We start from the raw sequence: 242,968 nt of genomic DNA on the forward strand, positions 1-242,968 counted from the left end.
AGCCTGAGTTGATGCATCTTCACCACTTTTCTTAGCCAGTAATTTAAACTAGCAAACATATATGTGCAAACAGTATGGATGCATTTACACTAGTGGATTAGGCAACACAGCCCTTTTTATGGTTAAATAGGTGAACTCTGGGTTTGTTCTGGTCCAAACCAGTCAGTGTGACACAAATAATTCCCAGGATGGTTCAGGAGTCAGCACATGGGAGGGACCATTCCCCACACACATACAGTTTGCAGGCAGGCAAAACTGCTTGGGGAGATGTCATGGTTTAACCCCAGCTAGCACCAGGCAAAAAGAGTAAAACCTCATGAGCTGAGAACAGTTTAATAATTGAAAAAAATACAATAATTATATACTACTACTACTAATAATAATAATAATAATTATAATTGCACTGAAAAGGAGAGAAAGAGAGGAATGAAGCCCAAGAAAGGCAAGCGATGCACAATGCAGTTGCTAACACCTGTTGACAGATACCCAGAGTGTCCCCCAGCAGCAATAAGCCCCTTCCACACATTTATATACTGAGCATGATGTTCTAGCACATGGAAGAGTCCCTTGGCCAATTTGGGTCAGCTGTCCTGGTGATGAAACCCAGGCAGGAGAGTAATACAGTTTCTTTGCAGAGATGGATACCACCCAGGAGCAAACAATGCCCATGACTGTTCCTATGCATATTTTGGTTACTGCTATAAAAGTAGTCTTTGAATAAAGCGTTTTCACTTTGCTGTGTGGTCATGCTAGACATTTCAGGCATCTTTTAAAGCATTTACTCCTTAATGTTTTCACAGCTTTCCCACTTCGATTCTTACTGCAACTCTGTTCTACCCTGAAGAGACAGCTGTAACCAGCTTTGTCCAAATAACTGTTTACTGTTACAAACCCCCAGCTGTAAAGACAATTCAGTAACTCACCTCATATACACACATAGTGCTTTCACAGAATGACTACTTATACACTATTAAATTTGTGAATGCTTTCTAAGGGTTAAAATTCCTCAACATCCCCAGCAGTACATTAAAGCAAGATCTATGCACATGGCCCGCGCAAGACAGAGTACACTTGCAACGTGCCAGTTCAGACCAGCTGCAGAGTGGGATCTCAGGTCTTGAAGCAACTTTCAATAAAACTAAAGAAGAGATCTAAGAGGATATATGCTATTCCTCTTTTTTTGTTGTTATTTGGGGGCCAGAAGAACTGTTTCCTGGTGTGACCAGTGAGAGAGAAAAATTAGGACTGCAACATATTAATCATCTTTAAGCTCCTAGAGACTCATGAAAAGCAAATCACACTGCCTGAAAATGTTAAAATCATCTCCTTCTATTTTATGTGAGAACATGGGCATAAAAATGGAAATAATCCCCTCAGGATGCAATCCAGGGAGAAACAACATGACCCTGAGTTATAAACAGGAAGAGATTTTCAGTGTACTGCAGGGGATTTAGTGAAGGGATCCCCATTAGTTTTAATAGGAGGCAGAAGGATGAATCTCATGAATCTCATGCACTGAAGTGGAAATTTAGACCTTCATGTCAAATGTTCTGACAACCAAGCAGCTTGCTCCTGCCTATGCATCCAGCCAGAAGCAGGGATGAAAACAATTAATTGCTTTCTAATTTGGAGTTGAACTGAGGATACAGTATAAGCATTAGGCATCTGGAAATAATGCTCCTTTTAAGAAATCTAGGAGGCAAGTGCCTGCTTTGCTTCACAGGCATGGGATCCCTCACTCTGCAGCTCTCTGGCAAAGGCTAATGTGAGCGTCATTTAGATTAGATGAGATTAACCTTAAACTTCATTGCCCATGCAAACAGGACAATCTAATGCACTGACATATTTGCTAACCATTTTTATTAAAACATAAATGCTTCTCTCTGCAAAGCTTTTAAGCAAATTACGAGCCAAAATGAACATTAAGGCAAAATGAACTATTCTGTTGTAAGGATCTTGTGTTTTTTATACAATTTCTGAAGTTTTTTATGTTTCATAATGTTTAACAATGTAAACTATGAAACATGCTGGTGTAGTCTTCATTCACTGCATTTTCTCAGCTGAAATTTGTCTTTTTATAACAGAAGAGCTGAAATATTGACAGGAATCTACTGGGCTAAATTACAGATTTCTCTCAATTTTCAAAGAAGTTCAGATTTCATTTGTATCCTTCTTGTGCATCTAAAAGTGAGGGGAGAAAAGCAATGGAAAACAGAAATTAAAGCCAGTGAAGGAAATAATGGCAGTGCATAACAGCTGGAGATTTATACCTAGTAGTCTATCTAAATTGTGTGGAGCCAGGAAGAATGTAAGGAGATTTTCCCTGAAGCGGAAGGAAGACACAAAGTGCAATGAACTGACCACAACTCTCACTCCCCGTCCCCCATGCCACCAAGAGAGGAGGAGGTAGAGAAATTGTGAGTTAAGATGAGCCAGAGAAGAAGGAAGGGTGGGAGAAAGGTGTTCTAAAATTTGGGTTTTTTTCTCATCATCCTACTCTGACTTGATTAGTAAGAAATTAAATTAATTTCCCCAAGTCGAATCTGTGTTGCCCATGGTTGTAATTGGTGCGTATTCTCTCCTTGGGAGGACAGACTCTGCTACACTACAGATAACAAAAGACAACAAGCACAAGTTGCCACAAAAACTCTGACTGAAAACAAAGAAACAAGTGTTCATGGTGAGGATTGTTAAATACTGGAATATCTTGCCAAGAGTTTTTGTGTGATCACCATCCTTGCAGATTTTCATTATTGGGTCAGAGCAATTTGATCTAGCTTTGAAGTCCACTCTTTTGAGCAGGGTGTGGACTAGAGATCTCCATGGTTCTCTTCTAACCTAAATTAGATTAACCTGATCTTATGTGAGGTTGAAAATATTGCTCAATTCCAGAAACAATTCTGCAAAAGAAGAGACATTACTATAATCTTTCTGGAAAGATGGCTGGAGGTAAAATTGGAGGAAACTGAGGAGTTATATTCACATCCTAACAGAAGTACAGGAATTATAGGGTGAAATGGAGCTGCTAGTCCCTAGATGGAATGTGGTTGGCATGCTGGAAGCCTATTCCACAATGATTCCCCACACCCACAGTCTGCAACTGTAAGCACCTGCTAAGGGAGATGGAATGCAGAGGGCGGAGCAGAGTGGAGACACCAGCCTCTGTTGAAACTCTTGCAGGTGAGGGGAACTTGATAGTAACTTATGGCATGTTGCAGTTGAAAAATCACAAAGCACCAAGGGAGATAGAAGAAGATGTCCTGCTGCTGAGCCAACAATGCCCTCCCCAGATGAGCTTGGTTTATAACTATGCAATTATAATCTCATAGTAATATTAACTGACACCTCCAAACCAAAGTTTCCTGCCTCCAAGGTACAACCACCCCTCACTGTGCATGTGCTTATATTTTTTGACTGTATCTTTCAGCATGAAGTGAGAGAATTTTACACCAATCAGTAACAGAGATATGTTTGACTAAAGTCACTCAAGCACTAAACACAAAGAAATAGCATAAAAGTAAGTAGAGAATGGGGAGAAGTCAGGGAAAACTCCATGAAAAATTCTGGGATCAGTTGATGGACTGAACCTGTCTACCACCCCATAGGGATGCCTGGTGGGTAAGACCCATACTCTATTCACACTGAATTGGGGATTAGAGCTTGTCTGTGTATTGCTTTGAATACATTTTTGGAGTCAGATACTATCACTGGCAATCCTTGAACCTTAACCTGTCATAATTTTCTATCCAAATTAAATTTAAAATGTTTAAAATTAAGAGAGTTATCCCATAAACTGCTAGTGTGAGTCCTTCACAGGCACTACTGTCACCTGTCAAAGGTAGAATACTCGAATCATGTAGGAGACCCACGGAGGGCTGCCCCTTATGCTGTTGGTGTGTGCTCCTGCACAAGTGAGTTGAACCACCCTCTGACCCAGCAGGACTGCTCAGTGAAGGGTGCTCCTAATGGGACACTGACAGACTGGCTGAGCATAAGGGTCTCGGCTTTCCTGGGGCACTGAAAGACAAATCCAACACTAAGGGTCAAATAAATATCCCCTTTTCATATGCTAATCTTTATACAGACCTAGCCTGAGCCAGGAGGGCACGAGAGGCCTGTGGGGCTCAAACTTACATGTGGAGATCATTCCTTATTTTCTTAATCACTCTGCACCTCTACTTCAGGATCATATTTCTAGTGCAAAGTAATATATGTAACACCATTCAATTTTGAAAGCGATCAGGATTTACCTCAGAAGCTCTTTCAAATATCATTAGAAGCTGTGTTAAAGTAAAATTTTACCATAGAGGAAAATCTCTGCTGTAGTTTCTGTTCCTTGCTTCACTGCCCTTCTCCTGGTGGAGAATATGGAAGGCAAGGTGGTGTAGTTCTCCCTCTCTACACCCCCCTCTGTAACTTGTCCCAGGCATTCCAGTATGTGATGGCCCATAATGATGTGGCTTAGCTGCACAACCTTGGCTCAGACTTTTAATTACTCGGTTTGAGAAAGAGCTGTGAAAAAGTCTGTAGAGCAAAGATAAGGAAGATAAAGTTGCTGACAGGTAAGAGTGCTGAAACAGGATCGTTAGCAGCTCTAGGGTTCGAGAAGCACTGTCATGGAAGGTTATAAAACCAAAAAAAAAAAAAAAAAACCCAAACAAACAAAAAAGCAAAACCAAAAAAACAAAACTAGAAACAAAATCAAAAACAAACAAACAAAAAAATCACCAAAACCCAAATGCAATGCTGAAGGGTAGCAGCTCAGGCATGCAGCAAAGCAGTTCAACCCTCTTCCTGACTAATGCCTACCTGGCCTGCAAACACTTTCATTGTCTTATTGATGGGGGGTGGGGGATGAAACATAATAAACCATGTGGCTTCATAAACACAGCTAACTTTTGTGTCCGTTGGCTAAGACATAATTGTTTTGTCCCTTAAAAGTGTGTAAACCTGGATTGAAGGGTCTCATTAAAGGGCTAAACATGCAAGAGGAACAAGTGTCCCAAAGAGACACTGTCACAGGAGGGCAATGCTGAGCTGCGCAGCAATGTTTGGATTGCATTTTGGGGCAGAAGAAGGAACTTGTTAATCTGTCATTTCATTAATCAACTTGATTAGATGTAAAAACATGCAGGTGTGTGACAAAACCCTTAGGAACAGTCATGCCATTGTCAGTGACAGCTTTCTATGTGGTTTCTCTGCCTGGCTATTTTGTAATTAATGTCATTCCCAAACAGGCAATTCAAGACCAGCATTTCTCAAGGGTTTTCAATGCAGTGTCACTCTTCTTTTTACAAACTTTGAGCAATGAGCCATGAAACCAAGAGTATCAGCATGGGTTTAGGCAATTTATACATAGTTGATTGCAGTTTTAAAATTATTACTCTTAAGTAAAACTGCCTGCCTTCAGTTCATAGTAGAGTAGGGGAACTCCTAGAATTCTAAAGAAGAAGTAGCAGCAATGTTGTTTCAATTATCAGATACTGAAAAACCCGCCAGTATCTACTGCACACTACCAGGGACCACTACAGTCTGTGCCAAGGGCATCACACCATCCTCCAGAGAAACCACTCTCTCTATCTTCTACCAAATTCCTCAGACAGAAATCTTTGCCAGGTGCTTGTTCTTCATCAAGAAACAGCATTACAAACACAGCCCTGGCTGTTAGCTCTTTATTTTATTTAACTTTCCAGATTTTTGGCTTCCATACCCATTAGACCTGTTGAGGTTAAGCAACTAGACATGGATTTCTCTTCAGAGATATTTTTTGCAAAACTTGAACAGGTTAAGCAAGGATGCTCTGACTTCAGAAATACTCCAGTAGTCTCCTTCTTTGGTGTGTCCTCAGAGGTCAAGAGGATGGAGGTTTTGCAAGAGATGGCCTGAGGTTATTTACAGGTAAAGCGTTCGCTGACCAAACAGCTGGGACCCTCAGTAGAAGGAGACAACTTTGCATGTCAGCAGATAATAGACATGAAAGCATCACCAGGTCAGCAAGCCCTAAAAAGCACAGCATTATTCTGGTGCCAAATCTCCTCAAAGAAGCTCCATTTCCATATCCATCAACCATAGCTGTTGGCATATTTGCCATACACCTAACAATTCCCACCTTTTCTGCAGCAGTATCTTGTCTGTGGAGGGGCTCTAAGCGGAAATCTAAACTCCTCAGTTTAAGCTGTCAAGCTGGCTTCTTAGCAGTGACTTACAGAGCCAGGTGTCATTATTTCTCTGAAAGATACAAAGGGAGGAAACTAAGCAATTAGAGGATCTTGTAGAATCCTGTCAAGTTGCAGAGTGGTCTATTTATTTTCCTATTGATCTTGCCTTTCTTTCTTGGAGGAATAATGACTGTCTCATCAAATGCCTCAAGTTCCCCTGTGTCACACTCTGCCTTAACCTTTGTAATGCTAAAAATCTCAGATTTGCAATTCTGTAGCCTTTCACTCTGCAATCGCTCCCCTAAACTGCTGTGGTGATATTTTTTCCTCGTTGTCCTCCTGCTGTTATTCTCAAGCCCTTGCACCTCTAAACTCAGATATCAGATTTCTCAGAGGAGATGACTGCTCTGGCATGGCAATTGCTCTTTTTTCCTGTTTCTCCCTATATTGTGTTGTTTGAATTGTAGTTTAGCTATATATCAGATATGTATTATTCATTATTATACATGGACAATGAGTAGCCAATGACTTTCCCTTCTGTGAAGATGTCCCAGGAACGAGTCTGAAGTCAATGTTCACTTTGCAGGCTACTACATAAAAGCCTGCTTTAAATTTATTTGGCAGTTTTAATTTTCAAGGAAGCTACAGGATATTGTAAAGCACTCAGGATAGGAATGGTGTTTTCCCATGAGCTAGTTGAACACTAAATGTTATGGACACAGAATGTTACCATAATTTTCTAACTGCCACCACTCTATTTGTCTGTTCACCTTCAGTTAAAAGTATTATTTTACTTTTATGTGCTTGGGTTACAAGAGCTTAAAAAATTTGGAGCATTTTAAATCTGAAAACCTTTCTTCCGGACATCATTTTCAGCATAAATAGCACCTTACTCTTGGCTGTAAGGACTCAGGCAGTTGAAATATTGCAGCTGTCTGTGCTGTGGGAAAACATTGTGCAGGCAAACCCCAGCCCTCCCAGTACAGCCCTACTCAGTCAGTCACGTGGGGTGCTTACTTCTGCTATAAACTTTGTGAATCCTGCTGAGCACATTTTGTGACAGCAGATAAATCACAAGCAGGTTTAAATGAGACACCTAACCTGGTTACTTACAGTCCTTAAAAATGCTCCAGGCCAGGTATTGACATGAACAACGTCAGTGACTGGCACAGCCACACAATGTGCAACACCCTGCCTCTGGGATACCGGGGCTTGAGCCAAAGGCATTTTCAGGAAGGCTGTGTCCTGCAGAACCTAAAGGTGCAGAGAACAGCGTGGCACAAATAGAAACGAGCCTCACTGGGAGTCAGAGAGTCACAGAAGGGAGATCAGGAAGCCTGTCTAAGCCTTTCTGTAGGTCAGATAAGCTGGGATAATGTCATTCTCGACAAATGTGTCTAACATCATGCATTGAGCTTTGATACACTAGTACTTTTTAATTTTTTTTTTCATCACTCAGAAAGGAATTGCTTTATTCAACCTCAGCAGATCCAACAGAACAATATGAAAAGGAAAATCTGAGTATCTGTAGATTATTTGGGTTTGCTTTTGAAAAATGAGATCTCATAGATGGGTTGAATATGTTTAGCTGGCAGCATTTTAGATGACCTCAAGCCATAGCCTAATGCCAGACAGGAGGAGGTATTAAAAAAAATAAATATTTAAATCTAAATATAAGGGCAGTAAATAATCTCTCCCTGCAATTAATAAAAAGTAACGATAAATACCAAACCCATGACTTTGATTCACAATGAAGTAAAAGGTTCTGAATGGCTTGAAATAACTTACATAACTTGAGGGGAGGGGGGAAAGCATAATTTAAATGGAGGGGGAGAAAACTTGTCTAAGCATAATTTAAAACACTAAATAAATAAATAAATAAATAAATCTTTTTGGAGTCTTGGACATCTCTTAAATTGTTTCTCAGTCACCAGAATGAAATGTCTATGACTTGTCCAGTTAAATTTCTGAATGAAAGATTTATATTCTAGGAAAAGAAATCTAGCATTGAGTGGTCAAATCTTCCTGTAAAATTGTGTCTATGATGAACAGAGTTTTTACTTGGAATCTTGTTTGTTTACCCAAATTTTTTTCATGAATTGAAGCCTTATTTTTCTTACTGCCATCCCTGGATCAAGAAAGTACTGTGCTACAGCCAAGCTTTTTTTGCAATTCTACATAATGAGCAAGGATAAAACCAAAAAACCTTTTCTTTGTCTGTATACATATATTAAATGACAGATGCCCTCTGGCAACATGCAGAATTGTCATGGACCACAGAAAATGGGCCAGATTCCCCAATCTGGTATCGTCACTTTGTATTGCATTGCACTGCAAACATAATCCAGACCTAAAGCCTTGTTCAAGATTACATGGTGAGGATTATCCCGTTGCTAAGATAATCCTTTTGAACAGAGACCAAATCTGTTCTCCTGGGACTTCTTCCTTTGCCATTAGGTATAGCAAGGCATAAGGTTCTCGTTTAATGATAAGAAAAATTAATTAGCCCCTTACCACATCATACTGAATAAAGCCTTATGATGATTTTTAGCCTGTGTGTGATAGGATTGACAGAAGGGCTTCCCCCAGATGTAGCCACATGTGTGCAAGGAGGTGGAGAGTACTGAGCTAAGCAGTGTAATCCTAATTAGCTGCCTAATTAGTTTCATTGTCTGGAGCTTTCATGTTTAACCGATTCTTCATCTTGCCTGAATACCCAGCGCCAGTCTGCAAAGTAACAGCATGGCAAAGTTTACGCTATGCAGGAAGGAATTTAGATTCCAGATGCTCTGAATGTTTTTCAGTATTTGTAAACTATAAGCAGTATGTGTCATGGGATACTCAAGAGATAAAATAAGTAGAGATCCGTGTGTACTGAACAGACTCCAAAACATTTTGGCAACACCTGTTCAGGACATTGCAAGAGATCAAGAAATCTCAGCCAAAAAATTATAGGTACAATATATTGAATTAAGGAGGAAAAGAAAGGGTAATAATACCCAAAACCCAAGGTAATGTTCTCATACCCAGTCAGGAGACAGCCAAGCTTGGAAAGAAAGAAGGGACAGTCCAGGCTGGTTTGGCACTGCCTCAGCCCCTGCTCCGTCAGCAGCGTTGGGCTGGGCTTACCGCAGAAGCCCCTGGAAAACATCCTCCTCTCTTCTTGAAATGCACTAGTGATGCTACCCCTGAGCTGCTAGAGGACTTTAATAGCAGGAGGACTAGAAGTCACTCCTATCTTTAGCTCTTTTACTATGCAAGATGATGCTGGGCACTTGGAGAGCAGAGGATCATTAGCAGAGAAATGACTGAGTCAGAGTTGGAAATTGGATTCCTGGGTTGCAAGTTCCTCTGAAGTTTCTCTTTGGAAAGGGATGAACTTGTGGATAGGTGACCAGAATATTGTTGAAGAGTTCAGCTCTCCCTGCTGATCCTATGTGAACTCCAGCAAGTCACCCAGTCTGCCTGGCTGCCAGTTCTTTTATCTGTGACACAGAAAGAATAATGCTTTGTTTACCACATCCTGAGATCATGTGTCCTTCCCTTTTCTGAAACAAAGAGCATCCCAACTGTGAGCTGCCTGAAAACAAGGACATTTTGTTTTCATTTACTGACATTCGAATAACAGCAGTAACAACTGACCAGATACCCCGGATGACTTTAAAGCAGAGCCTTCAAAAAAAACCAAACCTGTAAACAACCTGCCTGCTGTACAGAAACAAGAATGCTCCCTATTGTAAGGGTCATTTTGTTTATTAACTGAATTTTGAAGCATTTAATCTACAGTCTGACCCCCATTTTCTCATGTAAGTACAGTTCCAAGTAGTTAAAATAAAACATAGTTTCAACTAAAGCTGAGAGTATCTCAACCAATATTTTCAGGGGGGCTGTGGAAATATGTTTCAGCTTCTGTATGCCTGACAGCAAAAGAGAGGGGAGTTCTTTTGTACAGTATGGCTGAACCAAAAAAGAACCAGTGAGGAATTGTTATATGAAACCCATATTACCTGATCTGTGCTGACAGGCAAAATCTGGCCACCTCCCCAGATACGGTTTCGCACTAATATTAAGTGCTTGTTTAGGAAAGCCCAGTGCAGCACACACTGCAAATCCTTTGCTGCTGCTGAATCACTCTGGTTGTCACAGACCTGTTTTTTTTCCATTTATATGAGAAACTCACTGCTCTGTGCTACCACCTCATTTTCTTTAGACACAGAGCTTCATAAGGTCAGCATGCATGTGACATTTGAAGACTTTCTGCTCATCAGTTATTTCCTAAAGGTGTATCTGTGGGTGAAATAGTGGATGGAAATATGTCTTGCAGTGGTGTAGCACCGATCTTGGAAATTTTTTTGTGTTTTCACATGAGTAAATACCAGATGAAACCAGGAGATTAGAGGGGAATGTGTTTTGTTTGATAAATATTTGGCTTCGGCCAAACATCTGCATCCCATTCTTGGTGGTTTGCTTTTAAGGGCCAGGACTGTGATGCCATCCACAAAAATAAGGCAAATGAGGTGTAATTGCCTCTCTTCCCTTCCCAACAGCCCCCAAATCCAGCTCAGTGAGTCAAGGCACTGGTCAGACATGTGAGAGATCCAGATTCAAACCCCGATTCTGCCCGATTCTGAGCAGTGATTGAAACCCTCCCCAAAACTCTTAATCTATCAGGTAAGTGCAGAGTATATCTTGTTATACTTTATGTAAAATGAATATTCATACAAGCAGAGAATCAAACTGACATTTTGCAGTAAGGACCTTAATTAAATTACCTCAGAGATTTTCTTTCTCTTCTGAGACTAAAGAATATCTAGCAATGTGACCTGTAACAGCTACAAGTGAAGAGCCTTACTCTGAGTTTGTAAATGTTTGTAAATATTTCATTTTAGTGACCAAATCAGAAATTCAAACACTAGTGCAGCTCAGATGTTACTGTTCTCTCAGCTTCATTGTGGTCTGATAAGAAAAAGGCAGTAGCAATGGCTGATTCTGGAAAAGCTCGGCACATTTTATGTGCAAAACATTCAGTGTGAAGCTCTTCTGTAAGGAAGTGCACTCAGTCCTTCATAAAATGATGAGGTGTACATTAGGAAGGAAAACAGTTTTCTGTATCTAAATATTTATTTAGTTTTCAGTATTCTATTGCAAACGAGAATTCAGCAAACCCTTCTGTTCTTTTTTCTGTCCTTTCCTGACTGATTTCAATTATTTTGGCACGCTTAGTCTTACTACCCACTGCCGATGGAAGATGTCACCCTCAGGAAATATCCTACTATATTCAATGGGTTTATCATAGTCTGCATTCATCTTTCAAAAAACTAAAGAGAGGGCCTAGGGTATCTAGAGACAGGATGTTTAAGGGCTTGTGGAAGACATATAACATGCAAATCACACATATCAACTTTCCAGTCTAAGGTCTTCCAGGTTTCTCTGAGTGACTCAATCTTGGTGTTTCACCAGAGGTACACTTTTGAAGCAGATTTCCCTGTTGTGCTTTGGTTCACACTGATGAAGTGTTACCAAAGTGCATGAGCTACATTACTCGTGGATTGAAGTAAACTAGAAGAAGTTTTCCAGGAGCAGCAGGAGCACTCATAAAGCACTCCAACTCCTAAACAGCATGTAATCCACCAATAAAGCGAGAACTAGTCCAAAATAAACTCCCCTGAAAGGCATTTCTCAGGTCTTCACAAACATCTGCTTTGATCTGCAGACATGCTGTGGTATTTAATTGTTCGTACAGAGCAAATGTGGCCTTTGCATCTTACCTGTGAAACAGCACACTCTTACTCTGGAGGGGGCAGACAGTATTGAGGACAGGGCATGCTTGGGTAAAGGACTCTTGGTGTCGAAGTGTAGGAAGAGGCGAAAACTCCTCAGTGCCACTAGGAGGAACAGTGGAACCAGCTGCACACAGGATGGGTTCTTCCTCACCTGCCAAAAGTCACAGAGCATTCAAGAGGCCTCCAGACACAGCTAGATCAGAAGTTCGTTGCTCCTCACAGGACACAAGAAAACCCAAGAAAGCAAGAAGGCACTGCCTGCCTCACTGGGAAGGACAGAGATGGTTTTGAGATCAGTAGGAAATGCTGCTAGACATGGGGCCTGGGTCAGGGTGCAGACCCCTGGGACAGCTCTGCAAGAGAGTCCTTCAGCTGACATGTCCTGAGAGGTTGCATGGGTGGGTGGATGGGGTGAATGATTGCAGTATTTGGTCAAAGGCTCTGCAAAGTCCCTCAACGCAGCGACATCCCTGAGGCTTCTGGAAAACAGACCTGGATGGCTTGCAAGAGCCCTCCTGATGTTCTGCCTGGATGGCATGTGTCTCCTTCACAGCTTTACCGCTGGCTTCCACATTACCCATCCGAACAGCTCTGTGGCAGTCCTGTGCCTGTCCTGAGACCTTGTCCAGCCCCTCACCACCATGCCAAACACAGCACAACTCAAAGTCTGCAGCTCAAGACTAAGGCCTAAGGTGCAGTTATCCTATTTTGGGGCAAGTTTCAAACACTTTTCTCTTACAGACCACATTTCTGCTTTGCAGATTATCATTTTCTCTCTCGGTTTTCACCTTGGCCATCACCAACGGCAAGCCAAACACCTTCCTGCTCTTACAAACCCAGTCTATCATCTTCTGTGCTTCTACATTCTAAGTAACTGCAAATTCCTTAATTTGGACCTAGACTGAAAGATTGGGTTTGCTTTCTTTGTCATACAAAAGCATACAGTAGAGAGTAGGGCTGGACTGCCAGCCACACCATCCATAAGAGCCCCCTCCATCCATCCCGCTCCATCCGTTCCATCACCACTGCCCATCATGGTGCTGTGACCTCTGCAGGTTGCAGCTCGGAGTGTACTCAGGTACACTTGCATCCAGCTGACACTGAATTCAACTCTGGCTTTTGGAGACATACATGTACATGACAGTAAAACTAGTTTTCTAAAAGCAATCTGCTCTACATGCAGTCTCTTACATGGGTTTCATGCTGAAGTAGGAGACAAACTCCCTTTGAAACACTTCCCCTACTTGTTGGCTTCTTTAGAGGGCAAAGGAATGAAGCAGGAGAGCACTAACTTGTGGCAGAATTGCTTTTCTGGTTCTCCTCTTTGTTCATCCATGAGAGGGAGTGATGCCTGCAGCTTCTCAGATAAGGAAAATCATGTATTTAATTTATTGTATAGTACACATTTACTTTGAACAAACACCCTCATCATCAGTGGTAATGGAGAAAGTCAGATATCTTTATTGCATCTATTTAAAAAGGTTCTTTTTATCTACAGAAAGAGACATACCCATCTACTATGCTTTTTTTTACTCCTTAAGTTAGTTGTCTGCCAAATAGCAACTGATCATTGATGGGCAGATTTAGGTGTAGGAGAAATCTTTGCTTAGACATAGGAAGCCTCAAAGTAGGAGGACAGTAGGTAACTTCCAAATGCTTTCGCTAAATAGAAGACTTCTGAAATAGCAAACATCCAATATTTTTAGCTGTCAAAGGGAATTCAGTAGGTTGAAAAATGTGTCCAGTAATAAATTTTATCTATAAACTGAAGAAGGATCTTGCAGGAAGCTATTGCAGAATCGAAATAAGTTATGTATAATCACATTTAGCTACTCGTCTGGGAAATTATAGCAGACACCTACACAAAAACCTGCAAAAAGTTATGAATCCCAATTAAAGGTTATTTCAATCCAAACCAGGAAACTTCCATGCTTTTTTTTTTTTTTTTTTCAATTTAATGTATACATTAATTAATTAGCAAATAAAAGGAAAAGACTAAGCAGCAAAATCACTTGGCTCTTTCTAATCAGTCTCTGGCTGCATGGTGCCAATTGCATGGTGTTAGCTGCAATCTGCCACTGACAGATGTACTCAGGTTTGGATGCTGTTACTTAACCTAGAGGCTGTGACAGTGTTTGGATAATTCTGATGTTATCCTGAGAGGATTAGGATTCAAAGACAAATTTAAACTCTCTTCTCCAACGCGTATTTGAAGGTGATGTACATTTGCAGGAGACCGGCTGTCACAAACCTAATTTGGCCTATGTTTTTATTTGAACATATGTGGTTTCTCAAAGAAAGTGAATTGTAGGCAGAGATGAAAGCCATTCAGTGCCTCTGATCTCTGCGATGCTACTTCCAAACGAGATCACTTTCTCTGCACATTTTCTTTTCCTGGCAACAATCTGGGGGAATTTACAGAATTACGAACACAGTCTTTTATTTTCAGAGTTTTAAGAAATTAGACTACATATTGATTTATTGCCTTTTCTTCAACATATAGTTAATGTTATAGAAAAAATTTAAGACCTTGTTGTTTTCAAGGTATTATAATTTCCTGAGAACTGAAGGAATATAGACACAATACCACCAAAAAGCTTGCTTTTTCCTCAGATCTGCAACACCAAAAAATGCATCTAGAAGCCTTTTGAACTCCTCCTATTGTGCCTAAAGAAAAATGGCAATGCAAGAAAACCATACTATAAGTAGTAAGAACATCACTACTTTTCAGAGGTCAAATGTAGAAGCTAGACTTGTAATTTTATACACAATACATAAGGAAATTCTTATACATTAGTATATCATTAGTGAATCTGATAGCAAGTTTTACCACATCAGAAAAGTCAGAAGACATACTGCTGCTCTTGCTAGATATGTGACAAAATTGTCAGTTACTACTTCTTTTTGTTGGTACATTTTAATCAGAAACACCACAAAAAGAGCCACCTTTCAAATGGCAAACTGAGATAGAAAATATCACCTCTGTTGCCACATTGGCATTTCAGGAGATATCCTAATTGTTAAATGCTTGATTTCTCACATCTAGCAAATGTATTTTGATAGCTTCATGCATATAATCTTCCTAGATCATTGAAGAAAGAGATAAAATACATATCTAGAAAGAAAACAAGAAAAAAGGTATGATGTTTCTTACCCCTTAATGTTTTTGGCTTTTAAAATTTGTAATCTATATCTATGGCTATCTATATATCTGTATCTATAAAATTCGCTATGTATATATCTATTACTTATAGACATATAGCACACTTGAAGTGTAAGACACCAACAAGCACTTCCACATTTCCAGGTTGTGGACAAAAGTTTTAGTACACAGGGAGCTTACTGGATTGATAGATTTTCCTGGTGCGTTTCTTACAGACCCATATGGTTTTAAACTTTATTTTAGCGTGTTATTCCTTTTCCAAATAAAACAAAGAGACAGTATTTGTCACAAGTATTTGCTGTGAAACACAGATTTACTAAAAAGAAAGATTAAAAAACAGCATCTACATTCTATGCCTTCAAGTCATCACAATTACGCATCATTTGCCACAAGAAAAAAATAAAAGTGTTCTTAAGTGTTTGTAGAAACACGAACAATAGCTTGAGTGTAAAGAGTTGTTTAGTATTTACTGAGCTTTGAAAATGCTCTGTTTTTACAATTCTGTGTTCTGCCTTGAAATGCTACTTCTGTATGTTAAGCATAAATACTGATTATATAGCTCCACTGAGGACCGTAACTACAGAATACCAAAGTGGAAGGGTGAGAGAATTTGGGTGTAGGATTAGGTGTTCTATAATTTATGAAAACAGCTACATTTTTTGTTCCTCAGCACTCTTTATTTCCAGCTGAAATAAACTGTTATTTTTTAGATTTCATTGCAAGGATGCTTTCATAGTTTTTGAATTGCTTGTCCTTGGAGTCTGCTGTAATTTTTAAATAATAATTTGCATTCAAAACTTGTTATATTATCTCTCTACAACACTCTTGCTGCTTTACCAAGGAAAAACTATCTATTCTCATGTGAGTGTTCTGTATGTATGCCTGTGATTTGTGTGGCCAGCATGTATATCATGCATACCATGATGCATATATGTGCTGTGTGCTAATTGGGACTGCATCTTCAGCTTCACTGCTGGTTGGACCTGGGGCATGAAGCTGCTGTAGCCTCACTCTCTCAGACGGTCAGATCCAGTGCATTAAGTATTTTTCCTAACATTTAGGTATCACCTCATACAGGCACAAAAGTTGTGTTCATTCTCCCTTTATTATTAAACAGACAAAAACAGACATTCTAAAATAGGCACTACAGCTTAATTTTATGCTAGCCAAGGAACCTGTTGCACTACTAGGTCTAGATGAAATGTTTAAGGTTCTTATGTGAAAATTAAATACAATACCATTAAAAGAAAATAAATTGTAACATTGCAGAAGGACAATCAGTCTTCATACAAAACATACACAGAACCTTAGGGGCACTTGCTAGGTCTGTCTGCAGACTTGGTGTCATTCTTGCTGCTCTAGTATTCACACCTTGAATCCTGTATACAGTTCTGGGCCCCTCACTCCAAGAAGGACATTGAGCTGCTGGAGCAAGCTCAGAGAAGGACAATAGAGCTGGTAAAGGGTCTGGAGCACAAGTCCTGTGAGGAGTAGTTGCAGGAGCTGGGGATGTTCAGCCTGGAGAAAAGGAAGCTTAGGGGTGACTTTATCCCCCTCTACAACTGTTGGAACCCTGGGTTTAGAAAATTTAGGTTTCTGGAATATATGTAACAATATGGAGGATTTTGGGTGTGGATTTGTTCTTCTTTTCTCCTCCTTCTTCACAAATCTGGGTGTTCTGGTATTGGGTCAAAAACCCTCAGTGTGGATCATGAATAGTTAGTTATTGGATTATAAGCAAAAACAAATTAGTTGGCATTCCATAATTGGGTGATTTGGACCTTAAAAGACCTTGGAAGTTAGAATTCAGGGCCATTTTTCCACCTTGTTAACTAAGATGCACACTCTGTGCAGCTGTATTATAGATAAGATATAATAAACATCTAAGTCCAAAGACCAACCTAGCATCTTCTGCCTTTTAATCCAAACTCTGAGTAAAAGAGCTCATGAAACAAAAGTAAGGAAGAAAAGAAACAAAACAAGAGAAAATCAACATACAACCACCTGAAAGGAGGCTGTAGTGAGGGGCAGGAGCAGGGGGAAGAAAGTATTGGTCTTTTCTCCCAAGTAACAAGTGACAGGACAAGAGGAAACAGCCTCAGATTGTGTCAGGAGAGGTTTAGATTGGATATTTGGAAAAGTTTCTTCACTGCAAGGGTGGTCAGGCATTGGAACAAGCTCCCCAGGGAAGTGCTTGCGTCACCATCCCTGAAGATATTTAAAAGACATGTAGCTGTGGCACCTGGGGAGATGGTTTAGTAGTGGACTGGGCAGTGCTGGATTTATAATTGGACTCGATGATCTTAAAGGTCTTTTCCAACCTAAATGACTCTATGATTCCCTCCTCATGTATCTTGGCTGCTGGGTGACCAGATGGCATTGCAAGGGTCCCCTGCTCACCGACTGGGGCTCAGGAGTGTAAGATTCCCTGCATAGCCAGCAAAATTTCTTGTCTTCTTCAGCTCAAGCACTGCATGTCTGCTCTGCCTTTTTTTTCTCAGATCACTGAAGCAATGAAATAAAAAGAATGTTCCTCCCGCACTCACACAGTGTCTGCTAACAAGTAGCCAAAAGAAACATCTTCCCAGGCTTTCCCCAGCAGCATCTGCTGTTTGTGTTCTAGGTGCTCAACAAGCCTATGTCTGCCAAAAAGGAAAGGGAAGAGAAGAAAGACAGCAACTTGTTCCACCAGTGCTTAGGTGAGGGAGGCCTGTGTTACAGCAGAAGTTTCTCCCAGCACTAAACTTCCTCTTGAAAAGCTCAAGAAAAAAACCAATATTCTCTATTCAAGAGCTGGAAAAAGAAAAGGTAACTTGTACAGGACTCATCATTCTTTATAAAAACAGATTAAGCATGGTAATATACCCCCTATTTTACAGAAGCAGAAGTTGAGGCCATGATAGGTAGCTCACCTGCAACTGCAAATTGCTGTGAGGCAGACAAAACAAAGAGGAATAACGGGAAAATCTATACATAGTATTAATCACAGATAGTTGCCCAAAGGCCTAAGACTCATTATGATGCAAAATATTTCTTTATTATTATTTTGATTCAGGCCAAATTCAGACCTTACCTAACTACATTTATTGCTTCATAGTTTCATACTCTTAATCACTAGTTTTTTGTTGTTTTCAATAGAAATGAAGGCAATTATTAATAATGGGGTTTCAAAACAATCCTTTAAAAATATTTTAATTAACATGGAGTAATTTTGTTATGAAATACCAAACTATATGATGTCATACAGTAGGTAACAGGCCAAGGAATGGAAAAGACTAGTCGGAAGAAAGAGTCCCAATATGTAGCTTCATAAATCTTCTTAATAAAGGCGAGGAAATGACATTTCTTACAGCTGAGAAAGACTGCAAATGTCTGTGTGCGACTCAAGCTTGAATCAGAAGAGGCATGAAAAAGATAAGTTCATCCATATTTCTTTGTGTTGTAAACATTCACTCCAAACTTTATATATATAAACTTTATATATAAAGTGAAGTTGTGTGCTAGTTTCGGCTGGGGTAGTTTTCTTAACAGGCACTAGTATAGGGCTTTGCTTTGGGTCTGTGTTGAACACAGGGTTGATAATGTAGAGACAATTTTGTTATTGCTAAGTGGGGCTTCCACAGAGCCAAGGCCTTTTCTGGTTTTTTGTACTGCCACACTGGTGAGGAAGCTGGGGGTGCCTTCGAGGTTGGGAGGAGGCACAGCCAGGACAGCTGACCCCAACTGACCAAAGGGATATTCCAGACCATATGACATCATGCTCAGTATACAGTGAGGGGTGGAGAAAGAGGAAGAGGGGGATGTTTGGAGTGGTGCTGTTTGTCTTCCCAAGTAACCCTTTTGTGTGATGGGGCCCTGCTATCCTGGAGATGGCCAAACACCTGCCTGCCTATGGGAAGCAGTGAATCAATTCCTTGTTTTGCGTTGCTTAAATACGCAGATTTCCCTATTAAACTGTCTTTATCTAAACCCACAAGTTTTCTTTTACCTTTTCCATTCTTTCCCCCATCCCGCTGATGGGGGAGAGTGAGTGGCTGAGTGGGGCTTGGTTGCCAGCTGGGGTTAAACCATGGCAAGTTCTCACTTAGATTCTGCCTCCTCTTCCTTTTCATTGAGTCACTGAGACAGTAAGCCAAAAAACCTCACTGCATTTCCTTGAAATGTGTGATAAGAGAAGTCCTGTTGTCCTGTTTGTCCATGGAGCTGAACAACAGCTGGAAAAATACCAGATTCGGAATTCTAGCTTCACAGAGATAACAGGCTGGTGGCTTAGGGGAATGATAGCCCAACAGGGTATCAGAATATATGTACTTCAAATCTTAATGTACACCTTATCATTGGAAAAATTCTTTGACTGATTGAGAGGTTTTATAACACTTTCAAATTTTTCACTGGGTTTGGCTTTTACCCACCTGCTAGGGTGAAATAATCTGTTGTTTTATCTGCAACTGTGCATGCCATCTCCCAGATATCTGAGAAATATCCCTTATTCATTTCCAGCACAAATGAATTTCCAGAGTTTGTCCCTACTTTTTTTTCAGCAACTTTGAAATATCACAATCATAATCTGCTCAGAAATAAAAGCAGCTGAATAAATTTGCAACTAATCTTTTGAATAATTTTGGGTTTATTTCTTGTAATTTTCTTGTGTTTAAACCCTGTTCAGCGAGATATCATCAGTTACTTAGCATTTACATCAGGATCAGGCTTCTTTCTTCAGGATGTTATAGGAAATTTAAGATGCTATTTGTATTCTTTGGATAAAGATCAGCCTCTTCAGACAGAGTTTTAGTTCCTGTCTCAAGCATTTTTCAGTTAGGGAAACCAGCCTGTATGAAAAGTTCCATACATCCCCAGTAAGATGCAATTTGTACCTAAATGCTCTCAAACACTAAAACCGCTGGTATCTGCAGATGTCACCGCTACCAGAATGATGGAGACACTGAAATTGCTGAACCTGAGTGAGCACATCCACCTTCCAAAGTGATTTACACAGAAAGATATGATGTGCTTGGGAAAACAGAAAAGTTAGCTTACTTGGTGAAAAACAAGTTTAAAAAAAAAATCCCTTCTTTGTCTTCAGTTAGGCAAGATTTAAACTATTTTGCTTTACACCTTGAAATTCTTCATCTTCTCTGCAATCCACTAAATCACTACTCTGTCAGCAGAACTTGTGCAGGCTTGAAAGACAGAAACACAGCCAACACTCTCCGAAAAATGGAAATTTTTATGTGGCCTCTGAGTTTTGCAGCATTCTGTTTTTTCTTTTATTTGAAGAACATAAAATTAAGAATCGTCTAGATGCATTAGTGGGAGAAGATGGAGCTGAATAAAAATAATGCAGTGATAATTTGGATAACTGATTCTGCTAAGTAAAAATCCTCTGTCACAAGATGCTCTAACAAAGAAATTACTGAAGTCTGACTAACAGGAATGACAGTCAAGTCAGAGACATCCCAGGCTTTGGGTCTCACAGAGTGTCTGGCTTTTCTTTTCTAAGTGAAAGAACAGCCTGGAGTCAGACACGAATGGAAGGAAGAAAGAGGGGATAAAAGTCAGTGAAGAGACTTCGCAAGTCTCAGACAAATGGCAAGGCAGTCTAAAATATTCTCTGATATGAAAACACTGCCACACAGAATGATGAAAACACATAGCAAAATTTACAAGTGAAGGAAAGAAAGTTTGCTGTGCTTCAGAGAACTGGGGGATGAGGGCAGAGTGGGCAGAACTAGATGAAGAAAATCCAAAACAGCAACAAATGGGCCTCCTGGAAAGTGTTTTTGCAGCCAGGGAGGGAGGACTGGTTCCCCAGCAGACCAGTCTTCAGCCCTGTCAGCAGCAAGTGGATGGACATCTGTTCCTACAGATGCACCATAGGACATCATTCTCTCCTCCAGAGTCAGGAAGTTCAAAAAGTTTTTCCCTTTCCACATCTGTTTTCCTAAATTAGTAAAAAAAAGATAGGGAGGCTATGTTTCTCCTGCTACAGACACCTTCCTTTACAGCTGTTTCTCTTTGTAACAGAGATGATTGTACCATATTACCTACAAAACACTGCTTATGTCAATGCTAAAGGTAACTGTGATTGCTCACGTGACTTCTGGTTTTAACTGCCTTTTGTTTCTTGCTTTGCTAAATTGTTTCAGTTTCTTCTAAGCTTGTTGATAAGGCTTCTGAAAGGCCCAAATACTGATGACCCCCACATGAATAAGAGTTTTTGCTAGTAAATGTGGTAAGTGGAGTAAGGGGACTTGGTTGCTAACTAAGTCTTTGGATAGCAGTATTGTTTCAGGCACCTGATCTAAATTGTGGAACGTTAAAAGGAAAAGAAAAGAGCAAAAAAAGGAGAAAGGAGAAATCCACTGGTCTTTGAAAGATCTTACACACCATGGAAAGGAAAATGCAAAAAAAGCCATTTTTCTGCTTTCCAGCCTACCTTTCAAGTATTTCAGCTACAGATTGTGCTTGATCTCCAGCTGCTCTCTTGACACAACATGGAAGAGTTATTTCTAATTCAACTGTCCTTAGAGGCAATAACGATTTTTTCCTGAAAATCTCAGGTCTCCCTTCTTCACTGAATTTCTCTGCAGCATTCCCCACTGCATGACAGGTCCGCAATTATCATTCTTGAAAACTATTACTTAAAAAGTTCCAGTTTGCTCCTGAAGCTGTTAAAAGGTCTGAATTATAGGACCTGCAGCAAGAGAGCACCAGAGAACATTTCTGACAGTGTGCGGCCAATCGTGAATCACATTTCAGCTTGATGGAAATGCTCATACATTGCACCCCATTCAAATGATGTGCTGGTCCCTTAATCTAAAATTTTCTATTTAATTTTTTTTTTTTAGTTTCCCAATCGTTTTTTTTTCTTTTAGAATTATGACCTGGCAGTACAAGAATTCAGGGTGACAGACTAGGAGGAAATACTTTCTTCTTCTCTTTTAAGGGATGCAGGAAAATTCAAAAAAGTTTAGTTCAAAGAAGATGTTGCCAAAGAAGAGATTGTTTTTTGAGATTAAAAAATGATAGGCAATTTCAGATATGAAATAAATCTTTAATAGCCACTTTAGGACATAACTTTGCTGGTAACATAAAGAATTCTCTCAGGATAACTTGCATTCTACAGAAAAGATAGACAAAGGATACAAAGGTTCAAGAGCAATTACTCAGCATGAGGAAATATAGAAAACAATACTGAAGAACGGTAATGTCAGCAATGGCTTGACACAATAAACAGTGAGAGTGAAATCTTGTAGATTTGAAGATGGATAGAAGTCATCAGGAAGTTAGCAGCACTTGAAGATATCATACAGATGTGAAAGTCTGGGTTTCCCATCACCTCTGTTCCTTTTGTTCCCTCTACTAAGCTTATGAACCACATACGCTCTTTATGTTGACTCTGAAGGCTGAAGAATCTCCCCTTAGGAAATACACACATTCCCTGTTGCCAACAAGTAGCTGCACCCATAAGAAGCTCAAGGACTTAGATGCTCAAAACCCTTGCTTGATCCTTTGGGACACATCTAGGATTACTTCAGAAATGCAGTGGGAAGCTTTGTAAGTGGGTTTGCAGATGACCCCACAAACTTTCCTGCTCTTATCCCAAAAGAGTTCTCTAAAACTTAACTGAAGATAAGGTTGGAACAGGGTATGACTAAAACATGCAGAAGGAAAATGACTTTTCCTCATGTAATGCCCAGTTACCCAAAGCATATAAATAACTAAAGAGCACTCAGGCAGATACATGGCTGTAAAGTAGGAGCTGAAAAGATCTATTGACCCCATCTGACATGCTTTGCAAAGCACAGCTACAGCTGAGCCGAGTGGTGCCATTCAAAGGTGGCTGATAAGAGGTAGCACAGCAGTCCTGAGGGGAACACACTTTGTGAACACAGACAGTGATTATGCTGAAAAAATTAACACCTCTAATCAAGCAGAGGATGCAAGGTCCAAAACACTGATTTTGTTCTCTTTATTGAAGAGAAATAAGCTGTTCTTTTATCCTAAACACTGTATCAGCCCGATGTTCACAGTGCTACAAGTCACAAAGCTCTCATTTTTTCACAATCCACTCTGAACACACCAAACTGTGCACAGTATGAGCTGATAAAGCTTGACTTGAGCATTTTTTCTGAATGTAAATTGCCATAGGCTTTAAAGGATTCCAGATCTCCCTCGGGTAGATACAAACTATTTTTAAAATGGATTTGATAACACATCTGTTTTAAAAGTCAGTTTGAAACAGAGTATGTCTTTGTGCTAATGGCAGTAAATGGGATTGTGAAACATATGCTTCAGGCCTTTTAAAAAAAAATGCAAGAATGTAAGGACACAAATAATAAAATAACAGTAATTCTAATTCACTCCATATTCCAGTCATTGTCCATACATATCTAAGTGTATGGACATCACAGCAGAGTCATACTTGGCAGCTGTCTGTAAGTTAGCTTTGATGCAAACTGCAACTGAATTCCATGCTAACAGCAGCCAGGGCATAACATGGGGGCAGGGAGGGCTTCCATCTGGAAAAGGTTATAAAAGCTATTTTGTATGTGGGTATAAACATAAATACATACATCTGTACATACTTTTTACATATTTACATACATGTATGTATACATACACACTTTTTGGACAAGATGTCTGCAGAAGATTTTTTACTTACCAGCAGAGTGTCATAGTACCAGCTCAGCCACTTGTATATTCCCACCTTGGAATGTCTCTTCTCTGATCTGAGCTCTCAGAGGGCACAAAGCATCCCCTGGGGGACAGAGATGCCTCTAAGAATAAGGTAAGGCAGGGTATTAGGGAGCTTTCCCATCTCCAAGGCAGACAGCAACTATGTGAGGAAACCCACTACCTACAGAGGGCAGGAGTGCGAGCCCCCCAGACTGCCAGTCCTGTGAGATTAGAACTATCTAATTAAAAGAGAAGCCTTGGTGGGGGAGGAGGCAGGATGGCACCACCACGGAAATGAAGAGTAAACAGATCTGTGCACTTTAAAATGCGGTGGCAAAACTGCCATTATTTTTAACAGGGCCAAGGATTTACCACCTTTATAAAACCAACATGTCTAAAGTATTTGCCCACAGGCTGTCAGCACTGGATGAAGGAGCAAGCAGCAGTCTCCCACAGGTATTACTTCTCTGCCCTTGAACAGCAACTGGGACATGTGGAAATGGCAATTTTTGTTGGTGATTGATTCTGGCTCCAGAACCATTCATGACTCCTTTCTCTGTCAGCATCTGCAATCACAGTTTGCCAAGAACAAGTCTCACACAAAAAAAAAAAAAAATTACCTTTTCTCAAATTAAAAAAACAAATCTAAAGAACAAAGGAAAAAGAGAAAAGGGCACTTTGGAGTATCTTAGAGAATTAAATTGTCACATTTAGTCAGAATCATTTATCTCATTGAAAATATCTACCTCTACTCATCACTTTGTTCTTGTTTTAAGCCATTTCTACAAAACTATGCTACAAATCAGTGGGCTTAAAATGACTGTTTCAGTCAATGTTATATGGAACTGTATGACGCAGTCAGAAAAAAAGGACTCTATACCATTTTACCATTTTCTTGGAAAAGAAAGCAAAACAAAGCTGTGATTTAATTTTTTTTCACATCAAATGCTGTAAGTGTTTGAGATAGGGGTAAAACTAACTTGTTGAAAATGTTATCTCTGCCTTCACATGCTGGATTCTTGCTAGGTCTGTAGGTCTGGCAACTCCTTAGGCACTTTCCAACTTGGCTAGAAAATTCCTAGAGAGATTATTTTGACTTGTTTAGAATTCCTTAGAACTGACCATTGTGCAGAGACACAGACGCAGAGACATCTATTCTCTAGTCTAAACATTCCTTACAGTGTAGACTAAGAATATTAGGAACCTGAGTGCTGTCTATGTTTGTCACTAAGGCATTAGAAATGGTCAGAACTATAGCTCTTGCTATAGTTGCAATGGCAGCCTTTAAGTGGTAATAGGAACATTTCCATAAAGAACCAAATCCTTCCTTTCTTTCCTGACACAGAATTTAAATAAAAACTGTGTTGCTAAAACTTCAATGTCAAGCTGCCTAACAGAGTTTGTGCTCCACCACAGGGCATCAGGGGCAGGAGAGTAAAAATGCCTCCACTTGCGAAGCGTGAGGGGCTCAAGACTGGCAGCACCCCAAAGTGTGGGCTGTGGAAGTGTGGTACCACAAGTTACCTCTTACTGTGAATACAGGAGAATTATTAAAAGAACCTGATCTCAACTGATCAGACGGGTGATTATGAAACCATGTGGTAAAACAGGAAAATATCCCTGTAGGCAAAGCTGTCAAGGCTACAAACATCTAAAAGTAAAATTGGTAAAAATAATTATCTGGAACCAATGAGGCAAGAAAGACAAACACTGTCAAGAGAGAATAAGATACAAATTTAAAGCCCAGGCTGCAGGGAGATACATGAAAGCCAACCATTGTTATAAAGTACAAGATAAGAGGAACAATGCTGTGGTGATTCTTTTCAGTAGAAAAACAGTAGTCTTAAAAACAGTTAATCAAGCCCGAATATTCATACATTGTTAGTTAATCTAACTTTGCTTCTCAAGTGTTCTTGCTTTCCGTTTTGAACACAACTGAAGAAGATGAATATGTAGATTAATCTCATCATGGAATTAATTTTCATCATAGCTGCTGAATATTTGTACACAAATACCATATTGCTGCAACACATCCTACACTATCAATTTGATACTGTGAATCCATGAATGCCTCTTTGGAATGGATTAGTGAAAACTTTTAAAAGGTTTGTACTCTGATGTCAAATGGTGCACACAAATATTTCCAAAGGGAATGCAAGAAACCACAAAAGTGGGGTTATCTGAGCTTCTCATTCTAATTTTTTCTGGCTTATAAAACCTTTGCCACTGCACAAGCCTTTGGGACTGCGGTTACCTAAATGGGGCCAAACCTTTCCTACCTTTGTCTCTCCTGCCCTGACAAGCTGAAGAGACATCCTGTCCCTTCCTGACAGACACAGGAGTCACTCAGAACAAACTGCCACTCCTTTTTTCTCCCCTCTCCTGCCTTTCTTTTCCTCCACGTGAGATGAAGCATTTTTGCCTAATTCTTCTTAATCCTAGCACAGGTCCCAGTTTGTTATTTCTGATAAGCTTCCTTGGCATTATGGGGCTTCTTCCCACCTTGCTTCCAAACTGCTTCTCCTGTGATCCGAACCACAGGCAGAGTGCAGTGACCATCACCTCCCCACAACCCCAGGGGACATGTCTTCCTTGTGCCCTCCTAACATTTGCTGTTGCTGTGCTGAAATGATTATAATCCCTGCAATTACCTGGATATCAGATAGCAATAAACTCCTGGATTTATTGCTATAATCAAAATTGCTCCTACCAGTATATATTGAAAGAAGATACTCATGAGGTGGGGGCCCAGGCCTTTAGCACCCATTCACATGAAATTCAGGAGTTACAGCAAATGGAACAAAGGCAAAAAAATCTCTTCTTCCTTGCTGAGATTTCATGAGTAGGGAAGGCAAATAATTTTCTCTTCTCCATATCTTAGCAAGATGTTGTTGTAGGCACTTGGCTTCCAAGAATAACCAAACTTAGAAGACCAAGAAGATGCTGGAGGTCAAAGGTTTTTCACTGAGGAAAGCAACTCTGCCAAGGAAGAGCGAGTGTCAGACTTCTCAGCTGCCAGTGCCACTTTGACCCTGTACCAGGATTCTCCTTTTAGTCTCAGCTTCAGATCCACCCCACAATATGCTGCATTGCAACTAAATATGCATGTATACATAGTCCAGAGTTATACTTTAAAAAAACCAAACAAGTTTATTCATTACCAACTCACTCCTGCTAATGCTGTTTTGGTTGAAATTTGGTTACATGAATTTCTTCTTACCTGTTCTCCCATGCCTTCTCTCTTACTGCATAAGCCTTTATTTTTCCCTTTAGTGCTCAACTTGTTTGCACACCATTGTAAAATGCTTAAACGTTGTGTCTTGCCATCACAGTCAAAATACACTTTCATGCTGCTGTGGACCACACTGGTTTAGAGAACTTACGTATTAAACAACACAGTATTAATTATATCTTAATTAGTGAGTTTATAATTAATAGGCATCCCAGACCGCTGCTAGGACTGTGGTTATGTTGTTTGCCTGTCCTTAAGATTGTTTTCTGATGAAACTTCTTTGATTTTGTATTATCATGAGACACAAAGACTTTCTTATTTTAAGTACCATTGGATAATTTCTATTTTACAAGGTAGCACTGCTGTATTTATTGTTTAAACCTTATGTGTACTAACACAAATAGATTTTCTAATTTTTAAACCTGTCTTTGGAGGAAGGTGACAAGCATATGAAAATAACAGTGTGACAAATTTTTAGTGTAAAAGTGTACACTTCTATAGACAATGGCAGGAACGTGAATAATGGTGTCATACCTGCCGCCACTCAGTAGTCAAAGTGTGACACCCTGGTTTGTAAAGTATAGCATCCTCATTTTTCTGTCTGGGATTTCTTGGACAGAAATATGTGCTATGTGGGTGCCATGGATTTTTTGCAAGGGTATGTAGTGACAGGACAAGGGCAAATGGCTTTAAACTGAAAGAGAGTAGGTTTAGTTTGGCTATTAGCAAAAAAATCTTTGCCGGGAAGGTGGTGAGACAGTGGAACAAACTGCCCAGAGAAGTTCTGGATGCCCCATTCCTGGAAGTGTTCAAGGCCAGGTTGGATGGGGCTTTGAGTGGAAGGTGTCCCTGCCCATTGCAGGGAGGTTGGAACTAGATGGTCTTTAAGGTTCCTTTAAACCCAAACCATTCTGTGATTCTGTGATATAATGAAGAGTTGAAGAGACAATACCAGACAACTGTCCAAAATTTTCTTTTTTCTCAAACTTAGGAGAGAAATAGAAAAAAAAAATGGCAGAGTTATAGATTACTTGTAAAAGCAGCATCATCTTTTCTCTTTCCTCCCCAAAAGGAAACGGGTATTAAACATGCATGCTTTTTACACAATTTACCTTGAGTAGATACCTTAGACATAAAAAAAAAAAGACAAAAAATATGAAAATAACAAAATGGTCCAATTTTCACCCTCAAGAAGCCTGTAAACATATGGGAGAAAAAGCAGAATAAATACCAGAAAAGATAATAAAAAGACAGATGGAAAAGAAAAAGAAACTAGGTGAAGTTAAGCAAAAATAGAAGTCTAGGAGATAAAGGATAAAAACAGAACGCAGAAATGGGAAACATACATAGAGAAAACAAAAAGAAAAATAATTAAAAAGTAGTAAAAGTAGGAGGACTCTAGTGAGACCAAATGATCATGGATCTGAGGCAAAAGAGTCTCAAGGAAAGAATAATGACAGAAAGTCATATTGCTTTAATCATGCTATACGGTTGCACTAGCAAAACTTCCCAAGCATTGACTCAGCAGTGTAGATCTTAATGTATTCGTAGCAGTAGAGCATAATCATAAAAGAAATGGAAAATCTGCAGGGCAGGAATACAGCTAATAGCCACAAAAGCAAAGCAACTGTCAGGTTGGAAAAGAAAGAGAGAAGGAATTGCAACAGTAGCCACAGAGCAGCTTTTAATGGAGCCTCAAATTGTATTGCAGAAAGGTTTCAATTCTACAATCGAGCAATAGATTCAGCTTTCAAACAAAAGTTTCCAGTCCCTGCACGGATCCTCTCATGCTGAGACACCTCAGATACAGACTTTGACTGCACGCTTTCCAGTAAAAGGATATTTTGTCCTTTGCAGAGAATATTATTGTCAGTTTACACAATTTAATTTCCTCTTCACACACAGTCACGGTTCTGGGCTTCTAACTTCAGTCCTCTTCACTACACGTAAGCTCAGGTCCAAGGCACATGGCAGAAATATCCACCTGCACACTGTGCAGGGGTCCACCACAGTCAGTGCTGGACTCTGGGGACATAACCTGATATTTGCATATTTTGAACACCTTTCAAATGCAGTTATAAATCACATCAAAGAGAACAAGACTGCTGTAGTGAGGGGGTTTGCACCCAGCATGCCAACATAAAGGAGCCCAGAGGTCTAGGCTGCAACCCCTCTGGAAGGCAGCACACACAAAAAGGAGGGGAAGAGCTCCTCACCTGAGGGAGCAGTCTTCTCTGAGGAGGTGTAAGAACACATAGGTGGAGAAGAAAGGAGAGGACTCTCCATATGGATTCCATGCTGAGGTTTACTCCCTGAAAAGGACCAGAATAAAACCCCAATTTTTGCCACCATTCAGGGATTTTATAGTGGGGATGAGGAAGGCAGGGAAAGAGATTACAGCCAATGAGATGAGGGCAAGTAGGTGGGGTTATCAGTGAGGGAACCAATGGGAGTAACACATAGGAGGGACTTGGGGAAGGAACCAATGGGATGTCGAGTACAACAGAACTTTCTAGAACTAATACATATTAACAAAAGGAAATTAATATACATAGACTTATACATAAAACTGGGAGGGGAAAACAATCATAAGGAAACATGTAAAGCATAGAACTGGGGAACTGTGGGTTCTCATCCAAGTGAGCTGCTTTAGACCTCGGTGCCTGTAGCAGGTTCAGTTCATTTAGGAAGAGGAGTCTTTCTTGCTCATACTATGGAGATATTATCACAATGAGATAGCTGCCCGGGTTGGTTCTCTGCTCGCATCATGTGGGAGCCCCTTCCCACGATTTGCAGCTTTTCCCACAACTGCTTTCGAGGGTCCACTCTTGAGCTACTGGGGTACAATTTTAAGGTTGAGCCGTTCAGAAACAAAAGTTCTCTTCACCCATCTCTGGGAGCATTTTCATCTCTGAGAACAGAGGCCCTCCTCCTTCCCTGGGAGAAAAAGGAACCTCATCATCTTCACCTCTAGGACTATCTCTGGGAGCATCTCTAGGAACAGAGGTCTTTCTCCTTCCAATTTGGAGCAAGAGTCCTCATCACTTCCATCTCTCCCTGTTCAAACTTCTCATCAAATTACAGCTGCTTCAGCATTTGCTTATTCCAGCACAGGGTGCTGTTGCTCACAAGTACAGTTTGAACGCTCCACCCCCCCATGCTTTCATGAAATTACAACGGGTACTCTGATGTATCATAGTCTATCACCTCCATAGCTTTACAACAGATTTTCAGCTTTAAGTATCTCCTCTTTCTCCTCCCTCAGGTTTTCAGCTCTTCACAGCACTAGAAGGGTTAATCTCACCAGGGTCTTTCAGCTGGAATTTCACCTATCACTGTTGGTCACATGATCTTTGCCAGGCAGTGGAGCAGCTTCAGCTGAATCTTCAGCCACACTGGAGAGGGGGAGCAGCCTGTCTGCACGTAGCAGGGCTGGGGGGCGGGAGGGCCGCAGGTGGAACAGGGCTGCATGGCTCCAGGATGGCTGTGGCCGGCCCGGCCCAAGCAGGGCCTGGCCCGGGCCCTGCAGGCCCCGTACGGGCCCTGCAGCTACATGTCCCAGCACCAGAAATGAGACAGAGCTTTCCCTGGGCTTTGTCCGTTCTTAAATGTGGACCACAGAGGCAGTCAAAATTTTAAGTGGCTTAAAAATTTGTCAGTATTCAAACTGTCCAGCTGATAGGTTCTGTCAGGTCACAGAGGAAGCTGTAAGCACCTCTTTGCAGGAAAATCCGGAGCTATGCTTGCTAACCCATGACAGTGCCTGACCACAAAGCTTGGTGTTGGTGGGATCTTCAGTAGTCAGTGGCTGGAGCTACTTGCACTGCCACACTTTACAAACTAACCCTCCTTTCTCTTGAGTTTCATAGCAATTACACTGCATTTGAGGCACCATGGATATCAGCTGACTGAACCAGTGCTTGCATGCCAAGGGCATCTCAGTAGATCTGATAAGCCTGATAATTCATGCACAGATGGACAGCAGTAACTGTTATGCTCATCCCTTCCTACTACTACTATTTTTGCAGCTGGTTTGCTTTCTTAGATAGAGGATAATAAAGATCCACATGATAGAGACCAGAGTCTCTATTATTAGTATGTAAAAGCAAACTTCATTAATGTTTACTGACAGCACAACTACTTAAGTGATTCAGTCTGGTGTCCTTTAGTCACAGACTCTTGAGGGCTGAAGCTTTCTACATAGCAGCAGGGACCACTTCCACAATAAACACTGATGCTCAGTTAATCCAAGTTCTAATTAATTGGTTTTCTTCTACTGTGTATTCACATTTAAAAGAGATTTTTATATCAGTTTATCACATTTAACAAACCAGCACAAAGCAGAGTTAGAACTGTTGTAATTATTGTATCCTTTTTCATACCAAGAGGATAGAGAGCATCAGTTTTATTTCTAGTGTGAGCAGGTGCATCATCACAGAAACCAGTCTTGAGCCAGGAATCTGGACCAAGATCCTCAGTAGGTCAGTCTTAAAGGTGACAGGGCTACACTTCACTATGTTATGTATTAATGAACCCAGGCCAGCAGAGCCAGAGAGGTCTCTATATTACAGAAATTTCCACAACAAAGCATAATCAGTGAAGTTAAGCTCATTAATAACAGAGCCAAGTGTATGTCAATGCAGTAGCAAGCAAACTTAATTATTAGAGAAGAGATACTTGATGGAGAGACATTTTTGCCTCCATCAGCTTACTAAGCAGCTGTTTTCTCAGAGATGTGTATAGAAGGAGAGCTACATCTCCTTTGTTTTTTCTTGAAAACATGTGCTTTATAACACAGGCATAATAAATTTGCCAGCCAGGTTTCTCTGGGCAGAAAATACAGGATGATCTTTCTGCGTTTTGGGTCACAGAAGTGTTACCATTAAGTGTGACAAACGTAACCTCTAAGTAGACCTTTATGTGTCAGCTTTCTCTGACCCCTCTTGTGAGTTGTCTATAGATGTATATGCCATCAGTCCCTTTATGTTACTATACTGGCTTGCATATTCCATCAAAAGAGCTTCTCGGTTTCTAGAAAAGGAACTAAATTTCAATTTCAGTTCACGTCTGAGGTCTCCAAGTATAGTGTAATTTAACATTAGCACAAAGCTACAACATTTCCAAAGCTACTGACTTACAGGATCCTTTCTTTAGGAGACATTAAAGAGGAACCTGTTTATTCTGTATGCTGTATATGTGAGAAAGCTGCTGGAAGACTTGGGAGGGTTTCTCCTCCTCTGAAATAGACAAGAGGAATCAAAAAACCTTCCTACATGGGGAGAAAAAGAGCAGTTAGCAAAAATTTTCAACAGGACCACTTCAGAGTTTCATCTAAAAACACTGAACAACAAAACATTCTAGTCTGATCAGAAGAGTTAGAATTAATAGGAACCATAATATCTCTTCAAAGGAGAATGTCACTGAGGTAGGGATTGCACTAAATTCTGTGCAAGGAAAGTACTACCTCAAGACTCATAGTCATTTGTGCATATTACACTTGCTAGACTTACTTCCAGACCTGACATGGGCATAGGCTATGGGCCATCCTTATACCACAGGATTCTCTCTTTCCTTCACACCTCCTCAGTTTTATCTGTCATTTACACTGGCCCGTTCCTAAATGCATGCACAGAAACAGAGACAACTATGCACAAAATTTAATGGGTGGCAAGAAAATGCTTTGCACAACCACCTATGCTGTGGTTAAAACATTATTAAACCCCACCTAACAGTGTTTGCAGTGACATAAACAACTGCTAGGTACCCTGCAGTCTTTTTGGTTGTGGCTCACTCTTTCCCTTCCATATCAGTTGCAGCAGGAGAGAAATTGCCTTACAAGACACTTGCTGACAGTTGCTTACAGCCATGAAGCCTCATCCCACTCCCACCGGCCTCTATGACTACACCAACAACAGAGAGCAGGTCCTTCCAGCAGGCAAAATGATGCAAATAATTTCTTTCCAGGAAGCAGAGATAGTTGTGCAGCCAGGAGTTTGTTGGTGCTTCCCTTGCATCTGTCTTCTCCAGAGAGCTTTCTTCGTGTTTTTTTGCTTTTGGTCCTGTGATGGCCCCCTTGGCTGCCCTGAGCAAATGTTTTCAGTTGTCATTGAAGGCAATGACTAACTATAAAGTTCCCACAAAACAGAACAACTCACTGTGAAATGAAGCTGCTCTAGGAAGCCACTGGGATCTGTGACCCACAGGATGGTTAAAGGGAGGTATTATTTTCATGCTACCAGTCAGAATTGGTTCTTGAACAGTCCACCAATAACAAAGTCCTAATTCTTGCTCTATTTCACTCCTGGAGAATTCATTGCACAGTCCTAAATCAAGTCTTCTGTGAGGAGAAACCATCAAAATACAGGTGCAGACATGTCTCATGTCAGAATCAATCCCTCCATCCTCAGGGGTAAGTTTGGCTCATGAGCAAGGCTGAAGAAATCCCCTCTCCTTTCATTTCCTTCCTTGAGCTTTGTCATCCTTCAGTTACCAAAGTATCACTGCTGTGCTGTTTGAAGCAGCTCTGAGTAATTCATCTCCCCAAGACATAATGATGATAACACAACAGAAGTGAAAAGCTCACACCCAGGTGCCAGGCACCAAATAACCAGAAATGTAGAAAAGAGAGCAGGTCTGATTCTAACTGCCCTGTTTAATGGCATGGAGATTGCAAACTCTCATTTCTCATCTGCTGCATAAAATCTCTTGCCATCCCTTGCCTGTATCATCCTCTGAATTGTAATACAGGACACAGCATCTTCAGAGCTGCTTACCTCCTGCCATTATGAGACTTTTTTCTTTTTAAGCATATTGAAGAGCTAAATGTGATTTATGGTACACAAAATTCTTTGCTTAGCCTTATAGAGATGAAAACTGTATGAATCTCTTTATGTTCTATCACTAAGATGTGTTTAGCATTCCACAATCAAATGTAATGCAAGTTGGCATCAGTTTTACTAAGAATAAGCCAAAACATAATGTGAATACATAAAAAACTGTTGTTGACAGCCTGTTTACAAAATCAAGGACTTTAATATAGATTTTATTTTAGCACAAAACCTATTAACTTAATAAGAATACCATCTTCATCAGACAACCTGTTATCCTCATTTGCACTTTTTTTGAGAAGTCTAACTTTCTCAGACACCCTGAAACTTGGCTCACTCACCGTCCTCACTGCCACTAATCCCATGGATTTCTGAAGATTTTATGAAAGCTTTTCTACGAATAAATATGGATGTTCTTCCCAATTCTCAGTACAGATAGGTTTATATTATTAAATGCTTGCCCTTTGGGAACACATCATTTTATAAACCTCCAAGTTCAAATTTGCATATACAAACAGGGCAATTAGATAAACATTTCTGTAGTTCAGCACCTTTTCAGGGACAAACCCATTCCCTTTCTCCAAGTTATGAAGGTCAGAGTAATAGAACCAAGATAAACTTAAATATTCAATCTAACCCCCAGTTCAGGAAAGCAGTTAAGCAAGGGTTTCACCATACAAGAAAACAGACGCCTTTTTAGAAACAAAATATCATTTAAATATTTATATATAAAAATGTTTTCCCGAATCAAGGACTTTCTCTGAAGAACATATGCTTAATACATCAGGTAGGGAGGAGATGTTTCACATGAACCTACCTGAGCTTTGTATGAGGTCCAGTTTTCTGTGATATCTTTATTAATCATTATAAAAGAAAAAAAAAAAACAGACATTTGAAATCCAAGGAGGACTTCTGCAGGGAACAGTGCACATAGAAAATAAAAGCAGCCATTTCTCACAAAGGAACAAACCTAAGGTTGGTTGTGTAACTTTTATTTGGGTGTTCTCCCTCTCCTGAGTGTTCGCCTTGCAAACTCTTTCAATGTTTGTGTATGCAGTAAGTATAGACATTGTCTACATATACCTATCTCATCAATAAAAAAAATTGTTGATGGGTTAATTCTTAATTTTTTTCCTGTGCAGAGATGCCAAGTTTGACAGATACTTTACAAGGGCAGCAAAATAGAAGACAAATCGTGCCTAATTTGGACCACAGAAAATTCATCCAAAATTTAATTATATTAGGGGAAATTTACTGTAAAGGTTTTAAAAACTCTTATAACAAATGCCAAATCTAAAATATAAATATTTACAAATTTAAATATTTAAAAATCTCCTGTCTGTTTATATGTGTATATATAACAGATGTTCTCTGGATTTTGTTGCTATCTAAAGTTGTTTATAGCAATTAAAATGCAAAATATATTTCAATTTTCTGTAAATATAGAATATTTATATTAATTTGGAGAACTTATCTAGAAATAAATTTCAAGTTCTAACCTGCTTTGGAGAAAACCTAACCACCTACTTATTTTTCCAGTCTGACAGTGGAAATAAGAACACTGGAAGTATTTTATTGCAAAAGAAAGGATTGTGTGATTATGTGTTTAATATTCATCTTCCCTTAATCTTGTTCTTGACAAACATCTTGAACTGTCAAGTGGCCTTATTTACAGGCAACACTGAAAACTGTGCCTATAATGACAATATTTATTATCTGGAATATATCTTGACAAGATTTCTCTTGCAGTCACCATGTATGTTGTGCTTGTGCATACCTGATATCATATATAGCAGTTAACAGGTCTTTGAGCTCAAGTACATTATATTTGGACTTTTCACTGACTTCAGCTGGTATGGTACAAAACCTCAGTATACATTATTCATATCTTTCTTCAGCCTGACATTAATATTTCTTCCCATTTTCACAAAGTCAAGACAGAAAAATTTCCTCACATAAATTTTTGCCAGTCAAGTCACACTGCTTAGGGCCAGAGCTGGTGGATCTACAAGCAAACATTTTGCTCAGAGGTCAGAGTATTTGCCCACATTAATCTCCCAAGTTGTTTTTCCAACCTGATCTTAAAAATAAACAGTTGTGTGTTTCCTGACATCATGAACTGATCTCTGCCTATGGAAATGCACATATCTTTAAGGCAGGGAATGTATGAATTAGATTTCATTACTCATAGCTTTAACCACCACTAAAAATCTGGATCAAAATTGAATAATTTATGTACTATAATCAAACTAGCAGCACAAAGTTTGATATATTTCTATCTAGCTGGTAAGTTGATCCTTATTTATAAAACCTTAAAAAATATAAATGTACTCCACAGGTTTCCTTTTCTTAGGCACTCTGGTAGCTTAAGAAATGAATACACCGGCTCTAATTGCAGCCATTTGAGTTCAAAAGTGAATTCAGGAAAGACAAAGGGAAACAAAACATCCCAAACCATTAACACTTCTGAGTCAATTAGAGGAGAATCTTAAGTTTTCAATTTATGTTCATGAGCCCCAGCACTGTCAGACTTGATGTGATTTTTTTACTTCAGTGTCTGTAATGGTCTTCATGACCAATGCTTGAAACACACACAAGAGGTTATAGGTGGAAAGTACAATAGGTGTATATATTAAATAGAAGAAGACTATGCATATCACTCCTCAGGAAATAACCCTTTTTCCTACTTTCCTTAACTTGGTTTGTAAGTAACAGGGTTTTTTTCTCCCTCATAAACTTTATTAAGGATAAGTAGACAGAGGCCATCTGGAGAAAAGTGGGGCAGGAAAAACAAGTAAGTTAAGGTTTTGTTTGACAAATAGAGTGTGAATGACGAACAAGGTTTAAAATAGCAGATATTTATGAAAGGAAAAAATCTGGTGAACAATAAATGCAAGAGGAAAGAAGTTGGCATGAAAGGAAGCAGGAAAAAAAGAAAAATCTGTAGCTCCCTGCTGGATTATGCCTCCTGTTGTAGCACTCTGCAGCAATCTTTCTCCTATTATCTTGTACAGTTAAGCAGCTCATACACCATGGACAAAGCAGTATGTGTTGATTTCTTAAGAATAGCAGCAAGTCTTTTACTCCAGCCAGGATAATAGTAATGATGGCCAAGACCACATCTTGAGAGGGCTTTTTTTCCATTACTGATTCATTAGGCAAAGCTCTAAAAAACCACTGCTAATAAGTCACTGCTGCCTATCAAAGTTGCAACAGCAACCTGAAAAGACAAAATAACAGTATGTGGTCAAATTTAAACATAGTGAAAACCCCTTTTGCTTTTTATTATTTTGAGTAGCTCTAGGATATTCCTAATCTTATAATATTCTCCCTAATAAGAAATGTGTGAAGAAAGGTTTATTCTCTCATCCTCTCCCTTTAGCGCATCTATGGAGGAAGATTTTAATCCTCCTCTCAATATATCACCAACACTCGTTGATTTCCAGTTGTCCTTAATAAATCACTCAGATCTTCACATGCTGACTTCATGTGAGCTGGTTAGCACTTATCTGAATTGCTATGATTTCCTATCATAAATTCACTTCAGAAATACTAATTTAATGCTTCAGCTATTTCATTTTTTTTTATTTGGTTCCCAATCATTTTCCTAGCATCCCATTTCAACAAACACAGAGGCTTATGCTTAGCATATTTATTTTCTATTTCAGGTGCCACTGATTTTCTGCTGTTTGGAACCTATGAATTCTTTAATGGGAGTTAATGTAGGGAGTAGCAATGTGATAGCTGTTACACTGATGTTTCCGTATTTTTATGAGTATCTAAAACAATAGATGGTGTTTGCATATAACTGCATATTTTGCTATGTGTTCAGTGATGTTTATTTATTTTGCAAAACCCAAGGCATCCATATAGAAAAAGGGTCTTTAGTAAGGACTTCAGAAAGTTGGATATATTCAGGAAACAAATATGTGAACAAATCCATTGACAATAAAAGGTTACACAGAATGCCAGCAACACAGAGGAAAGAGAAGTCTTTTATTCCTGGACCTGTTCCCATATAGTAAATCTAAAATCATGCTAAGTCACTGGAGGAAGTCTGCAGTGCCAGTTGTCTGAAGGCAAGTTTTGCACATACTTTGTAAATAATTGACCTTTTAGATGAGACCTTTCTCTTTTTGGGTGCTCAAGCAATTTTCATTTCTAACCATATCTTTTCATTTTGGTTTCTTAGAAATAATACACTTTATTTCAGCTTCTATTAAGAAAAACAGAATTGCTTTCTAGGAATAGACTTAGTGTTAATGAAGACATGGTACCAGAAGCTTTAGCATGGCCTAAAATAAGTTTTCATGAGTAGCTGTGAAACAATCCATTCAGTTTCCTTTTATAGCTATGATCTGCACTTGGCTTATGCCTCAAAGAAGAAATCATAAGAACTTTTTCAAGACTGGCTGTTTCTAAATTCTACAGTTTAGTTCTATTATTCTAATAGAATTGAGAAACATTTTTTGACTCATACCTCAGTAACATCTTGCTAGCAAGGTGTTCACAAACTCCTTGTGCCATAGAGGAAAACATTTCCAGTTTTTAAACTCATTTTGATTTGACCTGTAGTTACTATAGAAATTAAATATTCAGGAGGTCTTAAAAATATTAAACTACCACAGAATAAGGGGTGTGACCCTTCCATGAAGCTCTAGAGGGAATCAGGTTGGCTCTGCAATGGTCAACATATTTTTAAATGGTCTAGAGTTTGAAGTAAAAGGTTAAATGTGGAAGTATAAGGGTTATTCAGAACACCACTAATAGTAAAGAATTACAAAAAACCCTTGCAAGAGCAAACAACTGGGAAGAATTGTTCTATGATATTCACTGTGGAGAGCTGTAAAGTGATGTAGATAGAGGAGCAAAATGGAGCTTAAATTTACATGCTAAACAAGGTGAACTAATAATTATCACTCAGGAAATGCTGCTTGTTACTGTAAGATCTTCTTCCATAAAAATGCCTAGGTTTATTTGTCAATAACAGTCCAAGAGGTGATCTCAACAATTATTAGGAATAAAACGGAAAATCAGAAGAAATAAGCAGTCTGCTGTGTAAGTCCATGGTGTCTTGGCTAGTGTTTATAGTTCTCACCTTTTCAGCTCAAAAAGTTCATAGTGAAACATCAAAGGTGGAAAAAGGGATGAGCAAAGATATGAGAGCATTCCCTTATACCAAGGGAACAAATAGACTGTGATGTCCAAACTAAAAATAGATCTTTAGAATCATGATTTAGAAAAATGATGGCTATGCATTATCCCTTCCCAATCAAAAGATTTGGGAATGGTGTTGGGAGAGACGTGTCATAAAAATGAATTAGCAAAGGAGAGGTTCAAAGCAAACATCTGGAATAATTTTCCCACAGTGTATATCTGTGAAAGTCCTTGAGACAAATGTTGAATTCACATAGGTTCAGCAAGGAGCTGGATAAGTTTGTGGAAGGACAATCCATCAGCTGCAATGTGTAAACAGCACAGAGCTGCTGTCTCTCATTCAGGAATCTCTGGGTCACAGAGAACTCAATTTTGTGTTTGCTCCACTGTTTGAAAGAGGCGGCTGCTACGCCCCATTGCCAGGGACAGATGCTGGGCTGAGCAGACCCTTGGCCACTCTCAGTGCTATTCTTTGCTAGATATCTCACTATTTGGTGAATCTCTAGTATCTCCAGGATTCTTTCCTTGCTTTCAGTGGTTACCTTGCTTATCTACTGGAAATGGTTTCTTTCACTGGGTATGGCTGACTGGTAGTTGCCTGGTAGTGCTATAATTCATATGTTGTTGTCTTACTGGATTTTACACAGCTCAGAAAGGGCAAACAGATCTCAGAAAATCATATATATATATATTTACTATATGTCTTAAAACAAACATCACCAAATAGCCTAATGAGGTGTCAATGACAATGAAAAAACTATCCTCTGAGATCAGCCAAAAGCATACTAAAGATAATACACTTCTACATTACTTATTACTTAACTAATATTTTATTTAGTCATTTAGAGAGAATTTCACTGGAAAAATAAACTCTGCCTACTCTTCAGATTCAATCCATTTTTATGGAATCCTGCACACTAGTTTTGTCAAGGATGTAGCCACTGTAATTGTGCCCTTTTGATGTGCAGATTACATTGATAACTATAATGGAAGGCAATGAAAAGTGTACTTCATTACCTTGAAATTCTCTGAAGCACCTGGGTAATTTTCATTACACTCACATAAAGCTCTGTGTAAACAAACAATTTTATTTTATTTTTATAATTTGTTTTTTCATTTAAGGTCTTATTGAGCTCTTGGCTGTGCAAAAGAAGAAAAAAGATTGTTGAAGGAAGGAAAGTCAGTTTATATCAGAAAATCCTTAGCAAAACAATATGTCATTACAAAAAATTCATTGTAGCAAAATAAACTCAAGTTTGGTTACCTAAAAGTGTTACCAACATGATTTTGTACTCCCTATGCATTACTTGTCTTCTTTTGACAGGACAAGTAACGTGGCAGAAAGAAAATCCCATTTGAGTCCTGTTGATGTAGCACTTTTGAAGCCAGTGAGATCTCTCCTGCACCAAAGTGTTCAGAAGTATTTGGGGGCATGAATGAGTGGAGATCATTTGCTGCATTTCTGTTTTCCTTCTTCCCTCAAACTGTAAATGCAGACATGTATTTTTGTGCCAGTTAGTGTGACTGCATTATTAGCACAAGTTTGCTCAGAATTTGCAGGAAGGTTTCAGGGGTTCAGAAGCAGGATATAGTTTTGGTTCATTTTTTGTTCCTTAAAAAGCACAATTAAAAATAATTAGCACATTGTTTTGTATGATCATATTCTCATTTTTATACTCCTACATGCCAAGGGTGTTTTAGTGGAACAGAGAAGAAAAAATAACTTTAAATGTTGTGTTTTAGCAGAAGCTGATTTTGCATTTTCTAGGGCTTAATACAACGGTTCTTGTGCAGTCAATGACTGCACCAAGATTGCCCCACTGTGAGAAATGTTGAGGGCTTTAAAATACCATGTGACTATTTTTCACCAGAGATCAGTGTTAAGCTGATTAAAATAAATGTTCCTTTAATTGAAACAGAATTCCGGTTATTACATAGTAAACTGCTCTTGACATTGAGAGTGAGACAGGCCCAAATTCAATTTCAGAAAAATTGCCCGAAGGAGTGTCTTTCAGGTCATCGTTTATTCTTTGTTTTGTTTTATTTTGTTGTGTTTTGATCCAGACTTATTGCAGGGATTAGGTGGGGGTTTGGGGTTGGTTTTGGGTTTTTTATATAGATAAAAGGAAGTAGAAGTTATGCTAGTTCTGGGAGAAGATCTTCTATTCTACAGATGTCAGCACAACCTGGAGGTTTCTCAACAGTGTTGCAAAACTCAGCCCCATCACAGGAGACTTCACTGATCCAAGGGGCTGAGCGTGGGTGGGGATGGAAGTCTTGGTGGGAGGTCTTGGGCCAATGGAGACAGCTCTTCCCCTCTGGCTCCACACACTTTCTCTGCCATCATTGAATCTACTTGGAGGGGTGGCAGCCACCCTTGCTTTGAGTGGTTGCTGTGCCTCATTTCCATTGGCCTCTTAATATCACTTTTCAAACTTCAAGAAAATCCTGGTGAGGGACACAACCTATATATGAGTAAAATGGTATGCATGATTAATCTCACATCTCGTCACTTTTGTGGGAAAGATACTGCTGCTTTCTCACTTACCTGGTTATCTCAAGGACTAAGCAGAAGCAAAAGCCACATTTGATCATCTCTACTGGCTTCCTTTAGTTCAGTCTTGGGTTGCACTAACCAGGCTGCCAATTTTTCTGGCTCAAGATAAAACACACCCACCATTAATTCAGGCCAAACCCACCAAGGTTTTGGAAGATGGGCATTGAGCTCTTGAATACTTCACAGGACTTCATACTCATAATGAGAATTTTGACCTGTTATGCAGCCAATTATAAGAACAATATATGTGGTTTAAAGCATTATTACCAGAGATAAGGAAATCAAAGCCAAAGTATGAGGTCATTCTTCCATATAGTGTATTAACCTATTAAAATATTTAGAGTACTCCTTCACAAAAGTGAATTAATATTAAATGGAAAATGTCTGGTGCTTTATCACTATTTATATTCATCCTTTTGTACGAAGAGTGGAATTAGTTTATTTTAAGAAAAAAAAAGAGAGGTAGCCTACCAATGTTTAGGAGCTTTAAAATTAAAAACAAAGCCTCCGTGGAATGCAATCCTGCTTCCAAAATAATAATTTCTTCCACAGCACATTTTCAGGACATGTGTTTATTTTAAATGTAGATAATGATACATCCTTCATAGAGTACAGAATTTCTGCTTAACTGTCAATTATTACAACCTGAATATTAGTTACTTTCATACAAATAGCTAAATATATTGACAAAGAAAAATTAAGCCCTAAAAAGAAATTACTGAACATCTGCTATTGTGAATGAGTTTTTCATCTGTGACTATACTCAGATTGTGTCAATACAAACTTTCAGGCACAGCATATTCCCTTGAGACAGTTCCTTTTTATCTGCACAGTACCTGCATTCATAATGAAATATATGGATTATTTTAATTTCTATTGTCTCATTCTGCATATTGTTCATAAAACAAAAGGTTAAGAATGACCACATAGGATGTTTATGCCAACAATCATTTTGATTGATACCATATGTTGGGGTTTTATACATCTTTTTCCTTTCATATATGTTCTTAACATTCTGATATAAGCTAAACAAAAGAGAAAACTTATCTGAGTCTTGAAAGTATAAATTACTATGAGTTCCAACCTACTACAACATGAGCAACAAGAAGATAGCACATTCCGATGGTGCAGGACACGATCATCATGGGAAAACCTAACCTGGAACAACAATAAAATAAAGATTAATAAGGATACTATAGTTTGTTCTCCAACCAATTTACAAAAAGGAAATTTGAGTTATCCTACACATTCTGAGTGAAAAATATGTTTGTAGCATTACCAAAAGCATAGATGTACTGAGCATGTAACAGTCTAATATTCAAGCTCACATTTCTACATCCAACCTTAGAGATACAAGGTCAAAATTTACATTGTTTCATTGGTTTCAGGACATCTCTTCCAATTTACATTGTCTCAGAATCTTGCATGCCTTGTTGCTTTGGTGTTTTTCAGGTTTTTTTCTGCACACACAACGTGCAATTATACAGGTAAAATAACAATTCTTACAAATTATGGAACATTAGAAATTATTTTCAATTGTGCATCCCTTCAGATTAGGTGTGTAATCCTGATACGGCACTTTGTAACACAATATATGGATCAAACTCATTACATTGTTTCCCTGTTGATCTGAGTCACATACAGGTAGCATTCCTCTTCCATACCTCTCACCAGGTCTAACAGACTTGAGTATGAACAGACTGTTGGAAATAAACCCCAGGCACTTGTAAAAGTGATAAAACTTTGCTGTTCTACCCAAACAGCTATTTCTTTTTCACAACAGAAGAAGATTTTCAGGCAACACCCAGATTTAATAGCTTTCTTTAGACTGACAAAAGCAGAGAGCACAGACAAGTGAAAAGGATGTTGTGGAGTTTGTCAAGTCCTGATGGCTAAAACTGTAGGTCTTTCAGATGTGTGAAAAGAAAGAGTTTTCTGAAACTCAAAAGCATTATTGTATGATACCAGGGGTCTGTGAAAAACCACTGCTGTGATCACACTCATTTGATTTATGTTACTAAAAGCACAAGGAGAACTGAGATGAGAAATGATCATGCCACAAATGATACCCTTATACACTTTCTTTAGCCAAATTCAGACGAGTTTCCATAAAACCAAGAAAAGCATGGCAATGTTCTCTGAAGTTCAGCATTTCATTCATTCTTTTTCTGGAACTAAGACCAACTTATTACGTGTAGGTATATTAATTGTGCCTTTTTGCCTTACTTTGCCCCTAGGAAGTTACTTGAGCCTTTTCCCCTCTGCCATTACTGACAGAGAGTACTAAGAGATGACCATTTTGTAGGGGACAAGAGGACACTATTCTCTGAGCTTGGTTGAATGAATAGGTCCTTTCTTTAGGAAGCTACAGCTAGAAGAGATCTCTTGGGGCATTAAGTCTGGCCCCCACTTCCTCAGGCTATGAAACCACTTGCATAAAATGAAAACTAAACTTCTCAATTGCTCATTACCATCCGCTTTCTACCTGCAGCTGTGACATTACCCTAAACTCATGAGATCCTCATGAGATGTTTCTTCCTTTGCTGTTTTTCTGGAAAGCTGACTGGCAGAGGCATAGATGTGACCAGCAGATCAGAAGTGCTACAGCTTTTAACAGTCATTGGTTTGAATTACTGAGAAGGGAATTCTACCAGCAGTGAAGGTCACTGCAAACACAAAAACAACCAGGCCTTGCCTATAAAGTTTGCAGAATAACTAGGCAATTAATGAACACAAGCACTCTAAAAAATATGTTGGAATTATTTAGGAAAGAGCAAGTTTGTCCATAATGCCATCTTCATGGTCACTCTTGACCCAGTATCAAAGTGTGCTCATCTCACACACCTATAGAAATAGATGCAATCCAAGAGAAAAAAAAAGGAAACCCCTGCAAGACAGGAAATGTACAAAGGGAAGACTGTCAGACTGACAGATGATTTCATTTCTGTGTCCTTGATATCCCTCTGAAGAAGCTGGCCTGTCTCCTTGTGTACAAGAAGTGTCCCTGTGTCCATCACCCAATATCCCCTGCAAGATCTGCCCCAGAAGGACAGTTCCCACCATACCTGGCTCCAGAGGCTTTCTCCTCCATCTCTCTGGGGTTTTGGACTTGCTGTGCTGGCCTTTTCTGCCATTTTGGCATCAGGCATCATTATTGCTGTTCTGACTCTGAAAGTATTAACGTTAAGCTGCCATTTGGACTTGGAAAAAAGAAAATGAGAGTAGAGAGAAGGGCCAGATGTGTCCAAGAGGTGAATGGTGAAAGGTGTGAAAAATTGCTAGAAAGGGTTGGAGAATTGTCACAGATTTCAAATATTTCCTGAAAAGTCTGAAATGTATTTGGAGGATTTTTTTGGAGGTGGGAGGAGGGGTTTGTTCTTATGAACATGCATAAATATACTGCAGAGAAATGTTACTTGTTTTCTAGTCCAACTGGTCAGATCCTTGCTTTTGAATGACTCATTTCTTGAAAGAGCTGAATCACTCTTCAGTCAGTAAACTATGGTCAAGCTGATAATATTGAAAAACAGCAGAGCTAAAGCATCTCCTGGAGTTATTTTAGAAAAAAAAAAAAAAAACAATTAAATTAATTTCCTAGCTAGCCAACTGTTTTGCAGACACTTTCCAGCCTTCTGTCAGCCAAACTGATATGTGGCATTCCCTAATCTCACTTAGATAAAAGTGTCCTGATAGGGCAAAAAAAGAAAGCAAAACCAGGAATGGCTATAGGAATAAAATAGGGTGGCTAAAACCCCCTACCACATCCTTTATTATATCTAATGAATGCTCCCTGCAGCTCTATCTACATGACAGGCTGGTGAGTTGGAGGTTGCTACAGTGTTCATAAGAACAGCGGCTGCTGTTTGACAGAAAACATAGATCTCTTGACCTCACAGTTGGCAAGCAATCAGCTGGCACTGGAAGGAGTGGGGAAAAAGCAGATCTTAATCTGTATTAATGCAACCTAACAAACCTCCCTGGAGAACGCACAGTAGCTCAGCAATGAATGGCAATATGATGCCTTTGTGAAGACTGGCAAGGGGAAGAAAGGATCCAGAATGACTCAAGGGCTACCTGACCACTGAAAAGAGAAAAAAAAGGCTTGCTCAAACTTGAAGGAGTCACATGCAGGAAAATGGATTAATTATACAGGGCCACATGCAGGAATTGGGATCATACCACGACTATCACTGTGCCAGTCAAATGTGCAGCTGGAGCCAGAAGCAGCCGGCCTGGGGAGGAACCCCATTGCACATAGTGTGGATGCTTGCAGAGGGCACAATTGCAAAGCTGTTATTCTCATTGCATGGGCAATTACCCCGCAACTTGAGGTCTGAATTTCAGGCTCGCTGGCCTGAGCACTAATGTAATTGGCTCAAATTCAATGTGGAATTTGTGTACCAGAGCAAGAAGAGATAAACACCATCAGTAAGTGTTAGTTACTGCAGAGTTAATCGATTTCTTGAGTATCATGGTATCGTGCTATTTACATTACCCATTGCTCTTCCACAAGGAACATGAAGTTCCTGTCCCAGGCCACATATGAAACAATGTACAGCTACAAATATTGTCTTCAGTTAAGTCCAAGAATGCATATTAAACATTGTAAAAATTACTTCCAGCAACTCTTATTTCCAGCATATCCCTTGGAGTCAAAAAGGACCATGTCATTCAGTTTTTCCTGTCACGGGAAAAGGATCAGTAGAGTTTAGAAGTTATCAAAACCTTTCATGTTCTAAAACTTTAGATTCCTAAGAAACCCTAATGACCATATTTGGCATAAAAATACATTTTTGCGTCCTGCACTGCACTTTGCTTGTCTCTCCCTTTCTGCAGACAGGGATACACACAGAGCCTGCATGGTTCAAAAGTTGCACCTCAGCTCTCTACAGCCAGCTGAAGGAGGTTTTACTGCTGCAGAGAGGAAGCAAGGTCAGATACAAGGAAGGGAAGGATGACAGGATTTAGCATTCACCCCATTTTTCCCCTCCTCTTTTTCGTATTAGAAGCTTAAACATAAAACTGCTATCTAAATGAAATTGCCCAGCCTAAATATACACGAAAAGCAGATGTTAGCTCAGTGTGAGATAGTGAGAATATTTCAGGTGAGAGCCCCACCAGGGATTTGTCTTGGACAAAGTTTTACTTATTAATAACTTCAGCGATCCAGTAATGAAAAGCTTGCAAATTGTCCCAGCGTGGGACAGATGTCAGACTCTGTGGAGAACAGAATTCAGCATGTTCTTAGCAAATCAGAATGAGAACTTGAAATGAACAAAATGAAACTCTGTGAAGGTAAGTGTGAAATATGTATTAGAAGTCAACCATGGGCATAAAACCAGCAAGAGAAGTGAACCTTTTCACTGGAAATGACCTAGATATTTCTAATTCTGTCTCACTGCAAGATTTCTGGCCCTGTATTTACTTGGAGAAAAGCAAACCACTGTGGGACTATTCTGGGAATAAGTTCAATTTTTAATAAGTTTCTACAGAAGTGAATATTACAGTTTTCTTAGGTTATAAGTTTACCCAATATTATTTGCTAAATAGTAATAGTGAAGCCTTTGGGGTCAGAATTGAGTTTTCTTGAACAATCTCCTACATTACCTTGCAGCTCAAGAGCCAGCAGGATCCAGTATGTGTAAGACCCAGGTTCATTGCCCTGGTCTTCCTGATTTGGGACACAAAATACAAGATATTCTCATGCATGAAAACCTCGCCTACAGACACTACCTTCATTGACAGCTCATAATTTCACAGCCTGTGTATCTTTGGGGAAATCTCTGGAAGAAGCATGTCTCCAAAGAAATGGGAAACCTTCAGTGGATTCTCAGTTGAAAATCAACAGCAGAAATCTCCCAAGACCAAACCACTAGCAGTGAAAGAAGCCTGGTGGTAGACAGGGGTCAGAGTTAAAAAAGAAAAAGCTAACTTCTACTCCTACTTGTACTTGCAATTTAATGCACAATTTAAATTCAACTGGTGGAGTTTCATCAGGCTTAAAATTTTGCTTTTTCTCAATTTGTGTCAGTTTCATACTGCAAGTTCTATAGAAGGTATAACCTCAGCTTTTGCAGAAACAGACACAGGCTGGACAGATGGTGGACACTAATTGAACATGAACCAGTAACGCGCCTTTGCAACAAGGAAGGTATCTTGGGATGCATTAGGAAAATACTGCCAGCATGTCAAGAGAGGTGATCCTTTCCCTATATTCAGCACTGCTGAGGCTATACCTGGAGTGCTGGATCCAGTTTTGGCCTTGCCAGTACAAGAGACATGGACATAATGGAGATAGTCCAATGAAGGGCTACAAAGATGATTAAGGGACTGGAGCATCAATCATACAAGGAAAGACATTAGGGCTGGAGCTGTGCAGCCTGGAGAATAGAAGGCTCAGAGGAGAACTCATCAATTTGTATAAGTTCTTGAAGGAATGGTGTAAGAAACACAGCACACGGCCTTTCTCAGTGATGCCCAGGGAAAGGACCAGAGACAGCACAAAATGAAACACAGGAAGTTCTGTCTGAACATCAGGAAACACTTTCTTACTCTGTTGGTGACCAAGCACTGACACAGGCTGCCCAGGGGGATTGTGGAGTCTCCATCCTTGCAGGTATTCAAAAGTTATATGGATGTGGGCCAGGGATATAGGTTCTAGGTGGTCCTGCTTGAGAGAGACCTTCAGAGGTCCCTTCCAACCTCAACCAATCTGTGATTCTCACACTTTTATTTGTTCCTCTATTATTCAACACAGGATAAGTAGGCATCATCTGCTCATCTGAAGACTGACATCTCATCAGAAAACATTTGTTGAAGAACAGGAAGATAATTCTTCTCAATCTTGGACAGTCTCTCACTGCACGCAGTGCTTTGCTCTGGAATTTTGATAAACATGAGCTCATTCTTAAAAGAACATCTAAAAGCTTCTGAAAGCAGCCTCAAAAATGAGACTCAGGTGTGGGCATGCTTAAGACATACATAAGGTTAGTTCTGAACAGAAGGAAAGTTACACATTTTAATGAAATGTCATAATTCAATTTGCAAAGTAAGTAATTTTCTTTTCAACAGAAGGATATAACCACAATATTCATCCTATTTTTTCTTTCCCTTTCTTTCAATGTAGACTACCTTATGAATGTCCTATCATTTCAGTTGTATCAGCCTTTCCATCATTCCTAGTCTTTGACATACTGATCCAGTTTATCTGAAAGGAAAGTATGGACTTTACTAACAGCTTAAAGAAAACATATTCAAAATGTTTATCACATGCCCAGGACCCCTTTAAATCCAGACACCTGTCATAGCTCAGAGAACAGGTGGCTCACACTGCAAGTGATCATTAATTTAACATTAAATTACTGTGAATTTCATACAGTCTGGAATTACATAAAAATTACAGTGTGGTTACCTACTAGTTACCATACATAGGAGTTCCTGTGAAATTTAAAACACAGAACAAAACCTGTAATTCTATTTTCATCTGCTTGCTAAATTTATAATAATTTCTCATTATATTCTGTCTGTTTGAGTCTATACCAAGATTTCCAAGAGAATTACTGCCAGGAGTAAACTTAAGATAGGGAAAATCAGATCCTGAGCAAGAAAATATAAAGGTGCTATGGTTTGCCTCCTACACTCTAGAATATTCTCCTAGAGGTTTTTGGCTGTGACCTCGACATAGTTATATGCAGAACAAGCAATCAGTCTTTCTTTGGCCTTCCAAAATTCTGATTATGTAAAGAAAGATTTCAGACTTTAATTCTGAGAGAATAGTTGGTCTGCCAGCTCCGCCTGGCAGTTTCAAATGATTGTTAACTTGTTGCAGTCCTTGTCTAGGTCACTGCAGTACAACTGAGATTAAACAGGACTGTCAGAACAAGTGACTGATAATTATCCAAAATCTCTTCATATATGGTAAGTTAGTTACCAGTAAGAAAAACTATGAAAAAAAAATTGGAAAACACATCACTTCTAGTAAAAAAGATACTAGAATTGATCATTTAAAAATCAGCAAAACAATTGTTAGATGACAAGGTTGTCTGACCTTTCTTTTAAAAATAAGTATACAATTCCAATAGAAAAATGTGAAATCCTGCAGACAGCCAGGGAAGAACACAACCTCAAGTACAGAAACAAACCTGAACACACAGAACTAGTGGCAATATTTTTCTGGGAAAGACCAACACAATACAGATAAATTTGTCTGTGTGGCTGGGTGGATCCACCCAGATGCACATCCTGCACTTTGGTCAAACAAGACCATTCAATGCTACAGGTTTGGGAAAGAGTGGCTGGAAATCTACCCCACGGAAAAGGACTTTGGGGCACTGGTCAACAGCCACTGAACCTGAGCCAAAGCATGCCCAGGTGGCCAAGAAGGCCAATGGCACTTTGGCCTGTATCAGAAATAGTGCAGCTAGCAGGACCAGGACAGTGATTGTGCCCCTGTATTGATGAGGCCACAACTTGAATCCTGTGTTCAGTTCTGGGCCCCTCGCTACAAGACATTGGGGTGCTGGATTGTCTCCAGAGAAGGGCAACAGAGCTGGTGAAGGGACTGGAGCACAAGTCCTGTGAGGAGCAGCTGAGGAAACTGGGGTTGTCTAGCCTGGAGGAGGCTCAGGGGTGACCTTATCACTCAACTACTACCTGGAAGGAGGTTGTAGCAAGGTGTCAATTGGTCTCTTCTGGGCAACCAGTCATAGGGCAAGAGGAAATGGCCTCAAGTTTTACCAGGGAAGGTTTAGGTTGGATGTTCAGAAAAATTGCTTCACTGAAAGGGTGGTTAGGCATTGGAACAGGCTGCTCAGGGAAGTGTGGAGTCACCATCCCTGGAGGCGGACTCTGCAGTGTTAGGGCAATGCTTGGACTTGATAATATTCAGGGTCTTTTACAACCTAAAGGATTCTAAGTTTCTGCAATTATTAGGGGAACATCTCTATAGACAGGCTAGTTCACTTCATACCCTACTAAAGAAGTATGATATGCCATGATAAAATGTGGCATAAAGATTCAAGATGATCTGTTAGTGTTTTTTTTTATTTCATCAGCACTTCATGTCACCTTGGATCTATCATCACATATTAGCAATATATTTGCCCTCCACATCTTTTAGGCAGATCCCAAAACAAATTTTATCCTCAATTTGTGATTTCTGGTTTTGTTATGAAACCTTCACACCATTCTAAAGTCTAGGAAATGCAAATATATGTAATTAGTTCAGCTTCTTGGGAAAGCCATACTTACTCCTCTCCCACACATCTGTGTAATGAGGTGTGGTTGTGAGTCTGAGCTTAAGAAGATTAAAATCATCATGGCCAACCAGAAGACGAAATCAATGAGGTATATCTTGTCTGACAGCATTTGTTCTCATGAATTGTTTGAATGGTTCTGATACAAATATTCTACTAATGAGATAGACTTATACAAAACTAGTGAGGTTTACTGCACAAAAATTAATGTGTTAGGACTGTTGAAATAGGTTTTGCAATATTTGTGGTTACAGTTTCTGTATTTTATGAAACATTTAACATATTGTAAACTCACTTCCGACAATTATATGCTTTTTTGCCTTGCAAAAAGCAAATTCAAGGCTTAAGGACATTTTTGTTAAAATACCTTTTTATTGCTCAAATCTGCCTGCTATAGAAATGTTGCATAAAATAAAACAAAACACTTTGCATATTTTTGAAAAAAACTGTATCTACCCATTTTTTAGACTACATTGCATTTGTATTTGGTCTAAACAAATCAAAGAAATTAACAGATATGACAGAAATTAACTGTGATTTATTTTAGCTCCAAAATGTTTCAAATTAAATAACCTTTACTGAGTCTTTATTCTCTTGCTTTTTCTTAGTGAGGATTCAGGAAAGGAAGTTGCTTGAATGTTATTTCCATTAATGTCCTTACTCCCAACCCTCACAAATGGTATCTCGGGGCACTTCTCTTAGATTTTATTTTCTTCCAAATGTACTCTTTTATTTTGGTTAAAGCACAAGATAAAAGGAAATGACATTTTATGGTAGAGATTAATCAGCTCATTCTTTAATAATTTCATCAGAGCACACTCAACTATTTTAAAAGCCCTTGACTTTGCTAAAAAGCCAGATGTTGCACAAAAAAGAGTATGTTCCACCCTGTTCCCCTCTTTTTCTCTTCACTTTGAGATTCCAATTCTTGTGCCACACAATGTAATGATAGAGAACTCATGTATAGAAGTTCACCAGGACAAAGGAGCAATGTAATTGCATTTTGAATTAAGAAGTAGAAGGATGTTTCCTGTGCACTAATGATTATTTTTCATTATGAACTCAGCAGATGCCTCCTGATAAAAGGCTGTTAATGACGTAAGGCCAGTAAACTTTCTACCACAAACTCTGTGCTACAGGCTATACAATCTAAAAGAACAGCAGAGAGTGGACATTTTCATTCCAGCAGGGTGCACTTGGAAATTTCCCTGCCACTATGAAATGTTAACCAAATGCAAATGAGGGGGAAGATGAAGCCTGACAAGCCCTCACTGCCATCATAGTGCACTACAGTGTACAGGCCTTTCTACCCCAAAGAAATCACAGATCTGAGCTCTTACGTGCTCATTACAAGGAAAACTTTTATAAATGGGTCTAGTTTTAAGTGCACTAGCAAACTAAGGTTAAATAAAATGCATCTTATTCTAAGTGCATCCATTCTACAGTATGTTAAAGCTCCCATATAAAAAGCATTAGAAAAATAAGTAATATATAAATATACCGCTCTGGATTGTCACAGATATATACCAACATTTGTAATGAAATGAAAGAAAATCATAGAATTATAGCATGGCCTGGGTTGGAAGACACCTTAAAAATCATCTAGTTCCAACCTCCCTGCAGTGGGCAGGGATAACCTCTCACTAGACCAGTGTCATAGGTTAGCAAGCATAGTTCCTCAGAGCAACCAGCAAGCATAGTTCCTCAGAACAACCAGGTTCCTCAGAGCTCCATCCAGCCCAGCTTTAAACACTTCCAGGGATGGGGCATCCACAACTTCTCTAGGCAATCTGTGCCAGTGTCTCACCATCTTCACAGTAAAGACTTTTCTAATATCTCATCTAAGCCTACTCTCTGTTTGGAGCCATTATGGTCTTGTAAATGGTCTCTCTCCATCTTTTTTATAGGCTCCCTTCAGGTACTGGAAGGCCCCAACAAGGCCATCCTGAGGAGACCTACCAGATGGAGAAGATGGAAAAAGTAGAGTGTGGGGAGGCAGGTAAGCACCACTAGCAGGATGTTTAAACACGGGCTAAGCTACATGACCAGTTCACAGACGTTTTAAGTCAGTCAGAAGCATCACTATCTGTTACAGATGGCAGACAGCCTTAAGGAACTTCCAGCTAAAAGGTCAGAGCTTGAGAAAGTCAAGTTCTCAATTACTAAAAATTAACTACATTTTCAGAAATTTCTTTGAGAAAGACACATTAGTGCAGGTGTTGTGATGTAATCCATACCATCATGAGCGTTACTGAGGCCTGTGTTGGGAATAGGAATTAGAGTGACTGAAATGAAGGAAAAACAGAAATAAATCACCAGATTTTTTTTAATTATGAAGATAATTAACTATATTCATATTTTCAACAAGTGGGCAAAAACTAAGATGGTTGCTACACTAATTTCTGTCTCTCTCCTCCCATCTCCAACTCTGCAGCAGAAGAGATGGATTGCTACCCCAGGAATGTAAGCATGCAAAGAGGTCCACACTTAGCTGGCAACAGAACACAGAAGGGTAATAGTCCTTTGAACAGCTTGGACAGTCAAACAGTTGGTTTAAGTGTCATCAAGTGATTCTGAACCATACCTAAGTCCCACCAGAGAAACACATTATTAGCTTTCTAAAATATCAGGATTATTTTTTCAGATATGTTTAAGACATTTTTCCAAGTTAGCTTATTTCTCTGAATTTGGCCTTTCCAGCTAAGGTCAACAGAGTTTTGTTATGCCTCAGAAAGAGAATGCACTTTAATGCATTTCTACTGTAGCATTATGAAACAAAATCTGAAACAAAAGCTAGGTACTAATATCCTTAGAGTGCCAGAGATGGAATATGAGTATTTCTTGAGTGGAATAATTAGATAGGGTTTTTTTCCCTTTGCCTTTAGCAAGTCATTCTTTAGATAATTTCCATAGTACCAGAAAAACAATTCATCTATATGATGACATTTAGTTTTGAAACTCTAATACTTTTCTCCAGCCTTTATTATCAGCAAGCAGTAAAAAAAAAAAAAAAAACAAAACTGGCTTAATAACAAACACAGAAAAAGAAAAAATAAAACCACAAATACTTTTAAAATTGTTTAGTAATATTTAGTAGTATATGTCAAACACAGAAATCCTCCAGCCCAGCACTCTTTTATAGACTTTACTGGGACTAATCCTTTCCTTTTGCTTTACTAGACTTTTTAAAGACATGTGGAATAAAACTGATACCTCACAACAAAAATAAACAAACAACCAACCAAACAAAACCACAAACAAACAAAAGCCCCCAACAACCCAAACTAACACCCCCCTACAGAAGCTCCCCAACCCAACAAAACTTGATTTATTTTTCAGGAGCAAGTTTGGTACCTTCTCCCATAAAAGCAGTTCTTAGTCACTATCAATTTAAAACCACTCTCATTACCTAACCATTATTGTTTTAGCCTATTGAGCTGCTATTTTTCTGTTTTAAACTTTAGAGTAGCCCTATTTAAGTTACCTTCATTGAAGCTGAAAAACTACAAGTAATGATCAGGAAGTTTTAATTCAGGTGTTTTACTAGTGTTGTTTATGTTAATGCGGTTCCCCTGAATGTAAATATAACCAGGAATATAATTTTTTTTTAAAGTTATAAAAATTTACTGCTAAGTTCAAGCAGCAAAAAAGCAAGGAAAAACAGTAAATACTACCACATCTTTTGTGTGAAAAATACTGTCTAATTTACACAAGAAAATAAAACCCTATATCCTATTCCATAAAAAGCACTACTTCCTTTGAGCAGCTCTAAATTCAAATGCATTATAATGAAAATAACATAAACAGTAAAGACTCCTTTCTTCTGATTGTGCTGGGAGACACCAGGATAATCTGTTTGAAACATTATCTAGTTACAGGGAAAATCACTTTGCCAGTTCTATTAAAAATATCTAATTATTTGAGAAAATTAAATGTCCTGTAAAAACATATTCTGATGTGACTCCAAATGTCTGTATGATGCCTTGGCAGGCAAACATGGAGCACTGGATAAATCAATAAAGCTCTAGCTGAGGAAAAATTAATATTTTCTCATAAGAAGGCTTGTTAATCAGGGCACATATGGCAAATGTGTATAAGTTTCATACCAACAATGTTCTCTGAGTTTCCCAGATTTCATACCTCTTTCTACCATCTAAGTTACCTTTTTGTTTGGAACTCTTGCAAATTGTTTTGCAAAACATTGTTTGGAGATACAGAATTTCTCCAATCAAATACTCTCAATCCGGCACTGAATAATTCTGGTAATTGCAAAAATACCCTATTTAATTAGAAAATCACTTTCTAATTTCAACAGTATTTGAATAAGACTCTACTTCAGCAACTATAGTGACTATCTAATCAAATTGAGAATGTTGTAATTAACTAGAAACTTGGCATTTGATGAATCTGAATGAAGCTGAAAAAAGTAGTAATTTTTTGGAAAACAAAACCAATTTATATCAGCACATAAGACATTACACATGTGAAAATTCAGATATGTGTTGCTCAATATAAACAACTGTGTATGAACTTTGTATCATCTCCCAGGTGGAATAGAAACAGAAAATGAGTTAAGACAGTTTGGCTCTTTTTCTCTCCAAGTCAAATTATAAAAAGCATGTAAATGAGCAAGCACTTCACTAATTCTTCTCTTCTTAGAATCACCTCTGCTTGCCTGGACTTGATCCCTTCTCAAGCTCTTTTTTCTCCCTGCTCCCACCAAATCATTTATCCACAACTTTGGACACACAGTTTGTCAGAACAGGACTATCTTCTCCCATTTCTTCACGAGCTCAAATGCTGTTCCTGGGCACACAACTTGTACTGTGAAATGAATCACCTTCTGAGAGCTGTTTCCCTCCATTGACTACAATGAAAGCCAAGTATGGAAATAAAGATAACACTGTAGAATGGAAAAGTGAGGTGAGATAAATCTTGCCTTTACTGACAAGCAGCTCCATCAACACCAGAAAATAATGAAGCCTTATTTCCTATCTATTTGTGTCTCAAGTTTGATTGACTTTCTGTCTAGGTAGAAACCTTTCTTCTATAACTTATAATGATGCTCACCTACATGGATTTTTTTGGTGTGTAAAGAAGTGTGGCCTCAGACTGCTCTTTCCCTCAGTGAGAATATTAATAGGGTTTCTTTCCTCTTCCCAGACACCAACTTTGATGACATTTCAGGGATTTTGATTATACTTGAGACATCAAGCCCCCTTTCCCCACCATTCTCTCCCCTGCCAAAAGTGTTTGAAGTTGATAAGCACATTCAGAAGTTATTAGGTGGAAAACACGGTGACACGTTCACAGCAATACGATCGTACAGAAAAGCAGATGAAAAGTTAGGCTTTGATGAAAAGAAAGGAACAAAAAGCTTTTCAAAGGCTTTTTTTTTTTTTTCCAGAAACATACTTGTTACAAGGAGTAAACTATATGACTCAGGAAGGATTAGAGCAAGGCATCTAGCTTTGAATGTGCTTCCATTATGTAGTTCTAGTCTCCAATATTATCAGAGTGCTTATAGGCGTGGGAAGGTAACAGGGAAAAGAAAGAAATGTGAAGTTAAAATTTGGCACGAATTAGCATACATTTTGAAATTTTGTGTAATTCCTAAGGAATGGTTAAGTTATACAGAAAAACTAAAATTCCTTTATTAAAAAAAGAAAAAAATATTATCACAATTTAATTTTAAATTTCAACATGATTTAATTTGAGCACTGCTGTTGATACCTCCACAGTATATACTTCAGACTTCAACAGGCAGTAGAAAAGTGAAGTTCTATTTACTGAAATATTTTTAAAAGCTGTATGACTTAATGAATAATCTCTAAGAAAGTTCAAAGACTTCCAGATTTTAATCAGTTTACTACTCAGATGTATACCTATTGAACATGAAAACATTACTTGAGTAGGGAATAATGTATAATTATGGCTCAAAGTGATAATACTTCTGCATGTAGTTTCTATTCTGAACAGTTACATATTCTAAATACTGTTCAGAAGTCTCACAAAGCCAAAAATTAATATTCCATCAGTTTACCTCATACCTGAAAACTCCAATTATTCTTAAGATGAAGAATAATATCTGCCAAAATATAAAGAACAAGTGAACTGTTTTTATGTATCGGCTGAAATTATTAAGGATGGAAAATGTATTTGAAGACTTTTTTCTAAAGGCAACTATATTATTAGTTTGCACCAAATGTACTGTGCTCTGGTAGTTACAATGGCAATAAACAACTTGCACGTGTGTCCCTGAAGTAATTTATTTAATGATAAGCTTCAGCACATATTTAGTGTTTCAAATTCTTCTATGCATTGACATACTAATTGCTAGCACTTCAGAATACACACTGACTAAATATACTTTGTGTCAGAAGAATGTACTCAGATTTGTGGTACAATATTGAAAACATGGGATAATCTTAGTAACCATTTAACTGAGGAGATATTTATTCTGCAGTCTGAATAGAGCACTGAGACAACACTGAAGGCCATGTAAACATGAGAAGTGATTGAAGATGTAACCAATGGCTTTTTGAATGTCAGTATACCAGATATAAAGCTTCTTCTCCTTGGAATGCATGTACATGCATTTGTGGCAGAGAAAGGAAATTAGTTCATGCTGTAAGTCAAAAAGCCCTACGGGGCCAATGAGAAAGTTATACATTACCTTCTGCCTATTTCTCCTTGAAAAGAGCATAAATCTTGTGCAGTATTCACAGCATCTGGTGGGATCAGCTCTACAATCTAATGCAGGTCATGTAGTTTTCCTCTACGTTAGTGTATAATAGCAAAAAATTATTTCCTCAGTAAGCTGTAATGTAAACTACTACAACCAAGAGGAGATTCCATTTCAAGCCTCAGCTTGGCCCTCTTTTTTTTTCTTCTGCCAGCAACACAAACTTTAAAAAGACTTGATAACAATAGAACATTTCATTTGGTTGCCAAGAAAATCATTCTCACTGGAGTCCCCTGAACTGGCCTCATAAGTGAAATTAGAAGCAATGTTCCTTTCTCTTCCTCCTGGCAAGTCACTGGTTTTGACATGTCTTCCTGTACTATTCTTGGCCTTGGAGGCCTCTTCATCTTCCGGCTCTCCAATGATCTCTACTTACATGTGTGTCACTGTGTCCTCTTGCCAAAGAGATGCTGTTCTTGACCCTCTTCTCCCACTTCCCTTGCCTCTCACTCTGGATAATTTCACCACAGAATACATGGAATTCAGCAATGACTCCTGTGCTGAAAATTCACTGATCCTGCTCCCTCCAATTAATCTAACCTCACTCTCTTCAAATCAAAGTTCAGTGCACTCCTCTGCCAGGTCTTTACTGATGTGTAGCTATCAGTTTACTCTACATGACAGCCAGCACCATTCTCTTTTTTTTACCCCTGCAAATCTTTCAATTTAATTCCTTTTCTCATAGCACTATCACTCCTTATCCTCACGTATCATTTTAGTCAGTTTGGACTCACATTTCAAGTTACCTCTAAAGCTCTTGCAGATTAGCTCTGCTTAAGTGTTCTTTCCTGACTATTCACATAATTAAAAGGTTAACTTATGGCTCTCCCACCTCCGTCTCTCGATGTTTTCTTTGTCTTCAAGAAATACCAAGGATTATTCTCCAAATCCAAAAGTTTAATCATTGCACGATTCTCTTTGCATCTCTTCACTGGGTCTCTTCTTACAAAAGCACAAGTATTGTCAGGTTACATAGATTAGTAATGTAAATCCATCTATTCACACTGTTTATTCACAGTGCAATGTTTCCAGCTGCATCCTGGTGTTAGCCCTCATCAGCATTTGTTATATTTCAAGTTAGTAGCTTACTCCCAAAAAGCTTCCTAGCACTGGTAGGCATCCCCCAAACTGCCTGTAAAGTCACCTTTACAGTATTCTTCCACTTCGTTTTGCCCTGGCACAACTGATAGTACCAAACATCTTCTTTGCAATTCAGTATTACACTTCTTTGTGTCTCTCTCTCAGCTGGACTAACATCACCGAACTTGGGGTGTTCAAAACTAAGGCACTCTGAGCTAGGCAGCAACCAACACAGCTATCGCAAAGAGATAAACACATACACACATAAATAAGCACTGAGGTCCCTATCTATCTTCAGATCAACTCACACATTTTTCCCCCTACACTCAGTAAGTCACCCGATAAAACAGTTGACTTCTTTCTACAAACCTTGTGCTTGCTTGTCCCTAAAACATGCAGCAACACCTCTGCCCTAAAGAGAACAAGCACAGGATGACAATGGAGTTCTCACATGTGCAGACACAAATCACAAAAGGTCAGTTATTCCTGACTGAAGGGAAGCCACCTGCAGTGCTAGACAGAACTGGTTTCAAAGCAAAATAAAGAGAGCAAAAAAGATTTCCAGATATCTGATGTATGTGAAACGCTTTATGTATGGTTAAAATGCAAAGGAGATAAGAGCTACAGCTGGATATGAATGATTGTAAATGAAAAACAGAAAGGAAACTGCTCCCCCATTTCTGATCAATGCCACTACTTATCTGTACCAGATTCCTCCTCACTTTTCTTAAAGAAAGAGATTTGTTTTTCTGTTTGCCATTCACAGATATTTCCTTGCACACCTCCATGACCATTTGTAGTGTATCATCTTTCACTACTAAACTGGCTGTCGAGCTTTAGGAATGGTACTCCCCAATTCAGTGCCCCCACCAAAACTTTCCACACCACAGGCCACTCATCTTTTCCCCACCACAGCAAGTACAGGGCAGGTCAAACACCTCACCTTAGCAGCCTAAATTAGCCTTTTCTTTGTATTCATTACTACCGAACAATCTTATACCCAGACTAAAAGTTGGTTGGACAGGTACCATGTTTTTGATCAGTGTTTTACTCTGCCTTGCTTTTTAACTGTGCAGGGCCTTGACAAGAACTTTTATCTGGGGTATCAGCAAGTGCACAACTCAGCACAACAGACCTGGGTGGAATAGGCAGCCTGGGGTTGAGAACATGCACATTAATGCAATCCTCATGACACTACCTGCACAGTAACTGGGCCTTGTACTAGCATGGCATGAACCAGAAGCACAGTATATTTCCAAAAGAAGTGCTTACCAGAAGAAACACACCAGACTTCAAAAACTCAATTAGTATCAAAAGAACAATAAAATATTCTGCAATAATGAAAGATTTTGCCTTGACTGTTTCAGTTCACAATCCTGGGAATCAAGAGCAATTTAGCTACTAAACATTGTGCTAGCCTCAGGAACTGATAGATAGCTCCTACAGCCTGGGGATACGACCTTCTGTTACATGAGTTTATACACCTGCAACTTATATGGTAATGTATGTTTCTGTAAATTCCATTTAAATTCAACAAGCATTGAAAGAAAAGAAAAAGGTGGTATCAGCAACTAACAGATGCAAATATTGCTAGATTAACCAGGTCATTTTGGTCCCAAAGCTAGACAAAAGGCCCAAGAGCCATTTGCTGTTCTATAAGCAGCCTTGTAAACACCTATCAGCAAGGTACAGCTCCATCTGGCAGAAGACAATTTCTTGCATTAGAATTCTTGTATTACCTCCTGGCTTACACCATGCTACTGAACCATCTCACAAGCTCTGTACATAATCCAACAGTGCCTACAGTGACACTCTGAATGTTTGCATTAAGAAAAAAATGTGTCCTTTCACAGGAAGAGATAAAACAAATGCACAAGATATTCTCAAAATATCATTAAAATGCATAGGAAATACAGTTTCTTGTTCAACAGTTAATTAGGACTCATATTCTCTACATAAATCCCCAACCTTTAAAGAGGCATGAGCAATATCAAGAGTTTATCAAAAGGGCATGGTCTGGCCTAGTTCTGCCCTTCCTCAAATTCTTTGAAGAATGCCCATTAGCTTCATCTGAGACATATTAGGCCACCAAAGTATATTTTCAGCAATCACAGTCTCCTCCAGTTCAGTCTCCATTATTCCCACCTAACTCAGAAACAAGGTTAAGAGCCATGGTGTGGTCAGCACAAGAATGAAATGGCACCCCCCTATCCAGAGCACATATTCCGTCTCTGTGTTTCAGCCAGTCCAGTTCATGGGCCCTCATCCCCATCATTCATCAGTCCACTTAGAGCCTGAGGCTTACTGGGAGTGGTAACTGCCTTTACCTCAAAATGCTAAACACAGCCACCTCCCACACTGAGGGCTCATGAAAAAAACAGGTATTTTGCCAGTCTGAGGGTTTGTTCTGTTTTCTCTGAAGATGCTTAAAGGGTGTAGATGTGCTCAGCTTGGGTTTCCCAGTCTTTGGAACACAGGCCTGCTGGTTTCCCATATTCTGCTGCGACTGCCATGAATGGTGGGATTTTGTTTTTTACAGCATGATGGTTTTCCTGGGGTGTCACCAGTTACACCACAAATCATAGATGATCAATGTAGATGGTGTGGACAGGTCTGAGCTAGCCCTGTTAAGTCTTCAAGCAGAGGTACCAGCAGCAGTCTAGTCCCAGCATCATGGAGCTCAGTGCATTCCACTTCATTAGCCATGAAATTGGGATTACACTGCTACAGCTGTTCAAAGTCAGAAACATCTGCATTACACCAAAGTTCTCTGACATGTCCTGAACTGTGGGATTCAGCTTCAGATTCATCCACCTAAAACCAGGTGCCCACTAGGAAGACAACTTATGGGAGATGGCTAAGGTCTCACTGCAGTCAGTGGAGATCCAGCCAACGCAACAAGTGGAAACTGCAGAGGTGTCTCTTTCATCCTGCTCTGACACCTGTGTTTGCTAAAATAAGGAGCATTTTAGAGATAGCAAAAAACTCCTGAGGAGAACACAGAATGATTTTTTTTTTAATTGTTTAAATAGACGGACAAAGTTAAACTTGGAGGGTCTTATGTTGATTTACAGGTCTTTTATAGTGGAACTGTGCCCTTGCTCCACCATGAGTTTGGATAAAGATGCATAAAGCAGAGGCTGTCTCTTTGTAAAAAGTCACCTTTTTATGACAGCAAAATTGAAAAATAAGTCAGACCAGTGTATCCTCTCCCACTGTCACCATATCCAAGTGCCCCCATTGTTATCTAATACTTACTTGCAAAGCAGTCCCATTCACCACTCATCTCTAGAGTAGTAAACAACCCTTTTAACCCTTTCAGTATTTGGATTCCTCTTTATGCAAGGATGTCTTCATTTTACAACTCTACATACCAGGAATTTTCATGTGCTTACTGTGAAATGTGTACTCTCTATCTGTTGTGATATACAGGGCCCTTAAATTGCATGTTGTAGTGGTTTGGTCTAAAATGCCCATTACTGTTTATCTTCTGTGAGATAAGAATTAGGAGAAACGCAAAGCAGGCACCAAACTTGAAAGAATATAAAGAAGTTTATTAACAGACCTAAAAGAGGGAAAGAAAAAAAAATTATACCACCTTCAGAACTCTCCTCCTCCCCCCACCTTCCTCCCTTCTCCCACTGACAATGTAAAAAGACAACCCTTAAGATGTTCAGTCTGTTTACCACTTCCATAATAACCTTGTTCAGCCCATTTAGAAGGAGGAGTCTCTTTTTGCTCGTGCTATGAAAACAGTATCACAACAAGGCAGCCACCCACTTCCAAATATTGTTCAGTCCATTTAGGAAGAGGAGTCTCTCTGCTCGCATGTGAGTCCCTTCCCCCGACTTGCAGCTTTTCCGCAACTGCTTTCAAGGGTCCACTCTTGAAGATTTTTGGGGTACAATTTTAAGGTTGAGCCATTCAGAAACAAAAAAACAGAGGCCCTTCTTCTTCCCTGGGAGCAAAGGGTCTTCCTCATCTTCATCTTTAAGACTATCTCTGGGAGCATCTCTAGGAACTGAGGTTTTCTCCTTTCCCGTTTGGAGCAAAAGTCCTCATCTGGTTCATCTCTCTCTGTCCAAACTTCTCATGAAATTACAGCTGCGTCAGCATCTGCCTATCTCAGCGCAGGTGTTTTTGCTTACGAGTTGAACACTCCACCCCCCATATCTTCATGAAATTACAACGGGATACTCTGATATATCATAGCTTCACAACAGAATTTCAGCTTTAAGCATCTCCTTTCTCTCTTCCCTCAGGTTTTCAGCTCTTCACAGCAATAAAAGGGTTAATCTCACCTCGGCCTTGCAGCTTTGCAGCTGGAATGTTGAATTTTTCTTATCGCAGTGGAGGCGGGGAGAGCCAAGCCGCCCCGGCTGCCCACAGCAAGGCAGTGGCGGGGGGTTCCACGGCTGGAACAGGCCCATGGCTCCCAGGATGGCCGTGGCCCGGCCCGGCCTGGCCCAAGCAGGGACTGGCCGGGCCCGCTGGCCCCTGCACGGGGCCTGCAGCCACCTGTCCCAGCGCCATAAACGAGAGAGAAGATGCTTAAAGCTGAAATTCTGTTGTGAAGCTATGATATATCAGAGTATCCCGTTGTAATTTCATGAAGATATGGGGGGTGGAGTGTTCAACTCGTAAGCAATAAGCAGATGCTGACGCAGCTGTAATTTCATCAGAGGTTTGGACAGGGAGAGATGAACCAGATGAGGACTTTTGCTCCAAACGGGAAAGGAGAAAACCTCAGTTCCTAGAGATGCTCCCAGAGATAGTCTTAAAGATGAAGATGAGGAAGACCCTTTGCTCCCAGGGAAGAAGAAGGGCCTCTGTTTTTTTGTTTCTGAATGGCTCAACCTTAAAATTGTACCCCAAAAATCTTCAAGAGTGGACCCTCGAAAGCAGTTGCGGGAAAAGCTGCAAGTCGGGGGAAGGGACTCACATGCGAGCAGAGAGACTCCTCTTCCTAAATGGACTGAACAATATTTGGAAGTGGGTGGCTGCCTTGTTGTGATACTGTTTTCATAGCACGAGCAAGAAGAGACTCCTCTTTCTAAATGGACTGAACAAGGTTATTATGGAAGTGGTAAACAGACTGAACATCTTAAGAGTTGTCTTTTTACATTGTCAGTGGGAGAAGGGAGGAAGGTGGGGGGAGGAGGAGAGTTTTGAAGGTGGTATAATTTTTTTTTCTTTCCCTCTTTTAGGTCTGTTAATAAACTTCTTTATATTCTTTCAAGTTTGGTGCCTGCTTTGCGTTTCTCCTAATTCTTATCTCACAGAAGATAAACAGTAATGGGCATTTTAGACCAAACCACTACACTAAATTGGTGTTTCTGCCCGGTTACAAACCCAACCCGCGACACATGTAGACCAAAGATATTGTGACATACTTTCCTTGGACTGCTAAATTATTTGCATCTTCATATAATTTAGCAGGTTCTAGGCCAGTTCAAGTAAGTATGGGTATGTTAGGACAGTTACAAAAATCAGCTGTTAAATGGAAAGCTAGTTCCAATCTTAATCACTTTGTCATCACACTTCCTGAACCAAATGTTAATGAAAAATAAATCCTCTTCTGTACAAATAAATATAATCTTAAAATATTTATTAATTTATTGCTAGCAAAATAGTCCTGTTTTATTTCTAGGTAACTATAAGTAAGGACTTTGCTTTTAATTAAATACAATGTTTTAAGAAATGAGATGCCAAACTGAAATAATAAAACGAAGTTGATATATTAGTATCTCCACTGGATTCTCTAAGGATATTTTCTCCTTCAAAGCTCATCATGTAAACAGAAGTTATTGTCAAAGATTCTAGAAAGAACAGATGTTTTCATTTCAGATTACTATTTCTGTAATCCAAAACAGCTCAGCACCTAGACAGTAAAACGTATTTTGTGAACACTGGCATGTGGAAACTTTTCCAGCTGAAGCAAATGTTAAAAAAAAAAAAAAAAAAAAAAAAAAAAAAAAAGGCTAAACAGACAAACATCATAAATTATATATGCTGAACTGCAAATTTAAGATTTATTTTATTAAGAGTCAGCACTAGCAACTGCAACCATGACATACAAAGAAAATACCACATGAGGAAACAACGTACTCCTCTTATTGAATAACAGTCTCCTTTTTCTTGTAGAGCATTTTAGGAGGCTCTTCCAAGAGGTTGCAATGCTCAAATATTCCTCCAACCATCATTAGAAAAACACAAGCTTTATGCAAAGCCTATCAAACAAAATATCTCACTGATGTGGCCAGCACACTGTGTAGGGAACAAAATTTTTAAAATCCATTGCTTTATATTTTTTACTCCAGTATAGCCAAGTGCTTAACCCATCTGTCTCTTTTTTATTTTAATGTTTAAAATTGGGCATATTACTGGACATATCACCGGGATGTGATACTTTACTTATTTTCATGCATTAGTATGAATTTCAGTTATGAAGACAAACATTATAATGAAATCTGTATTAATGAAGTCATGAGAACAGAAGATGAGATTTCAGCTTTACCTTTGACTTTCAGCAGAGCTCTTGTTGAGTGGACTTGCTATTAATTTCAGATTCTTCCAATTTGAGATTCAGACTTTTTTTCATCAATTTTGAAAATTTATGGAAATATTTCTAGTTATGCTGGGTTTAATAAAAGCAAAAGGTAACATTTTATATCACAAAGACCTGGAGAAATAACCAGACAATGTATGATTTTCTATTGTTGCACCAAGAAGGTTTTGATAATTTTAATGTTAAATGTCAATTAAATCCCTAACAGCTTTGCTGGTGCAGTACATAGCTGAATGCGTACAAAGGCAGAATGTGTTCCTTTCTAACACAAATCATGCTTCTATGAATTCTGTTATGTATTAAAAGTATCAGCATATACATAGAAATGAGAATACTTCCAATTCAAAATAGTGTATCATTTTCAACAGGAATTTATTTCTGCTAACCAAAAAATTTCAGCTGCTTTCAATCAAATATGTTATACATAAATAATCATATTTTATGGTGAAATTTGTTAACAGTGTGTTCATGTCTGGCGTATAACTGACTAGATGATCCTCATCTAAGGAAAATTATAGACCACTTATTTAGGAATTGAACAAAGGATGTAGGAAGCCAGTCACAGAACCCTTAAAAAGGAAATTCAGACAAAAAACTTATAAGATTATTATGAATATCATTGAGAAGAATTCCTCTGTAACCACAGGTGTCTCCATGAGCTATAAATATAACTAATCTTGTATTTCTTGTTCAGCAAAAATTCCCCTTAGTCAATTACACTTTAAGATTTCCTTTTTGTACATGATCAGTCTCGACCATTACGTCTATCAGGATGCTTGATTCTTACAAAAGTTATTGTCATCGAATTTGAAATTTGCTGTATAGATTCTAATTTTAGTAAATAATAATAAATGCAGAATTTAAATGTAAATCTGTTATGTGGCAACAGAAGTGTCAAAATACATTCAAAACTTTTCCTGCAATGAGAATTTTAAGGTGAAGCAAACATAACTTTTGCTATGAGTTATTTCCAGCAGACTAAATGGCTGACAGGTAGTTTGTTAACTAAATATACTTTACATCTGGGAATAGAAAAACAAATCAGTGTCCCTCCACTTTTGTCTCCTAAATATACTGGATAAATGATGCCTGCTTCCTGCACTGACACTGTTGGAGCTGTCCGAGGCCACACAGTGTCCAGCTGCAGACATCCTCGGTCACAGCTGCAGCAGGCAGAGGTCGGCTGCAGCCTGCAGGGAAAGCTGTCAGCTGCAGCTTGCAGGGAAGGCTGGCTGCTTTGCATGGAACGAGCCCCAAACAAAGGTGGTGTAAAAGCGTCGGCAGAGGCAAAGCATGAGAGAGGGGTCTCTGTGTAAGTTCCAGCTGGCTTACTGCAAATGGAGGATCCAGCGACAAAGACCAGGAAAAGGGGAGAGCACAGCATTTTATATGGAGGTGGAACAAAGGGAAACAACCAATGGGAATTGACTGAGGAGGAGGAGACAACAGAGGAATATCCAATAGGGATAACCTAAGAGAGGGAATTACATGAGTAGACCAATGGGGCATCGAAGAAGGGAGAACTTTCCAGAACTAATACATAAGCAACATGAGGAAATACATAAACATCAACTTACACATAAAACTGGGTGGAGAACTCCTGAACCAATAAACTTTAAACATGTAAACTAAGAACCACTAGGAACATGGGAACTCACCGTAACCACAGGGTGAGAATCAGACGTCTGTGTTCTGGAGTCCTGTCCACCAGTCCTCTGAATGCTCTGCTGCAGTGGCCACTGCCACCTGCACTGCAACACTGCACTGCAACACTGCACATATAATTTTAATGTGAAGTGAAATACAATGTCTGGGCACCTTTCCATGCACAACCTTCACGGAGAAGATACCAATAAGGCACAGTAGGAGAATCCCTTTCAAATACCCATGTTCCCAGGGAATGAGATCATGTTCAGCACACGGCTACAATTCAGTGTGAACTGCCCTTTTATGGCCATTCCAGGGTTAAGAGGGAAAGTGTACGTGGAGAGAAAGCAATAAAAGGGAAGGAGAGCCACCATGGTTCTGTCTCATCCCATCCCCACCCTGCCTTCCTGAGGACAGAGCCCTCACCTCTGTCCTCTGCTCACCAGAGCACCTGGCTCTGCCACCTGACATCTGAAATGCAAAAAATCATAACAAGACCACAAACGGCCCCAAAACAGTGTGTGGTTGGCTAAAGAATGAGGTTACCATTTAAAGTCCCTTTAATTTATATAGCCAGATGAATTATAGATTTGAACCTGGCTCAGGAAAATCCTGGTGAAAAGTCCTGACCTTTGACGTAGCAGCCACTCAGGAGCTTGGGTAGCGCTGTGGCATTGTCCCTGCCTTTCTTGTTATTCTGACACATCTGTGTGGGGGAGGAAAAGGCCGCGTGCCACTGGGCTGGAAATAACAAGTGAAGAGATATGAATAGAGAGACAGTAAAGGACAAGAAAAGAGAGTAGAGACCAATGAGGGTAAATGAATGGGTTGCAGTGTCTTAAATTTTCAGTGCATATATGATTTCAGTGTACATATTTTTTTCAGTGTACAAAATTTCTATTAATATGCTTCTGTCCTAGTTATTGCTTACTTCCTCTTTTGCATTTCCTTTGAAGAATTTTTACACAATATCAGTGTATGCCTGATGAGAAACTTATCCTGGGATTCAGCTCCAGATTCAGGCAGATGTAGACAAGAACTATATGTGAAAGAGTATTTTTGTGTAAGTTCCCACAGCGGAAGGTGGAAAATTTAGGCAACATAGCAAGCAGTGTGTAGAATAGATGTCTCTACTGCAGGTCGAAAGAAATCACAGATCAGATTCCTTTGATTCTATTGGGAGATGCTCCCATCTGTTGCCTAAATGAAGGTAAGCAGCACCATTGGAGATGTGAAGACTGTCCCACTCAGTTCTCAGGATGGCCTGGGTCTATGTATCTTATGTCATATCTATCAGATAAATAATGTCTTGGATACAGGATTGGTTAGGTATGTGTGTTTAGGCAAGTGAATAAAGCCTTATGTCCCCACCAGGAGCTCAGATGGGAGCTTAGATGATTATCTCTTATCAAATCAGGTATTGTAATTCAGGCTGAAGCCCATCTTCTGGTAAAATGCTGTACTGAGAATCAAGATACTTTTGTTTCCTGAAAATTGGCCAGAATAAAAATCATATTAAAATAGTGCATTCATTCACGCTTTGTTCTACCTTTTTCTGGAATAAAAAATAGCAAGGAAATTTAGCGCTTGAATTGAATGAAGATTGCATTAGGGAAGACTGAATTATTTCAAAATTGATGTGGGTTTGATGTACTTGTTTTTCAACTGAAGCGTTAATTAAAAATTTTAAATATTAACTTTTAATTAAAGACACTATATTAATGCATAATTATTCTCATTTACTGTGGTTTTCATAGACATACCCACATTTTTGTATAAATACCATTAAAATTTGTCAGTATAAATTGATAGTTTTACCCTTTAACTCTCATGAATCAGGAAGTAGTAAAAGTAAAGTGTCGTGTTATCAGTATTTCTTCTGTATATGTGCTACAGTGCAACCCTTATTTAAGAGCTGCTAAAAATTAACTATATATGTATATATGCATTACGTAAGGTACAATATACATTACTTAGCTTTATGACACAACAGCATAGAGTTGGTTTTTGTCAGCTGAAAAAAAGAAGCTAATTCTCTCCATCTCAGGATATCCCTTCAAAATGTCAGGACAAGTCTTCCCTTTCCTCTCCACTGAATGCAGAAGGAATACAAATGAACAGGCTGAATAACATAGATGACCTCAGGTGTTATGAACCACATTTCAAGTCAAGTATCCTATTTCTAATGGTAGTCTTGCTGTTTATGAGGAAAATGCAGAAAGTTCTGGAGTGCCACTATCACAGCAAAAGTCTGTAACTTCCATGAGCTGAGAGTTCACTGAAAAGGTGACCTAAAGAGCCACTAACAAGGTTAACCCCCTTTTAAAATATTATCATATAATTCAACTTACGAGTTTAGGTGTGCAGACTTTTGTGCTGTGTCTTATGGTCCCCTATACACGAGAGAGAACAGCCTGCAGTCACTGCTCATGTTGGGAAATCATCTGATTCTCAATTACACTTCAAATTGCCAAGGCTGATGGCACTCACAGACCACACTGTCCCTGTACAACCTTCCTGAGGCTCCCTTCCACTCTCGGCCCAGGATTCCACGTCACCCTTCTCCAGGGCCCCCCCAGCCAGACAGTCTCAATGTTAGAAAAACATGTTGCAAATGAGGTAGCAGTGTATTCTAGCAAAGGGTGGATTTTTTTAATAGTCATCTGCATTATAAAAAGAAATTTAATCATTTTTTCTACACTAAAATAGTTCAGAAATTAGCTGCTTTTCTGAAAAGTATTTTTGAAATTTCTGCATTATCAGAAAACTTGGAGATTTCAAAACCTGTAATTCTACCCCACCTGCAAGAGAAATTATGACAAGCACTGGCTTACCACGCTTTTCTTAATTATTTCAGTAATGGTTGTTTATTGTATTTATTAATAGAATCCTATTCACTATCTCAAAACTTATGGAAAAGTTGACCACTCATTTTGAACTTGTTTCTATCTCTTCTTATCAGAATAGACATAGAAATTAGTATTTTTATGGCAGTTTATTCTGTGCATATAAAAGTGTCAATTATTTTTAACCTCTTAACTAAGAGAAGACACTTTATCTGTCACTGAACTTTTGAGTTTGACATCAATTAAAGTTCTCCCATTAAAAAGGAGTTATTAGAGCAACATGAAGACTTACACAATCAATCTGTCAAAATGATATTACTGCAAAATCTTCAAAAAGGAAACCTTTCTTGTCAAACAGGCACAATTTGTAGGTGGCAGGCTTTAACTTCAAAATGAAAGCCCAAAGATCCGAAAGACCCTGCTTTACTCACATGTATGTGATAAATAAAAACAATTTTTTAAAAATATAACATTTAAGTAACAAAATGTGACAGACTATGTATACAAGAGAATACTGCTGTGTTTCTCATCACTTTAGCCTCTAACAGAAATAATCCATATGTTGATAGGTCTAAAAATAAGAATAATCTAATCTGCTTTTAGTCTCATTAATTTTATTTATGAAAACACAGAAAATATTACATTTTATTAATATGCTAATGACCACATGCTGGCTGCAGTAATCAGTGGAAATAGCACATGGAAATATCAATATCAACAACAATCCAAGGTCTTCCAAATTTAAATAAAATACACCACTGACAACAATGAGCTCTCACCAAAGCAGAAAAAGCAGAGGAAAAGATTAGACAGTTCTCCCAGTTACTGCAAATAGCCTCTACTGTAAACAGTCCTCACTGATGTATTTAAGAAATACAAAACAATTCTTTTGTTGTTTTTTGTTGTTGTTGTTGTTTTTGTTGTTGTTGTTGTTGTTGGGGGTTTTTTACTCTTACTGGGTTTTGGCCTTTGCTGGTTTGGAATGGTCTCAATTTTCTTTTCTCTCTCCCTGGTTTGATTATTCATAGCTACATTGCCCATCTTCTTTCTTTTAATACTTCACTTACCACTATCATTACAGACAAACCTCTGCTCTTGCTGAGAAAAGCACACTTTCCAGCATTAAAAAGCTCCTTGCTACACTAGGAGAAGCAAAAATATAATTCAGTATATTTCAAAGTGAATTCTCTTCAAGACACATTAATTCTCAGTCACAATGAAAAAAAAAAAAAAATCAGTAAACAAGGTTCCAATGAACTGCAGGGACAGCAATCAAATTAACTTTTTCAAAGAGTCCAGCCTGCACTTCAGTAAGGCAAATTTTCACAGAAATTTAACAAACTAAGCAACAGTGTTTCAGTACAGCTTCTGCATTTGGTTTTCAAAGGGCAAAGATTTAGGCACAAGGCATCATTTTAGAACCTCCCCAGAAGGGCCTACAGGAATAAAACAAAAAAGGGTAAGATCAAGAGAAGCATGTGTAGTAGCCACTGTCTTTCTGACAGAGAAATTGGAAAATGAAAAAACTTAAGCATGTAAAAGTCATTAAATACAAACAGATTTGAAACTGGTGTAAAAAGACAAGAAAATGTCTAGGAAACCCTATCCCATGCACAAATCTATACACAGAAAACTTGTAATATTTATAAGGATTATTATTAGCTCATTTTTTTCTTCTTTATGGGTGGGCTATTTACACCGGCCTAAATGGCCATCTGACCTGACAGCCTGAAGGACAGCAAAACACAGCTCTCACACTTTGCAGCCCCACAGCTAATCTCAACATGATTAACTACTTTTGGACCAGATACCACTCAAGACCAACTAACAAGACACCAACAGCCAAATTGTTTAGTTGCCTGTGGGCATACCTTTTAACCTACAGTACAGTACTGCCTAGAAGGCCCCAACAAAGAAGTGTTGCCTCCCAGAAAGTCACAGGGAGAGAAAAGGGCTTTGTACATCACTGAAGTGTTGCACCAAGCAGTGGAAATGGATGAGTCCTAGAATAACAAATACCATAGAGGGAAAACAACTTTTCCCCCAATTACAGGCAAACCAAGATTATCTCATGCCCAAAAGAGAGTTCCAGTGAAAAAGAAAGCCAGTCTGGACTAGCTGAACCACAGCAAGAGGTGGATGGAGCACAACAGCTAATGTGATTTCAGAAGTAATTTGAACATTTTAGAGAACTATACTTATAAGAGAATGGACTTCTATTTTTTTTTTATGTATCTGTTCCATTTCTTATAATGTTTTGCCTCTGTAATTTAAAATGCATCAGTAGCTTCCCACATTTGTGGCAAACATCTCCTTTTCATATATTTTCTAAAAAATTAACTAAGATTAAGACTCTGCATTAGATTTTTTTCCCCCTTGTATGACATAGGGCTACTACACAATACCCAGGTCAGTTGGCCACCACATCTATCAAAAGCCTTTCCTTTTCCACATGCTGGATATACTGAGATGGTAACAAAAAGAAATTCAACACAATTGTTAGCTCAAAGACCTGATGGAAGAAATCAGCAAAGACTATTTCAGTCCTACTTCTTTTCTTGTCAGAAATATACCTCTAATCTAGCAAAACAAGGTGGCAATATCAGCCAGCATGATCATAAGAGTGGAGTCACTCAAGAGAGACTGTAGACACTCCTTTCTTCTCACACAGACTTACTTATGGTTCAGGTAAGGCACCATCAAACCTTTTATTTAAAGATCTGCAATGAAACATGAGTGCTAGACCACAATGTGAGCAGAGACATGGACACAATAGCTCCTGACACATGGCCCACATTCTCGTTAGTGCTGCTGACATTGATGAATTATCTTGGAGAATAATGCACTGACCTCTTTTAACTGCTTTCTGATTTAATAGGCTCCATTAAAAAAAAAAATTAAATCACAATCATGACAAGCCTAACAGCATAATGGTATATATGACCTTCAGTTTGTGCCTTTTAGCATTTAACAAAGGTGTATTTACCTCAATGCAAAAGCAAAAAGGCTACAAATTAACTCCTACCTTCTACTGTAGAAGTTTAACCAACTACAGAGCCTTTTTATTTTCACTCCAGAAGCCCCTAAAACTGGATAACACCTATTTTAATTATATTTTTTATCTAACCATGAAATTCTGTGCATTTAGATACGGAACCACTCAAACCAGTTTTAGAGGATCTGGTGGAAATTAAACGCAGTGAAATGAAAAATGAGGTAATTTACTTGCCTTTTAAAAGATTGCTAGAAAGGTGAATGTTCTCAACTATGATTTCAGCCCATATTAGTAGTGGTAAAATATGAATCCTCATGGCCAGACATGTCAGCAAAGTTTTTTATTCAAACTTCATCAGCTCTCAGTGAAAAATTGTTTTCTGCAGATTTTTCTAGTAATTCATTTTTCTGGTTTTTACGACTACTATTTAAAGAGACACTGAAGAAGCACTACACTGCTCTTTGAGGCAGAAATTCTGATTTTCAAATCCACCTTTCAGCATAAATCATATCTGCTATAAAATCCTGGGCTTTAGAGATACGTCAAGAAAATTTTCATTAAAATATTGTTCTGATAATTTAAAAAAAACTATCATGTGAAAATTTCACAAAGCACTTCCCAGAACCTATCTGTCTCACCCATCTATATGTAGTAAAGCTTCTATTCTTTACCCCTCTTTACAGATTATTAGAAAAGAAGAGGAGAAACATTTGAGCAGTCTAAACAAAAAAACTCTACAAATAAATAAATAATATCTTTCTTACTACAATATTCACTTATGTAGTTATCATCATAGCTCTGCAACTTGAAAGAGGAAGTTATTTCAGAAAACCTGTATATCCTCTTCACATGCTAAAAGTCAGCTATGGGTACTAGTCTAAAGAAATACAAGATTTAATTTTTTTTTAAATGTCAACCCAAGGCAAGAATGAACTTCCTCACAGATACAGCTTGAATCTCCATTTTAGAAAAACACTTTTTTTTATTCAGGACCACTCTGATAAAAAGCCAGTAAATATGATCTCTTACGCATGTTGAAACACAAACACACAGAGCAAGTTAACTGTGGGGTAGCTACAGGAATCGTTCCATCCTGATGCACATCTGATTTAGTTCATGTATTTCAGTATTCACCTCTACGTAAAATATTCATTAATTTTAACACAATGGCAGTAGACTAGATGGTCAAGACATGTGTGGGCGAAGAATAAGAAGCTGGGTGTTAAATCAGTAAAAAAAGCCTTGCTCCAAGAGCATGAGCAGTGTGAGCCTCCAAATGAGCCAACCAAGTATCATATTCAATCTGAAATAAAGCCTGGATGCACAATGGCCTCTCTCATCCCTTCTTCTCTCTCTTCACCTCTTCTCCCTCCACCCCATCCAGTTCCTATGAGCAGGAAATGCAGATAGAAATGCCAGATTGGAAATACAGCACATACCAACCCATTTATCAAACTGGGAGTCTCAGGTTCAAGGACCCAAGGGTGATGTGTTACCTCACATCTGCACCACAGACCTTTAAGCCACTTCTAGTAAAGTCAAGGTGTTTTTGTAGAACTCAAAAAATTACAATTTTATTCTTCTTTCTAAATTTGCAGCTGGCCTATCATTTCAAAATATGAACCAGAGAAGTTCATAGTGTTTTCTATGAAACCAATATAACATTTTTGTTTTCTGTAAGCAGAAATAAGCCATATTTCATGATAAGAATGCATTTTTTTTCTATTTGCATGGGACCTGGTGATAAGTTCTGGCAAAAGGAATACCACAGAGTATTGGAGAAGACAGAAGAAGAAAGTAGTCACTGACTGCTGGAACTTAAAGAAAGCCTTTACATATTTATAAGTTGGTAGTACTGGCCAGAAGTTAGCCAAGAAAATGAATACATTGTTCTATTATTAAAAATGTGACAACATTTCTTCTTAATACTTTAGATTAGTGTCTGTTAAGAAGAGCCAAAATACACTGTTGTTATGTCCTTGCCTTTTCCACTCTCAGGAAAAAGATAGGACTAGTATTTTCAAGAAGAACTGCATGAAGGCTGACCCTTCATGTTTCCAGAATGCCTCAGCATAGCTCCCAGTTTCTCTAACACAACTTTTCCCTTCCTTCTCTCTAGCTTCCCCTTGCCATCTGTCCTGATCATGAAGTAAAATTAGAAAATGATGGTTGGAAAAGACAAGAAAGGGGTTCACCTTGCCAGATTTTACCTGTGTAGGAGTTCCAGACTCCCTGTGTACTCAATATCACTATAAGTACACACACAGAGAAAAATCCATCCTGTGTGTTTTAAATACAAAGCTTGGAATATAATGCTCTCCAGGTGTGCTTAGGCAAATTTGTTCAGTGGAGATTAACACTGTAAAATACAATAGATATTATAAAGTCTTAAAAGATCACTCGTATCCCAACAGATTGTACCAGCTTAATGACATACCTGGTACAGATTAACTGGGGGAGAATTTTCTGACTTTTTTTCCATGAAGGAAGATATAATCCAAGATACCTTGAAATCCTTTGCATAAAGTAGTTTCTATAAAAGCAGCACTGCACAAACACAGCAGAGTATCTGCTTTTTGAAACTACCAAAAATATCTAGAAATCATTACTCTTAAAATTATTTTCATTCCAAGTGCTGTTGGGAAGTTATTAGGTATTGATTCAGTTGGTAGTCTGTACTTAGAAAAGGTGACCAAGAATGGGTTATGGTCCATGTTAAGAAAATACAGATATATATTACATTTGCCACTCTCCTTGCTGTTCATTGATTTGTTTTAAAGTGTTAAATTGCTTTATACAATTTGTGACTTACAAGATGCATGGCATACAATTTCTAACACAATACTCTATAAACATGATCACTGCTATAACCTGTATATCTAGTAGGCTCACTAGTGTGCTCATAAGTTTCCAGGTAAGAGATTTAATTCTTCCATCCATACTGGATGCAAACATGTTTTTCCAAATATACCAGAATCAGTGTCCTGCATTTCAACTTAACAAAATTAAATTCTCATCTGGTTTCAGTGTAATCCAAAACAGTTTTTCTTTCTATACTCTTATTTTCATGTATCTATTTCTTTTCCTTGCTTAATTTAGTGATATGTAATGCCAGTAAACTAAAAAGATCTGCAAGAATTGGATGGATAATTTTATGCATATTATGTATACATAGATTATTGCTCAGGAGGAAATACAAATACAGCAAATACACTAGAAATGTGAGTAGTTGGCATCCATGCAACATTAGGGAAGAGCTTTTAGAATTACATTCATTTGTATGACAGACCAGTACATTTTAGAACTTGTCCTTTAATACTCCTGAGTTTAACCTTTCAAATTTATGAATTTCTGAGCACCTCAAAGATTCTAAGTTCCAAAGAACCACTGATTTGGAAAAAAAAAAAAAAAAAAAAAAAAAAAAAACAAAAACAAAAACAACAGCCTTCTTCATAGATCATCACTGTCCCATTTAGTGAAGACTTTCCCCCGACTTACACCTTCTTGAAACCCACACAAGCAAAGTTCAATACACAGGGTTTGAAGAGTTAGTGCATACACAAAATAGCAGATTTTGGAATGCCAGGAGTGGTTTGCACTTTTCTCTTTATATTTCATAACCATTTATACCAGGAGATAGTCTGAATTTCATATCTAACTTTTTTTATTCATAGGAGTATAGAAACAGTAGCTTTATGCTAGTGAAAAATACTCTGAAATCCAAAAAGGCAATTCAGAAATTATATATGAGACTTCCTAAATGACATGCAATACTTCAGAATTTAAAATAAGAATACTTTTTAACATCAAAAAAGTAGGATCTGGTTCTTAGATTGATATGGTTTGTGTTGTTTGTGTTTACTCTTCAGCTTGCTACCTTTTTTCTTCCCTCTAAAAAATGGAATCTTTCTATCTGATAGCAATGCCACCGTCAAGTATCTTGATGATATGCGGTTACAGTTATTTTATTCACCTGAGGTACTGGCAGTCATTCTTTACTGTTACTGACCTGAAATCAAAATGTATGTGAATAAAATTTTAGTTCAATTTCTTTGTGTGTTTCATGGATACATACATGCACAAACTATACAATTTAGAGTCACTTTTAAACCAATCTCAAAATCTTCAATTTGAAAGACTCAGCACTGAGGATTTTATGAGACAGTGTTAAATTAATAATGTTTTGAATGAGAAGTATTACATGAATTGAACATTTTACTTTTTTTATATATATATACCTTAAGCTATGTGAATTTGTTGCATATATCACATTTTACCATTATTTGTTTCCTTGCTCAAAAGCTCACATAATTAACTGATGTCAATGTTTTGTAGTCATATCTATTTCTTAAAAAGTATTTGAGGTATATTTGAGGTTTGGGTTTGTTTAAATTTAAATGAGATCAACACAGAGAACCAAGTGAGAAGAGTTACACATGAGACTGAACCAAAATTGCCATTTCAACACAGATACTTGCAAACAGTGTTTTCCTTATATTGGCACCATTTTGAATACTAATATTGAATATTACCATACCATAACAGTTGTGCAAAGCTTCACTGGAATTCCTAGACTATAATCTCACATTGGTTGAAAAGGTAGAAGGTAATTCCACTATCCTGCAGGACTTGGTCAAACATAAGCATTGGAAAAAACAGAACTTTTTAAACTTCAACAAGGACAGATGCCAAATCCTGCCTAGGTGGAAGAAAAGCCCTTGCAACAAAAACATCTGGGGACAGAGCAACCAGGGAGCAGCTCAGCAAGGAAAGCTCTGATCTTCATGTGAACCTGTGGGAAGTCCAGCACCAAAGGCAGCCAACAGCCTCTGTGACTCTATGGAAAGGGGAAGGTCCCTTCCATTCTGTATCTTTCTATGTTTTTTTCTATGATCCTATGATTAAGTACTATTTCTATGACCTTACCCCACAATATTAAAGTGACACGTCTGAAGGATCACTGCTTCCTATGGAACCCAACGGATCATTGCAATTGCATTTTAAGTGTCCTTTTCCAAAATCTTAGAGGATGAAACACACACATTTCACAGAATTTAAAGGCTAAAACCATACTAAAATTTTAATACCTGAATCACATAGCCATATTTTACTATGAGTGAAATGACAAGTATTAGTCCCATCTTTCTTTACTGGAAACTAATTTGCTAATCCAAAAGACTTCTTGGAAATAAGAGAAGAGAAAAAGGAATACTTGTATGTCCACAGGCCAAACAGTTCAAAGCTATTAATTCTACTCAGAAGACATAGAAGACATTTTAAGCTTCATGAAAACTTCACGGTACAGATAAATCATGTTTCAAATTACAAAAGGAAATAGCCTCTTACTTAAAGGCTCAAAGTACTACTTTTCTCCCTTTTTTCTAAAAATAAAAAAGGTGAATCCATATTCATCCACATTTCCACTTACACTGTCTGCAGACCTTAAATAAGATCAGAAGAAATACTAAAAAAACCAAACCACCCACAACTCAGGAAATATTCTTAAAATGGTGTGCACCACTGTTGTAGGAATACTTTCTTTCATGGGCTTTGATGCAAGCTATGAAAGTACTTAAAAATAAGCAGCATTTACTTTATTCAGCTGCCACAGATGTCAATATAACATTTGAGAGCAGTCATTAGATCAACACTGACAATTTAAAATATTGCAATGATTGTTGTTGGATAGCTCAAAGAAAACTGGCATTTTTCTTAACAAAGCCATTTTGGAACCTAATAATTTAAGATGAATACATGCTGAACTACCTTTCTACTGAGTTGAGTGATCAGGTGAAAATTGTCTATAGTTTTGCCCTTTCTATCATAACAGTGAATAGGATGTTGAAATCTAGATTACATTTGTTAAACTCAGTTCCCTAAATCTGATAATTAGAGATTTTCATATGCAACTGCATTTGAAATTTATTATTAGAATCAGCTACTAAAAACCTTCTAATATTTTTATTACACCTGTAAAGAAATCAAGATAAATGTAAAAACAAGCTTTGGTAAAACTAAGAGATCCAGATTTTTAATAATATAAATTTCATTAAGAAAAAGTTGTGAAAAACTGAAACCTGCCCATGTGTTAATGCCTGTTTGTTGAGAGTGCTTTACTCAAGTGTTGCATTTGCACTTACTTGAACAGAAGAACTCTGTTACCATGTCAAGTATCAACATTTAACCCATGACCACTTACTCCTCCTTCTTGATCAGAAGAGTACTGGTAAATGAGATTGAGATAATTCTTGCATTATAATTGTTAAACCTTTACTCAACAGTTCATTGAATCTTCTTTAGGTATTTTGAATGTCCCCACATTCGATCTTCTGAAGCTGCACAGGTGATCAGAAAGTCCACAGGTTAATTGAGTATGGCTATTTTGATACCACATTCCTCAACCGAGGTCTGCATCACCAAAATTCATACCCAAAATGTAGGGTTAGTTTTATTCTGATCGGAATCAGCTTTAAAAGAGCAATGGCATAATTGTGGCATAGGGTGGTGTTAATAGCAAGAAAATAGGAGAAAAATACACTAAATTATCAGGAATAAAAAGGACTATAGCTGTCTAACACATAATCCAGTAGAGACATTTATATGTTCTTTTCAAAGCGTTATTTTCAATAAGTTGTGTAAATAGGATACACAGGAGGTAGCAAAGAACACCACATTTTTCCTCCCACGTACATGAATGACAGTTCTCATGGGAAGTACTGTTTCACAGACTTTGCATCTGAGGGCTCTCAAACACAGATAAATAGGATATCCTACTGAAAATATTTTTGCTGTGAATACCTCACAAAACAAATCCTATGATAAAACCAATTTTTTTTCCTAAGCTATTATCAAAAACCAATATTTTTGACACTTCCAAATTATTCTTACTCCTAGAGAAGACAGAGAATATTAATTCAGCTCTGCATATGAAGGGAGGGCAATGACAGAAAAATGCAAAACCTGAAAATATGCACAATGCCTGCAGGATCACATCCAGCTAACCTTATCACTGTAACTCTACATTAGGCTCTTAGGCTCATAGCCTGTTCCTCTGGGCAGACTGACTTCCCCATGTATTAAATCATTTTTCCCACATTCTTATCCCATTGCATAGAGTTATCCAATCCATTCTTCCCATAACCAGCACTGTGATATAGGCACAGTCAGCCAAAATTTGCTTGAAATAAAATTGGAATATTTCCCACAATAACCACTTTCTATTTTTGTCAAATATGTTCATCATTTATCTGTGATTCTTTTTTTTATTCACATCGCACATCAGGGACACAGAGGGGTGATTGGTGTTGAATTACAATAGGATTAAGGAACATAAGTTACTTTCTGTTTGAAACACTATGTATCGTTAAAAGGTTATATAAATGCCTTTCTTACAGAGAAAATTAAAGTCAAGTTGTAAATTGTATGAGCAAGTAAAAAAAGATAATTAAAGCCCCTACAGCAATGAGAACTTCTTATGTTATGGAGCTGGTATCAAATTTTTCATTGGTAACAAAAAGATTTCTGTGTATCATTTTCATGTTCCTCAAGTTGGCCTGACCTAGTAGAATGCTATATTGCAACAAACAAACTCTGACATATGTTACTAAAAATTTTAAAAACTATTATGAAATGAAGCATCTAGACTAAAAGAGACATCTGCAATGTTATTTCTTTTATCTTATTCCTTGAGAAAATAAAACTCTGTTGATTATTTTACAGTGTGAATTGATACAAAATCATTATGTTAACCTCTAGAATTCATCCAGGCAACAAGAATACAATGTCTTTATCTGACCATTTGCCAAGCAAAAAAACACTGTCCTACATTTGGGGTTTTCCTTTATGTTAAGCTCTTATTTTTGTGTAATCTTTCTTTGATAATTAGACTAAAATCATAATAGGAATATTATCTTTCCCTGCCTTCATAAATGCTGTCTCTGAGCAATTACCTTCATGTTATTAACATATCTGATGTTTTCTACAGGGTCAAACAACGAAAATAGTTGCACTTCTGTCTACAGGCATAACGATCATTTGTTTGCTCTGATGTTTGCTTGTTCTAATGTTTACTCTTGACCACATACAGCAAGTATCCCCTGCTCTTTATCTCCTTTTCCAAGCCCCACAGACTCACATTTCTTTCTATTTCTACCACTTAAATACTTGTCTTTGTGTCCACAATGTAGGAAAAGTATAAGAAATTGAGGGGAGAACAGATATAATCACACTCGTGTAAGTAACACGAAAACTGAAAGAGACTTGGATTTACACTGAACAGCAAATTGAACAGGAGTTTGATATTACCTAGATTAACAAAGAAAAGGCAAATAGCTCCACATTCTGTATAAAATCTTGTATTTTTTTAAATGTGAAAAAAAATAAGAGGACTGTGCCTGGAATATCATGTTCAGCTCTGGTCTTCTAAATTACTAGGAGGATAAGGAAATACTAGGGTACATCTAAAATTTTCTTTTTCAGGAGGAAAGATTAGAACACATAGATACAGTTTGATGAGGAAGTTTTCAAGATGGGCAAAGAGCATCATTTGGTGCTACTGATTCCAAAAATGCAAGAGAAGGAAATTATTCTGAGCTTGCTCTTCCTAGGACTTTCAGTTTTGGTGTTGTCATAACATTGCTTTCTTTCCTTTTGAATTTGAGTTATTCTAAATGAATCATCCAGTGGCAGTCATTCATTATTTGCCTTCAGATTTCTGGGGCTGGTTAAAAGCTGAATCCCTAAGTGGCTGGTCTTGGAAGGCACCACTGGGGCTCACAAGAAGCCTGGGGAGCAGCATTAGTAACTGGTCTCCAGCAGGACTTTGTGCAGCTGATCACATTGAGAGCTTCTGCCTTTTCCACATCCTTTGTCAGCAGGTTCTTTCCCCATTCAACGAGGCTCATATGTCCCCTATTCTTCCTTTTGCTGCTGATATACCAGTAGAAGATCTTTTTTGTTGTTCTACCACCATGTTTAACAGATTCAAAGATAAAAATATTTTCATGGCGATAAATTAAACTTATTACAATATTGCATATTGTAAGCTACACGTGAATCTTTTTATTTCAGTGGAACGTAATGAATAATCAAAAAAGATCACAAGGTCCGGAAACAGCAAGTAGAATTCATAGCAACCAAAAGATCTTTCCTCATAGGCAATCTTCCTCTTTCCCTTGTGAGCACTGTTCAGACAGAAATGGTTTCTGCATGTGTTGATGGGTAATGTCAGAGAAGGGGACAATATCCAAATGCATTCTGGGTGGTATTTGGTGACACTTGCCAGCACACTCACAGCCAGGCACACATGGATATGACCTGGTATCTCCTAAACCAGCAGTGTACTCTGAATGCTAGGCTGCTTTAAGGTGCTTCAACACAGAGAGGGAGGCCTGTTCCCTTCTCTCTTCTTTCTCAGTGTAATCTTTCCCACCTAAATGCCATTCTACTGGAACCACCTTACAGGCACAGCACTTCCAGCACACGAGCCTGAGTTGTTTGGATGGTGAGAATTGGACACCAGACCTGTCTTCCCCTTACATCCATTTGTGGATTACCGTGTCCTTGAGGCAGTAGGACTCTTGATCCAGGGGAAGAAGCAATTACTTGTTGTTCTGAGGGGGAGGCTTCCCCAGGAGGCTAGAGAGATTTCTGAAAGACTATAGCATTCATGGTCATACAGTCACGTGCCTCCCCAGCACAGGATTTCTTCTGATGAAGGCACTCCAGAGAGAAACACATCAAGCTGGTAAGACCACATCATTGTAGGCAAGTTATCACACCTAGCCACCTCTGGCTCTGGCTGGGCAGCAGAATAGCATTGCATAACACATCTGCTGGGTTGCCTCTGCTACCTTTTTAAAAAGAGAAGAGGAACCTCAAACTGCACCAAGTGCCACTGCACAAAGACACACAGAGGAAAGGTCATGAGCCCATCAGCCGTCTTAAAGAGCAAGAAGCCTGCTTTATGCCTTTTTCTTTCCCTGCACAGAGAGTCATCATGGTGCCTCTTGCCATGAGGAACCCACAGCTTCCATAGAATCTCCCACTCTGTTGTATCGAGGTGCACTCATCAGACATGCTTATCAACACTGTCTGGGATTCCTCTTACAGGAAACTGTGTCAAAACATGGTTTTCAAAAAAGCTGCTCCTAGCAAAGGCCCCCCTTAAACACATTTTCATCATTTGGCTTAGTATGCAGCTAGGAAGGAAGTGTATTGGAAGTAGCAAACTCTGCTCTATGACCCTAGGCACCACTTGAGACAGACGTGGCAAGTGTACAAAGAAACTTGGGAAAGACAGACCACCAGCTCAGGCTGCAATAAAGACATCTTAACAAAAGTCAGTCAGCAGAGGGTCATCATCCCCCCACACATGGTACCCGTGATTTTTCTCTGTTGACTCACAAGGGTTTGCAAGATGAGAGAGCAACAGTCTGGATCTGTACTGGGAGAAGCACTGCAGAGGACCCTCAATGGGGATGTGATACCTATTGAGTCATTCTGGGCAAACAGGGAAGAAATGCAGAAAATTCACTTTATACTTTGAGGCAACCTTCATAAATAAAAATAAGCAAATCAAAATCCTCAGGGGATATTATGTAATACCTCTTGCTGCCCGGAGAAGCCTCAAAATATATTGAATTTGAGAACATTTGACTGAAACAAGTATTTTCCTAACACAAATTGTGAACAAGCTCATGATCTGCCTGCAGAGTGATTAAAAGGCAGCCAGCAAAAGTGGGCTATTATGTTCTTTCTGCTAATTAATATCCATTGCTATCTTCCTGAGACCACTGTGGATTTAGTTCTCACATCTTTGTTTACAGTGGCTACAGTCTTTCCCAGTAATCTCTTCCACCAAAAGCATATGTATAGAAGGCAATTTCAGAGCATCTGTGTACTGTCATCAGCTTTACCAAAGAATACGTTCCAGTAAACACTGCTTAACAGACTAGCCAGGCTTTACATCTTCAGTCAGTCTCATAAGAGTTTTAAGAACATTTCGTTACAAAATCTACATAGAGGACACACTGTTAATGCTACATACAAGTTAAGTCTCCAAATGAAAAGGTGAAAATCCGTGAAAAATGAACAGAGCAATCCACAAGCCCATTATTGCTGTATCACCATTTTTGTGCAAGGGCTTGACTTCCAGGAAGTCAGTTAGCTATCACTGTGTACTATATAAGACTGTTCTGCAGTCTCAAAGGTCCTGACAACCAAGAGTTTGATTTGATAGACATCCATCTTTCTAAAATATCTCATCAGAAAACTATGGGGGAAGAGCTAAGCTGTGCTATGAGTAGCACATCCTCATAGCTTGAGTTTTAGCAGCAGCACTTCAGACCACCTTTCTTTTCAGGGTTATCATTATCTTGGTTTCAGAAAATCCTGTATGATTAACCATATTAATAACATAGGTTTGAGGTCTTTGAGGTAAACAGTTTAGAAGAAAGCTGATAGAGTTGAGAAAATATAATAAACAATGTAAAGAAAAATAAAGAGAAAAAATAAATTGGTGTGAGCTTAACAGTATCCTTTGCCCTAAATATGCAGAAAAAAGAAGCAAGGAATTATGTTTTGGCTCAATCAACTACACTTTAAACTTGCACTTTGTGTTTAGTCCTCTTTTTGCCAGTTTCCACTTACATCTTTCAACCACAGTCTCAAAAACTGGAAGTATGTGGAAAAATATTAAACTGTTGTATGCATTAAGTACACCTTGTGCATTAAAAACCTGCTGATGAATGACCTGCAAAGAAAATTCTACCATTAAAAAGATCTATTAATTATTAATTAAACAATTATCAAACAACAACTTGAGTTATTACTGGCTGCTCATCATACTTTCATTCATAGTACCTAAGCAGCTGGTCAAAAGAAATAATTGCTTTTGGGTAAATAGTTTACTCATGGGATCATGGAGTAAAAGTCAACTCAGTCTAAATTAGGACATTCCAGTTTTTCCTGATGATAGAATATCCATTAAAATGTGAATATGAGAAACTAGGTTTAAACTGCATTTAACAATAAGGCAACAATTTACAATTCCTACAAAGCTAAAGATTGAGGGTGATCAAAGCAGGAATTTCTGAGGCTTTGTTTCTCCTGGAGTTCCACTGTGCTCCCACCAGCTTCATGCATTCTATCAACATTATACAAAAATAAAGTGATCTGTCTTCCACCTGCATTTCAGTTGCCAAAACCAAATTAGGCATGCAAGTCTATTTTATAGACCCTTTCTCTAGATTTTTCTCCTTAGAAGATTCATTGTTTGCCTAGAGAAAAAAAAAAATCAGATTTAATGTGAGAAGTTTAAATTGTACCTGAAGAACTCCATGAAAGAGAAGCCATAACCATGCTGTTCAGCAATTCCAGCACAAACAACATTTGCAGATGCTCCAATCAATGTTCCATTACCTGCAGTTCAGAAAACAAAGACCAGTTTATAGTTGTGCTTTCTTTCTTACTCTTCCTCTGTTTATTCTGTATTAAAGTACTAAGATGTACTCATTACAAATGAAAAATCAGTTTCTGTTGTATAGGTTTGGAAAGAAACATACAGTCAATATCTCCACATCCTATAAATAGCTTCACACTTTGAAATGTAAGTCTGGTATTATTCTCTGATTCTGCTTAAGCCAGAAAAATAGCGAAGGAACATAGCACAATAACCCTGCCAAAATAACACCAGAGACCTGCATTCAGATAAACTTGTTGATTTTTTGTTTTACATAAATAGAAGGTGCCATCAGGTGAGGTGAAAAGAAAGATGAGATAGTTTGAGGATGCTAAGAATTATGGATGCCTTTTTCCCTTACGCCAAACTGACTTTGAAAATGTAGTGTTTTATTTATAGATAAATTAATTAATTTGCAAGATCACAGACTTTGTTTACCTAATCACCATGGCTCTTCAATAAATAAGGAAACATAATTTCACTATGTGAACTTCACCAAATTACCTTATACATGCCTGCACAGGAGAGGAACACACCAAAGAAAAATAATTTGCCACATTTATAATGTGCATCTATCCTTACTTCTCCCAAGCCGCTTCCAGAAATTAATTTATTTCTTCATTTTCTTTACACTTTTAACAATCTGGCAATTTATCTGAGCTCAGGTATTCAGAGCTCAGAAAGACCAGCCCATTTTCCATGTCGTTCCCATGAGTCATACCTCAGATTTATACATGCTGCATACTTGACTTCCATAAAGCAGATGGCTTCTGCAAATGTTTCTGATCTAAGGCACGACTCAGGAAGTGCCAGTGACTCCTACATGCTGTTCTTTAACTGAAGTCTTGAACAAAGGAGGTAACAATCTAAGCAAATTTTTTTTTATACTTTGGCAAGTCATCTCTTTTTTCCATACATAACTACATTAACAATCCATTATTCTAAGCACAAGCCCTCCTTTCCTCCCATTGGCATGTAGTTACTCTTCTTACTTTGGTTCTGTCAAAAATTTTAGCTCCAGGGAAATTCTTCTGGTCTCACTTTGAGAGAAACAGATTATAATGTAATTAACGCTCCAGTTAATTGTTTTGATTTACTAAATGTTTCAGGGCACCCAGAGATCAGTCTACCAAAAAGTATCTCAGAATAAAGGCAGAAGAATTATTCCCCCAAGTATTCATACATGGTACTGTTATGGCCATCTGCACCTGAAAGTGCACACAAAATTAGCAGATGTCTAAAAATATACTTAAAAAATAATAGAACACTCTTAAATTCAAACAAATTGAAATGCTATAATTCAGATGGTTTTGAGTGGTCATTCTAGTGACAGAGCAACAACTTTGATAAAAAAACTAAACCCCAAAAGTCACGCAGGATTTTTTTTTATTATTTGTTTAGTTGATTTCATGAAAGCCAAAGCTTTCCAATAAAAAGGCCTGGTATAGCTAAGATTTATCCTGTTGAGTGCAAAGAAAATGCATGATTCTTATTCATTCCAGAACATTAGGCAGCAAACCGAGATGTTCATCCTGGAGTAGAGATCTGAACAACGGTATCTATTGTCTCGGGTGAGTGGCCTAAGCAACACCTATTAAGAACAATAGACTGGTTTTATTTTCTCATCAGCAGCCTCAAACAGCTCTTGAGCAGATGCCACTGTGGAATAAGGAAAACACAGAAATCTTAGAGATTTCTTGAAATGAGAAAAGCATTCCGCTCCCACTGCCTCTAGTCCCAGATTTTATTTCATATATTTAATTCTCCTTCCATGGTTTTTTTTATTCCCTTCTTTTTCTGTTTTCCTAGGAGCTGTGCTAGGGGACCTGCTTCCTACTTGCTCTGTTTTTAAGGATTTGAAATTGCAAAGGAGCTGGAGCTCTGTGCAGAGAGGTCCTGCCTGTCTCTGAGGAGTTCTGCTGATGTTGGTGAAACTGCACATCAATACAAGGGTGTATCCTTATTGATCATAAAACTATTGTGATCATCTTTGTGAGACACCAAGGACTATTTGTAACCTCAGCTTATCATACACAGAAAATCACCCCCACATCATTAGAGGAACAGAAACCTTTAAAAAATAGTGTCTAACACTGGTCATTAGGAACATCACAGCTCATTTCCCTTGCCCTCTCTTTGCCTCAAAGTATACCCTTATTACTTTAACACATTTTAAAAAATACAAAACTGAACTTGGAACAACAATTTTCTTGGTAGGTACTGCCATGAGAAAGCCAAGACACAAGGCATGTGGCTTAAGATGAAAACAGAACAAATGAATACAGCTGATGTTATTAGAGGAGTCAAGCAGGAACACTTCAGGAGTTTTCAGTTCCAAACTAATCACTAGTCTACAACATCCAAACATTTCATAAGAGATTTCTGCTCTGTGTGTAGCACAACCAGTCATCACTCTCAGAATAATGTTACTGCAGACAAGGAATATGTAGCTCTGGCATCAAACTAAAGAAATGAGACTGAAACTGCACTTGTCCCATGGCTCTGACTAGATACAGTCGAGATCTCCAAACAGCACGAGTTCTCCTATACTGTATGGGCTATAGTAATGCCTTCACATAATGAAGTATTATGGAAAGAGTTTCTGCTTCAGCAGTGAATTGATTTCCCCAAGTAGATTTCACTTGAGAAGAAATCATCACCTTAAATGTTATCTGCAAGGAGCAGAATTTCTCTTTCATTTGTTTGGAGCGTGTGTGCAGTTTAATTAGGCACTGGCTCAGCAGGCTTCAAAGAACTGCACTCAAATTAACAACAGAGGCAAACTTTTGTTTCACCTCCCAGCAGCATCTGTCTACACAGCACAGGTTTAACTCACTAGTGAGACAGCAACACTGTGATCCTCTGAATCTTGGAAAACTTGAGACAAGGTTAATGTACACAAAAACCTATACATTGAATTCATTCTGATGGGTGCAAATTAAGAATAAGCATTTTTTAGGGCTTCACCCAATCTTGACTTCATCTTCACATCATCTTAAGACATTTTAAGAACAATCCAGATTAGACTGCTCACTTGTTTTTACGCTCAGAACAAAATAATACATGGGCCAACTGTATCAAACAGCAACATTGCAAAAACCAATCTGTTTTGATGACTCCTATTGTAACTTTGTTGATGACTCCTACTCACCCTTTATCACAAGGTAGATGGTTACTGAGAAACTGGATTCACTACAATGAAGTAAATGTTATATTTCTAATGTCAATAGTGTGTGATATCTATGACATTTTATTCTGAATATCTGTTTTTCCTCTTATTCTTGACAGACTACATGCACTGTTGTCAGTATTAGCTATGCTTCGTAGTTCATAAGCATGAACTCAAGAGAGACCTTTTTCTCAATGAAAGAAATAATTCTAATTAGTTGCCTGTGCTACACAGAAGAAAACAACAGAGGAATCCTCACAGATCATAATCTTTTTTCCATGGAGCTGCCCTAGCTTTGCACAATCATTTCAGAAACAGAGCAGAAGGTCTTCTACTGCTTCTGTCTAGAAAAGGTGATATAAAAGTTTCTTTCTGATATTTCTCAAGACAAATAACTTTGAATATCTTTAGGGAATGTGAAATCAGCTCCAAGTGTATTTAAGAGTTTTAGTTAAGGATAGATATATCTAGAAATATTCAAGCCCCACACATTCAAATGTGCCTTTTCATCCCCAGCTAACTTAGAGCTACAAGCAGGAAGATGTTGACAAGGTTTGGTAAGCCTGATTTGATACCTGCACTACCCAGCAGCCCTGCTTCTTCCAGCCTTCTGCTTCTGTTTGTAGCTACTTCTTCGCAACTCAGTGTTCAGCTATTGCCCTTTGCTACATCACCCCTTCAGAGACTGCCAAATCTGAGCCCAGACCCTTCACACCACACACAATGCACCTCTCATGGGCCCAGACAGCCTCTTCCTCAGTAAACACAGTTTGCCCAAGTCCCTATAACCTGCAATGCACTGAAAATCAATGCTGGGAGAACTGATTAGACTTACTGAAAGAAGGGGCTGGGAAATCAGATCAGAATCATAGCAAGAAAAGAGAGAGAGTTTGAATCAGTAACATGCATCATTTCAAGACTCATTCTCAGCTGTTGATTTTTACATGTCAGCAGCACATTGTTCTATCTAATTATATCTATTATAACTAAATGCTGTTAGTTCCCAGGAGTCCCTTTGGTATTGCCCCCTCAAGAGCAAGCCTAATCCTTGTGTTTGCTGTGTTAATATGTTTGCTTGGAGAATCACCTCAAAGTGCCTGGCAGGATTAGTGTTTATTACTCAAAGCATTGAGAAATCAAAGCGAAGGGATTATCACTAATAAAGCTGTTTGGCCTAGCATGAGCAGCCTTCATGAACAGTAACTTTTTCGAATATAAAGGAGATAATACCTTGGGTAACAACCAAGTGGATGGCTAACAGAAAAGTTTGTTTTGCTGTGAGAATTACAGACCATTTCCCTTCCACATGCTCTGACAGTGGAGAACAAGCTATACCTGTGCTTAACCAAGAGGCCTTCTGCATTTTCTCTCTCCTGTATCTCTGGTCAGCTAATGCAGAAGTAAAATGACTACCCTATTTTCATGCCAACACAAGCCCTGAGAACAGCTTTTCCCTAGCCTTTAACAAGCATCTGTGACAGGCCTGGTTTTACACAGGACAGCTGTTCTGCTTTGTCCAGACAAGGATTCTCTTTCTGAAACAAGGGCTTTTCTGCAGAGTCATGAATAATTTTAGGGTGAGGATTGTCAGCCCTGCTTTTTGCTGTAATGAACCATTCCATTACAGTATAAAAGCAAAACTTACTGAAGGAAGCCAGCTTCTTGCTTCCAATCCATTTTTAAAAGAAAATCCTTTGCAGTCTCCCATATAATTTACCTTGTTAAATAAAGGTAGACTGATGTGTCTGGCTTCCTTTCCATAGCATGTTCCATTTTTCTACTTAAAGCACAAGCTGAGCAAATGTAACAAATCTGTCTGCCAAAGTGAATACTGACCAGTTCTGGTTTTGATTAGCCTTATAGATGACAGCCTTCATAGCTTTCATAAATTTTCAGTTTCACAAAGAAGTGATACAGATTTGCCTCTTTAAAAAAATAAACACATTTATATTCATTTGTTAAATGTCCACAAGTCTTGAATATCTTTTAGTAATGGGCAAGACTTGAATATCTTAATATTTTTTTGTGTGTAAAAATTAATAATCCAGATAATCAACTTTGCAGTCAATGAAGAAGAGAATCAAGGCCAATTGAACCATTAGCAGTCCCTAAAAGGAACATCAAGTCACAAGCATGCATGAACTCATTTAATTCTGATATTTGTGATAAAATGTACTCTTATGATACCAAAATTATTTATTTTACTGATTTGGAAACATTTTGCATGGTATGTTTCCACATAAATGCATAAATATGGACATTATTGGGGAAAAATGAAAGAACATAAATGAAAGTTTTGAGTTCACTTATCAAAAATGTTCATTGAACTTCATTCAAACCAATGCTTTTAATCAGGTGAAATTTACCACTTTTTCTCACCACTACAACACCACCGGCAGGATAGTTGTACAAGCATTGTCAATGCTCGTTGTTTCCTTTTTGCTATGAGAAGAAAAGGTGAAATTTAAATTTGTCATTTTTCTACCAGAAGTGTGAAATAAATAAGGTGAGTTGCTGAACATCCTGCACTTGTTACTTTAATGACCTAAAGAAATCCATAAACTTCTATGAAATCCAGACATCTGTAAAAAACACATAAAACCTGAAGTGACCACTAAAGCCTTCTCGAAGTCAACCTACCCAGTGCAAGTGTAAAATAAACTATTATAATGATGGATAGTGCCAGCAGTCTGACACACCACTCCCCTATGCCCTGAGACACATATTCAAGTAGGTTTCATTTAATGCTTTTAATGCTGTGCATATTTCATCTCTGATTTTTAGATTCAAAGACTAAAACTATGTCAACTCAATTTCACAGCTTTGCCACATGTGATGTTAAGGGGGACCAAATATTGAAAAACTCTTTCATATGCAGAAACCTGGCATAAGAGTACATTATTCAACTTTACCATAATATACTTTGAAGCTGTGCTAAATAGATTGATTAATATCTATATATATTAATATCTCTATATATTTATTTTATATATTTTTTTATATATTAATGTCTATATAAATAATATCTAGAGTATGATTATAACTTTCCTTAGTGTCATACAGAGTGTCTGATTTGTCAATATAAATCAACATTAATATTGCAAACCAAGATTTTTTTCCTCCTCAAAGTGCAGAAGGGGGAGTATTGCTTGGAAAGTGTCTGCAGAGGAAGAAAAGTAGATAATCCAATATTATATTCTGCACTTAAGTGCTTTGAATCTTGCTGTAGCTTCTCTGCCTTGTTCTGTCTGATAGTTCAAGTGCTACATTTGAATGGAATATACTTCTTCTGCTGACAGCTATTCAGAGTCTGTATTCTCATATTGCAGCAACTCACTGATACAACACAGTGTTGTATATTCCATATATTTCTGAAAACAGAAGTGGCTAAGGCTTCTGGAAAGAACCTTCTGTCATTTATGACAAAGAAATGCACAAATCAAGTAAAGAAAATTAAACGTATCGCCACATATACTTTGTAGGAGCCCCAATGCCATGTGTGATCACTATCCTATCTCTAATTTGCAGAACTTTATAGCTTGCAGTTATTTTACACAGATTGAAAACCATTAATAGAAGCATTTCAAAGTTATCAGTAATGCTAGCATTATAATCAAGTGATTTTGGTGTTTGGTATAAATTTATTTTCTAAATCAATATTACATATTACACATAGCTGTCTTATTTCTATTCTAAAATCTAAGACTTACCAACCAAACTATAAATCCTCACCAGTGCAGCTGAAACAGCATCCTTTACCCCATATACTTCATATTTCACCCTTAATGACATACATACATCTATATATGCATATCTGCCAAGGTAACACTTTCCAAGCTTAGAAAAATGTCCTTGCTGAAAAAAATATACTGGCTTCAATAGGGGAGTTGTTTTCCCTATTAACTCAGTATCCTAAAACCAAATTGCTCTCTGATATTGTCTTCATCCAGACAAAGATATGTCTGTCAAATGGACACACTCAGTTTTGGCTGGTTTTACATTTTAGGCTCAAAACTTTCTTCTATATGTTTTCCATACCACAGAGGATACTCTTTGGCAATCTTTAGAGAATATACTTAAGTTGCAGGGAGTCTGGAAAAAAGCCTGGATCTCACACCAAGGACTTTTCAGCTCTACTGGGCTTTAAGAATGTCACACTGAAAAAGCATGAAGATAACCCAGAGCTTGAATGTCATGAAAGAGCTAAGGAAAACAGCAACTGGATTTTTATAGAAGGTTACAGATTCTGGATGTTACAGAAAACAGCAAGAAGACAGTTTGGGCTCTCAAGTATCAGTTGTGGGAAAAGGGCCCTCATGTTTATATCCAGTGTTTTTCACGCTACAACAAAACCCAAAATCTTTCAGGTAACATCTGAATGAGCTCTTAATAACAAGAAAGGAGTAGTGCCATTTAATCAGCAGTAGCTACTGTTGAATTAATTTCCATAACTGCAAATATCATAGAAACAATGCAAAGTACACTCAGAAAGTAAATTAGATATTAGTGGAAGACATATAAGAAACATGCTTCTAGATGTGTAAATTTAAAGGTATAATGCTGCTAAAGACTGCCCTGCGGTCTTTAAAGAAAAACTGTGATATATTTCCTAAATTTCCCTGTTTGATTTTCCTGCCTTTCAAAGTCAAGAGCAGCAACATCCTTTACCTTTTGAAAGATTGCTCTCATTACCTACAGTACCACCCTTTGATTTGGATTGAGCTTTATATCAATAAAAAATTATTTATCCGAGTCTGGACTGTCTTGCCCATAAAACATAGAACTGAGCCCCACGATTTCTTGTCATTAAAAGACTCTTTTAGTACCAATAGGAACTTCCAGTATTCATGTCCTGGTTAAAATCAAGCTCAGGTAGGTATATTGTCTCCAAAAAATTTTCCTACCATTTCAATTATACATTTTATACAACAATAAAGTTCAAAACCAAAGTTGAATAGTGCTCTTCTTAAATAACAGCTATATTTTTACACCATGCATTCAATTTTTGGTAGACTTTTTAAATCTTTCAAATTGAAAAGTGTTATACAAATTTGATCGATTGTAACCATAAAAGAACCATAAAGTAGCTACAGTTTTTCATAATGTTAACTATCATATATTTAATATGATTTATGCTTTCTGAAGGATATACTTTTCTTCATATTGCAGAGAAGGAGGGTTACTTTATGAATATAAACAGTATTTTTAGCTTTGTACCTTCAGTGTGTCTGAAGCTTTAAAACTAGTATAGGCTTTTATTCAGCAGAATCAACAGGAATAATAAATCAGTGCTACTCCACTGTGCAAGGCCCCATCTTCACCAGAGACCTAAGGAGGGCTGCTGAGAGGCAGAATAGCTACAGTACTGGACTATTGAGAGAAATTCCACTGTTTAGCTACACTGTGGGATAGCTGTAATAGCAGTAATTAGCACAATGTCCAGTGGATAATGAATTATATTCACACCTGGGTTTTGACCCTGTAAGGTTAGAAAAAAAGTGCCAGCAATCTTCTCTTCCTACCTCCTGTCTTGACGTAGAGTCTACAACTGAGTTGTGTGGCCAGAACAGCACAACTGAATGCTTCCTAGAAACTGCCTATTTCTGCAGAATTGTAACAGCGATGACTTTCAGGTGCTGTCCTTCAGGAAAACATGCAGAGAGGGAAAATAGTGCAAAACTATACATTGTAAAAAATATCCCCTCTGGACCATATTAAAAGTCACTGCAGCAGAGTTTTTGCACTTTTCTGTGTTAGCAACTGAGATCTCAGAAGGTAGGAACTTTCAAAAATTAATTTGATATTTTTCTTTCTTTTTTCAAAAGCATACTGTTTATAAATCATGAAAAAAAAAAAGAGAGAGATAAAATTGCAAATAAATGCCAGTTCTTTAAATGTCAAATGTGGAAAAACCCTTCAAATAATATCTTAGCTATAACATCTTCAGCTCAGTAAATAGTCCAGTTCTACACAATTGAACAATCTTAATAGGTGAATTTCTGACTGTATGCTTACTCAATTTAAGTTGAATCCTTATTTTATGCTCTTTTAAAAGTCATGAGACAATATAAAAAGTGCAATTAAAGTTCCTCTTGTTCTGAAATGGCTGTAGCTAGCAACCTTCATTTGCTCTCCAGAATTTCAGGGCAGCATTCCCCAGACACTATCAGGTCTACATAAAATTCAGTCTCCAAAGTGTTATAATTCCATCAAGTACTAGAATACAAAACATTAATGAATGAAGCTTTAGTCAGTGCCCTCTCATGCAAAAATAATACAGATACAGATTCATCAGAATGCCTCAGAAGTTTCCTCTTTCTTTACTTCCTTTAGTACCTTTTGTATTTCCTGTTTTCTTTGCCTTCATGTTAATTGTTACATGTTCATTGTTAACATGTAATTGAAATACTGGCAGATCACATTAAAAAAACCTCCATGAGCAACACAATTTTTCCAGGTACTTCATCAGCCTGACCACTAATGCCCAGACAGATGTGAATTAATAGGATGGTTCAGCATCCAGAAGCTTTGACTACTCAAAAGGCCCAAAAGCCTGAATTCATATGACCTGTCATTGGGAACCCCTCTCAGTCACATGAGGGGCTCCAATGTGCTCTGCAGAGATCATCTGGCAATGTCAGTGGATGAATAAACACTTTGGACATTCCAGTATCTCCATCACCAAACATGGAGGCTGGGGCAGCCAGACTCCTAACTTACAACTTAAGTTCTTAAAGATAGCTGGGAAAAATGTAGATCTAAATTTCCAGAACCAGATCCCCTGGAAAATTATCACGTTTATTTCTTTAACTGTGTAGATTGACCTGACCTGAACAAGAAAATGTCTGCCAAAAAGAACAGGCCAACTCTGAGGAATATCCAAAGAATTCAAAATTGTGACAGTTTCACCAGGAATTGGTCATGGTCATCACTGTCCTTGGCTTTCTTGGTTAAGAGACAGGGTTTTTCATCCCTTCCCACCTTCAGAGACACATTTCACAGAACAAGGAGCATCTATGCAATATTCCTGTACTCCTTTTGTCTGAGCACAAGGCCATGAAAGACAGAAATTTAGCAGCAGCAGCTCTTTTGGGAGACAGTGACAACAATATGGCAGTTATACCGTCAAAGGTCTTTTCATCTTATTTGAGACTGACTCCATCCTTCTTTCATTTCCAGGACAACAGCTAAAGCAATGAAGAAAAATTACTGCCTTTTCTCATCCTATCATCTTCCAAACATGTAGCTGCCTGTGCACTTTGTGGCAATAGGAAAAAAAGTAACTGCAACCACTGGAAATTGTTTAGGAGAAAATGAATGGCATTTTCCAAGACAGGCACAAAAGTGGTGCTCCCTTTACAGACACATTACCAGTGCTTACCCTGAACTCCAGAAATGTTATCAAATTACCAGAAATGAAGTTTCTGTAGTAAACAGCTAACCCCAAAATATGTAGTTGTAATATATTATTTCATAAGACTCTTCTTCAAAATGTCTTGTTTGCCAAGTTCCCTTGGTCGCAAAAGCAGTGATAAGATCCAATCTTTTGCCCTAAGCACCAGGCAGTAATGGTATCATTGTCATCTACTCCTTCCACAATTGCGTTAGCCTACCTTGAGGGTTCCTCCACACACTTCAGAGATGATGACAATTCTCTTTTGGAAATAATCTTTAAGGAACATCAACACTTCCTTTTTTAAGAAAGAAAAGCCCCTTTTGCCCCAATTTTCAAGGCTGCATCTTTTAAAGCTAAAGCTTTTACACACTCCTTATTCTACAACAATAAGCTCCTGTCCATTAGCTTTTGGACAATGAAAGATCAGAAGCATATTAAATTTCAGGCTAACACTCCTTAGAACACATCTGCCAGTATAACTCAGCATATGCTCAGCTTTATCCTAGTAGAGAACAGTGGGGAAAATTTAAGCTTTTGTTAATAATGATCTAACCTTTTATCCAAATATTTGTGTGGAGCATGTCTGAACACTTAGGCACCTCCTGTGGATCTCTAATCTCTTTAATTAAAATCATTCTCATGCTACTGCTTACATTTTCACTTTTGTCTCATACTGCATACACACAGAAGTCTCTCAAAATCCAGGCAGCCCTTCAACAAATCAAATTAAAGGAATTTGGGTTAAGATGATAACTGATAGTTTACGAAAATCAGCTGAGACTGGTAAAGGTTCCACGGCTGGTAAAGCCCCTCCCACTTAGAATACGTCAGCATAATCTGACTAACTTTATATTCCTTATGCTTTTTTTTTAATCTGAAAATTTAATGAAATGAGAGTATGTTCAGTGATCAACAAATTCATAGAATCATAGTGTCATTTAGGTTGAAAAAGACCTCTAAGAACTCTGAGTCCTATCAAAATGTGAAGAAGACAATACTTTTATGGCAGACATCCATATAAAGAAATGCTGATTATTCCAATCACTGTTTTTAAAGAGGAATAGATTCAAGTCACAATATAATGATGAATAATGATGAGCACAAAGAGATATTCCTCAAATGAATAACTGGTGTCCGATACAAATTGTCCTGCCTTTGCAACATGTTCTTAAAATTCAATCTGTAAATTACATCACTATAATCATTGTTAGGTATTAAGGTCACTTGTACTAGCAATCACTTAGCTGAATAGACAAACCTGAACTTGTATTGCACACAAAACTGGTTTTAGTTATCCCTGTGGAATCACACGAACTGTTTGGAGGGGCATGGAGGGGAAGAAGGGGTGGATCTATGGTGGAACATCATGTTATTAATTTTAACTTTATATAACTTAATTACCTAAATATTTAGGGGTCAAAACATAGCCAATACAACGTAATTAGCAGGAAAATTCTAAGTAGTAAAAAGATAGTAATAACTTCACTTCTCATTAAAAACTTACACATTTTAATGGCACTTAGTGGACTTGCTATTTGGAAACATCATATTGTAAAATCTTTCAAGCCATTTCCAAAATGTAAAAAAATCCTTGTAAGTATTAATTTGAAAACTACTAGATTGTTATTCTCTCTTATTTTTATAACAAATAGAGAGAAAATCCAGGGCCTACAGTACATGTATGCTATCTTTTCAGTTAAAAAAAATAAAAACAGTCATGAAAATATCTTGTTTTGCGGTAATATACTGACAATACACAAAATCCCAATTAGTATCAAGATGGGCACTAGAAGAATGGCTGTTAGCTTCATTATTAAAAATACATTTCCCAAGGACTTCAAAAGTATTTTCCTTATGATAAGGAGTGATAAATAGGTCAGCAAATGGATACTCAAATTATTTCTGTAAATCAGCCAGAAAACTTTCCTGTGACTTCAGCAGATTTTGAATCAAGCATTCAGATCTCAGCTATTATACATTTTCTGCATCTTTTCAATGAGCAATGATGGCTTTCTGTTCTGAAAGCCAAATGTATCTTTGTCTTTTCCCTCACAAAAGATCAGAACCCTATAAGCACCATCTGGACTGTTTCTTTGTATGTCTGTAGATTATGCAGATACAGACTTCAAACACAGACTGCAAAAATCCTATTGTAGCAGCAGCAACTGACTGGGATCCTCATCCAGGAGTGCTTTGAAGTTAAAGGAGCTGAATCAGGCCCTCCATATGCCTTGCATAGTAAAAAGATTGAACCTATTGTGCCAGTTTATACATCCCATAATTGCATAGCTGTTACCTTATGTCAGCTTTCTCACATAACTCTTACCTCCAAGGCATGCACCCATGGCCAATGAGAATATTAATGGTTTCATAGGCAAGTTAACATCTGGATCTTTACTCAGATTGAGAAGCACAGGAATCTGTGGTTGAAGAAGAGAGAGAGGCATAATAGACTTCATTAGACAATTGGTATAGAGCCCAAAAATACAGCAGGCAGGCCTTCTAGCCAGATCTAGCACCAGTTCTCAGCCAGTAACATTCTTCAAAGCTAAACAACTTCACCTTAGTTCACAAAAATGGTTTGAGTTCAACATAATTTTGTAACCACTTGGTTTGAAAGAATGGTGTAATCGGTACTTGTAGAGAGAAATTTATTGGGAAGGGGAGAGGTGACAATATTATTATCCTGTTTTCAATGTGTACAGAGGTTTATGGGACCAAAAGGGAAAGAGAAAGAATAAGCAAATGTGGAGCAGTAAGACATGAAGCAGGAAGAGCTTTAAGAAAATAACTGTGGTATGTCTTAAAATTAATGCATTCTCAGAGTCTAGGAGTTTCAGTAGTGAATAGAGTTATGACATTTAATTCTCCAATTTGTCATTTTAATGTATTTCACAGTTCACCCTCACGGGGTATAATCTCTTCTGCTTCCTGAAAAATGCTTTAACTTTGATGGCTGAGTGATGCTCAACTTTATTGACTGTGTGTGTTCTTTTGGTATGGCGCAATATATAGGCTTTATGAAGAACTACAACTCTCCTCATTCCTCCCACCAGTGGTGCTACTCATCCCTCTTAAATCCTCTTATTGATTAGCCTAGATAAGCTAATTTCTAAACAATTATTCTTGAATTTTACATTGCCCGAAGATGTCTTTTTCTATTTTAAGGCCTAAAGAAGGCTCAGCATGCCCAACATCTTGTCTGTTTTTGCAGGAAATAGTAAAGAAAGATTCCATTTCTCATCACAAACTTTATTTCTCTCAAACTGTCACAGCTAGAACATGGCATACAATCCAAAATTAAGTTATATTTATTTACAAACAATTTAGTGTCCTGTTGTTGAGGTCAGTCCTAAAGCTGTTGCCAGACAGCTCTGAGTGCAGAGCAAATAATGCTCCACACCCCACCAGTGCACTAGATATGCAGAGAGGAGAACAGAGGAGGGGCACTGGTACTGCTCTATCAGCGAGTGTCTCCTCCTGGGATGGCAGCAGACAGAGAGTGAAACCCTCTCAGCTATTTCTGCTTTCCAAAGATAACACTTGTACAAGTAATTGCACACACCCTCATTGTGCCAGAGTAACTTAAGCAAGTTATCAGATCCTATAGCTGTGCAGTGCAATAGAATTCAGCAGGTAAAGAGCGGCCCAAAAATGCTGGTTAATATTCAAGGATCACCTCCTCCAAGCTCAGAAGCACATCCTGACAAAGAAGAAATCAGGCAAAAATGCCACGAGCCATACATGGATGAAAAAGGATCTCCTGGACAAACTCAAACACAGAAAAAAGAAGCTTACAAGGACAGGTGTCCTGGGAGTAATACAGAGGGATTGTACAAGCAGCCAGCGATCAGGTTAGGAAAGATAAAGCCGTGACAGAATTAAGTCTGGCCAGGGACATCAAGAGCAACAAGAAAAGCTGCTGTAGGTATCTTAGTGATAAAAGGACTATCTAGTGATAGAAGGAAATAGGAGACCTGGTTATCCAGGATATGTGGAAATGGCTGCGGTACTCAATTAGTCTTCTGTCTCAGTCTTCACCAGCAAGCATTCCAGCCACACTGCTCAAGTCACAGAAGGCAAAGGTAGGGACTGAGGGAATGAAGAATCACCTGCTGTAGGAAAAGATTAGGTTTGAGACCATTTAAGGAAAGAGAAGATGCCCAGGTCCATGGGGCCTGATGAGATATATCTGCAGGTCCTGAGGGAACCGGCTGAGGAAGTGACTAAGCCACAATGCATCATATTTGAGAAGTCATGGCAGTGTAGTGAAGTTCCCAGTGACTGGAAAAGGGAAAACATAACCCTCATTTTTAAGAAGGGAAAAAGACCTGGAAAACTACAGGTCAATCAGTCTCACCTCAGTACCTGGCAAGGTCATAGAGCAGATCTTCCTGGAAAGTATGCTAAGGCAAATGGAAAAGAAGGAAGTGACTGATGACATCCAACATGGCTTCACTAAGTACAAATGATGCCTGGCAAATTTGATGGCTTTCCTTCAAGTCAAAGAGGCATGGATCTGGATGGACAGACCACTTGGTGGATAAGGAATTGACTGGATGGTCATACTTAAAGAGTTGTGGTCAATGGCTCAATGTCCAAGTGGAGCCCATTGACAAGTGTCATTCCTCAGGGGTTGATATTGGGACTGGTGCCATTTAACACTTTTGTCATCAACATGGACAAAGTGTTCAAGACCAGGTTAGATAGGGCTTTGAAAAACTTGGTCTAGTGGAAGGTGTCCCTTCCCATGGCAGGAGGGTTGGAACTGGATGATCTTTAAGGTCTTCCAACCTAAAGCATTCCACGCTCCTATGATACTGTCTGGTTCGTCTATTTGTGCAAAATGTCAAAGAAACATCAATTCACACTGTTATTTTAGGGATTCATTGCTGCTCTACTTCACAACACACACTGTGCTAAGAACTGCCTGTGGCAAAGATATCTTCTGTGAAAACTGCAGAGAATATGCATTAATAGAAAACAAACTATTTGTAGCTTCTAAAACTGTTGATGATTGCTCTGTCTCTGCAGACAGCTACAGCCTAGTCTTACACTTTTATCAAGCAGTGAAATTCAGGACATCATAGAAAACTCTGGAAGGGCAGAAGGCAAGGAAAATTCAAAAATAAAGCTGGCATCAAGAAAATGAGATACATATGAAACATTCAGCACTGCAAGAGAGAAGCGTCCGATAGTTTTAGAGGCAATAAACAGTGGGCCAAAAATTATTTACTTTCTAACTAAGACCTGTCAGAGACTAAGTCACTTTGTCAGCCAGATGGTTCACAGAAATTGTTTGTTGCTCTATATTGAGGAAATAGTATTTAAACTCGGGTAAAACAGGGATTTACTCTGGATGTCATTTTACTACTGGTAATAAAAGAAAAATATAAACAGATGGATTCAGCATGTATAGCTGATAAAACATGTCAATTAAACTAAAGAGCATACTGGTAATAACCAGTGACCTAAAATTCTAAGGTGAAATTCATGACTATTTAAATGACAATATTAGGAAAGTCCAGGCCTTAAAAATTAGTGTCTGCCTGTCAAGGGATGTCATTGAGAGTTCAGCTGTTGAAAAAGGAAGAGAAATATCAGAGGTTTAATAGAGTGATACATAGAGCATCAGTAGAGTATCAATACATTTATTCTGCAGGCAAAGAAAACTGGATACGCAACATGAAAAATCCTTTGCTATTCAAAAACTAAAATGTGAGAAATATAAGAGCCAAGCTTCTGGTTTATGAAATTTTCATGATAGAACATTATCTGGGTGTTTTTTAAGCAACTCTCAGGTGTATCTGTATATATTAGATTTGCTGCTGGCAACACAGCATTTTACATACAGTCCAAGTTCACAGAGTTTCCCACAAAGTATTTCTCAAACTCAAAATTCGGGACACTGAAACTGTAAAAGGACCAGTTGTATGAGCTGAATGTTCACAAGTCCAGGGAGCATGATGGGATTCATCCCAGAGTACTGAAGAAACCTGCAGATGTTATGGCAGAACCCTTCTCAATCATCTACAAAGGGTCTTGGGGACCTGGGAAGGTCCTTGCCGGCTGGCAGCTTGTCAGTGTTATTCCAGTTTACAGAAAGAGCATGAAGAATGACCGAGAGAATCACGGACATGTTAGTGTAACCTCAGATCCTGGAAAAAATATAGGGAAGATCATACTGGGTACTATTGAAAGGCATTTAAAGAGCAATATAATCACCAGGCACAGCCAACAGGTGTTCACAGTGGGAAAGTCCTGTTTAACCAATTTGATATCCTTCTATGATAAAGTCATCCTCCTCGTGGATGAAGGCAAGGTAGTGGATGTAGTCTTTCTGGATTCTAGTAAGGATTTTGATACTGTTGCTCACAGCACAGACAAGCTGTCCAGCTGTGGGATGAGCAGGTTCACAGTGCACTGGGTAAAAAACTGGCTGAAGGGCAGAGCCGAAAGTGTTGCAGTGAATAGGGTCACAGGTGACTGGTGACCAGGCACCAGTGATGTTCCTCAGGGTTCTGGGGCCAGGTCTGTTCAAAGTATTTATCAACAATCTCAAAACAGGAGTTGAATGCACCATTAGCAAGTTTTCTGGTGATACTAAACTGGGAGGTGCTGTTGACTCTCTTGAGGAACTATGGGAAAGTCCTTGAGCATGTCCAGAGGAGGGCAACAAAGCTGGTGACAGGGCTGGAAGGCATGTCCTATGAGGAGCAGCTGAGGACTTCGAGCTGGTCCAGTTTGGAGAAGGCTGAGCGGGTGATTTCATTTACAGCTTTCTGAGGAGGGGAAGTAGAAATGGATGTGCTGAGCTCTTCTCCTGAGATCCAGTGACAGAATACAGGGCAATGGCTCAGAGCTGTATCATAGCACATTCAGACTGGACATTAGGAAGCATTTCTTTACTGAGAGGGTGGTCAAACACTGCAAAAAACGTTCCTAGAGAGGTGGTCCGTGCCCAAATAACTCTTAAACCCCCTGTCAGGGTTTAAGAGTCATTTGGACAAAGCCCTTAATAACAGGCTTTAATTTTTGGTCAGTCCTGATTTGCTCAGGCAGTTGTACTGGATGATATTTGTAGGTCTCTTCCAAGTGAAATAGTCATGCTATAATTCTACAATACTTTTTTACAGTACATTCGTTACTTGGTGACAAGAAATTATTTATTTTCCTGTCACATGCAGATAGCTATCACAATTTCCAGGCATGTTTATGCAAAGAAATGCAATAAACACTCACTCATGTAGACATCTATTTAATTAGGGAGCTGGATCTTCACTTTTGAATTTAAAGGAAAGGGAAAAGTCCTGGGATTACAGTTCATTGGGCAATTTTCAACCCCCTCATCTCGTTTTGGGGCAGTTCATTTTCTTTGCATACAGGACAAATTATTTGAAATAAGCAATTAGAAGATATTTTGAAAACTGTTTTGTCTTCATGCAGTTCCAATGCTCTATTTTAATGTAACAAAAACAGAATTTTGGCAAGACAGAAACAATAAAAGTACTCAACCTATGATGAGCTAAGTGCATGCAGAAACCCACTGCACTGTTTCTTGTAGGGAATTCTCTTTGTCCAACATCCTCTGTAGCAAAACATACATGCTGTGTTCTGCCCTCTTCACAGAGTTTTCAGTTTAGCAACTTCAGTACATGAATTCCATATAGTACTGACATTTTTGGTTGTGGGTTACACCAGATTTACCCTTGTCTAGAGCAGAGAAGAATTTGACCAATAACAGTGTTGCACTGGAAAGGTATTTTCAGGGAAGACACTTCAAATAAAACACTGATCAGATTTTTGTAGTTTCAGAATTTTTTAGTAAGAGAGAAGTCTTCTCCATGTTGCTGAAGGCTGCTGAAAATCATCGATACGTTCACTCTGTTTAAACACATGAATATTTTGCACTTTAAAATATGCCCATCTTAAAATAACTGAAAATATTTATGTTTTGTTCTTAAGACTGCAGATAATGTGTTGTGTTTTAGGGTAAGGAAGAATCCTAATTTACCTACATAGATACATAGAATCTCTTGAAAATGCCTAGAATCTTTTCTAGAAAACCATTTTCCTTATTGGTTTTCATCACTTCAATTCGTAAAATAGTTTATTTCCTAGAATTCTGTGTAGTGCTGGTTCAGATACACTGATATTCTATTCCCCTTTCTAAAATATCAATCTTCACTTTCCACTTTTCACATCCTCTCAAAGTTTACTGACTGTTAAGTCATCCATAAATTTTAATGCTGTCAAATATGAAACTTTACATGAAGCAGTCAAATTTATCCACAGATGAAATGAAACTTTTAGTCTCAAGATCCATTAATTAGGCATTAATATTTTTTTCTTTTTTTTTTTTTCTATACACGAAGCAAGTCATTATGAATCTGATTATCTCACTAGTACAAACACAGAAACTGAAAGGAAGTTTTGGACAACAATACATCACCTTGATTTTTTAAAGGAAACACAACATCACAGTTACAGAGCTGTCTGCAGGTTTTTCTGGTATGAGTCCCTTCAGCTATGCACCTAAGTCAAGACTCAGCCTCTAATGGAATTATGTATTTCTTCCATTTGTTAAGTAGTTCCTGGGTCAAAACACTACACATAACAGAAAACGGAAAGAGTTGGAGCTTCACAGCTACAGTGCCTTCAGCCCAAGGGCGCAGTCACCTCGCATAGAAGACTGTCCTCTCTCACTCCAGTTCTGAGTTACTACGCTGATTGTGCAGCCCATCCCCTCTCCCTCTTCCAAGTCTGGATGACATGCACTGCATATTGTTTTAGAGAATGAGTGGAGGACCTTATCCAGCAGCACAGAGGCAGTGTTGGGGACATCTCATAAATGAACTGATGCCTGTTTTCTTGAAGCTTCCCACCCGTGAAGCAACAAAACAGTGTAACTTTCCAGATGCCTTTGCAATTGCAGTTGCTTTTTCCACAGTCAGCTGAGGGCTCACAACCAGAAGAACTGGGACTGGCAAGACTGCCACATCCCTGGAATATGGGACAAAAATCATGGCCTTCTAATGCAGAAAAGGCACCATTAGCATCCTTGACTGTGAACTGCCACCAGACCTTTCATCATCTCTGCATGATATTTAAGGAATTCATGTACAAGTCAAACAAGCCATTACCCCATGAGATTGGTTTCTTTTAACTCCTATTGGTCAGTGGCAAAGCCTCTATAGGCAGAGGTCTGTGATGTTATCCTCCAAACACTCTTCCCTCTGTCAGAGAACACAGCTGTTAGCTATGAAACTGCCCAGATTTTTGTATCTCTGGGTTCAAAAAATTGAAGGAACTTCATGGATTCCACATCCCTACCCAGCACCTGGTCCATCAAAGCTATGACTAATGAAAAACGCAAGAGAGATTGATCCATTGTCATGACATTGCTTCACCACTGAAGGAGACTTAAGGAGACCTGGAGGGATTCAGTACATCTGTCTTCCATTATTATGAGTGCAGGCTCATTTGTGAAGTGTGAACTTTTTCCTAGGAAAGGACAGGATCATTCGTGGGTACATCATAGCAGGTGCCCCATATTCCTTCATCACTAGGGAATGTCAAACCAAACTCGTATATAGAAGTCTCTGATTAGTGAAGAGTCATTCTACAAAAGATTTGGATTCAATATATTTAATACTCCTCATCAGAAGTTCATAACTTTGGCACATATACTGAAAAATAGCCTTCCAAAACTAAATACTGCTTGCTTTAACAGTAGGAACAAAGTACCAAAGAAAGAAAAAGAATTTTAAATGGAAGTTTAAAGATCTTGGGACTTAGTCGCTTAGGAACATTCTGTAAGGACTTTCTAATGCAGAATGACAAAGACTAAAGTGCAAGCTTATTCACTGAAGTAGATGAATCTCAACTTTAGTTTGCCAAATAGCACATTAATGTCTTAACACCTCAGCTAATGACTGCTTTTACATAGGTGAGAATATGCCTGCATTTTTCTCCCTGTCTCTTCTCTCTGCCTAATAAAAAAAAATGAAAAAATTATAGCAGTCTCTCAGGTTCATCCCAGGACAGAATGAGAAAAATACAAATTTGAAATAGCTTAAAATGTTGACAAGGATCCCTCCCTGTCCATCTGTATTTGCCACCCGCAAAGATACAAAAGAAATGGTATTCAGGCATCCAAAAGGATTCTTGCATTTCAGTCCCTTTTCCCAAAACATACTCCTTTGGTTGTTATGCAGGTAGGTGTTGTTTGGTATTGTTCCAAGCCAATTTTTATAGACTAGCTGGATATGAGGCAAAAATCTTCTAAGTAAAGATTTCTGCATTATTGCTTAATAGACCTCAAGCATTTGCTGGGAGGTGACTCATCCCAAACCAATCTTTCCTTTCACGCCTATTGCTTGAAGTCTGTTGTGGTTAAATCAATATAATTTCACAGGAAACACCACAGTAATCAAAGCAAAATACCATATTAATATATATTTATAGAGTAGTTACAAATCTGCCCAATTTGTTATATGCCCTGTAAGAAGTGTCTTAAACCTTGGCACAGGTTAACAGTGGACATGAACATCCAATAATGGACAAAAAAAGGTGAAGAAAAAATATACTTAGCTGAGAAAGAGCTGTAACAATTAAATAGTACGGTACAATGAATGAATGATCACAATTTAAACTGAGAACTTGATTAAATAAACCTATCTGACCATGCCCTTATTTGTTATAATTTGATACTTTTCTGGTATTAAAGCTCAGCTGCTGACAAGCATTTGTTATGCTTAACATAATTTGGTGGTTTTTAGACTAATTACATAAGTAAGGTAGCAATAAAAGGTTCGGGTGTTAAAAAAGAATTAGCATAAATACTCAGCACATGGAGGAAAAACATTCATAGCAGTGGATGGATAGTGACAGTTTCCATCAAAAAGACAATTTTGTTTTTTAAGTATTTATGTGGATATAAGAGGAGAAAGTGCAAAAATGCAGCCAAAACAGCACCTCTAGTCCCACAGCTACCTGCAGCAATGGCCAGCTAGATACCTTAACAGTATGAGTTAGTTTCTAATACTGATTCAATCTCAGAGGATAAAGTACGCTACAGCACAGCAGAGGTAAAAAAAAAAAAAAAAAAAAAAAAAAAAAAAAAAAAACCCCAGCAAATTGTAATCAGTAAGCTCAGCTCCCTTGCCAGCACCTGGAGGAGGATGTGCAGTGCTGCACAGACCTTACCATTGTAGCTGTGAAGGGGATGTTGTCAATCACAGAGGAGGCCAAAGCAGACACCCAGAGCACTAAAATGATGGCCACTGCCAAGCGCTGATCCTCAGGAACCACCTGGAATTGAAAGAGAGAAAATTATAACTTTGAGATCAGTGTTGCTCTGTGGGTCCCCCACGGCATAATTGCGTGTTCTTTACAGCTTTAATTTATTGACATTTATCATTCCTTTAGGCTCTGAGATAGGAAAGGCATCTTAGATAAAATAGCCTAACATTTAGTAACACAATTATAGTTCTTCTTCCAAGAAAACTTGAACAAATGGAAGTACAGAGATTGATATTTCTAATACTCAGCTTTCACACAAGAAATACGCCGTGCAACTGTGAATTTTGACCTTTAGCTGTTTATACTTTTTTCACTTTTGCATTTTTGGAGTTTTTAGACTACAGAAAAAGCTTCTCTATTGCATTTATGGCTATGTTTATTCTGGCTGTGGACAGACATATACATATTAAATATTACCCATGCCAAAGTATGACATGCTTTCTTGTTATTGCTGATGCAGGAATGCAATCATTAATATAAAATTCAAAATAAAAATATTATTTATTGTTCTACTGGAGTAAAATGATTTTTTTAATTCATTAAAAAATTATAAATATTTTAAACATACCTTTATTAACAAAGCTGTCTGCTCTCCTATATAGTCTATTAAGTGCAGATGAGCCAAAGCCTGGGGAAAAAAAAAAAATCTATATCAACTAATGAAGTGCATGATGTACTTACTTCTTTTTTTCACTGGATGTAAGAAAATGCAACCATTTCTTCCCATTTACAAGATATTGATATTCAACTCATGTAGCTTCTACAGAAGTAATTTAGGCAAGAAAAGACACAGCAGAAATTGGTGACTATTTGCAGAAGTGAGCTGGTTGCAATAAAATGCCTCATAGGATTACTCAAGAGCATGGGACACAGGATCAGAGAATGGCTGAAATTTAAAATTACATTATTCAGTAGATACGTGTCTTCTGAAAACCAGAACACAACTGATTTTAAATCAGCTTCCCCAAGCCCACAATACAGATAGAAGTATATCATGTGTTTCAAAGGTCAGATGAACTCAGGCATCTCATCCTCAGTCTCAGATGAAGAAACAGGAAAACAAATGACGCTTCTTTTTTATGGCTTTCTTAGACCCATTCAAAAAAAACCCCAAAAACCTCCAACAAAAACTACCAAAGCCAGTATCCATCTGCTAAAACCAGAACAGAGATCTCAGGTGAATGGGAACTGGCACAGAGGCAGCAGCATCTGAAAGGCAGGAAATCCAGCTCTCCAATGCCCAAGTTAGGCATGTGAACTAAGGAGGTGAGCCCTGTAAGCACTGGACAACCCGGATCAGAGTGCTCTACCCTCCCTGTGAGAACCATTCTCATTTGTACAGGACACTTAGGTAGCACTCCGTGGTGCTACCACGGATGAAAAGACATAGGAAGACTTCAGCCTAGTGGTGTTGACTCTGATCTCTCCTTGGGCATACAGAATACTGACTGAGTCTTCACACACAAGGATAGTGACCTATTTCCTTGACCCTCAAGGTAAAAGGGTGATTTTAACTCATGAGTGCTAGCCTTTAATTCATTTGGGTTTTGTTTTCTTTTCTTGTAGGCATGAAGAATGAAGTACTATTTTCAGGTTTAATAAGGTATATCTATTTTATGACTTCTCAGTTTCTCAGGGGAGAAAATCACATCTTTTTTTGTTTAGCCTAGACCACGCTGGTTGGCTTGCTTTCATTTTTTTTCTGTCAAGTAAAAGAATCAGTCAGCTGCAATACCTCACTTACTGACATCAGTCCCTCACAGAGCTGCAGGAGTCAGTATTCACACAGCACAGCTCCATATAACCCTCACACTAGGCAGTCAGACAGAGCCCTTCAAAGACTGCAGTGGGAAAAAAAGCATTCAACTCACATGCTGTCAAATTCCATGACAGATGCAGACAAAGATCCTAATAGGCATCGAGTGGTGTGGTATAGGACACTGTCGTCAGTGACTAAGGTGCTTTCATTCAGACTGGCAATTCCTGTACCTGCAGCTTGATTGGACATCAGCTGAATGATAGTGGTTTGGGGATCACCACATAGTAAATTTGGCCCAGAAATATTATTTTTTTAACCATACATTGAAGAAGAAAAGGTTTATCCACAATTAAAGACACAGCATGCAGAAAACAAGCAGCAAAACTTTTAAATACAGGCACATACCCCTTACACTTAAAAAAAAAAAAGAATATTTTTCATTACTTTAGCTTCCCAGGAGAAAGTTTCCTAAGAAATTAAGTCTTGTTGGTGATTTTAAGTTACCATTTTCTTTCTAAGCTATCTGTGTTGCTTTATCAACTCAAAGGTTATGTCAGTGACTTATTAAATGTATATAAATGTATATAAAAGCAATATTCTTAATAGTTTTTATATTGTTGCTTTGTGTTCACACTTCAAAATAAACTTTTAAACAGCTAGTTGTCAGCAATTAGAGCCCAGATTTACATTCAATTGATACTGCTGCCTTATTAATTATCTACTAACAGAACGTGTTACTTTTGAGTAACACTCAAAATTCATTCTGGAACGCAAGAAAAAGAGATGTTGAGGACACACACATCACTCCTGCAAGACAGTCTGCAGGTAGCCCATCTTGTTAGAGATGGGGACAATACTAATCACATAAACAATTTTAGGATGTCTCTATGATCTCCAGGCCCCTCTCCTGCAAGCACCTAAGAGCAAGTCAGCAATTCGTACCCTGCCACTGTCCTCCCCTGCATGTAAACTGCCCAGAGGGTCTCCTGGATATTCCTGTGTCTTCTAAGAGGAGTAAGCATTATTGCACTAATTGGTGTCTTCAAGCATATTAGTTCCTGTGTGGCAGTTCACAACAGAGCTTTACTGTGGAAAAAAATCATGTGCCATTTAAAACCAAAATCTAATTTATGCATAAAAATTTTGATTAATTCTCTTGTGGACAGTATGTCATGATGACTGTTGTAAATAAACTCTGCCTGAAGGATTTAAGGTATTATGTCCATTACTACCATAAGAGTGAACAAAGAACTGTAATCCTGAGAGGCATAGGGACTTATTTTAGAGAGACAGAAGAAGCAAAAAGATTTTTATAGCATGTAACAGCCACTTGTGACTAAAGACCAAAAAGACAGTAGTAAAGATTAATTACTCAGGGGACACAAAAGAAAACAAGAGAGCTCCAAAAGATTTCCAAGTTTTTCACTGTGAAAGATGCACCAGACTGGACTGATGAACCCCCAAAGGCAGAGCCTCCAAAAGTTCCCCTGTGGTTCAGGAACTCAAATCACATTTTCCAAAATGACTTGCAGCCTAAGCCCACACAGGTTTTTAAATGTGCCTTGTAATAGGAAAGAGAACATTTATAGCAGTAGAAACAGCTTCAGACTGGGGACTACCCAAGCTGAAGGTTCACCAAGGGTGAGCAATATGAGCTGACAGTTGCTGGATGCCCTAGACCATGGAAAGATTTCTTATATTTCAATGTATATTTTTGTTTTGACCAGTTTCTTCTTGACACTGGTAACTTAAAGGAAAGAAAAATGCCTTGGAAAGGACTGTCACCTACTAATCCAACAGATTCAGATGAAAATTAGCAGTGATGACATACATAGAACATTTTCTCATTCATTTAATGTCTCACTTTTTTTTTCTTGATTATCTGGAAGAGTTTCTTTCATGACCTTAAACTGCTGTTATTCTAGGGAGCCAGGAAAAATATTCTTTCATTAGCAAACTATTCACTGGTGACCTGAGAAACCATAAAAGTGAAGTTCAGTGAATTATAATAGTTGTATCCAAAGTCTGGCAGTAAATGGCAAATCCCTGTGTATTTTACTGTGGTATTGTGCAGTCACACAGCACTCAAATCACAGCCAGTCCATCCAAGTTCAAACAATAAATACATCAGAGAATACAACTAATAAACCGTTACAGCAGCAGTAGACAAAATAAACATGGCTACAGCGTTGATTCCCTGTAAGGTCTAGAAAATGCAAGGTTATATAGAACCTGATAGAATGGAGAACTAAAAATTGCTTGTTCTAATGAGCATACAATAAATCAATATTTCCTGATGAATTTTAGACTTAGTAACTTACAGAAAACTTCCTAATAATAACCAAAGTTTCCACTCATCTTCTCAGAGGTTACCAGATTTTGACTTCCACTTTGGCATTAATTAGAGTTAGTTGGATTGGTTCTTGTTTCTGTTTGCTTCAAACATTGTCCCTGTTACTGCTGGGGATTTTTTTTAATAGATTCCAATTTCCAAATTCCTGGGATCTTTGCAATTATTGGGAGGGGTGAGGGGAGGAAAGAGGCTGTATGAGCAAATTTGTTACCACAGGCTTTTCCCAGGCTTCTCACTCAGACAATACACTAGCCATGGCAGTGTCAGTGGTCACATGGGTATTTTCAGTCTTGTTTCTACATCATTATTACATCATTTAAACCCAATAATTAACAACTGAAGAATAGTCAACACTCTAGAAGCCTAATTAAAAAGTTAATGTGAGTATCCACACAAAAAAAATCCAAATATTTGGCGTAAAAATAAATCCTCTCAAGCTGTACAAAAGCATCAAATAGGGAATAAAAGGGGATACAAACATGGAAGGACTGTTGTCAAGCAAACAAACACAGAAACTACACAGCAAGATATCCAGGCATTTCAAGAGCTGAATATCTTTTAAATTAGCATTGCAAACTGAAATTCAGTGTATTTTCCTTTTGAATCACACTCCTGTGTGATATCTTAGGCCATTTGGTAGTGTAGCAGACAGCACTAGAAGCATTTTCAACTCTGGTATAATCTTGTTCTATTATTTTTCCTATTATTTTTCCTTATTTGTATAAGTAATTGTAAACAAAAACATAAATATATATAAAATATCTGCATATATAGACCAAAAATAAACCCAGAAACTGAAATATAAATTATAGAAAAATGATTGTGTGAGATACATTCAACAAACACAGAATAAGGAGAGAGTGAGATCAAGTTTACAATGAAAATTTAAATATGAAAGAGGTCCAACTAACTTTCACACTCTGCAATTCCTCTCTGTATTACCATAACTACACTTGATCAACAATATTCCAGTGGGATTGAACCAGCAGGAGGCGTCTCTCCAGGAACATAATTCACATTTGAAATTGTTTGCAATTCTTCAGGCTTTAGAATCAGAGAATATTACCTCCATGAGAACAAACAATGCTGCAAAGAAAAGGAGGGTTGCCCACTCAACTCTGTGCAATATCATCTCAAAATCATGGATGTCTGCTAGCACAAGCAGCCAAAGGGCTCCCAACATGGCAATCCAGCCTGCATGAGAGAAAGAGAGAACAATACTTTACACTTCACAGACTTGTTATGTACTACCAACATGTAAGTTACAGTATTGTGATTTTCAAAGATTTTTGACATATTTTTGCCCTGACTGTAACTGGAAGAGTTCACAGGCACCACAGGATTAATGTTTTCTGTTTTTAAATTAAAACAAACAAAAAAAACCCCAACCAGAGTTGGGTTACCCCAATAATCAATGGGTTTAGATCACAGAGAAACCTTTAGGTATTCAAGGACTAGTGAAGGACTCTGCAGCTCCCGAAAGCCTGGCTGCATCCCCTGGACCTTGAAGACTCAGTGGCTGCCTGCTCTAGAAGACAATCAGGAAAGGAAACTCTCCTTAGAAAAGAAGGGACACTTAGAGTAAAAGAGGCTGTCTTCAGAGATGATCCTCTGTACATCCTGAAGTGTTTTAATACACATATTTAGGCAACTAATTGAGAGAAAATACAAATCAAATGCACAATCAGCTGGAAAATGCAAATAACAAATCTCCTGTCCAAGCAAGGCTCACTTTCCCTCTGCACAGTTAAAATTCTTTCTAGAGCTGTTTGATCCCTCTGGTCTATTTATCTTAAAACTCTCAGAGTTCCCAAAGCAGCAGAGGAAAGTGAGAACTGTCAGTTCCATCTACCATGACTTTTCAATAGCAAAGTTGATATGCTGTCTTATAAAAGAAAGCAAATCAACTGTTTATGAAAATTAAATCAATTTTCTCCGAACACAAAGAAAGTGGATATAGAAATCCACTGCCTAATTTTCTTCTGACTGTTGTCTTGGCTGTTTTCCGAATTCATTAAAGAATAGTGGGCCCAACTCCACCTTAAATAAATGAAGATGATGGCAATTCCTGTTAGAATACTGCAAAGTAGGTACGTGCTGATTTGAAGCTAAGTAGCAGAATTTTAACTGCTATTTTATAAAAACTTAAGTCACACCATTACATTTTTCTCACACGCATTTTGTATGTAAGTACAACATAGTGAAGAATTAAAGCATTTCTCATTACTTCTGGAACAATCTGTGAAAATATCTTGGTATTATTTTTACCCTTCTGTCTCCAATAATAATGAATCAACTTGAATTGATATCTCTATATGGAGATAACAATCACTAAAGCTAATGAAATATTATAGAATTGCTGAAGAGGTGGATGGAGCCAGCATTTTCTAGCACCATGAGTGTTAGCAGCACACATTAGCTTGAAGCATGCAGCTTTGCATGAGAGAACAGTGTCTGGCCTTATAATATTGTTCCCTGAGAATACAGACAGGCAAGGGAGGTGTCATCCTGCCATGCTTCAGCAAGTACGGAGGGGAGGGGAGGGGAGGGGAGGGGAGGGGAGGGGAGGGGAGGGGAGGGGAGGGGAGGGGAGGGGAGGGGAGGGGAGGGGAGGGGAGGGGAGGGGAGGGGAGGGGAGGGGAGGGGAGGGGAGGGGAGGGGAGGGGAGGGGAGGGGAGGGGAGGGGAGGGGAGGGGAGGGGAGGGGAGGGGAGGAGAGGAGAGGAGAGGAGAGGAGAGGAGAGTTTCTTGGCATTTTTTATTCATGATGAAGAATTTTCAAAGTACTAGGATACATCAAAGGCTGGCTTCTCTGTTCATTTTTTTTCTAGCTTCCTGGACCACAAAAGAGAGCCATGAGGAAGAGAAACAGAAATAATTTTTAAAAATAACTTCTCATTTCTCTAGTGAAAATAAATCCCATTTACAGTTCCACAGACCACTTCCTTTACTGCCTTTTAGTGCCTCTGTTTGACAACAACTGATGTCCTGGAAAGAGAACTTGGAGAGAAACTGAATCTAAATTCTATTTCTACCTGTTGAAGAGGGTGATTGTTTCTACTTATCCTAGTGAAAAGAAAATGAAATTTTATTATAAAATGCATCTTGCAAATTTATAATGCAGTCTTCATAAGAAAAGATTTCCATTTCTTCTGCCTGGTGCCAGAAAAAAAAGTACAGTAGTAATCGCTTGAGTGCTTTGCTTTTCTCATACCCAGTGGGGAAAACCACCTTTGGAATAATACTTAGCTCATGATGAGCAGAACACAATTGCAATCTTACTCAAAACCCCCTTATTTTAAAATAATCAAGAACAAGAACTTGAAAATATAAAACAATCTAATAGAATCAAATAGAAGCCTAGAATTTGAAGGCAGGCAGGAGAAAGAAAGAAATGAGGGGAGAAAAATTACTGTGTAATTTATAGGCCTTTCAAATGCTCGTTAAGAACAGTTTGCATTCCTCAGCAAAAGTAATTTTGTCTGACCTACTACCTCATAGTAGCAGATCAGAAGCACAGAAGTATAACAAGCTTCCTCCAAACAAAGCAAAAATGTGGACGCTGTATGCTCACGTTACATGCACAGAATTTGGGGAAATGCATTCATGAAAACTGAGCGTACACAAAAATTTCACTTTTCTGGAAATTGAAATGGCACTTGAGACATTTGAACTGAAAACCAACCTCAGGATAATGTTGCATGATCTCAATGCTGGTCTGAGCAAACCAGCATGCTGCTTAAGACAGTGCAAGATAACGCATTTAGGTTGGAGGGATAAAACTGTAAAAATCCAGGATGGGAAGCAACTGGAAGCCAAATAGTCCTGCAGAAAAGACTTGACAGATACAGTGTATCACAACTAAATCTCATTGCTCACTGAAATACAGAACCAGGGCTACAAATAGTAAATTCTGTGAAGCAACCTCTGCTCTCCTCATCCCTGGAAAACCCTGAGAATATATACTGTAAGATGCATACCCATGAGGAAATCTGAGGCAGAAAAGGAAGCACAATCAACGGTCTGAAGAGTTGACTTCTGAGGAAAAATGTGAAGAATCCAGGATACTTAACTCAAAGATAAGATGATTAAAGAGGTCCTGACAAGTCTTTGGTAAATACCAGGCTTCCCCAAAGGGCAGAAAGCAAGCTGTTTGTGGCAGCAGTAGGACAGGAAAGAGTGAGAAGAAGTTAACAGCAACAACGATGATTCAGGCAACACAATATTCAGGATCACACATTTATAGTGGTGGAGAAATAAGGTTTTTTTTAAAAACCATCTAGACCCTTTCATTCTGCCAGATTAAAATATAGTACTCCTATCTGCAAATAAGGGGAGGGACACACTGATTTTTTATTATGTTTTTCTCTAAGTATGATTTTCATTTTCTGTGCTCTTTAAAATTCTTTATTAAAATTCTTTGCCACAGCAAGTTTTTGTGAACTGCAAAAACCTTCTAAGCCCACAATGTCCATTACAGGCTTACCAGCTAAAATATATTTGGTGCTTAGCTTTGACTAATTATTCACACAGCATGGTATTGAATACATGAGTAAAGTCCATAACTGTGTCCCAACAGTTTAGTCAGAAGACATCTAATTAGCTCCACAACCCCTCAGAATGCAGCTTAAGGATGTATGCCAGTCCTTCATGTACTGTGGTGTAATTGTAATGTAGTATATGCTTGATCATTCTCTTACACAAGCCTATAAAAATATTGGGGTGAAAAAGTTAAATCAAAGACATACTTCCAGTAGTGCTTTCTCTACTCATAGAATACGTTTTATCAGTAGTTCTGAATGTGAATGAAAATGTTCTATATTTTGGTTTATTCAAATTTTGTTTTATCAGACATCCCTGAAAATATACATTCTGAAATCCTGCTGAAGTACTTGCTAAGTAGTACTTGCTGTCTACTCATAAATGCTCTTTTAACTTTAATATAATTTTCTTTTTAATATAAAGTTACCTTCTCACAAAACAACTTGCTGGTCTTTTGAGCAGTCTCTTTTCATGGTCTTAGTGTCATAGAAATCATTTTCTGTTCTGTGCTATTTTTAGCACCACAATTTAAGGCAACTCCTTGGGGGACAGAACAGTGATGGTGACAGTCCAAGACTTGCACCACACCAATAAATACTTGGTACAATACAAGAGGAATAAAAGAATATGGAAAAAAATGGTGGAAACTATAATCCCATGCAAGGCAAAAGAAGTGGGGTCCTATGCTAATACAAGGTAATTACAGCAATAAAAAACAGAAGCTTTGCATAAAACAAGGAGGTAAAGAACTGACTGCTCTTTAATCCCAGATCAGCACATGTGCCTTAGGAAAGGATGTACTGGACTTGGTTGAAGAGCTGTAATAGCATGAAGTCAGAATGTGAAATCATATTCACCATTGTCTTTTAATGCCAACACCTAACCTCATTAACTCTCCAAACACAATTTCATAGATGAGATGGGATGGCATTCAAAACAGAACACTGTAAGAAAGAAACCCTGGTTAGACACTGCTACAGCTGGGCACTCCATCTCCAGAGATGAGCTGACAGATATATAGCTGTCTGTATCGCACCAATCCGTAAGTCTGAAAAATTACAGAGTACTCTCAGTAAAGGTCACTGCAAACAAACACACTCTATTGCCATAGCCTTATTGACTCTTGTGAACAAAAAATAATTTGAGGGGCTGCAAATATCAAGATAAAGGAAAGGTCAACTTCTCTAGAAGTGAGCAATAAAGATCAAAGGCTGCACTAGCAGATACAACTGTTAATGGTTCTTGGTTTTTTCTCATCAAGTGTATGGGCAGCTGCATGGACAGGGGGTATTGTACATGCATAATTCCCTGTTTGTAAAGACAACCATGAAATTTCAAGGCAGAATGTTTTGAAGAGTATCCTAAAATAAATTAAGACTCCAAGGATCATGGAAAGCAGATCTCCTGTATTTTCACAAGCAAAGTGTTATGCTGACAGGGATGAATAACTAACATCTGGACTAGACTTTCTGAGTCTGAGTCAATGCTGACTGCATTGATTTAGTTCCATTCCAACGTTCTCATTATTAAAAGATTATTGTCAAATTTATTTTAAGCTCATGTTCATGTACACTCTACCAGGAATTTTTTCAACGTGACTATGAATCAAAGATGCAGGAAGTCTCTCAGATACAGTTATGTCCATTCTCATTTTAGAAAAACAGTTTGCATTTTCACAGTGCAATCAAGTCTCTATGCTACATATCAGAGGCCAGCAGGTCAGTCCCATGCAGAGCTCTTCTTGACCTCACTCTAAAAGTGCTAGCCCACGAAACCAATACCACCACATGCCACAGCAGATAACAGAGTGAATGGATGAAGCACAAGCAGGGAGGTTAAGACCACTAAACGAGGACAAATATATTAAACTCCACTGGCAATTGTAGGTGATGATACCTGGAGAAAAGGGCTGCAGTGCAGCCCTAGCAAGCACATCTGCAAGGATCTGGAAGAGTCTCCAGAAAGGCCTGAAGACTTTCAAAGAGGACAGCTCAAAATCTTGGCTCTAATCTTATTATGTCTTTCTGCATTAGACTGGATTCTCTTGTCCGATGCTACAACACATTGTTTTGTTTACCACTGTCAGATCAGCAACTAAAGAAACTACTTTAGTCATGGAAAGCAGCATTACAGCTTCATATAAGTGGAGCATTAATGGAAAATTGTAAGGGAAGAAAGAAATTGCCACAGACAAGAGTCCCTGAGTAACTGCAGCTAAAAGAAATACATAAGATGATAAAAAACAGTCCAGGTTTATCAGTAACTCAACAGTGGTTAGTTATAGATGATAGAGTAAACCCATGAGATGGTCAAAACCCATTTTAGGGGTAAAAAAAGCACAAGAAAAAAGCATATAACATACATACAACACAACTCGTATGATAAAATCAGGTATAATGTAGAGTTGAAAACCAAATTTTAAAAAGTAAATGGTAAAGCTTCAGAAAATATATAAAAATAGGCTCAAGTGGACTCAAGCACAGGAAGTAAGAAAACATCAACATCAACACCAACACTATGCACATCTTGGCAAAGAGGAAGAGGACATCCCTATCATGCTCATCCCTTCTCATCCCAGCAAAACCCTCAAGTTATCAACACTGTGTTTTGACTCCTCCCAGCCTAAATGTGTGACCCTTAGCACCCTGGAGAACATCAAAGGGTGACCCTAACATCAGGAAAAAGGGGGAGATGACACTGGGATTATTCCTTTGGGTTTTGGGTGGATTTTTGGGTGGAGGAGTTTGGTTTGAGTGTTTGGGGGCAGGAAGGAAAAGTTGGTTGGTTGATTGGTTGGCTGGTTGGTTGGCTGGTTGGTTTTTTACAACAGTTTATACTGCATACTGTTAATGAGTTTTGTTTTGCACTCATTAGATAATTTAGACTCTAAGTGTTAGTATTATCATAAGATGAACAATGATTGCTTGCTTTGGTTGCACTGATACAACTTTTAATTAGACTGACAATAAATTCTTAAATCCAGATATAGGGGATGTTCCCCTTTTTGCCCACAGTATCACCAGCTTAAGAAGACTATGGAGACCTTGAAAGCAGGAGCCTACTGCCATGTACAGAGAAAGCACCCATAATCCAAATGTTTTGGAGGCCAAAGCCCTTTACTTTACTGAAATATGTGAAGGAGTTTCCAGGCAATTAGGGATTATTCAGGATGGCAGCTTTAGCTCTACAAAAACGGTCCACAAATGTTGCTACCCAAGCTTTGTATCTGGTTGCCTAGTTTATCCAGTCATGTTAGAAAGCTTTCCAAAATAATGAAATAATATTTAAATTCAAATGGGAAAAAAGTAGAGACAAAGAAAAGAAAAGTCATTGTGACAGCTCTAAATGCAATTGACAATAAAGTATCATTTGAGCCATTACTAAGGAGTCAATACCTACCGGCTTTCATCAGCTAAAACTGATTCATTTCCTAGACCTAGCTAATTTCTAGATAAATGTTAGCTTAGGTGACAAATTAAAGACCAAATGTGCACTTTTCATGATGATGATATAGTGACATAGGAAGTAAAATATAAGATGTGCTGAACTTGGTGTCATTCTTGGCATCTGGCCTATGCTTTCTTAAATCTAGCTTCTTCACCAGTTTTTATATCTTAATAACTGTCTGTCTCACCAGGATTTTTTGTTTTCTTGAGCATTAAAGAATTATACATCAGCTTATTAAACTGGTCGATGGCTTTTGTCAGGTATTTCATAAAACAGCTCCTCAGTAACACTGAGTAGCTCTATAATGAACCATTCATCTTAACTACTGCACAAATTAACCTGAAACTAAACACTGAGAATATATAAACACTTTCTTTTTTTCTTCCTCTCCATGGAGAAAACATTTAAATTTTTAAGTCAATTTTGTATGTTTCTCCAAATATAGTTTTATTGTTTGTAAACAAATGTCATATTTATACAACTCCACCATCACACAGAATAGTGGCATAACATAGTTCAATCTATTTATCACTGATAAGAGATGAGAAAAATGTTCCAGAATAAAATTTTAAAGTATAAAATTAAGAGCCTTTGACATTATCAGCTCTCTCATGCTATTGGGATCTGTCCACAGCTTTCTCAGCCATGTGCTTGTCTATGAGGTTATATAAATCTTTTGGATCTGAGGAATTCTGCTGCACACTGTGAGGCAGGATCTTTCTCACAGAGCTGTGGGGGCAAGGTTCAAGTTTCAAAGCACTTTCACCATTCTAAAGAATCCTCTTAGCTCAAGTTCAAATACACATACATCGTGTGTCCCAGGGCCCACATAAAAGCTGGGGCAGGGAGTGGGGGAAGTTTATTAGAGTTCTTCTTGAGCAGCTTCCTAGGATGCATCTTCAGAACAAAATGACACATTTATTTCACTTGTGGAATACTGGAGATTTTTAGTTTACATCATCACATAATTTAGTTAAAGATCCCTATGTGACAGGTTTCTGCCATTGGTTACAGCACTGCAACTCGTGCAAGCTTTTACACACACACATACTGACCCTACAGATCTGTCTCAAAGTTGTCAGCCAAGAATCATTCCTGCATTGAGCTCCTAATTTAAATGTTACAGAAAATAAATGGATTAAGTTAGTTGTTAAAATCTTAGTAGGCTGTAGTAATGAAGAACTGGCATCATTGTTTTTAAGTAAATATTGGTATGAACCTTCACACATTCTGTGATGAAATAACAAGTGTAAGCAAGTTTGTGAAGCTCTCTAGGACTGTGCAGCCCCCTCTTCCTCACTAAGCAGGCTACCCAATAAGTGCCACTCAGTTTCAACTCTATTATAATTATTGCTTCATCTATGTAAATTACAGTGTAAACTGAAAATTGAACATGTCCACTGAAACATATGAAAATCAAAAACAGGATGAAAATCAAGAGCAAGTAAAGAGGAGAAACTTTGAATCCCATTCACTTCCCTGAATTTGAGACTCCACTCTCTAGCTGAGACAAAATTTTTGCTATAATTTGCATAATAGTCTCTGTAGACATAATTGAGGGAGGAGACTGTTCTACTGAGGCCCTTTCCCATTAAGGTAATTAGTTTCTCATGTGAATGTCAACAGTTTATCTGTAAATTAGGGAAATGAGTCAATAAATATGGCAACTGGTATTCAAAGGAGTGACAATACAAGAGTCTTTCCTACCTACAGAAACTGAACACATTTCTCCTTTAATGGACTGCCAAGAAAATAAAAATAAGTCTGCACAACATGATCTACCAAACAAACAGAAGTCAGTTTACATTAAATGAAAACAGTTATTTTCCTACTTCTCCACTATTTCACTCACAGTTTTAAAGTGTTTCAATGATGCAAGATACACCTAGTTATCATACACAGCAAAAAGAGAGCTTCAGACCCTCAAAAGTAGCTGCAGCAGAATTTGCAGACTAAGTCCACAATCAGAAGTTAAATCACATAAATATAGAGCACAAGAGAAAGTTTTGTGAAAGAAAGAATTCTCATCAAACAAGATAACCTTTTTTTGGTAAATATTCAGGAATTTTAGCTTTAGTGCAAAAATGATGAGGGAAATTTAGATCTGGGAGGTTTGCTTGACAGGAATGACACAGAATACTGCTTATACAACTTGTGCTACTGCCCAGAAAGGTCATAGTGATGATGTCAGTTAGTAGAAAGAATAAAACCATTATTTTTTTATAAGTTCCTAAATTTGGGGGGTTACTAACACTGCCTTGGTTAATCATACCTAAGATGAAACCAGGCTGAATCACAGCTGTTGATGGCCTCCACTGATTAGTGACACCCCCAGAGATTATTTTGAGGGCAGATGAAGGTAATTAGATTAAACATTGATGTCTGAAGGACCACAGGTGTCCATGGCACCGAAAATACCAGAATGGACTCAGACAGTAGCATAAAGACATAACCCCTCTGTACAAGTGAAAAAAAAAAAATCCAAGACAGCTCCCTCAAGTAAAAAAATGGCAGTCCTTAATTACAGAAGACATCAGTCAATCAAAAAAAATCTCCCCCTGTCCCCTTGCTTAAATAATTAATAAAAGGAACATGAGAAAAGCCATGGATGGTAACACCGTAGGTTCACCTGTGCAAGAGTGGTGTCTTCAACAGGAAAAATGGTGGCAATAAGGCAGGAATCAATATACAAATAAGGCAAAACCACAATTGTATTTCTCCTGGCATACCACCCCATCTTCCAGCAGCTGCAGCCAAAATTGAGGCAGTATCTCCTCTCTGAAACAGGAACTATCTCATCTCTTTACTCTTGGGTTTTCACCTTGTTCCTTGCATATGAGAGCAACAGAGTTTGTTGCAACTTTCAAAGGAGGAGAAGGCATTCCCCGTCTCAGAAACTACTGAGCCTGGCCCTGGGAAAGAGGTGTCCAGAGGTGGAAGGGAGCAAGAGTGAGGGAGTCTGCAAGAGCAGGCTGCCTACACTGCATGCAGAAAGCACTGAGAGGGGCAGACAAAAGCAGTGCCACTGAGATAATGGATCCCTCTTCACAGATACTGGAAGGAACTGCATAAAGTTCACAGCAGCTCCGAAACTCATTGAACTGACTAAAACCAAACCAAAGAGAAAGCACCTTCCGCACAAAAGTAGAAGGAATTAAGCTGTAAATTGATTTTGGTATTTTTTCTGACCCAGTCAGTTTGAACATCCTGCCTTTAAAAAATCTAGCTTAAAATTTCAACAAAATGCTACTTTATATTACTTTCTAAATCTTTTCAGACATATTAACATAGTTCAAAGCCCACCTAAAAGTTAAAGTCAAAATAGGAGCCAGGTACAATCCTTAAAGGAGCTTTACTTTCATCCTTTGTCATCTTTTCTCAGATGTTTTATCAATGCTTTACAAATAAAATAAAATAAAATAAAATAAAATAAAATAAAATAAAATAAAATAAAATAAAATAAAATCTCCTGGGGCCAAATGAATGTACTGTAGGAGTCCTACAGTTTTAGTATCTGCTTTTTTTATCAGTACTAATCTTTTATTAACATAGCTATTTCATAGAATTACACTAAATAAATTAATGAACAGGCACAAAAAAAACTGAAGAGGAAAGGGCTCTGCATTTTAAAAGGCAGCTAAGCATGCAAATTTTATTATTTAAATTAAAATGTCAGTACCTTCAAATTATATTAATGATTCCAAGTTCATAATGAAAAAATTGTATCAGGGCTTGGGACTGATAAAGAATTTTAAAATCTTTCTAATTCCCTCTACCAAATGCAATTTAAAGTTATTAGATTTCTAACACTTCAGCCTCTGTATAAACCATTATTCTGGTAGAAAATTAAACACTGAACTGCAATTTACTTTCATTTTTATGAGAAAACCATACTGAACAAATTTACCCAAGCCAACAGAGTATAAGATGTAGTGTATATTAGGAAATACATTTCCATGCTTTGGAAGACTAAAATCCATAGAGCCTCACAGCAGCACTACTTCAATAATGATAAGTGACAGCTATCATCAAAATAGTGGAATTCAGGAAACAAAACTGAGGACCTGTAAATTAATGGAACCTGTAAACCTATTAGTAGAAGTTTACGGGTTCTATTAATTTTTAGTAGAAATTATGTGGTGTATGCCACATACAGCCCTTATTTACTTTCAAGGTTGTTATTCAGCTACTGGATAACAGAAACCTACACTGCCAAACACTCCATTTGTTTTCCCTTATTTTACTGGCATAAAACAGGACAAAAACAAATTATCAATAGTTACTATGTTTCTTCTAGTATTGACTCCAACTCCTTTGCAATTTTGAAAAAGTATCAGGAGCATACACATCAAGTGCTGCTTAGTCTTTCATGACTGTCTGGCTTTTCACAAACTTTTAAAGATGTTGGGCTTAATTCAAGAAGTCCTACATGGTTCAGTGTCACTTATGTGAGACAGAAAAGTAAGGGGGTAAATTGTCAGTGTGAAGGCCTTTCTTATGTTCTCAGCCACCATGACTTCAAATGCCTTCAAATATTTTCAGCTTCTGCATTTTCCCAGACCTTATGAACATAGCACTTTTGGTGTTATACTACGTCAGTATACCTTTTAACTTCTTAACAGACAAAAATCTTCATGGGCTGAAATTGCCCATTTCCATGGCAAATAGTCTGTCAGCAGCAGGTATGGGAGGTCTTGCTCACCAACTGATCACCACTGTAGAGCTATAACTGGCTCTATATTTTGCACAGCAAAAATGTGTCAATGTAATATCTGTGTATATGATTATTGAGTTATTCATTATGAGCTATTCCTCTTCAAGACTGCTCCATCTTTCAGCCACTGACATAGAACTAAGTAGTGTGTAAATTCAGATTGCATGAAAAAAACATGTATCTGAAATTCCATAATCTTGAAGAGCTCAGCAGCCAATAAAAATGTTTTCATTTTTTATTGGTCAATGCACAGGTAGGTTTTATGACTGTCTTTCAGTTAAATGTGAGATTTGATTTGATTCTGTTTTCAGGATGTGTGGAGCTTTTCCTCACAGAGATATACAACTAGCTGTATAAAAACATCTACATATACATCTATATATAGAAAGTATGCATACAGCTACTTTCATTTCACCCATATATAGTGTCCTCCAGTTTTTATTTTGGGAAATGAATTATTATGGTAACAAAGTAATGGAGACTGTAAATTATACAAAGAGCTTTCTATACTTAAGAAATAATGCCAAACTGCTTCTTTTTTCTTCCACTGAGTGATTATTTTCTGATCTCTCTAATGCATCTTGGTCATTCACTCAAACAGTGCAAATGATGCCAAGGTCAAATTGACTCATTCTGTAATGTTTAGCCAGCTCATTAGTATTGGAAAGTCCAGAAAATGAAATCATGAGCACTCTCTCTTATTCCTCCTGGGGTAACTGGGACATGACTGAACTTTAAAAACCTGTTCTTCTTTTCCCAGAGAAATTGCTGCTTAACCTGGTAGAATTGTGAGGATAGGGACATATGAAAAACAGCTTTCTGAAAAGATCCAGACTCATAAAGATATGACTGTTTTTTTCAGGGAGGTTGCTTGTTTTACTTAGAACAAAACTAGGAAACTTACCAAGATCTAGGTAGATGCCTGGAACAAATGAGTTCAGAAAAAACATAAGAATAACACATCCCAGCACTGTCAGACATTTGATGAGAAGAATTTTGTCTGTTATTCTGTGCTGGAGACAGACAGGAAAATAAAATTAATAATTGTATTAAACAAGAAGCTATGTATTATGCATAGAGTTCAGAAAAGCATGTGTGAAGCACAAACTGTTGTTACTGTATTGTATATTCCTCTTCAACATAAAAGACAGAACTATTAGAATAGTTTTTATAGGTGTGCATCTTATGCATACCTGTACAAAACCATGAGTATGTGGTCCAACAAGCTTTAAGAGATACACGTATCTAGCACTTGCTGCATACATCCAGCTTTATTCAGTCGCCCCCTCCACAACTTCATGCCAGAGGAGAAGTAGGGTTGAAATGCAGCTCCAACCACAGAGGGCATTCTGAGCACTCTGTGGTTTTGTGATCTGGGACAAAATGACCCTTTTTTTTTCGGGTGTGCTTTGAAAACCTATAAACTACCCTAGAAGTCAAATCTTTCACACCTGCTGTACAACTCTCATGGTCATGCCAAGCCCTTCATCTCTATGGAGTCTGTACACCTCCGTGCCCAGCTCCTGCTTCCCTGTGCCAATCTCCTTGTGCCCTCAACCCTCAGATCCAGTGCTTTCCATCGTGTCTCTGCTTTCACTACCACCCCAGGGAATCAATTTCTCCCAGACCAACTTTGTCTCTTGTTTCACATAGTTTAAAGCTCTACTAAAACACAAGTCTCCATTCTTTAAAAAGTTTGTCTCTTATGCAACGCCTTGAAAGAGGTGTAAAGAAAATCTGTTGGTTTGCTCTGGTTTGGTGTGACACCTAGGACAGGGTTCTCCCAGTCAAGGACTTTCACCCCAAGGAGTCCAATCAAGGACTTGAGCTCTCAGACACAGGCCTGATTCATTAGTGATGGCAGTGAGGTAGAGTGATTGTGACACTTAGATAATTAAATTTAGGAGACATTAATCCCACTACAGAGTTTACATCTTTTCGGTTCCAGCATAAAGACTTAGGTAGTACTAACATGTGCACAGCTAAGAGAACAGGATTTATCAAGTGGTTTATCCCTACTTGAATAATAAAAGCAATAATGTCACAAAGTGCATTAAATTAGAATCAGAATTGGGTACATTAGGAAGAGTGTACTCTATTATCATTCATCATGGCTACAAACAACTTATTGACACCTCCTGAACCTTTCTGGCTATGGACTAAAAATCTAAGAAAACACTGCTGAATCATCAGTTGATTCTTTAAGTTATAGTTTTCTAAGAAACAAAAATACAAAACCTTACCATGTGGTTCAGTAACCTTGTCTGACCAAGAAGCCAACCACCTTGGCTGCTAACTTTTCTGCTATCAGGAGAGTTATTAAATTTCCATTAGATTTAAAGCACTATCTCTATATAAAGGCATAGCTTCATTTACATGAATACCGAAAAAACCTGCCATCTACTTACTCTTTTCTGGAGTTCCTGGATATTTGTTTCCCAGTTTTTATCTTCTTGTGAAATTTGTCTGAAAGAAAATGACACCTACTTTTTTCCAGAGTGAAATCAGAGCTCTGATTGTTGGAATTAATTCCTCTCATCACATATACATCCCTTCTTTCCCCATGTGGAGTAACTCATACCACAAAGGAGTTATGGTCTTCTTACATCCAGCAGCAAAATTCCCATGAGCATTCACTTAAGACTCCGCTTTTGTAATGGGCTCCACTAATACAGAAACCCTTCTGCTCATGAGGAAAGCCACAGGCTCCAGGGTACAGACCTCAGTATAGAATATGGCTATCTGCAATATGTAGTTCCCTTAATAGTTTCAGGAGCTGATGTGTGTGGCCTGCTGTGATAAAAAAAGGGTTGTGTGCTAACATCAGCAAGTCAGAACACATATGTTTCAAATTTGCATTTTATAATGAAGTTCATAAGATCTGAGTAACACCACCGTGTTATCGGCGCAGTCAGCCCTCCAGCAAAAAGCCTTGGGCTTTGCAGTTCAGGAGCACTGTTGTTAATGCTAGTGGAATTTTACATTGCTGTAAATGTGCTGTAATGGAGGAATCCTGATTTTCAAGATTAAATATACAATTTTTATTTGTACTTTAGACGGATCTTCTTTAGAGTATCGTAAAGTCTAATAATCTCTTAAAATCTTTTGAAAAGGAGGCAATTTTAACAGCCTTATTTCTCTTGAATTATTAGCACCATCACTCAATTCAAAATACACAATATCAGCAAAAATTATGTAAACATATTATTACTGGAATAGTTTAAGAAATCATATTTACATTTTCTTGCTCAAATTCTTTAACAATGTTATTAATTCAAATTAATTATTCCAGTTTCACTTTAGTCAGTTAACATTCAAAATATTTATAATGCTATTCTCAGTCATCAGATTCCATGGCATAACATCTGGTTTTGCCAGAATCTAAACTAAACAAGGTTATTATTCTTTTAGTCGTAGTTTATGTAAACTTCTTATATATAAAATAGGTCTGCACTCTGGTTCACATTGAAATTTTGATTATGAAATAATTGTAAAACATGCAACTCACTGGTGAAATGTTTTTCAAACTCACCCATTCACTGACGACAATTTGAATTTTTCAGTTAAAAAAAAAGAAACTACAGTGTCTTACTGTGCTGAAGCCACAACTGTAAGGAAAAGTGTAGTGATAGATTTGTGATCTTTTTAAACCAAAATCTGCCTGAAATTCCTAGGCCTTTAATTTTGGGTCATATTGATAAATATATTTTCCAGGCTTTACACATCAGTTTTCTCCTAAAATACTTTGTGTTTTACTGAGGCTGAGAGTGACTTTTCATATCTGCCCCAACATCCACCTGATCAAGACAGAGCTAGGAATGCAGGTCTTGTCCCAGTGAAGATACCTGAAAGGGGAGGTGGGAGACATTGGGCCTTGCTTACCTGTGAAACGTCCTCAGCTTCTTCCTCAGGAGCATCTCCAGAGTCAGCACCTTCTGCATCAAGAGGCATTTCACAGCAGTCTCCTCTCTGCTGGCTGGGTTAATGCGCTGAGCTGTCAGCCTCCAAACATAGATCTCATGTTTCAGCTCTGAAAAGAAGCAAAATTGCTTCAATGTGAGGTCCAATGTGTATGAAACCAGAGATGATTAAAATATGTGCAATGTACTCTGGACTCAAAGCTGTTAAAATTATTGGGATGGTTTCCCAACAAATTTCCACTTAGGACGCTGCTTTTGTCATTCCTTTTGCAGAGCTGAAGTGAAGGAAAAAGAAATAGGAATTTTTCAAAATTTTTAATAAATAAACCACAAAGCCCTTTTTCAAAGAAAAAGAAGTGTTGTCTTCAAATACTTGCAAAGGTCTTCAACAAGCTTTAGGGCTAAAATTGTAGCACATTCATTTTTCAACAGAAAATTAACTGTCAGTATACATTACTATACTGCTAACAGATACTAGTTCCCTGTGCAGTTAGGAATTACAGCACATGTTCCTTCATGGTATTCAGAATAGACAGCATTTTTCCATTCACTCTATGTTCGTACAAGCAATCTTATCTATTTAAGGCAAAAGTGAAATTTGGCACTGTCTTATGGAATAATGTTTAATAGTATTTTAAAGGTTTCCTAAGAGGATTTAACTCTCAGGCACTGAAAATATGTGTAAACACAGTGACCATCACTTTGATGCTGACCTGGATGATACCTGGTCCTGTGGAAGTTCAGACAGACTGATTAACACTTTGAAATCAGACTCTAGAATCTTGTCAGAAATTTCAATCCTTTTTGATTATTTTTTCCCTCTAGTGTTGAGGCCTTGGAGAATGACCAAAAACCACATGTTCCTATTCAAGAAGGATGTTAAACTGGGCATGCCAAAAAAACCCTTTGAATTTTACAGGAAATTGCTAAAGAAATAAAATCAGAATATTCATTCAGAAACTGTTTGTGCAACTGTTCCCCGTTGAAGCAACGGGATGTTTCCTCACCCTTCTTTTCTGTTCCACTCAAATTTCATGTCATTGAAGACAATACGTCAAGAATTCAAGGGCTTATATCTTAAGATCCCTGTTCAATCAGCAAATTGCTCTTGTTCTGAAAATGAATGTGGAACTCTTTATATCATGTAAACAAGCTATAAGAATTATTTATTTTAAAAATTATTTGCTACATAAGAAAAATTTAAACACATTTTGATGTAGGCAGTGATGTTAACATTTTATGCTGCAACTCTCTAGAGGGTGATGATATCTGCTATCAGAGTACTAAACATGTTTAATTCCCCACTTTCCTTTGCAACTAAGTATTCATAATGATAACACAAGAGTGAATCTTCTAAAGACTGACCATGAGAAGGAATTAGACTCGACAAAGCTCAAACCTTTAAAAGCAAAAGTGTGTCCAGAGTCTGCATGGTTGACACAGAAGAAAGGGATTTGAACAGCAGTTGACATACATTTTGTATGGTTTGTTCTATAGATCTGCACACATCTGTCAAAGTGGTAATGCTTGCCTAAATTTTACAGTGTTAAGTCCAGAAATATAAATTCACACTATCAAAAGCCCAGTACCCATTCTGGATATGACAACTATAAACAACTATATAAACAACTAGTACTCGGCTAAAGCTTTTCTTCCAAGAAGGGGATTCATACCCAAACCACAAATACCAAAAATATGCCAAATCTACCACTTTCCTTTGTAATATATTCGGTGGTGCTTGCCAGGAGCATGATCTGGCACAAAGTTACATTACAATATGGATAGGTCTTGCTTCTCAAAGGATCCATATGACTTCTGGCCATCATTTATTTTTGTATCAACATTTGTGACACACAGATATAACAGCAATAATTTTCCATTCACAGAGGAAAAAAAATCCTTTCTGTACTGCATTCTTATGTGATTTTTTAGTTAATTGGACTGCAGCTTTGAAGCTGTCATCAGTCCAAGGGAAAGAGTGTGGTTTTGTTTTTTTCTCTGGCAAACGCTCATGAAGGATGAGCATCCAGTTTGCTGTTCTACTTCCCTATAGTTTGTCTTTTCTGCAACAACTTTTCTGATGACATCTGTTCATCCTGCCATAGCATTTCTCCCCATCCTTTCCAAATGAAATTTCACCAAGGGTTTAGCTGATAGAGGGAAGTTGAATCATTCACCAACTAAATGAGATGCAAGTACTCCACAGTTATTTTCATACAGAGAATCTCTATATTTTCTCCTTCAGGAAGAGGCAGCTATCATCTGTGCCACAAACAAATCAACAGAACAGAAAGCAGCATGACTTGTGTTGCAAATTCCTATTCCACATCTGAAATGCCCTGGGGCTCATCTCCAGGTTGAGCAAAGTTGGGCCAATGCTTTGTGATGTACATTAAAAAAAATATGCGTGTCTTCACATGGCTTTGATCATGCCTTTATGTACAGCAAGTGCATGCCTGATTTTTCAGTCATTAGTTTTCTAAACATCCCAAGGATGTGAACATCTGACCTTCTGTGGAGTTTACTTCAGAGCAAACTGTACTTGGAAAATCAGAACAGTTGATACATATTTTATACCACAACTCCTGTTGCAGTAATGATTTGTGAAGATGTTTTCTAGGTCATCCCACAGAATGTTTCTAGTATTTCTCTTTCATGCACACTCTTATTGCTAATAGCCCATCACAGCATCAGGTGATACATATTTATTAGCAGTAGGGCTTTTTTTTAAAGGAAAAATAATGCAGAACCTTAAAGTCAGCAACAATTAACACAGCCAAAGTCCTTCAGGCCTTACTATACTCCTCCAGTTTCATACCTGCAAAACCACTGAGGCAGCAACCCCCAGAGTTTGAGAACATCTGATATTTTATGACATGCTGTGTTACACATGGACAAGGCCATAATGTGACTGCAGAGTCTTAGCAATCACTTTGAAATTATGGCCAAGAGAGCACAAGGGCAGCATTTGGCTGCCTCTGAATAGAATCACAGGATAGTTTCACACTCTCTTTCTCTGTGTCCATAAGCTTCTGTCCCCTCCTCAGATGAGATCTAAGGGTTATGTTTCACCAGAGTGAGCTCTCTCCACTCACTTGTCCAACCCAATCCGCAGGGTTTTTGCAGGGTTAGCTCTATGTGGATGAGCCTTCTATCCAATGTAACCACTGTCAGGTCTATTGCTAGTAACTGACATGGTGAGTCTGTAGCATGGCAGTTTCTCATTAAAGCAGCTAAATTAACATTTGACTGCAACCATAGTACCAGTAGCCAAAGTGATAGAAGGAAAGCTAAGTTTCATATGCAGTGATCTGGAGCACAAGAAGACAAAAGAGATGCAACTCAGTCAGAGAATTTAGCTCATTATGATACTAAAATTTTTTTGAATGTCATACATCCACATACGGCCCATGAGGCACAACAGCAATATAACTAGCACTATTATTTCCAACAAGAAAATAGAAAAAACTCCATTTCCAACAAGAAATTATTAATTTTTATCTTAGTTATAGGATCAAGTAAAGGATCCTCAAACATGTAAACCCTACACTGCTAATCTGTTCTGATTTTGTCATTGATCATATTTGCCATGGAGACCACAAGTATTACATCCTGGACCCACTGAGTTTAACAAAATTTCAGCTGCTGACCCGGATTGTGGCAGTTTAGAAAAATTTTCTGCATTTTAGAAAATATTCTTTATTTGAAAACTGCCTATTATTTCTGCAATCTGGGATTTAAGAGTCAGATTGATTTTCAGTTGAGTAATCACACATTCCCTCCCACCCAGCTGCCAATACCAAAGAAGACATCCTCAAAAACTGAGTGTAATTAATTCCCAGTCTCAGAATCTGAAAAGGCCAGTTCTGTTAATTGAAGATACTCAGAAGAGCATGACCGACTTTGATGAGATGACAAGAATTATCATTAAATGACAATTTTTAACTTGCACGTGCACCAACTACGTAAATTATCTTTTTGCAAGCAGCACAAGTTTGCACTGTTGGGCTGCATCTAACAACATTCAAAGCACGTTTGTCTGAATATTTGTTTAGTTTTTTTCTCCACATGCTACTGTAGCTTAACTATTTTCAGTAAAGTAATTCTTTTTCTTAGCCAAATTCTCAGAATAAGAATATTTCTGTTTAAATATTAACTGTAAAGGGAATTAAGTGTAATGAATTCTAGCTTAACTAGTAATAGTAATATCTATAACCTTTAATAATTATTAAATCCTGATATTATGTACCCAATCCTCTAAGCATTATTAGATGGTGTCATCTCCATTTTATAAGAGCAGAAGCTAAATCCAAAAGGTGAAATCCACGAGTAGAAAAAATTCACCTTGAGGGATACTCCAGATCAAACACTCACGCCTCTCTCCCAGAGGCAGCACCCCCCAACAGGACACAACCATGAGGATCTAAATCTAGAAAAACAAACAAGCAAAAACAAACAAACAAACAAAACCCCCCGACATATTCTTATCTTTATTCCTTTGAATAGTCCAGTTGATCAATAGTGGATAAAGGTAATCATAGGTATAAATATTGCAGAGTCTTCAAAGCTACAACAAAACTTGTTTTGCCTTATTCAGCTAAATACATGCAATGGAACACAAGAAATGTGCCAATGCTGCATAAAGCAGTACAGAGAATTTATATAAGCTTTTCAACTCAGTCTGACACCCGAGGCCCCTTTTGGTCATAAAGGCACCTAATGCCAGCTCTGTTACCCAGCATGGGATTGCATCCATCACAGAGGAATTACAGGACATCCTCATCCCTGCAGCAGAGCAGCTGGAGCCTAGGCAGAAAATCACAGAGCTCAGAGGGTGTCACACACCTAAATTTACCCACCATGAGTCATCTTCCCAGCAAGCTAGAGCAGGCTGCAGCAGGCCCAGGAAAGAATCTAGAACATTACAAGCCTAACCCTAGTTTTATAAGGGAATAGTCAATTTAGTATGTGTATGATGGTCACATAGGACTCAAAAGGTGTAATCCACAGGTATTAGATTACCTGTGGATAGGAGGGTTAGATTTCTCATAACGTTTCAGGATGGTTGAGAAAGATACACATTACTCTTCAATTGTTTTGTTCCTGAGCAACAGGTGGGATATCTCTCTCTCAGGTGACATGGGCTCTGTTCTCTTTTCTGGGTAAGTCAGACTTTAGAGCCACAAACGTATTATAGTGCTTGTGGGTTTGCCCCTCAGTTTCCTCTACTGCAATTCCCCATTGTTTAAAAGCAGGAAGCTGAATGTATTTAGATTCTCTGTGTGCTCATTAGCACTTGCTTAATGTGCTTACAGTACTTCATTCTAGTACACTGAGAATGGCACAAGGAAGTCAAAATTCAAGTATTTTGAGCATGTGTTTATCTAAAATTCTACTTTAGTTTGTTTCAGAAAATTTTTCTCAGGTGTGAAATCTAGAAAAATAATTCCAGTAAACTATCAAATAATTTTCATTCAGACTGCCAGACTTGCCAATGAAAACCAATTTTGCTGCTGTCTTTCATTAAACTACAAGTCTTGCTTAAAAAAAACCCACTTTTAAATTCACTACACTCTGCTCAAAAGCAAATAGATATATTTGAAGCACAGCACATTTTGCACAATATATAACTATTGCTGAAGTCCTTTCAATACCAGAAAAAGTGCTGCAAGCCACCACTTAGAGATGGTATTCCCAAGGATAAGGAAAAAAGAACCATGAAAAGATACACCCTCAAGAGGACAACTGTCTTTTGGAATATTTCAAAGGACAATGCCTCTTCTAATGCTTTTAACAGGACAAAATGAAGAGCAAAATAATGAAGCATACTTCAGACTCACCATAACATTTATCAATGGTTTTAGAAGTAAAAATGGTGACTAATACATTGAACACACTTTGATAAATGAAAATGGCAGAACAATTAAAAACCTGTCAACTTTACACTTGTATTTGAAACACCATCACAGTGAAAGCTTTCTGCAGCAAATAAACACAGGTAATGTGTTACATAGAACTAAATAGTTCTTTTAAGCTCTGTCTTAAAAGGAAGATCTTATGAACTTCAGAGCCATCAAAGTAAAGTGAAAAACTTTGTCACAACTTCACTGAAACAACACTGTTAAAGAAAAGGCCATGTCTTGCCAACCACTGTATACCTGTGCAATCCTTCCACAACTGAGGTCTGTATACAAAAACAGAGGGGCACAAATGCTGGAAAAGAAACAGGAGCTAGCATTACCTAAGTTTTTACCTCCCATCAGTGATTTTTCTGTACTCATTCCTTCCATGACAAATGTGTATAATAAATTGTCAAGTGCTGCTCTATTGATTCAGAATGACACTATATTATACCTTCTTTCTGCATAAGACAAGTAAAGTAATATTACAGCTGCCTTCTTGTGATGGCTACATTATCAATGCACTAAGCAAGTAATATGAGATTGTCATATTCTCCTTGTTTTGCAATATCAGAATACTATTTTTATCATCTGAAGACAAGAAGAGGCAGTTCAATGTTTTTTCTCTTTCCAAGGGGAACACTCTATCAACTCTAAAGCAGTTCAAAGGATATATACAGGAATTAAAGCATGAAATTATCTAAAATATTTTAAATATATAAATCTTTAATCTGTGGCAATTAAATAACTACAGCTCTCATCAGGAGAGCTATTGAAGGTGCAATAATAAAAGACAGTTTTTGATTTGCATATTTAAACATAAAGCCATGGCCCTGGTGGATCCTGATATATTATCCAAAAAGGAGCAAACACAGTGTCTGAAGGGACATCAAGACTACCTAGTTTGTTTGAGACCGAAAGTCTTACAGTTTTTACAAATAAAAGACAAAATATGTACCCAAAAGGTATTGTCTTAGATTCCAAGAGCATTCATATGAAAGCTGCACCTTTTAGTTCAGCATGCTAACATCCACAGTAGGAGAGTTAAAATGTTAACTATTCACTATTCAGTGTTAATATATACAGCTGGATTGCAGAGAAAAGAGAAAAAGAGAACACACAAAACCCCCACATTTTACTGTCCACACTGTTCTTCAAGATTTGAAAACATTCCCCATGAATTCTGATGAAATTATCATCTTACGTGAGGACAGTAGAGTGCAGCGCTTATTGCAGAACTTCCCCCCAGATTTAGTTTAGAGTTGAATTCTTGAAAACATCTTGAAATATGCCTTTCTTTAGACATTACCGTCTTCATAATCTGCTTGCTACTTTCTTCTCTTGAACCAACTTCCAAGTGAGGACAGGCCACTACTTCCAACATAACATGAAATACCAATAATGATTTACTGGCTTTAATAAAGTACCTACATAGGTACAGATGCACCTCAGGACAGAGATTTGTCAATTTACTTAATTCAGCTACGTCACTGATTCCAGCAAGAAATGGTTCTTGAAGTTACAAATATGTTACTAGCTGAAATAGGCCTAAGGACTGTTCTTTGACCCCAAGCAGCACACATACTGATGCTACATTACCCCTTATCCGGGGTGCCCTCTGTCCTTCAGTGTCCCTGCAGTGTCCTTGTGGCCCTAGACATTATTATTATTTTATGTGGGCTTATTGCATTTCAAACTGCCTGATGCAGTACTGGAGTTTTCTTGCAGGCCATCACAGTAGTTTTTCCCCTCCTCCTCTCCCTTTTTTTCTCCTTGAAAACATCTGTAGAGCTACACGTGGAAGAAAGAAACAGATTTGCTCTCTCATCTGGTTACCACATTTCCCATTGTGGGAAACAGCACTGTGTTTTTCATACATTAAGCACTTTACATATGACTATGATTAATTAGAAAATTCCTTCTGTTGTCAGCTTTACATGCTGACTCTCATACTACCATCAGTATTTACCCAGCTGCTGCAGACAGCGAGTTACACCAGAGGGAATAACGTGCTTCCCCCTCTCCTGCTATTACCACTCCTGCTTAAAGGGTGGATCTCTCAGCCAGTGAAAAAAATTGGAAAAAAGGGCCAAGCAACAAAGGAGAAATGGGGAGCTGGTGCCAAAGAAGTTGTGCTAGGAAAAAGCTCTTCCTCTCTTGCAAAAATGGCAATAATAATACTTGTCACCAGACCATGTACCACCCACTCTCCTGAGGATAGCAACCTTGCCAAACCCTGAGGTCCACATCTCCACAGCTTAATAGCTGAAACTTAACAGTGTATTGTTATGCTTTCCAGGGACTAAATAATGTATTTTTAACCCTTAAAGGAAGAAAGAACTTTGGTTTCAGGTTTTCAGAGGGGGAGTTGAAACAGTAAATTTAATTCCTTTTACACTCAGATATTATTTCCTTTACATATTCTTTTGTGAAAATGTAGATACATACATACTTTTTAAACCTTCTCAACTTACTCTTCTAGCCCTGGCATCTTTTGCTGTGTCACACATAACAAGGAGCAGGTTTAACAGCTGAAAGACATGCTCAAAAAAAGTCCTCAAAAATCCCTTCATTCTTAAAAAAACATTAGATTTTCTCTCTCATGGATGAGTTCTTCAGAGTCTTTTTTCTTTTGTTAGCTGCCCTGCTTAAAGCCAATGCAGGTAGATAGTGGTGCCTGGGGAAAGAACAGGTATTTTTATTGCTGCAGAGGTGCTGCAGCTCAGTCTGAAAGCCAACAGATTAAAGGCACTGGTAACATAGATAAAAATGTATCTTCATAATAAGAGCATTTTCTGGTTTTAAAATTCATGCTAATCCATTTTAAAAATCTGTGTACTCTAAATCAGCAGAAAAAAAAGCTTAAAGCATGTAGTGAAGAGAGACAAAAAATCTGGGGAGAATAATATACCAATTAAATCTCACATAACTTATTTAATTGCTAATTGAGGGCAAGGTGAGGAAAGACTAGTATTTAGTTGATTAAAACAGCTGCTTCAAACAAGCCATTTGAAATTATCATGGAACCATTGTAACCTGAGATTAAAGGACTCCTGGAAGCACCTTGGAGGCCATTCTGCAAATCCAAACCATGACAGCTATCTCCTAATGGAGCTGTGTTGGTCTCTTTCTTTCTCTTCCCCTGTCACATGAATTTTCAATAGAAAGAGTGGCTCTTCAGCAGTTGCTCTAATTGAACAGCTCCTGATTAGGTTTGCAGCAATGGAAAGCAGCTGATTACAAGAACACATGGTATACTGATTAGGAGACTGCTATATGTGAACAGACTAAGGTGCAAGTAACAAAGATGACCAAGAAATTAACTGAGGGAAATAAGCTAGCCAGTGTTTCACTAATACAGTGTTTCACTGGAAAAAAATTCTATGTCAGTGAATAAACTGTACTATTCAAATTAATTTTAAAAATTTTCGTACATACTTTATTTCTTAAAAATCCAAAATATATGCTTTAAAAGTTTATAGCCAAAAGAAAAAAGTAGCAATTCTATGTTGTAAAATATACCTTTATAAAATAATGCTCCTATGTCAGGATCAATATTGCTTACAGTGATGGCTTTTTGAAAAACCTTACTTTGTAGGGTCACAGGGAAAGAATCTAGGCATGTTAGGGTCTGAGTTAATTTCTTTATTTCTCTTGCTCTCTGGAGAAGACCTCTAAGGGTGCAGAAAGCCTCAGCTGTTTTAAGATGAAAATGGCTACCTCATACCAAACAGACATATAGGAGAAAGGAAAACTCTTCTTAAGTGTCTTAGAAACAGTTAACTAGTGTAATATCTAGTACACCTCAAAAATATTTTTGATCTAAATTCTGGGAAATATTTTGGCCTTTAGAGATGCAAACAGGTAAGATGAGTGGACCTTGTGCTGAATAGACACTGAAGTCAAAACCAAAAGTTTTCAGAACACCTTCCTAAGCAGGGAACTCTCTTCTCTGACCTTTCTATCAAATGGGATTGGAGACACATGGAATAATCTGCTGAGGAGAGGACTGACACTTCTGCCTTTTAATAAAACTCTAATCCTAAAGCAAATTTTCCCTGGAACAAGGCAAGGAATTAAAAGTACTACTCCTTTTGCCTAAATGAGGTACCTACCAGGAAGGTCTCTGCCACAGTTAGTCACCTTGGACTCTCCTTATAAGAGAAAATTAACTTTTGAGGGCTGCAATATATCTCTTCTAGCACAGACAGCTCCATTATTCCTTAAAAGCACTTATCTTTCTCCACAGGTTACAGATGAAGCCAAGATATACCAACCGTATCAAAAGTTGTCCTCCCCATGATAAACAGATGCCACACACAGAGGTTCAGAGGTATGGTACAGCACATTAAAACGTGTGTTGCGTGGTCAGTGGAAGCCTGGATCTTAATTCTTCTGCAGCCAAAAGTGGAACAAGCACCAGTCTCAGAGAAGAAACAATTATACTCAACTGTCTTTGTACAAAGCTTGCTAGAAATTATACTTAGTGAAATATTTGTTACCTCGTAAAGAAATGTGAACATTTGGGGGTTAATATTAAATTTCATCACTGAAAGAGAAGCCCTAGAACAATGATAAAAACTTCAAAATGACTGAAGAGAAAAACATAAAAGCATGAAGACAAAAAAGGGACTGACACAGTCGACAGTCATTGAAACAGCTTTAACAAGACTTCTAGAGACTATTGAGGCACCATGAAAAGACATAGATTTAGTTCTACTGAATTGTAGAAATTATGCACCAGGGAAATTTAGGGTAGGAAGAGCCACAGAGGCAAGCCGGAAAGGACTTGAAAAGTTCCACTTTGATGAAATGTCTTTCACTGACTGCAGACCAGTAAAAGATTGCTGAAAAATTCAATGGAAGAAAACCAGCAGTGAGAGAAGGCATCAGTGCACTATGTTTTTCATAAGGAAAACCTGGAATATTTATAAATCTAGGTTGTGAACTAAGCACCTTGAGCAGATGTTGCAACCCAGGATGTCCTTGTACTCATGCCTATGGCTGTAATAAATGATGCAAAATATTCCTGCAAATTTTGTAAGATATTTAATAATTCCTGTCAAAACCTCAATCTTAGAATCAGAAAAACATCCACTTCTAAAAATCAGAAAATATCACAACTAAAAATAAAATCTGAATTATTAGTTGAAAAATTAATGTTCAGAGAGTGAAGGAGGGTAGGCACTTCCATCTGAAGACAGCATTGTAGTAAGCAGTACTCAGTTTCTATTTAGCACATATTCAGTGTAACAATTATAACTTTTTTTTCACGCTCACACTTACCAACAATTTCACTTGGCTCCTTATTGTACAATTTTTTGTTCCAGTAAAGAAGTCTGAGAAAAGGAAAGGAGACCAGAACAACAAGGCAGATACCCAAAAACATATGTCCTGTGAAGGCTGCAAAATCCAATCCCTGAAAACAAAAACAAAAACCTAAATTAAAAATCACTTCTTTTTCTATATTAGCTACAGGGAAAACAGCTTTATGTACATTAACAATCAATAATAAATATAAAGCAAGATGGTAAGTTCCAAGTACAGTATCTGCTGTATTTCATGTGTTTCAAGGAGACAAGTCACATTACAATTTAATTCAAGGAACTAAAACATTGCATTACAAGTTACTCTGAAACACACATAGTGTTCCTGAACTGTATAGTAAAAAAAAAACCCAAACTGAATCATTAACTTTTACTTCTCACTTAAATCACTGTAAATTCATTTCAAATCCGTTTAAGTCTCAGAAATAGTCAAATTTCAATGATGAGCTTTTGTTTTAACCTGGTGACAACTCAAATGTTTACAATAATTCTATCTGAATGATTTCTCTACAATAAAAGTATTATACATCAATATTATGTTTATTCTTCTTTCTGGTTAACAAATGAACACATTTCTTTATATTTTGCACAATGAAACCCTTTAATGAAGGGGTTCTCAAAAAGGTTAAGCAGAACACATTAAAAGGCTGCTGTTCTCAAGCAATAAGAATGAATAGTGACAACTTGCCCTAAAACTTTGAAGCTGGCCATGCTGTGAGTAGGACATTGGGCTAGATGACCTCTAGGGTCCCTTTAAATTGACTTATTCCATTGTTCCATATTGCACACATTGTAGTGGATCAGGGTTAGCCTTTGGGCTGGGCTTTTCCGAAGCAGCCATGACTCGCCTCTCCAACAGAAGTTATCCATGAAACCCCAAGGAGGATTACATCCAAGTACTCTGGTAGTAAGGAACTGTCTTATATTCAAAAAACAGAGGTTGTCTGAACTGGTGATCCAAGAAGAGCAGATCTGTGACGCTTGGAATAAAGCATGACTCAAGCCCTGGACAGCCCAGGTTGTCCCACTTGAATTTTCAGAGCACCCACTGAGACTCTAGAAATTTAGTTGATCTCCCTGTAACACACCTCTGTGTCTCTATTGTCCCCTGCTTTTTAACTATGAGTTTCCTATAGATCCTTCTGTAATTCCAATGCATATCAAAACCAGCTTCCCTTGCAACAACAGCTGATACTACCTCCAGTGTGTTAAGACTATTGGGAACTTATTGCTTTAAATGTGTTCTTCTATATTGTCAAATACTAAAAGGATTTATGTGGAAATTTCCTAGTTGAAATGTCTCTGGTTCAAAAAAAGGAAGAAGTTTCTCTACTGCACCACAGGGCATAATAAAAAGGCACACGAGACAAGAAACTGATGACAGTCATAAAGAACTTGCATAGCCAGATAAAGATCGGTGCTCTTTGGCAAAAAAAAATCCATAGCTTGCAGACAGTCAGATAAATCTCAAACCATAAATATGCAGACCTAGGATTAGAATTTGATCCTATTAAAATACAGGTTTAAGCTTTGTGAGGTAAAGTCATCCCTACTTGCTATTTAATAGTAGATTCCTTGACTTTTCTGCTCTCCAGATACTGAAAGGTGAAACTATATCTGTTCATTCACTGGCCTTTTGCTGTAACTCAGCTACAGCCATTGTTTTTATGAAAGCAGAAGGGAGACTCTTCAGGAATTGGAATGAGATTATTTTAAGAATTGGACAGAAAAAAGTGACACCACAAAGAAAAATTATGTACCTTCATTCAGCTTGCCTACACAATAGGTCAGCCACTCGGGTGTCTGACATCTCTGTAAGAAAGACTTTACAAATCAGTTTTTATAAAGATTGATCTCTGGGCATCAAGTTAAGATTCAAAGCTACAGGAGACCTTTCTATAAGGGATGAAAACAGTATTCATAACTCTAGGAAATTTACAAATAACAAGGAATAAAAAAAGAAATCTTGAAAAGGCTCAGTGTTTGTAAGACCTGTCTCCAAAGTACATAAAGTCTGTATCTCCCATGTTTATTTCCTTAATTGCAACCATTGACAATAAATTGAAAATAAATCTAATTTATATATGGGTTGCCTCTAAGATTATAGGCAAAAAGAAAGATCATAAAATTTTGGCCAAAAAATGAGAACCTTAAAACCTTGAAAGGTGAACTGGCTTTAGTTCAGAAATTCTCAACTATGACAATGTGCCATTAAACAGGTCAGGAAGTATGCAAAATCATTATTCAGTTTTGTGCAGTCTCTAAAATGGCACAAAGAGAAGCCAAAATTAATTAGGCTGTAGAAACACTGAAGCTAAACCAGCCAAAATAAAAATGCCTAAATCTGACTGGAAAAAAGAATTATCTTCTGAAAGAAAAATGACTGTGAAACAGGTGGTTGAAGAGCAACAAAGTAGTTAGGAGTGGACAGAATATACTCAATACAGAACTACCAGAACGAGGAAAATTACTTTTGCACTCAGACCAGTCTTACAACAAAGCAGTGGAGATGAAGCTTTTTTAGGCTGGCAGCAATCACATCATGCCCACATCAAGAAGAAGGATGCCAACTACCAGGCCAACTATGATGGCAGAAATTCTCTGCAGGAATACTCAGAAATAAAGATAAATGCTAAAGCAATAAGTAAAATAAAGTAAAAAAGATAAATAGCAACTCAAAGAATTCTTGGTAACTCTCAAGTTTAAATATGTAATGTCTTCATCACACATTAAAGCATCTTGAATTTAAGGAAGTAGCTTATTGCAAATAAACACAGATAAAAAAATTCATTTGCCTTTACATTTTTATTATCACACCAATTTCAGAGGAAAAAATCTGTTGGGTTCCTGAAATGCCACAATGCAGAAGCTTCTCAAAAAATACAGCACAAGAAATATGTCACTTGAAACCCACAAAACTAATTTCTCGATGAAGAAAATCACCTCAACCTAGAAGGCAAACTAAAATGCTGAGGGTAAGGAGGTCTCACGTCTGACTCATAGTTGAAAGGAATTGAAATGAGATAGAGATCAAAATACCCTGAAAAAAAAATCAGAATTAACACAGCTTCATGACTTAAGAGCTGACGCAGATAAGCCTTGAAAGTGATTTGCAGACACCATCACAAGAAGAAAAAAAATGTCTACTAGATTTTTTGGCATCCTATCCAAGAGCTTACCCAAACTTTTCAAATGGAGTAGCTGGGCTGAGATTCAGGATTTTGTTAAAGTTCATAATATCAGCACATTGATCTTTCATATCTCTGAGATCCCTGGTGAAAAAGAAAACATGCTGCTCTGCTCCTACTGCAGAACAGCTTTCCAATTCAGCTGAAACAAATTGTTTTCTAACATGGAGTGTGCCTATTTCAGGAAAGAGCTTGCGTGACAGTACTGTCGGCGATAACACAACACTGGAGTCAGTTCTCTTCCCATCCCTTGCTCCTGGCTTCCCTCCCTATTACCTCCTTGCATTGATCCACAAGAGACAGTGAGTGAAAATGAATCCTGATGATTGCTAGCCTTGGACAGCTGATGCCCTGTAGCCATGAGGAGGCTGAGGGCTACCAAGTGCACTACTTTTCATGGTCGATATCAGAAAGGCTCACAGTGAAATACAGACAGCTGCCCTCCCTGATGCTTTGGGCTGCATGCTTAGCACCAGCCTCTCTGCAGCACAGGGAATATGTTTTCACAGAAAAAGAAGGCCAGTTTCACACCAGGCATAGTCAGGTAGCTAGTAGCCAGCTGGCAGCCTCTTGGAGAACTTTAAGAGACTAAAGCGTTTTCACTGTACCACAGATACCAACGATGTAGCAAAGGATACCAAGGTGGTGGCACCGTTGGTTCATCAGTTGTCCCTGTTCCCTTTCCCACACCCCAGAAAGGACATGCAGCATCTCCACAGAGCCTACACTCATACCCTTTGTAGCTTTGGGTAGCACATCTTATACCTCCCAAGTCTTCTGCACTGCTGGGGCCGGGACTCAGCATTGTAAAAAACATTAAAGTGCTACACATGTCTGCTGCATACAACAAAAAGTCATTTTCACAAAGATTTTCTTTTCCTGCACAATAGACTGGAATAGAATTGACATGCACAATAGGCAAGAAATACTTTTCTTCCAGGAGATTTCAATCTATGAGATAAATACAAAACATGCTTCAAATGTCCCTTGCTTTAGGCTATGATGATTGTGTCAAATTTCTCCTGTTTCCCAGTCGACAGAAAATCTAAAGATTTTACTTTAGCAAGAAAACAGCCTAAAGGTTCCACTGCCTACAGACTCAGCTGAAACAGAGTAGGCATCTTTCCTTGGTTTATAGTTTAAAATGCAAAGTCAAATATATCAATTTCACATTAGGAGGAAGTATCATATTGTTTTCCTAAAATGCTAACTTTCTATCATCTTGATGATTTTTTTCATTGCTTCTGGAGATGTGAAATTGAATTCTAGTAATTCAGGCCTTTCCACAAGAAATCTGCCTTTTTAGAGCAATGAGAAAGCAAAAGTTATGGCTTGGTGTAGCGATTTGGGGAGCAGCAAGTACGGTATTTCTAGCCAGAATGCCCTTTAATTAATATTTGAAAACTAATAAAATGAGGGAGAGCAAGAGTAATTTATTATTTTTACATTGGCTTAAACATCCCTTCTAGCTGAGTGACTGAGATCTGCATTGTCTCTCAAGGGAGCTGCTCATGATGTCACAGACCCAAAAATCACTAATGGTCTAACCCAGTTACATGAATATAATGTTTATTTGAGATGCTGATGAATCCCATTTTTTGTTTTGTATTATGCTCTTTAATGATTACTATATGCATAGATGGCAAAAATTCTGAAATCAGATGTAAGCCTATGCATTTCAGTTCATGCACTTAGTACCTAAGTTTAATTTTCTCTTGAGAAAAGGGATCAATGAAACAGCGACAGAAGGGGTAGAGTTCTACAAATCAATTAAAAGTTTTAACAAGCTTGTATCCAGCAAACTCAACAAAAATAGCCTATTAAACTATGGGAATCCATTTTACCAGTGCTTAAAATATCTTTAAAGGTTCATATATAGGATTTTATCTTCTTCTTTTCAGAAGTACCTGTTGCAGTGGGGAGGGCTACATGGCAGGGGGAGGAGACCCTGACAAGTACCTACTTTCATCCATAATTTCTTAGGTACCAAAATTTTTTACTAAATATAACCAACTAATATCACATCATGCTAAATTTCAGCATGAAGGCTGAAAATGTCTAAAAGACAGCACAGGAAAACCTGATATCTGTCAATTTTCCAGGAAATTCCTATTAAATGGCAGGAATAATTCCTAGTGATATGCTGAAACCCCCCAAATCCTCAGCAAACATCAGATTAACAGCACAAGCGTTATCATATGCTAACAAAAACAGTAAATAAAAGGATATAATCCAGTGGCTAGCATATGCTAAAACTGCCTTTGCTCTTATCGTTACCTCTTTCATGCAGATTTAGCCTGGATACACCAGTGCACATGTTCACTATCACTATGTTCACAGCTCTGGAGACCTATTTGCCATCCATTCTTTAAAGAGCTTGCAACCACAGCCTATGTTTAGAGCTCAAGCAACTTCTGATCTCAAAGGTGTGATTGTGAAGTTCCCAAATACAGAAGATTTGCTGTCCAACCCCTCTGAAAGCAAGGACCATATCCAACTGGTTCATGCTCTATTGTGCATATAAACATGGAGCTTCCAAAGTCCGAAGCACATATCTCTTCAAAATAAAAATATAATTTTGTTAACAGTGGCCATTCAGTAGCAGCACTCTGAAGATAATAAAACATTAAAAAATGTTTTATATTCACTGAACATGTTTTCCATTTGCTCTTATTTTCCTTCCCTAAAATCAAAATACAAATGCTGTTTCGTGAAAATTCTTCCAGCTCCAACTAAGAACAAGCAACACTACAACAAATCTTCCTCTCCTATTATGCAAATGTTCCACTGATTCTAGTCATGATGGTAGGGAATATGTCAGGATTATAAATTACCAACAGCTACAAAGAAAAAAATCCTTTTGACATTCATTTGCATCTCAAGACAAGCAAAGAGACTTATTGCTACATTTTAATGAGCAAAATGTTACAAAAATCTTATTTATTCAAACATGGTTTAAATAAAATATTTTTAATATGATGTGAGTTTTCCCCAGAACCTAGGGAGAAAAGTCTCTCCAGCATTACAGTAAACAAAGAGTAAAGCATTTCTAACACTATAACCAAATAACAGCACCCAAAGTAACAAGGATGCATTTAATTTCATACTGATACAAAAGCCAAGGTTTCCTACAAAAGTGTAGACTTGCATAATATTTTAATTGGCTGCTTTTAGAGGTTGCTGTACAGCAGTAAAAGTTCAGGAAGACTGGTAAAACTGATCTCCAGATAGCACCTAAATAAAGTAGAAAACCCAATCATCTACATAGTGCAATTCACTGTTCAACTTCCTGCAGGGGCAGTTGTCCAAGTACTCCTGTACTTACTGTGCAAAAATAACACTGAGAAGGAAAGAGAATGAAAAGGAGAATTTCAACAACAATAGCAAGTGGGAAAAATTCCTAGAATGCCTATAATGTCCAAAAACATGACTATAATGCTAAAAAGAGCTGAAAAACAATTATTTTCTGTAGAAAACATCATAATAGAAACTATAAAATATACTGCACGAAGAACTGTTTCTAAAATGTCATCAATGCATTCAAGAACTTTTACCTCTGAAACAGTTAAAAAAAAAGAGAGAAAAGAATAAAGTAAAATTTACTTGGTACTAATGCAGTAGGCTCCCCAAGCATTTTAGACACAGAACTGTGGTTGCTCATTTAACCCTTCTTCACAGCATCCTTTGCTAGAAGCAGTTTCAGAAACAAGACAGCAATGTCTGTATTTCTCCTTCTGATCAAAAGAGAGCATGCTGGAGCGGGTGGACAAAATTAGGAATCCAGCTATTAGTTCAACAGCTCAGACTGTAAGAGGCCAGATGGTCCAGCTCCCTCTGCCCTCTCTCTCGGCTTTATCCAGTTACTCCTGCCAGCACTCTCCCAGGCAAATCTCCTTTAGAAGGGGTGAGCCCTAAGCAGTGAGGACATACCCCAGGCCATGACACTCTGCCTCAGGGCCAAGGATAGGTCTTTGACCCTCTTTTGTTTATATACAAAGACATACAATTGAGAATATAGAAAAGAAGCAGCACAAATTCTATGGCCCTTTGTTGAACGTAATTTATTTCATTATGTTCTTATTTCTGTGATGCAACAAAAGATCTGAAAATAGTCCAGATTGAAAACATCTGGAAAGATTTTTGTGCTTGTTTCAGATACAGAATTTGCTATAATGTCATATTTGCTGGGGTATTTATACATCTGAGTCCTCCTAAAAATATCAATATCTCAAACAAGAAAAATATATTATTTCTTTTCAATTTTGGTTTCTTAATTATTTCCCGTGTTTATAGCCACTTCTAAAGGTTGTATAGAGATGACGAGTTTTTGAGTATTTAGGAAAATGACCTGCATGGCAGGTGTTAATTATTCTTTTTTAGATTAGAAGTTTTAAATAGTTGCACAGATTTTATATTTAAAATGTAAAGCTTAGGTATCAAATTCTCAGCTAACAATGAATATTACAGTCTTCAGAGTCATCATCCAAACTAGCCAATTGTGGCACATTTTAAATATTTTGATGGTAAACAATCAGTTTATTAAATACTATAGACTTTCAAAGACATTTTCAAACCTGGACAGTACTTAATTAATTTGGGTGCATTCAGTTAATTAGAAGAGATCTTTCTTTCATGGAGCAACAGAAACATAAGTGACTAGAAATTTAAAAAAATATAAACCTAGGATTTTGTACTACAACTCCCTCACCCACTTGCAGTTATTTTTTCACTAGCTCAATTAACACTAAATTTCTTTAGAATTATTTATTTTAGGGGGGGTTTATGACACCTGACCAAAACAGAAAGCATGTGCCTGGTGTCCTTATAGATATGCCCATTACATAACTGCCCCTTCCATGGTGCTGCTTGTTGGTGGTGATGAAGGATTAGGAGAAGGGCAGATCTGCTCCATCCCAGGAGGGGCTTCCCCTTGCATCCTGAGCAAACTGTCTCCCTGCTGCCCCACAGCCCACCAGCGAAAGAGGATGGGAGACAGTGCCAGAGGCAGAAAGGAGACTTGATGCCCTCATGTTCAGGGGTAGCAGGGATAGCTGAAAGCACAGTAAACTCAGCAAACACCAGCTCCATGCAGGTGCTGAGGGCTGCAAACACCTGCCAGCAGTGCCACAGCCAGTCCACAGGGCAGAGAGGCCCATGTGGGTGGGAGGAAATGGTGGGACTGGGATGCTCCTGCTGGCAGGTGTCTTGTGTCCTGCAGTCCCACCCAGCACCAGCCACCACAGCTTTCCCTTTGGCACCAGACACCCAGCAAACAACAGAAGAGCCAAGTGTTGGAAGCTAAAATCTGTCACTGCAGCCTGGAGATAGCAAAACATTGCCAGGAGGTGGGAGCCAGCTGCAGCATGAGCTGCAGAGGAGAAGCACCCACCTCCTCTCATGCCCCACATCCCCTTGGGCTGTGGTTGAAGGATAAAGTGCCTCATGTGTGTCATGGCTCTACAGGGGCAATGCAACCTCTCTGTAAAATGTCAAATTGTCTCATATTTAACTTTTGAGAGAAAACCTATACTGAAAAAATGGATGGATTTTCATCTCCATTTTCACTTTTTTTTTTTTTTTTCCAACTTGTTGCCCTGTCTGCAGCCCTCCATTGTTCTGCTTCTTTCCTCATTTTGCCATTGATAAGGAAATCCTCACCAACAACAAAAAAATTAAACTGGCATTCTCAGTCCAGATCAAAAAGTCTATTCTTCATCACTATTTTGTCCCCAAAAGATCACTCTCTTCTGTCTTATCATCCTACTAAGAAAGAAATAGCATGGCAAAAAAAGTAGATTATGTTCTGTTTATATGGCTGTCTGGGGGAAGAGAAGGATCAACATTGCATAAGTCAACACAATACTTAATTTTAGTAGCCAAACAGAGTGCAGTACATACCCTCTTCCTCAGCTCCTGCTTTGAAACAATAATCACATTTGGGGGATCCCCAACAGCAGTGGCAGCACCCCCAATATTTGTGAAGATTACTTCCGCAATCAGGACGTGCCTAGGATCAAGATTAAGTACTTCACAGAGCCTGTAGTGTAAAGATAATGAAATTAACTTCTTACCCCATGCATAAATTACCTTAGATCTTAAAATGCACAAAAATTACAAAATGCAGTCATTTCACAGAAAAATAGCAGGATTTTAAACATAATGTCTCTATATTGTTGAAGCATTTATTGTGCTACAATAATTATAACAATATAAATGAAATTTATAGATTTCTTTTTACATTTAAAATCCAGTTGTTAAAGACTACAAAATTGACGCATTTTTTAAAGCATTTCATTAAAAGTAGTCAAACTATTACAGGAGTTGGGCTACACAGAAAATAGTATTTCAAATTTTTATTGTGATACAGCTTCTGAAACCATGGTCCTTAAGCTGCATTGACCTGTGGAAAACTATTCTGGTCAAGCACAGGCTCTGCATTCAGCAACAGTGATTAACTTTCTTATGTTAATAAGTAGGGGTAGTGGTAGAGGATTGTGCAGGCTGCCTATTAGCCATGAATCATCTATTAGAGACTTCAGCTTTCAGGCTAGGTTTATCCATTTTATTCTGTCCCTATTTTCCTCCTTCTCTAAATCTTGATCACGAATATTTCTGTTTGTAATGAAACAAGAGTAGAAAAAACCTCGAAATGTTTTTAGCAGTCCAAATATATTTAATGCTTCTCTAGTAGGATGATGCTTTGATAAGAAAAGGTAAAACGCTTCTTTAATAAGAAGCACCTTAAAGTGCTCTGACAAACACTGGGATTGACTCAGTAACTTCATGAACCATTTCAACTCAGAACCCACTTACACAGAGTAATCTTCACACAGATTACTCCAACTCACCAATTACATTTACACACATGCCCACATAATCCACTCTTTTCTGAAGCACACCTTTGACTTTAAACTGGGGCTGTGGTAATAAAGACTGAAAGTTCAAGTCACATCTAAGCACTTTGGAGTAAGAAACAACTTTCCTCCTCACAGCTTATCAAAATGTTGCTCCAGAATGTAAAGATGGAGGCCACACTTAAATTATTGCCCCTCTACCTCATAGCAGTACTATGAGAATTCTTCCCTATGTGGGAAAGAGTATGCAGGAAGAATGCTTTCTCAGTACTGCTCTCACTGCAGTGCTCTCACACATTTTCCATAAGGAAGGGTGGAGCTTCACTGTTTAGCCTAAGTCTCTGTTACTAAAACCCATATTTCAAAGACAAAAGAGTGTATTGCAAAAGAAGCTTAACTTGCTTCACTTACACTATCACCAAGTCAATTTAAAACTCAGAAAAAACATTGTCAGATGACATATATGTCAGCACATAGCAGCATGAAATCATTCAGTTAAAGGGTACTTTGCAGTACAACCAGTCCAAATGTATCAATTGTGGTACAAGACCACAGTTGTGCTTGTAATTTTATTGCTGCTTGACCTCCCAGTATTTCAAAATATAATCTAAACTTTTCTTTAGTGATTCTTTCTTTTTGATGGGCCTAGTGACATCTTGAAAAGAGAACTCTGATGTAAGTCAGAAAAGGCTAAGCCCAAAGTATAAAACCATCAGAATGTGCAAGCTATATGGCAGGGTCACAATTCTTCAGTTTACTTACCCTGGATTATATACTTCCTCATGTGTACAACTATTAGCCTTTTCCAGTTCCCAATAACAAAGTATTTTGAAAATAAGCTACAGCTAAAAAGGGGTAGTTATTCCTTTTTTAGCAGCTTACTACAAAAGGCAGAGTGAAACAAGTATCATGTTGTTTTCCTTATTACAGGAAATATAAACCCTTATGTTCATCGAGTCAGCACGATTTTCTGCAAGCTTTATCTCCACGGCAATGGAGGCTGCACAGGGCAGCACAGTGACGCTGTAGACAATGGCAGTAAGATTTTAAAAAAATGACCCCCAGCATGAAGCTTTTTGAAGTAAGCAATTATTTGGTTTTAGTAGGTGAGATAAAATTTTATTTTAGTTTTGATAGTAATTTAAATACAAATGTTTCCCACATACTGAGTTTTCCCTTCTTCAGTGTTGCAAGTTCATTTAGTATAAAACTAAAGGACTTGCTATACATTTAGTACAAAAGTCCATTAGTTAAAGGCATCTACAAAGGCAGAGACTCCTTCACAAGGATCCACATGGAGAAGACAAGAGGCAACAAGTACAAGGGAGAGATTTCACCTCAACATAAGAAAAAAAATGTATGGTGAAAACAGTTAACCACTGGAACAGCCTCCCCAGGGATGTGGTAGAGTCCCCATCACTGGAGGTTTTCAAGATCTGATTGAAGAGAGTGCTAGATAATCTCATCTAGGCTTCCTTTCCCATGAAGGGTTGGACCAGACGGACTTTTGAGGTCCCTTCAACCTGGGCTATTCCGTGATTCTTTGAAAACAGAATAAATGTTACAGTAGCTCTGACTGTGAAAACCTTTTTATGCTACATTGACGTCTGGATTTCAATCCATTTCCAAATTATATTTATCCAAAATTCTGGAACACAGCTAAAGAAAACTTGGTGTTTAATAGTTCCCATGCTGCTTACTGCTAGAGGTGCAATTATTGATTAGGGTACGGCAAAGCCATCTCTTTGAAATATAATCGGACAGAAGACAAATGGAGCTTTCATTCACCAGCTGTTTCCAGTCTAGAATAAATTTCACTAGCAAAATTGGTTTTTTCTGCTTTACACTGCATTTTAAAGAGGGGGCATATCTTAATAGAATTTTGTGTACTTTAATGTGATAATGACTGCAAGCATTACATCTCTCAGGATCATTTTAAAAACACACTAGATCTTTCCAAAACTGAACTGGATTAAAAAGATTTGCCTGACCAGACACAGGTTAAATTCAGGTTAGACAGTAATTTATAATCCCACATTGATTAAATGTAGTTGCAAATCACGTTATTAATTTACAGAAATCTGAAGTAATTAAATTCACTCTTGTCTGCTCAAAGTTCCAAATATCTAATCTCAAATTGTGGAATTAACCAGTAGCTGTACCAGTGACATGATCACCAACAGGAATAAAATTCATGTGCTCATATTCAAGAAAAAGCTGTTAGATGAAATATGGACTTTTTTTTAAATTTGTTTGTCACTAATATTAGAAGGGATAGCAACTTCACTAAAACATAAATTACTATCTAAAATTGTATATAGATATTAGCCAGCAAAGGATAAGGCAACTTTAATTTTAAAAATACTGCCTGCTTTACAGGAAAAAAATTTCATCTACTAGGGAACATTGGGTGTAATATGCTGTTGTAGTTCAGATATGAAGCCAAACCAGAACAGTAACTGCCAAGGCAGTATTCACAGGTTTCAGATATGTGTTCAGTATTCATGCAAAGGCAAAAGGCTACCCTTTCCTCTGAAAGTGTTTTTTATTCTACTACAATAAGAGTATTTGAAGCTCTGATTTCCATTTAAATGATTAAAAAAAAGCTCCAAACAAGTATTTTGCACACATGTCTACTACTGATTGCTGGCTATAAAAGACCAAGTCCAAAACATAACAATAAAATACCTTATGGTTACTGGAGTAAAGAGCAAGATAGTGGTAACGTTGTCCAAAAATGCAGAAAGAATTGCAGCAATAAGGCACAGAAGTGTAATCATGGCCCACACCTTGCCTCTAGAGAACCGATAAGCCTAGAAAAAACAAACAGAAGCAAAATTAGGGGACTACATCACTCCATCTTAGTCTTCAAAAAGTTACAGATCAAGCAACTAGATCAAAGTCAAGCAACAGCGAGCTCTGAGTAGTTACTATTCCTTTACTATTACTCCAACAGCACCCTCTCCAGTACGAAATAATTTGGCAAGAAAAGATTTTATGGAAGTGGGCAAACAATCCCAGCATGCCAACACAGAAACAAGTCTGAAGAAACATCACGCTCTGCTGCCAGCCGTACAGGGGGTCTGTGGCAGGAGAAGGGCTGAGCCCCCATCTTCTGCCTGCACGCCCAGGTGGACTAAGGTGGTTCAGACTTCCCACCACCTCCACAAGCTGGGACACATTCCCCACCCTCAGACCAGCACTGCTGAAGTGAGTCCAGAGGAGGGCAAAACATGATCAAAAGGCTGGAGCACCTCTCATATGAGAACAGGCTGGAAGAGACCTGGGTTATTCAGCCTGGAGAAGAGAAGGCTCTGGGGTCACCTTACAGGACCTTTCAGTACCTAAAGGGGGACAATAAGAGAGCTGGGGGGAAAATCTTTGGGCAAGGGTGTGTAGTGATAGGACATGGGGGAATGGCTTTAAACTGAGAGTAGGTTTAGATTAGATATAAGGGAAAAATTCTTTACTGTGAGGGTGGTGAGACTGTAACAGGTTACCCAGAGAAGTTGTGGATGCCCCATCCCTGGAAGTGTTCAAGGCCAGGCTGGACGGGGTTTTAAGAAACCTGCTCTAGTGGAAGGTGTCCTTGGCCATGGCAGGGGGATTGGAACAAGATGATTAAAGTTTCTTCCAACCCAAACCGTTCTCTAATTCTGTGGTTATGATTCTAGGAATTACACTTTTCATGTAATCTTTCGTTCTCTACTGTGCAAAGATCTGTGGCTGCTTTTCATATGTGGTCATAAAGTTAACAATAGATCCATCCCATATTTCTTCTGTCCCTTTGCCAGGCATAAATAGAGATTTCAGCTACAGCACAACTGCAGTCCTGGGAAAGTCAGTGAAATACTCAGCTTAATACTGTCCAAATGCTTGTGTACCCTACTGGGGACCTTTAACATTCTCCTGTAGAAACAGAATTGCATTAAGGGCTTCCTTTCATCCACAAAGGATTTTTCCAGAATTACAAGTTGACCACTGTAATTTCTAATGTGATAAGTATACATTGACCTTAGAAAGGTTCTTTAAAGATAGTGCTTGGTGTGGCAGATTTGAACAAATACTCACTTGATAAATCTAAAAATAATTATAAGTACCAAATAAACCTACCTTTACTGCACAGTAGTCAAAGAATCCAGTCTCTGAAAATATGGCCACCAAAACCATCTAGCAAAAGATGAAGAAAAATATAATCACTTGGAACTGATATATAATAGTAATTGAATCATTACTCAAAACTAAAGCAAAGCAGTTTGTGATCCTGACAAATGGACTTCTTATCTGACACAGCTTTGAGAATCTAATCACCGTTATATTAGAATATCCACTACAGCTGCCAGATATCTCTAGTTAATTCATCATATGGTGAAATATACTTCTCAACTTAAGCATTCTGTAAATGTCATACTAGTTGGGTTGAATTTTATTTGTAGTGACTAAGTGGGCATTATACATTAAGTACTCAATGTATCTCACTTATATCATTAATCAAGAAAAAACAGTAAGTGTGTTTTTTCTCTGCAGTAATGCTCTACAGAGCACAGAAGATAGTGGCTTCAAGAATTGCTTGCATTTTCCTACATCTCAGAGGTCTCCTGTCCTTCTGTCTTAGCTCCCAATAGAATTTTTTTTTGCTTTCTTATTCTGTGGGGAATGCAGGGAGCAAGGACCAGTGTCAGGAAGAAAAGCTCAGAATGGAAACAGATAATTGTAATTTTGTCTTTGTATGTTGTATATTTTTTGTTAGAGTCTAGTAGCATTTGGACAACACTTTTTACCACAAATAGCTCTGGGCAAAGTGATTAAAATAATATATTATTGTAGTCTCATCAGATATTACTTCTCCGTTTCTGGCTTGGTTTTTTGTAGCTTCAGACATAGCAGTAAGACAAAGAAAACCACTTTTCCAGCAGAGTGTGTTTGAGGAAGGTTTTGAATAAACAAAATTAAAAAGATAAATGAGAGTGATAATCTTTGACCCTTAAACAGGTCTTTCCATTCATTAACCCCAAGGATGTTTTTTGCATGTTATCAATATGATTTCACAGATTGAAAAAAAAATAGAAAAGTATCAACTTTTCAAAAGACTCCTTCAGAGGTCTGATCCTCATCCTTTTTGGAATATTCCTCAAGACAGAAATTTTCATCATAAGTTGTCTAAGTACAATTAACAAAATATTTTTAAAGGAAACATCTCTACATTGAATGTGATTATTTTGGCACATTTAGAGCAAAAGATATGTTTTATTTACCATTCCAAACAATAATGCCAGTGTCTCGTAGTCAATCCACTCCACCACTTCAACCATACTTGGCCTCTGCAATCAAAAATACGATTACTAGTGAATGCCACAAAACACCTAACTTGTGATTAGCTATGACTTATAAACTCCACTTAATTGATGAGCCATTTAAATAAGCTGTGATGGAAATTAATAAGTGTTCCTACAAGCTACATAAAAAGGACTCTTTATTATTGCCATTACTACTATTATTATTATTATTATTATTACTAATTCAAAGTACTGCTGGCATTCTAAGTGGGTCATTATCAGGCTATTGGTTGGTCTAGTTGTTCCTTACATAGCATTACAGAAATAAAAGATAACCAAATTATATGGTACACTGCAGTTTCCTTTTTGGTAAAGAACAAAAGCATACCACTTCACCTGTGAACAAACTGGAGGGAATTTAAGGGAACATAGTAATGATGTGGTTATGAGAACAACCGAGAAAATCAATCTGAGGTTTCACTATATATCAGCTACGAGTAAGCAGCAGGAGAAACAAAAGGGTTGGAACAGGAAAGCATGAGATGTAATTATTTAGGGTAGTATAAAGCGATGTATTTCCATTGAGGTTTGCTTGGTAGCCTAACATTACCGAAAATAACAATGTTAAACTAACGCTGGATTAAGCTGAAAATTGTTTTAGTCAGCTTCCTGCAAATCAGAACAAAAAGGCATCAACTGACTTCTTTGTACTCTCCTTGTCTATACATGTCTGACCTGTTTTCCCAGCCCAGTTTCTGTCCTACCATCTCTCTTTCTTAAAAAACACTGCTTTGCCATGTGCTCAGTTAGAACTGGGCAAACAAGGAAATTTATCATAGCTGACACCACAGCCAGAAACAAAGGGAGCACTTACAGTTGGATAACTTACCTCCCCAACAATAGCTAAGGCGGCTAAAGCGGCCAAAGAGCCCAGCATCGCTGCAAGGGTCCTGTGAACAATCTGCAACAAAGGGTAACAATTGACCACAGCTCCCTCTAAGCATTTCCTTACTATTAAAAAGAAGTGGGAGAAAGGACAAAAATTCATGTAGACAATTCTTTTCTTCATTTGCTTGAGGGTTTTTTCTGACCAAAGGATGGTTAATTACTTTGCTATTAAAAACAACAATAAAAAAAAAGCACAAAAAAACAAACAAAACAAAAACCAAATAAAACAAAATTTAAAATAAACAACCAGCCAAAGCCTTGCCTCTGCAAACCCTGCTAGGAAGTCTCAGCTCTAATCTCCAGGTAGAGAAGGGACTTCAGCACCAGTTTCTCACATTTGTCAGTAGGTGATCCAAGAAGGAAAGCAATTCATCTTCCCCAGCTTAAGGATCAAAAAGCCTGCTCCTGTTGGCTTCCCTTCACAGCCCATGGAAAGAAGATGTATGCCCAGGAAGTGATCCACCTTATTCTTAATAGGGGCTGGTTCAGCAAGCGCGCCCTGAAAATGTGCTTTTTTTCTCCAGGAACTCATCTGCAGTTATTTAATCCTCTGTGTCTGGAAGATCATAGATTGTGTAAAATAACTCAGCTAAAGTAAGCATGTAATTAATGAAAATCACACTACAAAAGACTGAATCTAATTACCAGCTTTCCGTATTAATGTGTTTAAATATTATTCCAATGCAAGTTAGAATTATTGTTGAGAAAGAAATAAAACAGACTAGAAATATTTCATTTGCTGCTAATTTCATAAGAAATATTTTGCTGATAAAAAACAATAGGATGAGAGCATCTCAAGGCCCTCCTCCATTTGTAAAGGAAAAGCAAAAAAGGAAATATTTGGCTTTGTTTTTTCTCCTTGATTGTGTAGTTTTAACAGAAATGGTAAAGAACTACACAATTCACCAAATTACTAGAAAAATAAATACATAACTTACTAACTCAAGAGTCAAAAGAATTATCTGTCTCATTCTCCTGTTTTCCTTAAAAATGCACTGAAGAATAACCTATTCATGGTCACAAAGCAGGAGATCAGACAAAGGTTTTTACATCCTGATGACCCACTTGTTCAGAGCACAGAGGACGGCTCCCACCAGCTCCTAGAGAAATGTGTGTGGTAACTCACTGGTTCATTTTTGATTTCCAGTTTCAGAGCATTGACACGTAAACACACGTACACCCTTCTGATTCTGCAGAGGTGGGGAGCATTTGATAACATTCCATAGCTCTTCTGGCTGACAATCAGGTGTAGCAATTTGACCTTACAGCTCTCTCCAATAAAGGATGCCAAGCAGAGCTGTCCATTAGGGAAGGGGATCAGCTTCTTACCAGAGCAAAGTTCAAGCATAAGCTACTGGGAAATTCTCAGCTGTCCTCAGACTGAAGGTTTTCTCCTCAGTCAGTCCCCACCCACATTAGATAGCTCTTTTACAGTTCTCAAAAACATATCATAGGTTTTCTGAGATTTGTTTAGCCACAGATTTTTTTTAATATTTCCACATGAGCACTTTTGCTGTCACTGTTTTATACTTAATTGCTTACATTGGGTTGACTGCATTTTCAGTTTCCAAGAGTTTGCTGTCACCTATGGGTGAAGTTGGCTTTAATTTATGCAGAAAGAAACTGTACAAATTAACTAATCTGTCAGTTCCTTCATTCTGGTGGTTTTTCAAGAAGGATATACAAAAGTATATCCTGAACTATGAACAAGGTGCAAAGCTTTATTACAAAAAACTTAGTAAATGTACAACTCTTCATTCCAGCAAACTATGAAATGAAAGTCATAAAATAATGTAAAGCCTAGAAGGAACATTTATGTAAACTCTGAGACATGTAAATATTCAAAATTTGATATTTAGGAAGCTTTAGGAAAGAATAGATTACTCTCTTTAATTTTCTTTTCACAGAAAATAAACCCCAAACAAATAATATTTTGCAAATGTACTTTTAAAAGCTTACAAATGTAGAAGTTAGGAGATGCAGGTTATAAGTTGTGACATTCTTTAAACCACAATTCCATCTAACACATAATTGGAGGGCATTATATCAATTAAAAATCCATTATTAGTCTTCCGAAAAATAGTACAGATGACCAAACCCTTTTGAAGATTGGCAGGGGATAAGTATCTTTTCAGGATGAATCTTGGAGTGTATCCATAAACAACAGCTCAGGTAGAGAACTGAAAGAGCTCAGAAATAAATGAAGACAGACTTAATCCCAGGAAAGCTGAGAGATTTAGTGGACTTCTGAATCTAAAGACATTTTTAAAGGTTAAGTGAGAAATCATCTGTATTCATCTGATCCTTCTCTCACTTGACAAAGTGCATACCCCTGTGCAATGACCACGGAGATGAGAAAGACAGCGCTGATGAGGAGGAAGGTACAAAGCTTTTAGAATATCAGTTTGCATGCCAGAGCACCCCACCTCCTAGTCCAACCGCAAAACTTATAAACTCTTTTCAAAAAGGGCATCTTCACCATCAACATCACCTTTATTTTTGTCTGAAGGACACCTAGCAGTGCTGCCTTACTGAGCAGCAAAGGATAGTGCTCTCACCTTTTTCAAAGAGACAGTTATACCAGTACAAACTGCTACTGAAAACAATGCAGTCCAGATTTCACTCTTTACAAAGCAGGATTCAGCTGTAGAGATCACTGATACAGGACATTACAAGGCTAAGAGATGAAGACATTGAAAAAAAAAGGGAATGGATATTTACAGAATTTTATATAAAAAATGAAAATACCCAAAGCTGCAACAGTGAATGCTCTTAAAAACAGCGTCAACAACGTAGCTGTGTTGACAGCAACATCCTGGGGTCAATTCAGAATAAGCAAGAACTAGGAAAGGCTACTATAGCAATTTTGTTTCATAATTCTCTGTAGAAAGCTTGTCTCATGATTGCCTGCTGTGTGATAAACACAATGTGCTGAATGTTGATTCTAATAGTTTCCATACTCTTAATTCAGGAGTTCATTTTTAAGTAAGATATTAAAGCAACCCAAATAATTTATGCCACAAGTCTTTGTGCTTGATATTAATTAACAATATGTAGTTCCAGAACTATAATACAAATTGGATTTAGAAAGCCTAGACCTTCCCCAGATATAAATTTCTTTATCTATCTGAAAGTGCTTTAGAATTTATGCACTGAGTTCATCAAACCACGTGGTAGACTGCAACAGCATCATTATAAAAATTATTCTGAATTCCAAACACTAAATCTTGTATGGTGTTCCATGAGGCAAAAGGAAAATATTTAGAAGCCAATTGAATGGTGACCTGTGTACTATTTCAGAGCATACCTTTACCAGCTGAAATCCAGGGCAGGCATATTTCTGAAATGTGCTTGTGAAGATATTTGGTAAATGATACATCATACCAAATATTTTATTTCCACAAGTCCTTTGCTATAAGTGATAAATAGCAGTTGAAAGATGAGTGTCAATGATTTTAATGTAAAGTTTCAAATGCAGCCCCTATTCATTTCTTATCCATTTTATCTCCAGTGAAGCCTGTTTTATTAAACTTTTTATTTTACTGATAAATTAATTCACATTTGATAGAGTGGCAGCATTGCTGCATTTCAACAAGGAGGCAGTTATTACCAAGCCTATATCGACATATGGGTTTTATGCATTTTTCACCTACCTCCAGAATAGCTGAGACCTTCCTTATAAAACCAACAGCCAAATCCCTCTTAGACTTTATAAAATCTCTAGTTCATTTCTTTATTCGTATGGGACAAGGAGGGAGAGAAGTAAAATTTACCCTGGGATACCTTTTTTCTGACTTTATATTTTGTATCTAGTCCTTGTTATGTTTTAATAAGGATTTATTGAGTTAAAAGAAGACATTCTCAGCAGTAGAAGAGGTTTTTTCCACAGACTGTTCTTTCTAAAGATAATCAAGACAGTATTAGCCTGAACGCCTCTGAAAATGTGCTCCTCGGTCACATCCCTTGATGGAGTTATCTTGTAATTTGCTCTCATGTACTTTAGAAATCTTGGTGGTCTCCTTTTCCTTGGACTATTGCAGTCGTTTTAGCAGGATACAGATGAAACTTCAGTCTTTCATGTGTACACATATTTCATTCACTCTTAAGCAGATCAAAATAAGTGGATCAAAAAACCCCACATTTTGAAAAATTAATGCAGAAGTCTAACACTGGCATCAGAAGCTGAAATCAAAAATGGAAATTGCAGAAAAACAATGGTAATTTAGCTAAAAAATTAGGTAATTTTTATTAAGTGTCAAGCAACATAACTGAAAATTTGGGCTGATAATAGAAAACAAGGGTCAGAAAAGCCTTGAAATACTTTGAACTCTGCCTTGCTACAGATCCACTTCAAAGCTGAATGGCATCAAATTCTCAGATCATGGAAGTTTGCTTTATTTCTGGTAAATTGTACAATTTGGACACAATAAAGCAACAGACTAGAAATATACAATATAGTCAGACACAAAGGAGGTCAGAGCAGCAGAAAAAGAAGGTCTGTGATGCCAGACATATTTATTTAATTTTCTACATGCTCACCTCTAGTAAAGAGACTGACCAGTACCAGTTAGTGAAAGCACAGCAACATACCTCCCCTTCAGCTGCTGATGGCAGCTAATGCTTTAACTCCTCACCCTCCTCCCTTCAGTTTGCTCCCTACACAAGCTCTGCAGAAGCAGTTCTGCAGCTTCTTCAGCCATGGAGCACCGTGTCCAGCACAAGGGAACCCCTCACAGGGGATGTGTCTCAACAGCTTGTGCAAGATGAATGATAACAGAAAATTAATTGCCTTAGAATTACTTAGCTAAGCAGTAGCAAGTAAACTCTGTAGGGATTTTAATGAGGCAAAAGGGAAGTGCTTCACATAGCTTAGAAAGTATGACAGGCTGCTGCAGCATACAGGGAGGGACTAGAGCAGCTCTTGAGGCAAGCATGTAGGGTACACTGGTGAAAAATGATGTGCATCAAGAATCCCAAAGTGACTACAAGCATCACAAAAATCGGTGACAGCAAGAACAGCTATTTATGTCTTCCTCTGCAGATTAGGACATTATCCATATGTATTCCATACATGCAGACATGAATCATAAGACTTTACACTAGGTTAAATATTTAGAAAATCTAATCATAAATCTCATTTCTGTAAGTCAAAATATGTCAAAACTTTATCACTGTACAGAAGTATGTCTTGCTTGGGAAAAAAAATCCTAGACCAAAAGTTTACTCATTTTTACAAGAAATCCATGGTAAATCAGTATAATAATACCTTCATTTGCATGAAATATGTGATCAAGACCAGTTAAGAGCACTGACTGGAGAATCTGTGGCTTTAGAAACATTAGCTGCATATCTTAATACTAACATGCATTCTTATTCATTCTTTGCACAATAAATGTTTATGCCTGTGAAAATGATATTCCATATATATTCATATATATTCAATAAGCTCTTTTTAAAGACAAATACCCAACATTAAATGACTATTTTTAAATGGAAACACTAGGTTCTGTAGAAAATTTTGTCATATCTGAACATCTACACAACCCTCAGGAAAGAAAGCACCCATCTATGACATTCTGCTATAGTACTTATTTCCACTCAGTGTGTCAAATTACTTGTTCTGATTTAATATCAGTGGAGGAAGTCCTGGTAAAAACAACCCTGCCTTACGGGAAGTCATGGAAGGCAACAGTTTGTCACTTCCTAACACAATGCTACACAATAGAAACACTATACAAGATCTTAAATAGAAAGTGATTAAAAGTAATGCTGTATGGTGTCCAAGACAATGCCTGCATTAGTTCACTTTTATCCCTATGATATGTGTGCTGGTTTTATCTGGGGTAGAGTTAACTTTCTTCACAGGGGCTGGTATGGGGCTGTGTTTCGGATTTTGCTGAACACAGGGTTGATAACGTAGGAATGTTATTGCTGATCTGGGCTTACACACAGCCAAGGCCTTTTCTGCTTTTCCTACTGCCATGCTGATGAACAGACTGTGGATGCATGGGAGATGGTGAGCCAGGACAGCTGACCCCACCAGACCAAAGGCATATTCCAGACCATATGACATCATGATCAGTATATAAAGGAGGAAAATGGAGGAAAGGGGGGGGACATTTGGAGTGATTCAGTTTGTCTTCCCAAGTCACTGTTCTGCATGATGGGGCCCTGGTCTCCTGGAGGTGGCTGAACACCCGCCTGCCCATGGGAAGAAGTGAAGTAATTCCTTGCTTTTCTTTGCTTGTATGTGCAGCTTTCACTTTCCTTATTAAACTGTCTTTATCTCAATCCATGAGTTAGCTAGCTTTTCTCCTTCCAATTTTTTCTCTGATCCCTCTGGTGGGGGAGTGAACGAGCAGCTTCCTGGGGCTTGGCTGCTGGCTGGGGTTAATCCACAACAGTACATTAACTAGAACAAGCTAAGAAATACAAAGTTAGGATATCTTAAGACCCTTGTCTAGGATAGGCAGCCCTGAAATTCTGCAACTAAGAAACGGTGTTAAGCTGACATCAATTCTTTCTATACATAAAACAATGCAGAGAGAGAATCAGGGAGAGATAGACAGAGAGAGAGACTTAAGGATATCAAATTATTTTCTGTGAATAAATTACTGGATTAATTCATTCCCCTCTTCTATATCGAAAATCTATAGGTTGATTCTAGATTCTGCAGAGATATTTGTTACTCCATAGTTCTGTCAAAGGCTTTAAATTAACAATGTGCACAATTTGCAATCTTTTCAGTGTCTATGAGTTTTCTCCCGTAGCTATATCACTGCTTGCTGTTTGTAGAGAAAACTGAATGACTAAATCTTCATGCTGATACGGAACATTGGATTAACTGGTTCAAAGTGGCCCTTGAATGATGTGAAGACAAACATAACCTTGATGCATGAGATTAAACGAACTATTGAAACCCTTATATTTTCATGCCTTGGAAACTTGACGAAAAAGCAAAGCTGGAGAAAATAACGTAGAACTAGGAAGGAAGGAAGGAAGTATCATTTGTACAGATGATGGACAGAGGACCCAGAAGAGGGTTTAATCCTATGTGATAAGGGTTGAAATGACTGCTAAGTTGCTTCTTGTTTTGAAATAACCTCCCACCTCAGAATATTAAGGTGAAAAGGGATAAAAAGATATAACATCATGCCTAGTTAATATTTCTCTCAGAATCATACAAAAGAGAGAAGTCTGCCATACCTATATCACTACAGCCACAAGTGGATGTTTTCCAGACTCCATGTGTTGGAAGGGTTCTGATGTTACAAAACTCAGTTTTATGTACCTCCAGAAAAGTACATAAGGTAGTACCCAGTAACATCTGATAGCTTGAGAGCTCCTCAGAGTCAAATTTTAAAAGCAAATCTGAACTTGGTATGAATTTGGGGATTTTGTCTTGTTATAGAAGTGGACAGACACACAGAGAAATGAACCAACCCATGTTCTGTAAATCAGGGCCTTGGGTCCGGTCACATCAAAAGAAAGTAGAGCCTTGCAGAAAGACAGGATGTTGATCATTTTCATGTGCCAAGGCACTCATTCTTGTAATATTTTAGCTACATAAAACATGTTCTATGTGACTTAAGTAAAGAGATCTGGTCATGAGCTAGTAAAGAACCTAGAAGAAAATAAACCAAACTGCTACTGTGAGTCGACATGATCAAAGCCATTGTTTACCAACAGGCTGGCCTAGGAACAAGCTTTCAGTCTTGCAAGGGTCAATCCAGTTCTCCAGCACCTATCTCAGCAGGCTTTGCTGACTCCATCCACTCCAGATATTTTGGTATTCTACACCCTCATTCCTTGTGTCCTAAAGGCCTTTGTGAGGACTGAGAGACCCTCAATTACATTTGCAGTTTCAGAACATTTTCTGAAACTGAAAGATGCCACCATTTGTATTTTCCCAGTTATCTCAGCATTCTTAAGACTAATGAGACTGTGAATTGAAACAATTGACATGGACCAAATCACAAAATCCCTGTCTGAATCTTTGTCAGCCCTCTTAAAATAGTAGGATAATACAGAAATACAGCCATGCACTATGAACAATAGTAGAGCAAGCTGCAGTGCTTGCATTACCTTTACAGGGAACCTTCTGCTCTGGCTAGCAGTTTCTCTGGAGAGTCTTCATCCCTGACATTTCCTGTCTTTTTTCACTCCACTTTTCTTCTCCGAATTTTTTTCCTCTTTAAATCATGTCATCACATCTCCCTTCAAGCCTGCCTCCTACACTTTCATGTTTTTTCATTCACTTTTGCTCTTGCTTTTGCTGAAGGAAGGCACCATCTGAGGTCCCAGAAAGAGCTGAGTGGTTCTCATCCCTGTTTGTGTGCATTAGGAGTGTACGTGCGTTCTAACAACTTGTTAAAATTTTAAGACTTCATGGCTCTCTACCTCTCTGACTGCCGTAGGCAGGGTGGAAGCTGAACAGCAGCATTCAATTAAGCTAATTTAATGTTCTATTCCCTCTCTCAAACAGAAAGGAAACACACCAATCCACAAAATACATAGTATAGAAGACAGGGCAAAACATTTGTGTTTGCCAGTCTTTCAAAAATTGAAGAAAATACAGTTCAAAATTAGGTTTAAAAGGCACAGAAAATAGCAAGCAGATATTTGGAAATTAGTTTTTGCATTTAGTGTTGAAAACATGACTCCTATTATTTCAAAAAATAGCATTCTGTCATCACCTTTTAAAGCAGACAATCCTATCTAGTCCTTAGAGTAGTGAGCAGCACCATCCAGTGGCAATTTTTTTCCTATTTAGTTCTTAATTAAAGACAGTGTACATGCTGAAGTACCATAGCACTCAAAAGAAGCTATTTTTCTTTAAAACACACATATTCAGAGCACAGCCAGACTTCTACCAAGATAGATCTAACAATTAGGCAGGCAATAGTCAGTGTAAAATCAATATTTATACTGGATTAATAATACAAAATTGTTATTATATCTAGCAGTGATCCAGATGACGATTTTGCTTGCTATTATACTGCATTTTTGTTTTAATTGAAACTCATCCCTTCCTCATCTTACAGAATTTTTCTTCCTTTAGGCATCCTTTCCTTTGTTGTAGTTAGGGAAGGTAAAAATGACTAGTTTATCTTACTGGTGCTGGCTCTGTCCTTTTAGAGCCTCCTCGTTGTTGGCAGTGGCTCTACTCTACCAAAGCAGTCAACCACACCTCGTGGGTACTGATTCAATCCTTCCCAAAAGGAACAACTTGCAATGCTCTTGCACAGCAGATTTAAAGTAATTTGAGCTTCTCAGAATTCACAGAGGTCACAACCTCCTCCTGAACTAGAGAAAGGCATCAGGGAATGACAGTCAAGCTTGATTGTCCATACTGCTTAGTTGGTAGCTCAGTAACAGGCTGTTCTCTCTGGAAGAATATCTAGGGTACTACTTGTTGAATATTTTACTCTGGGGGACAGGACAAACAGATCTGTCCCAAGTCTGGATCTCCTTGTTCAATCCAGTCATCCAGCATCTACCTCAGCAAGCTTTACTGCACACGCTCAGTTATGTCCTAAAACAGGTGGACTAAGGTGGTTCAGACTTCCCACCACCTCCACAAGCTGGGACACATTCCCCACCCTCAGACCAGCACTGCTGGAGTGAGTCCAGAGGAGGGCAAAACAGGATCAAAAGGCTGGAGCACCTCTCATATGAGAACAGGCTGGAAGAGACCTGGGTTATTCAGCCTGGAGAAGAGAAGGCTCTGGGGTCACCTTACAGGACCTTTCAGTACCTAAAGGGGGACAATAAGAGAGCTGGGGGGAAAATCTTTGGGCAAGGGTGTGTAGTGATAGGACATGGGGGAATGGCTTTAAACTGAGATTAGGTTTAGATTAGATACAAGGGAAAAATTCTTTACTGTGAGGGTGGTGAGACTGTAACAGATTACCCAGAGAAGTTGTGGATGCCCCATCCCTGGAAGTGTTCAAGGCCAGGCTGGACGGGGTTTTAAGAAACCTGCTCTAGTGGAAGGTGTCCTTGGCCATGGCAGGGGGATTGGAACTAGAGAAAGGCATCAGGGAATGACAGTCAAGCTTGATTGTCCATACTGCTTAGTTGGTAGCTCAGTAACAGGCTGTTCTCTCTGGAAGAATATCTAGGGTACTACTTGTTGAATATTTTACTCTGGGGGACAGGACAAACAGATCTGTCCCAAGTCTGGATCTCCTTGTTCAATCCAGTCATCCAGCATCTACCTCAGCAAGCTTTACTGCACACGCTCAGTTATGTCCTAAAACCAGTGCTCATGGGAATGGCAGGAGTGCCCTCATTATAGTGCACATTTTCAGCTGGGGAGGTATGGGGGGAAGTAGACTTTTGAATGGTAAAGGTGCTTTAGAGTTATGGGGACTCCAAACAAGATCCAAAACCACTTGTTTCCCAGGGCAGATGAGGTTATACTGCTCCAGCGGAAGATAGATTTCTATTCAAGGTAAGTTTTTCTGCTGGATTTTATGTTTAGATTTCATTACCCTGATTTTAGGTTCTGTGCAACCCTCAGAGTCCCAGTATTTACAACTTCTGGGCTTTTTTACTCCCTACCATCCCAAGACAGGGGGGCAGATAAGGGGAAAATTTTATTCTTGCCCAGGGAGGTATGGCTTGGACTCTTATCAAAGAAGGTAGAAGGTTTGTTCTGATAATCTGTCCCTAATTTTCTGCCAAACCCTACAGCAGTGTTTTAATTCCTCTTCACATTTTTTTTCAGCCTAGAACAAGTGAAATCCATAGCAGCAGGAATATATTCTCTCCCACAAAGGCCAGGGAGTGCATCAGCTACTAATTTCTTTTTTACACTGTCTTTCCCAGTAACTGCTATAGATTTTCTTCTGTTCCTTTGCTATGAATCTTTTGGGAGGACTTATGTGGAGATGGGAACATTCTAATCCACACTCTTCTCAGTCTGTGTTTAGATCAATACAAGAATGAATAGGAAGTGAGAAGCCATGCTGAGTAAGCTGATCACTTCTGTGATCAGTCACACTTTCTGTAACTTTCCTTATCAGAAAAAAAAATCCCCCTTAAGATTAGCCTATTTCTATCAATATTCTATTTATATTATGCTTCATAGAACCAATGAGTATTTCTTCTCTTGTCATATTTCCTCACTAAAGCATAATTTTTTATACAAAATCTGGACTGTCCAAGTGTAGGCAGCAGTAATAACACCTCGTTCCATTTGTAAAAATGTTTCCTGTGAGGAAACAGTGGTTCAACCAGCCTACAGTGACAGAAAAATGGTCAGACAAAAACCACATAAAAGTTTTGTTCTCTGGAGTTAATTTCTGCTGGTTAGATGCTATTAAAAATCACTCTGCTTTGAGTTAAAGAAATTAAGCTTAGGGGATGTTTATTCATAATTTAAGTTAGTTAATAATAGAAAAGTAATATGGAGAGAAATCCACTTCCATTAAAATAATGAAAATTGTGATTATAAGCCCATAGTTCATGCTAGTAAGAAACTAGAGCTTTTAAGGCCAGATCTTGCACTTTCAAGTATTTTTGTTTCAAGAAGAAATGCAGACATGTAAATGTCATTCAAGATGTCAGATAATTAAAATGCCATTTAAAAGATCCTGGCAAAATCTTTCTTAGTGCTACTTACAAGACTGGGTATGAAGCTAAATAATAACACCTGTGATAAAATAAGTCCTATAGAGGCTCTCACAGAATTTCTGATACTTGCTTGTATCACTTTTCTGCTATTTGATGTGCTATTGGTATCTTTTATTTTTTCTTCTATTTTTAAAATTAATTTAGTATAATAAATGTTATTTTGCCTTTTCTCCTGATTAAATGAAATGTTTTACAAAATAGCATTTTAAAGGCCATTACTTTCACATTTGCTTCTGCTAGCTCATTCAACTATCATAAACAGCTAACATTGCATTTTAACACACAAAACAAAACAAATGCATTATTAAGGGAAAGTATTGGACAAGGGCACACATTAATTCATTTCAATTAATGAGCTCTATACTTTAATAGTTGATGTCTAGCATTCCTCCTTACATATTTCTAATTAATGCAGGTTCAACATAGCTGCAAATACTCAGTTAATAATTACTAAAAAGAGCTTTATCAATTCAAGAAACTTTTCTGAATACCAGTGAAACTTTAATATTTTAACAGATTTAAGGTAGAGATAGACAGATAGATTTCTTTTTAGTGTAACCAGTGTATTATCCCATTCTCTGTGCAGACAAAAACAGGAAAAAGGTGAAAAAACAAAGATATCCAACTGTGCTCATCGGATGTCTAAATAATCTATCTAACTAATAGCTAACAATGAGATTTTATCTGCAGTATTTTCCTTGACCATCCCCAATGACCAGAAATTATACACCATCCAGTTAATGGACTACAAATAGTCACTTGACTTACACAGGAAAATGCTTTTCTGGAAGAAAGTAAGGAAATCAAAGAAGGAAAAGGTTCAAATACACTTTTAGCTGAAAGAACAAAGATATTTGGAGCAGGAGATTATAAAAATTAAATTTTCTAACTTTTTCTTTGCTTTAATTTTTTTTTCAAGTTCTCAATAAAGAGAGACTTTACATTTTGAGGATCAAAAATAGAAAAGCCTGTCTGAAAATACATTGTGAACTAATTTAATACAGCAACATCAGTGTAGAACTCCGTACATCCACATTTTACACCAGATGTCCCTGTAGAACAACATGAAAACATACTTATAACCCATCTTACCTGTGTTCCACAGTAATCCTGCAGGGTCAGACAGTAGAGATAATAGCCCACAAACTTCAAACAAAAAAATAAGGGATGACCAAGTAAAGAGAGTTAAAAGCAATATACAAAAATTTCAAGAGGTAGAGTAGTAGAATTGTGAAGTAAGAAAATACTCATATTTGTGGTAAGCCTGAAACTAGAAATCATTGGAAATTAAAGAGGAAAAGGGGCATCTTCTTTTATCAGAAACATATTTGTATTTTATGAATACATAACATGTAATCAGTTTCAAAAGAAACAACACTGAAAATAAATGCCCGAAGAAATGAAGTTCAGCAGTTTGTTTTCTGAAGAATGGCACATCCTGAGACCACCACTGACAAGGAGTGGTGCTTGATTTAGACATTTGATGCTAACATGGAGGCAAACAGCTGCCTCAAAGTAGATTTTACCCCGTGTGTTTACAGTGGTAAAAGTTTGGAGAAGACAATTGTTTACAGTAAATGCACTTCAGATTCCAACTGGAACCTCTTACTTGATCAGCTTCTCCCATCATCCTGTATCTGCAGGAAGCAGAAGCTCTTGCAGCCTGTTTTGTACAGTCCCTGGTGACTAAGGCAGCAAAGAGCAAGAGAAGGGGAAGAAAGGATTGAAAGATGGGGACAGTGGGGATGAGGAGGCTGTAGGCAAGATCTACAATTCATTATGGGGGAAAAAAGGGCTGTGCAGGAGGAAAAGGAGGCTCTTGGGATTTGTAATAGATAAAATGCTTCCTCTTTCTTCATTTTTAAAGAAAATATGTGAAAATACAGCTCTAAAACTGGTTTGGGTGTCCACAGTGTCTGAATTTGAAGCTGTATTGCAAATAATAATGAATAAAATACAGGAAACTAATAAAGACTGATAAAAGATGGGGAACAACAACACCAAAAATGAAAATCCACGAATGATAGCTCCTGCAGTAACATTGATTTCTCTACCAGTGATAACAGCTAAAGGGATAGAGAGTGCAATGTGTTGAGAAAGCAAGACTTCAGGCACTGAATTTATAAATACTGAATATAAGGAAAGCCACTATTACATATTCTAAAAATATTAACATCCACTGCTTGCAAGAAATCCATGAGGGAACCATACAGCCTAAAAACTTAGAGTTTAGAATTTACTCTTGTTGTAGCATTTGTCAATCCTATAGATGCTATGGAGAAAAGAGCTAAAATCATAATGCAATATGTGACTTTCCACATTCTGAATTTCCAAAAAAGTTTACTTATGAGTATCTATTTCTACCTTTGAGTTTGCAGAAATAATTTTTCTGCCAACAACAGAAATCTTTCCTTGATATTTTCACAGAAACAATAATTTAATGAGCTTTTTTAAGGTTTTTTTCTTAAAAATAACAGGAAAATTAATGCTTTCCCTGGCTTTGCTTTTCAGTTTCAAGACTTTATTTCCTTTTCCACATTAATTGTTCCAAAGCAGATTTTCAGGATGCAAACACAAAACCCCCCTTTGTATGCATTTAAAACCTGATGTTTTTGCAACTGCTAAAAGGTTGCATAGTTGGGTTTGGGGGCTTGGGCGTGGGGATTTTTGTTTGCTTCAGGGTTTTTTTAAAAAAGAAGTTGCATTTAAAAGCATTAAGTCCATTTTGGTGCTGTGCTGCATGCCTACATGTATTTATAGAAAAATATAGTCCAATCCCCCTCTGCATTTAATATTATATCTCTTTGTTCATTTATAATGTACATAGAGGCATTTTTAACTCCAGAATGAAATAATCATTGCTGAACAACATCATCTAAATGTCTAAAGCATCTGTTGTGTTGTGTGCATCCATTATTGGTATTTTGATTAGGTGGTGTTCTACAGCCTCACCATTTTAATGGGTAATGGGGTGAAAAGCTCAAAATATGCAATGGATGTGGAAGAAAAATGAGCATGCTGGACAGATACATACTGTGGAGCATCTTGTAGACTTGATTTCATTCATTTCTTTGTTTCATACTAGTGTAAATTAGGTGTGATTTGACACAGAGAATTGACAGTATGGATGCTCATATGAATTAAAAATAATTTTTTTTAAAGTGTTCCTCCCCATCTGCTATTCATTTTAAGGTAACAGGAAGTGTTTTCAGTTCAAAGAAGTCAATTGGAGTTCTGTGCTATTTATGATATGTTTTCCATTCTTAGTGTGATGCAATGCATTTCTATTGGATATCATACCTCAAGGTTTTGGAATGTTGTTGCTGTATATCTTAAAAGTTCCCTGTCCTTTTACTTCATGTTAACTCAGACTCCATTTCCTCTTCAAATAATACAGTAAAAGAATGCCTAGAAGTCACTTGCTAAAATATATGCACATTCTAACCTGTTAAAAGTACATAAAGTTCATCATTTGAGGTACCTTAGAGAAGACAAATAACCAAATAGGGGTTTTTTTTCTTTTACCTTATCTTAAAAAATAATTAAATTAAAAATAAATTTTCCACACCTTTCACAATTCTGACCTATTTTTACTCTCACAACCAGACTATAATTCTGTTGAAATATTAAAAAACTTATAGATCCTAATAGAAAAATATACAAGATTATTGTAACGTTAAAAGAACTTGGCAAAATCACTTACAATTCAAAACAATTTCCCCACATGTATCTTATTAATGTCATTAGCAACACTGATGGTGCATGAAGTTATATACACATTTTAGAATTACATCAAAGCCCAAGAGTGAAACTTTTTCTTGTGCTACACTTACAACATAGGGAAAAAAAGAAAATCAAAGTACAAAACTGGCTTACTTCCAGTATGATCAGCACGTAGACACCTACTAAGATGATGGATGCAACTGTTACTTGTGCCTCTATATTTGCATGAAGGTACTGATGCTTCATGGAGAGAGGAACACTTCCAGGCTCCTGCAGGAAAGCTTGAATGTTTATGAAGATCGTGCCTCTGGTGAAAGAAAAAGAAGTTTTGTTTATTCCTGGGATGAAATACCTTTTGTTTTATTTGTGTATTAGTTTTATATCAAGTACTTATCAATATATAAAAAAGCAAGCAACTCCTCAAACATTCTCAAACAAACTGGATCCCTCTAAAAAGTATTGTTTAGAAATTAACTCAAGTACAAAACAGTCTTTTAAATCCTCTTAAAGAACAACAAGAGTCATCCTTTGCTGCCCCTCTGAAACATGCAGTGATAATTACTTTTAAAACATTATCTTAGTCAAGTCTATGGAAACTACTCCTTCAATGCATCATTTTTCAGTCTCTTAGCCAACCTGTTTGGTATCTGAAAGGTTCTAGTTGTGATGATCTGCTGATTTCTTCTTGAACTTAAGGGTAGAGACCAGTTGTATACCACCTGCAAAAGAGTCACATTTAGCAATATTAGCAGAAGTCAGTGATAGCGATATGCCCTGATAAGGGTTTTATGCCTATTTTTCTCTCTTCTGTCCATTTTGGAGGTTTTTGGTGTATCAGGCATAAAATCAGCCTAAATTAATTCCCCCTGATTAGGTTTGTCATGGGTGCTCAGGTTTAAGCAAACTAACTTATCCTCATGCCTTCGCTCAATCAATGAAGTGAGAGACACATCCAGGAGGTCCTCCAGAGGGAGGATGCCAAAACACACTTTGTGTTGACTATAAAGAGCAAAATTTTAATACAGGAAGCCAAAGGAAGCCTTATAAAGGTAAAAGAAAATGCCACTTTAATTACAGTAAGTTTTCTAATGCTGAAATTGAAACACTTCTCAGCAAGAAAAAGCATGACCACATAATCCACACACTGGTGATGGAAATAAGTGATAAAACACACCTCAGAAAAAGTGAAAGAGAATTTAAAGACCATCACCTGCTGCTGGCGCCTACTCCTTGATCCTGTGTTTTCATTCTGGCTGATTTGTACTACGATGTATTCCTCTTTTTGCTCATCAACTGCTTGTGCCCCAAATGGGCCTCCTATGTCTAACTTCAACAGAGCAGAATCATGAAAGTCGGTCAGATTCATAGCTGTTAATATAGTTGTTAAGGTGTAAATTTCCAGTAAAAATGAGTATAGGCTGTACAAATTTCAGAAAAACAAAGTAGTCAATTTATATTAAAAAATACATTCTTCAGCTAAAATGCCTCAGGAATTTTGAAAAGAACAAAAGAGATGTCTACTTCCTTACCAAGTAGTACTGTTTCGACCAAGTTTCCTAATAAAACTAAAGTTACAATTTCAGAAAAAATATATCTTTCCTAGTGACTTTTGGGATTACCAGTGCTTTCACCTGATGTATCAAAATAGCATACAGAAATACACAGAGAGACAGAGAAGTCAGGCCTTTTAAGTGCTTGTACTAGATGAAAGGCTACACCACTAGCTCAGCAGTTTAAACATCACAGAACTTGTACTGGTGAAAACAACATAGAAACTCCAGAGGAGTTTTGCCAGAGGATTTGCTTTTTGGTCAAAGTTTTTGTCACCATGTTACAAATATCCAGAAGATATTTTCAACCTCTTCTCAGCTGAAGTACTCATAGACTCTATCACTTTCAGCTCCCTCATCTACTTCTTTTTTCGTGAGATATCTCACATGAGGTGTGGTCAAACTACACTCCTGGTTTAATATCATTGAAAAATCAGCCAACCACGATCCACAAATTCATTGGAAGTCTGGTTCTGTTCATCCCAATACATCTAGGGCTTTTTAAACCTAGTGTTGTAATAGCTCACTTCTGGCATGGTTGAAAAAAGAAGCACACACGTAGGTTGGTAGGTGGGGGAGGGAGGTAAGGAGGATAGTCTAAGATTGTAAACCCTTCACAGTTCATTTGTTACTATAATAGAGCAGTACTGTTATTGTATTGCTCCTGTCTGTGACAGACAGAAAGCTAAGGCATCACTAACAAAACAAAAAAGCAAACAAACAAAAATAACTCCTTAGTTTTGCACATACATGTTGCATTGAAAACCTGAGACTTAATCACATGCTTGAATATCTTAATGGTTTTAACATCTAATAATTTATTGAGTATACTAAAAAGAGTGAATGTGTTACAAAAAAATACAGTGTACCAGATCATATACCCACCAAAGTAATTTTCCCGAAAAGATGCTTTGTAGCCTACAAAACTCAGAGACTTTAACAGAAAAAGAAAAAACACAGGGTAGTTAGATGGGACTCAGGACAGTGCTGTGCTCTGCCCTGCTTCCAGTGACTCCCAGTAAGACCATCCATGTTAAGTCAGTGTCTAGTGAGGAAAGATTATGAGGTGCTTCTGGATCTAGAAAAGAGTAATCTCCCACAGTAACCAAAAAAAATACCATTGCAGATCTAGTGCCAGGTGGGCAGCCAATGCATTCAAAGTAATATAAATGTCACCCTGATTAGCAAGGCAAGCAGAGCAAACACCACCAGTGACACTCACAAGCCGTTCATTAAAAAATTAAACTCCCAAGCACCTATTTGCTTAAAGGACTCACACAGGAAAGGATAAAAAGATAATCTCACATGTAGCGAATCAGGAGACAAGTCCAGTTAGAGGAATTTACACAAACACAAACAGAAATGACATATATACACAAACATAAACAGAAATGACAACAGTTCTCTTCTGTTTCTGAAAGTTTTAAATGTGATTTGGCAACACAGTTTTTCTGTGTCACTAACTGATACATAATAGGAGTCTCAACAGGAACTATATAGCTAGAGACATTAATTAAACCTTCTAAAAGGTCTGCTGACCTGAAGTCATTAACCCAATGGTTTGGGACAACTTTGCACAGTCTGTTTTTCACTAGGAGTGTAGACACTTATGTCTTGAATGTCTTCAGGTGAATATAATTATGGCAGCTTCCTTTTAAGCAGCACATTTAAAATAAATCCTGTAATTATCTAGATGACACTAGAAATGATGTCTAAAAATTAAACCTTGTTTTCAAGAAGAGTGGCTCCTTTCTTCTTTTCCTCTACAGATAAGGATACTTTTTCCATTCCATTCTGTGCACTTATAAAACCATCATAAAGAGCCATAGGAAAAAAAAATGGTTCTCCTTTGATTGCAAGTGCAACAGAACATCATTCACCAGTCTGCACTGAGGCTCTCAAATCCCATCAGAGTTATCTTTTTCCAAATAATATTTAGGGACTCTGTCATAATTCCATTGTTAGACTGCAGCAGATCGCAGCTTTTATGAAAGGTGGAATCAAAATAAACCAGACGAAAACTTCAGACAAGCCTATACGAAAAAATATGATTTTTTTTTTTTATCAAGCTGCTCTTCATAATATTTTTGTTCAGACTTACCTTGGTTTTATATTTTCCTTATATTGCCAGAATGTGATTTCCCCTAAATTTTAATCATTCAGGTATGAACTTTTGGGAAAACTATCTTTTTACTTCTAATACTCCCTTTTATTCTGCAATTTAATCATGCTTTTCCTTTTCAGAACTTTTTTTTTTTTTTTTTGTAATGTGCCCTCCAGTGTGCCCCTTTAAAGCATAAAAATCTCCCTGATGAGATTTACAGCCAGAGCTGATATTTTTATTTCACTTCAGCTAAACTGCTTCATTTTGATGTAGTTCTATTCTTGAAATTACATTACTGCTGTGAATTAGCCCGTCAAGGGATTTGGGTTTGTGTTTTCTTTGTGAAGCATTACACTGTGGCTGTCTGTATTTACATCTGGCACAAGAGCAGGTCTGCTGCTCACAGCTGAACCAAGAGCTGTGTTTCTTGATCCTGGTTTTCTGAAGAGCTGCTCCTAGAGGTTTTGAAGAGTGTGTGAGAGCCACCTCATGTTACTTTATTTTTATGTGGCTTATGTAGACAACATGATGGAATGGGATGGCGTGGCTAAACATTTAAACTGGTATTCATTCACCACAGTTTATGCTTCTGTACTTTGGACATCTGCATCTGACAGTTGCTTCCTTAAAAACAGTGCTTTTAAGACAGTGCTTTTAAGATGGAATTCATCGCTTCATTTTGGACCACCACATGAAGATGAGAAGAATTGCTCATGAGGAACATCCGTTCTCTCTATTAACTATAAAGAGAGCCTAGGATGACCAACTCAGGAGTAGCTGAGTCACTCCCCAAAATACTGAGTCCCTGCTCTACCCTCCATCATGCAATTATTTCAATATGTACAGAGGCAGCCAAAAAGTCATGTTTGACAGAGATTCTCTGTTGTATTTGCACCCAGATGGCTGACTTTATGCTTTCTTTAACATCTATTTCTATATCCTATTCTGTATACTGTAAAATGGACCTTGAGGATGCTATGTCTATGGATTATTTTTCACCAAATTTCTGAGGTAGTTACACACCTGATTTATGATAGTTCATCCTGATTTATGACCAGGTAACTTATGCTAGTTTCTTGTGGGAAACACAAAAGGTGGAAAGGCTCTTAGGTGTGAGAAAAAAGCAGTTTTCAGAAATAAAGCAAAAGAATTTAGGAATCGGCTTTGGCTGCGAAAATTTGAAGATAGAAGAAGATACAGTTATATAGCAAGCAAGGACATTAAAACAATGGTTAGAGTTTTTAGGTTTAGCTGAGATAGGTCTTGAAGTTGTAGAAAATATGCTGAGCAAGATAGATAAGTTTAAGCTTAATAATGGAATATTATGCATTATTATATAAGGCATAACAAGCAAGTATTGTGTGCAACAGATGTACATGTACTATTGAAGATTGGTTAGAACAGTTGTGTGTAGACTTTAGAAGCATGCCATTGGCTAAAAAGCCTTCAAGAATGCTCTGTAACAGGGAAATCTTTGGCTCCCTGTGACAACATGAACTTTGTACCATCTCTTGGGTCTCAACTCTGTACATTAAACTGATAATAGAATAAAATAATAAAAAGGCTCCTGGAATGTCTGCCTGGGCTCCCCGTCCCATTTGTTCTCCAAAAATGCCGACAGTTTCTCTAGGATATTAACATTTTAAAGAAGGCATTTTCCCTGGGTCTTAGCATCCATTTTTGTATATTGTCCTTAACTGGTGTTATTGCTGCATTAGTATTTGTGCTTTTTTTTATTTCCTATCTCTGTAGCTGATGAGGTTGTTTCTACATCATCCCTTCACAATATAACAAGTTCAACCACACACTTCTCTGTCCCTATTGGTTTCTGCATCTATAACCTTTTTATTTTCCCCCTTTTTTGAGTGGCAGTAATCAAGTTCCATTATCGTCTACAGTGGATCCATCCTTTCTCTCTGCTCCATCAGTTTGAGAATTTCTGTAACAAACTCATTTCTACAGCATTTTATCAATTGTGCCTTGAGATTCTGCTTCTTGGCTGCCTCTGCACATGGTCCTGGTCTTCATCCATCTATTTAACAGCTTGAACATAGCTTGCAGGCCTAACTGCTTAGTACATTTCCAACAACATTGAAAACAGAAATGATTTTTAAATGCTTTCTGCAAGGAAAAATTATGGAGGAGAGTCTGGCAGTAGAGAACTAGAGTTACAAAATAAAAAAATATTTAAAGGGGGAAAAGAATTAAAGGCATTAGAGAGGTTTTGTAATTCATTACATTAATTTATGCTCCCTGGAGAAGAACCTTCAAGGAAGCTGAAAATTCTGTTAAAATCTGACTGTATTCTTGCCTCACAGTCTTTCTTTCTATATATACCTCTTGTTCAGGGAGTGGGAAATGTTGTTTTCCATGTCACTAATGGTCATGGCATGATTGCAAGTTTTTTTCTAGTGACGTTTCCTTGCTCCATGATTACCAGTTGCACCAATAACGCAAATTCATGCAGAAACCATTCAAACTCATACAACTTTAGCAAGGAATTTGATAATAAGGGGGTCTGTGTCTGCTTCTTCTAGAGACTCCTCATCCATTTGTTCTAAGTAGTTCCACTGAATCCAAAGAAATGAGAAATCTAGCCTATGATATAAAATTCAACATATTTTTACTATTGAGATACATCTTCTGCTTTCTGAATTTGAGACCTTAATCCTGGACTGGAAGTGACTAAATCTGTCATGGAGAGGATGGAGGTACATCCATAAAAATGGCCCCTGTCCAGTCAATTTGATATCTCTGGTTTTGTCTGATTTAGAGTAAGCAGGTACCCATTCATGTGTGACTTCAGGTTATGTATTTTTATTGAGTTTTATTTAGAATATAAAGAGAAAGTGAGTAAGAAACTCTTCACACTGGGTGCTGTGTAAATATTTAATTTTCCAAATGTCATCCCTTCCTCCAAAAGTTTTACTGGGGAGATATCAAAGGCTTAAACAATCAGACAATCAGATCAGGACCGAAATATTTACAAAAATGCAAGATCCTTGGCCAGACTCAGGAAGAATTCACAGCCCACTCCCCAGGTAATTTCTGATAATCAGTCCAAAAAAGGAAAATTAAACTTCTTTGCCCACACTGATCTAATCTTCCCTCACCTGTACTATGGATGGGCACAAGTACAGATGTTGGGAGGGAAACAAAGGTTGTTGTTACTGAAGCAGCTGTCAGGGACAGAGTAAAGATGGAAACTTACAGTTCAGCAAGGTAAGGTAGGTGTGAGATCTACTGCACAGAAATGGGCTGAAGATTTAACTTTTCTTTTGTAAAAAGAAAATATTTGTACTATTGAGAAATGTAGAAATAGCAAAAATTGCATGAGGTACAGTGAAAGAAAGAAGGCACTGTATCAGAGACAGACACTTCTTTAAATGACAGTGAAATAGCATACACTTTGATTGCATAATTCCTTAAAAGCATCCATGAATTCCCATTACTTTTTAACTTCACAAAGACTAATTCAAGTCAAAAAGCTAATGTCTAGTTCTGCTCCAGTTGTCTGTTCCCCATTGCTGGACAAAAGTTTAAAATTTGCTTAGATCAGGGCAGTAGTTATTAGAAACAAATGAATGAACATGAAGTATATTTAGCACTTCAGAAGATTTTTCAAGTCTGAAAATGTGTGTCAGTTGTGGAGAAGAACAAGAATATTTCTCATTCACTCTTTGATCACCCAGTTAATGGAGAGACGTTTCCTGAAGGTCTGAATGGCCAAAGAGCTAAGAGAAAATAAGAATGTCCGTGTCTTAGAATAGGTACATGTAATTAAACAAAGAAATACTGGAATTTATTCAGGCTCTGTATCTCTTCCTCTATCATCTTAATTACTATTAATGTTCTCCCCTTAACATACAGCCTTTGAACAAAAGATCTGAAAATGCTTCACACATTTTACATCAATAGGGATATTGAATCTTGCTTCCTGCAGACAGGCTCCTCTAGTCAGGCTTCAGTATAAACTTACTTCTTTCTGGTATTATAGAACTGAGTGTTAGAATTTAAAAACCAATAAATCCCAAGTGTTGGCGAAGAGACATTACCAATATTTTGAAAAACTATACTAAAAACACTGAATTTATGTCTGGTGCCTATAGGGAAATCAGTATTAAAAAAAAAAACACCTGCCACACACAAAATTACAGATTCAGAAAGCTTCTATTAATTCACAGGAGGCAAGATGTGTTTCCAGAATCTGCAGCCAGCACACCTCAGTGCTACATGCCAGGTTTGTACCCATGGGGATGGGCAAAGCAATGGGAGATACAAGTGAGCTAACAACAGAGAAGATAACGGGAAGAAAAACAGCTAGAGTAAAACCAAACAAAAAATAAAGGTACAGAAACAAAAACAGAGATCTCATCTGAAAAGCAAGTCACCCCCACACCAGCTGATGAAGGTCTCTCCCAGCACCAGAGAAGGAGAGTCCTGCCTCTGATCAAACCTGAGATCTCATGGGCAAGGCAGAGAAAACAAAAAAATCTAGATGACACCAGGATGACAAAGGACATGAAGTCCAAAAGTAATCACTTAATTTGGTTTTTTAAAATATTTCACACTTTGTTTTTGACTTTTCTAGTATATGGAGATATACTGTATGCATGAGCACACATTCATAAGACATCAATGTGCTTGGGCAATTCTGGAAAGAAATAGAACTGAGAGGAAGGAGTTCAAAAAAATAAAAAAATATATAGTGGTTAGTACATATTCAACACTTCTTAACAGCTTTTGAAGCATAAGAAAGAGGTAAAGTGTGTTCATTTGCATAATTTGAGCTAAGATACTTATTTTCCACCCAAAGTCTCATATGATAACCTCCAAGGGTTTTGTGACAAGGACTACTGCAGCACACCTGCAAACCTACCATTAAACCCTTACCAGCATTCAGAGAGTAGCAGGTAGTGTCCATTGGGAGCACTGCAGTCTGTCAGCCAGCATAAATTGCATCTTCAACACTGCTGTCTGAATGGTTAACATTACCTAGCTCTAGCCAAGAACTGGAATACTTTCTTCACTATGAAACAAAGTGGAAGATAATCACATGAACTTACTGCTGGGCAAATGGAGACTGACAGCAACAGTAAGAGGATAGTCAAGATTGCTGGTGCCTTTTCCAAAATTCTTTTAGAAATGCAATCTTTCTCCTTGACACTTCTGCTTGAATTACTACATCACCTTGGAAAAGAAACATGGCTTTGCTGGACTGCTTGCCTCTCACTTTTCCCCAGCTCAGTGACATCAGACAGCAGATGGAAATCCAGTTTTCAACACACATTAAACAAACTAAAAAGCATTAGCTTTGGGTTTGTCAAGTAAGAAATGAAATGTTGCATTCTGACTGTCTGACAGCTATTTGTCTCAAAGAATCCTGACATGATAGGTAAAATGTGAAATACAGGAACACCTGTTTGCACTCAAATCCCAGTCCCAACTGCAGTTCCCTGAAACAAACAAAGGGAATAATTGGTTGCAGAGTTAATGTGTACAATGCAACAGCTATGGTTCCAACCCAAATCTGGAAAGAGATGAAATCCTCAATTTATGCTATGACAGTTGACTAAAACTTGAACTTAAAGACTCACTTCCAATTCATCCTCCTTGGCAGATGAGGCTGTGACAGCCCTGGTGCTCTTTAACACCACACCACCATAGGAGCTTTCAACAGCAGTTTCAAGGAGGACTAAAAACACTGATGTGAACAGGATATTGATGGGAGTTTGCAGTTGAAGTTTTTATTGGTCCTACCAGAAGTCCATTTGCTTCCCTTCAAAATGCAATCTCAACTTTTAATTATAAATTGGCCTAAAGCACTAACGTTTTCTTCCTCATTTACCCTACTAATTAGTGCATTATATAGTGTCACTATTGGTGACAGTGAGAATGTTAATAATTAAATCTATTTAAAATGGACTCTCCCTGCTCAAAGCTATGGAACTGCTCAGTTATATAGAAGAATACAACATTTCAAAAATGAAAACCTACTGCACCTTTTCAAAACAAGGCACCTTGCAGGACCTTGTGAAATACTTCTATAGGTGAATCCTAACACTAGTGAAATAAGAGTCAAGCAGATTTCAGACCCAACTGATTAAATGAGAAATATAGTGGGAACAAGAGATGTAATACAATTGCAAAAGTTTTTGTTTGCTTACTAACTGAATGTTCATTCCCTCAAAGACTTTTCACATTCAGATCTGTATTCACCTATGATGAATACTTTTTATTTGGGGTAGTTTTATTCCTTGTTCTTCTAAACAGTTTCTGGGCCCCAGACAGGCACCATTCAGTACAACTTGGAGAGGAAGCACTGTGTCAGGACAAGTCTAAATGCAGCCAAGGCTCTGAGGACACCCAGTCCTGTCAGGGTATAAGACAGAAAACACCCACCCTTTCAACCACTTTATCAATTAAACTTCAGAACAGGTTTTTTTTTCAATGAAAGAAGGATACAGAAGCTTTCCAGAGGTGATACAGCCAACATCTGCCAGGGCATACCTTGATCTGGATAAATGCCAAATAAAATCTAGGGTGAGGATAAAAAATAAACATTTATTAGTAACAGAAAAACTGAAAAAGACCTGCAAAACTTATCTCAAATACTTTAAAATAGCAAATTCAATTTCAAATTGCACATTTAATTGTGAGATTGTTTCAGTATTTTCAGGTATATTTCCACCACAGTTGAAAAGCATCTCTGGGATACTTAACAAGGGTAAGTAATATTCCTTCTGTTAATTTACAGCCAAAGTCACATATTATATGCATTTTTTCAAAATGAATCTTAGGACTGGAGTTGTAATCCTCAGGATCTGTCTGGAAAGCAACACCCACACCTGAGGAAATGCAGAGTGTCATCTGTTTTCTTCCTGCCACAGAAGCCCTGCTACCCAAAAAGGAGTTCCTCACATCTGCTAAAAGAATAAACTCCAACTTTTTGAAATTTTTCTCTGCACTTTCAGTCTAAGATTTTGCTGATTTTGAAGATTTTGTTAAGGGAGGGCAGCACTTTGGCCACTCCAAGGAGATGCCAACCTCCCCATCACCTTCTGCCTTTGACACTGTGAAGCGCTGCCATTGCTGGGGCATCCTCCAGAATGCTCCCCAATGAGCATTCCTCAGGTGTCAGGATCAAAAGATGCATCCTAAATTCAACAAGCATCCATAAGGGACCTACAAGTTTGGGTTTAAGCTGCCTTTAGCATTTTAAATTACCAACTCAACTGCTTACTCAACCACATTGTCCTGAGGGGCGACCAGTGCACCAAATAGGAGACTGATTAGGCATGAAGCCCTGCACAGAATTGTCATTTTTTGCCTCAAGACATTTTCTGTGAGCTAAGAGAAAAGATCATTGCTCATTTTGAACTATTTCTAAGGAAATGGGGACAGGGGAAGACTACAAATTCAATACTTACAGAGCAGACAACTACAAAGATAAAAAGGCCTGAAACTTTCAGGAATTTTAGACAGCATCTGAAACACAAAGAAAGATGTATTTACTATCTGGCTAGTTTAAAAACAGCATTTTCTAGTCTCTTAACAGCTCTGACATTTTAGAAACATTATGGTAAGCATTTATGGGTGATAATATACCACATCAGGGTACAGACACCACAAAGCAAGGTCAGCAGGGGCTTGGGAAGCCTTGGTGATTATCAGGGCTCCTGCACCAGATCTGCTTGCTAGATGGATCTCAATGCATGAGAAGGAGGATTTGCCCCTTGGAAAATCTAAGGGAAGGCTGCAGAATGAGCTGGATTCTGGAACCACCTGCTGCTGCTGGTCTCTGACAGACCCAGATCCCCCTTAGCTCATTCTTGTCTCTTCCAGAGAGGCAAAGGAGCATTGCCATCACAGGGGGGTTGTTGGCTGCTCTGAAAGTACAGCGTGTTGCATAGACAGATGGTGTCATGAGTGACTTCCTCAAACCTGGACTTATAATTCACACCCTGAAAAGTATTAGAAAAAGCAGTTTGAAGACAAGAACAAGCTTTAAGAATCTTCTGGGTTTAACAGTATCTTTTAAAACCAAATATACTTCATGAGCATAAATCTACTAACAAAACTAAATATTTTTTTCCATAGCACATCCATGCCCATTGAAGGAATGCCCTGTTCTGGAAATTAGATGTCATAAAATATTCTGAATTGTCCAAGCTTACTACTGAGTGGGTTAGGCAAGGATAACTCTAAATTAAAATGTGGATGTTGAAAATGCATGGTCTTGAGAAAGAAATCTTAAGATTTAGCATTTTAAATTACCATTTTTTTAATCTTACTCAAAAGACAACTGAACTAAAAATTTTCTGACTGCCCATCAATATGTTATAGTGATGTCTTAATTTACAGAACCCTTTTTGTTGATTTGACCTTGTTACATATTTTCATTTAGAAAGCATCAATATTCTCATTCCATTTTTTTCAAAAGTAAACATTCAAACATTGCTTTTCTGACAGAATGACAAATGCAAGGCTTGACTTAAACCTGATGACAAGCAAGAAGGAAAACATTTCAAGTTACCAGGATAATTAGTTGAAAAAGGAAGAGTGCAATAAAAAGCTGCATTGACAGATGCTATAGGATAAAATATTAAAGCAGAATAGTCTGAAGAATGTCATAAATAATTTTTAATTACAGTGGAAATAAGTTCCTAAATCAATTCATTGACAGGAAGCAACATAAATGACTGGACACCCATTTTTCAAAAACATTATTTTCTAAAGTTTCACCTCTCTTTAGAATTTTCCAAACAGAAGCTGATAAAAACCAGCAGCTAATAAAAATGTGTTGTCACAGAGAAACTGGTACAAAGCGGCTACAGTCCTCTATTAAATACAAGTGGCAACAACTTTACCCAAACTTTGCACAACATGGAAATCTAGAGAAGGCAGAGGAAGAGGACAAGGAAGACAGTTAGGTGGCTTCTTCTAGAAATTCCAAGTAGCCCTACTCTACTGAAAAGCAAGATGGCAGAGAGAGGAAGAAGGTAATAAAGGCATGAAAAGAAAGGAATGATGACAGAAGCCATTATCAGCACTTCATCACTAAAAGCTTCTTTTGGTGTTCTGTGATTTATGGAAAACACTTAGTGCCATCTTAGTCATACATCCTCTATCCTGCCTGTCTATTCTGCCCATCTCTACACTACAGTTTCATTCTGGAATTTTGAGAATTTATTATGTTATGAATTAATAAATCCTAATCCAGACTAGTTTAATGTTAACATACTTTATATTTTTTGTTTGCACTTTGGACTTACAGTTTATAATAATAATAATTAAATTTATTATTAAAAAAAATCCCTTGATTTTAAGACACAGGTGAAATTTAAAAAAAAAAAACATAAATTAAGCATTTATAAATTAATAACCACTTGTTGTAAATAACAGAAACTCATCCAAAGGAGCTGGCAAAATGTAATTAAAACAAGGTTTTACAAATGGTTTTAATAAATGTAGAATTTAGAAGGGTCTTTTCCTCCCATCTGTTTGTTTTCATGGCATTTCATATTAGGGAAGCAGCACTTTTAACAGCTTACATTTGCGATGTGATCAGCTTTTGATTCACCCGTGGTTTGCAATCTGTGTCTTCCTACAGTGCTAATCTGGCACAGCAATGCAAGTACAAGCCCTCTGCCAAATCCTGTGCTGATATATGCCTCCAGCACAATCCTATTTGACTTCAGTTGGAAATGCATGGAGTATAAAGCTATAAAGGATTTTACCCCCTTTTCTAAGGCAAATGGTTTTTAGTCTGATCTGCATATGGTGTCAGGCAGTTTAGCTTCATTTGCTGTCTCAGCAGAGTTATGCTGATTTACAACAGCAGAGGAGCTGATCCCATATGTACAACCTGCACTATAGCACTCAAAATTTATTTCAAGGGAAGTTCTGCCAGAAAAACGTGATCCTCCCCAGATTATAAAGCTATGCTTTACTGGAAATAATGGATTTCACACTCCCAATAGACACCTTTGTTACATCAAATACCAGGGAAATCTACCACAAATGTGAAGAAAGACACCTGCCAAACTTCTTTGCATATGCTCATATTGCACTAATTGCAGTCATTGTAATTCTCCTGCTCCATTTGTTCAGCACCAGAGTGGAAGAGCACAATACCATATGCACAATGAGAGGAAAACAATTGTGAAGTGATGAGCTAAGACAGTGTACAGATTGGGAAAAGATGCACTGAAATCCCTCTGGAAAGGTACTGCAGATCCACAAGGAGGTGTGGACCTGCAGTGCTGGGCTCTGTGAAAACCATGCAAAGCTATCTGCAGACACCAAACCAAACTAGAGAAAGTATTGAACCTCTGGAAGGGGCAGAGGGAATTAGTATCCAAGATTAAAGGTTTTGCTAGTTAAATCCCAAGCAAAAATATCCTGAGAAAATTTGAAGTTAAGCTCTTATCATATTGATATCTTTTAATATATTAACAGATTCAATTTCCTCCATGCCTAAATGATGTAAAAGACTACTTTGGGGTAAAGAGTGAAATATATTAATGTTGTCCAACATAGAAAAATGCTCAGTTATATTTTGCTTTGTGTATATGTGAAAAGCTACTGTGATGACTACAGAAGAACTTTTACACACATTTTAATTAAAGTGAGGCAAGAAAATACTGAAGAAAAAAATGCTGTGGAATCAACCACAGGGCTTTTTAAAAATGGTTTCAAATAAATGTTAAAAGCAATATAGAACGTATTTAATTACAAATTTAGAATAGGTGTTATGATTGATTCTTGTTAGAACCAGGGGCTCTTGGTCATTATGTAGAGTCTGTAATCAATTTCAAACTATCACTGGCAAGAAACAGTCTAAATACAGTGTCTTATTTTATTAAGTTACATAAGTAAAACATTTTCTAGACATCTATGCATAGAAACAAATACATGCAGGAATTTGGAAGAAAAAAAAAGTTTGAATTCAGACCTCATCTTTGATAAGCTGAACTTGACATGAAGGTTGTCCAAGATTTCATATTTCTCAGAAGAAGCAGATCTGGGAAAACTTGTCATTTCACTTTCCAGTTGAAACCTTTGTTCAAATTCTGCAGAGCTGTTGTCCCATGAATCATCATCTGTGGTAAAATCTGGATTATGAAGGGCCATACACTGCAACCTGTCACACATTTTCAGTAAACATAATAAAACAAAACAGTGTTTTACTTCAACAGGTAGTAGATACAACTCACCTTGCAGAACCTTAGGTTCACTCTGAGAGATTTTTATGGAAAATTTCATAGAAAGACATTTATTCAGTACAGACTGAGTTCCCCTTGGTGACACAGCTGGGTAGACTGGGGAGCAAGAACAAAGACCCCATGACATTTAGGCGCACTTGAGAGAACCAGTTCTCTAATACAGCAGGCAGATGTACTTCAGGATTTGGTGTGTAAGGTCCATTATCAGGACCTTCCCTATAGTTCTGCTTTGTCTTTCAGTGTGCTTTGTGTAACAACACATGGACGAAATAAGAGCACACAACCTGCAGCTGTCTAAGCTTTGGGCTCTCTAATCACCCTGACCTCAGGCCTTACACCCTTCCCTTCCCTTTTTTCAGGCCCTTCTCTGCTACCAAGGTCCTCCAGAGTAATTCTCTGCTTACAGCCCCTGCTATTGACTTTATTTCCCAGCAGGTTTGGCGTTAGGATATAAGAAAGAACCACATGCAATTAAATAGAAGAGAGCTTAGGAAAAAAATATTTTGAGAAAAATGAAAGTAACTCACCCATTTTCCTCTGAGGAAACCTTCAGTAGTGGTGTCTTTTCTGTAAAACCAGTGTTTTTTGACCTCAAGCTGAATAATTTCGAAAAATTGAAGTGATATCTTCGGAGGGAGAAAAAAACAGAATAGTAAGTATGCAGTAAAATTATTCCCTATAGATCTACAGAATATTTTGCTACAAGTCCATCTAATTAGTTAAATATTCTTGAAGAATGGTGTTCACCTAAATTAGGGTTTTCATTACATTTGAACTAGACATGGTAGTTACTTTCTTATACTCACAGAGGACTCATTTATATAGGTTTACACTAGGATACTTCATAAAATATGAGAAAATAGAAGAATTTATTTCCCATAGATGTTATTTGAGACATGGATCACAATCTACAAATCTACTAATCCCTACAGTAACCTTAGTACTCTTTGTATTAGGGAAGAAAATCTGAATGCAAGTACTTCATTTCTGCAGCACAATCCCTTCCAAACGGTTTCTGTCAAGTCTTGGTCCTGGTGTTGCAGATAATTAAACAGAGCGTGAGCAACTTCTTGCCATATTGCAGCTTAGCATTGTGAAGGAGCTTTTGCCAAAGTATAAATCCCCAAACTTAAGAAGCAGCTGAAGACAATCAGTCACAATCACAGAGGTCTGTCTTTGGGGCAGGCTTCTGGGAGAGACTAAATAATTGAGCCATTTTAGAACATCTTCCCATGACCAGATGTCTCTTTCAGAGACATTTACTATCAAAATCAACATTATTCAGGTACACTCAGATTTATTCCATCCAAAACTGTAGTCTCCCACCACCAGAAAGTTTCAAAGAAATATGCTAGATAACACAGTCAAAATGCAGGTCTCAATACACCCACAGGAAACCCACTTAGAGGAATTCCAAAATTTCTTCTAGTATTGCTGTACTGTGAGGAGGAAGAAATGATAAAATCGTAGACTACTAAATAAATACACAAAAGTGACTGGGTATTCAATCTTCTAAATATAAGGACAGGTCAAAAAGAAGGATTTGCATATTTGACTTTATAACACGATGGAAGACAGGGAAGTTTCTTACAATTTGTAGAGCTGTGTCTGAACTCTGACTTTGTAAAATTAAAACCTCCAAGTACTGCTTCAGCTTGTTTGTTCAGTAGTGTTTTCAGTCAGAAGATGTGCTAGGTGCAGAGCAATTGGATATGGTTATTTCAGCCTTGAGTGTCCACAACACTCATTCAAATTCTACTGTAAGTCACATATCTCAGCAGAAGAGAGTGAATGAGTTAGAGAGATTGAATTACCCAGTACCTCAGGTCAAATGTTGGGCAGATTACAACTCAGGTGCTACATTGCACTGAGACTTCATCTGTGAAGAGATGATTGCATACTCTGAAGCTATCAAAGTGCTTCCTTTTTGAAGCAGAAGAATATCATTCACACAAAAGAAAGTCTAAGTGGAGAAACCAGTGCTTTTGAAGCAAGTGCTCTTCTAATTTCATCATGGCTTTCCATGTAAAAGGCTACCTAGAGCTTTTACAAAATGGAACCCATAGGGATAGCAAGAACACTCTCAGGACTTTAAACGTGTGCTCGCCAAGCATTGCTGATATGCTCCTGGCTAATCCCAGCATCCAACTACGCTCAAAGTCTGCATCCAGAGGGGCAATTTTGATAACAATTCTGATGATGGACCTTGAATTTGTGTGTTCAGAAATTTGACTCATGAAAAGACCATTTAGCTGTTTCTACTTTTAAACACAACAATGTCACTTGCTCCACAGGAAAAAAAGCCTTCAAATCATGTATAATAAATGCTGTTCTGATCTTACCTTGTTGTCAGAGACTGAAGTATTATGTTTATGACTTAAACATTTTCATGAAGGACTTTTAAGACTGTATGATGAAAGCTGCAGAGAAGACTGCTGCACCCTGGATGGGGCTCTGAGAGGCCCTACACCTCTTGCTGATGAAGATAAGATGAAGTAACAACTCAGGGCTGGGGACATTCACAAAGCACAGGCTTAGCACCTTCAGGGTGGAGACCACAGCCCCAGGGCTATCACCTTGAACAGACCCCCTGCACCAAAGGATGGGGGGAGAGAGTCTTTGGGTGTTGGAAAAGTCTCTGGTCAGAGGCGCAGTGACTGCCCATCCTCCACTGTGCAGACCAGCTCGGCTGAGGGACCTTCACCCAGGGAAAAGGCTGCATCCATGTGAAGGACAGCAGAAGGGGGCTGTCATGGCCCATCAAAGACCCCCGAAAGGGGTCCCCAGACCCTACACCAGAGATGATGCAACAGATCCACAGTGTTGCAAGGTACAGTGTCAAACTGGCCCCCTGCAGGGGAGACATGTGGGCATTCCCACCTTCCCAAAGCATATATTAATCCACTGGATTCTATACTCTTCAGCGTCTGGCACTGTGTGGTGGCATGGCGATGGCAACGGGGGACCCTCACCACCAGAAGACCAGATGGAGGGGAGCAACGAGACATCTTTGAGACCCTTGGAAGGGTGATCTGCTTCCACCTAACCCCTGTCACATCTCCCTGTCCCCCACCTCCATGCACACTTCTTTTTTTCTTTTTCTGTCTCTCTTTCTGTGTTTGTTTTTTCTTTCTTTCTTTCTTCCTTCCTTCCTTTCTTCTTGCTTTCTTCCTCCCTTCCTTCCTTTCCTTCCTTCTTTCTTCCTTTCCTTCCTTCCTTTCCTTCCTTCCTTCCTTCCTTCCTTCCTTCCTTCCTTCTCTCCCTCCCTCCCTCCATTTCTCTTTCTTTCGCTTTGCCTCTTTTACTATTAAATGAAATATGTCAATTTTTTGTCACCAACATCTAACCTCATTTGGTTTGAATCACATTTTTGGGTACATTTTGAACCTTCCATTCAAAATGTACCCAAAAAGTTCTTTCTGTTTCGTACACAGCGACTTAGTTTTCTTTGCTCTTCTGAGTTTAAACCGGATCTTAACACTTGTGCACACCATTAACCTTTCCACACTTTCTTTTGTTCTTTTTTTCCTAGGATGTGTAAATTCTGAGACTAGTAATCAGAACACTTTCTATAAAAGTTTCAATTTTCTTCTAACTGTTAGGGGCTGATACGAACATTGCTTTGTGTTACACAGGCATATGTATCTCCACGGACAGTCCACACCTCAGCAGCTCTTCACCACTACTGTGAATAACCAGTTTGCAAAAAGGGTTGAAGGGCAAAGCAACCACAGGAATGGCAACAAGAAAGAGAGGATAAAGGTCAGGTGGAAGGTGGTTTAAGTGACAGAACCTGAGCTGAAGAATTCAGAATGCTAGTTAAAGATATCACCTTCACTTTCTTCTTACACTTTGTTACCCCCACTTGCTGGCACTGGTTCCGTCACTTTTAAAAGAAACTCGAGCTGAACAGATGGCCAAGAATGACAAAGACAGTAAAAACAGAAAAGGTCTTCAGATAAAGTAAAAACAATTAGTACATGACAACATCAATTTGCAGAGAATAAAAACGCATGGACAAGAATAAGCAGCAGGAAACAGCCAGGCTTGACAAAACAAAAATAATTAGAGAAAAAGCAGAAGAGCCTCAACTCCCCCATGATGTGATTACTCTAATTAGAGAATGAGATTAATATAAACAATAAAGCTAATTAGGGCATAAAGGAATCTTGAAGGCTGAAAGCTCTAGAAAGAAAAGTTGTAAAAACATTATTTAAAAAATAGAGATGAATTATAAAAATTAAATTCATCCTTGAATAGAGAGCCTAGTGCAAGACCCCTGTGCCCCTCATACTTCTGCAGAGATGCTATAGATGCAATTTGACCATCCACTTAATCCAAAGATAACAGATCATCTGCAACCAAAACCTAGGAAGGCCCAAAGACCCCCTGCTGATAGAGGAAGAAGTCTGCAGTGCTCAAAAACCATCTTAGTATCACTCCTGGTGCTCCTAAACCCTGCAAGTAGCTGGTAATTGGGACACTGTGTAAATAGGAAACAAATCAAAATGTGACGCATTTCAAAACCAAAGCTCACACTTTGAATGTTTCTTCCTGATCAAATAGCTAGAAACTTCCATTATATCCACACTCTAGAATGGAGTGCAATCCACCTCTACAGAGCAAATCAGCAACATTACCAAGAGGCTGATCACCAGGTCAGCTCATCAACCCACTGTGGATAGGCCTCTTTGCAGGATGAGAGGACCACTGGATTTATACTGTGTGCAGGCAAGGATATGGTAAGCTGGACACCACTTGTGTTCACAGTTCTTTTCTCATGGTCCAGACCCAAAAATCATTACCATTTTTTACATCAAATATGAGAATCATAGAATAGTTTGAGTTGGTCAAACTGGCCCTCTGGAGAGGTACAGTGAGAGCAGGAAATGAAAGGAAGAGATGTGGGAGACTCCAGTTGCTCCCACTGATGGGCTGATGACTCCTCAGACATTAGTCAGAGTTGGTGGCTGAAGAGGCCTGCGGTTTTTACCTACAGCACACCACTGCTTCCCATTACCTGCAGCTGATACTTTCCTGCCATCGAGCACTAGACCTGCACTCTGGCCACATTTTCAAGCATTTCCTAACTGTGTTTATACCTGCAATTTTAAACAAAAGGAAAAGGAACTGTGGTGGGCACTGATGTTCAGCCATAAGCAACATTTGAATCCCAAATGCACTATAGCAAAGCACACTGAAAGAAATAAACATCCTACAAGAGCCTGAGAAAGCAAATGACCATATTCATCCTAGTTAGGCTGCAAACACTTAAAATAATCACTAGGTCTGACTGGAACCTATTATTTAGCCTTGTATTGAAAAGATTTATCATGCTGCACAATGTATTGCGTTCAATCCTTATAATAAAAAAGATTCATTTTAAGTATCAGCTAATATAATGCTTCATCTCCCATATGTTATGTCATGCACACAACTATCGGTTGGGGAGCTATTTCTATGAAAACAGAAAGCAGTAATTCTCACTTCCATGGGAAAGATTTGGTCAGAATTGAAGAAGAGGTGAATATGGAAGCATATATATTATGCAAGAACATCAGCAGTTTTGACAATAACTTATTAAAAACTTCACTACATAAAAAATTAAAATCAGGGGGGAAAAGAGTTAGCATGCTTTCCTGAATTAGTAATCTAATTCTAAACTAGTAACTAAAAATATTATAAGCATGAGGTTGCCTCAAACAAAAGCTCAGGAATACTACTGAGCCAAGAGTTTTAAGAAATACAACAACTTAAGCAAAATTTCCTGGAAGAGAAGTCCAGAGTAAAAATAAGAGAGACCATTAATCATGCAGGGGACAAGTCACAACAGTGTGAATTTAATTTGTCATTTCTACATTCTTTTAGAATAAAACTTATTTCAGAAGCTTCATCTTCCCTGAAAACATTTATACAAATCATATGTACTGAACTAATTACTCTTATCATAATTTTAAACAAGCAAAATGCAGAAATAAATGGAAAAACAGGGGTTAAAAAAAAAAAAAAAAGAAAAAACTACAAAGAAAGAAAGCCTCAGACCAGCTTTTGACTGCACTTAAAACACTATCTTCCACCAGACCTGGTATTTGTGAGTTTCTGATAAAGTCCACTTCTTGAGGAACAGTTATGTGGCAGAAACTGTGCTGACCAACATCATAGCATTCTGCTCTTAAATCTTTGCTGTGCACTAAGCAGCTGTATGCATACAGCTGACAACTTTATGGTATACATGTGCCCACACAGAGACACAACCCTCCATCATGATGTCTCCTCAGCGGTAGCACATTATGGGGAAATTGCTATGACTACCCATCACAAATGAAGTATGGCCAGCTAATACACTCAGAGTCAAGGAAAGAATCCAGAGCTCACATCTCTAAACAGGTTCCAGATGTTTCCTGATGACTGCTTTATGTAGCTTCACCAAATCAGCAAATAACCTCCAGGGCCTTTAAACCCGTGCATCATTAAGATGTCAGAAAAAATTAGCAGTGAAAGCATACAGATATATATGTATATATATATGTATGTATGTATATATATATATATATATATATATATATATACAGACTCGTTTTCTACTTGACTTTTTAAATTTTCTATTAGACAGGACTGTGCAGGATCCTGCAGAGGGATCCCCAGAGAGGGATCCTGAAGGGCTGGCACTACCTGATACCTGTGAGAGGTACAGCCAGCTGGCCGGTCTCATGTTGAAAGATGTTGAGGTGCTGGAGTGTGTCCAAAGAGTAAATAAGGTGGTGAAGGGTCTGGAGCACAAGTCTTATGAAGAGCAGCTGAGAGAACTGGAGTTGTTTAGTCTGGAGGAAAGGAGGCTCGGGAAGACCTTATCTCTCCCTGCCTGAAGGGAGGTTGTAATGAGGTGGGTGTTGGTCTCCTCCCAGGAAACAAGTGACAGGACATGAGGGAATGGCCTCAAGTAGTTTCAGGAACAGTTCATATTGGCTGTTTGGAAATATTTTTTTCACAGAAAGGGTTGTCAAGCATTGGAAAAGACTGCTCAGGGAAGTGTTAAGTTACCACCAGGTAAGTCAGATATTTAAAAGATGGGTAGATGTGGCACTTAGGGCCAGGGTTTAGTGGTGTTCTTGGCAGGGCTGCGGAAACAGTTGGACTTGATAATCTTAAAGGTCTTTTCCACCCTAAATTATTCTATTATTCCAAAATGAGAAACATATGCCATGCCAAGACCCCAGGCAATTAAGGAACATGCTTAAGAAATGTGTAGAGAAATGCATGCTGAGCTTATTCTAGATGGAAATGGTTCCTTATACAGGGCATGCACAATGTGCTTGCTTCAGTCACTTCTGCTGGATTTGGAGAGTGAACATGTTCTGCAAGGGCAATTTTAGGTTCAAAAAATAGCCTGGAAAATAGAGTGCTTCCTGTGATTCCTGTTTTAAAATTAAATTGGGCTTTGTAGGGTTATTGTACTTCTCTGGAAAAAAAAAAAAATCAGGTATCTCCACAATTTGGTCATTTGTCTACCTTAAAACTCTTTGCCTGCCTCTGTCAGGGAAGCTCTCCATCAAGGAGACATAGAGGTATAGTTAACAGACCAGGAGCTCACTGCAGTGGGTGAAGATAAAAGAAAGGACTTAACCCTTAAGCTGCCATGAAGCATTTCTGACTCTACCTCAGAGGAACTGTTCTCCACACATTTTCTGCTCCCATGTCAGGGCATCATGAGGTCCATCTACCCTGTGGGAGGGAGCCAGGAACAGGGAGTGGCTGTGGGTCTGGCAGGGCCGTGATCTTCCCAACCAGGGCCTGTTCCACAGCACCCAACAAGGGAGCGAGGACAGGATGGGGATGGGGACACAGGTCAACCCTGATTTCATGATCATCCACTAGGACCACAGTGATATGGCAGGTCCAAAAAACCTACCATTTGAAGGAGTGAGAAGTTGCACTGAAAAGAGTATCTGCTGTTTCCTCCTCTAAATTTTCTGCTTCAGCAAAGAAAATTGGAAAGCTACAGGAGACCACATGGAAAACTGCAGACAGTCTGAAGGAGAAAATAAATTTCAGGAGCAGATGCTGTCAAAAGAATTTAGCTGTTAGCAGCTGCCAGAAAGCTGCAAATTTGAAAAAGGTATCAGGAGCCAGTATGGGTAGTGGTCCAAATTCCAAACCCCCAGTATCTCTATGGATTACACTGATAACCTGTTAAAAGGTATTATCTACAAATGCTGCAGGGTAAACTGAAAAATGAGTCTGCATTAGGGAGGAAATTTATCAGGAACACTTAAAGCATGACTGCACTTGTGACAATTTAGTATATTCTGCAGGCTTGGCTTTTAAATGCCAGCATTTTTCCTTGACATTCACAATGGGCTTTTACCTTAAGTAGCTCTGCTGCTAAATGAACTTATGATAAATAAAGGGGGATCACACCTTTTTTCTAGTCCATAAGGGAATTCGAAAAATCTCAAACATAGAGAAAGTGGTCACAACTTAATGCTTTAACTTTATATCTAACCAGACTCTCTTAAAGATGCAGTATGGGGTGCTTAGATGATGGAAATACGAACAGAAGAGTAGGTCTGAGATACAACTAGATGATGTAACCATCTCTAGAGAAGGTTGTTATTCATCAAGCATTGAAGTGATAGAATGTTGTAGTCTCAAAGGTTTGGGGGAACATATGTTGCGGCAGGAAGATTTACTTACAGACCAGCTGAATTCAAGAATTATGCAAGAAAAGGACGCACTATTAAAACAGGATTACTGGCCACTTCCCAGATGAAGGAACATCTTCATACACAACAGTGAGGCAGGATTATTTGGATAAAATATTCCTTAATCCAAGCAATGTACTGACAAGCTGTGACATGCAGTGATTCTTCTGGCCTTGTATAGTCTTAAGATGTATTCTTATGCCACTCACCCCAGTTTTGGAGGCTGAAAAGAGTAATTAGTTAGCTATGCCTAGAGATCATGTAAGGAAGAATCTATTTTTTCCTTTTTTAAGCATTTCTTTGCAAATTGTAGTTCCATATGTTTCATTCCAAGAATTTGGATAGAAGATTATTCAAACTGTAACTTTTGGATAAAAAAAGACTTTGTCACTAAAAAAATAGTGTCTCCATTCCTTAGAGTTAAAAAAAAAAAAAAAAAGCCAGACATCTACAAAAAAAAACCAAAAAAAATGCTCATTAACAACATGAGAAAATGTGGCTGATCTCTGTGCCTGGAGAGGTGTTACAGAGGCAGGCCACCACATGACTTAAATAAACTCAAGTTGTCATCAAATTAAGCTTTGTTTAAAAAAACCCACATGATGGATCCAAACTATTGTAAGCTTGCTGGGATTAGTATTTTTTCCTTTGGTCACAATAAAATGAAATAAGGTAAGTTCAAGCATACTCATATCTGTTAAATAGTCAGGTATTACAATATAACTAGGACATTTTATGTGGCCTTTATGTAGATTCTGATCTAGGTGGACTGGACCCAGCAAAAATGCTGAAATTTGCTTCAAAGCTGGAGCCTGAGACTGAGTAGACAAAGAAGAAACAGCAGTAAAATTTGCAGATAAATACTTTCTAGTGGGAGATATAGCTGTCATGTTTTGAAATAACACTATTAAGTTGGTAAAATAATAGATGCTCTTTCACTTGGAAGTCCTTCCATTATATTTACATTTTTAATTATTTTAATTACAGTGGAGGTACTAAGAATTCCTTTTCAGGTTCTGGCTGAGCATAAGACACTGAGGTTTTTCATATAAGCTTTGCCATCTGAAAGTCTGCTTTAGGATAGTTACAGTCATTGGCAAGAGAGTGATCTCTTCAAATCATTTTCATCCTCCACATCTCCCATGTTGTCTATACAAGGAACCTCTGCGGCAACAGAAAGAGTTTTTCACTGAATAATATATAAGCCTTACACAAATAATCTCTATATTACAGTGTAATAAAAAGTACTTTTTTCATGTACATTTTATTTGCATTTAGATCAAATATCTTTTTTCATACAGAAGAGTTTTCAAAAAAGTTACACAATGTTGCTTAAGTATGCAAAAAAATCTATCAACAAGTCCTTCCAAACATGACTTCCTTATAACTTCCTAATAAGTAACTTCCAAAGCAGAGTAATTCCACATAACTGGTCATTTGCATTCCACCTTGAGTTATATCAGAGACAAAAAACTTTAAAGTATTGAGAATCCCAGAGGAACAATTTAAAGAAACCAAACTAAATAAAAAGGCAAATCATAACAATAAAATATTTTCTCTTATATTTGGATGATATTCATTGAAATCATTCAAGAATAAATGCAGTTTTATCTCACAAAGATACTGCTCTTCCCTGCAATAGCCCTTCACTAAGATTGCTGTTACGAATTAACATACGCAGTTTATGAGTCTCAGGAACTTCATGTCATAGCCTTAGGTTCTGGTTTGCTACCAGACATCTTTTTCTGCCTTAAAAGGCCTTATATATTTAGACCCTCAAGTCTACAATGTCAGAGAAGGAGCTTCTAATCTGTATTAACAAACAGTTTTGAAATACAGATTTTTGATTCGTTGCTGACCAAAGGGAGACAAATTTAAAACGCAAGATCAGAGTCCATAAACACATTCAACTGAAATTCTCAAAGTAAAAAGGAGGGGAAGAAAAACAACCACCAAACAAATCAACCCAAACACTGAGGATTATAAATAACACATTCCAAAGAAACTCTGAAAATTTGATTGTCTCTTTCAGGGTAGCATGCAAATTATACTCAGCAAGTTCCCCTTAAAGTGGGGAAACTGATGACAAAAACAAAGAATGATAATGCCATTTCAGCTTCCCTTCCTCCTAATATAAACTCTAAACCTTCTCCAGGTAAGAACATGCTGCTGTGCACTGAAAGGCCAAAAACCAAAATCATGCCTCTCAGGGTTCATAAGGAAATGCCTCTTCCTACATGGCAGATGGCTTTGTTCCTGAAATATAGCTTAACTTGACATCATATTTCTTCATACACTTCTTCCCTCCCTGTCACTCAGATGCCAGACTCTTTCTTACACCACATTTACTTAGACCCTATACAGAATGGAATGTTTGGTTACTCCATAGTCTCACAGAGGTGACTTCCTTCCATATTGTTCCTGAAATCGCATATTCCTCATGAGATATGTGATAATTTTTGTTATGTATGTTTTAAAAATTAGCACCATCCCAAAGCTAAATAAATCCTGGATACTGATCATCAGAAAAATAGATAGGACAATAACTCTTCACATACACATGAAAATCTCTGGCCACCCAGAAATGAGGCTACATAAATAAAACTTCATTCTGTGCTCCCAAAGAAAAAGAAAATACAAAAGGGAAAGTGTCAGTTCCCCTGACTTAAAAAGAAAATTCTTCATCAAGGGATTATCTGCAGAAAAGGGGAAAGCCCATGCTTACATGGCTGCTCTATGTCAGCAGCTTCTGTACAGCAGAGATGCAGTGGAGCACAGCTAATATAGATAGTTAAAGACAGAAGAAATTTTACAAGTGTTTTGATTCCTCAAGCAGATACAGTGCCTGAATAATCTATTAATTTTTCAATCAAAAACACTCATTAGCATTCTTAAAAGGATGAACTAAAACCACTATTTAAATGTTTAAAAAGCAGTTCTTGTCATTTTACCAAGTGTTGAACCAGACAGTTATGCAGCTATTTGATTATCTACTCAAATGGATCAAACAGGGTTAGTGTTCTTGAACCAACAGTGCCTCCAAATAAGAAAAGCTTGAAATGTAAGAGAAAGTGCAAACAAAACAGTTCTTGCATATATTTTTTCAATAAAACAGCTCCAGAAATCATTGACAACAGTTACTGCATCAACAACTCTCTTTTTAATACCATCTGCACAGGCACTTTGCAAAAAGAAATTATCCATAGACTGTGACATAGCAGGAAAATTGAAGGATATTCTGACAAAAATGGAAATGCAAAGGAGCCAAGTAAGTGGATACTCTTGGCAGCAGGGCAATAAATAAAATAAAAAACCAAAATAAACAGCAAACAAAGAAACAAAAAAAAGACACTAAAGTGCCCATAATCAGACATCGTTATTAAAAGTATTGTGGAAGTAGCCCTTCTGCACCTCAAGAAACAACATAAAATACTAGTTGTTCCTCTACACAAAAATAACAGTTAAGAGCACAGATAATGCAATCTCATTTGAGTTGTGGCATCTAGAGGTAGGCTACAATTGAAAAGAAATGTTTTAAAAACAAACAAACAAAAAACATTTATGAGAAGTAGAGATCCATAGCAGGTTGTCACAGAGAAAAAAATCATTTTGTACTATTTTTAGGCTATGGAATATGAAAGTTAATTAGAATAGTGGAAGAATTGAAGCTACAGGAATTATTTCCTCCAGTAGCATTAGGAAAAAGCGTGGGGTGAAGAGAAAAGATAACATGACACCTGGCAGAGCTAAAAGAACAGATTTTAACAAACTTAAGACAAAATCACATAGTCAAATTTTTAAAAGGGCATTGATTAGAAAGGATGGACTCCATCAACATTTTTTTGTGCATCACAAGAGATACGGCTGCAGTCTCAGCTCTGAAGTATTATTCCAGTTAATACATTGATTTATTTTGGTCAATAACTGTGGAAACCAACAAGCTGCTCTGAAAGTTTCACAGAGCTCAACTTTGACACAACCACTATGTACCCTTGAGCATTTGGTTTGTACCTGTGAGAAGTTTTAACATCAACAGAAGCAAGAACCCAAAACAACAGATGAAGAATGCACAGCTGCACTGGGGGGGCTGTTATTCACTTTAGATTTGGTTTAGGTGGGTGTTAATTGCAAGTAACCAGTAGTTTTGTGGGGTGTTAACATAGGAGCCAATGGGGATGCAGCATGAGTTGCAAGAAACTGCATAAAAGAGGCTTTGTAGAATAAAAGATGCTTTTTGCCACTGCCTGGAGTTGTCAGTGTTGTGACCTGCCTCGACAACGACAAATAACCTAATGCTGTAACCACAATACGACAAAGTGTGTTCCTACCTGCAACTTTATTGTTAATGAAGGCTAAATGTGGTACAGACCATGACACCCTGAAGATCTCATTCCTGAAGAGATATAGATGCAGCACAGGTGGGATCCAGCTGATTAATTTTGCATCCAAATAAATAAATTCCATTACAGATAAGGAAGCCAGTGTCAAGACTTAATTTAGATTACCTCAATGTATTATACGTATGACCTAAATCTTTTCAGGTTCATACAGAGTTTAGGAAGTATGAAGAGCCAGAATTGTCTATTCTCCAACCTATCTGCTTGAGCCTAAAACATTTTTGGATTGGCATATCAAGAAAATTAAATGATCAGTCCTACTCCAAATTGTAAATAGATTGGTACATTTGTTAACTGCTTTTGATGTAGAGTTCTTGTGTGTTCTGCCTCACAACATCAGATTTCCAGCTGAAAGAAAGCACGACAGGTCTAACAACATCAGTATAGCTCTATCAACTTTTGTTGACAGAAAAATAGATTCGAAACTGTGATTAGTACAATGTCCATACATACAAATCCATATGACAAATTCACTTCTATCAAGGACAGTGTCTTCTGTCAAAATAGGCAAGTCGGAATATTTCTGGCTCTGCAATCCTCTTCAATACTTCCATCAACTAGGAACAGGTTTGTAAGGAGTGCTTGTTGCCATTTTACTTATGGTTAGAAACAATAGTTTTCCAAACACTGATGTTCAAAGTTTTTACTCTGAAATATCACTACTTCCTACCGTTCTGGTTTGGCCTATTTTTGGGCACATACTACAATATGCCAAGTAGATGTGACTCAAAAATAATATCTAAGATGCATGAATTCCATTGCACCGCTTTGTAGAGCATTTGTTTTCATTGGCCTGCACTGGAAACCACTAGGAGGCCCAATGTACAGCAAACAGTGTAGCTTGGCAAAGAAAATATATGCTGCCAATGGTTGCAACAAAAAAAACAGGCGTTCATATAATATTACAACATAGCCCTTTTATCTTACACGATTAAAGACACATCAGAGAAAACAGAAGGGTATTCTTTGTTACCCTCGTTTTGGGATTATTCTTCCTTTTAGCAGACAGATTCACTAAATTCAGGTTCATCCTTTTCACTGTAAGAGGTTTACATGCTGAACCAGCTGTCAATAGACTTCTAAAGAGGATTGCAGGTCCCATGTCATTAACATGACTGAGGAGGCAGAGTTGCTCTTATCATTTCTAGGAAGATTAGAAACAAAAGAGTATTTGAAAGTGCTTTTACTTTTTTGTATTCTTGGCAGCAGAGAAAAATAAATTGTGTAAGACCACAAGAGTGGGAGGAAAAGTCACTGCAAAATATTTACTTACCCTACTCAGGATTAGAATTCTTACAGTAAATTGCTCAAAAGCATAGTGTTTCCTCCTCAAATACCAGGAGCAAAAAGCCCTGCCAGACATATCAGTTCAATGTGACTGCCAGTGTGGCCATCTGAGTGAGATGCTTTCATACTCCCCCACTGCCAGAGCTCCACTTCAGGCAAGGGAGTCCTTACAGAAACTCTGCTCAAGGGTACCAGGGAATGAATGGCAGATGGACTGTGTTTGCTGTCCTAAGTGACTAGCACAGAAAAGACAGAAAACCTCTGAAAGTGTGAATGAAGCCTTCAGCCTTTCACAGCTGCCTCTGAATGATGCTAATTCACACAGTACTCAGTAGCTTCTACTCCACTTTTTAAAACTGGCTGTAAGTGCCAATCTGTTTTGTATTTCACCCTGTCCAAAAGAAATATTATAAAAATATGCTAAGAAAAAAAATTAAAAAGCAAAACCAAACACAAGTGCATTACTTCTGAACCCACCCAGTTCTGACAGCCCTGACTCCAGCTGATGTTGCTGTCCTTGATGTAGCTCCGACCTGCTGTGGGCAGAGCTCTGCATGGTCTCTTGACTGCTGCTGGTCCATTAGCACAATTATTGCAGGTTGCCCCTGCAGCCCCATTAGCCCCTATCAAGCAGAGAATTGCTTGCTTTGTCACTGTCTGTAAGCATTTTGGTGACTCACTTATCAGAATACAGCTTTTGCTGTATTTCAGAGAGTAAATCACTTGAGCTCCTTATGTATAGCAGGTTTTTTAAAAAGCCATATGATTTACCAGGCTACAGACTGTGACCCTTTTTTTTAACTCGCTGTCTAATTTCTCCCATCTACATTAATCTGTTTTTCCATCAACTACATTCAATTTAACATGAACTTCAGTTCTTTACTATATGACCACCGCTGTCCGGGAAATTTTTGCTGCAGCTGAGGAATGATTTCCAGTGCTTTTAACACAAAAGGACAAAACACTCTGATGCTAATTAATTCTAATGAGAGAGAGATTTAAAGTTTGGGGCAGACTGAAAGATCCCTATCACCAGCAGAACTATGCTCTATAACATCTGGTTCTAACAGCAAGCTATGAAAGGAAAAAAAGAAAGGAAGGAAGGAAATATTTCTTTCTGTACCCCCTCGTGGGGTGAGATTGTTTTATTTTGTGAGGAATCATAGTCTTCCATGTCTTTATCTTGTTAACATGTCTTGCTTTTGTTTGAAAGACCAAACTGTAAGTAGTTGCTAGTGCAAGATATTCAGGGTAAGCAAGGAATGCTGCTAACTTGGCTGTCTGGCTTCAAGGTTTGGGACTGACAAGTTCATATTCTTGTTAACTGCAGCTTTGGGGGAGTTGAAATTTTTTTTCATATCTGCAGATTGATTGCATCAGAGTCTAGCTTATAACCACAGCACTAACCTGCTTTTACCTAATTCAATCCATAGCTCAGTACACCCTTCTCACACTCCATATTTCACACTGCATTTCACCTTCATCCTGTGTCCCTTTTTAGCAGCATGGAAGAGTTTCCATTCATCTTTCCCATTGCTCCTACTGCCTCTGCATTTTACTGGTATGTGTCCATATAAATGCTTCTCCTTCCACTTGTGTCTCAAAGTCCTCTCTCCGCCTCTGGCAGCAGTTCCCCAGCAGTCTGGGCAGAGAATGAGGCAATCTTTTTTGGTCAAATGTTCAGTATGAACTAAGCTAACCAAACTCTCACCTCATCACCCTGACTATTAGACTAAAGACTGCAAACCCTTCCTCTCCTCTCCTCTCCTCTCCTCTCCTCTCCTCTCCTCTCCTCTCCTCTCCTCTCCTCTCCTCTCCTCTCCTCTCCTCTCCTCTCCTCTCCTCTCCTCTCCTCTCCTCTCCTCTCCTCTCCTCTCCTCTCCTCTCCTCTCCTCTCCTCTCCTCTCCTCTCCTCTCCTCTCCTCCCCTCCCCTCCCCTCCCCTCCCCTCCCCTCCCCTCCCCTCCCCTCCCCTCCCCTCCCCTCCCCTCCCCTCCCCTCCCCTCCCCTCCCCTCCCCTCCCCTCCCCTCCCCTCCCCTCCCCTCCCCTCCCCTCCCCTCCCCTCCCCTCCCCTCCCCTCCCCTCCCCTCCCCTCCCTTCTCCTCTCCTCTCCTCTCCTCTCCAGACCCTTGTATTTTCAACAAAATAATAGTCATTGGAAAGAAGAATCAAGAGTATATAAACAAAACAATGCTGATTATCAGGAAATTTTCTTATAAAATAGAATACCTGAGTTATAGTTGCTGTTTTAATTGATGTTTCATTAAATATTTTGAAAATTACATTAAAAAGAAAAAAAATATTGTCTTGGAGTCTGGCCAATGGACTATGTCTGGCAGATGTACATGGACCCATACACTTACCAAGAATTGGGAGATGTGTGTTTAATACTACTCAGAGCAAAGCAGAGATTGTATTTCCACTTCCTACTGAAAAATTACATTAAGTGACCCCCACTGGCACTACTTCTTTTTTGATTAGACCATGAAATCAAGATGCCCTCTCCCTCTATGCCCTCTCCCTCTCAAGACATCCTCTCCCTCTATGCTCTGCAAAGTTCATGGGTTCCTGCTCTACCTCAGGCTCATTGAGGTCCACACCTTAAATTTCAAAGGCTCAAACTTACTGTCAAGCATTAGATTTCTCTCCATCATTCCCCTTCTCAATTATTTTGGCTTCACTTTCAGGTCTTGTCTTGTTCTACCCTTCAACTGCAGAGCCTGGGCCCACGGAAAAGTTGCCGTGTTATCATGCAGACCACTTACCACCCAAAAAAATTGCTGCAGTGGCTGCCTATATGCATGTCCACCTGATGTAGTAATATATGTAAGGACCATGGATTTCCAATGCTTTCTTTTCCTTCTTCCTAGTCACTGTCCATGAAAACTCAATTGTTCTTCCTCACATAAAACTTTTGCACATCTATACAGCAGAAAAATTGGGACAAAACTGAAATCTTATTAATAAGTGTAACTTTCCAGCTGCTAATGAAAAGTTATGATTTCTGTAAATCGTTTATTATGTCGGAGCTGCCACCTGCAAACATGCACATCAGCCAGGAGCAAAGCACACAGACCAATTTTTCAATGAAAAAGTTTCATGGTGACATGTTGAGCGTCTGAGTTATTTGCTTCATCATAGACAGCCAGCTACTCCTCATGTCAGCTATTTTAAGCCCCAGGCATGCCCTCCTGCTCAACTGGGACTGGCCCTGTGCAACACATTTCTTTTCTAAGTCTGACTGACTGGTTAGCTTAACGCTTCAATGTAAAAAAAATCATTGTTGACATTAAAAGCTTTTCCTTATTTAAGCAGAGGTTTGCACGAGGAAAGTGCTGTCCAGTCCAATCATGTATGTGACCGGCATCTTTCCACAACTGGCCGAAGAGGTCTCACAAAGACAAACCCCACGTTACCATATTATTAACTATTAGGAAAAGAGCAGCTGCTTGCAAAATTCAACAGCTTTGTGGAATGTCACAGGCACTCAAATGAAACATTTGGCTTTTGGAGGTTAGTACACTGCAAATTTTTCACTGAGTGCTAAGCTCAATGTTTAGCCTGACAGTTGGAAAAGTGTGAAGCAGTTAATTAGTACCCCCTAATTCTTTCAACAGAGCACTCAGAAACAAAAATTAATAATGGTGGGTTCTTGTTTACAAAATGTTCTGTCAGAGTAAAAAGCATTTGAGTGGCTACATGGGAGCACTGTGATTTTAGTCTGTCAACGGCAGAACAGAAATTGCAGTATATGACCAATCTGAGATACTGTGAATAATTATAAGAAATTAGCCCTGCGATGATGGATAATACAATGAAACAATGAAATTTAAAAACTTTGAACACAGAGAAACTTATAATGAGTGAGGCCTGTTTCTGTATGTTTCATTAACAGCAGAAACTATGTCAAAATCAGTCTTTTGCTGAACACGCCTCTTTTACTCAAATGAACTCACACTTTCTCCTTAAGTTATACCATACAACTACGTTTCAGTCTTCCTTCTGTTACCACTGCAAGACACCTTTTTCCCAGGAAATTCAGAAGAGCAAATTAGAATGGGGCAGCATAACCCCACAATAACTTATTTATTTGCCTATTGTGCATAATATGGTCTTTCTGTTATACTTCCTACCATTCAACCTAAAGTTTTTCTAGAGCTGCTTATTGCTTCTTTTGAGCTTTTCAGGCTTTGAATGGTATTTTATGATATAGTGGAGGCAACAGCAGGGAGCTTTAGTCTCAGCTGAGAGTCTCAGCAGTTCCATGCCCCTACACAGTTTGCTCATGATAAGCTGTGTTGCAGTCACATGTCTCCATGTAAACAATAAATGTTTGAGAGGGTCTATCTAAAACCAAATGAACCAAATGAAATCCATTACCAAAGTCGGACTTTAAAACTTCTTCAGTATTATTTGTTTACTGCAGCGTCATAGCATTTAAAATCCTCATGGGGAATCAAAACTCAGAAATATTCACTATGGATAAGAAATGGGAAGAAAGCCAGAAATGCCATCATTCAGGCAGCAAGCAAGATAACTAGGAGTCACTTGAGAATGCTGAAGGTAGCGGTTTGCTGTGAAGTCATCTATCTGTCCTGGACTCTTCTCTAATGTTTGTGTGATTGACATAAAAAATCAGAATGATTGCTACACAAACATGCAATTATGATGTGAAAGTGATGCTTTCTCTGTTTGACTGTTAAACAGAAGATGATCCCATTTTGTTCTAATAGCCAAAGATCAAAATTAGCCTTAGGATGCACAAAAAAAAAAAAATAAAAGTGGTTTTATTGTTTTCATGGAGTTTTTTTTCCCTCAGTCTTTTCCCCTGTCTTTTAAATTGTCACATAAATTAAAGAAGCTTTTAAATTGTCACATAAATTTTACTTATTTAGACAGCAACCATGTCTTCTTGACATCTAATTCTAAATCTCATAAACATTTTTTAAACGTAGCAATACATCAACATAATTAAAAATCAAAATTGAGATTTATAATCCCTCATGGCTAAAGACATAACTTCACTCTCATACTGACTTTTCACTATACAATACCGTCTCCTCTTCCAGTTTCTCCAGCTAACAGGAAATACGATTGCAATCTTTCTGCTGTTTTGCTACAAACCAAGGATTCAATAGACACTTTTGTCACTGACCTTCTCATTGCAAAACAATCTTCCTACTGATCCTGGGGCCAGAGATTCAGGGCAAAGGAAGAGATGGATTTGGTTGATTGTTTTTTCTTTATATTACATAAGTGAAACTGAGGGAGAAATGCTGAAAGAAACAGTTTTGCTTGCTGAAATACATTTTCAAGCAGACTAAAAAAAAATTGAGATTATTTTGTTATCCTGTAGATGGATCTTCTTAATGATGCACAAAGAATAAAGTCTTCTAAAGACTATCCTATTAAATAACCACAAAATTCCAGGGCTAAGTTCATCCAAATATAACTTCAGTGGATGATGCAAAGTAATTGCTTACATGGAATTAAGAATTACTGTTCACCTCATTTCTATAGATGCCTTTGATGATCACACGAACTCCTATGGCAAAACCTGCTTCCTGTGGATCACAGAGGAGGATTTCAAATTTGGTTCATATAAAACCATGCTGTTAAGTTCTTCCCATGCAAATAGCACTGATAATGATGAGACCAAAGGGCCTTTTTGGGGGCCACATTCTGTACGTACAGAGACATGATGGAAAGGAGTAGCCTGTGTCTTTGGAGATGACAGTGCTGACCTGAAGAGTGTTGCCCATGCTGCCACAAGCAGTGTGGAATCTTCCTGCAAGGTAAGGAGCTCATGAAGGGGGCTTGGACCAAGGTCCATTGACTGTGAAAGCCACTTTCATGTAACTGTAATGAAAAGGACCCCAGTCAAGCCAATGTTTAAAAGGCTGAGGAATTTGAGACAAATTAAAAATCAAAATGCAGACTTGATTGCCATTTATCAGTACTTTAAAAGCTGCATTTCTGATAGACCAAAGTATACCACAGGTCAGTGTAAACATACACCTAGGCCAGGTGCATTCCAACTGAACGAGATGTCACTGAAACTCATTCATGGTCCACTTCAGAGAGTCATGCCTACACTGCCCACAGCAAGTAGGACTGAAGGAAGTATGTTGTTCACAAGAAGGCAGACAGGCTTATTTCTAGGGGAAGGATACTATGGAAATACAGGATCATTGGAGTGACCATGGTGGATGGTCCAGACCTCCTCACACAGAGCCAAGAGAGCCAAAGGCAATGCAGTAAAACCTGGAGTCAGAAGGTATCACTCTTCAACATGGAAAGTAAATGAGAAGGCATTCTGACAGGCAGGCAGCCCAATAGGTACACTGACCACAAAATACCTGCAGGACTGTGCTGCAATCAAAAGGAAATGCTCAGTCCAAAATAGGGTGGACATCTCTGTCCCAGGGTAAATGGCCCTGCTCAACTCAAGAACACTTTCTTAAAGGTAATTTTAGAGACTGAGATAAATCCCCTGTTCCATTAAATAGATTCTTTGGAAAGTCTTGTCTCAGTGTACATTTGAAAAATTTAGAGAACCTGGGAATCTTATCCTGAAAGATAATTCAGCAATTCAATTTAAGTAGATGCATTAAAGCAAACCATACAGACGTGCCAATTTAGTGAACCATTTTATGGGAGGGAAAAAAAAAGATTTGGTCTCCTCGTTTTTTAATCATTAGTAGTTTTCTTTGCAAGAAAAAGAACAATTTACATTAAAAGCTAATTCTCATTCTAATGAAACTAATCAAACAACTTGTGACTCTGCAGAGGTTTATCCGTGCTTTTATCTGCATTCTGTTGGGTATGATTTAAGGGTAATTGCTCATACAGAGTGGTCATACAGGTCACACCTGTATGACACAGTATTTTTACTGCACCTGATGTATATTGGTTAAAACACACGCAACGGAGAGACTGATAAATTTAATCTCCATGCCCAAAAACAAAAACAAATCAATACTGGAAGAGCAAGAGGCAAAGAGAACAAGAAGAAATTTTGAGAGATCCTTTCCTGAACCCTAATATATTGCTATAGAAGATTAGATATACATTTGTCTGAAAGGAAGCATGGGTATGGGTATGGCTATTTAATTGTACATCTATTCCTAAATCACGCAGAGTGACTCCACTTAACACTAACAGTGTCAGCAAAAGACTTGGAGTTACTCCCTGTGCTTACAGGAAGGTGGGCTCCCCCATGATCTAGTATTTTTCATCTCTGGCACCTCAGAGGTTCACAGAAGTTGCATATCACTGCTACACAAATTCATATCATTCACTGAAAAACAATAGGAAGAAGTTTAGCCAGAATGGTGAAAGCTGGTCCATAAGAATACAATTGTGGATTTTGTTCACATGCCAGGATGGTAAATAGGTGAGTAAATAGCACTGGCAAACACAGCTGTAGCAGAACAGAGGTGTCAATTCACAAAAGAAAAATCTTGTCTTCAGATGCACTCGGTACTTCCCTTCTCTTCCCTTGCCTTCCCCCCATCCTCACATATATGTTGTACTTACCATCCTCTTTCAAAATAAGACATTAACTCATCCCTTCACATACTGAACTGAAGAACTTTTACAAGATTTGATTCTGTCCATAAAATTTCTTAGTCAGCACAAAAGAATCCTCAAATACTCAAAAAAAAAAAAGTCTAAAGGATTATAGGGCATTTTTGGTCAAGATGATAATTTGATTACTTTTTTAATATTTGGAAAGCATAGCTATAATGATTTCCAGTTCTCACTCTGACGGAAACACTTTCAGTTGCACATTGAAACCTTGACTGGGTTTGCTGTAGATTTCTATGCCATACTTACATTGTGTGTAAGTAAGTGGAACAGCAAAACTCATCCATCTAGCCTGGCTCTCCTTTGCTCAGGTCAGGGAAATGCCCCAAAATGCCCCAAATTTCCTTTCTTCCCAAGACAAGCACATTTCCTTCCAACTGAGATGGAGGGGCATGGGACAGATCTCAGCCCTGCTCACCAAACCAGAGATGTGACCAACACAGCCAGAACTGTGGGGAGCCCCCAGGATGGCATCTCCCACATGACATGATTTTCCTGATTTGTAGCCACACAACAGTCTCCAGCATCCAGGTTCCAGATGTAGTGCTGACACTCTACTTCACAACTGCAGTGTAAGCCTTGCTCAATGCAGACACTGCCAGGCAGCACTTCAAGGCCTGTGCTCTGCAGCAGTTTGGATTAGGTACAGCACTTCTCTCACTTTGGGTTCTGTCAAGTCACCTCTAAAGATTCCCAAAACTACCCAAAAAAGTTGACAGTCCACCCTGGCTGCCTTCCACTCACTGTGGTTGCTGCTGGATCAAAGCTTTCAAAATCCACCTGAAATATTTTGGGGTCTATAAAATATTTCTAAGTTCTTAGAAATAGAATTGCTGATGTTGTATCTGTCACAACAGGAAAGATTAACACCCCTGCCCAGCAACCTGCACTTTTCCTGATGCGGGAGAGGATGCATGAGGAGCACACACTCCTTGTCCACTTGATGTGTGGTGTGTCAGATGTCAGAGTTGTGCTATATTGTGCCATTTTAGGGTTTGCAGCCTTAGCTGTAGTGACGTCTTTATGATGCATTTTTCTGAAAGAGGTATAGGGTGGGATGTGAAAACTGCTTTATCTCTGTGTGTTTTCTGACACCAAGTAGAGAAGAAAAGCCAACTGTCTGATCTTGAAAACACAGCAAAATTGGCCCATGGCGGCTATTAACACTGAGATTAGTTTAGAAATCTGGTGATTCATGACCCCTCCATGGCAATTACAACTGCTCTGATGTTCCATTAAGGTTTTGTTTCTTTGTGTGAGTTGAAGAAATATTCATTTAATGAACATATGTATCTGTCCTGCAAGGAAACAAAAATTAATTTTGATTTGGAGAAAAAACATTCTGTTTGTTCTTATTCTTACCTTCCCTGCATGGGCACAGGAGTGAAATCCTTCCCCAGAGCAATGCAGCTATCCTCCCCTATTGCTGATTTTTCACACAGGGTCTGTGGCTCTCCAAGACTCGCTACCATGACAGGATACTCTTTTAATAACTGCAGCTCATTGCAATTTCTGGTCACTGGTTTGGCTGCCACCTTTGCAGATAAACTGGTTGGATGTGAAGATGTCTGATTCAGCTCCATCTCTTGTTGAATAGAAACTGTATTGTAATCTTTGTTATCCAAGTACATCTGTCCCTGGGGGGCGTTCTCCTAAAGAAAGTGCAAACAAATATACTAGGATTAAACTGAACTGACTCAATGTTTACTGCAGTACAAGTATTTTTAAGATGCCAATCAAAATTTTTTGAATGCATTTTTAGGTATTTCCCTTGTTCATTTATTTACGTCAGTAACAATTACAATGTTTTAAACATCTTTGAAACGTCAAAATTAGCCACTATAAGCACATAAATAGATAAATAGATGGGTCTTCTACTTTTTCCATGTCTACCATGATTTTCTCCCACAAATCTCCCAGTGACTTGCACTGACTTATCCCATAAAATAAGCCAAAATCATCTCTGCATCAGTGGCACAAGAGTTGCAGCTGCAGAACATCTTCTCAGCTTACAAGAGCACTGCTTCAGCATCACCACACAGCTTTTCTCCAGTAGCTGTGGTGGTAGCAGCCTCATAGAAGCCATTGCTCTCCACCAGCCCTTGTGCTCCCTCAGACAGCCCTGTCCTGCTGCAGATCTGCTGTTGATGATGGATCCTCATTAAGCAGAGCAGGTACTTGAGTTTTATAAAGACAGTGTGCCATTCCAGCGGTTGCCAGAGGCATTTATGAAATGTGAATCAAACATTGATGAAAATTAGGTTTTATGATAAGATTATTAATGGTGATTATAACAAAAAAAAATAGTGCATAACAGTCAAAAAGCTTTTATGTTCTCATCATTAAAATTCAGCGTGAAAAGTAATAAAAACCACTTCAGAATCCCACAAAGTGCACAACTCAGACATGACGACCAAATTAAAGATCAGCCTGTCTTAAACACATGCTGTGGAGTTTAATCATGGGAATATTTCAGCATAAAGTGCCAAAGCCACTGCAGAGGACAGCAAGAACTCAGGAAACAGGCCCGTCAGCCTCCAACATCCTTCTGGTGGGGGAGCAGAGCCTTGTCAGAGCACATACCTGCTCCTCCCTGCAGAGATCTCAGCACAGGACACTTAGGTACTCCTGCAGAGCTGTGGGGCAAAAATAGCACAATAATAAACTCTGCTTCAGTCCCGATGGGAGAAGTCACTTGAAACAGAAATGACAAACAGCAAATTATGATTTTGTGCAGATTTGAGCTCTCATGCCCTTGCAGGTTAGAAGGGAACGGATGTTACTGAAAAAAAAGGACTGCAAATACAAGCTACCACAAACACAGGTCTTGACTCTGAGTAAAGGCAGGCTTGCTAACCAAATCTAAATCAGAAATTCCCCAGGTGGCATACCTTTCCCCAGTCCTGCATTTCTATTTCTTTCTATTCTCAATGCCCTTAGTTCTCATCTCCTAATATTTTTCACTTGTCCTTACAAGTAGATTGATAAACTTGACTCTTCCCATCACTGCACAGTAACTAGAGTACTGTGTCCAGTCCTGGTCCCCACAATTCAAAAATGGACAGACTGGACGAGTCCAAAGGAGGGCCACAGAGATGATCAAAGAGCTGGAGAATCTGCTCTATGAGAAAAGACTAGAGGATTGAAGTATTTTCCCCCTTGGGAACAGAAGGATCTCGTTGTAGTTTCAGTAGTTAAAACGTGACTATAAAGAGGACAGGCTCTCTCTTCACAAGCAGCCACACAAAGAAGAAAAGAGACAATGGGTATGATTTCCATGAGGATAGGTTTCATCTCAATACAAGAAAGACATTTTTTGCAGTAAGAATAACAGCAACAACATCCCTGGGGGTAGAGGTCTCATCACTGGAGATTTTGAAGACAGGACTAAACAGGCTGGATGTTCTCATTGAAGCTCCCACAAAAGGTGGTCTTTCAAGGTCCCTTCCAACCTGAGTTGCTCTGTGAGACTATGATTAACAGCCTGGAAAAGATCAACATAAATAAGACTTTTCTTAATTGTGCTTTATTGGTTTTCTTGGAAGGAAATAAAATGAAAGGGAAGGCAGGGAGAGTGTGGTAAATAACTGAAAGAAAGATGGTAGCAGCTATTGCCTTCACAGGGCTCCCATGTTTAGACATGGCTAGCATACACCAAGAAACACTAAAAACACTTCATTTTGCCAGGGATAATACCTGTCCTCTAGATATTTCCATAAAGGGATGCCTGGTGTAAGGAGCACAAACCTGGATGAAGTAAAACCAAACACACTCTCACTGAGCTGGTCTCCAGCGTTTCTCCAAGGCCTGAAAATCACTGAGCTTTTGTGATCAAAGACAAAATCCTGATTTAAAGTCCTGGAAACACAGGTTTGCCACTCCTGCATGGTGGAATCTAAAGCTGGGAGGTGTTGGGAGGGAAAACACACACCACACATAGACCACCACTGCCCCACCAACACTTTATTGTCACCTCTGGTAACCTGTTCTAAAATTCCAAACTGTCTTCCATCCAAATAAATAACTTTGAAATGCAAATACTTCCAATTCCGACTAGAGGAGATAATTGCTTTTGTCTTCAATCTCACTTTATAAATTTACATACTGGTTTTACGAAGATACTCTGCAAATCATAATAGAGATATCTGCCCACTTATTCCATTTTTCATAACATTTGGTTTGTCTGAGTGCCTACTGTGAAAATACACAGATTTTGGAATGATGTCATGCTGTGGAAACGTTAAACCTACAGCAACTCAGGCTGTGCTAGTTTTTGAAAGACAAAAACCTGAACACGACCTCTGAAATTGATCCTTTCTCACCCCATAAATGGGATTTTATTTATCTTGAGGTGAACAGGGACTAAATCAGACAGGCTCTCATATGTACAAAGCCTTAGCTAGAAAGACATTTATTTTCAGAATTAACATCAATGAAAAAATAAAAGAATGTAAAGGACAAGAAGCTTGAGAGAAAGTCTAGTTAAAAACCCATAAACTGCTTTATTGTACATTCACAAAAGCTTTGCAAAAAAAAAAAAAAGTAACACAGCATCATTTGCCACAAGAGGCAGGTTTGATTGTGAGTGCCTATGTGGCTAAAACATTGCTAAGGCAACTATCTCCATGGTATCTAAGCTTCTAAGAAACCAGTGCATTCAAGAAATTCTCAAATGATCACATTTCTCTGTAGTTACAGAACTCCACTTTTATTTCTTTTTCTGTTCTCTTATCTTGCAACGCCTCCATCAGCAATGAGACATAGGTGAGATACTATCATGGGAAGGTAAGGAGAGGTTTTACCCAAGAAAAGTCTATTTTGTGTACATTCTGGAACTATGCACCAGCAAGAGCTTTTTAGCCACAACTAGAAATTGGTCCAGCAATAACCTATCTTATGTTGGGCTAATACAGTGCTAATAAATAAATTAAATAAATAAGAGAGCTAATACAGTATTTAAGCCATGTTTGTCATCCCTTTTCATCCCTTTTGTCACAGTCCAAGCAGCTGAATATCCACTTTAAAAGTACTAGTGGAGAAGTGATTTTTTCTTCAATTTTTTAGGTACAAATAAGATCAACAGGTTATGTTATTTTATCTAAGAGGCTATTCGCATTTAAAAATTAAGAATTTAATCTTAGAGTCCATGAGACTATGAAATATCACATCTGCTCCAGGTAATGCCCAGAAATAATGCTTCCTGTCTTGCTCATCTTGTTATCAAAGCCCTTTTCCACCAAGACTGAAAAAAAAATATTTCCTCTACACTGTCACCTTCCCATTATCAGGCAGAAATTGAAATTCTAAAAATTTACTAGCCGAGGAGGGATGCATATATTCTATATATACATCCCCCTCCAGGCATGCATCTCCCAACAGCTTCCCTACAAGTCAGACAGCTGATGTTGTCCCTCCTGTGGCAAAGACACCTGCAAGCGGTCACAGCAGCATGGAGGAGGGTTGTTGTTCTTAGCCTGAGGCCCAGAGAAACAGAGCAAGGCTTCAGTACTGCAGCTCAGAAATCCCCCCACCACAGACTTATCCTCACATGGCCATTGACACACATAACCCTGGCCCTGCCATTCCGGGGACAGGTAGATGAAAACTCAGCTGAAAACCCACCCCTAGAGTTACAATCTAAAATCACCCACACACACATGCTCCCACAATACCGTTGCCAAAACATTTATTTTTATTTATTTATTTTGAGTTTAAAAAGGTACTGCGGTATCTAATGTTGTCATGTGCAATCAAGAACTCCTTGTATTTAATTGGTGTATTTTCTCTTATAAATTGGAAGTGTTTCTAGCTGTAGGAAGGCAGCAAGGCTGGTTTGGATATACAGAGTGTAAGAAATCCCTTTGACATCCAGGATTTCACAATACACTCCAGTGGTACTGTTTTCCACAAAACCCTGCCTATCCTACATATATGATCCCCATTATCTCATAGGGTGACACTAGGGATTGCATAGAAAAAAGCTGTGCAGAGCAGACCTTTTGCATGACTGGGAAGACAACAGAGCATGGTGTACAGAATGGGACTGTAGGACAGCCCACAGCAGATTGTCACTACTGACTCTTCCATGGTTTTGGGGTTGTCTGTTCTTGCCATCCACCAGTGGCAAGAGGAGCCTTGGGGGTAAACCTTTCTCATTATGCACCAAACATATAAATAAGACTCCATTAAGTTCCTGCCTAAGATTCCTGTCTAAGACTCCCCACTTTTGTTCCCCATGAGTTCTTGGCCCAGGGCTGCAGAGAGGGCTATTTAGCAAGTGGGAGCAGGGGGATGGGCTGTAAGAAGCTTTGTCTCCATTGGTCTGCCCAAGAAGAAACAGTTTCAAATTGTCCCCAAGAGAGCTGTTCCCAGGTGGTGGCTCGCAGGCACACCCAACGATTAAAGCCTTGATACCTCATATTCTCTGTCTCATTGGGTTTTAAAGTGTTTCAAATTCCACAGTTGCAAACTGTCAGAATTTAGCAGCTTTCAGCAAGTTGCTGCATTTCCTTAGTCAAAAGCAGGGTGTTTGCCTGAGAGCAGTTTATATTCCCAATCTATGGTGAGACCTACTGGATGTGAGGAAGCATGGAGCTATTCACTGTGACTTCACATTCCATGCTGGTGGTCTGGGATGGACATTCATGTGTCCAGAAATGTGAAAAAGGGACCCAGCTGCAGCACCTCCTGTCTCCAGCAGGAGACTCTAGATCTCAGGGCAAGATGGTCTTTGCTGCACGTTAGTGCCTTCCGGCAGCTGGAAGACAGCCTGAGCTGGAACAAGGTGCTTAGGGACTTGCCAGCTCAGCAGGAGCAGACCTTACAGATGATACCCTGCTGTTCAAACCCTGCTGCTTAAACCCAGCAGCTCAGACCTTACTGCTACGTTAAGGCAGCAGCCCCTGGTGCACATAAGACCTTTATTAGTGTCTGGGCTGCTCAAAGGGCTGATGGGAATCCAGCACCACACCTTCACCTGAGGACTCTGAGTGGAACAGGACACAGGAGAAATCTTGCTGTGCTTAGAGCCAAACTTGGCCTCTGCAACGGGTGAAGTCCCCAGTCTCCTGATTCTGCTGTAATCCGGCAGCTGCTGAGCCTAGGGAAGTGGCATTGCCTTCTGGGGACTGGCATTCTCTAGACCCCCACAGAATTCAGGGGAGACATGGGAGTGGAGGCCTTGCAGGATGGAGGTCCCTCACTGCAGTGAGGTGGTGGCTGGGCTAGAGAGCCCTGAGTGGGGAAGAGAATGTGTAAATTGGAATGGGGGTTGGAATAAGTGGGTCTGCACCAGAGGGGCGGTGAGGGAAGCTGAGGGGCCTGACAGAGTGCATGGACGGAGTTCAACAGCTTATTGTACAGACACAATTCAAACAGTTTAAGAGGGGAGAGAAGTCCACAAGATGAAAAAAAAAAAAAAAAAAACCACAAAAAAAAAGCACCCAGAAAGCCCCACATAACATTGTGGCGAAACCTCCTGCAAGCCGTACGCGGGCTCAGGCTGCCGCCTGCTGGCTGCCTGACCACAGGCCACAAACCGGTTTTCCCCGGGAAAAAACCTTCTTCCAGGCGAGTCCAGTTTTTAAAGCAGGTGTCAGAGGAGTGTCCGTGCCCCCGGGCCAGGGGATGACTGCAGCACACGCCTAATGGTACATGGATAAAACATCTTTAATCAGCCAGCAGGAGCTGCTTCTGCAGGCACGGGAATGGTCTGACAGGGTATCCCTTCATGTGCATGCAATGGGGAAGCAGTTTGTCTGTATCCTACAGGGAACTGACAGCAGTGGGTCACACAGGCTACTGCAGTCGGGTCAGCCGGATCTTAAGAATTTCATAGATAGAATCACAGATCAGTTTGGGTTGGAAGGGACTTTAAAGAACATCTAGTTCCAACCCCCTCACATGGGCAGGGGCACCTTCCACTAGACCAGGTTACTGAAAGCCCCATTCAACCTAGCCTTGAACATTGCGAGGGATGAGGCATCCACACCTTCTTTGGGCAACTTTTTCCAGTGCCTCACCACTTTCATGGTAAAAAGTTTCTTCCTTGTATCTAATCTAAACCTACTCTAGTTTGAAGCCATTCACCCTTGTTCTATTTCCACATGTCCTTGTACAAAGTCCCTCTCCAGCTCCCTTGTAGCTCCTTTGGGTACTGGAAAGTGCTATTAGGTCTCCTCAGAACCTTCTCTTCTCCAAGTGGAGCAATCCCAACTCTCTCAGCCTGTCTCCATTGAAGACGTTCTCCAGCCCTCCAGCTCCATGGAGTATCTCCATGGCTCTTCTCTGGACTCGGTCCAGCAGGTCCATGTCCTTCTTATGCTGGAGGCCCCTGAACCAGACACATCACTCCAGGTGATTTTTACATTTGAAGGAGTCTCTTCTGGTTCAACAGAAGATGGTAGAGATTCCTACCATCAATTGGGTATTAAGTGATCATCCTGTTCAAAGTTTAATTTCCCCATGTAAGCACTGCCCTATGCAAAAGATCCCAATAAATGAGGATTTTTGGGGTTGGTTTTGGGGATTTCTTTTGGTTTTGTTTTAAAGAAAACCCTCTATCCCTGAGTGTCTTTGTGCCAATAACCAGGTTTTGTTTAGTGTTCAGTTTAAAGAGTTTGGGGAGTCCTTTAGAAGAAGCCTTTGCTGAAGGAAGAATGTAAATGAAGAGCTAACAACCTGGACTTTAGGAGCAGGGAACACTGTAGGAATAATGACAATCAAACAAGAAAAAAAAATCTAGATAAAATCCAAGTAAAACAGTAATTTCCTTTTTCTTTTCTTATTACATCTGCCAAAGAGGTCAGTACAAAACCCATTCAAATAAATAGACTTTTAAAGTGTCTAATCAGATAATCAGATATAGATAAACAAATTGCAATACATTCTAAGGTTATCCTCCCTTTCACCATCACCTTTACCTCCTAGGTCTCTGTAGAGCCCATGAAGAGCGATAGGCACTGACCACATCCAACTGGCCTGAGACAGGGTCAGTGCACCATGTTTTAGGGTATTCTACCTGACCAGCAAAAGACCTGGAGGTCTGCGGGAGATGTGTGTTGTAAAGACATCTCAGCTTTGGGGACTTAATTTCCAGAAATGTCACTAGCTTAGCTGGAGTCACTGGGAACTTAAAACCTGTAGCACCGAGTAAACTAGTTACTGGGACCAACTCAGGGGCATGGTTCTTTGAAGACTTGCTGAATGCTGTCACATCACTGAGCCAATCCATACACTGAAGTAGGTTTCTTGCTGGTAATCTAAGCAAGTGTCCTGGGCTGCAGTGTATTCTATCACCATCCTCATGAGCTGTGGAAATCATGTGGGGCAGTGTTTCCTTGCCTCCTCCCCCCAGACTATCTTGCTGTTAATGGCCCATCATTGTCCTGCCGCATGACTCAGAGATAACTCCCTCCAGACTATCTTCTGTTAATGAGCCTAATCAACACTTGGCCTCATGACTCATTACCCCATTGTGAGATGCTCCACCCAGAGGGAGGACCCAAGCATCCCATCCTGGATATAATCTGAGATTCTGAACACCAGAGACAACCCTTCCACTGGATTTCCAGAGGACAGGAGCTACACAGCCACCACTGGACCTGAGGAAGAGCAGACCCTTTTTCTACAGGATCACCACTTCAGAGGACTGCAGCCACCATTCTACCAGACTGCTTCCACCACCCTGCCTAACAGGGACTCAGGTTGTATCTTGACTCTGTCAGTTTGAACCAATGTTCTCTTTTAGTTTTTTCCTTTTCTTTAATCTCCCCATTAAATTGTTATTCTGACTTAGTGCCTCCCACTGGTTTATTTTCAAACTAGTACAGCAAGTAAAGGGGGAGGGAGGGCGGGCAAGCATCACTATAAACACAACAAGCCTCTGAACTTGTTCTGCCAGAGCTATTGAAGTGTGGTAGTTGCATCATCTGTGCACAGGATCTATGAGGCACCTTCACTGGAACCAAAATGTTGCCCACAACTTAAGACAAACAGGAGAGAAAAGCAGCTAAATAATATAAATTATAATTTATGGGCCCGGAGATTCAGGGGGCTGTGTTAGAAGTACACTGTGTCAGGAGGAGAATAGTTTAACTTTGAAACAGACTTTTTTGGACTTAGGTCTTGCTTTGGGAAAAAAAGAAAGAGACACAGACACTAGAGGACACTTGCAAAATACAGCTGGAGACTCTACAGCATGTGTAGCTTACTCTGATTAGAAGATGCTTAGAAATCATGCAGTTATGAAAGGCAAAAGTCTTAGTCTAGTTCCTGTCATGACCCAAGTGTAAACCCAGAGAAGGTTTTTTTCTCTCCTTAAGCCATGAGAGTTGCTTTTTATGCTATAAAGTTAGTGTTTCTGTATTCTCTTAAAAATGAGATAAACATAACCATGTCTCAAGAAAGATAAATCACCTGCTGAGATGTCCATGGCCTTTCTTGGCACTTCTGTGCAAGAATGTGAAATTATTCACACTCATGAGTAAAACTTTAGCAGTCTAACTCTGCTAGAGGACTTTTAAGAGCTTGGTACTACTTCTCTTTTGCACTTCATAACCTTTCCTTACATGGTTACGGGAAGACAATGAGATCTCACATTCTCAGCTCATGTTGAAGAGCTTCTGTGGGTAACTGCTGAGGTCTCAAGGTAGAGACAGTCAAGAAATGCCCAACTCTGCAGCCTCTGTGAGGGTCTTCAGTCTCTGAAATCTTTCAGTACTCTGAAATCTTAAATGTCTTCCAAAAGGTCTTTATTGATTATTACAGACTGATTATGTTATTTTTTTTAGGCATGTCAGACTAAGTATATAGTAGTGTTCTGTCCTGTTATTTGCTGCATATGAAAGTCTTTATAGCTTCCTTTTTTAGTTATGAGCAAGAGAGTAGGAAGAGGTTGATTAGCTGACCCTATATTTTGAATTTGTTAAAATAAGCCTGGTTAATTTCTGCTTTGTTTCAGAATTAAAAATCAAGATAACAAGTGGAAAAAGAATATCTTTACTGGGATGGGGAGTTTATTATCTTTATACCCATATTTTTCTAATAAATACTACATGTTCATAACAAATTCTTCTTCGGACATTCAAGCTGAACACCAAGCTCCTTAAAACAAAGTGCAAGAAAAAATGTGTCATTGCTTCCCAAACCACACACCTAGATGATTGTTATTCCCACAGTGTCAGTTGTTCTTATGTTTAACTTGATAAACTGCAGGTGCTTGAAATTGCTGCAGCCAAAATACTGATACACAATAAGGGTTCATGTCACATTTTTCCTGTCTGCTTTTAGCCTGAATTTACTTCATAGAAAAGGTGATGAAAAGGAGTCTCTTTGTACAAAGGAATTAGAGCCTCCATACAGTAGAGCCTTGGCAACTGTACCATGGAAAAAAGGTACTGCCAACAGGTGCAGAAGAGCAGAGTTCACGATATTGCTGGTTTCCCCTTTACTGTAAACATGCAGCAAAGCAGAATAAGTTTTTTTTCCTGGAGGACCCAAGTGCAAATGAAGGTAACAGTGGGATAGATTTGAAATTTTCAGCTCTCTTCTTTGCCCTAGTGTTATCAGGACTTTGGTTTGTGAAATGCCCATTGGTGCAGCAACTATTTAAAGTGGTAAACAAAGCCGCATACTACTTTTGATTATATAATTATACTTTTGAAAATGGATGTAAAATTTCCATAGCCTGATAATATGGCTGGAGTTTTTACTTCACTGCAGGTAAAAAACCCATGATTTGTTGATGCTGACCATAATACATCCAAGATAATTAAACCAAAGAGGGGACATTAAAGGAGAAAGGTAAGTATTTTACACAGATTCATTTCCATATTCAGTGCTCCAAAAATGTTGCAGGTTTTGTTTCCTTTTTTAAAAAAATTGCTTTATATATTTAATTTTTTTCCCCTTCCTGTACTAAACAGTTTCATGGCTATATTCAGAAATTAATTATCACCACAGGACAAAACTATTTCCTGTTTTATATTTATTTTTGCTATGAATGCAAAAATAATCTTCTTCTGAGACAGTCATGGTAAAAAACAAAGCATTCCAGAAGCCAGACAGTGACCCTGTAAATGGACGTCGCTGTACTGATTTCAGGCATCAACAGTACTTCTTCTTTCCAGACAGCCAAAGGGATTTGGTTCTGTTTCTATCAGATTTTGCTTTGATTTTAGCCAGGATGGGGTCAGACCTGATTGAGCTAATAAATCTGTTTGGATTAGAAATTCCAGTGGTATTCTAATAATCTGTTCTGGTATAAATCAAAAACAGACTGAGCCTACATTGAGTAAGCAAGGGTGAAAATGAAAACAGACACATTTATATCTTTCTTTTCTGGATTTGGTCACTCTGTTAGCACCCTCCAGCTGAACAGAGCTTTTTACCTTCCTCATTGCAAATGAACCTGCTTTTATGTACATTCATACTTCTTAGATGCAAATGTTCATGCAAGAGAAGGAAACACAGCATCCTCAATGAAAACTGGTGTGCTGTTGAGGTCACTCACTGGTTCATGTTATAGTCCTGAAACATTCATTAACTCCTCTCTCAGCTTTAAAGCATTCTTACGAAACCAAGAAGCTGAAAACACATAATATGGGATGTAGATTTGTGAAGCTGGCAGCTTTCTGGAGTGTTAAAGCTTATGAAAATCCAAATCCAAGCTAAAATGTATGGAATGTGAGCCTTGCCTTAGGGCTTTATCCAAAATACACTGAGGCTAGGGAGAGTCTTTCCTCTGACTTCACTCAGCTTTGGATCAAGCCTTTCAAAGATGTAAAACAGAGGCTTGAAAAGCTTAGATTGTGGATGAGGTTTGATTGCAAAAAGGAATTGTCCAAGTTCAAGACTCGAAGGGGAAGCTTCAATGATGGAATCTCAGGGCCAGAAGGTCAAAATCACACTGAGAAATTGCACCCTTCGTGTTGGCAAGCTGGCAGCATGAGCAGAGGAAATGTGAGAAAGGAAGAGCACCAGAGCAGCCCCAACCCACAGTATGAGTAGATGTGTTGAGACTGATATATTTCCACTTTCTGTGACTGTTCCCTGCCTATCACAGTTTTCCTCCTCCCTCACCCATGGCCAACACTCTTCTCGTGTTGATGGGAATGTGATTATTTTATTTAGGTGAATTGTGAATTATTTTATGTAGGTATCCCTGGGAAGAAGATGCTTCAAATTTAGCACAGAAGCAGAATTTTAATACCACAGTAAATAGGGAGAGTAATAAAATCTCTGAAGTGCTAAAGCAATTTTAAGTGTTCCAGAAACTGGGGATTGCTTTAAGCATTTAAGAGGAGGGGGTGACGCCACAGCCTAGCAGCTGCTGGAGATAGGATGGAATTTTCTATTCCCTGCTTTACTATACGTTTAAGCTTGTCTCAGGACTAAGGTATACCTTGTCTGCCAAATAACATTTTTCCATCAGATGTCATTCAGCAAAGCTATAAATTATTTTGGTACTTTGAGGAAATACATGTTCCTGTAAGAACAGGAACAACCTCTGCTCATCAAAATGCTCAGCCTATGTGTGAGAGCACACCCGAGTGAGTTTTCCTGAAATGGGGAATGAGGGTGGCCTCTCTGTTCAGATTATCTGAAGCAAGCTGCCCCCAGCGAGTGATTGTGTTTGTTGGCGCTCACGGGAGACAGTGCTCTCCTGGGCAGAAAGTTCACTGCACACGAGCGTCATTAGCGAGCCCTTTTGCGAGTCATTCCAAGTCTCCAGAAGGTCTGCAGCAAGAATGCATTTCTGAAGCAGCTGCTTAAAGATCTGAGGGAAACTTGGCTGGAAGAACAGCCACATGATCCTCCAGCCCCTCGAGTATTTTTGGCTTTCAGACATAAAGTCCAACGTGACATGACAGCCTTACACAACCAAAACCTTACTATCAACCAACAGAGTAAGTGACAGCTAAACAGAGTGGGGAAGATGTGCACCCACCTTTCCCTTTCTTTATTTATTCTTATAAGCTTTTTAGCCTCTAACTGTTTGGGTGGAAGTAAAAACATCCCACAGTGCCCTGGCTGTGGTGCAGGGCAGCACACCAGCTGCCAGCAAGTTGTCCTAAGCAAGTGTGAGCACTGTGAACATCTTGTATCAGGGCAGACCTACGGACACAGACAGCTCTGGGCTTTTGAAAAGTTTGGATGAGTTTGTTTTATCTCTAGCTCTAGCCCTCCATCATCACGCTATCCCTTTAAAAATACCTATTGGAATATAGCCCCTGAAAAATATAATTTGCAGGTTATAGAGCTCAAGAGACAGCTGGAAGAAACTATTACCTTGCCGTGTGACAATTGGTGTCACTCTGCTCTTAGTCCCTATCCTTATATTCTGGAGATGACACCCTCTTCCCACTGTGGGACACAGGTACAAATAAGGGGAAAGAAAATAAAACTGTAGGGCCTGACACTCACACTAATGGCTTTACTCCCAACCATGCAGTTAGAACTAGATACATTTGCACTTACTCTAAATCCTATTTTCACAGTCAAAGTGGTGTAAATGAATGCTAGAGTTGGTGGGAATAAGGACTATTATCTTCAAAGAGATAAACTGATCTCTCTAAAGTTCACAGAATACAGATTTTTCTTTAACTGATACAATTTGGAAATCTTACCCTAGCAGTGATAAGAAAGAGGAAGACAATGACTAGATAATTTTTTGGATCCCAAAGTCTTTAATTTAATCATGGATCACTCTTCAGGAGATTTGAAAATATTATGTACTTTTCAAAGATATGTATGAATCTCACATAAAACCACTGATATTTGTCTCTTTTGCTTCATACACAATCATTGCTAGAGTATGGATAATTGTTAGACAAAATAGTCTTCTTTGGATTTATCAAAGTTCACAAAAATTTCCTCATAGCAGAAATAGTTCTGAGTTAACAGAGCAACAAAGAATTCTAAATAATTAACTTTTTCTGACAGCCAAATAGTCAGTATTTTAAAACAAAATATCAGTTATTTGAAAGTAAATTGCTTCTCTTTGATGCTTAGAATTGCAGCTCAACTGATGTATTGCTTAGTACCATCCAAAATTCTTTGAAAGTGTTCGTGAAATGTGTTGCATCCAAAATGATAAATCCTTTTTGTTTTGGGGGGTTTTTTTGTGATACTTTAAAGCAGTCTGCAGGTAAATGCAGAATAATCTGATTACCAACAAAATTAATTAGTTTCTCATCTTTTCATTAAAGCCAAAAAGTTGTAGCTCTGGTTTAATTTCTAGAGCAGAGAATAATATGTGGCTAAACAAAACCAATACACATGAAGAGGGGAAAAGCTGTCTACAATCTGTGAATGACTGATAAACATATGTAACCCATTTTTAAAAGAAAACATACCTTTGTTCCTGTCAAAATTTAAGGAAAAACAGTAACAACTGTTTAGCCCAAGTATTTCTGGAACCGGTGTGAGAAGTTTCTCTTTGAGAACACAGACTCCTTTATTTAGGGTTACATGCCCCAAAATTCTTGAGATACCTTTGCTTAATGGTCAGAAATGTCATTTGAATTTTTATGGCTGTCAACTGTTTTTAAGCTAGCATCTGGGCTCATTCAGGGAAAATATCTCTGCAAACAGACCCATGCAAATAATAGGTCCAGGAAGAAGGACTGAAGTCTATTTACAGAAAATAAAAAAAAAAATAATAATAAAAAAAAAAAAAGCTATATAGCAAAGAGCTGTGGCCCTGAAAAATGGTCCAGCATTTAACAGACAAAGCAGGGCTACAATCTCCTGCACTACAAAGCAAAAGGACAAATACAATTCTTGAAGGTGTAGGTGGGTAAGAATTGAGATTGGCTTTTTCCCTCCATTAAGAATTTGTTACCTACCAAGTGCTGGGTAAAGTTCTGGGCCTCCCCTTTTGGAATAGAATTTGGAAGGAGGGAGGCAGTATAGAAATAAAAACCTCCATGAAAATAATTCAAGGGCTAGAGAATGCCATGCCACAAGAGAGACTGAAGGTGTTCCATCTGTTCCCATTTTGGAAAGAAAAAAAAGAAGATGGAGCAATGACTCCTTTACTGGGCCACCTTCCCAGAGACAAAATATCTGGTTCTAAAGGGCTCTTGAAGTTAGTGGAAAAGGCATGACACAAAGTGAAGGCTGGAAGCTGAAGCCAAATAAATTCAAACAGGAGATAAGATGCAGCCTGATTTTTATTACTTTTTTTTTTTAAGTCATCACACTGATTAAGTGCTGAAACAAACGACTGAGGACAGCAGCCTGGCAATGTCTCCTGGACTGCAGCTATCAGTAGGACATCTGCTTAGACAAGGCATGAATCTCAGTCCAACACCTGGAAAACTGGCTGAAATGTGCAAATGTAGGATAAGAATGGGAGAGATGGAGTCAAGATTCCCCCTCAAGCCCCAAAAGCTATGAAAGTCTAGCTGTACAGATTTCCTTTCGGTTCATGATCTCAAATTCATTTGTGGTTAATTTTCCAGCTCAGGAAATAAATCAGTCTCAGTACCAACTGGAATTTGCTTTTTTAGACCTTGGCTTTGCAGATCTTTGATAGTAGTGAGGGAAAACAGAAATGGTTTTCATAGTAGAGAAAAGTCATTTCAAAAGTCCTTGCAGTAATCTGTTCCTTTTGGACCTATAGAGCCTTAGGAGGCTTAGGTGAAAAAAAAAGCATTTAGTTATTGAGATTTTCTTTTTACGTTTTCATGTTTTAAAAGCAATGCTTTTGCCAGCAATTTTCATTGAATACTGTTATTTATAGAGCCACTCAGCAATGAAATAGGAAGCTGTAATCACACTCTACATGTTTTGGCAGCCCTTGAGATGGGCTGAATGTCTGAGAGGTACTGTATTCAGACTATCTTTTTTCCCTTTCTTAATAATAATAAAAAAAAAAGATAATAAAAATCTGTCTTCAGAATTTCTCTATAAAAGAGGAGAACTCATTAGCTGAGAGACACACAGAATGCAGAGAGCTTATTATTCATTTGTGATGAAGATACCAAGTTTAGCCAGACATTTTATTTCAATTGGATTTTCCAGCAGTAAAATCAAAAGACTCTCAAAATGAACCTTCCAAGGGAGGAGAGGAATGACTCTGCTCTTTTGTTTTGAGCCCCTGTGGCCAGAAGGATGTCTCTGGGTCTTTGATCCCCATGATTCCAGCTCCAGTGGATCAGCTTGTTCACCCTCCCTGTAGAGGAGGAAGCCCTGCTGCTGCTGCTGCTGAATGCTGGTGTCTGCAGCCTCCCCTCCCACCCCCAGGCTGATGAACCAGTAGAAATGCCTTCCCATAGGTCATGCCGGAGAAGGACTTAGTTATGTGCTCCTCTTGTCAGCCTAACTCTTGTTTCAAAACTGAAAGGCTTCAGGCCCTGTTTCTCTTGGGAAGCTGCTAAAAGGGACCCTTGTGCCCGAGGGGATTTCCCTGGGCTCGGTAGGACCCTCAGGCATAAGTGCCTGGGCAGCCTCTCTTGTCCAGGTGGGGTACCACCCAGCACCCACAGGTGCACAGATGCTGTACTGCAGCTCAGTTAGGGCCTGCCCAACAGCCTTGCAGAGGATGTCACTGACTCATGCTGTGGTTTTAATTCTCTGCATGGCATAGTAAGGGATTCTAGAAAATGAATGTAGAGTAGCTTTTCTTCCTTTTAACACTCAGAGTATGAGTAAAAAGCTCATGGCAATCTGCTTTCTCATGTAACTTTAACATCTTTTGCCCTTTGAAAGACATAGACAATGAGATCAAGTGTTCCCTCTGCAAGTTTGCAGATGGCACAAAGCTGAGCACTGCAGGTAACACAACAAAAGGAAGAGATGTCATCCAGGGGAACCTGGGCAAAGCTTGAGAAGTGGGCCATAAGAACATCGTGAATTTCAACAAGTCCAAGTGTAAGGTGCTCCGCCTAGATCCGAGCAGTCCCAGATGTGAGGACAGACTGGGAGAAGAAGTCATTGAGAGCAGTCCTGTAGAGAAGGGCTTGCAGGTTCTGGTGGACAAAAAGCTGGACATGACCCAGCAATGTGCACTTGCAACCTAGAAAGCCAATTGTGCCCTGGACTGCATCAAAATCAGCATGGCCAGCAGGGCAAGGGAGGGGATTCTGCCCCTCTGCTCTGCTCTGGTGTGATCCCAGCTGGAGTGCTGTGCCCAGCTCTGGAGTCTCCAGGACAAGACAGACATGGATGTGTTGGAGCAAGTCCAGAGGAGGGCACAAAAATGATCATAGGAGCAGCTATCCTCTGAAGACAGTCTGAAAAAGTTGGGGTTGTTCAGCCTGGAGAAGAGAAGACTTTGGAGAGGCCTTATAGCACCTTCCGCTACTTAAAGGGAGGTTATAAAATAGATGGAGAGGGACTTTTTACACATGATAGAGACAGGACAAGGGAGAATGGTTTTACACTATAACCACTAAGCTTCATTGTGTTTTCTGCATGTGTGCAAATGAATTGGTTTGATATTATTTAACTTGGACCGTTTAGGTTAGTGAAGCTGAAGCATGGGTGTCATGACAGAGTTGAGTCTCAAGCCCACTTAAGCTATAAACAATAAGATAAGAAAGAGATGCAAAAAGGTGCTATGAGGAACAGGGAGAGGGAATGGAGAAAAAAGAGTGACTGCTGACATCCTCAATCATATAATCTTCAGTAAATGCAGGAGTTTCATCAGGATCTTATTGGACATGGCACTCAGGATGATTTCCTTACCACCTACCTTACCAAATACACTCTAGCACTTGAACAGCCAAGAAAAGGACCCAGTATGAAATCAGATGTACAGAAAATGTTAGCAGAATAGTGTATTCTCATTACATTAATGACCACACAACCTTTATAAAGATACACACCCTGCCATTATAACCTTCACATATTGGGCGCATATGGGTGATAGAATGTGGGTACACAACACCAAAGATGTCCCATGCTGGCTGGGGAGACATGACCAAGTGATGCACAGATTAGTACTTACCTGCTGAGAATTTCCTTGAAAACAGAAAAAGGAGTGTATGAGTGTCTTCTGATACACCAGCTCCTGCTCAACATCAAACCAAGTCAGGTGTGATTGTATGTAAAGTTCTTCTAGTTTTTTGATGACCAGTTGCCATTTAGATTATTGAGAGACTTTCTGGCCTCTAGCTAAAGCATCCAGTGCCACTGCAAAGAAAAGTTTGCCTGGTTTCAGGGTTTCAGAGATTTTGGTATTTAATCAGGAGTTGAAACCTCAACTGCATTTGAGTGCATCACACACAGAGAGTGTAACAGAGAAGCAAAAAACTGATGTCAACATGGCAAAAGAGAGATATTAGACAACTGACCTAGTAAGGAGAGAAGTACACCATTTGTTCTGGGCTGGAAAAACACCAGAGGGAGTCAGGAACAGAAGCACATTACAATATCTCATATATCATCTTGCACTGGCTTTATTGTTCCAAATAGTAATAAAAGAAGACAAAAGTACTCCCTGAGCCATCTGTGGCTACATCTGTGTTAGTAATTGGTGTGGCACAATAGGAATGAATCTGTAGGGTGAAGGACTGGTGCTGAAGACCTAAACTGTACACTCCTTACATCTCAGAAAGCTTTAATGTAGACTGGCCCTTGTGTGGTCCCATGGACCCAGCAGCGGTGAGAGCACATCTCTTGGTTAAATCCCAGCTGAAAGTAAAGTTTGTGCACTGTGATACTGTTCCCCCACACAAACTAAAGCACAGCACAGGGAGGTGCTGTGGAGATTTGGTTCAGACACACACTTCTAATCCACCTTCCAGTGTGCCCAGTAGGACTGGAACTGGCATCCATGAGTAGTCATAGAAAATGGAGGAAAGGAAAATGTGTGAAAAATTAACACCCACATCCCAAAGAGAAAAAACTACAAAGACAAACTTGCAACTGTAGACACCATTAGTTAAGAACTCCTAAATAACTGTCCTCAAGGATGGATTAAGAAAAGTCATCCTGTCCAACCTGGCAGATCTAGATAGAAGTGCCATGGATGGTGTGAAAAAGTTTGCTGCTTAGTGGGTTTGGGGAGGTAACAAGGACAATGCACAAGAAACATGAAGGACAAAAACAAGAAAATTCTTTACCACATGGTACTTTGAAAAAACCCACATTAGATTATTCATTGATATCAAAGCCCATAATGTTCACTGAAATTACTCAGCTTCCTCCTTGAGAAGAAAAAATGCTACAGCATTGTACAATGCTCAGGAGGAAAGGAATGCTCCCTAACAGCCTGACATGAAATGCTAACACATCACAGGTCACCAAGGTTACAGCCATAGAGCAAAAGCCTTTAGATTCTTAAAACAAATAAGAGTTCTAACTGTAAGTGGTTGTGTGTGATTGTTATATCTATTTTTTTTCAAAGATGCTTCTCTGAGTCTAAATTCACATTTTCTTGTTTTAAACTCCATTCATTTTCAGTTTTTTTTTATTTTTACTCAGCTAGGAAAATTGCTTGGAGGCAGGCACAAGCATGATACACTAGCTGCTGCCCAAACTTGCATATGAACTTAAAAGCCTGCAGCTGAACAAAACAACAAATACACCATGACACAAGAAACTTGCCTTTCATTCCTTTCCTACATTGAAATATTTGCAAAAAATATTTCTCCTCCAGAACATGTACATTAGATTGGAAGACAGTCATTAGGATACGTGATCTGTAAGGATGCAGTGTATGGAGGAAGAACCACAGCACTGCTGCCAAAATGCAGGAAGATTAAAGTTAAGACTCTACTCAGCAAATCTGCTCATAGACATCCAAGGCCATACTTAGGGACTGACCATCCCAGGATAGCTCAGAGCTACATCCCCTCTGCCCTAAATCTCATGTCCTGCCTTCCCCAGTCTACAAAGTCTTGTAGCTCCTGACCAGGTAGCTTTGTTCTCTGCAGCCCCTGTTGGACTGCCAGGGCAAGAACACATCCAGACACCTGCTGAACCCATGAAAATACCAACTATCCACAACTTCCTGCTGCAAGGAGCTCCTGACCCATGACACTTCATTGTAAGTGATATTTTATTAGAATAAGGTTTTTCCTAGACAACTGCAAATATTCTGGTTAAAAACAAACTGAAAGAAGGACTCTGAAGTATCAGGAAGACCAAGGGTTCACTGGAAATACAGGGAAGCTGGGTTAAAATCTCTGGTCTAAAACTAGATTTGTGTTTGAATATCCCACCAGACCAGCATTTGACCTGATGTTGGATAGTCTACTGCTAATATGTACCAATACAAGCTGTTTGAGCTATACCAGTTTCTGTAAACTGGTTGACCATACCATTTCTGTTTATCTCTTGGGTCAGAGAAAAGGACACTTGTCAGCCTGTGGTTATGGCACTAATTTCCTGTGGGTAAGATGAAGCTTGAAATTTCTTTCTTCCCTGTTTGTGTATCTCAAGGCCTAGCTCAGCACAACCACTAGACTGTCCTTCAGGGAATCTTCATGGTGCTTCCTATTTCTGAATTCTTTATTTCATCTCGACACCAATGGCAAATGTTTCTGAAGTGTCACAGTGTCTGAGGACCAGGAACCTAATCCCCTGTCTCAAAGGGTTTAGGCAGAAACATGTGTCTCCTTATCAATTCACAAGGTCAGTTTTCAAAGCTAATAAAGGTCCTTATTTTATCAAGAAACTCCTGAAAAATTTATTCTTCACCCCATCTCCACAAGCCACCACCTGAAACTATACCAGAGGCATGCCAGGCGAGGGCCAGACACCATCACACATGAGAACAGGCAGAGCACTTGGCTGACTGATGCTCACCCGCCTCAGCTGACCAGCCAGACTGTTATGTAAAATTCCTCAGAGAGCAGCGAGGCATTCCTGGTCAGACACCAACAGTGTGAGGAGAAGCTGGATGCAAGAACTGCTGTGGGAGGATGTGGGAATCTACAAACAGATCCCTACTTCCCCACATGCTTACTGAAACCTCCCCTGGTTCCCTGTTCTGCCAGAGCCTCCCTCAGGCTGCTGCATGAAGAGCCATTTGTGGGCAGTGAGTTTGTCCAGCTCAGATAAAAGATAACTGTCCACTACTGGCTATAGTTGAGCACTTTCTTTCCTGTGCTTCTGAGCTTCTTAGTGTAACACTCCAGGAAAAAGAATTTAAATGAGAAATTGTATCTGCTGGGTGAGACACAGGTTTCTATATTAAACTATCCCCATTCAGTGCAATACGAAATTTTAAAGTGAAGCAAGGGCATACAAGCACAGACTGCCAATTTTGAAAAAAAAATGTATTAGCAGTTATAAAAGCAAGTATAAAACACCAGCACAAAAAAAAAAAAAAAGAAAGAAAAATCTAAGGGGCTCTTTCTTTCAACAGATTTCAAGAGGCTGAGCCTATTGTTGAAAAAATCAGGTCCTTGACTGAAGTTTGAGCCATGTTTGAGGATATTTAAGGCTCTCCCAATAAATTTTCATGTGCCTATTAGAGAGTGTGTTCAGCTGCCTCATTTTTTACAGAAGCACTACTGAAGTGTCTCTGGCTTTCCCTACTTCACCAATTTTCAGAAGTTTTAGTTTTGAGGCACTCAGCTGTCTGTCCATATATATTCCAAGGCTAATTTGTGGGGTTTTTCCAACTGCAGTGATATTTGTATTCAAGGATCTGTAATTAGCCCCTGGCCATTCACAACTGGCAGATAAAATTCTACCTGCTACTGGCGAGACAGAGCAAGAAAGATTAATTACCCAATAAGGAAATTAGAAGATAATTAACAGAGATTTGCAAAGATACATTTCATCCTTGAAAAGGTAAAAGAAAACGTATTGCTGGAGCTACCAAACAGGTAGAAAACATTTTTGCTCTGAACAGCCCCTTAACCACAAATCTTCCTGTATACATTTCTAAATACAAATGGCAAATATTCAGAAGTGCTTTGAGTGAACATTACTGATGATGAACACTACTGATGATAAGCGATACTGCTTTGACAAATATTTCTGCCTCCAGAGCTCTGATTAGACTGATTAAAGCAAATTTCTAAATTACTCATGTATCATGAGATCTCCACAGTTTTGTGGAATTTATGGCACCTTTTACTGCATGAATTGTACAAGGAACTAAAACTAGAGATCAAAATTAACAGACACAGCTTGTAAAGATAAAACACTAGAGACAGGCATGCAAACACTAAAATGGCTCCTTCATAATCATACAATTATTGGATTCTGTCTCTACAGATGAAGAAATATTGCCTTAATTATGCTTATGCCTACAGACTATGATTAATGTCTGACTTAAGAGAGGCTGTAGTTTAAGAGCAGTAGTAGTTTGTCAGCTAGATCTTGAACAGTTTCATCATCTCTCCAATTTATACGTAGTGTGTCTTTTGGCATTTTTCACCTTGTACCTGCTCTGTTACCAAGAAAATGGAAAAATCTCAAATATTTCTTATGCTTGTGTTATGAATTAAATATAGTTTTCACAAAGCAGTTTAACCAATACAGCTGTTCTGATCAAAAAGCAAATTGCAAACTTATAAAACTAAAGTCATAACAAAAATGCATTTCTAGGACAAGTAATTACAAAATGCTGTATTTCTTTACTTCTCTGAAAGAGAACCTCTTTCAGAGGAAAAATCACCCATAAATGCCCTTTAAGGGTGTTCAAGAAAGACTGTCTGGTGCCAAATGTCACACTTATATTTCTGCTTTGATTTAGTTTCACACAAACCAGAAAACTTCCCAGCACCCCCACTAAAGCAGCTCCCTCATGGTGCAGCTGGAACTGCACTTCACTGCACTCACCCTGCTGCTGCTCCTCACAGAGCACAAAACACATCCCAGCTGTGCCTCTCGCCCTATGAGACAGCTGCTTCCCTGCACAGTAATTAACAAATCCATGATAATAACAAATCCACAAATCCAAAAGTCATGTAACTGTATTGGCTTATTGACACTGGACTGGGATGGAAATGTATGTTTCAAGTCCTCTTGGTCTCAGGTAAAAAAATAAGATTTTTAACAAATTATCACGTGAACAATAGAAAAGAAAGTATTACACAATTCGATTCAAATCCTGAGAGCAGAGCAAGCCTCTGGTTTTGGGTCAGCCTGGGAGCACCCCAGCATGAGCAAGTCCCTCTCCTTTATACTTGACTAAAAATTTCTCAGGAGTCATTATATCAGCTGGGGAAAAGCAATGGCCCCACTTCTAATCCTGCTAGAAAAGAGTGCCCTGTAGGCCACCTCTGTGAGGCTGCTGAGAACTGCAGCCCAGCTGTGGCATTAGCTGAATGATGCTCTACCTCATTTCCCAAATCCAAACCTCTGGTGGCTCAGCTGCAAGCTGCAGCACCACAGCAATATTAACAGAAAGCAGTTTTGTTGGGTCTGAGCAGAATTCAATAGCTGGGAACCAGTGGGGGAACAAAAAACAAAACAAAAAAGCAAACCAACCCTGCTGTCCCTTTGTGTGAAGCTACCAGAAAGACCATAGACCAGTCTATTAAAAAAGAATAATCAGTGCTGTTGTCAATTTAGAAGTTGCAAGTTGTAAGACTCATCATTCCAAGATTCTTTATTTAATTAGAAAAGGAATGTAGCAGATGCGCTCTCTATGTTACATTAAACTAATAATTGAAATTATATGTGTAAAAGAGGTGAAGTTTTCTGCTACAAGCACTTGATGTCAGAGGAGAGAAATGGTTAGAGGAGACTTCAAGCATGGCATCCACAGAGTGTGCTGGCAGTGCTATAGATCAAATAAATGCAACAATAATTACCCCTCCCAAAAGAGTAAAAATTTGCATGAGTTTATGCAAATTAGCAAAGGCAATGAGCATCAAATGAGACCTCTACAGTGCTGAGCCAACTGACGCTGCAAGCCTCTGAAGTGACATATCATCATGAAAAAAGATAAGGCCATCTGCTGTCAAGAGGTGGAGGGGGAGAGGGGTGGTGGAGATGGCTAGGGAATGGCAAGCATACTAAAAAAAACTGTGGAGGACAGATGTCTCCATGCCCTCCTTTGTCCTGTGTCATGTACCCAAGGAGAGGCTTTTATGAAACTTCAATAGCCCCTGGACCTTTTGCACTTTCAGATGCTCAATTTTAAAAGCCACCTTCTCTGATGGAGAAGTCCAAAGCCCCAGAAATCCCCACTGTGGCAGTTGCTACCAATTATCAAGGAGACCTGTTTCAGTACCTGTTTTATATATAGCACAGACCTGGTACATAAACCCATTGAATGCTGCAGAAGGATTTTTGCCAGCCTACAACTTCTTTTGATTGGTGCCAGGAAGATGCTTTCAAAACAAGCTGATGCGTGCAAGAAAAAGTCATTCATCAACCAGAAGGTACTGTACCCTGCATGGAAGCATCCATTCCTTTACTGAACAGGAACATAACTTTTATTTAATTCCAGGCTATCTTTACTCATTGAAAAAGACACCCCTTTCTCTGTTCTCTTTGATAGAAGAATGATGGGTGCAGTCATATTTCTGCAAGACATGCAATTTTTTCAACAAGGCCACCGGATCAGGGCTAAAGCATGGAAAACATAAAAACCCAGATGTTGGTTTATGGCTGAATACATTTTTATGGTCAACATATCTTAGACTGAATGGATGGTTTGGACAACAACTATGCAGCTTTTTTACTCGACACAGAACAGTTTTTCTTTTCTCAGGCAAATTAAAATATCAGTGCGTTCATTCCTCTTTTCTGTTTGATCTGTTCCTAACTGGACACAGAGATTTTAAAGCAACTGATGATCCTACAGTGACCACATTAACAAAAGTAAACATCTGCCAACCATTACCACAAAGCTTTCTGAGGCCTCTGAGATAATGTTCAACTTGTCCCTGCTCAGAGCAATGACACATAGAGTGTGCCTGTTGGAAACAGCAGGGTTATTGCAGTATTCTGTCTCCTTTGCCCAAAAATTGTAGAAAAGCTCATCCAACCTTTGCCACACAGATTTCAGCAATTTTCTAAGTAGGACAGGCTGACAGGGTTTTGTAAAGCTCTTGCAGAAGAAACCAGGTCATCACTGTATCGATAGGCAAACTTCATTGCACTATCAACACAACATGTTAAGAACAATATTAACTCTTGTCTCAGTTCCAATTTTCCCCCTTTGTTTTTAATTGAATGAAATAAGCAGAAATTAATACAGTTCCTACCTTTTTGCTAAAAAATATACTGGCTATGTGGCTATTCTAAAAAAATGTACAAAAGTAATTTAGCAAAATCCCAGCAGTTTAATCTATTATGTGAAAGAGCAATGGCCAAATCTTAACAATATGAGCCTGAAGGCTTTCTGCTGTAACAGGATTTAGCAATAACTTTTAATTGGCAGTTCAAAGTTAATCCACAAGGGAAAATGTGATCTGGCAAAAGCACTCACTCACAGAATGAAAAAAAAAAAAAAAAAAACCAAAAAAAACAACCCACAACTGTGGGATTTTTTTCTTAGTATTTTTGCAGCTGTTGTTATTGGGAGGCATTATAGAAATAATTGCTGCCTTGTCTCAGTCTAACAAGGCTCTTCTTCTGTGACACTTTTTATTCCTTTTGTACTTAATTTCTCTACCAGTGAAAAAGAGGGCAAAAGTTTAAATTTTTCAGTTCTCACAGTATATATATATATCTATTTATAGATATATATATATAGCTTTATTTAACATACCTTCTGAAGGAAAAATCATAAACAAATCCCTTAGACTAATATTCTTCTCTTCCTTTTTTCTCCCTTGACATCAGGCCACAAGCCTGAATTTTTTTTGTTTCTACTCAAACAGCATGCAAAATGTTTGCAGTGAGGAACCACTTCTCCTCCTACATTTAGCCTAGCAAAAGCCCGTAACAGACAACTTTTCTGGATCGTACTCACTGGGATCTGTTCAGCTCTAAATTTCAGCAGTTCTGCCATCCATGGTTTGTCTTCTTCATTCTAGTGAAGTTTCAGACTAACTCATGGTGTCCTTCTTAACAAAGACAACATAAGGGTGCCTCAAGAGAGAACTGTTGAGGTCCAAACCAGCCTCCCACTATTCGACCAAATTCTGCATTGGAAGCTGAGCTTTTGGCCGCTTATGGCAGTTGCCCTCATGGAAATACTAGGAATTCTGATGGCAGCATGTGAGAAGACCAAGTATTTTTGTGAGAGTTCAGAAAGCAAATAAGTGTCTGTGTTCCATCTATGACTGTATTAAGAAATACAGAATGTTTCCTACGTGTTAGCTGAACAACTCTCGAAAGTTGCAGCTCTCCAACATCTATTTCACATGAGTTATAGATTTTATTTTGAAAACAATATACATACAAACATTCCCCATAAAATAGTTTATAACTACATTTAAGTGACTGATCCCCTGACTTCTCACCTTAAGTTTCATTGAAAAGCAAACATCCACAGCTAATTTGTAAAACCTCAAGCTCTGGGGAAGTAGGGCAGTTTTACCCTCTTAGCTTTCAGCAAAAGCAGGGCTGAGCAGAACAGACCAGCCCATTGTTGGTCTGCAGACTGCTCCCTTGCTGGCAAACTACTTCAGCAAGGTGACTGGAAAAATCACAACAGCTTGTCACAAATACAGCCAACATGAGTAAAATCCATGAAAAGGAATGCTTCAGAAAAGTGATTCAATTTTTATTAAATCATTGTACCTGAGAGATGTATTCATCCACATCAATGTGTTATCTCCAAACACAGATCTAAATAAAGTTTTTAAACATGAAGCTTCATGTTTTACAGAACAGCTAGTCCAAAAACTAAGCCTGAACTTCTTCTCTTATACATAAATTGAGTAGGAAGGGCAACAATAATATACATTAACAATAGCAAGAAGTTTGAGTCCTTAAAGAATCTACAATCTAAAATAAATTAAAACAATCTTTTAAATATTAAATATCCTAGGAAAGGTTAATTTTTGAGACAATGTAAAGGTGAATAGGAACACAACTAAAACAAATTTGAATATAACATATACTCCATGTGTCTCATTGATGTTTTAAAATACTGAACACTAAGGTACACATAAATCCTGTCCAGAGACCCTGCACTAATTGCAAAGTTTGATCAACTTTTAACATGAAATATTTCATTGCACATATTAACAGTTATCCTCACAAAATAACAGAACTGCATTAAACTAGTCTAGGAAACATTTCATGTAGAAAAATTGCATTTTACCTGCTCTTCTGAAGAATTCTTGAAGAGCTTCTTTTGTTTGGAAAGAAAAACCTAAAAAAACTAAAAAAAAAAAAAAGAAAAAAAGATGTACAGATGTCAAAAATAAAAGACTTGGTTCAGCTGAGGGAGGAGGGAGATGCCCCTCGCTTTCTGAAAAGAGAGTTTATTTGAGTAAATAACTTTGTCACTGTGGAATCCATCTCAGTTCTTTGTAGTAAGCATCTCTGGATGGGGAGAGAGTGACATTGCATTCTCTGCACACTCATAAATGAAGCAGGAATTCCCAGATTTGCCATCATGTGATTTCAGTGAGGAACTAGCACTCGACTTTTTCCCAGCACCCGTTACTCTCTGCCCAAACACAGCTCTTCCAAAGCCTGAGATGGCCGTAACAAGTGGCAAAGAGAGAAAGAGCACACAAATCATATTAGCTTCACTGAGCAGACACTAAAACACTTTAGACAGGAAGCAGGAGGAGAACAGAGCAGAAGTACCATTATTAGACTGCCACAGAAGTTATAAAAGAACAGATTTAGCAATTCACACTAGGAAAAACTGGGCATATTGGGGAGGGGTGGCATGGTGGGGTGAGATTTAAGGGGGGGAAATTCACCTTTTCAGCCATCAGAAATTACTAACAAGATTATCCTGACAAACACTCATCCTCGTTCTTTATACCGGAATTTCAAAGGTTTACAAATGCCACTGCAGTACTCAGTGGTATGATAATTAAGCACTACATCAGGCAAACTCTTTGTGCCTGTATCAGACAAAAACTGATAAAAGATAACATAATCTACACTCTACAGATAGTATATGCCAACTGGAGAAACAGATGCTGCATTAATTTCATGGCTACAAGCAAAATAGCTCAAAGGAAAATAATGCAACATTTATTCTTCACAAAGAGAATTATGCTATTGACATTTTGCCCTGAACAACTGCATGTTATTAAACAGCAAGGATGGTTTCTGCTAGCTGAGCCTTCCTAAAGAAGCAATTGTTACTGAAATATGAGTAACCATTTTTGACCTTCTAATACTGAAATATGAGATGAACACTTCCAGCTCCCTCAGGATTATCCATAAGGTCATCAGTAGTTATCTCCAGTGTTCTCATTTCATGAGCATCATGCATGTATATCCATGGCTTGTCTCCCTTGCTTCTGGGGAGAGCCGCTTACTACAGGAGTCTGATGAAAGAATGCGATAAGGTGGACCATTGTGCATTTTCTGTTAAAGAGTTCCATTTGTGCTGGAGGTAGTTAATCCTCCAAAAGTGTGTTTTTCAAAGCTCTTTTTCCTTCTGTTTTATTTTTTTCCCATGGGCTGTAGAGTACATGCAATAGATGCTCTTTTATCGTAAAACAGGTTCCAGTTTAATCTGATTGTCTACAAACAACAAGGTGACAATAACTTAAGATATAGGAATTTATTTACACTCCTGTAACTCAAGAAGTACCTGTTCATGTTTTGTGAAGGCAAATCAATTTATACCTATCCCCATTATCACAGTTCAACGACCCCCTGACTGCAGTAGTGTGGCAATAAATCTGCCAGCACGAGAAAGATCTTTTTAATCACAGAAAATATATATTCCATGAAAACATTAATTTACAGGTGTCCTCCCATCCAATTTTATGCATACAAGTAAAACCAGTTCTTCTTTCAAAGATTATTCTGATACAAAGAAAAAAAAGCCATGGATGAGGACCCCAGAGCTGGAGATGCTGTAAAAACACAGAAAAAGATGAAGCGTCCCTCTTCACAGATCATGTGAAATGCATGAAATGCAAGAAGATAGCACAGAAAGGAGCAAGTAAGACATCACTGATTGGTATAGTAATTGTAGGATTTCCAGACAGCACACATCAAAGGGATACAGATCGTTCTATTTGCTGTGAGATTTCACCAAACAGCCATCACCCCACGTAACCCACACTCCATTAAGACTTGTGCTACATCACTGAGTTAGCCATGATAACAGTGGAAGGCCAGGCAGAAATCCAGAGAATTAGTTAGAGGATGCCACACACACAATGGAGCTGACAGAAACACTCTAATTTAGTGGCAGGTTATTGGCATGTGCAATACTGTGGCCTTTACTACGCTCGTAGTAAACATTTGTGAAAATTCTCATTCATTCCAGGAATACACTGGAATTGTGAAAGCTGGGGACACAGTGTTGTTAGATGTCCTTATATTGCTAGAAAAAAATTTTTTTCTTCTCTAATTCTATTTGTAAATTTAAGGGAAAAAGCAAAGAAGTATTATATATTCATACTAGACAAAGTGGTGCTTGCTGCTGATGTCCCAAATGGAAGGAACATCATGCCTTGCACTTGCAGAAGAATCTGCAATGGGAAAAAAAAGGTACAAAAAATACTAGTTAATTATAAAATCACATCTAGAAAAGACTGCTAAGAGAAAGCAGTGATGTTGCTCATTTGATTTAGGATTTTAAGTCTGTAAGTCTGTAGAGTGTAACAAGAGCTAACTGGGGTCTGGATTCAAGCTGATCATTTTTGTAATACGAAGTTCTTAAACATCTTGGTTTCCACAGAACTAACCAGAGCTGTGTGGCGAACCAGGCTTGGTTCTGGTTGTCTGTCTTTTCAGAGCAAAAATGGGGGCTCCAACACCCCCTATCAAGGTTTTTATGGAGAAAATTCTGGGGTTTAAGTTAAGAGAGAGAGAGAGATATAGATAGATAGATAGATAGATAGATAGATAGATAGATAGATAGATAGATAGATAGATGATAGATAGATAGATAGATAGATAGATAGATAGATAGATAGATAGATAAAGACCATAGTCTGTGCGTTCTAAACAAGTCCCTGCTAGAGGTGAAGGACTCATTTTTTAGTAGGGAGTAAGTGCCTGAAAACAGGATGGCTGTTGTGTGAGACTACAGAGCTCAGACCAACACAGAGGGGCTTTCGCATTCCTGATGGACTTTCCAGGCGGGAGCGCTGCCCGCCCAGCCCCGGGGCGGGGGCGGAGGGGCCGGCAGGAAAGCCCAGCAGCAGTGCCTGCCCCGCGGGAAGGAGCGACTCCTCCACCCACCGTCCCATCCCTCCCACCGTGCCGCCCCTGCGGTGTGAAAAACTGGGTGGGCGAGCAGCCGGGCTCTCCTGAGCTGTACATAACGACAGACACCTCTAAGAGACAAATTATCCCAGCCTGCCGTAGGGAGGGGTGCCTTCTGGCAAACTGTACATGGCTACACTAAAGTCACAGGTCTAAACTCCCAGTTGTAGTCCCTGGAGATGAAAGATGAGTGCAGCCAGCAGTCTAAGAAGGGACACCCTGACCACGGCCAGATGTCTACGGCGGGATGAGATTAAAAACTTTCCAGACTGTATCAGCTTTATTAAATAAGCCTCCACTCCCAAAATGTGGAGAATAGACACTGAGTTCACAGATGGTGACCTTCAATTTAGACATCTAGATATAGCAGGGATGAAGCCTTGGGGGACACCAGTAGAGCATTCTTCCACAGGGAGGTCTGCCTCTCCTGCACAATGAATGGGAAGAGGGAGATGCCTTTGCAAGGGGTCTTTCTAACCAGGAGCAGTTTGTTTCCCATAAGGCAGATGTCCATGCACACTGCCCTGAGGCCATACAGCTGTTCCTCCGTAGCTGCACTGGGCAAATGGTCACTGGGCATATGCACTTCGAGCTCAGACAAGCTGTGGCCAGGCTCCATCCTCATCTGTCTCTTCTATTCTTTTCTCCTCCAGTTACTTTTTTTTCCACTTGTTTGTTCCTGGTTCTGCCTCTTGTTTCCTTCCTCTGTGAGGGCCTGTCCACAGGGATGGTGAGAGGAGTGGTAGTGAGCAGAAGTGGTGAAAATACAGAGACAAAAAAGTCCATTTGTTGAATACCAACCTGAGACAGCATAACTTTTGGCAGGGAGTGGGGAAATCTGGTCTATCACTTATCATCTAGTTGTCGTGAGGGTGACAAGTGGCTAACTTCCTCTACAGTTACTGAACAGGGACAGTATCCAGCAGCACTGCCCCACTCAGAGCCAAGTTAGCAGTTAGATGTAATTTGCTATCTTGAACTGACCATCTGAGAAGCCTGTAACAATGTGGCCCAGAACTGAACAAACCAAACTCAATTAACAAGGCCAGGTTGGATGGGGGTTTGAGCAACCTGGTCCAGTGGAAGGTGTCCCTGCCCATAGCAGGGAATTTGGAGCTAGATGATCTTTAATGTCCCCCCCAACTCAAACTATTCAGTGATTCTATGAGCCAGCAAACTTAAATGAAAGATTCACCTTTCCAGAGAACATGGGAAAAAGCAACCCCTCCAGGAAGAGCTGCAGCAAGGAAAAAGAGAGGAAAACTATCTCTGGCAGCCAATCCCATGACTTTTGTTTTCAGGTTGAGGCTAAGACAGAACTAGTGGTTCATTCAGTCCCTAGAGATAATGAACAAACTTACCCTGCATTCTGCTACTATTGGAGGTCTCAGAGCATTTCATATCATGCTACAATTGCCATCACACTGGTCAGCCCAGCACCGAGTGTGCCTCACCAGCGGTGAGATGGCCCACAGGAAAAGCAGAGCATCCATGAACTTTTGATCCTTGCTCACAGTGCCCAGCTGGCAAGGACACAGACGCACATCCCAGCCCTGTTGTGTGTGCCTGGATGCACTCTCAAAGGCTCCACGAAACAGGTCATGGGATGTGGTCAGGAAGGAATGCAGATTATAACAGTACCCTTTCAGCTCTGGGCCCTGAAAGGTGGCATTCAGTGCCTGCCTGACACTCCTCCTGCTCCTGGCCATAGCCCCTGGCTATGCAGCTGCTCCACAGGCCAAATGCTGCCCATCTTCACAGGCCAGGGAGCTGCTGGACATTTATGCCTTGCTTCAGGGGCACAGGAGCAGGACAGCAGTGTCCAGATGATACAGGGAGGTCTACCAGGACCACTACATTACTCTTTGTATAAGAAGATGCAAACACAAGAGCAAACGCCCTTTTATGCACGAGCACATACGTCAAAAGAAGCACGAGACTACTTATTTCACAAGGGGAGCTTCATGTCCATAAGTCATCCCTTATTCTTAGGATTAATCATAACTCAGCTGAGGCAATTACAAAACCTTTATCTGTGTGTCTCTCTCGTTTACATAGAGAAACAAATTCTGAATGGCTTCAAATTCTACATCTCACTGTACCTCTGCCGGTCTCCACATCTATTCTAGAGCTGATGCCTTAAGAGGCCTCCTAGAAACAGAGACTAGACGGGAATAAGGGAATAAAAGTAGGTATTTATTTGAAAGGCCTTCAGAGGTACCCCTGGGGAGCCAGAGGCTGTTGCCAAGATGGACGCCAAGGTGGATGACAGGTCATGAGTTTTTCACACTTTTATAGGTTTGGTTCATTTGCATAGCAGGGTTAATTCTCCAATTAAAGCTTCAGTTTAATGATGTAATTCCCCTCAGTTTAACCCCCCCACTTTAGAGGCTCTTTGGTTTATACTTTTTGGCCTAGGACAGTCTTGGTGTCCTTGGAGAGCAGGCCCAGGGAGGCTTTGTTATGTCTACCTAGCACGAGAGAGCAGAAATTTAACAGGCTACAAGAAACTTTCAGAGTTACACACTAGGCAGTACAGGATTTGAAAAATACAGAAGTCAAAACCTAAGGCATCAGAGTAACCACATACACCCCCTCTCCACTTTCCCACTTTACACTGGTCTGGAATGGGGCAAGATACATAATTACTATAGGACTGTTACACTGGTGCCCATGCAGAGGCAAACAACAGTCTTAAACGGGGTTATGGAGCCATTATTTCTGTGTATGAGGCAAAGCAGAGAAATAATAATGTTTCCAGCAGAGTTGAAACTAATTTGCTTAAACAGGGAAGTTTTCTGAATTTTTCATGAAAGGAGTTATTTGACTGCTCAGATTTTTCAGTAAAGTTTAACAGTGATTAACAAGGCTTTCCCTTCCCTCCACCATTTTTTTCCAAATATGTGTATGATTAATAGCAATACATTATAATTAATGATACACACTTATATACGATTCTACATTATTACATATTACTTAATATGTCCCAGTCCATTTTACAAAATCCATTGTGTCAGTTTGGTTGAGCAGAAACATCTCTACCTCAGCATTTGCCAAACTGGTGAGAAGAATTTTATTTCCAGACTCTCTAAAGCAGAGCTGGCTCCCATAAGCTCACTGATAAGAACATCTCATCATAAATCCTTGTCTCCATGTTGGACTTGGACAGTGGAGAGGTGTATTTCACAAGACACTCATTTTCATCTCATTTGACAGTTTTTTGTTTCTGACCGTTTACTTTCCACTGATGTAACTCCATCCAAAAAGCCATACTAAAAGGAAAACAGCTCTGCAACATCACCAGGGATGACCTCCAGGGACCTTGGCCAACTTTGCATTTCTGAGCTACACACAAATATTCATCTCTGAAGGGTGGATCTGGTCACACAGGGTGCTGAGGACTGCTCAACGCTGGCAATCTAAGTCCATCTCAGTGGAAGGAAAGCATCATTTCACTTCATGACATGGGTAGCTCAGCAGATGAAAGACCTCTGTCATGCCAAAATCCCACCCCTACACAGTATAGACCCTTCTCGAAGCAGACTTTAATTCCCAATTTGGCTTTCCAGGCTAGAGGATGCTTAATCCAGAGCAGATACTTTGCAATCACTCCCAACCCAGCAGTACCATGGTTATGATGTTATTATTAGGAAATGCTGTCTTCATCAGGCAACAGACAAGTTACTGAAAACTCATGAAATGACCACAAGACCAGCCATGTCAGTACATGAGTGCTCAGTAGTTTCAATTCACCTCTTTCCCAAAAGCAGCAGAAGTGAATCCATGCTCTGATGGGTAGAGGGGGGCCCTGACTACTGCAAATGCTACTGTCTCAGGTTTGTCTTGAGACTATAAAGTAACCCGAGTCTCCCACAAGTGCTGCAGAACAGGTTTTTTACCATCTCCTTGTGAGGCCTTAGCAGCAACTGTTACTGCTCCATAAAGGATGAGAAAGTGATACTGCCTCGCAAGAATGAAGCCTTGGCTGTGTCTAAGAATTGAGTGTAGAGACCATTTTCATCAATGCAGCCTATGTGTTGAAACAGCTTTTCTGTACAACACAGGAACTTTGATCTCCTGACTCCTGGTCCTGTGCCTTAACCACACAGGAAGCTACATGGGTAAACTGGTCACAAGTACCACAGGCCAGAGCCTGGTCAGTATCTCTGCCAGGAAGCAGCAGCCCCCAGGATCACAGGAAGGAAGGTGCCTGATTGGTACTCCAAAGTTCGTTTCTTTCCCAGTTTTGTCCAGCCAGTTTTCCCCCGGGAAT

The 242,968-nt window shown here is 38.5% G+C and overlaps 1 protein-coding gene across 3 annotated transcripts; it reads right to left on the reverse strand.

Annotated features, from left to right (window-relative positions):
* Nucleotides 1-42,132: 42,132 nt before the first annotated feature.
* OCA2 (OCA2 melanosomal transmembrane protein) lies at nucleotides 42,133-209,099 on the reverse strand. 3 transcript variants are annotated; one of them, XM_069006273.1, is made up of 24 exons: nucleotides 187,835-187,892; nucleotides 186,473-186,691; nucleotides 186,020-186,118; nucleotides 185,222-185,410; nucleotides 181,695-181,752; nucleotides 180,730-180,802; nucleotides 171,821-171,978; nucleotides 171,247-171,329; nucleotides 170,764-170,917; nucleotides 155,189-155,260; nucleotides 154,279-154,344; nucleotides 153,137-153,193; nucleotides 151,712-151,836; nucleotides 148,068-148,206; nucleotides 138,941-139,073; nucleotides 127,717-127,864; nucleotides 126,243-126,300; nucleotides 124,739-124,847; nucleotides 112,199-112,326; nucleotides 107,589-107,648; nucleotides 106,925-107,029; nucleotides 98,043-98,136; nucleotides 85,018-85,111; nucleotides 42,133-42,714 (listed from the first exon to the last, which is right to left on the reverse strand). In XM_069006273.1, the coding sequence occupies exons 2-24, from the start codon at nucleotides 186,475-186,477 to the stop codon at nucleotides 42,627-42,629; spliced, it is 2,295 nt and encodes a 764-aa protein (XP_068862374.1). In that variant the 5' UTR covers nucleotides 186,478-186,691; nucleotides 187,835-187,892; the 3' UTR covers nucleotides 42,133-42,626. The 3 variants fall into 3 exon arrangements, with proteins under 3 accessions (XP_068862374.1, XP_068862364.1, XP_068862384.1); XM_069006263.1 differs by lacking the exons at nucleotides 186,473-186,691; nucleotides 187,835-187,892 and adding an exon at nucleotides 208,831-209,099; XM_069006283.1 differs by lacking the exons at nucleotides 186,473-186,691; nucleotides 187,835-187,892 and adding an exon at nucleotides 198,206-198,285.
* Nucleotides 209,100-242,968: the final 33,869 nt, after the last annotated feature.

The sequence above is a fragment of the Aphelocoma coerulescens genome, chromosome 1 (genome assembly GCF_041296385.1).
Source record: "Aphelocoma coerulescens isolate FSJ_1873_10779 chromosome 1, UR_Acoe_1.0, whole genome shotgun sequence".
Taxonomy (NCBI): Eukaryota; Metazoa; Chordata; class Aves; order Passeriformes; family Corvidae; genus Aphelocoma; species Aphelocoma coerulescens.

Bases quoted from the DNA above. Each gene is read 5' to 3' on its own strand.
- OCA2 (XM_069006263.1), bottom strand. From the start codon at position 209,099: ATGTACTTGGATAACAAAGATTACAATACAGTTTCTATTCAACAAGAG. The intron at 139,074-148,067 runs GTATGTACTGCA...TTTTGTTTTCAG, and splicing joins AGCAGGAGCTGAGGAAGAGG to GGATTGGATTTTGCAGCCTT. The intron at 124,848-126,242 runs GTAAGTAGATGG...GTCTGTCTCCAG, and splicing joins TCCAGGAACTCCAGAAAAGA to CACAGAATAACAGACAAAAT.